The sequence below is a fragment of the Adiantum capillus-veneris genome, chromosome 14 (genome assembly GCF_014529385.1).
Source record: "Adiantum capillus-veneris isolate H3 chromosome 14, ASM1452938v2, whole genome shotgun sequence".
NCBI classification, from domain to species: domain Eukaryota; kingdom Viridiplantae; phylum Streptophyta; class Polypodiopsida; order Polypodiales; family Pteridaceae; genus Adiantum; species Adiantum capillus-veneris.
The window spans coordinates 151,215,083-151,495,139 of NC_140944.1; the positions used below are offsets into that span (position 1 = coordinate 151,215,083).

At 44.6% G+C, this 280,057-nt stretch overlaps 2 protein-coding genes across 6 annotated transcripts; both read left to right on the forward strand.

Moving 5' to 3' along the window:
• The first annotated feature begins 35,627 nt into the window (after positions 1 to 35,627).
• Positions 35,628 to 243,518, forward strand: FANCM (DEAD/DEAH box RNA helicase family protein). Of its 5 annotated transcripts, none has more exons than XM_086529246.1 (22): positions 35,628 to 35,901; positions 63,433 to 63,766; positions 64,084 to 64,227; positions 99,094 to 99,176; positions 127,983 to 128,097; positions 128,179 to 128,270; positions 190,147 to 190,201; positions 190,299 to 190,420; positions 190,550 to 190,663; positions 190,802 to 190,995; positions 191,075 to 191,205; positions 191,388 to 191,448; positions 191,527 to 191,597; positions 211,806 to 211,855; positions 211,953 to 212,118; positions 212,214 to 212,341; positions 238,981 to 239,313; positions 239,382 to 239,514; positions 239,595 to 239,798; positions 240,620 to 241,850; positions 241,951 to 242,100; positions 242,278 to 243,518. In XM_086529246.1, exons 2-22 carry the CDS (start codon positions 63,463 to 63,465, stop codon positions 242,888 to 242,890), a joined length of 4,494 nt encoding a protein of 1,497 aa, XP_086385372.1. In that variant the 5' UTR covers positions 35,628 to 35,901; positions 63,433 to 63,462; the 3' UTR covers positions 242,891 to 243,518. The 5 variants fall into 5 exon arrangements, with proteins under 5 accessions (XP_086385372.1, XP_086385370.1, XP_086385371.1 ...); XM_086529244.1 differs by having other exon boundaries at positions 35,628 to 35,864; XM_086529245.1 differs by having other exon boundaries at positions 35,629 to 35,864; positions 239,601 to 239,798.
• LOC147443366 (uncharacterized) lies at positions 82,536 to 85,004 on the forward strand. Its single transcript, XM_086529251.1, has 4 exons — positions 82,536 to 83,851; positions 83,940 to 84,499; positions 84,626 to 84,676; positions 84,753 to 85,004. The coding sequence occupies exons 1-4, from the start codon at positions 83,775 to 83,777 to the stop codon at positions 84,851 to 84,853; spliced, it is 789 nt and encodes a 262-aa protein (XP_086385377.1). The 5' UTR covers positions 82,536 to 83,774; the 3' UTR covers positions 84,854 to 85,004.
• Positions 243,519 to 280,057: the final 36,539 nt, after the last annotated feature.

Here is a 280,057-nt window from a genome sequence, read left to right on the forward strand (position 1 = left end):
AAATGATTTTCCCATATTAAATTGACCATTTAAATGGGAAGATAAAAGGGGAACAAGAGTTAGGATATAGATATGTGCTTCTAGACCTATCTCAATAGGGGACCAAAAGGAGAAATGGTTGCATCTCAATAGGGGTCCAAAAGGAGACGGTCTACCAAAGAGCAATGTGCAATAATTGCTTTAAGATTTACCTTAGCAAGGGACCAAGAGGAGAAATGGTTACATCTCAATAGGGGTCCAAATAGAGGTAGTCTATCAAAAAGAAATGTGCATCTAATAGAGCTTAAAAGACCTTAGGGTCAGCTTCATTAAAGACCTCCAAAAGTTAGTGTTAAAAAGTCCTTTGACCTTAGGCAAGCTAGGGCTGACCTTGAGATGGGAATCCTACCCAAGCATGAGGTGCTTGTTGGCTTGCTAACTAAAGTGGTTAAATTGTTTGTGGGAACCTTGCCCAAGCTTGATATGCTTTCCATGCTTAATTGACTAAGGTTCTTGTGGGAAGTGCAAAGTGCCTTGCACTCCGACACTTCTCACCATCTTGACACTCTTGACACTTTGTACTCTTGACCATCTTGACACTTCCCAAGATGGAGATGGAGAAGCACTCTCTCCTTGTGGGAAGTGCAAAGTGCAAGAGCTCCATCTCCTTCTCCAAGCTTGTTGAGAAGTGGAGAGACTACACCAACACTCTTGGCTATGGAATGCAAATCCAACCAAGAGCCATACTTCAATGCTTAAGCTTGTCATCTTCTTCATCTGCATTACTATTATATTATGCTATGCTAAGCAAGAAGAGTGATGATAAGTGAAGAACTATTTCTTCCTCCTATGGATGATTCTTCTTCCTCTTCCCTACCCTCATTCCCCGCTAGCTCTCTCCACATTCGAAGGTGTTTGAGGCCTTGGGATTGAGGCTTGGGATAGTTAATACTTTTTGCAAAGTTTATGTTATGCTCATGATGCATGAATCTTTCCATATTCATATCATCACCAAGGTCACAAGGAACACAAAGATTGTATTGTACCAAGTCTCTCTTGTTGGCAGAATCTATAATACAAACGTCTTTAGGAGGGGGGACCGTCTCCAAGTAAATCCGATCCTCAACTATTGTCATGTTCTCTAATACTCTCTCTCTCTTGCAAAAGTAGGCTCTACTCACAACTTCATATCAAAGAAGTTGGCCACCAAGTTGGGCATTCAAGCTTTTGAGATGGGAGATATTGTAGCTGCAGATATAGCTTTCAAGGGGTAGAAAGCCTCCGTTACTCCCTTGATTGGGAAGTTGAGGCTTCATGTCCAAAGCTACGTCCACAAAGAAGAATTTTTTATCTCAATTTTTATAGTGTGGGCATGGTAAAGCGAGTTCTTTGTCAGCATGATATTGCTAGTGTTCTCACAAAAGATGATTGTATCATCTAGTTCTCAATGTTAAAGGTTACCAAGAGTATTCATAACCATGATTCCTCACATGTTTCCATAGCTACTCCACCATCTTTAACCTTTGTACTTGATAATACCTCAACGGGTTGCTTCTTGCTACTCCAAGTAATAATACCATTGTCAAGAGAGAATACATAGCCACTTGTAGATCATCTATCCATGATATCCCTAACCCAATGTGCATCTGTGATTGTAGATAAAAAAACTGTGCATTCTCTCATATAAAACATCCCAAAATTGATAGTGATATCTCATCGTCCTTCTCGCTGCGACCATATGACTTTTACATGGCTTTGCATAAACTGACTCACAACATCCACTATTAGAGGATTCCAACACTTGTGTCATTGTCTATTTACTCATGCGCATATTTTCCATATTCATTATGTATAGTGCTATGTATAGGCATCTCGGCTCATCACTATTTCCAAATTGTATCATTATGTTTAATTTTTTTGCTTTTGTGGTTAACCATTTGTAAAAACCCTTAGCTATACATGTGAAAATGCTATTGTGTGAAGCTCATTCTTTTGAGAGCTAGGGTTAAGTGTAGAGGAGACGAAGAAGGTGGCAATGGAGACGGAGTTTCCCTCACACATAGCTAACATTGGAGCTCTAATGTAAAGCTAAGTATCTCTATCCTTTTCTCTCTTATCTTTGTGTGTTAATGTTGCTTTGATTTGTGCTTAATTACTATCTAATTTCACTTGATCACTCTCTTCTCTCTAATTCCCCACTTGTTATGCATTGGAGCTCTAATGTAAAGCTAGGTATCTATATCCTTCTCTCTCTTAACTTTGTGTATTAATGTTGCTTTGAATTGTGCTTAATTAGTATCTAAGTTCACTTAATCACTCTCTTCTCTCTAAATCCTCACTTGTTATGCATTTGCTTTATGTGTGTCCTTGATTGGAGTGTGTGTTGAAGCTTGCATGATTAGTGTAGGATTGTGCAAGACTAAATATTGCATGATTAGTGTGTGATTGCTAACAACAATTAATATCATTGTCCACAAGATTGTCAGAGATGGAGTGATGGATTGAGGCGTGTGTGCATAGATATTCTCTTCTCTTGCAGTCCCTCTTCTCTTATCTTCATTTCTTTCTCTCATTAGACTACTTTCTTGCATATTTTGTGACTCCATGCCTCCATGCGCTAGCTGGGTATCGATCCATTTATGGATTGACATTTTGTGTAGATGGATTGCATTAGCACGGTTGTCAGGGTTCCAATGCCTAAGATAGAGAAGTCAATAGTTTAGAAGATTCTTCAATTTTCAATGAGTATAGAGTAATTAAGATTAGGGTTTTGATTAGTTGCAAAAAATGAGTGATAGATGATGAGAATGTGCCAAATTTGTGCTTAATTTCATGTTTTCTCTCTCTACATTTCACTAATTGCATTGATAATTTTTCACTAACTGACTAACTTCTCATGAGTTACACATGTTTGTATGCTTAATTAAAAGCATGAACATCGCTCTTTTAAAAGAAATTTACATTTTTTTAATGTAGAATTGAGTCCCAAGTTAAGTGGTGTTGTGTTCCTTATGACCTTGTCTTTGCTCTCTCTTTCTGTTAGCATTATCATCATCCAATAGTTCGTGCCTTTGAATGTGTAGTTAAGTGATTTTCTAGTAATTAAGCTCTCTAATTAGCTTCTAATCGCATGTGTTTTTAATGCTACACGTAACTAAATCGTTGATTAAATGTATCATTTTCAATTTTATGTGTTGATTTTTTTGAAATTGAAGGTAACATGAGATTTGGTGTTGGTGTGTTGTAGAGAAGGAATCAACACGTAGCTTTAGTGAAATGTGAGTGCACTAGTATCAATGTTTAGATGCTAATTTTTACAAGAGTTTTTTAGATTTATGTACACTTAATGGTGATCAATTTATGTGTAAGAATCGTGATGCCAATGTATAGGCAAATTGCATATTCCATTCATCAATTGATTTTGTGCCCAATTGCTTTATGTATGGGCAATTGAAAGTAGAATTGTGATCAAATTGATTATGGTTTATGGATTTGGTTATTGATATTTGCTTTATGTATGGGCAATTGAAAGTAGAATTGTGATCAAATTGATTATGGTTTATGGATTTGGTTATTGATATTGTGCCAAGATGTCATCATAGTTTTGATAAAATGTATGCATAAATTGATGCATTTTAAGCATAACTGTGCAAAAAAGTATGCATTCACTTTGTCTTTTTTTTTTTTGCAAATTTGTGTAAAATGAAATGGTTGAATTTTTTATTTGGTCATTAGCATAAAGATGTGTAGAGATTTTCTTTAAGCTTATGCTACTTATGCCGCCAAGTTTGAGTCGAAAACAGCTTAAAAACGGACAAAATTGATGTCAAATTTGATTGATTTGCTTGTTGTTGAAAATTCATGATTTTTTTATGTGATATTTTGAATTTTTGATGCTCCATTTTGAGTAGAATAAGTTTTATGTTTTTTGAAATTTTTAAGCTATTTTTATAAATTTTTAGCATTTTTTTGCTAAAATTGATAATTATTTGCAAACAATCATTAATATTGAGAAACATTTACTCATGCAAGTGCCTCAAAGTGTGCATTACAAAACCCACAAATTCTCATTAGTTTTGGCCTAAATTTTTATTATTTTTAAACATTTTCTAAACGTTTTTTAAAATTTTGAGCAAATTTTTTTATCTCTTGACTATTTTTTTAATAAATAAATAAAGAAAGTAATATTTGCACCCAGCAACCCCCACACCCACCAAAATCCCTTTTTGCTTTTTTACTTTTTTTTGTTATTCTCTTTCTATTTTTTTATTTCTTAAATTTTTTAGTCTTTATTTGTAACTTTTTCTTTTAGTTTATTCAAAAATATCAAATAAATAATACTAGGTTGGTAAAGTGAGCAACTTCCTTGAATTATTTGAAAAGTTGCAAAAAAGTATTTAAAGTGTTCCATATCCACAAAGTTGTCTTATGAGGTGAAAAAAATGGTTTTTTTGTGACTTAATTAAATTATTTAAAGATTTTCAGAAAATTATTTTAAGTGTTTTGTATCCACAAAGTTGCCTTATGAGAGGTGAAAAAATTTTGGTATTTAATGTGTGAGAGAGAGAGAGAGAGAGAGAGAGAGAGAGAGAGAGAGAGAGAGAGAGAGAGAGAGAGAGAGAGAGAGAGAGAGGGGGGGGGGGGGGGGGGGGGGGGGGAGAGAGAGAGAGAGAGAGAGAGAGAAAAGAACTCGCTCCGAAAACTCTTTTTGGAGCGAGCTTTTTTTAAAGATTTGGTCAATTGAGCAATGTCTCAAAAAAGCTCACTCCAAACCTCAACTCCAACTCTCCAAGATCCTTCCAAGTCCTTCAACAACTTCTTTTTTATAATAAAAATCTTCGTATGATGGCCTCCCGTAAGAATCAAATCATGAACATAAATGAAAACAACGATAATCTCTCCATCAACATGCTTTACAAACAATGAGTGATCCATAGTAGACTGCTTGAAACCACTCTTCATCAAGAACTTACTTATCTTATCATGTCATACAATGCTCTAGGAGCCTGCTTAAACCATAAAGTGCTTTCTCAATTTACACACATAGTGCAAAAAATTAGGATACTTGTAACCTTCAGAATGTGTCATATAAACTTCTTCCTACGAGTCATCATTTAAAAAATAATTCTTGACATCCATCTGACGCAAGTTCTAGCCATGCAAACTTGTCATGGCTATCACCATTCTCACTCTTTTCATCTATGAAAATTGACTAAATGTCTCATTGTAGTCAAGACCTTGTGTTTGTGCATAATCTTTAATAACAAATCTTGCCTTGTATCTCTCCACACTACCATTTAGCTTGCACTTCACTTGGTATACATGGTTTGAACCAATTTCTTTCTTTCCAGACTCAGGGATTTCATTGACGTGATCACAATCGTGTGATAACGTTAATAACACCAGTAATTACACAAGAAAAAGACGTGATCGCGTTAATTATTAACGTGATCCTAGTGATGACCTGCAAAAACCAATAGAGTCGGTTAGCCCGCCGGGTATAAGCATGTTCGCTCAGGGCCCACCGGGTTTTTTTATTTTCCCAGCGGGCCCGTCGGGAAAGAGACATTGTCAGGCAGGCCTGCCGAGAAAATGAAAAAAACCCGTCCGACATAAATATATATAGTAAAACCTGTGCTTACCGTGGTGCTTTGACTAGGCAAATCCCTGGGGAGTGTATCGAGTGTCGGTTACAGTCATCTCCTTGTGAATTGACCTAAGGTTACAGAGTCACAGGTCCTTTTTTTGGGTCAAGTGTGATTCTTAATTTGGTAATCACTTCTAGAAATATTTAAATCCTTCACCAAACATAAAGGTGCAAAACCAAAACAATTGAGAATTTGGAGATTCATGCTCATTGCGATGAAGCCATTGACCCATATGAGGGCTGAAGTTGGTTTTAGAAGATGAGTATATGTAAATGACGAGTCGATAGTCACGGGTCGGATGTATTGTACTAGTGTACTATGTATATAAAGATCCTTGAAGTCTTGCATTTTTCACCATCATAGATTTGCGTTGACATACATTTTCACTGCACAATATAAGAGCTATAATCCTTAATTGGGTGAAAATAGCCTTTATATATAAATTATATGCATAAAGGAGCTAGAATCCTTGATTGAGTACAAGTAGTCCTCAATTGTGTGATTATATTGAAGATTTCTTGGCATTGTTTCATGCATTGGTTTATATATGGAGTGCATTATGTATTATGAAAGATTGTTAGTGCATGACATGACCAATCATAGATATTACTGCTTTCGTGTGTGTTATGCAAATAATTGACATCGTTTCAATGTAGAAGTTGATTATTCTTTGTAGCATTTGAAAATAGATGTGTCTTAATGTTTGCAAATTGAAGAGGATGTATAAATAATCATCATAATAATAATTGCATTAAAAATTCATAGCATTGTTGTATTTATAATGTCAGGTAGAAAGTGCATTGCAATGTGTATGTTTGCTCACAACATATGTGATCGTTATGTGGATTGACTAGAGTGCATTGCAAATCTCATATTGTGCAGATTTGATTACTTTCTTAGTGATTGGTTTTCTTATATATATTGAAAAAAAAACTGAACATCTAGTTCTTACGCCGGGTTAACGACCTAAACACCACATTTATGCAAAATCAGATGCTTCTAACAAATGACACTCAATTAGTCGCGTTACCGATTGAATGCCGCCCGAATCTAAAGAGCAATGATGGCTTGCATACGAGCATCATATAGACGCGTTACCAATCGATGCCCATATGTTTTTCTAGAAAGGGGAAGGAAAGTTGACTCACCATAAGGATACTAGAATCGTTGCGTCACCAACGTAGTACCCAGATAGTGAGCCAATACTTACCACAAGGACACCATATTCCCCGCGTCAACGAGGTGATACCCTTTGGTAAGCATTGTTTTGTAGAACAGCTAACGCACACACTCACATTGTGTGGTAAGGTACCTTATGATTGCACGTTCTCTTATCCTAATTAATCAATCAAGCAAGCCCGTTTTCATTTCATCGAGTACATTCTCTCTAATCTATTTGCTCCTTATTGTTATGAAGCTCTGACTATGATGAATTCCTCGTTGGTCTATCCACCATAGGCATTACATGTGGTATCAAAGCTTATAATTAATTAGTATCTCCTAATTACATTAGTTAGATACCTATGCAATCCAAAAGATAACAATGTTACTACCATAAACGAGTATCGTAGAGGCCATTGATGAGAAAATGATTTTTAGCCTATCAAGTTTGTCCTTAAATATTAAATCACTTTCTAGTTGTCAACTACTGGGTGCCACGAAAGATGCCCTTAAGCCTTTATTGATTTATAACTTGAGAGCTCAAGCAAGGGCCCTTGGTGCAAGGATGAGTGGTGTGAGTCATGGGAAGGTAGGCTAGGTAAAGAGGGCAAAGCAAAGGGGTGGGAAGCGGGCATGTCGGGCAGCCACGGGGTAGACGGGGTAGCTTGGACAGACGAGTAACAGTTTGGGCAGGCGGGGCCAAGTCGAGCAGGTTCGGGCAGGCATAGGTAGCCAGGCAGGTCGGTGGGCAAGTTGGGGCAATGGGCAGTCAAGGGTGTTTTAGGCCATGTGCCTTATAATAAATAAGAAAGCAAGGGATCTCATGTGACTTTCTAGTGTATTGAAGGCATTCTTTGATTTCTTTCACACACACACACACACACACACAATCAATGAGCATAGAATGCATGCCTAGGAGCTTAATCATTGGAAAACTTAATCTATCCATTACTTTCTCATGCATAATCCAAACATGGCATAGGAGGACTCAATTAAAAGCTCTTGTGATGTGCTACGAAAGCATAATTTTGTGTGTAGATTGAGAAGCTTTAATGAATTGAAGCTCCAAGCTTGGCAAAGTTATCCCAAAAACAAGAGGATTGTTGGAGCAATCTTGAAGATGCAATCAAGCAAGTCAAGGTGTTTCCGTGTAAACGCACATTTATTGAATCCAAACAAATTAACACATAATCTAGTGCTTGATCCTAATTAGCTCTAATCACTTGGTTAGGGAAGGCCATGTAGACATACCAAAATCCAAGGAGAGAGATAATTAGGTGTGAGCTTAATTAATATGCTCCTATGGAATTATGAATCGATTTAGTGCTTAGAGAGACACCCTGCATGCAATGTTTGTCCACCAAAAACATTGACAAGTTCAATGGCATTGCCTTTCACACTCAACAGACAAAAGTAAAGGGCGTACTCATGAAGAAAAATTGATGGAGCATTGTCAAACCACCATTTGATTTGAGGGAAGCCTCAACACAAACTTTGAATGCTCAACAACAAGCCAAATATGAGCAAGCACTTGGAATCATCATCACAGCACTCAAAGACGAGTTCATTCACCCCATAGATGATGCTACATCTACACTTCATGTTTGGTAGACCCTAGAGCGTCTTTTGGTGCTTGAGGTAAGCATTCCAAAATGAGCCTCAAAATTAAACTTTTATGGTCTCACTGTGCAAAAACAAGATGATGTTGCTAACCTCATGAACAAACTTAAGAGTATCTCAACCCAGCTTGTCTATGTCAAGGAACAAGTCCCATATGAGGATAAAATAGCCATCCTTTTCAAATCCTTACCAAGCAGCTTTGATAACATTGTATTTTTGCTCAAGGAGAAAGATCACATTCATGAATTTGAAGATGTAATCAATTCACTTCTAGAGAAATAAAAACAAATTGGCACTTACATAAGGTCTCAAAATAATGCATTTGTTGTCAATGGTAAAGGTTGCTCACATTGTGGCAAAAGCAACCACAAATCACAAGATTGCTTCTCCACCATTAAGCATGTCCTCGTTGCAACAAGAAGGGACATGCACCCAACCGGTGTTTCTTCAAACATTATGCTAAGAACCAAAAGAAACCTAAAGATTCCAAAGGCAAAGTACATATTGTGGAAAAAGAACGAGAAGAAGAAGGGGATGACATTGTTATCTATTGAGGATGTATTTTAGTGGGTTTGAAAACTATCCCAAACCCAAAGTTTGGTGGTAAGACCTACCCTTTTGTATTAGATTCATCTTATGAGCCATATATAGCTACACTATGTAACCCGTATTAGCTTTATTAGAAATCCATGCACTTCATGTAAGCTTTAGCTTATGAGGCCGTTTGTTGGGATAAGCCTTTAGCTTACACTCAATATGTGACCAACCCCTAAATCAAAGCATACTAGGCATGCACCCTTATGTGCATGCATGCATCCTACCACATAGATTTCCCTAACACGTGCTTCTTTACTATGCCCACATGCTACACAATTATAGTCACATGCTATTTGGTGTAGCCCACATGCTACTTGACCTTTCCCACATGTGGTGCATATCACTTTCTAACATTTAATGCTACCTTCCATTTTGAGTCTATATAAGGTCATAATGCTTAACTTATAATTTGCTCTCTTATCCTAACCAATCAAGCAAGCATGTTTTCATTTCATCAAGTACATTCTCTCTAAGTTGTTTGCTCCTAATTGTTATGAAGTCGTTGGTCTATCCACCATAGGCATCAAAGTGTCATTCTTGATAAGCATATCCATCTCTTCATCCATAGATACTTCCCATTTTGACTTTCCAAGGGCTTTCCAATTGCCTCTTGAAAATGTGCGGATTCTTTATATTAGACATGAGAAACCATGCATGCATAGTGCATAGTCATATAGCCACTGTATGTCAATTTGTACACTAGATTGTGTACCCTTTTTTACGTTCTTACTTATGGTAAACCCTTCTCTTCAGCTCTTACATGTGGACGAACGTACTTCTCAACAATTTTACTAACAAACACTCTCGCATCAGGTAAACATGGTCTTCATCAAAATTTTCATCTCTAGGAACTCTCTTCAAACACATTCTTCTTTCCTTTTTCATCTTGTTTCATATCATGTAAAGAGCCACTCCATTGATTCACACCATGTACTCTCTTCTAGCATTTTTCATCTTGAAACATTTCTTGTAGATGGTCCTGACTATTCAATAACATGACAAACATCTTTGTTCTCTTCATAAACATCTTCTAGCATGATCTTCTTTTGCTTATACCATGGTTCATGCTTACTAAATATGATATCCCTACTCACATACACTTGCCTCATGGTAGGACATAACATTTGTAGCATTTCTTCTCAACCGAATAGCCCAAAAATATGCTCTTGACTACCTTTCACTCGGTTTTCTTCCTTAGGTTTCATTTAGCACATGAACATATCAAAGACATCCAAACACCTTTATGTAGGAAACGATTGGCTTGATTCCATAGATCTCCTCACACGGAGAAATTTCATAAATAGTAGTTGTAGGTGTTCTATTCATGATGTGCACTGGTGTATGCACTACCTCAGCCCAATGTGTCATTCTCATGGTTGTAGCTATCTCTTCAGTGACTAATCTTTCTTTCAACAACTTCATTCTATTGTAGTGTGTATCTATAAGTAATTTCCTTATTATTCCTTGTTCACCCAAGTAATCGACCAAACCAAGTGACATGTCCTCTCCTCGTCCTTCAGTATGTAGGCATCAAATATGACATCTATTTTCTTTCTCAATCATGGTTTTAAGATCCAAAAACACTTTAGATGCCTTAGACTTTGCTGTTGAGAAACATACCCGTGCCACTCTTGTAAAATCGTCTATGAAAGTGATAAAATATCGGCAACCATTTGGTGTGTCATGATCACAAGGTCCCCAAATGTCCGAATGAACAATTTTTAAAGGACTTTTACTTACTCTCCCCCTCTTTGTAAATAGCAGACGAGTCTAATTTCGAGATTGAAAAGCTTCACAAACATAATCAAAATCAATATTCCAAATCTATAAAGTGTAAACTATTTGCCCTGTGTACATATGCTTCAACCTTCTAAACTTCACATGACTAATTCTCTTATGCCATAACTTTACTCAGTCATCTTGACTTGCTGACTTATCCATACATATGCTTCAACCTTCTAAAGTTCACATGACTAATTCTCTTATGCCATAATGTCACGGCTAGGGACTTGCTACGCGCCGTGTGCGAGCCACAAAGGCTCCTAGCACACAGTCATACAACAGACAAGCTCACAAGGAAGAATGGTGTGTCACTCACCTTCCTGCGTAGTTGCGAATGAAGGATTCCCGTGCCGCGAAGAAGAGGGAGACGCCGCTACGCCAAGCTCAACCGCCTCGCCGCCGTCGTGTCGCCGCAACGCTCGATCACACACACACACTCTCACACTCTCTCTCACACGTACACACACACACACACACACACACACACACACACACACACACACACACACACACACACACACAAGGAGATGGTGAAGGAGAAGGTGGAGATGGAGCAAGAGCGGCTTCTATTGCACAATGAGAGAATGAGTAAAAGTTAGGTTTAATGGCTTTTATATGAGCTCACCCCATTCACACTTGGGCGCCCATACTTAGCCAACTAACTCCTTGAATATTCTAGTTAGAGTGCGCCTGTCATCGGCGATCACCCTTACCCTGTTCCTATTGGTCCGACAAGCCCAGTACCTGACTCTAAATAATACAACGTTTATAGATCATAGGGTGTCCGTGTGCCGTGAGGGTTAACATGCCCCCCTTCCTGATGTAGATTCCGTCCTCGGAAGCTATCCAATTGAAGCTCGTGAGTCGAGATGGGAGAGCAGTCGACATGGATGTGCGTAGTCTTCCTCAATCACTGCAAAATCAAACAACATTGCCACAGTAATTGCATTCTCATATACAATTAAAAATCATATGCAATAGACAGACAAATTGATTGGTAACAGAATTTTAGACAATTTGTCAGCAATAAACATTAAATTACAATATAATCAAATGCATAAACAGATGTAAAGGTAAAAAATTAAACAAGTCCGGGGTCGCTAATTTAACGGTCAAAAGTCACTAGAGCTCGACTATTAATACCATGGGTAACTTCTCAATTTTTTCTGGTCAATTAAGTTGTTTAATCGCGAGAGCCAAGTATTTGATGTTCGAGGGCTGACTAGAGGCTATACCTAGAAGACCTTGTAGTTAAGCTACGATAAAAGGAATTTCTCATGAAATCATCGCCTGACTGATTACCTTTCCTTTGACCCCCCAAAGTCTTTTCACATTGATTCAATTTTGATGTGTGTGCTTATTTTGTATGCCTTGGGTTTTTTGCTTTTCAAGGAAAAGCGCCCACACTGGGAACCTCTAGGGCTCTAGTACCATAGGCGATACATGTGAGTGAAGTACCAATTTAAGCAGGGATTTCTCTTCTAGCTTAAAATTTTACATTGTGGCACTTTGATTTTTTGTTTGTTCATTTTCAGCATTTTAATTTTGTAACTTTGGGGGGTCATATAACACTGTTACCCTCCCCAGGCTCATCACATTAGTAAACTCCCTTTATAATACTTAAGCTAAAGGTCAATAGGGTTAAGCCCACTAGAAAGCCCTAGTACATTTCACACAATGCTGCCTAAATCGGATTAAGAACCTAAGTAACCATTGCGTATTAGGAAGGCATTCCCCATGGTATTAAGAGAAGATTTCTAATACCTAGCTTGGTCAAACTAGCTTAGTCGGACTGCTTGATTTTTAAACCTAGACAAGTGATTATGACAAAACATTACATTGAATTAAATGTTTGATACTAATCAAATGCGCTGAATATTATGCTGCCAATCACAATCAAAGCAGACAAACATGGATGCAAAAAGATAAGGGCAATGTTAATGGACATAAAACACCTGTTTGTGTTGATGGTCGCGCTTGATTTGAAGTGTGAACGAGAGAAAGGTTCCATGAAGGTCCAAATCCTATCAACATCAACACACTCCTGTACACACTAGGAAACAAAAGGAATACCTCCAGGAGGCACATTAGTAGGAAAAGGTACCAACACTTATTGAACACAACAAAAAACATAAGGAACCCTAACCTAATTATTTGCACTCCCCCTAAAGAGTCAAGGGAATAGGATATTGTAGAGGTTGGGAGGAAACCCTAAGGCTAAACCCCTATCCTCATCGTCGAGATAAACAAAGTCATCATCCATGAGACCATATGTGCCATCCATGTAGTCATGTAAATTTTCTTCTTCATCATAGGTGCCCATGTTTACTAAGAAGGTCACTAGACGCCTATAGTCATCTTGGTCAAAAGGGTAGGCTTGTGCAATGGGAGAAACGCTCTCTACTAAGTATGGATCAGACATGGTCAAGAGACGTATAAGCCATTCTAACTCCTCAAAATTCCTCTCACATGCTAGCGTACCTATCAAATCCAATTCACATGCAAGCACTGGAAAGACCATGTGAAACATTTGTGAAAAGTAACGAGGGTACCTCTCACCCAAGGCAGGAGTGGATGACTCTAGCGTACTAGCCATATCTGTATACGCAAATAGATGATGGTTAGAGTGCAAATATTACAAGGGTCGTGTTCTTGTGCATAATTTGTTTTTATGATTTGTGTGATGGCTCTTGCTCTTTTACTTTTTTATCTTGTTTTTGTGAGTATAAGGTTTTATATATACATTCCCTAAGATCGGAGATTAAGAGGTCAAGGAGAAAGGTTGAGAGGGAAGCAAGTGAATGATGGATGTCCACAAACACTCCCCCCTTCCTTGGGTAGATCATACCGTTTGAAATGAGCTTGTCACCCTTTGAAACCAATTGTTCCAGTTGGTAATAGGTGAGGATTTTTGCCAGTAGTTTTCTATTACCCTAGGTGCCTCGTCAAGTTGCAAGGGTGGTAAGGTACTCTCCCAGGATCGAACTTGAAGTGGTTCATCAGGCGATTCTTGAACACTGGGAGGTGTGGATTCTTTTGTAGCTTCATTGAGGTCCATTACTATAGATGGAGGCTGTGTAGAAGCGTTTACCTCTATGGATGTATTACATGAGGAGCTAGAAGCTTCATGGAACTCCCCCCTTCCTAAGCTAGGTGGAATAAATTGGGTTTGCCTTGGAGCCCAAACTAGCTCTGGACTAGGTGTGTAGCATTCTGTGATCTTTCCCTTCCCACGGTCTGCCATTGGCTTTAGCGTTACACTGTTTGACTCATATGGTTTTGTTGTCGATAGGGAAGGACACATCTTACGTTTAGGTACCCAAATTTGCTCATTTCCATCATAGTATCCTTGGGCTTTTAATAGTCGTTTAGGAATCCAACGCCACGTTTTCTTACATTTCTTGGAGCGAGTGGGACGTTTCTTACGAGGCTTCCGTTTTTTAGCATCAGCCATGGTTACTAAAGAAGCTTTAGGGACCCACTTGTATGCTTTCTTTGTTATATTAGGATGGTTCTTGTGTGTCTCAAGCTTTCTTTCAACTACATCAGTTGAAGATCTAGAGAGTTGGGCTATGGGGACGTATGGTTCAACCTCCTGGACATGCATTGTCTTGGGTTTTATTTCCTTAGGCAATATCTCAGGGACTATGGCTTGAGTGGTAGGGATAAGAGTTGGTTTTTGCGTTGTGACACCCCCAGTCCCCCAATCAATAGTGCATTTGGTGGCTATCATCCACGTGCGTCCTAGGTTTATATTACCCCCCATAGTTCCAGTAGGCATGACCAAAAAGTCTTGAGCTACAATTCCATTATCATAACTGACAGAAGTGTGCCAGATTCCAAAAACCGTAGTTTTTTTCTTGTTGACACCCTTGACTTGGATAATACTCTCAGATAGAGGTGGCTTCCCTAACTGACACCACACCCCATAGGATAGCAGATTATATTTAGCACCCGTGTCCAATAAGGCGTTATATAACACTTTTCCATCGGCACTATTTAACTCAATACGGTATCGTAGAGGTGTGTCAGAGTCCAACCAATCCTCTTCGATTTCCACGTGGAATGCATTTGTGACTCCAAGGTCAGCCTCTCGTTTTTGTCTTATACGTTGTTGTCGCTCCTTAGCCTCAGCTTGAGCTTGTATCTTGTTTAACTCGATTTGTGCTTTGGCGGCCTTCTTTTGATGAATGGCCCGTAGTTCTTCTTGGCTTAAAGGATCATAATATCTTTTGAATTTACTCCCATTGAGGAATCCAATGGTTTCAACTCCATCAAGAGTTTCCACACGAAGGGTACCTTGTGGGGTAATTTCACATACTCTATATGGTCCTTTACCAGCATATTTCAACTTTTTCTTCTCTTTACGTACTCCATACATAAGGACTTTATCACCAACTTTGATGTCCTTGTCCTTCACATGGCGATCAAACCACTTCTTTCTCCTATCCTTTTCCACAAGAGCATTTTTCACAGCCAACTGTCTCTCTTTGTCTAGTTTTTCTAAGATATACAAACGCTCGGTTAAGGGGTTACCATTCCATCCTTCTTGCGAAGCTACCCTAAGACTAGGAATGACAAACTCCCAAGGCATAACCGCTTCTTAGCCGTATACCATTTTGAATGGCGTACAATTAATAGCCACTTTATAAGCAGTACGATAAGCCCATAGAGCAGATGTCAACTTCAAATCCCAATCAGTGCGATGAGCTTCTACCGTCTTGGTTAAAATAGAGATTAGAGTCTTGTTGGTGCTCTCGGCTTGTCCATTAGCTTGCGGGTAATAAGGTGTAGACTTATGGTGGGATATCATAAAGGTCGTGGTAAGCTCTCTTATTACCTCATTTATAAATGGGTACCATTATCACTAACAATTTCAAAAGGGCAACCAAATCTTGTGATAATGTTCTCAAAAAGAAACTTAGATGTTGTCCTCGCGTCAGCTTTTTGTGAAGCCTTAGCTTCAGCTCACTTTGTTACATAGTCCGTAGCAACTAGAATATATCGAGATTGAGTGTTGCGAGCTGCGGGACTAATTGGACCTACAAAGTCTAAGCCCCATTTTTCAAATGGTTGGGTTACTTTAATAGGATGTAAGGGCATTCTGTCTTTGCGCTGTGTGGTCTTGTAACGTTGGCACTCATCACACCCTTTTGTAAAAAGTGATGCATCCTTAAATAAAGTTGGCCACCAATAGCCTGATTGCAGCACCTTTCTAGCAGTCAGGTCTCCTGAAAAATGTCCTCCTGCTATGCCCATATGTGCTTCTTGCAAGATATACAAATATTCATCCTCGCGGGCACAACGCCTAAGAATATCGTCCTTGCCTAGTCTATACAGAGTTCCGGCAATCAAACAATAGGGTTCACATTCTTTTACTAGCCTTCGAGCGATATCCTTACGAAGTTCTTTGGGTGGAAAACCATTAACTAAAAAGTTAACAATGTTCTCACTCCATTCAGGCATAGTCTCAACTATGAATAGGGAAGTATCGGGTAATTCATCATCAACTCCTGTAGGAGCTTCACCATTGGGTATGCGAGACAAATGATCAGCCATGATGTGCCTTTTATCGGGTCTCACTACAATCGTGAAATCAAAGTCCAGAAGAATTAACAACCATCGTGTGATTCTTCCTGTGGAGCATAGCTTGTTTACCAGATACAGCAACGCTTGATGATCCACATAAAATACAAACTTGTTTGCCAGAAGGTAGTAGCGAAATTTCTTTACTGCATAAACCATTGCTAAACCTTCTTGCTCTGTAGTGGTGTAGTTCCTTTCAGCATCGTTCAATTGACGGCTTGCAAAGCTAATGGGATAGTCCAATTTATGTTCTCCTGGTTGAGTGAGAACACACCCAATAGCAAAGTTTGATGCATCAATATGCACATGGAAAATGACATCCCAGTTAGGTGTCCTTAAAATCGGAGCACTTGCTAGTGTTTTCGTCAATTGTTCATAGGCCTGGTCACACTCTTCAGTCCATTTAAATTCAATGAGAATTTTGTACAAAGGACGTGCTATCTCAGCGAAAAATAAAATAAACCGTCGATAATAACCCACGTGTCCCATGAACCTTTGAACTCCCTTGTAATTGGTTGGTGGTGGTAACTCTAGAATCACTTTAATTTTTCTCTCATCGGTTGAGATACCATTCTTAGATACTATATGCCCTAAAATAACTCCATGCTTGACCCAAAATTGGCATTTGAACGGGTTCAATGAGATACGATATAACCTACACTTTTCAAACACCTTCCGCAAACATGATAGATGTTCTTTCCAAGAAGAGTAAACACAAAGGTCGTCTAAGAAAGCTTCACAAAACTCTCTCAAATATTCTTTAAAAGCAGTGTTTATTAATCGTTGGAATGTAGCAGGGGCATTTGTTAAGCCAAAAGCCATCACACGAAATGCAAACACGCCAAATTTTGTGATGAAGGCAGTTTTAGCTTGGTCCTCTAGCGCTATCGTGATTTGGTTGTAGCCTGAGTACCCATCTAGAAAGCTATAAGCTTCCTTGCCTGCAACTCTTTCGAGTACATGTTTGGAATATGGTAGGGGGTAATGGTCTCTTCTAGTAGTTGCATTAACTTTTTTGAGGTCCACGCACACCCTGAGTTTCCCATTCTTTTTTGGCACGATAACTATTGGAGACACCCATTCAGAGTGTTCAATAGGATATATGAACCCACATTTGATAAGCTTTTCTAGTTCTTCTTGAATGATCTTTGCGTACTTAGGATTCATCGGGTAGGGTCTTTGTTGTACGGGCTTCGCAGTGCTAATCATAGGGATCGTATGTTGGACCAGAGAAGGTGGAACACCTTTCATATCATGGTATGTCCAGGCGAATATGTCCTTGAATTCCTTGAGAAGCTCTTTGAGGACCGCCTCTTCAACTTTTGTGAGGTCTTGGGCAATAAAAACAGGTTTTGATTCTTCACCGGGGTCGGCTAATTCTATTTCTTTAACTATTGCCGGACCATCATAGATTCCATTATTCCCATCGATAGGTATTCTTTGGGCTTTTGTGTACACAACCTTTGCTTCCCCTGTGGTGTAAGATTTGAAATTTTCTGGTGCAGGATGCAAGTCTGTGGATTCTGGTTGTGCTTTGGTCTGTGCTTCCATTTCTGCTTTCTTGTGTTGTCGAGCTAACTCTTGGTTTTGACGCCTCCTTGCAGTGCGGCTCAACTTTGGCTTGTCTATGATCTCTAATTGGGCTATGTCATGGGGTCGTGGTCTACACCACATAACATTTTGGAGATATTCACCCCAATCGTCTACCAATTTACGATGAGCATCACATGCTCCTATATAACTGAGCCATTCTGCTGAGGATATCTTCTTTTTTATCCTAGCACGCACATTGGCTCGATATCGACGCCTCTTAAAGTTTTTCTTTTTCTTATTTGAGACCTGCTTTTGATTTGCATTTAGATTTGGCTCACTAAAGGAGTCCTCGTTGGTGTCCTCTTCACTCTTGAAGGAGCTATCATCGGTTGATGTGCTCGGTCCTTCCGAATGTTTTGACTCTGAACTTGCTCCACTCTCTAATTCATGAGATTCAGAATCCGTTTCACTCTGGGAGTCAGTGTCTGAGTCGTGTTGGTCAAAGTCTTCTATTGAGCTATCGGTGTCCCTGTCAGATTGGACTACAATTGCCTTGCCCTTAGAAGATGCATGTATGGCACTTATCATGTTCAGAGGTGCAATTTGTGGTACCTCTTCCCCCTCTGGTGTGACCCAAGTGGTTCCTCTATTTCCCCAGGTATCTATGGTTGCAGCTAGGTGTACCCAGTCTACGTTGTCTGATTCCGTCATACCCGGTAACACATCCATGTAAGGAGAATCTTGGCCAATGTCTGTATCCTTCTTACAAGTGTAACAATATTGTAGTGGGGCCGAGTGAACTGTGGTGTCAGAGCGATGATCAATAATGGTTTTACTCCCTAAGGGGTGTACCTTACCAGTCACCAAATCCACTCTAAGGATAGAGTCTTGGAATTGCAAATAGACATGATTTTTAGACCAATCATGAACCATTTGTGCTTCCCTCATGAATGGTCGTCCTAAAATCATTTCATATGACATAAGGTGTTTAGAGAAATCCATTACAATGAACGTATGTCGTACCTTGTGTCCTAGAACTTTGATCTTAAGATCCTTGAGCATCCCCATAGGTTTGGCTATGGTACCATTTGCCATCTTTACCACAATGTTAGTAACACTGAGGCGGGGTTTTCCCATGGATTCCCAACAATCTTTTGTAACGATGCTAACTCCCGCACCACCATCAAGAATTCCCTTTATAGTTAATCCCTTGGTAGTGATGGGTAGGGTCGCATTAGACTCGTCGCCTTCAAAATACTGCCCTAATTCGTTAATGGGTACCTCGATCACAGACTCGTGTCCATCTAAGTCAAGTGATTGCACATGATTTTCCTCATCAATCATAATCGAGTCAGGCCTATTTGGTTGCACAAACTGCGGTAATCCCGTTTGTAGCTCTCCATTAAGGAATGCTCGAAGTGCAAAGAATAACTCAGGATCTCCATACAGCTTTGCTATGATTGTGGTTCGGACCTTAGAAGACATGAAGTCCACCAGTTTGGCAACATTCATTGGCATTTTGCAGGGTGTAGGTCCTTGACTAGGAACTGGTGAGGATGGAATCTCATATTCCTCAATGGGATCAGGTATTCCTTCGTTAAACATCCTTTCCAACAAGAAAGGTGTATGCTCACTTTCTGATGTCCCATCCTCACTCCCTTCTTGGATGATACTAGATATGGCTAACGGTCTATGGTTCATGTGGGGTGGATGAACTTGCGTGGGAAACACTGTGTCATGAATTTTGACATGCATGGGTTCTGGTTCTAGTTTTCTTTGAGTCTCCTCCACTAAACCTCTTAGATGTTTCACCTGCCCAATCTCATCTACTGGGTTTGGGTACGTCCCAATCTTCTTTTTACGATTCTTCCCTTTTTGCCCCTGCGGTTTATCTTGGGGGTCTTGGATTGGATTTGGAAACACTTGTGGTGTTTTCAGAGGCTCTTTATGGTTTTCTCTTATTTGGTTTTCATTTGGTTCCATGTTACGGTTTTCTTTGTCGGTCTTTCCCTTTGTGGTATTGGTTCTAGTCTCCATTGTCTCGATTGAATCTGAATCATCCTCGAGGTCATTCATATACATGGGGTCATCTCCTGTTCCTATGTTTGTTTTGGAACTTGGCTTTGAATTTCCCGTATTCTGCGACCTCTTTCTTCGTGTCTTCTTTTTCTTTGTTTGGATAACTGACGCGGTATCTCTCTCTTCGAGGATATGGCCTGGCCCTTGAAGCATGGACTGTGTAATCGCATAAGCGGGTGCGACGGGTGGTATTGGCGATGTCACACTAGCAATTTCGACCAAATTTAGGGGTGTGATTTTAGGCGCATTTGGGTTATAGGGGCATTGGGCAATCAAGTGATCTATGCCACAACGATTACATGTGAGTATTGGCATTGCAGACGTGCTCCCTTGATTCATTTGCATCTGTGCAGCATTCTTTTGCAGCCTAATAGGGCACTCCGCTGCCCGATGTGGTCCACCACACTCGTAGCATTGAAGAGGTGGCCTCCTAGCCTGGGTGTTGATATTTTGACCTCTGGATGCGAGAGCAGCAGCTTGATAAACCGGCTTGACTTTCCCCCAACAATCTTCCATGTAGTATATAGGACACTCTTCCAATGTATCAAGTCCGTAGGCAATACTAGTGTCTATTTCCTCCTCACAGCCATCTGCATAAGCATTAGATGGCTCGCAACCCACTTGGTTCATAGGGGCGACTCTTGGATGCGGGGGCTGCGGTCCTAGCACAGGAGGTGGTAGCGGTGTAGCTTGTACAACATTTTGAGATCTAGGGACCATGTGTTGTGGTAGTTGCTCAACAGGTGGAGCAGGCATCAATACAAGAGCTCGAGGTGCATCCGTCCAGGCTACAGGTGGTCTATTTGCCATCATACGTTTGATCATTGAACAATCCTTAGCTTGGTGACCATACCTACCACATGCGTTGCAAGTTCCATTAAATTTTACTCTAAACGTAGGGCACTCACTAGTGCTATGTGGACCTAAGCAAATGGAACACCATTGTTGCTCCCTTCTTGGATACATGTGACTATTTTGAGGGGGTCGATTATCCTTAAGAGACTCTTGGATTGCCTTGGTGAGGTCTGTCAAGAATGTCTCAAATACCTTTGGCTCATTGGCAATGGGCTTTGCAGTCATGGGTTCATACTCAATGGCTTGTGAGCTAGTGGATCTCGTGTCAGTAGACACCCTCATGCCTGCTATCATCAAGTTGTCCTCTAATTGGATTGCATTGGCAGTGACATCTTCCCAGGTTGTGATACCTCTAATCACTAGTCCATTATAGATTCCTTCATTCCTCAACCCTCGAATGAATCGATCAAGCAGTTGGTTATTGTTGAAGCGCTCATTTACAGGGCAGCGAGAGTTTAAGTGCTTTAGACGACTAATGAAGTCCCTTACTGACTCTCCTTCCTTACGTTCGGCCTTCTGTAGCTGAGATGCTACACCCCAAAGCACACCTTCTCGTATGTACTCCTTTAGAAACAACCTTCGAAGGGTAGGGTAGATTGTTTTCTCGTCCACCCTTAGGGTTCTATACCAATCTCCAGCCTTCCCACTTAATGTCAAGCTTAAGGCATTGCACTTATGTAGTTCGTTGCGTTCCCCTAAGGAATCACATACTTGTTCAAACACTTCAATGTGTTTTCTAGCATCTTCGTCCCCATTGAATTTTTACGTGAGTTTGGCAACTTGTATTGCCTTACTTCTAGGCTCTCTATCAGATGCATGACGCATATTTTCCGCGATAGATCGACCTATGGTTTGAGCAAACGCTGCCAAGTCACCTATGTGAGGAGGCAGGGCCGGTGGAGGTACTCTTGGAATCATATGTGGGAGAGGGACAGGTACCGGTCTTGGCATATGTGTGGATGATGCAGGATATGGAACATAACCGGGCATAGGTCCACTCGGATAAGGGCTAGGGAGCGGCACTCGAGGAGCATAAACAAGTGGTACAATTGGAGGTGTGGGGGCCATGTGTGCATAAGGGGCTAGAGGCACATACGGTCGAGGCCCCATATTAGGTACTACGACACTAGGTAGTGGCACTGCGCTAACCGTAGATGTCATCGGTACATTCTCTGTCATGCCTATCCCTGGAGTGAGCATTGTGTTTTCCTTAATAGAGGGTTGAGCCAAGTTAGGGAAGCTAAAGTTGTCGCTCGGAGGCTCAGATTGCATAGAGACCCCAGGTGAAATGACGTAAGATGGGTCCATGGGGCTCATTAGAGGAGTCTCCATTTGTGATAGAGTAGGCTGTTGAGCCTTGCTCGTATCCAGAAATCTCATGGGGCCAGTTGAGAGTATATTTACCCCTCGGTTTTGCCTTTTTGATTGAATAATGCCATGGATAACATTACAGATCATTTTCTGTTGATCTTCGATGCTCGTGGCACTAGAGGTGGATTGTACAATCTCTATCCATCCTACATGGTAGGCGTGGCCAGAGTGTAGATTCGTCAACACCTCCGTGTGGAGGTCGTATGTCCAATGATCATTAATGAACAATCCTTCTAGAGTCGACGTGTTAACGGTTTCTTGTGAGGTAGAAGCAATGTTGCTCCCCGTGGTTTTACTTGTCACCAACGATACTCTAGAGGGAACTTTTGAAGGAGGCAGCTCAACAGGGCCTTCTTGGTAAGAAGTTGGCAAGATATCCACATGGACACTCTTTGGGGGTGTGGGGTCCACGTGCGATGTGAAAGGAGAGTCCACTTCCCCACCCCCTTCGTGTGCTTCATTTGCATCAGGTTCCGAGCGAGTAGCTCTACCTAATGTTTCCATGAAACGGCTAAACATACTAGTACTAGGCTGTGGACCTTCGGGAGGTGCATGGCCTTCTCTCTCAGTGTTTTGGGTAGGGTATGCTTCCATGATTTCTGAGTCGGAGGAGGAATCACTAGCGGCTATTTTAGGGTCTTGGGTGGTGCTACCTTGCGTCCCCGCTGAGGGTCTAGAGCCTATCGTGGATGGGTAATGGGTGTCCGTATGAATAGAGGCACCCTCAATATGCTCGTGTTCTAGCACCCGTCCAGAGCGTAAGTGCATGTGCTTTTGATACCCTCAGGTGTCAAAAAGCTGCTCTAGGAGGCCTTGTGACTAGTTTTCTGCGTGTTTTTTGTTTGTTTTTTTGCTAGATTTTTTAGAGCGTGTCGTGGAATGGGCCGTGTGATAGCTCGAAACGAGCGTATCGCTAGGAGGGACGCGCTGTGCTTTACAACCCACCGTTTGGTTCTATTTTGCTCCAGAAAAGCCCGAAACAGTCTTTTCTTAGCTGGGGAACTAGGCTCCAAATACCAAGTCTAAGGGTGCAAGTGGGAAGAGAAGGGAGGAGAGTGGAGGACTTGCCCCACATGCTCTCATTCCCTCTTGAGGGAGTAGGGTATATATATAAGAGTGAGTCTAGTATATATCATAAGATTGAGGACTAAGGCCTGGGCTTGGGGAAATGATCCCGATCCCGATCAAAATTTTAGTGATCCCCCCAGTCACTCATGCTTAAATATTTTTGATTTTTTCCCGTTCGTTTTTATAACCTCCCCCTCACTCACGTTTTTTCGATTTTTTTTAATTTTATTTTATTTTATTTTTTTGGATATTATTTGGTACGCGTTGACCTCACCTAACTATTTACTGTCCCACCTACCTACTGACCTGCTAATCAGTGGTTCACCTAATTACTAACCTACTTAATTAACTAACTGTGTGCCTAACTGTGCACAAACCAGAAAACACAGAAAATGCAGAAAATTGAAACTTGACAGAACTGTGCAGTGCAAACCAGAAAATGCAAAACATGCTAAACGCAAGAAATGCTAATTGTGTAAGATGAAATCTGAGCTTAATAGAACTAGCAAAACAGAGCTTAACAGAACACAGAAAACTTGAATGCAGTCAACAACATTGTGTCTTTCTCTACTGTTTTTGCATAACAACAATAATCAAACTTAAGCCGCGCCTTTCCTACATAAAAAATAGCTTCAATACAATTTACAGGTCGCCATTGGAGCTTCACGCGCAGCAGCTCCCCGGCAGCGGCGCCAAAAATGTCACGGCTAGGGACTTGCTACGCGCCGTGTGCGAGCCACAAAGGCTCCTAGCACACAGTCATACAACAGACAAGCTCACAAGGAAGAATGGTGTGTCACTCACCTTCCTGCGTAGTTGCGAATGAAGGATTCCCGTGCCGCGAAGAAGAGGGAGACGCCGCTACGCAGCGCTCAACCGCCTCGCCGCCGTCGTGCCGCCGCAACGCTCGATCACACACACACTCTCACACTCTCTCTCACACGTACACACACACACACACACAAGGAGATGGTGAAGGAGAAGGTGGAGATGGAGCAAGAGCGGCTTCTATTGCACAATGAGAGAATGAGTAAAAGTTAGGTTTAGTGGCTTTTATATGAGCTCACCCCATTCACACTTGGGCGCCCATACTTAGCCAACTAACTCCTTGAATATTCCAGTTAGAGTGCGCCTGTCATCGGCGATCACCCTTACCCTGTTCCTATTGGTCCGACAAGCCCGGTACCTGACTCTAAATAATACAACGTTTATAGATCATAGGGTGTCCGTGTGCCATGAGGGTTAACACATAACTTTACTCAGTCATCTTGACTTGCTGACTTATCCACATACATGCCACAATATAAACATGGAATTCCTACTTCCAATAAGAATAAGCAACTTTTCTTCTTGCCATGTGCAAATAGCTTCATTGGTCTATGATTACGAAACTGCTCTATGAAACAATCTTAAAAGTTAAAGCAAACTTGTAGTCCTTGATCATACATTTGTTCACTAATGTCAAATTCTTTATTATAATAGGCACATAACAAACATCCCCAAGGTGTTATATGTTCTAGATTTCTACAAGAGTGGCATTGAACCAACATGAGTGATCCTATGCAGTGTATCATCACATATAGCAACAAACTCGTCCTCTTGTAACTTTTCTTTTCTATCAAATCATCCGGCATGATATGTCATGTGATTAGTGGCACCATTGTCCAAGTACCAATCATCTATATGATGTGGCTCTACCATATTGCCAACAACATCATAGGAAATAAGTGTGCACTTGAATTATTTTCATGCATAATACCATCATAAGGACCTTATCTTGCAATTTTTTCTCCATGTCTACCATAACCTCGGCCTTTTCCACCATTGTCCAAGTACCGATCATCTATATGATGTGATTCTACCATATTGCCAACAACATCATAGGAAATAAGTGTACACTTGACTTATTTTTCTACATATTACCATCATAAGGACCGTATCCCGCAAATTTTTCTCCATGTCTACCATAACATTGGCCTCTTCCACCATGACCACAATATTGGTTTAGACGTGTGTAACATTCTCTTTCAAACTAACCATAGATGCCACATCTATTACAATAACTATCTCTCTCTACAAGTGTACAACTTACCACCATGTCCATGGGTTGGGGTCTTCCCCTGTCTCTATGGTTATGATCATTGTAACTTTGATTTTGCGATTGCTAATCTTTTCTTCCACCATTATGTCCACCACAACCATATTTTGTTCTTCCACCCCTATTGTTTCCACAGCCTCCTCTGGACTAAACCACCTGATCTTTGGAATTTCTACATGATGGAGAGGGGCTTGCCTTGCCCAGGTTAACCTCTTCTTGTAAGCATAGACTAACTAACTCTTCCAAATCGTACATGTTTCCTTTAATTGATATCAATGTATCCAAAGACTTGTATTATGGCCCCAAAACATTTAATGTTACTCACACCAAGTCCTTGGCTCACAAGAATATCAGCTATTTGCTTTATCTCTATCATAAAATCTAATAGAGATATATTTTTGAACACACCAAACACAATGCAATCTTTGCTTCAAATGAACTTTTCGTGGCTCTGTATTTGAGCTTCATTATTGCCAGAATTTCCCATACTTCCTTAGGTGATTAAGCCTTCTTTAGACATGGTATGAAATAATCACTAACACATCCAATGCATCACCTTTTTAGAATTATTCATCAATTTCTTGTTGTATGTCTCTACTTGAGCTTGCCACACCTAATAGAGATCTATTTTTGAACACACCAAACAGAATGCAATCTTTGCTTCAAATGAACTTTTTGTGGCTCTATATTTGAGCTTCATTATTGCAAGAATTTCCCATGCTTCCTTAGGTGATTGAGCCTTCTTTAGACATGGTATGAAAAAATCGCTAACACATCCAATGCATCACCTTTTTAGAATTAATTCATCAATTTCTTGTTGTATGCCTCTACTTGAGCTTGCCATGTTGTATGTTCTTCAACACTCTCTATTTACCTCATTTCAAACCTCCATGCATACGAGATCACCTGTAACATAATCCCACAACACTTTGCCCATAATGAAATTCTCCATCGTGTAAGATTGTGCACAAAGACTTTGTGGGTCTTTGAAATTGATTTTTCATACCAAATGAAGAGTAAATAAGGGTAGAGAACTAGGAGAATAGGTTCAACACACATGCACACATGCAGTCACACAAATCTACACACTCTACATAGCTCCACACAACATAGCCACTAACTTGGAGCTTACATAGTCTCCATCTCCATTATCTCTTATGTTTTCTTGGTATTTTCCAAATGACACTTAGCTAAGTGTTTGACTATAATGTTTCCAGTCATAACCACATTACAATCTCTCTAGATCTTTTTTCCCACACCATCATTGTAGGCTACATCAGAAGAGGTTATTCAATTCCATTTTTTTTCATGGTTTCACATACAGAAGGGTACAATAAAAGGAAATTGGGAAAGCAATTTACAGATTGAATAGGAAACAGGTATATTTTATTTCTCAAAAATTCACAAATAAGGAGTTTTATAAATAGTCCTTGAACACATGCGATATACAAAATTTATACACAGTAACCCCCCCCCCCCCCCCCCCCCCCCCCCCCCCCCCCCCCCCCCCCCCCCCGAGGTTGTAGGAGACACATGTGGTGGGGCCAAGTGATCTCCATGCTTCTACATGTATGCATGTGTTGTTTTTGGTTAGATGAAAGAGGAGTCCTTCCTTTTTGTAGATACCAAGCTCTTCTCTTGATGTGCAGATGGCTTGTGGAGACCTTCACTTATGAGTGCAACTGCATGGGTGATGTGTTGGCTGACTGGGGCATGCTTGGATGGGTTTTCCATAATGCCCACCATCATTATTTAGGTATGAAAGATGACCTTTATGTTCTATAATCATGCTTGCAAGACATCTATGTAGCTTCTTGCTATTTTGGGACCTCTTATTTATACGACATGAGTTTTATGCTATGGATGAGTTGATCTATGGAGGTGTCAATCTATCATTTATGACTCTCTATATGCATGATATATTGATTCGTTTTTGTGATTCACTTGCTTTGATGTTATTGATTGAATAGAAAGAAAGGTTTGATGATGTAGTTTATAAGAGCATGTAATGAAATCTTTTTTGAAGTTGTCCTTGATTCAAACTCAACACATACAATTTAAATTTAGGATGTTGAATTATTCAACATCATTTAGGTTGCTAAATATTGTGATTAGATAGAAGTATAGATTTGAGACTATGGTTTGTGAAAGCTGGCTAATTTCTTCTAAATGCTTAATTTCCCTATAGAAGCTCAAAATACGGCCAAACTCATGTCCCCTTTTCTTGGTCCATCCATAAGTTCTTTCAAAACTCTCATTCAAAATCACATTCTATACCTTTGCTGGCAACATCACAATCTGTACCCAATGATTTGCTTTGCAAAAATCTTGGAAAATCCATGTCAAGTGGATGTTCCACCCCCTCTCAGTACTAAGATTCTTTGAAGGACATTGGTACAACTAACCAAGGTACTCAAGAGGTAGCGTCTTCTGCTTCAAGTGAAGGCAAAGAGGAGTTTGGTGGACCTTCCTTAGAGGATAGTGATATAGATCATGAGGATTACAAGGCATTTGAGGTCGAGGATGAAGATAGAAATGACCCACAAATGATGGTTGTTCCTAAGCACGTGCCTCCATAGTCCTTTGCTAAGGACAAAGAGTTCATGAATCTTATCATTGAAATTGCTATAAGCATGCATAAGCTTTGTGCCAAGTGTCTGTTGTAGTGGCAAGCACTGGGAGGAAGAGCTACCACATCTAAATAGCTACATGTCATTATGCCAATGCACTAGCTCTATGTGTGTGTGTGTGTGTATGTGCGCGCGCGCGCACTGGGAGGAAGAGCTACCACATGTAAATAGCTACATGTCATTATGCCAATGCACTAGCTATGTGTGTGTGTGTGTGTGTGTGCATGCGTGCGTGCTTAAGCTTGCAATTAGATCTCTAGTTTATGTGATTGCATCCTTTTGTTTACATATCCTTTGTTAATTATCTATTGTTACCTCTATTCTTGAAGTTTAGTGTTGATGATGATCCATCAATATCTATGTGCTTAATCCAGCTATTAACACCAAATTTCCAACACATGTGTGAGATAATGAGGTAGGTTTGTAATTGTCTACATCCATGTGGATGATTTGACTATTGGTGGAAGTCATGAGGCTAAAGTTGAGCATGTAAAGAGCCTCTTGAGGTAGGAGTTTGACGTGAAGGATTCAAGAGAGCTTCCTTACTTTTTGGGCATTGAAATTATATGCAAGAAAGTGGGCATATGGTTGTTGCAAAGGCAATATGCATTGGATATGCTGGTAAAGTATGGAATGGTTGATTGTAAGCTAATTGATATGCCCTTAGATAAAAATTTGAAGGTGTAATCTTATGTAGGAAGTGTGCTTGAGTATGCCATGGTGAACAACAAATATTATGGTTGGGGTTGAGAACCAACTTATGTAGTTTTCCAAGAAGCCACATTTGGATGCAATGAGGTGCACATTGTGCTACGTGCGCCTCATATAAAAGAGTGATACGTTGGATTACGAACTTTTTCATAAGGCTAGCATGGAGGTGTATATCTATGGATACACAAATGTAGGTTGGCCTCGTGATATTTTTTTGTCAATGATCTATTTGCATGTTCATGTTCTCACTTTGGCACACGAGCCACTTTCTCTAATGAAGATGATGAGACACTCTCACAAAGTAGGAAGTAGTACTTCAAATTTGCAAAGAGGTTGACATGCCAAAGGTAATATGGTTGAGCCAATCACAACAAGGTCGTACATACAACAATGGTCTCCACCTTTGAAAGCTGGGAGTAAGTTGACATTTCATAATTTCTTTCAGCATGATGTAGAGCCCTATACCCTCTACAAGGATGCTTGGTGCGATATGCCTTGAATGCAAGAAGGGAAACTGCTAAAAAAGTTGGGGAATCATGTGGAGGGCTTGCAAGAGAGGGATATCGAGCCCAAAGAACTAGATTTTCTCAACAAAGAGAAATTGTGTGACAAAGAAGGTGTTTGAGGGTGATGGTAAAAGTGGATGTAGAAAATTGTGTGACAAAGAAAGTGTTTGAGGGTGATGGTAAAAGTGGATGTAGAAAATTGTGTGACAAAGAAGGTGTTTGAGGGTGATGGTAAAAGTGGATGTAGAAAATCCCATTTTGCTTAGTAGAGGGGCTCAAGGGAATTAGATGGTCATATATAGGTATATATATGTATGTACATAATATATGTATAGATTAGTCACATAATTAGTGGTTGTTACCATAAAGAATGATGCTCTAGTGGTTACTAACCATGTCCAAAGAAATTCATGGTCATTACATTGTGTTGCGGGTAAGATGATGCATATACCAATGCCAACATGGTGAATTGATGTATATTTGTCCATATCAGCATAGTGGTCACACAAAAGCTGTTTATGTTTCCCCAAGGGGACGTGCGCCCTTCTAGGAACACAAACACAAGGAACATTTGCAAAAAGAAAAAGGTAGAGAATTGGTTCCTGATCCACAAAACCTGTTTGAAATGAGTATTTCCTTGTTCCAGCCTATTTCCTTGTGCCTACGATCTCTCTCTCAAGTCTTTGTGTTGCCTTTAATATTAATCTTTGAACTCTCTTTGCTATTGACTTTGATTCAAGCTACTTTTGCTTTTGTTATGGCCAATTTTTCTTAAAACCTATAGGGTTGTTGTGAGACAAGAAGTGACTTGAGCACGCACAAAAATTGTGGACAACCTGGGACACTTATTGGTGTTTGATGTATGTTGAAATATCAAGGTCAACACATGGTACATGTGCATGACTTCTTGCCTACCTTCATCATTGTCATGGGGAAGTGAACACAAGGATCATTGCCTCCCAGTGATACTCTAGCTGGACTTCACCAACTTGATCTACCTATTGAGGGTGATGGCTACTTATCTTGATAGTTCACTCATCGATGGTTTCAATTGACCGTTGTACATAGTTCTTATCACATTGTAATTCCCACATATGTTTTGTAGACCTTATCATCATTTTGAGTGGTGAATAATGCAAATCAGCTTGGTTCCTCCATCTCCAGTGTGTGCTCTCTTGATTGTGTGCTTGTGTACTTGCAAGAGCTCATGTGCTCTCATTCTCCATCTCTGTCCATGTTATCAATGCCTAGTTATGGATAAGAAGCAATGAGCAGAAAGGAGGAGCAGTGGTGAAGAAGCTGTTGAGGGTGAGGGTTTCTCCATTCTCCTCCCTCATATGCATGTGCCCATATTCTGGTCAGAGGTTGTGACCTACATATGCTATTTTTGGTTCACTATAGGTTTTGAGCAGATCTTTGATTTTTTGCAAACATGTCTACTAACAATGATCATTCAATGAGAAGCTAGACTCAACTTTCATGCTTGGAAGTTTAGAATGACCAATTTCATAATAGATAAAGGTTATTGGGAGTACATTGAAAGGTGGAAATGAAGACATACCAATGTTCCTTGAGGAGAATTCCACTTCTCAAGAGGTGAAAGCGCTCAAAGATTGGAACCACGGAGCATGGAAGGTCATGCATTGGTTATGTGCAAGTGAGAATACCATGATTGGCCATAGCAAGATGCCAATTCCCCCAAGGAGGCACAAAAGAGTTTGGTCCCACTAAATATGACCAACAATAAGGCAAGGAATCTGCAATTGAAGACACAACTCAACAATTTGAAGAAAATGGACATGTCAATGAATGATCATGCTCTAAAGATTAAAGATATGCAAATCCCTTGCATCTATTGATGTTACGGTTGATGATGATGAGAATGCAAAATCACGCTTGCGTGCTTAATGGCCAGGGTACGAGCAATTCAAGACCTCTATTCATAATCTAGAAAAAACTTTCAAGTTTTATAGATCTTGTGTCATTGTTGACTATGAAAAACAATAACATTGGTGAAGATTCATCTTCACAAGGTGTAGGTAATTCAAGAATAGGCCTTGTACAAAGAAAAATAAAGGTTGAGATAGAGGACGGGAGCAAGTCAAGGAGGTGGTTGTGCTCATGTAAATTAAAATCAAGGCAATCACACTATGGTTGACAATCAAAGGTATCATACATGTGGTAGAGGGAACTTCTAATGTAGGAGAATTCAAAGATGCAAACTTTGGACAATCTTAGATATGTTGAGATCAGGGATGATACGATGCATCCTATTATGCATACAAAGAATGTGCCATTGTCTTTGACAAATAGCAGAGTAAAGTATTTGGTTGATGTACTACATGTTGCTCCACACACATAATGACTTTTAAAAATGAAGGAAAATTACTCACTCTTTAGTGATAATTTACTTGAAATATTTTTTAAAATCTCTCACTCAAAGCTCATGTGCATCATGAAATCATAAGAAAGGGTACCTAATTTATGTTAATGAAGTTGAAGAGTCTTCTTTCCAAAAATAGCTTCATTACATCACTTATATCAACTATAGTATCCATTTTTTTTCCTTTGGGAATACCTTCCATATTATTAATCTCCTTATAAGGCACCTTATAAATGAAATCCCATTCAAGAAAAGAAAATTCAAAGACAAGTTAGTACACTACTTGACAAAGGCTTGATGTAGCCTTCTAGTTTCCCTGTTGGAGCCACATCTTGTTAGATAAAAAGGAAAATAAGACCTATAGGATGTACATATGCTGTTGTGCTTTAAACAAGATGCATATCAAGAACAATTAGTCTATTTCTCGTAAAGATGATTTTCTTTATCAACTCAAGGGACTTGTTATTTAAGCAGGATTGACTTAAAATATGGTTATCATTAAATCTAAATTCATACATCTAACATTTGTAAGATTGCATTATGCACTCAAAGCGACCACTATGAACTTCTTGTTACTTCTTTTGGTGTGACAAAGACACTTACTACTTCCATTTGTATGATGAATACAATCTTCATTATTTCTCAAGGTTGTGTAGTTGTCTTCTTTGATGATATTTTGATTTTTAGGAAATCATGTGAAGAGCATAAATAGCATTTTTGTTTAATCTTTAGAAAATTGTGACAATCATTTGTATGAAAACCCTAAGAGAAGTTGTTTCTTTCAAAATGAAACTGAATACCTTGAGCACATAGTCTCGATACTAGCAACTCATGCATAAGGTCGGATCTTTGTTTAAATTACGTGAAGAGCATAAATAGCATTTTTGTTTAATCTTTATAAAATTTTGAGAATCATTTGTATGCAAACCCTAAGAGAAGTTGTTTCTTTCAAAATGAAACTGAATACCTTGAGCGCATAGTCTCGATACTAGCAACTCATGCATAAGGTCGGATCTTAAAGAGGTTGCCACTATTCTCTCACCCATACCACTCGTACAATTCTCTTGAAAAAGAAAACAAAATTTCATTGGGATGAAAATCAACAAAAGGCTTTTGAAAACCTTACACACATACTCACACATGTACCTATTCTTCAATTGCCAAACTTTTCTAGACCTTTGTTTCTAGTTCTTATTGATGCTAATGTTGTAATGCAAGATGCCATCCTATTGCTTACAAGAGTCATAGATTCAAAACCAAATAAACAAAACTATAGTACTTATGACAAGGATTCACTCACTCTTGTTCATGGTCTTGGTGCGTGAGAACATTACTCATGGATTTTGATTTTTGTATTCAAATTGAATGACTGAGTATATTCCATCTCTTGGCCTAGCCTCTCATCTTATTTAGACTCATCAAATGGCCTATGTTTGTTCAATCTTTTCAGCCTTTGATTAGTATCAACCTAGTTGTGAAAATATTTTTGCAGATACACTAGTAGGTTCCTTTAGTCAATAATGTTTCACTCACTACCATTCCTTCTTTTGATCTTTTGTCTGACCCTTATCATGATGATGATGGTGATTTTCCTTTTATCTAAAAAAAATGATACATACAAATTGGATGCCAACTAATGATTACTCATTTTCTCTTTTTCCACAGTAAGTTGATGTGATTGTACCTTTTTGATAGTTGTCATCCAAAAAATGCAAATGCCATCATGCGTGCAACACATGGGTGTTTTCACTACAATTTGACATGTAAAGAACAATTTTATTAGACTAACAAGATACATGATGTACGCCACTATGTCTACATGCATTGTATATTAGCTTGTAAAAATAGCACACGGCAAGCCCCAAGGATTTCTCATGCCTTTGCCTACTTCTTTTGGGCCTTGACAAGAATTGCCAATGGATTTTAGTACTTATTTTTCTCTCACTTCCTCATAGAGCTATTGTTGATAGATTGAGTAAAATGGATTTATCAAAATGGCATATTTTGTTGCATGTAAGAAAACATCATAACATGATATGATACGAACTATTGTTGATAGATTTAGCAAAATGGCATATTTCATTGCATTTAAGAAAACATTGACTTCACCACAAGCTACATTTTTTTTTTGGTCAAAAATGTATTTGCTCAAGATCCTTTCTTATAAAGATTCACATTTTTGCAATTGCTTTCTGGTATTTTGTTTTTTGACGTATGATGTAAATTGGATTTTAGCGCTACCTTTCATCCTAAAAGGAAGTGTCAAATTGAAGCCATTAATAGCATGATTTTATACCTCCTTAGGTAGTACACAAATGAGCACAAAAAAAACTAGGATAATCACCTACCTTTATTGTAGTTTGTTTATAACAACCCCTAGCGTTTGACAAAAAAACTTACCATACCACATAAACATAGGGGAGGGTTTTTTTCAAAAGCTACATAAGATTATAATTTATAAATAGGCCATTAATAATTTCCTCCCTTAAACTTAGAAGTATGGAATGAGGTGGTATATAAATATAATGGGAGGAAGGGGGTAGATAAATGAGAACATAAATTCTTGCTATGAGCCATATTACATCATATGTCTTGACATAGAGGAAGGGTAGATAAAAGAGAATACAAATTCTTGTTATGAGCCATATTACAACATATGTCTTGACATATAGATAAAGACTTTGATGAAAATGTAAGATGCTACATTGCTAAATTAATACATGTAGCCACATTATTTTCTCTTGAAGATAAAATGACCAAATGTCATCATAAGGATGTGGACTTTCAAGTTGTATGCAGTTACTTCAATATAGTTTACATGAGGGAGAGTAAATCTGGGTGGCAATGTAGAAGCTTGTTGTATGCATGGAGCATGTAATAAAGCAAACTCATGATATATATGCTAGTGGTAATGCTATCTCATTACCACCTTGAACTACACTATTGGAAGATTGAAAGAGCCATTAAGTATAGACTAGATTTCCATACAAATACTTGTAAATGCTTGACATCCTACAAACATGCATGAAGAAAATTTGATGCTAAAAATAAATCCTAAATTTCCAATCAAGAAGCTCCCATATTTTCTTGGTGGATTTTAGTTGCACTGATGACATACATTAGATCATGGATGCATTTATCAACACTAGTGGTCTCTTTACATGTGGCCATTTGCTATAGAATTCTCTTATATGAAAGAAGGGGTTTAACAAATTTTCATTGCTGATCATATAAGTGTAAAAAGGGGGGTCAGAGTTGCTTTATATGAGTCATAAGTAAGGGGTTTTCCAAGATTCTTTGCTCAAAGGTGGCATGCCCTTTTCTATAGTGAATGAATTCCCAAGAGAACAACAGTGATCTACAATAGAAATAACACCTTCTGAAATTTTTTATATCCAAAGTTATCCAAACCCATTGTCTTGGATGTAAAGTGTTTGAAGGTAGCTCCCCCCCCTCCCTTTTCCCATCACACAAACTCTTTATGTGAATGTGTGTGTTGTATCAACAACTATTTACTGCAATGATGTCATGAATTTTAAAAATTCTCTCTCTAAAATAATTTTGTGTATATATATTGAATGAAATGATCCATAAAGGCAAGTCTCTCTCTCTCTCTCTCTCTCTCTCTCTCTCTCTCTCCCCAATAAGCAAGCCCCTGTGTGCACCTCACCTTACTAGAGCTAGACTATGGACAAGAACATGGCAAATGCTAGCTTCATTACCGGATTGAATAACAACCGCTCTCTATTAGCAAAGCTTGAGAAAATAGGCACTGCAGGGATGTAGCTATCCACCACTCACTTAGCAAAGAGCTGCGACGGATGAGAATTTGCATGCAAAAAGCAACCAAGCCTCTAATGTTCACAAAATCCTGACGTCAGTGTACTTTTTACTGGCTAAAGTCACAAAATGCCAACAAGATTTTGGCACAGAAAGTTGGGAGAACTTTTACACATTTTAGTGTAAAAGCCTATATTTTGGCACAAAAAGTGGGAACTTTTTCTCAACTGCATTTGGTCATTGTCTCATGCAACAAACATGGCGACGCTAAAATGAACCAGTCGTAGGCCTAGCGATTGCCCGGGAAAATTTTTAAACCAAGCATTCTCACCCTGACTCTCGCGATGAGGAGCTCGATATAGCAAACAGCATCGGAGCTTACACACAGACAGCTTCTGCCTTCAACTTGCGGAGCGTTCGCACCTCTCTTCTCCAGCTCTTGAACGCGTCATGGAGGCAGATGAAGATGAGAACGATGTAAGTTCTGTGCTAGAATTGCCTTTGTGATTTCCAGGTATGTACGAAGTTTCACTATATTTGCATTGCCTGCGTCCTCACACACACACACACACACACACACACTTTTTTTTTCGTTTCGGTAAATCTTGATTGAATTTACAAGTGGGAAACCTCAAACTGAGGAAAACCCACAATAAATAACAACTACAAGAGACGAAGCACCCTGAGGCTCCCAAAACTAGAAACAATCAAAGTAAATCTTATAAGCTTCAAGAGAGATGTTTTCCACATCACGAGCAAAGTGTAGTGCTTGTTCAAGCGAAGATTTGAAGTAAGGGAAAGGGTCAATTTCCATGGCATGCATGACCCGTCTGAGAGTTAAATTGGTGCCTTATGGTCCACATAACCCAAAATCTAACCCAATTGAAAAAGACCTCAAATGGAGACTTCTGTGGTGGGAGAAATTCAAAAATCTAAAACCGCCTGTGAAAGATTCTGGAGGGGAAGTGAAGGTGCAACGTAGAGGACACTTGCGTGATGAAAGTCTTGGAGCAGCGACAATCCCAAAGCAAATGTGGCACAATCTTGTCAGCCCCATGACATCGGCGGACACAACGAGAGGAGGCGATGTGCCGCACATGCAACAAAGTACCAACCGATAGAGCACCCACCATGCTTCGCCATAAGAAAATGCGCTTTTTCAGAGGTAGATGATTCTTCCAAATGCGAGACATCGGTCTTTTCCACCACAACTGAGACTTGGAGAGCGACAACAGCCGATTTCCGTGAGGCTCAATCCATGCATCGGAGTGTAGTAAAGCATAAACTGGCCCATCCGATATGCAATCCAAACTAGTATGGATGAGTTTCCAATTCCGAAAGCCAACACCAGCAAGCAACTGCTTAATTTGCTGCCACAAAATGTTGATAATATGGTCCCAACTCATATCAAAGAGCGGCTGTAGGAAAGGAGAGAACCTGCTTTGAGCCATCCACCACTTGATTGATACTTGGCATACCCCTTTTTGTGAAAGAAAGTATGCGCGTCGAGGAGAGCACTGAATCAAAGTGAAAGAGCACACTTTACTTTAGTGAATGCTCTCCAACCAGAGGGAGTTACCTTGAGGAGACTGGCCACCATGCCAAGACAAATGCGAGGTAACAGCCTTTCAATCAACAACAAGGGATGAAGTGAAGGGACATCCCGCGCCATCAAGCTGCTCAAAGATGACATCTCAATACGAGGGGTGCTAGTGGCCAAAAGAAGGCTTGACAATATCACCACGTAAATGTGAAACCTGGAGCATTCAGGGTTGCTGTTGTTTCATCAAAATAGACAAGAGCATGGCTTTCCTGGCCAAAACATTTTGTCGTAGATCCAAAGTATTAATCTCTCCCAATCGCTTCGGTGTGCATAACTTATCTATGGATAAAAACCACAACCCCTTCTTGTGGAAGGATGTGTGCCAGAAATGCTCCAACATGCAAGACATAAGGGACCCAAGGCACCGCTGAGGCCAAGATAAAAGTGGTAGATAGAACTGCACATAAGCCACCATAATGCATTAGACAATTTTGAGACGCACATGTAAGGGCTAGGTTGATAACTTCCAATAGCTTGGCTTGACTTGCAATCTTTGGAGTACCCAGTCTAATTTCTGTGCAGGACTACAATGACGTCATCAAAATCGTTCTTAAGCAAGAAATGAAGCACGACAAAGGTAAGCGGAAGGAGAACAAGTCAAGTACCCCTCAAAACAAACAGAATCAATAGAATGGTAAGAACAATGGTAAGAACCACTTTATCAATCTTCCTCTATATCTAAAGCACATAACTCTTCACCTAATAGTGATAATAAAGGAAAGGCTAAAACTAAAGAAACCCCTAAGTTGACACTTGATGAAAAATTTGCTAATGGAAAAGTAGGAGGATGGTTAAGTCTTGCAGAACGAACTGCTTATGGAAAAGAAGGAAGATGTTTTAAGTGTCACACTAAAGGTCACATGAAAAGAGATTGTCCTGACTCCTAAGGAATCACCTAAGAAAGAACCCATATCTTTTGTTAGTGTCATGCATGAGCAAGGTGGTACCTCCCAAGTTTCTATGGATCATCTTGACGAGTCTCTCATTAAGAGTTATGGTCATGTAAATGGTCAACGCATTGTGCTCTTGTTTGATTCGGGCAGTGTGCATGATGTGATTAGTGAATCTCTTTTGAAGAGGACACGCTTAGAAGCTATTCTAGCAACTCCCACTGCGGTTTTTGGATTCGCTCCCGGCATGGACTCTTCAATCATGCATGACTGTCCTACCGGAATGGGAAATCGGAACGGGGAACGGGAAACGGCAACATGCATGAAATGCCATTCCCTGTTTCGGATACTCACGTTTGAAACACAGAAAGGGAAATCGGAACGGGGAACGGCAACATGCATGAAATGCCATTCCCTGTTTTGGATACTCACGTTTGAAACACGGAAAGGGAATCCGAAACGGGAAATCGGGATGGGAATGGGGAACGGAGACCTGGAAATGGCCATTCCTTGTAACTATGCATTTGGGACGAGCAAGGCATCCATTCTTTGCCTCTAATCTCTGTGCAGGCTAAGCGCGAGCTACGTTCAGGAGCTCAAGCGGCGTTCATTTATGCCACTCCAGTGGCTAAAGACCTCAAGACTACAGAAAATTATTCAGGTTTGTTTAAGAAGTATGAGCATCTATTCTTGCATGATAATCTCCCACCTTGTCTTCCTCTTGAGCGTCTGGAGGATCATCGCATCGAACTCATGGAAGGAGCGTAGCCCGTCTAGCAAGGCTCCCTACCGCTCGAACAAATTTAAAGAGGAGTTAGTGGCATCTAATTGAACTGGTGGCTCCGACCTAGTGTAAGTCCTTCTGATACTCCTATTTTGTTTGTCCACAAGAAAGGTGGGTCGTCTCGTTTGTGTGTAGATTACAAGGCACTCAACAAGATGACAATCAAGAACAAGTTTCCTATGCCTCGCATTGAGTATATTCTCGATAGGCTCAATGGGGCTAACGTTTTCAGCAAAGTTGATCTCAAGAGTGGATACCATCAGGTAAGGTTATTCAAGGGCGACATCTACAAAACTGCCTTTCGGATCGAGCGAGGACAGTGGGAGTGTTATGCCTTTTGGATTGATAGATATCGTGCGTACTTTCAACTTTCTCATGGTAGGTTGTTTTAGTGACATGATCGGCATCCGTGTTTATTTTTCTAGATGACATTCTCTTTTTCTTTTGCCTCATGGGAACAACACAAACGGGATGTAGAGAAGGTTTTAGCTCGTTTAGACGAGTGCCAATTGTATATTGCAACCCAGAAGTCGAAACTTTTTTTGATTGAGGTTACTTATTTGGTTTATATCATCTCTGTAGATGGTGTTAAGTTAGACCCCCCAAAGGTAGAACAGGTTTGTAATTAGGAGTTGCCCCAAACCTCATATTATGTGCGTTCAGGCATTTAGTTCTCATATAGAAAATTTTGCACGCATTGTTGCACCAATGACTGATGTTTTAAAAGGGGTTAAAACTCACTGTCAGCGCGTTGTCTTGCCTGAAGTAGCTGTTGAGGCTTTCGAAGCTCTCAAGGTGGCGGTGACCGAAGCTCCGTGTCTCATGTTACCATATACATATGGTAGTGATGTGTGTGAACACACTAGGATTGCCGGGGCATTTTCTCCCTCTTTAGGAGGTTTTTTCCCCCGAGCATTGTATATACGCCCATCATTCTAGGGCTATCTATCTTTCCATTGCACACTAAGTAACACACTCTCTATTGGGTGCCTTGAGCTTCCTTCGTCTTCTCCAAGCTGTGTGTGTCTCTCTGCAACCCTAATTCCAACAATTGGTATCAGAGGAGGTTACGTCCTCTCGGGCTTAGTCGCCAGTTGCTCCAGCACACGCTTGCTCACTTTATCCGATTACAGTGAGGTTTGGTCGAGCGTTCTCAGATTTTTGATTCGGGCTCATTTCGGCCTCCGTTTCCACTACAGGCAGGTCTGCACAGGCAATTTGGTCATTTTGTGCAGAATTTCTGTCAGTGCCATTTTCTGCATAACAGGTGCCTTATAGTCTTCTACGGTTTGTGCTATATAGCACGTGTTGTTCCCGCTCCGTTTCTCCTATTTTCGGCAGTTTTCACATTAGGTGCAGCATTTACCATGGCTGACAATAACAACATAGATGTGTTCAAGATGTTTGCTGCTGAGGACAGGTTGGACGGGGACAATTACCCTATGTGGGCTTATATGATGCAACATGTTCTTGTGTCAAAGGGCGTCTAGAATATTGTGCAGGGCATTGATGTACGTCCTGGTTCTGAGGATGTAGGCGATGTTGAGGATGTTGCAGGTCTTGCTGCAAGGATTGCAGTTGTTTTGCCTACAGTAGAACAAGCTGGTTGGGATGTAAAGGATGCGCAGGCTCATGCATTGATTGCGTTGTCTGTGAAGCGCACCATTGTTCCTCACATCCGTTCAGCAAAATTTGCAAAACAGGCTTGGGATATATTGGCTAGTCTTTATGCAAGTCGCAATGAGGCTAAAATTGCTTTGCTGCGTAAAGAGCTGGAGACGAAGATTATGCATGAGGAAGATGATATAGACACTTTCCTTGCTAGTGTCAAGGATATCAATGAGCAACTTATTTCTGCAGGTGAAGTCATTTCAGAGAGTTCCCTTGTGCAGACCGTTCTTGATGCTTTACCAGATTCCTACCAGACTTTTGCTAGTACTTGGAGACTGTTGACCCAAGGAAATCCTGAAGTTGTCAAGTTTGATGCATTATGCACATTGTTGTTGCAAGAGTCACTTTCCAGAAAAAACAGGACTAGGCAGCGTGCAATTGAATAGGCTTTTATTGCTTCTCAAAGAAAGGGTGGTAACAGCAATGCAGCCACTTCTTATGGTTCTGTTGCGAGTGGCAAAACTTTTGTTCCTAATGCTTCTGTTGGCAGCAATTCGTCTGGAAATTCTGGTGATAAGGGCAAAAAGAAGATGCGTTGTCATTATTGTAAAGCTAATGATCAGTTGATCAAGTCGTGTCCTAAGTTGAAGGCCAAAGAGGCTAAGAAGAAAGAGGGTGGTTCCACTGCAAATGCTGGTTCCACTACAAATGCAGCCATTGTTGAGTCTTCTGTGAAAGGAGACTGTGATGCTGATGTCGATGCAGAATGGGCTTTTAGCGCAGAGTGCACTTACAATCCTGCTGTCCATGATGCATGCTTGTCAGTTGCTGCAGATTCACATGTGGTATTTTGATAGTGGTACAAAGCATATTACCTCACATCGTGAATTGTTCACCTCTCTCGAGTCTGTCCCTCATGGGAATTCTGTCACTTGTGCCAACAATGCCTCTTATCCAGTTCAGGGAGTTGGAAAGATTGTGCTTACTGTTGCAAATGGCAGTTCCTTCACAATTGTTGATGCACTTTATGTACTGGGATCAAGAAGAATCTCTTGTCTGTATCCGCACTTGCTAGACTTGGACTTGTAGTCAAATTTGTGGATGACAGATGTACAGTTCATGATCTCAGTTTTGGTGATGAAATTGTTGCATTTGGCCTTTTGTGCCGTGGGTTGTATAAGCTCACTTTGTATGACAAGTGTGGACAAAATTTTGCAAATGTTGTTGCAGATTCAAGGGCTATTTCAGATGCAAAACTTTGGCATGCACGTTTTGGTCATCTGAATTTTGCTAGTTTGCTGCGTTTGTAGAAATCTGATATGGTTGTTTCTTTGCCGCCTCTTGAAGCACCTATCAAACATGTTTGTGAAGGCTGTATTTTGGGTAAGATGCAGCGTTCTAAGTTTCCAAAGGATGGTTCAGTTCGGGCCACATGTAGGTTGCAGCTTGTGCTGCACAATGTGACATAAAAACGCGTTTCATGCATATGAAACCCCGAAACCCCGAAACCTATGAAACGTTTTGCCGAAACACATGAAACGGACATGCATTTTTTATGAAACGTTTAAAATTGGGGCTTTTTTTCCAGAAACTTTGTTCAATAGAAGTACTTTGCTAAATGAATCAATGATGTCAGTTATGATTCATGAAACTAGTGGCTGTGTTTTAACTTTCATCAATACTGAACATCTCTTTGATCGTGCTCGCTTGAAGTCGCTTCTAAGGAGTGAACACTGAGCAGTGAGCACGTCTCTCTCTCTCTCTCTCTCTCTCTCTCTCTCTCTCGTGGACATTAAAGTCTAGAGTCATGTGTGCTACATTGTATACATATTTATCATATTTTATTAATATATAATTTAATGTCGTTTATGAAACCTGTTTCATGTTTTTGACGCTATGAAACGAAATGTTTCAAAACCTTGAAACCTCGAAACGAGTGAAACCACGAAACGTTTCATGTCACACTGCTTGTGCATAGTGATGTTTGTGGGCCCATGCAAACTCCGTCCTTGGGCAATTACCTTTACTTCGTGACTTTCATTGATGATTACTCCAGGCATGCATGGGTATTTCCGCTTAAAGCGAAGTTTGAAGTTTTTATGTGCTTCAAACAATTTCTAGCTATGGCTGAAAATGTCTCGAAATGTACTATGGGCACCCTCCGTTCCGATCGAGGGGGGGAGTATGTGTCTCATTAATTTAATGCATTTTTGGCTAGTCGTGGGATACAACACCAATGTACAGTGCCTTATACACCTCAACAAAATGGTGTTGCTGAGAGGAAAAACAGGTCACTGACGGAAATGGCAAGTACCAAGCCCATGACTCACAAGTACAATGGGGGTGTCGAGGCTCCAATGTGTAGGGAGGGTGTGCAGGGAGGGTGCAGATGTGCGGTGCCGGACTCAAGAGTGAGGACTCAAGACGCTAGACCATAGAAAGTGGATGATGTTGTCTGACGACTAGAACCAACTACAAATATATACAATCATTAAGAGCTAGAAAAATATCCAGTCTAGCTAAGTTTATCTCCAAACTGTAGTGGTGGTGATCTGGCCATAATGTTGACTAGATCACCACCCTTATCGCTGCCACGTGTTACTGACGAGACAAGAGTCCGTCCAGTGTGAATTCCAGCCCCCAACTGTAATTAACTGCCTATCCTGTGCGAATGACAATGTAGCCCAGCTATAGGTTGCCTGCCACAAGACCACTCACCGTCTTGGTGAGAGAAACATTGAAGCTGCAAGAAGACACTGAACTGCAAAAAGAAACCACTAGTGCACTGAAATAGCTGAAAAGAATGAACTGCATATGTACAATGAAGAGGTTGAGCTGAACATCCCGATCCTGTCAGTCACCCTATAGAAAGAGTTGTCGCCACTGTCGCACCCAAAGTGTCAGCCTTTGGAGGTGGAGCCATCAAGTCGATGGTGGGAGCCTATTGCTAGACTATAGGTTGTTGCACTTTGCTCTCTACAAATTGGCTCTCTGTGAAAGGAATAGCTACCTGCTACTCAGCAGATGGACGTGAAGTATACTAAGGCCACCGATTGACATAGCCATGGCGATGCCCACTGCAGGATGACATCCGTGTGAAAAGATTGATGAAGTCACCCTATAGAAAGAGTCGTCGCCACTGTCGCACCCAAAGTGTCAGCCTCTGGAGGCGGAGCCGTCAAGTCGATGGTGGGAGCCTGCTGCTAGACTATAGGTTGCTGCACTTTGCTCTCTACAAACTGGCTCTTTGTGAAAGGAATAGCTACCTGCTACTCAGCAGATGGACCTGAAGTATACTAAGGCCACCGATTGACATAGCCATGGCGATGTGCACCGATTGACAATTTGACATAGCCATGGCGATGTCCATTGTAGGATGACATCGGTGTGAAAAGATTGATGAAGTACTCCTAAGACCCTAGATTTGCGAAGCACCTAAAGAATTATCCGATTGATGAGATTCACTCGAGATGGCGTGAGTTCATTGAGTCTCCTCTCAGGACGGAGTGAAAAGGTGAAAGGACAGACGAGTGCAAAAAAGCGGAAGCTTTACTCGCAGAAAGAGCTGGAATAGAACTGTTGACTAGAAGATGAACTAGATACTGGAAAGGACACTGGAAGGGATGTTGATTTATTGACAATCTGGTTGTTTGTGACAGATAACCGAAAATAGGAGCGAGGAACTTGCTTCTGTATGGATTGGGAAGCATGGAGCTGGAAATCCACTCTTTTGCAACGAGGTGAGCCATCTTCTTGCCTGTTTTGCAGGTGAAATCAAGGATGAGATGGTGAGATCGAGAGCGAGAGCGAGAGCGAGACAGCTCAAGAATGAATCAGATATCCTTTCGATTCGAGATAAGAATGATGAATTTGAATGAATGAATGATGACGCATGTTGAATGATTCTAGTGCGTCAAGATTCCCATATGAATGAGATGACTAGATGCTGTGGTGAGCACATCAAGAGTTCCTGCGGGATGAGATTGCTACACATGGATCTAGGTGCATCAAGACTTCTAGACGGATGAGATGACTGGATGATTGAAACACTGTGTTTAGTACGAATTAAGTGTGTCAATGAAGAACTTTGACATAGGAATTTCCAAAGATGATTCTTATTTATGTATGAGATTAATGTTGTTTGGAAGAACTTGCTAGTTGTGTGCAGATGACAGGTGAAATCTATGATGATGAATGCAATGGGGAGCAATGACCGCTCCAGAATGAATTCGATAAGTATCATGAATTTTGAACGAAACTAATATGGAAGAACCTTCTATTTATGAACAGACAATAGGATTGAGAATGAGATGATGATGATGATTTTGGAGCAGTGATAGCTCCCGAATGAACCTGAAAACGAATCATGAATCATGCCTGATTCAATGGAATAAATGATTGGACTACTCTGTTCACTATGAACTTAGTGATGGATTGGGATCCCCGGAAATGATTCTCGTGCACGACAGTGCTTGAGGCGAAGGATTCTCGCACACGACAGAGCTTGAGGCGAATGACTACTTGCACACGACAGTGCTTGAGTCGAATTTTTTTTTCTCTATAGACATGAGGTCCAGAATGGATCTAGATGTGGTTACTAAATATGTTGCTGGTAGTCATTGTTTGAGATTTGGAATGAATGTTTCTGTGATTGATTGTCATGTGATGTCTTGTGATATCATGTGCAGTGATGTGACGTCGTCTTGTACAAGTGCTAGATGTGTCGTGTCTAGTGCATGAGTACTAACAGTCAATGTCTATTGAACTGGTTTATGGCTTATGTCCGATTGTACAGGCGTAATCGAGGGTGATTACAATTCTTTCAAGAGGGGGGTATGTCACAAAATGATGACGTGGCATCGGACATAGACACACACGATGGACTGATGATGTGGCAGACTATATGGAATGTCCGAAAATTGCGTTGAGTGGTTGATGACGTGGCAATTGTACGGACGTCCACAATTCGCGCTGACATGTTGACGTGGCAACTGTAGGGAATTCCATAATTTGCGCTGGCTGCTTTTTGCCAGTTTTTGAGGACTGGTTGCTTTTGGAACTTTTGCTTTCAAGTTTAAAAGCTTTTGGGACAGTTTGCTTTTGAGTTTAACTGCTTTTCGAGCTCTGCTTTTGGGCATCCCTTGTAAGAATAAAAGAGCTCAGACGCAGAGTCTGAGAGCGGAGGACCTTGCAGGAGTTGTACTTTGCTCAAAGATTAATATAAAAGAAATATCGAAAGGGACGCCAGTCTTTGGGGCCAATCTCTCTGGGCACGGAACTACGCCGGGCCCTGTCGACTCGAATTGAAGTGTGATTTTAAAGTTGTGACGTATTTTAAGTGAATCTCTCTCGTGTTGCGACAAATTCTAGACTTGGGGTGCCCAAGTTTGTTACAAGAGCAGCACTGCGAGCCTTGCACTATTTTAGGCTTGCGAAGAAGATGATCGTGCCATGCTTTGCGACGAAGTTGGTATGCCTAGAGAGTGTGGGAAGCTAATTTGCGGCTTTCTTCCAACATGGATAAATGAGAGGTTGGCGGAGGCAATCCCAGCCGTGACACAAAAGCTGCCCACCCTAGAGGATTCGAGGTTGAATTCAAAAGGAGCAATTGCTTCTAAGCCGAAAACCAGTTGAAAGAGAGTGTGGTGTGTGGTTGGTTTGAAGGAAGTGCAATATGCCCAAACAGTGCCGAGGATTGCTTGAGCCCAAGAAGTTGGATGCAGATGGCAGGCCTTCTGGGGGGGGCAATTAGAACTTTGTTAGTGCTCTCTGTCTGTCCATTGGTTGTTGGATAGGAGGAGCAAGACTTGCGATGAAAGATTTTGTAGTTGTTCAATAGTGTCGCGATCAGTTCGTTGACAAAGTGGCTGCCTCGATCACTGGTGATCTCAAGGGGACACCCAAATGTGCAAAATATATACTCATACAAGAACTTTGCCACAATATTACTTGTGCAGTCCGTAGTGGCTAGTACCTCTGCCCACTTGGTGGCATAATCTGTAGAAACAAGGAGATACTTAACAATTGCGTGCTTGAGCTGGGGGAGAAATTGGACCAACAAAGTCCAAACCCCATCTTTCAAATGGCAACCATGCTGTAGATACTTGCAAGGGACGGTTGCTTATTGGATTTAGGTGCACAACAATGACAGACATCATAAACCTTCACATGAGCAATTGCATCCCTAAACACGTAGGGCCACCATAAGCCACTCTGTAGAATTTTTTGTGCTGTGATGTGACTAGGGTAATGGCAACTTGTGGGACCACTATGGGCATCTTCTAAAATATGCTCTACTTCACGAGGGGAGACACCTGTGCAACACACCATCAAGGCCAAACTTATAGAGCTGACCTCTAATAAGAGTAAATGGTTGAGACTTCATCAATAGTCTTCTTTTCTGCATTGAGAGGCATTCTTTGGATAGAGGCCAGTGTACGGCAAATACAACACATCGCTATACCATTCCGGTGTTGTGTCCACTGTAAAGAGATTGCTATCTGGAAAGTCGTCGTCAACATCTGTAGCTTCTTCAACTGTTTGTATGCGAGAGAGGTGGCAGGCCATGACCTGACGCTTGCTTGGACGAAGGACCACTTCGAAATCAAACTTCTGGAACAGAAGGCCACCGCCAAACCCGGCCTGCAACTTGTGGCATATTTAGCAGATAACATAGAGCATGATGATCAGTAATAATGGTAAAGTGAACTTTTAATAAATAATGCCGGAATTTTTACAGGGCATAAACAATAGCCAAACCTTCCCTCTTTGTTGTGCTGTAGTTGTGCTTAGGTTTAGTGAGCAATCGACTTGCATAATGAATGGGTCGACTCCTTGCTAGGCTGAGTCAGAACAACACCCACAGCAGTCTGACTAGCATCAATGCGTAGATAAAAGGTCAGATACCAATTTGGGACAACTAAAATAAGGGCTTCAGTATGACGCTTTTTCAGGTAAGCAAAAGCTTGGGCTTTAGCCGTGACCACTGAAAGGGTACAACTGTTAGAGTTACACCACCGTTGCTTTGCCATTTTGTACGGCTAGTGATTGTCCGGGGTTGGCCACCCTTCGCACATCATGAGATTGCAAGGGCGGACACTTTTAGCATGTGTCTGGTCGGTCATCTTCTGAGCCTGGCTGGGTGCACACATTTTTAGCCATTTTTGGGCTTTTATGTTTTTTGCACCAGTTACACATTTTGCCCTACATCAACCTAACATTCTATAAATAGAATGGTTAGGGTCTTGTAGTCATACATTGTGTATTGAGAGCATTATTTGCAGAGCACTTGTGTTTTCTCTCTCTCTCTCTCTCTCTCTCTCTCTCTCTCTCTCTCTAGTGTTTTTGGCGCGCGTGGCTCACACCCTCTGCGCTGCTCACTCTCACATGGTATCAGTCGCCAAAACTTGGAGCATCTGCATCGATCTCCCTACCAAGGCCTAGCGCTAGCAAACTGCAACTTTCCCTCGCGAGAACTTGCAGTTTTTTTTTTTTCCGAGAAAAAGATCCTTCTATTAGTTAATGAAAACTGCCCATAGGGCTACAACCACCTCTGCAAGAGAGGGCTACAACAAGCATGATGGGGAGACTCTCCCAATGAAAAAACAGCATATATACAATGAGGCTAAATCAAGAGATGGGAGGAGGGAAGAGCCACACAGGTGGACAATAGTGCCATGTGGGCACCCCCTGGACTATGGTGTAGAAAGGCCCAGGGCGCCAGAGTCGAAGGAAAGCCTCGCGGCGCTCCCGCATGCAGTCGGAGCTGCCTGTACTCCCTCAAGCTGTCCTCTGAGAGTATGTATCAGCTCTAGCCAAAAGTCACGAACAGTCTCTGCTGGTGGCACAGGGCGAGCCTCAAAGATGCGGAAACAGCGGGCCCGCCAGATGAACCAAAGTGTCAGGCCATTGATGAGCTCCCAACACTCCTCTCTCTCATTGCACCACTCCTGTGGAGTAAGCTCTGTATAGCAAGCTGGAGTGTAGGACCTCCCCCCTGCATCACTATCATCTTGCTGGTGGAAGATAGCTCAAACTGAAGTGCCGGGCCCGTGAGGGTGGACCAAGCCGCTGCCCCCCAAGTGTACTGTCGAGCCGTGGAGAGAGCAGGCATCAGCCGAAGAACTCGTAGCCACACCTGCTGGGCCGAGGGACAGTCCCAAAGACAGTGATGCTGACTCTCCACCAAATGGTCACAAGCTGCACATGTGGCCGAGAGACCACTATGCACTAGCCAACTCCCTACTGCTGTGGCTCTATGTGCGACCAGCCACTGAAACAAGGTGACTCGCCTCGGCTGTCTGGAGTCCCACAACCTCTCCCAAAAGTCTGCCAAGAACTCGACAGTGAGACCCTCCTCCTGCGAATGACTTGCTGCAGCGGGGAGGGCCTCTCTCTGTGCTGCTAGTATATGCCGTCCAAGCCGAATAGTGTACTGAAAGAAGGGGACTTTTGGGTGGTCTGCAGAAGAGAAGGGGTCCCTCCATAGCCACTCACGATGATCCCACTGTACTCGTGCCAGTGGACAACACTCCCAAGCCCAAAGCCTCCAGTGTCCAGTCTCAAGAGCTGCTGGGTCAGGGTCTATGATGCAAGTCCTCCCACAGATGCCCACAACTCGGATCCTCTGAAAACAGCACTCTGCTACCTGCGGGGCCTCTACTGCAACTCGCTGTAATCGTCCCCTACCTTGAAGCTCGAAGAACAAGGCTGGGACAGTCTTTGAGCAGGCCCTGACTGAAATGAGAACCTCCAGTCGTGTGAAGGCTCCCATCCACCGGGGTGCTACTGGCTCGAGAGGCGTGAGCCACTCAGGTGGAACTGACTCTGAGATGTCCTGACACATGCTCTGCACCCCTCTCATGCCCTGCAGTTGGAAACCCTGTACCTCCTCTGACAAACCTGTGAACTCTAGCCAGTCACCTAGAGAGCGCGCTGGACTTGCTGCCATGGGACCCCAGGAAACATGAGGTCGACTACCAACCAAGTGGCCTCTTTGAGTGCTAACCATGGGGTTCCAGACAAGGGGCTGCCGTAGGCGCTCCTCTGTGCACATCGGCTGTCGCTGCTCCAGGCCACGCCGTAGGAGCTCCCAAGAACGAAGCAAACTCATAGCGAAACGGTCCTCCAGTCTCCTGCTCAAACCAACTCGGCGCATCTCTGTAAAGATCCATCTGGTCGAAGGTTGCCAAGGGCCTCCTGACTGAGGCACCCTGGCACGAAGCCTCTGCAACAAGAACTCCTTCCAGTGCTCCTCACCTGGAAGAAGTCCTCTGACTATGAACTTCCCTCTGCTCTGCTGTGCTGGATCAATGATCCGAAGCCCTCCTTGAGAACAAGGAAGCGTGATGACCGACCAAGCCACCTTGGCTCGGGCCATCTGAGTGTCACGTCCTAACCAAAGGAAGTTCCTGATCAGCCTCTCTACCTGGCTGATACAAGAACTCGAGAAGATACAGTAGGAGGTGATGTACCACATAGTCGCCAACAGCACCTGGTTGGCAACTACTCTACCAGCCAACGACAGACGTGCTGAGCTCCAATGTAACAGCTTTCTCCTGATGGACAGGAGAAGAGGAGCAATCTGTTGCTCGGGAGACAAGTCCAAACCAACCTGATAACCCAAGTATGACAACCCAAGTATCGAACTGCAGTCCTTGGGGGAATCCACCTGAAACCCTCTCCTGGCATCCAATCTGGCATAGGAGCACTACCAACCGAGAAAGCCACTGTCTTTCTCCAGTTGATCAGTGCGCCCGATGCACAACAGAAGGTCTCCAGAGCCTGCTCACATCTGTGCAGATTGGCCTCCTGGCCATCTAAGTACAAGGTTGAGTCATCGGGAAACTCAGCGTCCAGTAGCTCCTCTCCCCGAATAGGGAGTGCTAAGCCCCGAAGAACAACCTGTTGTGACACCAAAAATCTGCTCATCGCCTCCGCATAGAACAGAAAGAGAAAGGGGGCAAGAGGACAGCCCTGTCTGACCGAGCGTGTGAGCATGAAGCGCTCACCTCTCCCCCCTGCCAAAAGCACCTGACTGTGAGCCTGCCTGTACAAAGCTGACACCCCTCTGATCCAAGCATCTGAGAAGCCCATCCTGCGAAGAGTGCCCTCTAGAAAGTCCCAGTCAACTCGGTCGTAGGCCTTCTCAAAATCGAGAAGAAGAATCACAAGGTCCTCACCACGGAGCCGTGCCAGGGCAGAAGCCTCCCAAAAAGTAAAGATGTTGTCAAGGATACTGCGTTCCTTGACAAAACCTGTTTGAGTCCCATGTATAAGGCTCTCTAAAAGTGGTTGAATCCTCAAACTCAGAGCCTTGGCAAGAATTTTGTAGGCTGAGTTGAGGATGGTGATGGGGCGCCACTGTCGAATCTCATCCAAGGAGCCACCCTCCTTGGGAATGAGGTAGATCAGGCCCTCACTCATGCTGTCAGGCATCACTCCTGTGTGCAAAATGTACTGAAAAGCACTACAAAGATCTGGGCCAAGTAGGTCCCAGTACTCCAAGAAAAAGCTGGCAGTCAACCCATCCTCACCTGGACAGCTACCACGAGGGAGGGCCCTTAGAGCTGTGTGCAGCTCCTCAAGCTGAAGTGGCATCTCTAGCCTCTAGTGCATCTCCTCTGTCACAAGACATGGCATCTGTGCCCATACTTGCTCCCTGCATGCATCCTGTCGCTCTGAATGAGGCTCAGCCGACAGTAACTCACGGTAAAAGTCAGTAGCGACTGCATGCATATCCTCGGGCTCACAAGCAACTGACCCATCGGGCCTCCTCAACTGACTGACCTTGGCATGTGAATGCCGAGGCCCCACAGTCTCAAAAAAAGCACCAGTCACTCTGTCACCCACCTCAGTCCACTGAGATGCCTGTCGGTGGAAGGCAAACTCATGACGCCTCTCCTCTGTGCTAGCAAGCTCCTGTCGAGCCTGTTGTAACTACTACTCCAACCATGGACTGTCTGGATGTTGCTCCTGCATCCTCTGCAGTGAAGCAATGCCCCGTCTGAGACGCTGCTCCGCCTCTCTTGCTGCAGCCCGGCGAGCTAGAGACTCCTGAAGAAAAAAGTGGCTAAGCTGAGCTAGGCCTGAGGCCACTCTGTCTGCAGGTGAATCTTGTCTGTCCATACCCTCTGTCCAGAGAGCCTCTACCCTCTCTCTGAGTGCTGAGTCCAACAAGACGCTCTCTGGGATGCGGAGCATCGTGCTCCCACTCCTCTGCCTGTCTGCCACTGTGAGGATCACTGGTGCATGGTCCGAGAAGGAAGTCCCTGCCAGGATGCCCATTGAAGTCCCCAAGTCACTGAAGTGGTCACTAGTGTAGAAGCGATCTATCCGCGATAGATTCACTCCCACTCTGCGGTCCGATCTAGAGAAGGCAAGACTGTCTGGGGGCGTTACAAAACTTGAGTGCTGCCATGTATCCGAGACCCTCAAAGTCATACAAAACCTCTCCCAAGCTGCCAACTCGACTCCATGCACAGTAGCATGGCTGCCACCAATCCTGTTAGAAGGGTCCTCCAACATGTTGAAGTCCCCTCCTATACACCAATGATCGGCCTGCGGCAAAGACTAAACAATCTGTGACCAAAACTCTGCACGAGCACTCGCCACATTGGGCGCATAGATGTTCAGGAAGCCCACAAGGCCACCCTGAACCTGCATAGTAATCCACTGAGCCTTGCCTGGCACAATAATCCCTCTGCCTACAATGGCTTGCTGCAATGAGTCCGCAATAGTCATACATACCCCTCCTTGGATGCCTCCAGGTCCAAAAGCAGCTGACCAAAAGGTATCATACCGTCCACGCAAAATCTGACCACAACGCCGAATGCGGCTCTCACACAGATGGTGCTCCTGAAGCATAAGGAGATCAATCTCTCCTCCCACAAGGCAACGCTGAAGCTCCTGACGCAATCGGCCCCGCTGTCGCTGAAACTGGGGCCCACCTAGTCCCTGCACGTTCCATGAGACGATCCTCACGGGGAGCGAGAGAGAACAGATGCTGTTGCAGCAGCAAGACGAGCTATCTTCGAGGCAGGCTTGGATGGGGAGTAATCCGCATCCGAGCGTCCTCTAGATAGGCGTGACTGCAGTGAGTGCCTAGTCCAAGCCCAAGCAGAGCGAGCCGTACGTAACGCAACCTCCTCTGTCCAGGAGTCCTCATGAATGTGTACATAGCAAGGCAAACACTGCGTATCAGCAAAGAAGTAGACCACAATGTGCCTACATCCTGCTGAGTCTGGGGGTGTCACCGCAAACTTGGCCAATGGCCACAAAGTCTGCAGCATATCTGTAACTCCAAGTTCTCCCACGTGGTGAGAGAACTCTAAGACCTGTGTATGCAACCATCCCACCACTGAGTCAAGGGACCACTCTGTTTCAGTCCTACCACAGAGGGGGAAGGAGAAACCAACTGCTGAGTCCATGGCCTCTGTCCCCCTAGCGGCGAGGAACAAAACATGGACCCTGAAACAGGCTGCCTCATGGTCTGCTGCGGAGTCGCCGAGAAAACGAGTGAACCCGTAGTCGAAGAAGTCCCAGCGGCGTCTGATGTCAATGCTCGTCAGCCCACGAGGGATGGCTGCAAGGGAGGATGTCTGAATTTGCAGAGGGGGCTGCAAGAAGGGCTGACCCTCTCGCGCTAGGCGATTCGTGGCAAAGGCGTTGCCAAGAGATCTCCTAGCCGCTAGAGAGGGACCAGTCGCCTGAGCCGACTGAGGAACTGGAGCAGGAGGAGGAGAGGGAGTTGGGGAGAGTGGAGGAGAAGAGGGGCGGGATGGGGCGACAGAGGTAGAGGGGCGGGGTGGAGAGGCGACAAGAGTAGAAGGCGGGGAGGATGAGGCAAAGGGAGGGAACTCTGGGGGGGAGCGGCTGTCGAGGGAGAAGCGGAGGTGGAGGCTGGCGTAGGGATCTCCTCCTGCTCAAGAGGACCAAAATGGTTCCCCGTGGGAACCCACTGCTGCTGAGTAGGCACCTGAGGGCCACTCTGAGTGCTAGGCTGACGCTGTGGTCCCTGGCGTCGGTGGCCACGGGCCTGCTGCCACCCCTCTTACGCTGGAGCCCCAGGCTCGGAGGGTGGCTCTGCATCTGTATGCTGTGCCGCTGGCTGTGGCTGCGGGCCAGCCCTGGCAGGCTGGGGCTGAGGCTGTGGTGCAGGTCGCGGCCTCCTCCGTGGATAGGCCTTCGCTAGATGGCCCATCTCCGGCAATGAAGCACTGGTTCGGGAGGCCCGAGTACTCCACACCTGTCGAAACCAACCCCCACTCACCCGAGGTAGAAGGATAACCTTCGGGAGCGTGTGGGTATCTCTGACCAAAACTCGAACTGAGGGAACGCCAGCCGCCTTGGCAGCTACTGATGGTGCCGTGCGAGGTGTCTCGAGGACAGTCCCAATGGCGGAACCGACCCTGGAAAGAAGTGGTAGGTACTCCCTCCGTTAACCCGGAAAGCAGATTGAGATGGGGATGTCTGCCTCCTCTACTAGAACATTCGAAGCTGGGTCAAAACCATGTCGCCACTGTCGAAAGTGGGCACGTGAGGCTCGGATGGCCAGTGGACTCATAGCTATGACCTTGGACGCCATCTCGGAGGAGTCAAACTCGATCTGATAGTAACCCCGTCCGAGAATCTGGACATCCAAAATCTTTCCCACCTCTACGAGAAAGCGGGCCTGGAGAAGGTCTCGCATCTCTCCTCTGCTAGGTCGGGTGCCGAGAATCTTGCAAATGACCGAGGTCGCCTGCAATCGCTCTACCTCGGCGGCAAGGCTCGCTTGTTCTGTAGGCGAGAGAGCAATTCAAATGGTGGGCTCAGCGGGGTCGGGCGAGGGGGCTTCTGGCGAGTCCCTCTGTGGCGAAGCTGGAGCCTCCATCTGTGTCTACTGCTGTGGCGTAAGAAGAGGACGATGGGAGGGTGCTACAAAAGGGCGCGCCAACACTGCTCCAAGGAGTTGGAACAGATGCTGAAAGTGCTGAATTTGCAGGGAGCAACCGAGGCGGAGGGCCCAAATTGATGGGTGAACGGGCCGAGTCGGGGGGGGGGGGATAGAGCGGGTTGGGGCTGAGGGCTGAGGGCGTGCGGCAACAGCAAGGGTTGAGGCTGAGGGCGTGTGACAACAGCAGGGGCTGAGGGCGGGCGGACTAGCTGGAACAGGGCAGCGCGAGGGGGGGGCAGCAGGGACAGAGGGCTTGCGGGAGGGGACAGGCGAGCGGGGGGCAGCGGGCAGCACGCGAGGGAGGGGGGGGGGGGGGGGGGAGGCGATGGCGATGGTGCAGCGGGAGTGTACAGTAGCAGCGAGCAAGCGCGTTTGGATGATCAACTTAATGGGTCTCTTGCCATGAAGTCGTTTCTATTAGTATGACTGAGAACCTGCAGTTTTTAGCCTAGCGTTTTTTGAACTATCAGCATTTTTGGTTTTCAGCCTTGGGTTTCTGCATCTGCCGGCCCGGATCTGCATCTTTTCTCCTAGCGCTACCTCCTCTGCAACAAATTGCACCACATCAGCTCCAAATTAGCCTTGCGTTTATTTGGCATGATATGCGTTTTTGGTGATTTTTGCACACCCGAGGAAGCGGCTTTTACTTGCTTGGAGTGTCTTCTACTGCCAGGAACTTGCAGATCTACACCTATCGTCAGGTATCCCCCTAAATCGGCACCATTTTGGCATTGATTACTTGCTGTTTTTTCTTTGTTTTCAGCCCTTCGACGGCTGAGAAGTGCGAGAACCCCCTCCTCTGACACTCTGCGACGCTCACGTACTGATCGGTGGCATACAGGCACGCTGAAATCTCTATTACAACAGCGTTTTCAACACCCTTTGCAGCATTTTTTGGGCGCATCCAACAATTATGCCCTCACCCAGTTTGCTGAGGAGAAGAAGTTGAATTTACATAACTATTTTGTGTTGAGGACACGAGTCCGCACAATCATTGCCTACCATTGACTCTGGAAATGGTTAAGTGATTTCACCCATTCGGCTACGAAGCCCTCCCTTCCCACCGCCACTTAGGACGAGATCAACGAGTGGGTGATTTGGGACATACGAGTCTTCACCTTTCTTATGATGAACCTCTCGGACCGCATCACGAAGGAAGTTTCCAAAGAGGAGCATGCACATCCATTGTGGAGACGGATTCTTAACCAATTTGAGAAGACCTCGTTTGCCAGATAGATCACACTTGAACGGGAGTTGTACAACGTCCAGCTCAAGGATTTCAACTGACTCGATGGTTTCACCCGTGGCATGCGGGAACTCTGGGACGACCTTGTCTCTGCCGGAGGCGACATCACCTCGGCACGCATGGTTGACCTCTTACTATTCAAGATTCCCGCATGCCTTGGTCCCTACTTTCAGAGTTTGCTCGCATCTGGACGTACCTCTCTCTCACCTGGGACGAGATTCTCCCTTCCCTCAGACAGATCGAGGGGCACTCCGCATTCAGAGCGGAGGTGCTGTTGATGTAGAAAGAGCTTTTATAGCTCAAGGAGACAACAAGAAAGGCAAAGGTAAGAAGAAGAAGAAGAACAAGGACATTGAATGTTACCACTACCACAAGAAAGGGCACAAAGAATCAGAATGCAGAAAGAAGTGAGAAGAGGCCAACAAGGAGAAACAGATAGCCTTGACTGCTGTCGTAGCCCCTCACGAGACAGCGGGGACTGTTCTTGTTGCGACGACGGACCACGCTCTTGCTACATCGCAGTCAGGTACTTGAGTTGTTGACAGTGAAGCTACCACTCACATGACTTCGCAACAGTCTTGGTTTAGCTCTCTCAGGGAGACTCATGGGCAAACCGTCACTATGGGTGACAACCTTGAGATTCTAGTGTCTGGCACAGGCCAGATTACCCTCTTCCGTTCTACCTCAGAGCCGAAGTTCAGTTCAGTCGAGGCGCTTTACGTTCCCGACATGGCCTTCAACCTCCTCTTTTGTCACGTGACACATCCAACCCTATGTGTCCGTGGACAAGCTACAGCATGACCAGGGTTCAATTCAGTCAAGTCAGTCTAGAATAGGAAGTGATTTGGTACTTTTGTGAGTTTGCTCGCAGACCGTACATGTCCAGACACTTAGAGCAGGTGCATATCCTCTGGTTGCACACAACACGGTCATTAGCGTTACCATCAGAATCCATCAGGAGCATTTTCCAGTGCATTAAACCTATTTTCCCTATTTTTGACATTTTTCACTTATTTATTAAGTGACTTTTGTTGGGAACTGGGGCAATTTTGCTAAGGTAATATATAAGCAAACCTAGCACTATGCTTATCTAGTAGAAGAGCAAGGAGAACACAGGCACAAGTTGCAGCAAGTTGCTCCCTCTCTCTCTCAAGCAAGATCTCTAAAGAAACCTGGCGTTTTCCCCTCAATGTCAACCTGGCGTTTTCCCCTCAAGGTCAACCTGGCGTTTTCAGCACTCCATACCAGCGTTTTCAGTACTGCATACCAGCGTTTTCAACACTCAGCATCAGCGATTACAGCCTGCTGCAGGTCAGCGTTTCAGCCTTTCAAAGCAGTGTTTTCTTCAGCAGCAAACCAGTGATTAAAAGGGCAGCAGATCCAGCATTTGAACAGCAGAAATTCAGCGACTAAAGACAGCAGATCCAACGTTTTCAAGACGGCAAGATCAGCGTTTTTCTATCATCAGCATGGACAGCAGAAGATAGCGATTCAAGTTGTCGTCACCGTCGTCTCCACTCATTGCATCATAGCTTCTCAAGTTTGCATCAGAGTCTTGTACCAGATTGTGCAATCAATAGCATAGACCTCTCTCGCCATCGAGAGAGGGGCCCTTGGAGGAGGGTTTGACAACTTCCTGGTGTCGTATTCTCTTCTCTCTCTACCTCTCAGTCTTAGCACCTTCATTCACAGTGTTATCCACTTTGTTTGTGATCACTTGCACTCTCTCATTAAAAGGCGGAAGGCTCTCCCTTCCCTAAGTAAAAGGAACCTTGAGCACAGTTCGGAGCACTCATCTTGAGCAAAGTTCAACATTCACTTTCGCTGCACCTTACATCTTTGTGTCGAGTTTGGACTCTTAAGGAGCTGACATACACTTTGGGAGTGGTAGAGTGACCATTTCTTATTCTACGACATGTACTGTTCTTGCACGTGGTGAGCGCGATGGATCTCTATACCGCCTCATTGCTCTTCTGTCTTGGACCACAGAGTCTTCTTCTCTATGGCATGCACGATTTGGACATTTATGCTATCAGCAGTTGCAGCAGGCTGCTAGGACCTCTATGGTGGAGGATTTACCAACGATACGCTCCTCATGAGTCATCAGGCGTATGCCAAGCTTGCTAGATAGGCAACATAGGGTTGCCTTTCCGAAGTAGGCATCCAACAGAGCTTCGGCACCACTCGTGCTGGTTCACATTGACCTATGTGGCCCAGGGCTCACAGTTTTTGCTTGTGCTTGTTGATGATTTCAACAGGTACACTTGAACTTCGTTCTTGAAGCTCAAGTTGGAGGCTTTCAGTTTCATTCGAAATTGGAAGATGATGGTTGAAAAGGAGGACTTGCATATCAAATGTATTCGCTCAGACAGAGGGGGTGAGTTCACCTTGAAGGACTTTGTACAGTGGTGCAAGTCATAGGGCATCCATCGCCAGTTCACTACTCCTTACACTCCTTCCCAGAACGGAGTTGTTGAGCGGAAGAACTGGACTATCATGGAGATGGCTCATGCGATGCTTGCACATGCTTCTTTACCTCGGAGTTACTGGGCAGAGACATGTAACACGGCGGTTTACATCCAGAACCATTCTCCTACCCATGCTTTGCAGGACATGACTCCCTATCAGGCTTACTATGGGCGCAAGCCCTCGGTCTCACACTTTCGATTTTTTGGGTGTTCGGCCTTTGTCCATGTGTCAAAGGAGAAGCGACATAAGTTAGACTTCAAGGCAAAGAAGCTCATCTTCTTGGGGTATTCACGAGAGTTTGATGGATACTGGCTTTATGATCCCGACGCCAAGACCACCACAGCTAGCCGTGATGTGACTTTCATGGAGCTTTTCAGCACACCTGCAGAGGGGGCATCATCCAAGCCTATACCTTCCCTACCTCCTTGTCCACCTCCTACACCTGACCCTACCCCTATCCTTGTCCCTATACCCTCTACACTGCAGCTAGTTACTTCACCCGATCATGCCATGTCAGATTCCGATTCTGATGTGGATGATGGTTCTCCTTCGGTGGAGGTGGTCCCACCTTGCAAGGAGAAGTTAGTACTTGGTTGGCTCTACTCTACGGTATCTTCCTCTGGAGTCACGAAGTTACCGGACTCGCCAAAACCTAGACAGCCTCAACATTTTGCATGCCTCAAGCAGAGGCAAGTTTTTGACGGCGCAGAGTTTGTGAACTTTGTACTCATGTCCCATATTTAGGCTTGACCAGTTGAGCCTTCCTCAATGGAGGAAGCACTTCAGCATGATTGCTGGAAGCGTGCCATGCAGACAGAGCTGGATGCTATCGAGCGGAATAAAAGCTGGACTATGGTTCCCACGCCCAACAAGCGAAAGGTGGTTTCTACGAATTGGATTTTCAAGACAAAGTACAAGGCCAATGGTTCCCTCGACAAACACAAGGCGAGACTTGTTGCTCGGGGTTTCACACAACGGCCAGGCGTGGACTTTGACGAGACCTTTGCTCCCACCGCTCGCATAACTACCATACGCACATTGTTTGCTCTCGCAACCAACTTTGGTTGGCCTATCTTCCAGATGGATGTCAAAAGTGATTTTTTGAACGGAGATTTGCATAAAGAAGTTTATGTGGAGCAACCTCTTGGGTTCCGTGTACCAAGCAAGGAGGATTGAGTCTATTAGTTGTGGAAAGCATTGTATGGACTGAAGCAGACTGGACGACAGTGGTACCTCACACTTGACGAGTTTCTCGTGAAGCTGGGGTTACGACGCACTCATTAGATTCCAAATGTTATGTTGTCTCTGATGGCTCTATGGTTGCAATAGTAATTGTCTATGTGGACGATCTCATTTTCACAGGCTCATGGACCAGCAAGATCAAGTCGATCATGAAAGCTATGGACACGTTTCGAGATGACTGATCTTGGGCTTCTTCACTATTTTCTTGGATTCGAGATCTTTTAGACACCAGATGGCATCTTCTTTCTTGAGCGAAAGTATGCGAAGGCTATCCTAGAGAGATTCCAGATGACAGGTTGCAGACCGATTGGCACTCCTCTTGAGCCCGGGGAGAACATATCGCTTCACGATCCTTCCCCACGGATTGCTTTGGAGCAGTACAGGAATGTTGTTGGTTGCCTCTTATGGCTGACTTATTCTTGACCATACATGTGTTACATAGTTTTTGTCCTTCGTTCATTCAACACCCGACCTCTTCAACGACATTGGCAATGTGCCCAGCGTACTTTGCGGTACATCAACGACACCTTGGACCATGGTGTGTTTGATGGTCGCTCCAAGGGTTGCACCTTACTTGGTTAGTCAGATTGGGCAGGAAATCCAGATACTCGGCGCTCTACTACAGGAGTAGTTTTCACACTCGGCTCAGGACCCATTTCATGGAGCAGTAAGCGGCAACCCATCGTTGTGCTATCTTCTACAAAGGTGGGTTAACTTGTGCTATCTTCTACAGAGGTGGGTTACAAAGCAGCTTGCTATACTGCTTGTGAGGCCATATGGCTACGGAGATTACTGGGAGAGTTGTGTTTTTCCCAGATTGCTACGGCTCGTCTTTTGTGCGACAATCAGAGTTGCATTGCTATTGCCAAGAACCCTATCTTTCATGCTTGGAAAAAGCACATTGAGGTGCAGTACCACTATGTTGGGGAGCCGGTTTTGTCTGAAGATCTTCATTTGGAGTATGTCCCTACAACGGACAATGTAGCAGACATCTTCACGAAGGCTGTACCTTAGTGGATTTGGCTTCTCACCTTCGACTCATCTTTGTTGTCTCAGCATCCGGTGCTGAGAGGGGGTGTTAGAGTTACACCACCGTTGCTTCGCCATTTTGTACGGCTAGTGATTGTCCTGGGTTAGCCACCCATCGCACATCATGTAGATTGCATGGGCGGACACTTTTAGCACGTGTCTGGCCGGTCATTTTCTGAGCCTGGTTGGGTGCACACTTTTTTAGCCATTTGGGCTTTTATGTTTTTTGCACCAGTTACACATTGTGCCCTATCCAACCTAACATTCCATAAATAGAATGGTTAGGGTCTGGTAGTCATACCTTGTGTATTGAGAGCATCATTTGCAGAGCACTTGTGTTCTCTCTCTCTCTCTCTCTCTCTCTCTCCAGTGTTCTCGGTGCGTGTGGCTCATACCCTCTCCGCTACTCACTCTCACAACAACAGCATTGGTTAGGCGGGTCAGGGGTTGGGCAACATTGGCATACATGTGAATGAACCGGTGATGATAGCCTGTATAGCCTACAAAGCTTTGAACACCCTTGGGCGTAAGAGAGGGAGGCAATCTCAGAATGGCCACTATCTTGTCAGGGTCAAGAGCCAAACCTTTAGCAGACACCACATGACCTATAGGCGTACCTTGAGTTACCAAAAAGTGGCATTTGTTAGGCTTGAGCTTCAGGCGTGCCTCCCGGCACTTGAGGAAGACTGCAGAGAGCTGAGCTAGATGCTCCTCCAAATTTTCCACTGATGTGGAACATTGAGCGCCATCTTTCAAATGGTAGCCAAGGCAAAGAGACTTGTATGGGCGATTGGGCGAGACGCATTGGCTTGGGAGGCTGGAGCACATCTTTGATGGGTGTTACGATGCTTATCATGAGCTATTGCATCTCAAAACACATATGGTTGCCACCACCCACTTTGCAAGACTTTTCAGTTGTGATATTGCCAGGATAGTATCCTCCAATGGAACCACTGCAAGCATTAGCCAGAGTGTTGGTGACCTTGGGTGGGAGACTCACATCGCTTCAAAACAGCATCAAATCTAGCGTAGTAGAGTTGATTCCTATTATTGTCAATGGTTTGCTCTTAAAAAGCGTGTCTCTTATTAAAGGGGTCAAATGGGAAGGAAATGCACCAATGGAGAGCAACAATAGGTCATAATGATACCCAGATGGGCCATCATCCACCTTGAAAACACCTGAGGTGTATAGAGTGATGCCCAAAACACTGGTCCAATAGTACAACTATGATGATACAATAGGAGGCATGCGATCTGTATGTAGGAATCCTCCTCAATTGCTCGACTCACTCCTTCACAATTAATGTCCCAATAAGCAAGGACGCCCTCTAAAATTACCACATCAAGAAATTGATATGCTGTAAGGTGCAACGGAATGAATGTTTGAACTTTGCTCAAGATGAGTGCTCCGAACTGTGCTCAAGGTTCCTTTCACTTACAGAAGGGAGAGCCTTCTGTTCCTTTAGTGAGAGAGTGCAATGGACACAAGCAAAGTGAATGGACAGCGTGAATGGAAGTGCATGAGACTGAGAGATAGATAGAGAAGAGAATACGACACCAGAGACGTTAAACCCTCCTCCAAAGGCCCCACTCTCTATGGCGAGAGCGGTCTACTTATGATTGCACAAATCTCTACAATGCTTGGACTTGCCGACGATGTCGACGACGAGACGGGCTGAAATCTGAAAATGCTAAGGGCTGAAATCTGCAAATCTTTATCTGCTGAATTCTGACTCTATGTTGGTGATGATGTCGATGACGACGGTACGACGAGGATGCGCTGAAAATGCAGATGCTGAAATCTGCGTTTTCCGGGCTGAAACTGTAAACCTTGCAGAAACTGACCGTGCGGCGAGGAACTGCTGCGGGAAGGTGAGATCTGCGAGGTTCGGGACTAAATCTGCGGTGTCTAAGGGCTGAAAACTGAAAACGCTGGTGGTTCTTGATGTTTCGTCACGATGATCTGCAAAAACGCTGAGGTTGTGCTGCAAACCGAAAACGCTAGGGCTGAAATTTGTCCTGCTGTCATCGGTGGTTCTACAAATGCAAAACGCTAGGCTGATCTGCTGTGTCGTGATGACGCCGGGGCTGATCTGCTGTGCACAAAACGCCAAGGCTGATCTGATGCAAAAACGCTAGGTCTTCTGTGGAGAAAACGCCAGAGTTGTCGTAGGGGTTGGTCTTGTTGAGAAGTTGCCTGTTGAGCAAGGTGCTCCTGTTGCCTCTTCTGCCAATTAGTGCTAGTCTAGGTTTGCTTATATACAAACTTACTCAATTTGCCCTACCTACTTTCCAACAAAAGTCACATAAAAATAATAAGTGGAAAATGTCAAAAATAGGGAAAATAGGCTAAATGCATTGGAAAATTCCCATGAAGGATTCTGATGGGAATGCTTATGATCATGCTGTGTGCAACTAGAGATATGCATGTAATCTAAGTGACTGGACATGTACGGTCTGCGAACAGACTCACAAAAGTGCCAGATCACTTCCTATTCTAGACTGACTTGACTGAACTGAACCCTGATCATGTTGTAGCTTGTCCATGGACACATAGGGTTGGATGTGTCACGTGACATATGCCATCTCGATTCTCAGCATAACTCTGCTAAGTGGCACTTTTACACCACATCATCAAAGAGTAATGCATGATTGAACTGCAAAATCAGAGATTCTGACCTCATAAATGGCTAGGAACAGGGGTCCTATCTGGAGCCACAACCTACCGGGCAGGCACCACATGGCTCAAGAGGCTGATACGGGTGCATCTGCCTCACATATGGCAGGGGGTCAGCCACAAAACAGTCCTCACTCCCTAATCTGCTCTTGGGAGAGTCCAAGCCACCCCTCTAGGATATAATTGTAAGGTTTGGTCTAGTAGGTTGTTTTGGCATTTTAGAGGTGTTCTAGATAATTTTCTCTCTCTTTCTTTTATCAAAGGCTGAAGAGCAGACCTTATCCACAAGTCTTCTCTTTGGTAAGGTAAGGAATGGTAAGACTAGATTGATCATTGGATAAAGGACCATGCGTCCAATGTAATACTCACTCTTGGACGATGTTCAGTGATGCACTGGTGAGTTTTACAATTGTCACATTTTTAGTTTTTTTTGTTCCCCTTTGCTGCAAGACAATGCTCCTCTACTTATAATCAAACTCATAGCTATTGATACATTCAGTTGGACGTTTTTGTCATATAGAGGAGGTGCAGACGAATATCTTTGTTTTATGTTATCAGGGTTTTGACTGGGAGGCAGCAGCAGCCGCTATGGAAAATATCTCACTTTTAGAGGATCGACCAAGGTGTGAAAGCAATGCTAGTGCCCTCAAGGAAATTTCTTGCCAAAATGCTCAAAATGTTAGACGTGGTCTTCCAATGCCACCTACAATTCACCCCAAGATGCAGCAAAAGACTCTTTTGAGCTTTATTCAAAGATCAAATCAGCAGCCAAATTTTCCAGAAAGAATCAATGAGCTCCCAGTAAACAGCGCAGAGCAGACTTCAGATGATATACCAAACGCAGATGGACCGCATATTGATGTGGAGGCAGCCAGAACATGGGTCTATCCAGGTTGAAGAAGGCAGTCAAAGTTTGGAACAGTCTACCATTGTGCATGTGTGTGGCACCAAAAGATTCTTTTTGCACCTCAATCTTTTACATTCCCCACTTATTCATCCAGGCATGATAACACACAAATAGTTTTGCACGTTCATTTCAACACAATCCTCACGTGGCATTTCAGTTTTACATAAAGTCTTTCTGCTTGTGTTCATTGATTACTGAAAAATTTGGATTATTGTTTCAGCTAGGGTTTTGTTTCCCCATTTCTACTGCTTTGGAAATTTTAACGCTTGATTTTGTTTCAACAATTCAAAATGTATTTGCAGTCAATGTGCCAATGAGAGATTATCAATACTCTATCGTTCAAACTGCTCTGTTTTCGAACACTTTAGTCTCTTTGCCAACGGGACTAGGAAAAACTTTGATTGCAGCTGTGGTTATGTACAATTTTTTCCGCTGGTTTCCTGCAGGTACAATTTGGCTGTTTCATGAATGTTTTGATCTTATGAGATTTCCAAGTTGCCTTATTGGATTTTAGAAAGTTTAACAATAGGGAATAAGCAATTTTTGTTTTACTGTGCATACAAAATTTAGGGAAGTAGCTGATTGTCACCTGTAGATTCGTACTCTCTTCATGATGTTTTGATGCCAAGGAGAGCTACAAGGAATTGATAGGTTGTAACAGAAGAATAAAGTTTAGTGTTTTACATGTTCTGGACCACCAGAGCAACACTCTTCAAATGATAGAATGTACAAAGGTAGAAGTGATGATATTTACCGGGTGGTAAATCAGTTGCAGGTCTTGTGTAGATGAATAAAGATGGTTGGACATTGTCAGAGCTTGGACATTAAGATTATTATTGGGGTAAGAGCTGAGCTAGTTAGCAGACGGAAACATTGGCATTGTTGTATATGAAGCCTGTTCTTATAATGTTACCACATTGTGCATGCAAAAATGCATGAGAGAGAGGATGTCCCAAGAGCATTAACTCAATAACTCAGGAGAATGCTTGTACAATTGGATGAATGAGAAAGAGAGGGAAGGGGTCACCTTTATACTAGTAAAGGTGACCTAGAGGCATGCAAAATGGGGGCCCCTAAACTGGGTCCGGTGTTGGGGCTAGAGAGAGCGACCAACTAATAAATGTTCCACCTCATCTAAAAATGGGGCAACTACACCAAAAAAAGGTCAAGTGACTAATAAAAGGTCTAGGAAATAATAATAGGCAAGAAATGTATAATGCATGGCCACTGTGGCCAAACAACCATGATATGCGACCTAGGATGCTTCTATCTGGTGATGAAACATCTCCTCTTTGGTGCCAGATGGTCCAACTCTTCATTGCCACATAAGACAATCTAGTCTAGGTTGGCTGGTGAGAGTATTTACAAGATTGTCAATGGTGGGGCTTTCAACAATAATGTGCTTAGTTCGGCCCCAAACAACAAGATCATGTCTAAAGCAATAGCACTTTGGGAATATAAATAAATAGTGGTAGCAAACGAAGGTGCAATGGGAAGATGATCGAAAATTTCCCGAAACTATAAAGCATCAGTGGTAGTGTCAAGATAATTCCAATACTTAGCTTTAGTGGAAGAAGGCGTTTTGTCTTGACATTTCCATAATATGAGATTGTTGAGATGATGTCCCAAAACCACCTATCCTCTCACTTTTGGCCTACAGCCTCAAAACTCTTGCGGAGTAGGAGGTGCAAGCACCACGAGAGAAGTCTCATTAGGAAAAAGAGAGAGAAGAGGAATAGCCATTTGCAATGTACCTTTCTAAAATAGTCCATGAAAGTGCTATGGAGCGCGGATATAGTGTGTGGATTCTCAATGATAGGCCACACTCTTGCATTGCTCAAGAGAAATTGCATAAAAATAGACCAATTCCGATCATTATGAGGGGTCAATTTTTGAGTATCCAACAGAGCTAGGAGTTGTAGAGATTGAGAGAATGGATTGAATGAAGTCGGTATAGAAAAGGTGGTAGTAGTATAAGCATTATCGAGAGAAGGGTGAGAGAAAAATGGAAACTGATGTCGGTGTAGAAAAAGTGGTAGTATAAGCATTATCGAGAGAAGGGTAAGAGAAAATAGAATCTGATGCACCTTTTGCCTTGACTGTAGTTGGTGGTAAAGTTGTCATTGGAACTGTATGAAGAGGCACTGTTGTATCTTCCATGGGTTTAGTACTACTGAAAGCACCAAACAATATAGGATCTATGCCCAAAGGAGTAGAGGAGTCTCCTCTTACATAAGAGGGAGCACCTTGTGTGGTGCCAAATATAGTATCCTTATGAGAGCCGTATGTACCCGATAATGGTGAATCTGATGGAAGTCGTATACATTTCAATACAAATGGTAGGAGGGGGCTAAGTGCTCTTGTGCGGTCTTCAGATAACCTCTCTTTTTCTCAGTCAGACCGTAGAGTAGGAGGGGCGAATTTATCCATGATAGATCGCTTTCAAGCTAGTGATCACATCTGTAGCATGGGTGGTTCAATATGCATTTTGGCAAGGACTGCCTTTTCAGACCATGCGCCTGCGATTCTTACCTTGTCAGAATCCAGACAGCAAGAGAGTGGCAATCTCATGCTTTGCATTCCAGAGAGGATCCTTTTGGATATAGAGCTCAGAGAGAAGGTTGCTGCGATGATTTGCTGATCACAACTTTAATGGAAAGCTTGCCTTCTCCCTTGTCTCATGTAGCGCGATGATTTGCTCTCGTGCATCTCTTGCACATATGTTAATGCCCCGCTAGTTGGGCTTCTTAGATGACCATGTACAGTTCTGGGGGTTTTATGCGCATTTGCCAAGGCAAGAGCCTTTTGTTCAGGAACTAAAATAGCTAATTGTTGATCCCCCATAGGTATGCACAGTTCCATCACCACAGATTGCGAAAACAGAGAGTTTTCTCGTTTGAAAACTCGTCCAATTCACAATGGAATTGCTTGATTGCGTGCGGGAGCTTGTGAGACATGCGTAGATGTGTTTGCTCTGCTCAAAATGATGCAAGCCTTGCCTGCTTGCTTAAGCTCGAGCTCCATAGGTGCCCTTCTTTCTTCAACGACTATGCGTTGAGCTTCGCGTGCTTGTTCACGCTCAAGCTCCATAGCTGCCCTTCGTTCTTCACGATCTCTATCCATGGCGACACGTTGAGCCTCCTGTTGTAGCATCATTTCCATCATCGACTTGACGAAAGTCTCCACAGGGCTTGGTACAATCTGTGGCGTAGATGGGGATGGGGGAGGATCGGGGAACAATCCTCCTGGTGTAGAAACATCGTCTCCTCCAACTCCACTTTCATCACCTTTACGCAAAGTATCCATTCCTCTTCGAGTGATGTCACGTGCGCACTTCACTTGCGCCACGTGGACACGCTTTTGCCATAGTCTAGCGTCAATCTTAGCGTAGGACTGAGCGTGGCACTTTGTGAGCCTCTAGTAGGATGTGCATGTCCAGGCTGGTCACACTTGCATACCCTTTCTTGCACAAGAACAATCATTTCATCATGCAGGCATTTTCACGCGTGAACCACCTCTTATAGGTCATTTTATTAAAAATGACTTTTGGAATTTCTTTTGTAAGTTTGTTGGGAAGCTTGTTGCCCTACCCAGCATATAATTCCTATAAATGAAACCCATTGGGCACTCAGTAGAAGCAAAAGAAGCAGGGACACAAGGAGGCAGGCACCCAGCAGTCAGGCAGCACATTAGTAGGAGCCCTAGTGTTTTCTCAAGAAGAAGAAGATCAGCGTTTTCAGCCACTACCACTAGCGATTTCAGTTTTCAGATTTAGCCTCGCGAGAACCCGCTCCCACTCGATTGCAGATCCTCGCCAGATTCCCTGTTGAGTACCAGATCAGCCTAGCGTTTTCAGAATTCAGCAGATCAGCCTAGTGTTTTCAGATTTCAGCCAGATCAGCCAGCGTTTTTGCATTTTAGCCCTAGCCCGGCGAAGCAGTAGCAGATCCAAGCCGCACTACGGCCATTGTAGCAGATCCCCAGCAGAGCATCTAGCATTTTCAGTTTTCAGCCTTGACGCCGTCGTCATCGACACTATCATCGTTGTCGACATCATCATCGTCATTGAAGTCCCTATCTTGACGACGACACCTTCGTCATCGTCATTGTAGTCCTGAACTTGACGACGACACCATCGTCGTCATCGTCACAGTCACCATTGTCGTCGCCGTTGACATTATCGTCGTCGACATAGACCAACAGTACCCGTCGTCGACTTCACCGTCTTCGAAATAGAACCATCCTCGACTTCATCGTCTTCGACACAGTACCGTCGTCGACTTCATCGTCATTGACAAAGACCCTTAGTACCTCGTCGTCGACCTCTCTGTCTTCGAAATTGACCTCGTCGTCGACCTCTCCGTCTTCGACATAGAACCCGCAGTACCCGTCGTCGACATCATCGTCTTCGACATAGAACCTCAGTACCCCTTCATTGCCTCAGTACCCAGCATCAGTAGTGTCAGTATCCATTAGCATCAACATCTCAACATTTAGTCATTGTATCAGCATTGTGCAAGAATAAAGAAAGTACTTGCTCTGGCAATAGACCAAGGGGGCCCTTGAGGGTTGGGACCGGACATCCCTGTGTCATGTCTTTACTCTCCCTTGTCTCTCTCTATTCAGTTCAGTTCAGTTCTTTCAAGTGAAGTAAAGTGTCCCTTGTATTTGTGTGCGGAGTACTAGATCCGAGCAAATCTTTATTCTCTTCCTCTGCACTTGACAAGTGATGACCATGCACTGAGTTCTTGGGTTCTTGGGGTTCTTGTTAGGTGCAGCAGAATGAATGTTTGCGCTTTGCTCAAGATGAGTGCTCCGGACTGTGCTCAAGGTTCCTTTTTTTCTTATGGAAGGGAGAGCCTTCCGTTCTTAATGAGAGAATGCTATGATCACAAACAACGTGAATGGACACTGTGCATGCAAGTGTATGAGACTCAGAGATGGAGAGAGAAGAGAAATACGACACCAGAGACGTAAAACCCTCCTCCGAAGGCCCCACTCTCGTCGGCGAGAGTGGTCTACTTATGATTGCACAAACTGGTACAACTAAATGCATGTGATTGATGCAAGTTTAGGCTGTCGGCGATGACGACGGGGATGACAAGACCGACCTAAGGGCTGAAATCTGCAATCTTTTATCTGCTGTCCAAAAACGCTATGGGTTGAAATCTGCAAATGTTATATCTACTGATTCTGACTCTATGGACGATGTCGATGACGACGGTACCACGACGACGTGCTGAAAACGCAGATGCTGAAATATGCGTTTTCCGGGCTGAATCTGCAAACTTCGCGGGATCTAACCGTGTGGCGAGGATCTGTTGCGGGAAGGTGAGATCTGCGAGGTTTGGGGGTTCTACTGCGGGTACTAACTGCTAAAACTTGGTTGATTTTGTCGCGAAGATCTGCAAATACGCCGAGGTGATTGGCAGATGCAAAAATGCTAGTGCTCAAAAATCTTCTGTTGTCGCCGGATGGCCTGCAATTTCAAAAACTCTAGGCTGATCTGCTGCAAAAACGCCAAGGCCTATCTGCTGCAGAAAACGCTAGCTTGGTCTTGATGGTTGGAAACGCTATGGGATCTTGCCGGTCTTGTTGAGAAGGTGCCTGTTGAGCTTGACTCCTGTTGCCTCTTCTGCCATTTAGTGCTAGTCTAGGTTTGCTTATATACAAACTTACTCAATTTGCCCGACCTACTTTCCAACAAAAGTCACTTGAAAATAATAAGTGAAAAATGTCAAAAATAGAGAAAATAGGCTAAATGCACTGGAAAATTCCCCTGAAGGATTCTGATGGATTCTTATGGGAATGCTTACGATCATGCTGTGTGCAACCAGAGGATATGCATCTATACTAAGTGACTGGGCATGCACGGTCTACGAATAGACTCACAAAAGTGCGAGACCACTTCTAATCTAGATTGACTTGATTGAACTGAACCCTTGTCGTGCTGTAGCTTGTCCACAGACACATAGGGTTGGATGTGTCATGTGACATCCCCTCCTTTTGAAAGTGAGGTACTGGTACCGAACTGTATGTCGTCGAGGGAGATCGCCAATAGCATCCGGAATCTTGGAAGGGACTCTTCGCCGGCCCACTCTGATGTGTGGGTCGTGCGGTACTTGAACTTCATAAAGGTCTGTAACGCTTGCTTCTTTGGGCCGCGCCGAAAGCGACAAAGTCTTTTGTGGCTCCTTGAACCTTCGATGCTTCAACTTCGTCGAGAATCATGCTGCTTTCTTCTTCAAGAATCTCCATTGCTGAAAATTCCTGAAACCATTTCCAACACAAAACCATGAACAGACCCATTCTATGTAAAGTGAATGGAAAAAATCTTGTCTTCCTCAAAGGCTTTGCATGCAATGTAGATGAACAAAGAGACAGAGTGCCAAACCGTTCATCACACACACGCAAACAATGAGATCGAATCTTTCTCTTCTGATCTAGAGCAATCAACTGTGGCAATTCACAACGGAAATGCCCATGCTTGGTGCTCATACTTTCATGTGCTCTTTCTACAAATGTGTCATGCCAAGGAAGAGACATGGAATGTGACTTCCTTACATACATACTTTTCAGCTTTTTATGAACAATCCGCATACATTTGTGCTCATTCATGACTGAAACGTGCTCAACGTACAATATGTCATGCCTAGGAAAAGGGATCACATAAAGACGTTGATTAAAATACAGGAAATGATCACAAATGAAACACTCGAACAATGCGTGCGTATCAATCATGCGAACACATAATACTTCCTGTGAGGGTTCTTTGGACCTAGGCTTGAGAGCCCAGATCGGTTCTACCTGAATGATCGAATCGTCCTGTGGGGGTTCTTTGGACCTTGACTCGAAAGCCAAGATTGGTTCTTCATGATTGATCGAATCCACAACGAGGTTATCTTCGCTAGAAAAAGCATCCACTAACACATCATCCTTGTGAACAATCACATCATCTTCATGCTTGTGAGAAATCACATCTTGATCATGCAAATCATCATGCTTGTGAGAAATCACATCTTGATCATGCAAATCATCATGCTTGTCATTGGCATCCAAATCATCATGCTTAGCAATATCATTAAAATCATCATGCTTATCTTTGTCATCCAAATCATCATGCTTGTCATTCAAATCATCATGCTCATCATTATCATTCAATTCATCATGCTTCTCATAATCATGCAAATCCTGTGTGTCATGCTTTGGAGAAGAAGAGACTGAGAGAGTCTCCTTTTCCCGAATCTCTTGCATCTGTGCCTGCACTTGAGAAAAGAGTCGCAACATCTCTTGCATTCTTGCTTTGGTCTCGCGATCAAATCTTGCTTGACTTTCTTTTTCTTTCAAGTCGTACTTACGCTGTATGGCTGTCACTTCTTCTTCGTAGTCACGATCTATGGTCGCCATTTCTTCTTCGTAGGCCTTTCTTTCTGCTTCTCTTTCTTGGTCCAACTCCTCCATAGGAGTTAGCGCAATCCTTGACATAGATGGGGAAGGGATAGGGTCGGAAAAACCTCTTGGTGGGGAAAATTCTTCTTCGTCTCTCTCATGCTCATCACCTCCAACCGAAGTATCCATTCCGCTTCGAGTGATGACCATCCACTGAAGTCGTCGGTTCTTGTGGGTGTCTTGTGGTCTTGGGTGCTCAAGTTCACAAGGAACTTGGGTTCTTGAGGGTCTTGGGCTCTTAAGTTCACGAGGAACGTTGGTTCTTGGGGTTCTTGAGGGTCTTGAGGTTCTTGAGGTTTCCTTTCGCTTGCAAACCGTGTTTGAGAAGGATCTTCTCTTCATACTCCTTTCTGCGGGTGCACCCCTTGGTGGCCTTGCGCTCACACCAAGGTTACTTTTTCCCACCTCACGTCGATTGGCCGGCCGATAAGTGCACGGTCTGCTCTCAATGAGTGAAAAGAGGCACAACAGGAGGCTGGACAAGCCCTTCTTTCTTGGGATTCCTGTCAGTCTTCAAAAACACGATTAGGAATCGACACGCCCAAGCGAACTTGGGTTCGTGCGACTGCAAAATAATTCTTGTGATTCTTGTGGTTCTTTCCTCGAGTGATACAGAACATTGCCAAAGCTCTGATACCAATGTTAGGTGCAGCGGAGTGAATGTTTGCGCTTTGCTCAAGATGAGTGCTCCTGATTGTGCTCAAGGTTCCTTTGGTTCTTATGGAAGGGAGAGCCTTCCGTTCTTAATGAGAGAATGCTATGATCACAAAGAAAGTGAATGGACACTGTGTGTGCAAGTGTATGAGACTGAGAGATAGAGAGAGAAGAGAAATACGACACGAGAGACGTTGTAAAAGCCTCCTCGGAAGGCCCCACTCTTGTCGGCGAGAGTGGTCTACTTATGATTGCACAAACTGGTACAACTGAATGCATGTGACTGATGCAAGTCTAGGTTATGTTGGCGATGACGACGGGGATGACGAGACCGACCTAAGGGCTGAAATCTGCAATCTTTTATTTGTTGTCCAAAAACGCTATTGGCTGAAATCTGCAAATGTTCTATCTGTTGAATTCTGACTCTATGTCGGTGACGATGTCGATGACGACGGTACAACGACGACGCGCTGAAAACGCAGATGCTGAAATCTGCGTTTTTCGGGTTGAATCTGCAAACTTCGCGGGATCTAACCGTGCGCCGAGGATCTATTGCGGGAAGGTGAGATCTGCGAGGTTTGGGGGTTCTACTGTGGGTACTAACTGCTGAAACTTGGTTGATTCTGTCGCGAAAATCTGCAAATACGCCGAGGTGACTGGCGGATGCAAAAACGCTAGGGCTGAAAAATTATCTGTTGTTGCCGGATGGCCTGCAATTTCAAAAACTCTAGGCTGATCAGTTGTCTGCAAAAACGCCAGCTGATTTGGGAATTTTGTAATCGCTAGATGATCTGCTGTAAAAACGCCAAGGCCTATCTGCTGCAGAAAACGCTAGCTTGGTCTTGATGGCTGGAAACGCTACGGGATCTTGCCGGTCTTGCTGAGAAGGTGCCTATTGAGCTTGGCTCCTGTTGCCTCTTCTGCCATTTAGTGCTAGTTTAGGTTTGCTTATATACAAACTTACTCAATTTGCCCTAACTACTTTCCAACAAAAGTCACTTGAAAATAATAAGTGAAAAATGTCAAAAATAGGGAAAATAGGCTAAATGCATTGGAAAATTCCCCTGAAGGATTCTGATGGGAATGCTTATGATCATGCTGTGTGTAACCAGAGGATATGCATTTATACTAGGTGACTGGGCATGCACGGTCTACGAATAGACTCACAAAAGTGCGAGATCACTTCTAATCTAGACTAACTTGATTGAATTGAACCCTTGTCGTGCTGTAGCTTGTCCACGGACACATAGGGTTGGATGTGTCAAGTGACACTTCTTGAGGTTCTTGGGTGCTTGAGGTTCTTGTGCTCTTGGCTTCTTGGGTACTTGGGGTCTTGGCTTGCAATCTACGTTTAAGAAGGCTTTACTCTTACCAAAGCTCAACTTCGTCCTACGGGTGCACCCCTTGGCGGCCTTGCGCTCACACCAAGGTTGCTTTTTCCCACCTCACGTCGATTGGCCTATCGCTAAGTGCAAGGTTCGCTCTCAACGAGTGGAAAAGAGGAACGAGGGGAGGTTGAACAAGCCCTTCTTTCTTAAGTTACTTGCCACTCTTCAAAAACACAGATTATGGATCAACACGCTCAAATGGTCTTGGGTTAAGTGCGATCACAAGAAGCGAATTATCTTTAATTTGGTTCTTTGTGTTTCTTTCCTTGAGTGATCATACCGAACATTGCCAAAGAACTGTGATACCAATGTAATGTGCAGCGGAAGTGAATGATGGTGTAAGCTCAGGATGAGTGATCAGTGAGTGCTCAAGGTTCCTTTTACTTAGAGGAAGGCAGAGCCTTCCCTAAAAAAGTGAGAGAATGTGCAATGACCAAAACAAGAGAGGGAGTGGAAAGCTATGAATGAATAGTGCTGAGAGTGCTAGAGAGAGAGAGAAAAGAGACGGCACAAGATGGGGTCCCAAACCCCTCTCCAAGGCCCCCCCCCTTTTTGCTAGAGAGGTATTTGCTTTAGATTGCACAAGTCTGGTACAATGGTTCTTAATGCTGTGGTACTTGACGACGACGATGATGATGTCAATGACGACGACGATGATGACGGTGTCAGCGATGTGGTCGAGGCTAACGGTTGAATCTACTGAAAAATGAAAACGCTAGGGATGCTGGTGGGATCTGATTCATGCGGCGAAGCTAAGGGGCTGATCTGTAGCCAGGGTGACGATGAAGGATGAAAACTGAAAAACGTTGGTAGAGCTGCGGGCTGAAAACTGAAAACGCTGATCTTGGAATACCTATTTGCCAATATCCTCGTTTCAGAAGGCCAGTTTGAAGGACCAGATTGAGCGGTTTTGTTGTGGATTGCCAAAAGAGATTCGATGGTATTGTCTGCAAGAGAAGCCTGACTCCATTCAAAGACTTATAAGTTATGGGCATGCCAAGCAAGAGAACTTGGGTTACGCGCGACCATAACAAGCAAAAAAAATTATGTGGTTCTTTCCTTGAGTGATATAGAACACTGCCAAAGCTTTGATACCAATGTAAGGTGCAGTGGAATGAATGTTGAACTTTGCTCAAGATGAGTGCTCCGAACTGTGCTCAAGGGTTCCTTTTACTTACGGAAGGGAGAGCCTTCCGTTCTTTAATGAGAGAGTGCAATGGACACAAACAAAGTGAATGGACACTGTGCGTGAAGGTACATGAGACTTGAGAGATAGAGAGAGAAGAGAATACGACCTCTGCTGCAAGAAACGTGATCTCTCTTCCCAGAAACGGCGTTTCAGCGTTTCTCAGCCCAGCGAACGTTTCCCACCTTTGGAAATGCCTTTGAAACGGATTCAAATTTAGGCGACCTTTTTTAAATGCCACGTGGCTTAATTTTGGGGAAAATTGACTTGCGTGGCTTATGTTTAACTGAGAACGACGCCGTGGCCTGAAATTGACCTGCGTGGCCTGGGCCGTACCACAAACGGGCTGAAATTGCACTTGGCTTGGGTGATTCCACGCAAGGTAGAGCGTTTCCAGAATTGGGGAAGAGAGAGAGAGAAATGAAATGTTATATTAACGTCTTCAAAAGGCCAAAGTGACCTACGAGACCAGAAAGTTACAATGCGGTGTATCTGATACAAAGTCAGATCAACAAAATAAATTAAACTAGGATAACAAAATATAAATACTGCGGGACCCTAAACTAAGCAGTACAATGTGAAGACAATATGGGAGGGGAGTAGAGATCCATCTTCATCTGCACTCTGGACGACGAAAGAGTATGGCTTGAATCCTTTGCTGTAGCCTCCTTCGAAACTGTGTAGCTCCTCTTCTCCATCGGGGTCGTCTAGATCACCCTAGCTCCAATGCTCGGTCTATGAGAATGCCAGTAGTGCGCGTAGACCTCTCCACCATTGGCTGCTCCTCTGTCTGTTCTTCTGGGTGTACAATATCTAGTGTAAAGAAATCTGTGATCTGTCTCTGGGGATGTTTCTCTTCATCTCTCCTCAGTAAAGTTTCTCTATGCCTGTGTAACTCAAGTAGATATAGCCCAAGACATCTTTGATCCTCATAACTCATGACCCTAGATAGAGGCCCAAAACCTTCTTTGAATAGACAATGAAAACGGCCTCGTATCTCATAGTACACTGTGCAATGACATATGTAATGTACTTCTATCTCTGGTTCTAGATGGCATAAGCGGCATATCCTGCTATTTGCTGGTGTCCCTGTGAATCTGCTAGTCTCAATCTCGAGCTGATGTGAGGACGTGCGTATCTGGCCAATGGCACAACACAAACCATGCGAAAGATGCGTGTCCATATAGCTAGGTGGAATCACAAACCCATCCCCCGTAGGTGGAGAAGATGCTCTCTATAGAAAGCCATCTTCGTGCCCAACTTCTGTAACGGCTCTATCCATGTCCTCCTCGTATCGAGTTGGATCAGATCTTGACGAATGAGTCTATTAATCTCTACTCGTGTCAGAGACCTCAAGGGTGCCTGTAGAGAGTATTGAAAAGGAGGTAACCTGTCCATGGTGAAACCATGTGCGTGAAACCATGATGCCATCGGTGCATACCAGCATGATGTATCCCCATTAAGAGCTGAGAGAGAGAGAGAGAGAGAGAGAGAGAGAGAGAGAGAGAGAGAGAGAGAGAGAGAGAGAGAGAGAGAGAGAGAGAGAGAGAGAGAGAGAGAGAGAGAGAAAGCGAGAGAGAGAAAACGTCCAAGATTCCTATCGGGTTTCCCTTTTTCTCGTTCTTCAGTCTAGCCCATTCTTCATGGCGGCTTTGCCGGTCTCGAGTGCTACGCACGGCGCTCCATCACCACTTGCCTGTCGCGTGGACTGTACTGGCGACCTGTTGACACGCATTGACTCCAAAATACAACACTTGGCACAGCATGCCTTGGTTGGTCGGATGATTGGACAGTCTCCACCTCGCTCTTCCATACGTGATTGGTGTCAGACTGCATTGGGCACTACTCAGGGACGGGTCTCGGAGCTTACGCTTCTTGGCAGAGGCATATTCATGGTACGTCTTTCAGATCCCGCCACTGCCTCAGCTCTCCTGGCTCGGTCTCCGATACTCTCTGATCGCAGGATGATATACTTGATGAGGTGGTATCCCGAGTTTACTACTGAGGAGTTTGACAGTCGACACCTTATTCCCAGATTCCCTCTGACGCTCTCCTTCCCGGATATGCCTCTCCATTTTATTGATGAGCATCTCCTTCACATGATTGCTGCTCATTTTGGCACAGTAGTTCCAGGATCCTGCATCTTTTCCTTTGGTCCACCTCGCATCCAGGTCCTGGTGTTTGGGGATACTTCATTGCCAGATACAGTTACTGTGGCTGTGCGCGATCGAGACTACTCTTGCCGAATGGTAGCCAGGGCAGTGCTTACGTTGTCACGAGATGGGACACTTGGCACGAGATTGCCCCACTCTGCCCCGCCATCGGCGACAACAACAGCCAGCTCCTGGCACTCATGCTCAGTCACGTGGTCAGCGTCAACAACCGATTCCTCCTACTACTACTCGAGCACCTTGACAGCCTGCAGGTGCTCCTCGAGCTTCAACCCCCCATGTCCCTCCCTCTGCTTCAGTTCCTACTGAGAATGCATGGCAGACAGTGGGTCGTAACCATTCATTCCGTCCTTGTCAGCAACCTTCACCGCATGCAACCCCCACTGTTACCTCTCTTGCTTCCTCTCAAGTTTCCACCACCCCATTACCCCCTGCTTCTCCTCGCCATTCTTCCTCTTTAGCACAGGATCACTTACCTCTACTACCAGCTCCTCTTTCTCTTGCCGTTCACCCGCCCGCTCCTTCTCCTCTTCCCGAGATCCCTATTCCCATGCAGATGGATCTTTCCCCGCTATTACCTCTCCCTTTTACTCCTCCCCCTCTCGCCTTTGGTCCCCCCCCTCCACCTTCTGGTCCTCCCCCTCCTTCAACCGCTCATACTTACGTCCCACGCAGTTTTCTCAGCTGCTGTCCTCTTTCCTGGGGCACTCATCGGGCTGAAATGTGTGGTGACTCAGAAGGACCACTGCTGGTACAACTCTACCTTATGCATCACAAGCCAGGTTGTGTTCCCTCTTTAATAGGCAGTCGCTCTCAGCCCACCCATTCCTTTTTCCTTCCAATCCACGCAGCTCAGGAATGGTTTGAGGATTAGGTTCTACATTTTGTGCATGCCCAATCTATGGCTCAGCTTCATTCATGGTTGTCTACTTCCGCTCCGGATGTACTGTCTCCACACTTCCCCTCCTGTATTGGTGCTATGGAATGGAGTGATGTTTATGCTTGCTATTCATTGCCTATGGTCATTCATGTATCCTGAGATGTGGTGCTTCCTATGTCTATGCGCATTTGGGGTGTCAAAGCTGTAGCATCAGTAATGCAATGTAAACAAGCTGAGGTCCGTAGTTGGTGCAATGAGACGCCATATTTTAGAGAAGGCTTGCGGGTTGCTTTCCTACCGCCCGAAGCACACCCCTTGGATGGTCCAGCTGCCTCCAAGAAGATGCGCAGTTAGTCAAATGCTTTACCAATTTTTTCATGCAGACTATGGATTTACATGTAGTTTCTTGGAATGCTAATGGTTTACAGACTTCTCAAGTAAGAGGTTCCCGCAAGCTTTTACTTCGCAGAGATTTGCACGCTCATGTAGTAGGCACTGTGGATATATTACTAGTACAGGAGCATAAGATTGCCACTCCCTTTGGTAATCTCATGCCCTCCGGCGCCCACACTTTTTGGGAGCCTGCTCTAGGCATTCATGGACAGAGTTGCGGTGTATGCATTTCAGTGGGGCCACGTTACTTGGCCTCAGTTCAGCAGCATGGCACCCTTGTTGCTGGCAGAGCAATCTATGTGTCTCTTCGGATTCAGGACTCTATCATTGGTTTTATGTCAGTCTACGCACCCACTACTCCTCGGAAGAGGGCTACTTTTTGGGCCTCTTTGGCTACTGTTCTACCTGCTGTAGACTCTTGGTTTGTAGGAGGCGACTTCAACAATGTCGAAAGCGACTCTGATTGGCGATCCATCACTCCTCCTGTTCTATCATCCATCTCTCTCGATGAGCAGTCAGATTGGGATCGATTTCTTCTAGCTATTCAAGGTGTTAGTGCATGGCACATACCCTCTTTTGGTCATCACCTTGCTACACTTCATTACTCGTGGGGGTTTCAGAGACAGCAGGGGAGATTATTAGAGCGACTTGATCGTTTTTACATTGGCCCTTGGGCAGCAGCTCTAGGTGGATTTACTACTATTTGGAGAGGGACCAGCCTCTCAGATCACTTACCCATCTCATTGTTTATCTCCTTCACTAGATTCTCTGCACAGAGACGGGGCTGTCGCATCCCTGACAATGTTCTCACCACTGAAGTTTTGCAGCAACAGATTCGTGACTTATGGTCCACGGGTGCTTCTTATTGTGGTCCCCCTGGAGAGTTCCTTGCTCATTGCATTACTCAGTCTAGTATTTACTGCCGCGATCAGACTGCTATTATTCATCGACAATTGAGAGTACGTGAGTCTGATCTTCACATTCCTCTTGGTTCCAAACAACGCTTGCTTGAGGAGTGGCCTCATGATGCTTATCTCGCTGCTAGACAGACAGAGCTCACAGAGGAAATTCGTCGCGTACAGGAGGCTAGGTCTGAGTTCACTCATCATGCTTCAGTATCTCATTGGATAGCTAAAGCTGATCGAATGAATAAAGCCTTCTTCGCTGCGTATAGAGAGCGTCCTCCTGGCACCACCCTTCGGACTTTGTGCGATGCTCAGGGGACACTTCATATGCATCCTGATGTTATTCTCGATATGTCTGCAGATTATTTTGAGGCATTGTTCACTGCTAATGTATGCATTGTTCACTGCTAATGTATGCACTATTGAGGTTTTACTTGCCCGTGAGCAGATCTGGCATCACACTCGACGCCGTTGTACAGAAACTATGGCCGAGATCTTGTTGGCACCCTTCACACTTGCAGAGCTTCATGTTGCTATCGAGAGTCTAGATCCATCCTCCTGCCCAGGAGAGGATGGCCTCACTAGAGCTTTCTTTTTGACTTATTGGGATGCATTGCATATACCACTGCTTCGCGGTTGTCAGGACATCTTTGCATCAGGATATATGCATCCGGATCTTTGCTCAGGTCTCATATCTCTTATTCCGAAAGGGGGTGGCACAACTCAGCTCCGCCAGTGGAGACCTATTACCCTACTCCCTTCGGTCTATAAGATATTAGCGTTACTGATCAGTCATCGCTTGCGATCGTTCTTACCAGATATTATTCATACTTCTCAGACAGGCTTTGTCATGGATCGATGCATACTGGATAATATCTTCACTTTTTATGAGGCAGTAGAGTGGGCCAGATCATCTTCTGAACCTCTCGCTTTTTTCATTCTTGACTTTGAGAAAGCATACGACCGTGTTGAGTGGGACTTTCTCGAAGGATCATTAGCCAGGATGGGTTTCCCCTCGCAATGGATCGCAGGCATTTCCACTCTTTTCAGGACTGCCAGTAGTGCTATTACTATTGGTGGTCGTGTCAGTTGCAGTTTTGAGCTCTCTCGATCTGTCCGACAGGGATGTCCTTTAGCAGCATATCTGTATCTGTTTGTTGGAGAGACTATGTCAGATTTTCTTCGTGCTTAGAGTCGTGCATTTCGTGGCTTGACCATGCCAGTACCTTCAGCTCCGGACCTTATCGATCAGGAGTTCACTGATGACACTCTGCTGATGTTGCACTATTTGCTACTAGCTCTTGATGCCATGCGGGAGGCCTTGACGGTTTTTTGCATTGCCAGTGGTGCACGTATTAACTGGCATAAATCCTATGGGTTACTAGTTGGCAATGATGACATACCTACTTGGGGGGTAGCTGATGGTTTCACATGGCTGCAGCCGGGTCAGACATGCAGATATCTGGGCTTTCAGGTTGGATTTGATGTTTCCTCACAGTAGCAGTTTGCACCCGTTCTACAGTCTATTCGTAGGAAGCTATGTCATTGGTCTTCACGTCATCTGTCGTTGGCTGGCCGTGCATTGGTCGTCAACCAGGTCATTCTGGCTACAGTATGGTATACGGCCTCTTGTTGGATGCTACATTCAGGAGTGATAGCTCAGCTCCGCAGACTAGTGCGGAACTTTTTATGGAGTGGCACAGATGGGACTACTGATACTCGTGCTCGGGTTCGCTAGTCCACGATTATTCGAACTCGATCAGAGGGCGGCCTTGGCATTATTGATCCAGAATTACAGAGTCGCGCCCTTCTTACCAAGCTTATTGTTCGGGGTCTTTTTCCCGGCCAAGAACCTTGGAAGATGCTTCTTCAGGCCGCTATTCGCACAGCAACTCCACGCCTTGGCACTAGAGATGGTCATACTTGGCGTACAGGGTATCGTTTCCTCTTTACGGATGCCCCCTTGTCCACCAGCACTCTCTCACCCTTCATCCGATCACTCCTTCAGATTTGGGTTTCCATGAGACAAACTCTCATACGCTCACCTCCCTCATGTCGTGAGGAGATTGAGCGCTAGCCTCTCATTTGGAATGATGCAGTTCTTGATTCTTCGGTTAACCCTCCCCGTCAGCTTGGAGAGAGGACTCACATTGATTGGGTTGCTTAGGACACTGGCCTGCTGCCTCTATGCGGTTGTTTCATGAGACGCGTATGCTGGATGCAGATTTTGTAGCAGAACATTATGACATTGGTCGCAGGGTGACAGACAGACTTCTTGAGATTGACTCCCCCATTCCTTCACAGTGTGACGCAGTCATGCGAGGCACGGTTCAGATGCCTCCACATAGTGGCTGGGAAGGTCTCTTTGCTCAGAGCACTCTGTTATTAGTTCGTTTAGACGCCATGCTGTTCACAGTTGATTCAGACTCCTCTCAGGGGATTCATGCTCCCACCTCTCCGCACCTTGTCTACACCGGCGCTCGATGGGAGGCCATACGAGTAGTTGGCTCTCGCGGAAAGCGTCATTGTGTTGACCCCCGTTTCGCATCCGCTGATGCTGCCCTTTGGAGGCTTTGGGTGTGGGAGGGTCGTGCCTTATCTCAGCTTTATTGGGACCCAGGAGAGTGGCATTGGCCTCACTCTAACTCCACCAGTGCACATGTATCATTTTTTGAGTACACTGTCAGAATTGGAAGATTAGCATTGATGAGAGAGCACCCAGAGCAGCCCACTCGTATGCGTTTCTGGTTACATTCAGGTCTCTCCCATGCCTATCTACAATAGTTTTGGTCAGCCATCTGGGATTTACATGCGGCTCGTCGTATTTCTTTTTTCATGTGGATGATTGCACATGCAGGACTTCCAGTTGGGACTTGGCTAGCTACTCTGGGTCATGATCCGTTATGCACTCGATGTCCTTCGCGACTACATGAGTCACCGGCCCACTGTCTTTGGTCATGCTCCTCTTCTTATACAGTGTGGCTACCGGTCTGCTTTTTACTTAGCAGAGCAGGTGTTCAGGATGGATTTCTCACTTGGGGCTCTGTCTCATGGTTGATGCCGATGCCCGGACCGCATCTTTTCTATGAGGGCTCAGACACAGATCCATCTCTTATGCTTACCTCGACTGGTTATCGGCGAGGAACTTTGGCTATGTTACCACAGATCGCATGGCAGGGGGATCCTCAGACACGCGATGAAGTTTTTTCAGTCATCACTAGCATTACACTATGGAATATTTGGAGAGCTCGTTGTCTTCACATTCTCAGTGCGGCTCCACAGCTCCTTCAGGATATCCTTACTGCCATTTGGCTGGACATCATTCACACCCTGATTTGGCAGTGGGATTCTTCCTCAGGTACATCTAGAGCAGCCGAGGCTCGACGATTTGTCTCTCTTCGGCGTTGGGCCCGAGCTCCACTCTTTTTCACACTTACAGGTGGTCAGATTATATGGCATTATGCCCCCCCCCTCAGTGGTTTCTACTCCACTCATCACACAGACCACCATGAGATTGTACTAGCCGAGTTGTCACTATAGTGGCTCTCACCCTTACATTCAGCTTGTATACCCCACGTGACATGCTATTTTGGCATCCGTTGGGGATCATATTGTACTCAGTAATATATAGCTCTGATTTTTCCAAGAGAGAGAGAGAGAGAGAGAGAGAGAGAGAGAGAGAGAGAGAGAGAGAGAGAGAGAGAGAGAGAGAGAGAGAGAGAGAGAGAGAGAGAAATGAAATGAAATGAAATGTTATATTAACGTCTTCAAAAGGCCAAAATGACCTATGAGACCAATCAGTTACAAAATAGTGAATCTAATACCATGTCTGGGTACAAAAGAACTAGAAAAGAACTAGAAGTGAAACAAAATACTACTACTACTACTACAATCTAAAACTACGTGGGTGTAGCAGCTGATACAATAGGTACCCGGTAAACTGGATGTAACAGTGTGTGAAACAAAGATGGAAGAAATGGTGAGGATCCATCCTCATCTGCACTCTGGATGTCGAGAGAGTATGGCTCGAATCTTTCTGTTGTAGTCTCCGTCGATGCTGTGTAGCTCCTCTCCTCAGTCGCGGTCGTCTGTATCTCTGTAGCTCCAATGCTCGGTCGATGAGAGTGCCAGTAGTGGTCGAATGAGAGAGAGAGAGAGAGAGAGAGAGAGAGAGAGAGAGAGAGAGAGAGAAAGAAAGAAAGATTTTTAACGTCTATGTCAGGCCGAAATCGGCCTATGAGACAAATCAAAGAAAGAAAGAAAGATTTTTAACGTCTATGTCAGGCCGAAATCGGCCTATGAGACAAATCGGCCTATGAGAGAGAGAGAGAGAGAGAGAGAGAGAGAGAGAGAGATGTATAAATCACCTGCCCAGAGAGAAAGAGATATGTGCCTCTTCTCATGCCCACAAAGGAGGACACATCATGCCCTTGCTCCAATTGTGCACCCCAACCTGTTTGCTTCTGTTTAAATTGTGTGCCTAGAAGTGTTATTTTTGAGCCCTGCAAGTGCCCTCTGAAACCCAAATATTTCCTCTCGCTTGGAGATGCAATATGTCATAGAGTTGCACACTGTCGATGTGCTAAACTGACTCGTACCCCCCCTTGGCTTTGCATCGAGCAACTCGCATTGGAGAAAGCCTACAAACCAGCTATTCGTAGATATCCTCTCCCTTCTTGACACAAGTGCAGCCATGTTTTCCTCACCTTCTTCATCAGCAGTCCCCCTCTTCACGCCATTCAAGCCTAAGTCATCTCAACCTCCTGAACCGTTGTGGAAGTATGTGGCTGCGAATGCATCATTTGTGAAGGGAGGCAGCAAGAAATGGTCATGCTCCTTTTGCAAGCTACATTTTGCTGGCTCTTATCCACGTGTACAGGCTCATCTTCTTGGCATCAGAAACCAGGGGATCCAATTGTGTTGTAAGATCTCAGCCGAAGAGCGAGCAAGCTTGACTAAAGAAGACCATGATAGGCCGCCTTGAAGCAAAAGATGACCAACGACTCATTCAACAAGAAATGGGCTACACAACCTTCTGTGGAAGGTATGTTCAAGAATGCATCTCGAGAGGAAGTAGATGAGGCAATTGGTCGATGCTTTTATAAATGTGGTTTGCCATTTGTTCTTGCAAGATCTCCTTACTTTCAAAACATGGTGAGTGCAATTGCTTCATTTGGTAAGGGATACAAGGCTCCTAACTATGAAAAGATTCGCACAACGCTCCTAGACAAGGAAAAGGCGAGAATCTGTCATCAACTGTCAGGTATAGAGTCCAGCTGGGAACATTTTGGATGCTCCATAGTCTCAGATGGGTGGACAGACACAGCAAAGAGGCCCTTGATAAACTTTATGGTCTCGAGTGCAGGAGGTGTGTTCTTCAAGAGGTCTATTGATACTTCAGGCAGCTCGAAGACAGGAGACTTTATAGCTGCTGCACTTCTGGCCATAATTAGAGAGGTGGGTGAGCAAAATGTTGTGCAGGCCATTACCGACAGTGCTGCCAATTGCAAGCTTGCTGGGCACCTAGTGGAGGAAGTGTTTCCACACATATGTTGGATGCCATGTGCCACTCACTGCTTGAATCTTTTGCTGAAGGACTTGGCTCTTATAGGGTGGATGGACAAAGCTATCAATGAAGGGAAGGAGGTCCAGCAATTCATCTCCAACCACGATGCAACCAGGGCAATGTTTAGTAAGTTTGTTGAAGCTTGTAAGGCCTGCTGACACTCGATTCGCTTCAAACTTCATGATGTTGCATCGGTTGGTGAGGGTAAAGAGCCCCTTGAAGCAGCTAGTCACTAGTGAGGAGTGGGATTAGTGGAGAAACAAAATGAGCAAGTTGATACCATTGATAAACGGGTGCTATCAGGTGACTTTTGGGTTAATGTAGAGAAAAATGTCAAGGTTTTGTGGCCGGTCATGGCAATGCTTCGTGTGGTTGACAGGGATGAACCCATCATGGGTGCGGTGTATGAGGCCATTGTCAGATGCTAGAGCAAATCAAGGAGATTTTGAAAGAAGACACAGATGGGGCCACCATGTATGAGGAGATTCGCGAGCTTGCACAAGAGCGCTGGGACATGCTTCATTCTCCTCTTCATGCCACAGCCTTTCTTCTGAACCCATTATTATTTTCAAAGAAGCCATACAAAGATAAGGAGGTCATGAAAGGGTGGAGAAAGACATTGGATAGGGTGGGCAGGAATGAGGTAGAGAAGACAATGTTAAAAGCACAGTTGTCAGACTACATCGGGCTTCAAGGAGAATTTGAAGACACCTCAGCTTTTGGTGACATGCAAAAGCTTTCTCCTATTGCATGGTGGGAGAACTATGGCACAGGAGCTCTAAATTTGCAAAGGCTTGCAATTCGTGTCTTGTCTCAAGTTTCAAGCGCTTCAGCATGCGAAAGGAATTGGTCCACTTATGGCTTCATACATTCTTTGAAGCGTAACCGCCTAAGGCACAGCAAGGCAGATGATTTGGTCTATGTACACAGCAATCTAAGGTTCATTTCACGCAAACAACCTTCTTATTCTTCAGGTCCAAGCAAGGCATGGGATGTATTGGATGGGGATTCATTGGATTGTTCTTTTGAGGATGATGATATGTTCCCATTGTAACTGTTATGTCATCAGTTAATTGATTAATCACTAGTGTCCACTTTGTCCTAATAGCCTCTAAAGTTTGGGTGTTGTAAGTTGTTGCTTTCTATTTGTTCAAAGACTCAGCCATGCTGGTCTTCAAAGTGTAAAATTTGTCATATTCAGTAAGTCTCAATAATTTACATTTCATCGAGAAATTTACATTTTTTGATAGTAGAGACTCATTCTACCCCCGACGTTTCCTTGGGTTTGGTGTTGCCGTTTCCTCAGGTTTCTTTCTAGTGACGTTTCCAAGTAGGAAACGTTTCTGCAACAGAGAATACGACACCAGGGACGTTGTAAAACCCTCCTCCAAGGCCCCACTCTCGATGGCGAGAGTGGTCTACTATTGATTGCACAATCTGATACAATGATGCTGATGCAAGTCTAATGGGACTATGTCGATGCCGTCGGAGTGGACGACGAGGACAATGCTAAGGCTGAAAACTGAGTGCTTTGAATCTGCAACTGCTTGCTGAATTTCTATGGCTGAAACCGCTGTTTCGTATGGCTTGAAATGCTGGATAGCCTGAGCAAAAACGCTGCCTTGCTCTGGTTCCAAAACGCTAGTCTGCTGGCTGATTTACCTGCTGAAATCGCCCAAGGCACCAGGCTGATTAGTTAAAACGCTATGAAGCAAGGCTGAAATGATTGTCTAAAACGCATGTTCATGGCTGAATTCTGCTGCTTTCAACACGCTGAACAGGTTGCTGCAAATCGCCAAGAAAAACGCTGTCTATGGCTGAGGTAATGCTGCAGAAAACGCTGCCTTCTGGTGCTTTCAAACACTGGATAGGCTGCCTGTTTGCTTGCTGAAATCGCTATCTGCAGGGCTGACTGCTAGTGGAGAATCGTCTATGCAAGGTGGCTGAAAACGCTGAGGCTATTGGATCAACAAAACGCTGGAGTCCTTTGGGAAAAATGACAGGTTGCTGGTTCTTGTTCTTGCTGAGAGTCGGCCTGCTGAGCAATGCTCTTGTTGCCTCATTTGCCAGAAAGTGCTAGCTTTGGTTTGCTTATATATTATCTTAGCAAAATTGCCCTACCTAGTTCCCAACAAAAGTCAATAAATAAGTGAAAAATGTCAAAAATAGGAGATAATGGGCAGCCCTGTTTCACCCCAATAGTAGAGTGAACTAAATCAGATACCCCTTCCGGAGTGCGTACATGTCCCATCACTGATCTGTACAAAGCCATAATCCCCCAGATGAGAGAGAGAGAGAGAGAGAGAGAGAGAGAGAGAGAGAGAGTGAAATGAAATGAAATGTTATATTAACGTCTTCAAAAGGCCATAATGACCTATGAGACCCGAAAGTTACAAAGTGGTGGATCTGATACAAAGTCAGAGTAACAAAATAACCTAACAACAGTACAAAACAAAGATATATACTATGGGGTCCTAAGCTGATCGATGTGAAACGGTTGCGGTTTTGGACATAGTTTCGACTTTTCCTTAACCAAAGAACTTGAACACAGTGGACTAAGTCTACTTGAACCAAGCAAAAGCTCTTAAGCCCAGAAATCATGTCTACCCTAAAGTCAAACGCAGCTTACACAAGCTTGGAGATCCCGACGATAAGAGGAATATCCTCCCACAATGGATCTTCCAAACTTGCAATTGATAAAGATCCATCTTGTTGAGAGAGTTTGGATGATTGGTCATGAGAGTGAAGGACTGTATAGATACATTGATGACAATGAGGTCAATCTTTATAGGTGCTCAGATCCATACCTAGAAGAGATAACATATTACAAGCTCTTATATGTCTACACATATGGAGTCGACTGTCAATGGAGATCTATAGTTGTCGACAAGTATGGACGAGAATACAGAGTTGTAGAAAGCACAAATCCACAGACTGTACTAGAAAGAGGTGGATATTTGGTCAATGAAGGACCACAAATACCTCCACCAAACACGAGAATTCCTATAGGAATTCCAAGAAGAGAGCCACCATGATTCCCTTCAAGAGCGATAACGAGAGAAGGATTGGGAGAGTCTCTGGTTAGACTTGTAGACAATCGACGAGTTAGACCATCCCAAGTCCAGAAATGGGTAAACAGAAAATACTCCGGAGATAAAGATCCGAGAGATCACGTAACGGCTCTTAGAAGAGTGATTAGAGCAGAGGAAGTTTCAGATTTTGCGACACAGTTTGCGGGATTTGGATTGACTCTAGAAGATGATGCAGCTATATGGTTTGACTCGGTGGAAAAATGGGATTTTGAGACCCTAGATGAGCTGTTTGAGGAGTTTATTGAAGAATTCTCGCCAAAAGGCATTGCTCACAATACGGTCTTGCAAATCCATAGATTCAAACAGAAAGAGAATGAATCAGTACGCAAAGCATCATTACGGCTCAAGAGATATGTTAAGCTCTGTCCAAGAGCGGAATTACCTACGCAAGCACGACTAATGCTGATCTTTATCCAGGGAATGAGACATGTGGGCCTTCAGAAGGATCTGCATATGATAAGGAGGATGACACTAAACGAGTTGATCAAAGAAGCTCTTTATCTAGTGGATAACTGTGAGGCATACAAAGAAAAGCACTTAAAGAGTCAAGGAGATGACACATCCTCTCAACACAGTGTTTCACAGATAAGTGAGTCCATTGCCAAGCTAATGGCACCTATTGATTAAGAAAAGCTTATCGACGACTTGGTCAAGAGGTTGATTCCTCTTGTAAGGTCTGATTCGGGAGAGCCGAAGTGGTGTGAAATTGAGAGAAAATGGACGAACCATACGGGGGAAGAGTGCTATTATAGCATGGAAAATGCTAGGGAGAGGTATGTACAACCTGTTCCAGAAGCACCTACTCCACCTAGATACATTATGGGGAATGCGCCAGGACCAGTAGGAGTTTTAAGGCCACAGCTTGTCTTAGGACAACAACCTCCGCTGCCAGGTGCTAGAATGCAGGTAGACATGAGATACATGCCAATGATGGAAGCATCAAATAAACCAACGCCAGTACCAACTACAATGTGGTATAGAAACCAAAGTGAGTACTATCCTTCGGAGCAACAAAATGTGAGAGAAACACATGGAGTGGTGAGACCGGTATAACCTCCACCTCCTGGGTTTCGGTCGAAAGAAAGAAGGTATGAAATGGACGAAAGGACATTGCGATTCATTGCAAATAGCGGCTTATCTAGGTCAAAGCTTGCTTATAGCCAAGAGGAAATGCTAAAAGAATCTCCTCAACCAGAGACAGATTGTCACAAAAGTCGTGACAACCACTTGGTCAAACAATGTCCTCATACGGAGATCATTGAAGTAAATGCCTATTGTCTTGAGTGTGGCATCACTCACTTGATCCCCGATTGCCCAAAAAACCCAAACCAAATCAGGAAAATCACGACAAATGTATTAGGGATTGTTCAGCTCCCTAGTAGCTCAGAAAATGAAAATGTTGTACCAGTTCATGTAGTTACGAGAGCACAAGCTCAAAAGAAAGCTGATGAGAATCCAGAGACAAAGAACACGGAAAGTGACACGAGTCCAAAGAAAGATGATGGACCAAAGACAGACGCACCTAGTCAGAAACCAAGAGCAAATGAAATAGTTGGAAAGCTAGAAAGACTAGGATGAAAGCACGCAGGGAACGAGAGCAAAAATCCCTAGCTGAGAAGCTTACCGAAGCTGAGGAGAAGATAAAACAACATGAGGAAAAGGAGGCACCTTCTCTTACACAGATGGTTAAACTTCTAGAAGAACCATCCACGGATGAGAAACCGAGAAGTGCTAGTTCAAGAGGATCTGTGTTGGCAGAGAAGGTTAACGAGACATTAGATGCCCTCTTGAAAGCCTATGATGTGAGACTCAAAAACAACCAAACCCAAGAACACAGGTGGACGACATATCCCTATGCAGAACTAGAAAAGCAAAGGTTTGAAATGTGTCAGAAAATGATTCAAACAGCCCAAGCTTTACTAGAACCACCAGTTGCAAAACCTGAGGATGTGATCCGTGTCCTGCCTACACAAGTAATCCCACCAAACCAGGAACTAAAAGAGCCAGATCCTAGTCAAGAGCACAGACCAAACCTCAAAGACCCAGCATTAGAACCAAGGATAGTACTGAATACCACGGATAACTCTTCCGAGGGATTTCACCAAGCTATACCTGTCACCAACGTGTGACTACTATCTATCCTTTTTGTTGATTTCTTTCTTATTATCTATTTACTTTCACTTTTTGGAAACACCCCTCGGGAAATCTAACTGCCCTGCATTGCATAGCTAGTGTGGAACTGTCCAGAGGGAGTCCAGGCCTGAGGGCAAGAGAGCACTAAGGTTGGACAAGGACTATGGTTAGCCAAGTGGGGTCATTGACTAGCCAAAGTGGAATCCTTTGCTACAGAGGCTACATTTCAATTCTGGGTGTGGCCACAGTGTACAAAGAGGGTCGGATGACCTAGAAAGATACAATGGCAGCATCTCCTAAAATATAGGGAACTGCTATTTTGGGACCTGAAAATGTCTTCGCGTCATTACGTGCAGTTTGACATGGGGATCATTTTGTTACTCTGTGGCCAAGTCAACAGAGGCTGCAGGTGAGATATTTTTAGACCCGAGGGTCTAAAGCGGGAAAATGCACAAATGAGTGACACTTGGCACTATGAGGCCAGTTTACTATTTATAGAGAAGGCAAAAACGTGATTTATAGCTGGGAGGCTCATTTTGCAAGTTTCTGTCACAGGTTAAGAGCTATGGAGTGCTTGCTTTCCCTCTTATGCACAGTGCGGTGCCAGGAGTGATGCCCTGCACGCTACGCACTGCCCTCTCTCTCCCCTTTGGCAGTATGTTATGCCCCACTAGTGGGCTCTTCATTTGACCAATGTACAGTTGTGTGGGTTCATGCGCGATTGTCGAGGCAAGAGCCTCTTGCACAGGTACTGGATTAGCTAGCGGCTAATCTCCCCGCAGATACAAGTGAATTCGGAGAGGTTTCACGCCAGAAATCTCGTCCGATTCAAAGGGCAAGTAGCCCTACAGGTGCGGGAGCTCGAGGACTTGCTACGGATGCGACCGGCACGCGAAACGGAGCCCGAAACAGTGAATTACAGCCTGCTGTGTATTTTTGCAGGTTTAGGGTTTTGGCCCTAAACGGACCCTAATACCCCCAGGAGGTTCGGGGACGCAAGGGGACCGCTGTACAGATGATCGGGCGCATTTTCAGGGCTGAAAACAGAGAATTCAGCGTGCTGCAGATTCTCGCCAGGTTTTGCAAAGTGCCCGTATGCGTCGGGAAAGTCGGCCAATGGGTGGGAATACTGACTGTGAAGGGTTCTAGTACAGTTATGTTGCCGAAATCGGGCTGGAACAGTGGAAATTCAGTCGAGTTTGTGCGGGGCAGCTTGTAGGGAACCACAGCGTTTATTCCCTCTTTTGAACAATAAAGAAATACCGAAAGGGGCGCCTAAGTTAGGGGCCAATCTGGTGTCGGTCTACTCATACAGGTGCAATCTTGCAGCCTGTATCCCTCTCCCCTTTGTTGTGTCTTGAAAGTACAGGTAAAATAGACGACTAATAATGGGTGAAAGCTAAATCAAGGTTTGAAGTAAAGTCTACCGCCCTTTTTGGATTGAATAGGCCGGTTTCAATACCTGAGGATTGTAAAGAGATAGATGGTCTTGACGAATTGTGGAAACAAGTCAGAGAGGCCAATGAAGCCGATGACCTAAGAAGATTAGTAGACAAGACTAGTGAAGAACGAGGAGTGTTTCTACCACCAATAGAGGAATTTGAGACTGGATCTCAAATGAATCTAGACGTGCGATCGTATTGGGGCGACAAAGGATCTGTACAATCTATGGATAGTCAACCCCATTCGCTAAGAACACTATCGTCCTACATGGGAGAGTACGGGACCAAGTCAGATATGGTTGCAGTCCCATCACAGAGACTGTCTCCCAACAAGGCCATCGATTCAAAGGGGCTAGTAGATATTCTATCTACCCCAGTCACCTGTATAATAATGTTAGCCGAGTTGTTCAGAATAAGACCAAACATGTGGGCTAATGTGGGTAAATGTCTAGAGAAATTTGGTGTAAAAACCCCAATGACTCAAATCGAGGAAGGCATCAAAGAGCTTGAAATGCCTCAACTAAATACTAGGCTAGTGCCATTAAACAAGGTAGGCGAGTATTACGAGGGAGAAGATGGAAACACCACCCTTCCTGTGGAATTCAATGGTGTTAAAACCATGGCAACCCCTGACAGTGGAGCTGGTGTGGCCATTGCAACCAAAGAGGTTTGGAAAAAATGGGGAAAACCTACCTTGATATCCACATGAATGACCCTGTAGCTTGCAGACGGACACAAGGAAAAGCCCCTAGGACTGCTAGAAAAAGTACTTGTTACTTCTTGTGGCATTGAATATGAATACACTTTTGCTGTTGTTGACTTTGGCAAGAAGAACAACTATGACATCATTCTGGGAAGACCATTCATGCGACAATTGAAAATGGTCCAAGATTGGGGTTATGACCACATATACCCGAGACATATGGAAACCATAACAAAGATAAACTTGAGGGACCATAGCTATAAGGATGTGACGAGAACACCGGTTGAGGAGTTTGATTCCGCCACAGTAGCCAGCTTGGTTAGGTAAGCCTAAAGAACTGTGGATGTGCGGAGCTTCACAATGTGGTAGCTTGAAACGTGAGGAATGTATCCTAGAGCGGGTTATAGAGGATATGGACTATATCCCAGAACCATTTCCTGTAGAAGAGTTAGAGCCTTTTGGATGGGAACACATCTTGGCTACTCTGGACGTGTGCACCGTGGAGGATGCTCCCACAACAAAGTTTTGTGATGAAATTGGCTATGATGTCGTTCCTTATTTTGCAGCGAGTGTAATCCAGGAAAACGAAGAGAACGAGACATCAACAAGCTCTCGATATAAGGAGCAAACAAAGAAATGTGGAGAATCAAAAGATGAAGAAGACGACGAGTTCTATGACTCTGTAGAACACTTCGAGCTTCAAGAAGATCAACGACCCGGGAATCAATGTCATCGCTACACGAATAACGTGCATCAAAAGTGGATTCCAAAGTCCTCGGTGAAGACACAGCCACCACAAGCATCCTCATACATGGCTCCTAATAAGGATGCAAAGACTCAGCTAGAAGGAATACGACCAGAGCAACGAGCTAACAATGCTCTAATCAATGGGCTAGAAAAGTCCTCCAAGAAACTACCACCCACGAGCAAACAGACAATAATTTTCCACTACCAGTCAAAAAATCAAGGGAAAGTACAAGAAGTCAACCTTGCTGAGGATAGTAACGATAGTGATGAATCTTACGACATCCCCTATCATCAACTCAGGCCATCACTATCACCAACCCCTTCAGCAACAACCACGACAGGTCAAAAGAATAGGACAACAAGTCAAAGCCAAAAAGCTCGACAAATTTGGATACCAAAAAGCCAGATCGGCCAAAAACAGATATGGATCAAGAAGACAAAGATCTCTAATGACAAATCACAAGATCCAACACCAAAACAAAAACAAGGAAAGCGTGCACGAACGGGTAAGAATATCACAAAGTCGCAAGCTTTTACAACTTAGGTTTGGGCTCCAAAGAAGTTGAATCAAGCACAAAAAGTCAGGAATTCATTTGGATTCCAAAACAACCACAGTATCAACTTTCAAAGCCTGAATCCCGTCCCCAACCAAGCGTACAAGGGCTGAAGCAAAGACCACTGTTGACTCACACAACAAAAAGGTGAATCCCAAAGAAGTCTCTTCAAACACAAACGAAGCACGGGCAAGTATGGGTTCCCAAACGAGCGTCAGCAACAAATCAGTCAATAATCGCAAAGAAATGGGTCCCAAAGAAGAACAACAAAACTGATGTCAGTGCATCGCCGCTTGAATTCTTACAATTCTTCCTACGATTACAGTACAATTAGAAGAGAGCAAGTCGCTTCAATCAAGCAACGATACAGGAGCTTCAAAGACCATTACATTGCTTAGAATAGAAAGCCTCGTCAACAAATGCCAATAAGCAAATTGCTTATACCCACATCTTGCACAACATAAATCTTTTCTATGCATTGATTGTGTATGCATAATAGGGCTACATTACAAGGCCTGCATAGACACAACTTTTAATTGCCCAAGCACAACACATACCCTTTGCGATACCCTGTCGTAAAAGATGACTCCAAATAGGAAGGGGGGAGGCATTCTGAATGCGGACCTAACATTATGACTATTAGAGGGCAATGTTTTGTGAGGTGCATTGAATTTTTGCGTTTTATTGTGATAATTTTTTGACGAAATTTAGAGTATATGTCCTCATAGTAGTGTTACAGAGGAGTATGGGGACAAAATCCATATATGAGTCCCTAGGGACATGTGTATAGTGTACATAGCATTTAGATTTCTATTTGAATGATTTTTCTTTTGTTGAGTTGTTTTAAGATTTTCTTTGTTTATTATTAAGAAAAAAAAAAAAATCCATAATCCACATGAAGAAAAGACTAATGAGAGGCCTGAGCACTACAAAGAGAAGAAGGTACAGGAAAACGATGAAATCACGAAGTATATCTCAGCAGCCACTACAACAGCCGAAGAACTTGTCACAAAGCAGTGTCAACATGCAACCGACAAGTCATACAAGTCAGAGTCGAGTAGCTAAGCCACAAAATGAGTGAGGTGTTAGTCCCAAAGCTTCAAGTAATATTCTCTGTGGTCTAAGCGTCTTAGCTATTCTAGGTACTGCTCAAGTTGGAAGAGTTGAGCATATTTATGTTGTGTCGCTCATGCTGGTATAGGTGAGCAAAAGAGTCGAAGTCTAAGTACTTAAGTATGGTGAAGTGAAGGAGAAGGTCCAAAAGACACTCATGTACTGAGCACAGTGAGATACGAGTGGAGAAACTTCTACATCGAAAACCCTTCTTGGAAAGGTGGCCACATACACACATACGGAAGGTAACTCACCTAATCATGCCAGATTCGTACGAAACTTAAGGAACACCATCCCCTCACTAGGATACACCTGTCCCTACGCTTCTACACTCAAAACCCTCACTCTAAACCCGTCTGCAGAAAACGCGTAGGATGACAGAGCAGAATTTTGAAAGTGCCCGAAACTGAAATTTATGAGTACCTATGCGTAGCTTATGTCGCCACGATTCTATAGACTACTAGCACGCAGAAAACAGACATCGTTTGATACACTTACGACCACAAATAGCTCGTAGATGCGTCGGCGTGTGCGCTTCGTCTCGCATGGAATACTTGGCGTTGTCGCGTAGCTCTCCTCGAGCCTACAACAATGGTGCAGTCGGATCTCCAATGTGTTGAGCGAGCCGAGCGTAGCAAGAAGATAAAGCTCACGCTCACTCTCTTTCTCTCTCACACACAGTAGACCCCAGCGCTAAAATTTTGATTATGATAAAAAGTCCCCCTTTACAAAATGACCTAGGTACCTTATATACTAAGGCTACCTTAGGTTTAACCAAAAATGGGGTTGAAAGGGTCAAATGGCTTTGTATTTACAATCTGGAAGTGCCATTGCACCCCGGCTTCTGAAATTAGAATAACTACTCATTACAAATGACGTTTATAGCCATAATCCGCAGCATTTCATAACTCGCAAAAGATAAGACTTTGGTACGAAACTTGAGTTATGTTGTGTTGTTGACCCAGCGGTCAACACTCCCCCCTTCTGCGTTCATGTCATCCCCGACATGACCTGATTGTCGATGGCGATGTGGTCTTTGCTGTCGTTTTGGCTTCATCTGTTGCACTGCTTGTAACTTTGTCGAACCACAACAAGAACTATGATCCATTGGAGCGGACATCTATCATCATAACCATTCATCTTTTGAGATCCTCTGATTATTTTTATGTCTGCACTTCTTCATTGGGGACTTCTTTGTTCCTGTGCAATCATGTTGTTAGTGTTGTCTGCAGCTTTGTCATTGTAGGCCATTCTTCGACTCGCCATTGAGGAGAAGTATGCTATGATTTGAAATTGGTGCTCCAATTCATTTGTCAATTGATTTGAGTAGCATTTCCTTATTGTTGATGTAGAAGGAATATGTACAAGAGGATGGTGATAGGTGTCTTTAGATTAGGGTCTAAAACCTGGATGACCAAAGGGAAAAAACCCGGTGGGAAAAAAAATTGCCTTTGGTATACGCTCTTATTGGAGTTGAGCAGTTGAACGTGAAGTACATGTTCATGAAAGGTGAGTGCTTGGGTGAAACACGGAAAGAGTGCCTGATGCAAGTGTCAATTATGGGACACTCTATATGCATATGAGAAATTTGTCACCAAAAGCATGCAATGTGAAAGAAGGGGATGATGGGTGTTTCGAGGAATAAATGTAGCACATGTGACATCAAAAGATGTCTCAATAGGTGGTGTAGTTGAGGGCAGTGAGGTTCTTGATTGTGGTTTAGTTGGCCTTCCTGAGTGTTGTATGTGTAGGATGGTCTCAGCCTGACAAGCTAAAGAGATTTCCTCCGTGTGCCTATCGTGTCATCTGTGTCCTCGATTGACATTATGTTGATCTAGGTAGTGTTTGCATGCACTTCATGGGTGTGTGAGTCGCTAGAGAGAGAGAGAGAGAGAGAGAGAGAGAGAGAGAGAGAGAGAGAGAGAGAGAGAGAGAGAGAGAGAGAGAGAGAGAAATGAAATGAAATGATATATTTACGTCTACAAAAGGCCAAAATGACCTATGGGACCATCACGGTTACAAAATGATGTGTCTGATACCCTGTTTGTAGAACTGAAAAGATGAAAAAACTATGAAAGAAAAACTAGACTGAAAGCTGTAGTGACAAGCTTGGGGGGGGGGGGGGGGGGGGGGGGGCATTGACTAGAGACTCTCTAGCCAGTACAACAATCCAATGATACAAAACTCATGCACATGAAGAAACTGAGGGTGAGGGAGCATCTGCACATCAGGGTCCCAAGATGTCCAGCATCGGCCGCTGGCGAATCTCATCAATGTCCTCCATAGTAAGCACTCTGGCTGGGCGTCTCCCATATCGTGCTAGAATGATCTTGATCCTCTGATGAATCCTCCGTCGATGCAGTGATGATCCTCGCAATCGCAGGCGTCTAGATCTCCCAAGCTCCATGGCCCTGTCAATCAGTATACCTCTAGTGCAGGTAGGTCCTGGAGGCTGCTCTGGATCCTGCTCCTCTGACTGGCGCGTCTCCACACGAAAGAAATCAGTGATCTCCCTCTCGGACTGTCTCCCCCTATCTGATCTCCTCAAGAGGCTCTCTCTGTGTCTGCGCAGCTCTAGCAAGAATAGCCCAAGGCATCTCTGATCCTGGTACCTCATAACTCGAGATAGTGGCCCAAAACCATCCCTAAAGAGGCAATGAAAACGACCTCGTATCTCATAGTAAACTGGGCAATGGCATATATAGTGCAGCTCTGTCTCTGGCTCCAAATGGCATAACTGACATATCTTGGCCTCTGTTGGTACTCTGCTAAACCTACCCACCTCGATCTTCAGCTGATGAGAAGATGTGCGTATCTGACCAATGGCACATCGTAAACCATATGACAGGTGTGTGTCCATGTAGCTAGGTCTAGTCACAAAACCGTCCTCTGTGAGCTGGAGAAGATGCTCCTTGTAGAAAGACATCTTCGTGCCTAGCTCATGGGTCGGCTCTATCCAAGTCCTCTTGGTATCCAGCTGAGTCACATCCTGTTTGATGAGTCTGCTAACCTCTGTCCGAGTAAGGGACAAAGAGGGTGCATCCAACGAATACTGGAAGGGTGGTAGCCTGTCTATGCTAAAACCATGAATCTGGAACCAAGAGGTCATCTGTGCATACCAACATGCTGTATCTCCCTGTGAAGCCAGCTGCCGAGAAGACTCCAGTGCTAAACGTGCATACCTGTCTCTGGGGAGCTCCCAGATGCTATGTAAAAAGGAGACTGATCTAGTGAGTGCCTCGACCACCAGCGGGGGGGCAGCCAGCTCTGCGCGGATAATCTCATGTGGTACTGAGGCTTTGGCTCTAATCATCCGCGAAATCATGGAAACCAGAGGTCTCTCCATACATCTCCAACCATCGGTACTACCAGGGCGACTGCTATGAGCCACAGAAGGGCCCCATATTTGACTCCATATAGCATGGCTGAGGTCACTAAGGTATCGAAGAGCCAAAGCTTTGTACGAGGTTCTTGAAATTGGGTCTGTGAACACATCCTCTCTAATCTCCCCAAAGCTGTATGTGCTCTTGTCAGTCTCATCTCTGCTGCTCTCCTCAAAGAAAACCCCGGGCCGGTAAAGACCACCCCAAGGTATGTGTATGCATTTGTATACTCCACTGGCTGATGGCCATAAGTAAATGTAGGAGCTGACCGTCTGACCCACTGTGGTGTGGTGTTAAACACCATAATCTTAGTCTTGCTAAGGTTTACAGACATACCACTATCGTGAGCAAAATTATGTAAAGCATCCAGATGACGCTGCATCCCCTCTGGAGAATCAGAAATCAGGACAATATCATCCGCATATAACAGCAAGGAAATCCATGTGCCCGCCAATTGTGCTCCACTTCCACCGTCCCTCTCTATGTAGTCTGAAACCTCATCAATGTACATCCCAAAGAGAGTAGGGGAGAGTGGGCATCCTTGTTTCACCCCAATGGTGGAGTGAACTAGACCAGACATACCCTCTGGAGTGCGTACCTGTCCCACTACTGTCTTGTACAGGGCCATAATCCCCCAGATCAGCTCTGTGGGCACACTCAGCTCATGTAATCTGTGCATCAACCTGGCTCTAGTGACCATGTCAAAGGCTTTGCGGAAATCCACAAAGCTACAATAGATCATCCTGCCGTGCGCTCTACCCTCCTCAATGATAGCTCTGAGCGTCAGTATATGATCAGGAGTAGAGAGTCCCTTCCTGAAGCTTGCCTGTCCTAAAGCCCGTATGCCCTGTCTTTCTGCCCATCTACTGAGGTGAGCTTGATAATAGATGCATACAACCTAGCCAAAGTGTGTCCAATCATGATGGTACTCAAACTCTTGCGCAAGAGTCTTTGCACGCCCTTGTTTCAGCCTCTTGCCCTTGCACACCCGTGCTCCATTTTCGCTTGATTTCACAATTGTCCGTTGTGTTCCTCCTTGGCTCTGCCACCTTGCGTCATTGGGCACTATCTGCCTATTAGCCCATTTCTTGCCTCTTAGCCCTTCTTCGTTGCCTTGTGTCCTATGTGTTGCTTATAGCTAGCCCTTCCCCTACGCTTGTGATTGGTCGGCGTTCCTAGAGTTGGTCTTGGAATGGACCGTTGCATTCCTTGTGTTCGGCAGGCGGTTTGGCCGTTTGAGTCATTTTCTAGCCATTCCCAGTCCAAAGATGGCTGTCCCCAGTTCAGTGGTCTGTGGACGGTTCCCTTTGACTACATGCTTTGCATACAAATAGATTTAGTGTGATGCTTTTGCAATGTGTCTATTTTTAATAGGATGTACTCTAGAAGGCTTTGTTCATTGTTTTCGTTTCTTGTAATAAGGTTTTATGGATTTATTGTTAGAGAAAGTTATTCAAATTTGAGAAATTTTTGTTTTTTCTGAACATGCTCACTTGTTAATTTAGTTGGCACTTAATTAGGGAACTAACCATGTGTGAGTGGTTTTTCTTTAGGAAAGATAGTGTTTACTGCACCTTCAAGACCCTTGGTGCTTCAACAGATAGAAGCATGCCATGGAAGTGTGGGGATTCCTCAGGTATCTAGTTTTGTTTCATTTCCTCTTTACCTCAAATATTGTCATTTGGTTTCAAGTGCAAAGTTTTTGTTAAGCTTTGAAGTTATTTCTTTTTCTTTTGCGTTATGTGATTTGCTTCAAAGTTATTAAAAACTCCATATGTTATCCATGAAATGTATAAGGAGTTGTGGTTCTGCAACCCATGTAGTTAAGGAGCCATATAACTATCTTTGTTTCCATTATGTGAGTCCAGAAGTTCTCACACCCATTTATTACCATGAGATGTGGAGTTGAGAGGGTCCACTAATGCCATACGGATAGTAGACACTTAGAGACAAGAGAGGTGGGGGATGGAAACAAGGAGAGAGTGATGGAGATGGAGGGCAAGGAGGGTCCATTGGTACTACACAATTTCATGGACATCACTTATATGTTGACATGGAGGAGCTTCGTTTAGTAGGGGTCTTACACACACTGTCATTGACATTTGCTGAGAGCTTCAACATACTCTTTTCAATTAATTGGGATGCCAGTCTTCCAATATATGGAGACTACGCCCGTTTTGAGTACCATTCAGGCTGAACTGATCAGAATTGAATTGGGTAGTAAGAGAAAATACACACTCAGACGTGATTTAGAGAGGATCTGGATAAGATTGCCTTTCCCTCATGGCACAAGGATGGCACATAATCCACTTTCTTTAACTCCCATGTATGGCTTCGTCATTTGACCTAGCTACATGGATTCCCAGCTATCATATTGATTACGCACAACTATTGGCCAAATGAGATGACAGAGTGGACTTGGCAGGTACTCCAGTCCATAATATTCTGTATATTAATGGTATCATGTATATCTTGGGGTCACTTTTTCTATCGCCTCCACACGATTCACTATGGGGTTAGAAGCTAGGGCGAGGTTGATACGGAGTATACTGCATTGGCTATGCTAGAGAGACAGTGCCACCAAGCACACTTCCAAGAGCCTCGGACAATGGGGTGACTTTTGACACTCTAGCCATGCCCGCACAAATGTAGGAAGCCGTGGTATGGGCACCAGGTCGAGCCACACATTGGTGGACACAGATAGAGCGACCATAGGTACTCAATGCTCATGATGGCACCTATTATACGCATGTACCTCATGATATTGTTCAAGTTGAGTTTATTGCGCCACCCATGATAGTGGAGGTTATTTCAGACCATATGCCTTCAGGCTTCTAGACAGATCAGAATCACTTGACCGCCCGTCACATGACCGCTTATCGTATAGAGGATTCGAGGTTCTTGGAGAGTTGGCTGAGGTAGGAGATAGAGGATCTAGGTATGTGTAGGAGGAAATCTATGTCGTGTACTCTACCGTGGGTGCTCCTCAATGCAATATGCAAGAAATCTCACTTCAAACATAAAAACAGACACTGTAGAGCAATATAAAACAAAGCAAGACTATACTCAAAATGACACAACAACAGGCTCCAAACCCAATGGAAACTCAACTAAACTCGTGGAACCAATACAATCTCTAGCTGGCAGCACACTCAGCTCCACGCCCAGAAGTCATAGGTACAATGGGTGTGTCAAGGGAGAGTGTAGGTGTATAAGTGCTAGGCTGAAACACAAGACTCTAGACTCAATGATTCAAACGACGCATCGATATCCCAAAACAACTAAGCGTATATACAATTATAAAGGGCAGCCAATGGCTAGCATAAATATCTCTCACATTCCAACTACGTCTATTTCTGAACTGTGGTGGCGGTGAATCGGTGTCCTCTAGACTCCCACTCCCACTGTCTGCCACGTGTCATTGCCCAGTCGACGGTCCACCCAGTGTGAAACCGAGGCTAATTGTAACCGTTGTCCAAAGCAGTCGAGGGTCCACCCAGTGTGAAACCGAGGCTAATTGTAACCGCTGTCCAAAGCCAACTGTAATTGTTGTCCACGTCTTGTGACACCGCAGCCTGCTACAGGTTGTCCGCCACAAGACCACTCATTGTCTTGTAGCGTGGTGGTATAGCTAACTAGTGACTCTGCAATAAAATTGGTGATATGTACATTGGAGAATGGTGAAGGAACCGTCGAACTACTGATACTCCGATGATGGTGGGCACGGATAGAAAGGCGGGTATGGGGATGGTGGCCATGTATATGTGGGGAGGATAGGGGCCATACCTTGGATGAGGGTTTATATGGTATGGCACACCGGCCCCATAAGCAGCATGTGGAGGGGAGGCAATGTGAGGGGCAGTGGGGTCGGGTGGTTGATAGCTTGGAAAACCACTGAAAGGTGGAGCATAATGGGACGAGGGTTACTGTGAGAAAGAGTCGATAGATGAGCCCCCAAAACTGAGATGAAGCTGAAGCCTGATGTAGAGACCCTGTTGTCACCGGCTTCTCTGCACCATGGGAAACAGATGGAGTATCTATCACTATCATTGCATTAGCAACACTAGTAGTGACAGTAGTAGGCAACAAAACCTCAATTGAATGTGCATGTGCACATGAAGAACATACATTAGCTACTCTCGGAGGGAGCTCCTGGACAGATGCCAGATTGTTGACCCCTCCAAGCTGCATATGTAAAGTGTTGACTACAAGACTCGCTGGATATTCTAGACCCACTGGACTAGTACACCAAGCTAGACTCGACTAGACCAGACGAGACGAGAATAGACTAAGCTAGGCTGGATGAGGGCGATTGTAGACTAGACCAGACAAGACCAAGTTGGTGGAAGGCGAAAGTGGACTAAACCAAGCTAAACCCAACCATTCTAGACCAACAGACTAGACGAGGGCGGGAGACCAGACCAGCTGGAACAAACTGGATGAAGGTGAGGGTGAACTAGACCAGGCGAGACCAAACCAGTCAGGACCAGCAGACTAGACCAGGGCAAAAAACTACACCAGCTAGCTCCTCGACCAAGTACGCTTAGCAACAGAGTGAGACTTCAGTTGAGGTCCCACAAGGTGTGCCAAAAATGAGAGTACCTGTAGCAAGAAGTCTATTTTGTGCTCTCTACTGTAATATACAAGAAATCTCACACCAAACCTAGAAACAGACACTATAGAGTAATATGGAACAAAGCAAGACTATACTCCAAATGACACAAAGGCAGACTCCAAACCCAATGGAAACTCGACTAAACTCATGAAACCAATACAGACTCTAGTTGGCAGCACACTCAGCTCCAAGCCCAGGATTCACGTGTACAATGGGGCTGTCGAGGCTTCAACTGTGCAAGGAGAGTGCAGGTGTGCACGACTAGACTAAAACACAAGACTAGACACAGTGACTCATACGAAGCATTGATATCCCAAACCAACTAAGCATATATACAATCATAAAGGGCAGCCAACGATTAGCACTAATATCTCTGACAATCCAGCTACGTCTATCTCTGAACTGTGGTGGCGGTGAACTAGCCATGGTGTCCTGTAGACCACCACTCCCACTGTTTGCCACTTGTCACTGCCCAGGTGAGAGTCCACTTTGTTTGAAGTTTGAACCCAAGGTTAACTGAACTGTTGTCCAAAGCTAACTGTAAACTGTTGTCTATGTCTTGTGACACTGTAGCTTGCTACAGTTTGCCCAAGTCACATAGTGGTTATCACGATAGGGACTAGAGATGGACCTCCCTCCAGTATGACAAAGATGCACCACACATCGAGCTCTCACATGACCAGAGGGACAAAGTCTTGAGACTGGACCTCTGGTAGCTATATTTACTAGAGACGTGAATATCATCCAGTACTTCGTGACCATTTCGGAGGATGGATAATAGGGAGACCCAAATACATGGAGGGATTCTTTCCACATGGTTCTAGGGTGGCGATTGGCCAGCTTAGGGTTCGTTGCGCTAGAGACTAGGAGAGCAGCTTGGATCCCTAGAGAGGAGAGGACATGCAAACTATGGAGACTATGCAGAGAGGAGGAATGTTGAGTGGTTGGGGGAGGTGGAGGATGAGGAGCACTATATATGCGGTTGCAAGGCCTATAGTGCAATCGGAAAGATTCCTCACCTTGTTCAGAAAGCCTCCAATAGCTCTTAGAGTCATCAGATCAGCGGGTGCTAGGAATCTTTATACAGGAGATTCAACAACACAGAGAGATCTCGTTACAAGCCCAAACAGTACCAGGCTGGGGTTCTTAGACACAAATCACCGCATTCTCTCAGAGATCCACTCTACCTCAACACCCACATAACAGGGAGTTACCTTCAGAGGGCAGAGACACTTAGAGCCAGTGGGGGATTGAGAACTCTTGGATTTCAGACACCTCATCTCTTCCATTGAAAGATGATGTAAGGTGCAGCGGAAGTGAATGTTGATAGTGCTCCGGATGAGTGCTCCGAACTGTGCTCAAGGGTTCCTTTTACTTACGGAAGGGAGAGCCTTCCGTTCTTCTTAGAGAGAGAGTGCAAGTGCAATGATCATAAACAAAGTGAATGCTATTGTGATTGGAATTGTTGAGAATGAGAGAGAAATGAAATGAAATGAGAGAGAAAGAAAGAAAGAAAGATTTTTAACGTCTATGTCAGGCCGAAATCGGCCTATGAGACAAATCAAATGTACATGGTGTGTATGTCATCCGTCTATCGGAAAGACAAATGAAACAAAACTGATACAAAACTGAACTGAATGTAGGTAGTGGGGTATCTGAGGAGGGATGGAGCTCTATCTCTAGGGGTATATGCATGTCTATATGCTCAAGGTAGTACAATCATGAGAATGCATCAAGCTATCTAGCTCCATCCTGTACTAATGGGGGGATGTAAGATGTGGTACATGGGCGGGTCTGGTGCCAAGGCTACCCGGATGAAAGCTGTCGGGTCGGTCCTCATCTGGGCCACTCGCTCCTCAGTGGCACGGCGCTCCCGGGCTCGGATCTCCTCGATCTGTCGGTGGTGGGAGCTCGCGCCCCTGTAGCCTGACTCGTGGTCGTCATCTAGCTCGGCTCACCTCCGCCTGTGGGAGTGTCACTCCCCTCTGAGTGTCTGGTGAGGGAGGGGCGGCAATCCTCTGAAAGAAGTCTGTGAGCTGCGACTGTCTCCCCTCTGTCTGTGTAGCTGTGTGTGGCTGTAGTAGTGTGTCCCGATGGCACTGTATCTCTAGTAAGAACCGTCCGAGCTGTCTCCGATCTCGAGAGTCCATGATCTCTCGGAGAGTGGGCTGTCCTCTGAATAAGGCCTCATACCTGCCTCTGATCTCAGTGTATGCTCTGTATCTACATACAAAGTGCTCCTCACTCTCCACCTCCTCTGTGCAGGCTCTGCAGACTCGCTCCTCCCTGGGAACACCAGTATGTCTCCCGATCTCAATCTCTAACCTGTGTGAAGCCACTCTCAGCTGACCAATCGCCACCCGTGAGCTATGTGGCATATATGTGTCCATGTAGCGTGGTCTCTGTATGAACCCCCCAGACAATATGGTGAGAAACTGGTCTCTGGATGGAGAGAGAGAGAGAGAGAGAGAGAGAGAGAGAGAGAGAGAGAGAGAGAGAGAGAGAGAGAGAGAGAGAGAGAGAGAGAGAGAGAGAAAATGAAATGAAATGATATATTAACGTCTACAAAAGGCCAAAATGACCTATGAGACCAACTGATTACAATGATGAGTCTAGTACCAAGTCTGGGTACAAACAAAGAAAACTACAAACAAAGAACTGATAGGAGTGCTACCGACTCCTATGGGTGGCTGGTAGGTTGAGCAATGGTATCATGCCATAAGGGTACAAAGTGGGGATAAGTGTCACCATGATACAATATAGCAGTAGCATGAAGCCTATCCTCATCGACACTCTGGGTGTCGTGCTAGAATCCTGTGGATCCTCTGCCGCAATCTCCGCCGGTGCTGTGTGGCTCCCCTCCTCATTCGCGGTCGTCTCGATCTCCCTAACTCTATAGCTCGATCAATGAGAGTACCGTTGGTGTGTGTATGGGTGGGAACCGAGTTCTGTGGTGGTGGTGTCCCCTCTGCCTCTGTGGTACTCAGACTGAAGAAATCTGAGATGCGTCTCTGGGATTGTCTCTGTCTTTGCCCCTTCAATAGAGCGTCTCTATGTCTCTGAATCTCAAGTAGGAATAATCCGAGGCATCTTTGATCCTGATATCTCATGAGTCAAAACCATCTCTGAATAGACAATGAAAGCGTCCCCGTATCTCATAGTAGATTGTGCAGTGACATACGTAGTGAAACTCTGTCTCTGGCTCTGCATGGCATAACTGACATATCCTACTGTCTGCTGGTATGCCTCTGAATCTACCTGTCTCAATCCCAAGCTGGTGTGAAGATGTGCGAATCTGGCCTATAGCACATCGTAACCCATGAGATAGATGTGTGTCCATGTAACTGGGCCGTGTGACAAATCCGTCTGTCGTGAGTTGAAGAAGATGCTCTCTATAGAAAACCCTCTTCGTACCCAACTCCCGTGATGGCTCTATCCATGTCCTCTTGCTATCAAGCTGGATAAGATCCTGCCGAATGAGTCTAGTAGTCTCCATCCGTGTAAGAGCCAAGGATGGTGCATCAAGAGAATACTGGAAAGGGGGCAGCCTGTCCATGCTGAAACCATGCCTCTGAAACCATGAGCTCATCTGTGCATACCAACATGATGTATCTCCCTGTAATGCCAGCTGTCTGGATGACTCAAGAGCAAGCCTGGCATACCTGTCCCTGGTGGTGTCCCATAAGCTGTGTACAAATGATACTGATCTGGTGAGTGCCTCAACCTCCATAGGTGGGGCAGCCAGCTCCGCTCGTATGATGTCATGTGGGACTGAGGCCTTGGCTCTAATCAGCCTAGAAATCATAGATATCAGGGGTCTCTCCATATTACTCCATCCAGCATTGTCAATAGACGATCCCCAAACCTGAACCCCGTAGTGCATAACTAAAGTGACCAAAGTATCAAAATGCCAGAGCTTTGTTCGAGGTTCCTGGAACTGAACCTGCGAACAAATCCTCTCTAAACCACCTAGGGCTGCATAGGCACGAGTGAATCTAGTGTTTGCTGCCACTTTCAGTGTGAACCTCGATCCACTAAAGACCACCCCAAGATATGTGTATGCATCAGTGTACTCCATACTGTCCTGCCCATATGTGAAAGTAGGTGCTGATCTCCTAACCCACTGTGGCGTGGTATTAAATACCATGACCTTGGTTTTACCAAGGTTGACAAACAATCCACTATCCTCTGCAAAACTATGCAATGCGTCCAAATGTCTCTGCATACCCTCTGGCGAGTCTGATATCAACACGATATCGTCAGCATACAATAAAAGAGGGATCCATGTCCCTACAAGCTGAGCACCTCTATCTCCCCCTCTGTCAATATAATCAGAGACCCCATCAACATACATACCAAATAAAGTAGAGGACAGTGGGCATCCCTGTTTCACTCCGATAGTGGAGTGAACTATGTCAGATATCCCCTCTGCTGTGCGTACATGACCCATCACTGAACTGTACAATGCCATTATCCCCCACATCAGCTCTGTGGGTACCCCCAATTCCATAAGTCGGTGCATCAATCTGGCCCTCGGTACTGTGTCAAAAGCTTTGCGGAAATCCACAAAGCTGTAGTATATCCGTCTACCATGTGCTCGACCCTCCTCAATGATAGCTCTGAGTGTAAAGACATGATCTAGTGTGGAGAAACCCCTTCTGAAACCAGCCTGCCCAGGTGCCCGTATGCCCATAATCTCTGCCCAACTGCTCAGCCTATGCTCGAGGATGGATGCATATGACCGTGCCAATGTGTGTCCTACCATGATAGTACGGTAATTCCCCGGCACTGTGGGGTCTCCTGTCTTGAAGATAGGTACAATAGTAGATAATCTCCAAGACTCAGGGAAGCCCTCACACATGACACGGTTGAATAGCTGTGCAAGCATCTCTGCCAACAAATCCCCAGCATGTATGATGTGCTCTGCTACCAAACCCTCATGATCCTGTGCCCGTCTGGTCTTCATCCTGTCAATGGCCTCCTTTACCATCTCAGTGGTAAAGAAGGTGCTCGTAGCCGGACATGGCTGTGGTGGGTCTGGTAGTGGTGGTTGTCCAGGTACAGTGTATAAAGATGCTGCATACTGCCCCCATATCTCTGTAGAAGTAATCACTGGTGGGGTAGACCTCTCATGGAATAGACGCCAAGCCTCTCTTGAATCTCTACTAAGGAAGAGCTGATATAAATCTTGCTCCATCTGGACCAAGAAAGCTCGCTTCTTCCGTCGCACTAGTCGTCGTGTAGGAATGCGAGACTGTCTATAGGTGATCACTCCCAATGTAAGCTCCCGCTGTATCTGAGCTCTCCTCTGTCGACACTCCTCGTCATACCAGCTGTTCTGAGGCATGTGCCCAAAACGACGTCCCTGCCCAGGCTGAGTGTGTGGGTATGCCTCTGTCGTTGCCCCATGTAATGTCACTGTCAGCATAGATGTGATCTCCTCCACTGTGTATACTGGCTCTGATGTGCATAAAAGCCTATGTATCTCCTCTACATAGACTGAGTCAGTCTCTGGTGTAAAAGTATAGCGTGGATGTCTATCACCCCGTGAGGCCTGAGATGTATTGTACTCAAAGGAGACTGATAATGTTAAAAGTGCATGATCTACTGCTATCCTAACAGGCCTGGGCCCCACTGTGAAATCCTGAATGTGAGAGATAAAGCTCGGATGTGTCAGAACATAGTCTACAGTGCTGGATCCATGTCTGTGTGGAAAACAAGTAAAACCTATAGACAATGGGAAAGTCGTTAAGCCATTCAGTATGGCTAAACTGTGAGTAGTCGTCATCTCTCTCAGGTATCTCCCATACTCTGTATGCTCTCTGTCGTGTGAGCATCTCTCAAGTCCCATCTCCTCTGGCTCTAGCTCTCTAAGCATCTCCTCTGATGTGTCATAGAAGACTGTCTGTGAGCTACCTGTACGGGCATTGAAATCCCTCAAGAGTATGATGTCTCCATCTCTGGAGAACTCCCAGATATCATCATCAAGTACAGAGTAAGGAGACTGTCCTCTGGGTGAAGCATATATTGAAGTGCTGGGAGGAAAATAGCATATGGCGATGTACAAGAAACGTCCAGTCTCTGCCCTTAGCCTCACCCACAAGTATCTGGCCTGATCATCTCTCCGAATTATGTGCAGTAGTGGTTGGAGCTCCTCTCTGAAAAGAACTGCTACACCTCCTGATCCTCTAGTCCCATGCGTAGTTCTGGTGCATGTCCTGCAAGCTGTCTCCCATCTGTATCCTGATATATGCGGCATCAACTGTCCTGGAGCTTGATGAGTCTGAGTAGAAAACAATGTCTCTGTCTCTGAAGCTGTCCTCAAAGGCACCCACATCAAGTCTATACGAACAATTACAGTTCCAAACCGCCATCCTGAGAGTGGTCCCAGAGGTCTCACACCGTCATGTAGAGTGGTGCTCTGTAATCACTACTCGTCCATTTCTGTAGAAAGCTAACTTTCCCTTCTCCCTTGTTGCTATAATCTCTGGCATGACCTCTCTCATATGTGCAAGCTGTGAGAGCGTAAGATCATCTCCTAAAAAGATACCTGTTTTCTTGAGGGTTGGCCTCTTCTTTAAAAAGTCTTTCTTTTCTTCCATGGAGGGAAAGTGCAAAATGAGAGTCCGTTCTTTTGAACTCTCCCCATTACCTTCACTCTTCTTGCCCACTCTCCAAGCTTGTGTGTGTGAGGGTTTCTCCAGCCCCATCATGGACATGAGGCTCTTCACCTCTTGGTCGACCTTATCTGAATCTTTTAAGCCGGTCACTCTCACGTTTAGAGCGCGTACCCTTCTTCGTTGTTCCTCTTCTAGTGTTTTGTTGATGATGTCGGGTGTAGTCGGAATTTCCTTGCCCTTTCCCTCCTTGACAACTTCAATCCATTTTTTAGCCTCATCCATTTTCTTTTGCGTTTTGGAGAGAACCTCCACCCACGAGGTCTTCATTTCTCCTTCCTCCTTTATTTCTTTGACTTGTGCTCGTATACTATTCAGCTCGTCAATCATTGATGGCTGAATTTCTCCATCTTCAAGGCGTCTTCCCTCTTTGGTTTCATCGAGTTCCTTTCGAAGGGCTGAGATGCTACTTTTTAAAGCTTGAATTTCATCCCGGAACTCCTTGCGTTCTAGTTCCCTCGCCTGTTCCTCCCTCTTTTTCCATTCAAGAATTAAATTCTTCTCTTTCTTCCCCTCATCCATGTGGGCTTTGCATTCTTTCAACTCCTTTTCAATGGCTGTCATCCTCTTGCTTGTGACCATGTAGTGCGCCGCCATCTGTCTTGCCTTATTTGTTTCACTTTCTAAGAGAGAGGAGAGAGCAACCTATATGCACCGCATTATGCATACATGTGTTTCCACATTCAGCCTACATGGCATATATTTGCTTTCTGTACGTGTCAACTTGCAATATCTGTGAGTTTTGCCGTTTCCAAATTCCTTGCAAATAAATCCCTGCAGGTCTGAAAATACAGGATTTTGAGAATGCGAAAATTCAGAAAATCCGGAAAAGCCGAGACTGAAAATTCTTGTGGGAATTCCTCCTGGATTTTGAATTTTGCCGGGTGTATGTACCTGCGGGCTGAAAAAAAAAAAAGAAGGAGGGGGGGGGAAATGTATTTATCTGCGGGCGCGCTGGCACAGTAGCAGGTGGGCGGGGGGTGGGGGAATTTGTGTGCTTTGTCACAGCAGCAGGTGGGCGGGGGGGAATTTTTGCGCGCTGTCACAGCAGCAGGTGGGCGGGGGGGTGGGGGGGGATTTTTGCGCGCTGTCACAGCAGCAGGAGAGAGAAATGAAATGAAATGAAATGTTATATTAACGTCTTCAAAAGGCCAAAATGACCTATGAGACCAATCAGTTACAAAATAGTGAATCTAATACCATGTCTGGGTACAAAAGAACTAGAAGTGGAACAAAATACTACTACTACTACTACAATCTAAAACTACGTGGGTGTAGCAGCTGATACAATAGGTACCCGGTAAACTGGATGTAACAGTGTGTGAAACAAAGATGGAAGAAATGGTGAGGATCCATCCTCATCTGCACTCTGAATGTCGAGAGAGTATGGCTCGAATCTTCTGTTGTAGTCTCCGTCGATGCTGTGTAGCTCCTCTCCTCAGTCGCGGTCGTCTGTATCTCTGTAGCTCCAATGCTCGGTCGATGAGAGTGCCAGTAGTGGTCGAATGAGTGTGGGACGAGCTCTGCAGTGGTGGCTGCTCCTCTGGCTGTCCCATATCTAGTGAAAAGAAATCTGTAATGTGTCTCTGGGACTGCCTCTCTCTAGCTCTCCCCAGTAAAGTGTCTCTATACCTGTGTAACTCAAGTAGATATAGTCCAAGACATCTCTGATCCTCATAACTCATGACCCTAGATAGAGGACCAAAACCCTCTCTGAATAAGCAGTGGAAACGCCCCCGTATCTCATAGAACACTGTGCAATGACATATGTAGTGCAACTCTGTCTCTGGCTCTCTCTGGCATAATCGGCATATCCTGTTGTCTGCTGGTATCCCTCTGAATCTACCAGTCTCAATCTCGAGCTGATCTGAGGATGTGCGTATCTGACCAATGGCACAACGCAAACCATGAGACATATGTGTGTCCATGTAGCTGGGTCGAATCACAAACCCATCTCCTGTGAGGTGGAGAAGATGCTCTCTATAGAAAGCCATCTTCGTGCTCAACTCCTGAGGCGGCTCTATCCATGTCCTCCTGGTGTCGAGCTGGATCAGGTCCTGACGAATGAGTCTAGTGATCTCCACCCGTGTAAGAGACAGCGAGGGTGCCTGAAGAGAATACTGGAAAGGGGGCAACCTGTCCATGGTGAAGCCATGCGTCTGAAACCATGAAGTCATCTGTGCATACCAGCATGAAGTGTCCCCCTGTAGAGCTAACTGTCTGGAAGACTCAAGGGCCAGTCTAGCATATCTGTCTCTAGTAGTATCCCATAGGCTGTGCACAAAGGACACTGATCTGGTAAGCGCCTCAATCTCCATGGGGGGGGCAGCTAGCTCTGCTCGAATGATCGCGTGAGGTACGGAGGCCTTGGCTCTAATCAATCGGGAGATCATAGATACCAAGGGCCTCTCCATACGTCTCCAACCATCCTGGCCTACAGGAGGTCCCCATACCTGTACCCCATACATCATAGCTGAGGCTACTAAAGTATCAAAGAGCCATAACTTTGTCCGAGGTTCCTGGAACTGAACCTGCGAACACATCCTCTCCAAGCCTCCCAAGGCCGCATAAGCTCTGGTCAGTCTAGTCTCTGCTGCTCTCCCCAAAGAAAACCTCGGCCCAGTGAAGACTATCCCAAGGTAAGTGTATGCATCTGTATACTCCACAATCTCTTGACCATACGTGAAGGTCGGTGCCGATCTCCTGATCCACTGTGGTGTGGTGTTAAACACCATGACCTTGGTTTTACCAAGGTTTACAGACAATCCACTATCCTCTGCAAAACTGTGTAATGCATCCAACTGTCGCTGCATACCCTCTGGTGAGTCAGAGATCAAGACAATATCATCAGCATATAACAACAATGGGATCCACGTCCCTGCCAGCTGGGCACCTCTATCACCCTCTCTGTCAATGTAATCAGACACCTCATCAACATACATACCAAATAGAGTAGGAGACAATGGGCAACCCTGTTTCACCCCGATAGTGGAGTGAACTAAGTCAGATATCCCCTCTGGGGTGCGTACATGTCCCATCACTGATCTGTATAAAGCCATAATCCCCCAAATCAACACTGTGGGCACCCCCATCTCCTGCAGTCTGCGCATCAGTCGAGCTCTCGGTACCATGTCAAATGCTTTGCGGAAATCCACAAAGCTACAATAAATCCGTCTCCCATGTGACCTGCCCTCCTCAATGATAGCTCTGAGTGTCAGAATATGGTCAAGAGTGGAGAAACCCCTCCTGAAACATGCCTGTCCCTTTGCCCGTACACCCTCACCCTCTGCCCAGTTACTCAACTGTTGCTCAATAATGGATGCATACAATCGTGCCAGTGTGTGTCCAACCATAATAGTGCGGTAATTTCCAGGCTCTGTAGGATCACCTGCCTTGAATATAGGCACAATAGTAGACAACCTCCAAGTCTCAGGTAATCCCTCACACATGGCACGATTGAACAACACTGCAAGAACCTCCATCAGCATATCCCTAGCATGTATAAAGTGCTCCGCTACTAGACCGTCATGATCGTAAGCCCTCCTGGTCCTCATCCTGTCAATGGCTCTCTTTACCATCTCAGTGGTAAAGAAGGTGCTCGTAGGTGGACATGGCTCTGTAGGATCTGGAAGGGGATCTTGCCCGGGAACCGTATATAACGATGTTGCATACTGGCCCCACACATCAGGAGAAGTAATCACTGGGGGAGGGGAGTGCTCATGGAAGAGTCGCCATGCCTCGCCTGAGTCTCTACTCAAGAACAACTGATACAAGTCTCGCTCCATTTGGGCCAGGTAAGCTCGTTTCTTCTTTCGCACAAGGCGCCGGAAAGCAATCCGCGAGAGAGAGAGAGAGAGAGAGAGAGAGAGAGAGAGAGAGAGAGAGAGAGAGAGAGAGAGAGAGAGAGAGAGAGAGAGAGAGAGAGAGAGAGAGAGAGAGAGAGAGAGATCTATTAACGTCCTTTAGGAGGCCGAACTCGACCTATAGGACAAAACAGATACATCCATCTTCTATGGGGTCTAGTTCATCAGGTAAGGGAAAAAAAAAAACCAAAATTCACAGTAGCTCAGAGCTCCATGGTCATGAGCTTATTGTTATACAGTGCTTCCAGGCTTTTATGACTCATAAAAGCTTAGTTTTACATAAGGGGTGATAATCCATGAATTTACATCAAAATATATATATATAAGGAGAGATAATCTCTACTCTGGGGGTGTGGGATTCTTGAATTCTCTAATGAGTGCTTTTCCAGCTTTATATACTGCCCATTTGCCTTCTTTCCTTGCTTCACGTACTTTTGCTAATTCACTGGCTCGATCCTTAAGCTGCAAAGGGGTGAGTTCATGTGAAATCCACACCTTAGTGCCTTGTAGTGATTTTGTTTGCTTCATCACAGCTATCTTCTCCTCCATAGTATCATAATGTACTGCTGCTTGCTTCCCTTTGACCTCCACGTAGATTGGATCTCCAAGGTCCACAAAAGGCACTGCTTTTCCTAACTTGTGCTTCCATATGGTTGTTTCTGTCATGTATTCGTCCTCTTCTATGACAACTTGGGTCCAATCATCCGACATACCACCAATCCTGATAACTTTTTTATTTGCCTGCACTTGGTCTCTTTCTTGCATTTCTGAGATAACTTTTGATACTAAAGTGTGGGTTACCTGTGTAGGCACTGAATTCATGTTTGCCTCATTGTTCTCTTCCTTGTGTGTATGTTCTTGCTGTTCTTTGAGTTGTAGCTGTGCTTCTAACCGCAAGATTTTCTCATCTTTCGTAGCTATGTCTGCTTTCATTAGGGTAAGCTCGGTTTGTACCTTTTTGAGTTCTTTAAGTAGGTAGGTTTCCCATTGCGATGGTTTTGATAGGGGTGGTGGGATTGGTGGTCCTCCCATCTTCACAGCAGGCAGAGAAAGTCATCTTCTCCATATCTGTGGGTGGATGATTCTGTACTGTGGGTCTGATTTTTTTTTGGGCCTTGGCCCCTTAGCCCTCACAGGGTGCCCACATACCCCAAGGGGGCTCAAAAAACAGAGGGCTGCTGTGTGTTTTTTGCTGGCGCGCAGAAGAGAGAGAGCTATTGGCGGGGCGGAGGGGCTGATGTGGGACGGAGAAGCTGCTACGCGAGGGGCAGAGAGAGAGAGAGAGAGAGAGAGAGAGAGAGAGAGAGAGAGAGAGAGAGAGAGAGAGAGAGAGAGAGAGAGAGAGAGAGAGAGAGAGAGAGAGAGAGAGAAAGAAGAAAGAAAGAAAGAAAGATTTTTAACGTCTATGTCAGGCCGAAATCGGCCTATGAGACAAATCAAATGTACATTGTGTGTATGTCATCCGTCTATCGGAAAGACAAATGAAACAACATTGATACAAAACTGAACTGAATGTAGGTAGTGGAGTATCTGAGGAGGGATGGAGCTCTATCTCTAGGGGTATATGCATGTCTGTATGCTGAAGGTAGTAAAATCATGAGAATGCATCAAGCTATCTAGCTCCATCCTGTACTAATGGGGGGATGTAAGATGTGGTACATGGGTGGGTCTGGTGCCAAGGCTACCCGGATGAGAGAGAGAGAGAGAGAGAGAGAGAGAGAGAGAGAGAGAGAGAGAGAGAGAGAGAGAAAAGAAATGAAATGAAATGTTATATTAACGTCTTCAAAAGGCCATAGTGACCTATGAGACCAGAAAGTTACAAGGTGGTGGATCTGATACAAAGTCAGAGTAACGAAATAACCTAACAACAGTACAAAACAAAGATATATACTATGGGATCCTAGATTGGTCGATGTGAGCTAAGCAAAAAACTAAGCAAAAATGTGCGGCTTATCACAAAAAATCTAGCATCGATCGTTGGCAAATCTCATCAATTTCCTCCATCGTTAGTAGTCTGACCGGGCGTCGTGCATGCCTGGCTAGCGTGCTCTGAATCTTTTGACGTAGCCTCCGTCGGTGCTGTGTAGTCCTTTGCAGCCGTGGGCGCCTGGATTTCCCCAGTTCAATCGCTCGATCAGTGTGCCTCTGGTGTGAGACGAGGGGGAGCTCTGCTATGGGAGTGGCTCTTGCGGCTGTCCCGTGTCTGCTCTGAAGAAGACTGTGATCCTTCTTTGAGACTGGCTAGCCTCGCCATTCATCAGGCTCTCTCTGTGTCTGCGCAGCTCGAGCAAGAACAAACCCAGGCATCTCTGATCTTCGTATCCCATTACTCTTGAGAGTGGTCCAAAACCCTCTCTGAACAAGCAATGGAAGTGGCCTCGTATCTCGTAGTAGACGGGGCAGCGGCATGTATAATGCAGCTCTGTCTCAGGTTCCATGTCACACAAGGGGCATGTCCTGGCCTCTGCTGGTACTCCACTGTATCTCCCAGTTTCAATCCGCAGCTGGTGAGACGATGTGCGTGATTGGCCAATAGCACATCGTATCCCATGAGACAAGTGGGTATCCATGTATCTTGGTCTTGTCACAAAACCATCTTCCGTAAGCTGGAGAAGGTGGTCTCTGTAGAAAGCCATCTTCGTGCCCAATTCTTGTGCTGGTTGTATCCATGTCCTCCTGGTGTCTAGCTGGGTCAGGTCTTGGCGGATGAGCTTGGTGATCTCCGACCGTGTGAGAATGAGAGATGGTACATCCAATGAGTACTTGAATGGTGGCAGCCTCTCTATGCTGAACCCATGCGCCTGAAACCATGATGTCATCTCCCCATACCAGCATGTGTATCTCCTTGTATGGCTAATTGTTGAGAGGACTCAAGTGCTATGCGAGCATATCTGTCTCTGGGAAGTTCCCATGTGCGGTTTATGAAGGAGACTGATCTGGTGAGCGCCTCCACCACTAGTGGGGGGGCCACTAGCTCTGCTCGGATAATGGCCCGTGGTACTGATGCCTTGGCTCTAATGAGCCGCGAGATCATAGAGACGAGAGGTTTCTCCATGTTCCCCTATCTGTCCGTGCGACCCAGCCTCTCGTGGTGATCCAAAGAAGGTCCCCATATCTCAGCCCCATAGAGCAATGCTGAAGCCACCAAGGTGTCAAAGAGCCAAAGCTTCGTCCGGGGCTCCTGAAACTGAACCTGCGAACACATCCTCTCTAATCTACCCAATGCTACGTGGGCTCTAGTCAGTCTGGTCTCTGCTGCTCTTCTGAGTGAGAATGTAGGTCCGTTGAACACCACTCCAAGGTAAGTGTAAGCGTCTGTGTACTCCACAGTCTCCTGGCCGTATGTGAATGTAGGTGCTGACCTCCTGATCCACTGTGGGGTGGTATTAAACACCATAACCTTGGTTTTACCAAGGTTGACAGACAAACCACTTTCGTGGGCAAACGTATGCAGAGTATCCAGTTGACGTTGCATTCCCTCTGGGGATTCGGAGATGAACACAATATCATCAGCATATAACAGAAGTGGAATCCATGTCACTGCCAGCTGTGCACCTTTATCCCCATCGCTGTCAATGTAGTCAGAAACCTCATCCACATACATACCGAAAAGAGTAGGAGAGAGCGGGCAGCCCTGCTTCACCCCAATAGTGGAGTGAACCGGTGTAGAAAGTCCCTCCGGGGTGCGTACATGCCCTACTACTGATCTGTACAATGCCATGATCCCCCAAATGAGCTCTGTGGGTACTCCCATTTCCTGTAATCTGCGCATCAATCTAGCTTTGGGTACTGTGTCAAAAGCTTTGCGGAAGTCCACAAAGCTACAATAGATCCGTCGCCCATGAGATCTGCCTTCCTCGATGATGGCCCTGAGTGTCAAGATATGGTGAAGAGTAGAGAAGCCTCTCGTGAACCTTGCCTGCCCAGTTGCACGCATTCCTTCCCTCTCTGCCCATCTACTCAGCTGTTGATCAAGAATGGATGCATACAACCGTGCTAGTGTGTGCTCAATCATAATAGTGCGATAATTCCCAGGCTCCATGGGGTCTCCTGCCTTGAAGATAGGTACGATCGTAGATAGGCTCCAAGTGTCCGGTAGGCCCTCACACATGGCACGGTTAAACATAACAGCTAGAAGCTCTGCTAGTAGGTCTTTGGCATGCATGAAATGCTCAGCGACGACTAAGCCATCATGATCATATGCTCTCCCAGTCCTCGTCCTGTCAATGGCTTTCTTCACCATCTCAGCGGTGAAAAAAGCACATGTGTGTGGGCATGGGTCGGGGGGGTTGGGCAGGGGCGGTCGTCCAGGTAGTGTGTACAAGGATGATGCGTACTGACCCCAGGTCTCTGTGGAGGAAATAGCAGGGGGGAGACTGCTCATGAAAGAGCCGTCACGCCTCACGCGAGTCCTGACTCAAGAATAGTTGATATAGATCCTGCTCGAGTCGAGCCAAAAAAGCTCTCTTCTTCCGTCGTACCAGGCGTCGGAAGTCAATATGTGACTGTTTGTGAGTGACATCCCCAAAAAGCACCTCCCTCTGAAGTTTGGCTCTAGTCTGGCGACTCTCCTCATCGTACGAGTTGTTCTGAGGCATTCTTCCTGATCGTCGGCTTTGCTCAGGCTGGGTGTGTGGGTATGCTTCTGCTGCTGCCTCATGTAATGTCTGTGTCAGTATGGTAGTTAGCTCCTCCAGAGGTCGCCCCGAGTCCTCAGTGCATAGGCGTCTGTAGATCCTGTCCATGTATACAGAATCCGTCTCCCGTGTGAATGTGTAGCGAGTAGGGGCAGCTACCCGTGGCCTGTGTGCTACACTGAACTGGAAAGAGATGGTCATCGACACCACAACATGATCTACTGCTTTCCCGATCGGTCTGGGCCCAACTGTGAGATCCTGGATACTAGAGATGAGATTCGGCTGTGCCATGACATAGTCCACTGTGCTGGCTCCATGCTTGTGTGGGAAGCATGTAAAACCTCCCGCAGCAGGAAATCTCTGTAGGCCGTTCAAGATGGCCAATCCATGTGCAGTGCCCATGTCTATCAGGTGTCGCCCATACTCAGTATATTCCACATCGTGTGATAGTCTGGACAGGCCCGTCTCCATGACATCTAACTCTCTTAGCATCTCCTCTGAAGTATCATAAAACACTGCCTGGTGATGGGGAGTCCTAGCATTGAAGTCCCCTAGTATGATAATGTCACCATCCCTAGAGAACTCCCATATGTCATCATCTAAAATAGAGAAAGGGGACTGTCCTCTGGGTGATGCATAAACTGATGTGCTCGGGGGAAAGTAGCAAATAGCTAGGTAGAGATATCTGCTTGTCTTTGCTTTCAATCTCACCCACATGTACCTAGCCTGCTCATCCTTGCGGGCTATATGTATCAGTGGCTGCAGATCCTCTCTAAATAACACTGCCACTCCCTCCGAGCCCCCGCCCTCTGTGCTCTGAGCGTGTCTCCTATCTGTAAGCTGTCTCCCACCTGTATCCACTGATGTGAGGCATGGATTGCCTAGGGGCCTGGTGTGTCTCAGAGTAAAAGATATGTCTCTTCCAGTAAAGCTATCCTCAAAAGCACCTACATCAAGACGCATAGATCCATTACGGTTCCAGGCAGCCACTTTGAGTGTGGTCCCATAAGTCTCGCACCGTCATGTGGAGCGTCGCTCTAGTATTACCACTTTTCCATCTCGGTAAAAGGCAATCTTGCCTTTTCCCCTTGCCGCTCTAATCTCCGGCATTACTTCCTGCATATGGGCGATCTGCGAGAGGGTGAGATCATCCCCGAGAAAGATGCCAGTCTCTTTACGAGTTGGTCTTTTCTTCAAGAAGGACTTCTTCGCTTCCATGGAGGGAAAACGGAGGATGAGTGCTCTTTCTTTTGAGGTTTCTCCACTGCTTTCATTTTTATTTATGTTGCCCACTCTCCATGCCCTTGTGTGCGTTGGCTCATGAACCCCCATCAAGGCTGTGAGTTCTTTTACTTCTTCGTCCACATTGCCTTTGTCTTTAAGACCGCAAATTCTCACATGTAAAGCGCGCATCCGTCTCCTTTTCTCCTCCTCTAGTGTCTGATTAATGATAGTGGGTGTGGACGTGGGCGTTATCTCCTTGCCTTTTCCTTTCTTGGCCACCTTGATCCATTTCTCGGCTTCATCCACCTTCTGCTGAGTTTTGGTAAGAACATCCACCCAAGAAGTCGTCATTTCTTTGTGTTGCTCTTCTCCCTCTTTGATGGTCCGTACTTGCTCCTTGATTGTGTTGATTTCTTCGATTACTGCGGGTTGCAATTCGCTCTCTTCCAGTGTGTTTCTCGATCGTGCTTCGGCGAGATCTTTCTTGAGCGACGCAATCTCTGCCTCTTGAGTCGTCACTCGGTCTTCCAGCGTACTTATCTTGCTCTCTTGGATCAGCACGCGTCCTTCGAGCATGTTTATTGTGCCCCAGAGCTTGCGGTTCATCTTGGTAGTGATCTTCGTCATTTCCTCTTTGCACTTTTGAATGGCATCCTCTAGGGGGTCGGCTTTATCGTTTAGCTTTCTCATGCTTGATCGCCATCCGCCAAGGGGTCCCTAAACGTACGTGTGCACCCACACTAGCAGCGGGTGCGGTAGCTGGGTGGGTGGGTGGGGGGGGGGGGGGGGGCGTGGGGCGGTACGGCAAGGGAGGGGGAGCGATAGAGTGCAGACGAGAGAGAGAGAGAAATGAAATGAAATGAAATGTTATATTAACGTCTTCAAAAGGCCAACGTGACCTATGAGACCAGAAAGTTACAATGCGGTGTATCTGATACAAAGTCAGATTAACAAAATAAATTAAACTAGGATAACAAAATATAAATACTGCGGGATCCTAAATTAAGCAGTACAATGTGAAGACAATATGGGAGGAGAGTAGAGATCCATCTTCATCTTCACTCTCGACGACGAAAGAGTATGGCTTGAATCCTTTGCTGTAGCCTCCTTCGAAACCGTGTAGCTCCTCTTCTCCATCGGGGTCGTCTAGATCTCCCTAGCTCCAATGCTCAGTCTATGAGAATGCCAATAGTGCGGGTAGACCTCTCCACCGTTGGCTGCTCCTCTCCACCGTTGACTGCTCCTCTGTCTGTTCTTCTGGGTGTACAATATCTAGTGTGAAGAAATCTGTGATCTGTCTCTCGGGATGTCTCTCTTCAGCTCTCCTCAGTAAAGTTTCTCTATGCCTGTGTAACTCAAGTAGATATAGCCCAAGACATCTTTGATCCTCATAACTCATGACCCTAGATAGATGCCCAAAACCTTCTCTGAATAGACAATGAAAACGGCCTCGTATCTCATAGTACACTGTGCAATGACATATGGGGGGGGGGGGGGGGAGTATCAAAAAGAAATAAAATGATATACTAGCATCTTCAAAAGGCCAAATTGACCTGTGAGATCAAGCTGATACACCTAGAAGAAGGGGGGGGACACCTTAAAAAATAAAATAAAATAAAATAAAAGAAATTGGGACTTCCTACGCGTAGAAGAAGGGGGGGGACATCCTACGTGTAAAAGGGGGGGGGGGGGGGGGGACAACCTACGCATAGAGAAAGGAGGGAGGGACATCCTACGCGTAGAAGAGGTCGGGGGGACACCTTACGCGGGGAGCACAGGGGGGTAGAGGAGTGGGAGGGGTAGGGAGTGGGCCAGCAAGGTGAGGGGGGGGGGTGGCGGACACAGCAGCGCAGAGAGGGGGGGACGGCGTGGCGGGGCTGCAGGCGGAGCGAGGGAGGGCAGGGGCAGGGCAGCAAGCAGCGCGAGGGGAGGCGGCAGCGAGCAGAGGTACGGAGCGGGAGCGCGCAGGGCAGCGAGCAGGGAGGGAGGGCCGGGCTGCAGGCGGAGCAAGGGAGGGCAGGGGCAGGGCAGCGAGCAGCGCGAGGGGAGGCGGCAGCGAGCAGGGTAGGGAGAGAGAGAGAGAAGAAGAAGAGATTTTAAGAGAGAGAGAGAGAGAGAGAGAGAGAGAGAGAGAGAGAGAGAGAGAGAGAGAGAGAGAGAGAGAGAGAGAGAGAGAGAGAGAGAGAGAGAGAGAGAAATGAAATGAAATGATATATTAACGTCTTCAAAAGGCCAAAATGACCTATGAGACCATCAGATACAAAGTGGTGAATCTAATACAATGTCTGAAGTACAAGTACAAAAAGTACTGAAAGTAAAAATGAAAACTGAAATGAAGTGTGAAATGTGAGATTTGAAAATGTAGAACAGGCCCTCAATGACAATCTGGGTGTCGTGCTAGAATGCCTCTGATCCTCTGTTGGAGTCTCCGTCGATGTAGTGTGCTCCTGTGTCTTGGTCGTGGTCGTCTCGATCTCCCGAGCTCAATCACCCTGTCAATGAGGGTGCCTCTGGTATGAATGTGGGTACAACCCTATGCTGGTGGTTGGTCTCTTGGCTCCCTCGATCCAAAGAAATCTGCGATCTGTCTCTGCGACTGTCGTACTCCATGTCTCCCCAATAGACTATCTCTATGTCGGTGTAGCTCAAGTAGATATAAACCAAGGCATCTCTGGTCCTGATACCTCATGACTCTATCTAGGGGTCCAAAACCCTCCCTGAATAAGCAATGGAAGCGCCCTCGTATCTCATAATACACAGTGCAGTGGCATATGTAGTGTAGCTCTGTCTGTGGCTCTCTACCGCATAGTTGACATATCCTAGCCTCTGGTGGTATCCCTCTGAATCTACCCGTCTCAATCTCCAGTTGGTGTGAGAATGTGTGAATCTGACCAATAGCACATCGCAGACCATGAGATAAATGAGTGTCCATGTAGTTCGGACGAGTCACAAACCCATCCCTGAAAGTTGGAGAAGGTGCTCTTTGTAGAAAGCCATCTTCGTGCCCAACTCCTGTATCGGCTCTACCCATGTCCTCCTGGTGTCCAACTGTATAAGATCCTGACGAATGAGTCTAGTGATCTCTGTCCGTGTGACTGGCAGGGAGGGTGCATCCAGGGAATACTGAAAGGGAGGCAATCTATCCATGCTGAGACCATGCCTCTGAGACCATGAGGTCATCTGTGCATACCAACATGATGCATCTCCCTGCATCGCTAACTGTCTAGAGGATTTAAGAGCCAGTCTAGTATATCTGCCTCTATGTGTATCCCATAGACTGTGCATAAAGGACACTGATCTGGTAAGAGCCTCAATCTCTATAGGAGGGGCGGCTACCTCCGCTCGAATAGTCGCATGTGGTACCGAGGCCTTGGCTCTAATCATCCGGGATATCAAAAATAACAAGGCTCTCTCCATGTTCCGCCAACTGTCATGATTCACAGATGGTCCCCAAACTTGGACCCCATAAATCATAGCTGAAGCAACCAAAGTATCAAAGAGCCATAGTTTTGTTCGTGGTTCTTGAAACTGAACCTGCGAACACATCCTCTCTAGCCCTCCTAATGCCGCATAGGCTCTGGATAGTCTAGTCTCTGCTGCTCTCCTCAGGGTAAACCTCGGTCCCGTGAATACCACCCCCAGATATGTATATTCATCTGTGTACTCCACAGTGTCTTGGCCATATACGAGTGTAGGTGCCGATCTCTTGACCCACTGTGGTGTGGTGTTAAACACCATAACCTTGGTTTTACCAAGGTTCACGGACAGTCCACTATCCTCTGCAAAGTTGTGCAATGCATCCAAATGTCTTTGCATGCCCTTTGGCGACTCTGACATTAACACAATATCATCAGCATATAGTAATAAAGGGATCCATGTCCCTGCCAGCTGAGCGCCTCTGTCACCCTCTCTGTCAATTTAGTCAGAGACCTCATCTACATACATACCAAAAAGTGTAGGGGACAAAGGACACCCCTGTTTCACTCCGATAGTGGAATGAACAATGTCAGAAATCCCCTCAGGAGTGCGTACCTGGCCAATCACTAAGCCGTATAAAGCCATGATCCCCCATATGATCTCTGTGGGTACTCCCAACTTCAGTAGCCTGTGCATCAATCTGGCCCTCGGCACTGTGTCAAATGCCTTGCGGAAGTCCACAAAGCAACAATACATCCGTCCCCCATGTGCCCGACCCTCCTCAATAATGGCTCTGAGTGTAAGAATATGGTCCAAAGTGGAGAAACCCCTCCTGAATCCAGCCTGTCGTGCTGCTCGTATGCCCTCATTATCTGCCCATTTACTCAATTGCTGTTCAAGAATGGATGCATACAACCGTGCCAATGTGTGCCCTATCATAATAGTACGGTAGTTCCCTGGTACCGTGGGGTCCCCTGCCTTGAAAAGAGGTACAATAGTAGATAATCTCCAGGACTCGGGTAGTCCCTCACACATGACACGGTTAAACAACCGCGCAAGAACCTCTGACAGTAAATCTCTAGCATGTATCAAGTGCTTTGCCACCAAACCATCATGATCATATGCTCTAGTCCTCATCCTGTCAATGGCGTTCTTCACCATCTCAGTGGTAAAGAAGGTACTAGTGGCTGGACATGGCTCTAGAGGGTCTGGTAATGGTGGTTGCCCAGGTACTGTATATAATGATGCTGCATATTGACCCCAAATCTCGGGAGAGGTAATCACTGGAGGAGGTGAGTGCTCATGGAAGAGACGCCAGGCCTCACCTGAATCTTGGCTCAAAAAGAGATGATACAAATCACGTTCCATATGGGCTAAAAAGGCCCGCTTCTTCCGTCGCACTAAACGCCGAAGGGCAATCCGAGACTGTCTATATGTAATGACTCCAAGTATAAGCTCTCTCTGAATCTGAACTCTCATCTCTCTGCACTCCTCATCATACCAACTATTCTCCGATATATCCATCTCTCTAAGCATCTCCTCCGAGGTATCATAAAATACCGTTTGGGAGTTGGCCGTCCTGGCATTAAAGTCTCCCAAGAGAATGATATCTCCATCCCTAGAGAACTCCCATATGTCAGCATCAAGTATAGAGAAAGGGGATTGCCCTCTAGGTGAGGTATAGACTGATGTGCTAGGGGGAAAGTAACATATAGCAATGTATAAGAATCTGCCTGTCTCAGCTCTTAGTCTCACCCACATGTATCTCGCCTGGTCATCTCTCCGGACAATCTGTAATAGCGGCTGCAACTCTTCCTTGAATAAGACTGCTACCCCTCCTGAACCTCGACTTCCATGCTGGGATCTAGCGTCTGGCCGACAAGCTCTCCCATAAATAGCCAGTCACACTTGGCATCAACTGTCCAGATTTTTGATGTGTCTCCCAGTAAAAGACAATGTCTCTATTTCTGAAGCTATCTTCAAAGGCACCCACATCCAGCCTATATGATCCATTACAATTCCATGCCGCCATCCGGAGTGTGGTCCCATATGTCTCGCACTGTCATGCTGTGCGTTTTTCCAAAACCACTACTTTCCCTCCTCTGTAAAAGGCAATTTTTCCCTTCTCCCTTGCTGCCTTGATCTCTGGCATCAACTCTTGCATATGTGCTATTTGTGCTAAAGTAAGGTCATCCCCCATAAATATTCCAGTTTTCTTAAGTGCTGGTCTCTTCTTCAGAAATTCCTTCCTTGTTTCCAAAGTCGGGAAACGCAAAATAAGTGCTTTCTCTTTGACGTTTCCCTTCTCATCCACTCCCTTCTTTCCTACTCTCCAAGCACCTGTGTGCATAGGTTCCGGGATGCCCATGTGCTGCAAGAGTTCCTTCACTTCGTCTTCTATATTTTCGGTGTCTTTGATACCAGTAATACGCACTTGGAGGGCTCTAGTCCTCCTCTTCTGTTCCTCCTCAATGGTCATATTGATGATGGTAGAAGTCTGTGCGGCTTCTGGGATCCGGGCCTTTCCTTTCTTTGCACCTTCAATCCATTTTTTTGCTTCGTCAACTTTATCTTGTGTTTTAGAAAGGCGCTCCGCCCATGAGGAAGCCTCTTTCGAGTTTAGTTCTTCCCCTTCGCGTAGAGTTTTCACCTGCTCCTTAATATCTTCGAGCTCCTTTAACATCGAGGGCTGATTTCCCCCTTCCGTTTTGGGCATAATTTTGCACGCTGCAAGTTCCCCTTTAAGCTCTTCAATCACTGCATCTTTTTCCTTCATGCACTTTTCCACATTGGTTTTCCAAGATTCAAAGCTTGCAATTGCCTCATCCAACTTTTTCTGCATAATACATTCCATTACATTCACTTCTGCCCGCATTAGAGCCTGCATCTCCCCTTTCACAGATAGATACATCTCATCATGCTTACCAAGCATCGCTTTATCGAATTCTTTCCTCATATCTGCATACATAGAATTCTTATAACTCTCTGCGTTTGCGTACATCTCTTTCCTGATGTCGTCTCTCATAAAGCTGAGCTCAGATTTAATCATCACTTGAACCCTCTCCATCATTAAATCATCTTGGATTCTGACGGTTTTCCTTGCCCGCAATGAGCTTGGCGAGAGTATGCTATCTCTGTTCCTCCGCTTGAAAGTCGCTTTCATTTTTTGTGGTGTGGTGAAGCCACTTGCATCACCATCCTCGACTGGTTGGTCCATCCTAGAGAGAAGAACAAAGCGAGCACTGAGTCAAGGCCCTCACTAGCTGAGGTCTGGCCTCCGCCCTGGTTGGCCTTGCCCTCGTCACCAAGTCCTCGCCCTCATCCTGGCTGACTTGACTGCTCTTGTCCTCGCCCTGGCATTGGTCTCGTCTGGTCGCCCTTGGCTCTTCTAGCCCTCTCCCATGGTAGGCAGCTAGCTCTCGCCCTTGGCACAGCTCGCCCTCGTCCTTCAAAGGTTAGGGCCCTCGTCCTCGTGCTTGGCAAGCTGCTCGCCCTCTTGACACAGGACCAGCAGCTCGACCAGGTCCACCTGCTCGCCCCGCCTTCGACCAGTAGCTCGCCCTCGTTCCTTGTCCAGCAGAGAGAGAGCTCGTCCCTCGTCGTTCGTCCAGCAAGTTGGCAGCGCGACGAGCTTGTCCTTCGTCCAGCAAGTTGGCAGCGCGAGAGGGTCCTTCGCCTCAGTCTCCTCCCCTCAGGCCTGCTCGTCCTCGTCAGCCTGCTCGCCACATAATGCTCGCCCTCCTCAGGCTGCTCGCTCTGGTCCAGCTGCTCGCCCTAGGCTGCTCGCCCTTGCCTAGGCTGCTCGCCCTCGTCCAGCTGCTCGCCCTCAGGCCAGCTGCTAGAGAGAGAGAGAGAGAGAGAGAGAGAGAGAGAGAGAGAGAGAGAGAGACGATACCAGATGGTTCTCAAACCCCCCTCCAAGGGCGCCCCTCTCTATGGCGAGAGAGGTCTATGCTATAGATTGCACAAATCTAGTACAATGGTCTCGATGCGATGAACTTGCCAACGATGTCGACGACGATGATGGCGACGACGAGGACGGGTTGAAAACTGAAAACGCTAGGGCTCATATGCTGAAATCTGAAAGGGCTGATCTACTGCGGGAAACTGGGACTATGTCGGCAACGACAACGGTGGTGATGACGGCGACGACGACTAGCAAAATGCTAGGTGCTGAAATCTAAAATCTGCGGACTGAATTGGAAAACGCTGGCTGAACTGAAGGGATGATGAGGATATGCAAGTGTTGATGGCTGAAAACCAAAACGCTGGCCTGCTTTGCTGATCCGGAATGCTGAAAACTGAAAATGCTATGTCTAATCTGCAAGTGCAAAAGCGCCAGTCTGATCTGCAAAGTGCAAAAACGCTGGGTACTTAAGGCTGAAAACGCTGAGTGTTTCCTGCCGGTGCTGCTGAGTAGAGACACTACAAGTTTGGGAACTTCTTGTGCTGCCTCGTCTGCTTTTATTGAGTGCTCAATGGGTTTCTTTTATAGTTCTTTTAGCAAATTGCCCTTCTTACTTTTCCAACAAAAGTCACTTATTAATAAATAAGTGAAAAATGTGTGTTTGGGGAAAAAAGGTTCTATGCTTTGGAAAATGCTCATGATGGGTACTGAATGTCATGCTAATAATCCTGTTGTGTGCAATCATAGGGTATGCAACTATTTCAAGTGTCTGGACATGCACGGCTTGGGTGCAAGCTCACAAGGGTGCCAAAACACTTTCTAGGCTAACCTGAACCCTGGAACTGGGATAACTTGTCCACATGCACATAGGGTTAGATGTGCACGTGACAGATGATATAGATCAAACACGAGTTCCATCGGGAGAGTGCAGAGTGCTTGGATCAGCTCAAATCAGTCCCATGCATATACTTCAGGGAGCTGTTGACACCCCCATCTTTGATGTATACCAAACTACTGCCCAAGTATAGTATAGGATGTAGCTAGCCAGAGTGCATATCATACTTGATACTCTTTGCATCTAGTTTTGCATTCTGAGCCCCTCGTAGAAGAACTCCATCCTTCCTCCATCCATCATGGTCACCACTCATTGTACACCCCAACCCCAGACCACCAATTTATCATATAACTCTAGCTATAGTCTATAATTTCAGTTCAACTTGTCCCTTTTTGGGATGACAAAGGATATATCACATCTCTACATTGATTTTCTCATAGGCTGAGTTCGGCCTTTCAAAGATGGGAATATGAAACATTAATAAAATCTCTCTCTCATTGCGGCTTGCTTTTGGTGTTGTGGCTTGTTGCTTTGTATGGAAGGCAAATTGGCCTATGAGAGAGATTCTAATTTATGCAGTGTCCAGGTTGCTGCATGTTATGGAAGAAGAAAAAATCATATTGAACATTTGGCAGAACTGGGGACAAGCGTGTGTTCATTGTGATAATGACGACGTGCAAGCATGTTCTAGAGATGTCTTTGGGAGATAGCCTCATTATCATGGCACACAAGGCAAGCATAAAAAACGAGACATGGATGAGTGGCACGAGTTAGCTGTGGAGTGTTTGCGGATCAACAATTATTCACATTTAGGTGATCCGTAAGTTCAACAGAGGCACGAGTTACCCAACATAAAGATGGCGGAAGTGGAGTAGTTCAGAAATGAGTTGCATTTACGACATATGATTTTAGGAGGATGAATATGTGCAGCCTTTTTTGGGCGTGTCAAAGGGTTGTTTTACTTTTTAATGGTTTGTTTCTATAGAAAAAGGGCGTGTGATCAAATTCTAAATGCGTCAATAGGGTGACATTGTCAGATGAAGCCCCTATGGAGATGCTTACCTCCAATGAAGATAACATGTGAACTCGGACCTTGACGTGCTTTCATCTGTTAGGAATGTCTTTTGTGGCTTAAATAGACTTGATGGTTCTACCCAAGCAAAGGCCCTAATTATATGTGTTAACTGGTGGGGCTATAACATGAAATGTCGTTTGTCTTCAGAAATGCACAACAATTTTGACTACCGTCTTAGCTATTTGTATGCAGGAATACACGATTGACATGACAGGGCAAATGAATCCGGGCCACAGATCTACTTTTTGGCAAACAAAAAGAGTTTTCTTTGTAACACCTCAAGTGTTCGAGAAAGACATTGAGTCAGGCCAGCTCTCTATTTCAGATTTCCGTGCAGGGTTGTATGCTTTACTCTTCTGAGTTTTTTATCATTCTTCATTTCAAACAGGTTCATGTCCAATGCAAGATCTTATTTGTCTGGTTGTGGATGAGGCTCATCGTGCCATGGGTAACTACGCCTATTGTGTTGTTGTCAGAAAGGTAGAACCCTTAATCTACTTGCCCCATACAGAACAAACGTTTAATAGTAGCATTATTTTTATTATTGTGTATAAAAATAGCGTATCATTTCACACGAATTTATTTGAAAGGACTCTGCAAAAGCTGTTAAAACAAACTAGATTTAGTACTCTGGAATATAGAAACTGCGTCACCATATTATGTAGTGGATATATGTGTAAGGATAGTACCAGAGTTTGTAAAGACAGTACCAGAGTCTATCATTTGTGTAAAGACAGTACCGGAGTCTGTCATGTGTGTATGGGAGTGAAAGTATCATCTATGTACTCAAGCTTTGTAAGCTGAATCATATGATGCCTTGTTTCTTTCTTTCTGTTTTGTTTTTAAATAAACATGTCATGAACACAGAATACACAAAATTGCCAGCCCACAATAGATTCTAGGATTCACAAACTAGAAATAGGAATGAGTTTGCATTGTATACGCACGAGAGCATGAAAAGGAATACTTTGAAGTCTTGCAAGTTGTGATTAAACAATTATACTCGAAGAAGACCATCGATCCTAAGTCACAAACTGTATTGGAAAAGCAGCTTGACCTGCATTCAAAATACTCAGCAAGAATATGACACATCCAAATAAAAGGTCAGGTGCTGAACTCAAACTGTATTGGAAAAGCAGCTTGACCTGCATTCAAAATACTCAGCAAGAATATGACACATCCAAATAAAAGGTCAGGTGCTGAACTCAAACTGTATTGGAAAAGCAGCATGACCTGCATTCAAAATACTCAGCAGGAATATGACACATCCAAATAAAAGGTCAGGTGCTGAACTCAAACTCTGGAGAAATTGAAGTCCACCCGATGACATAGATGATCAGCCATTATTTTCATCCTCAGCATTGTCCTTATCGACATCATTCTCCTCTCTTCTTGATCCTGATGGGCATGATCATACTCATTCTTTTATTTACCTGGATCCTCTTGAAGAGGGTGCTTGACATTGGAGACACTAGAACTTGCACCAGTACCAGTGTTCGTAACTATAAAAGGAGCTCAGATTTTATCCTCTGCTTCCGTGTTTTGTTGCAAAGGAAGCAGCATAATTCAATCTCATTCCTTTGCATTTACCTTGAAACGGGTTTTGACAGCCTTGAAATGTGACTCTTGAAACACCTGAAACGCTGGAGTTGGTGTTGTTTTGCCCAAACAAGAAGAAGAAAAAACTGTCCTTCATTCATTGATTAATATCCTTCCGAATAGGAATTTCAGCTAGGATCAATGTTTCCCATCCCAACTATATTGGAGTTAGCTGAGGCACTTCTCCTTTTGCTGAATCAAACTAAATTGACTAGCAACACTTCTCCTTTTGCTGAATCAAACTAATTGACTAGCAATACTTATTGCTAAATAGTCTACCTGAGATACGGGTTGAATTCCTTCCATTTCCTCAGTTTTGGGTAGCAAACGACGTTAAGCGGGGAGGACGTACAAATCCAACTAAACCAGGGGCGGCAATAGCTTGTTAAGGAAAAACTCAGGGGAAAGGTTGTCATTCACTCATTCTATGATAAGTTGCTACAATTGAGGGAGATTCAATTCAAGTGACAAAAGATCCAATATCTCTTTAACCTCAAATATTCACGTTTTGTCATGCTGAATCTCTCACCACCGTCAAGTGGATATGATGTTGACCGTGTGTGGCTCATGATAGACCAGGTAGGCCTAGGATGGTCCTCCTATCACTCGTCCACCTCGTACCAGACTGCTCGTCCAGAAGTAGCAAGGGTCTATATCCTCCGTAGGTCCACTAGTCCAACAGTCTAGGCAAGTCCGACTAGCTACGACGCAGACTTGATTATGTAAGACTCAGAGGTTCATAAGAAGGAAATGAATTGCAAAATCCTGCTCTTGCTCAAGGGGAATTGCAAGGATAGACCATCACCAATTGATGGCATCCATAGCGGTATCTATATCTGTTCACTGCAGTTTTGACTTTGACGAGGATAGACTGTCTCCAAGCTATGGCTGTATCTATACCTTTGCACTTGTATCTGTATTGGTAGCTGCTCACTATAGTTTGACTTTGAAGATGGGTGATACACCAATCACCACTTTGTTCCCTCAAGCACTATCACATTAATAACTGTCAAATCAATACGTGCCAATACAAACATTGTCACATTAATAACTAGCACATCAACACATGACAATGGAATAAGCTTGCTGCTGCGATACAACCTATTCCACCTAGGCCTGCACAACTGTAGTTGCACATGGTGCACCTAACCAGGCCGCCCCAAACAACGCAATACTTCTCTTGTATCTATATGCATCACAAAAGGTAGCATCCACAATAGCATACATAAAAGGCATAATCCACAAGAGCATACATTGTGGCACAATATCTTGCAACTTTCTAACTTGGAGCATTTAACACAACCTGTAGCTGACTTTCACGTGCTGTAGCTCGCACATGAGGCGATGTTAGCCGAAACCTGTGAAAAACCAAATGACCAACGTGGTTGAGAGTAGGATTGGACCTCTTTGAGATAGGCGAGCGCGATGAGCCTAGCGAGACGAGTTGGTCACCCAGCCAAGGGTAGAAGGTTTGATTTACTGCACGGCTGGTTGGTATGTTACAAGGCGATTAAATTGGGGGTGACAAGGTTTTTGCATGTATTGCACTACACCTATGCCCTAGAATCTTGTTGAGCTTTCAGTTTTTCCATCTCCTGCCTGAGCTGCTTCACCACCCCTTGTTGAAGGTGACTTGTCTTGCTTCATTGCATCTAATGAAGACATTTCCTCTTGTAAGGCATGTTGTAGCTTGAGTGCCTCTAGCTCCCTACGCAAGGAACCAAGGATCAGAGGCACCTTCCAGGAAAATCGTGCAAGGCAGAGCTTCAAAGGGGTCCTTGAATAGTCATCTAGCCCCTTCTATCTGTGGTTGCCTGGTAGAGTAGCTTGCTAGTCCCAAATCGACTAGTCTAGTAGGCCAACTAGTCTCGTAGGTCCAATAGGTTAAGTGGTCAAGTAGGTCTAGTGGTCTAGCAGGTCAAGTGGTGAGCTCGTGCTTAAATGGCTGATGAGACTTGATGGGCCCAGGCCACGCTGGTGGTCCCCTATCACTCGTCCACCACCTGCCAAATTCCTTACCCAGGTTAACATCTTGGGTAGGTCCATCTAGTTCGACGTTCTAGGCACTATGATAAACCCGGACTCGTAGATGATTGAAGAGGTGGAAGCATGGCAGTATGTATGTATTCTTGCATTCCTCAAAAGTGCTATGGGGTGGTGATTCGTAGACAAAACTTGATAACTTTTGGAAAAGGAATGATACGGGATGGCCATTGGACATCCCCCTAGTAGAGCTATTATGGGATCTTGGTGAGTGGCAATGGCCTTCTATGTAGATTGATGGGGAGCCCATCTCTTTATTTGAGTACACTTTATCCATTGGGAGGCCGATCCTCTTGAGGGCCTAGCACCTTGCACACCGTCTACCTCAGTCAGAGATTTGGTATGAGCAAGGGTTCTTCTTGTATGGCGTATGGCATGTTTCAAACGATGTGTTCTGTTCCATCCCGTATGGTAGGCTCGTATGGTTCCGTACGACAAGTTTTTTGGGTTCTATCTAGTCAGCCCTACCGTTGACTCTTGACTACGTATATTTTTTTAGTAGCTTTTTGACCTTGCCTTGGATGCCTTTTGGGGCATCCCTTGAGAGCAGAGGATGCTCTCACATGGGAGAGAGCCCTGTCCATGCCTCAAGCTTCAAGCCCTTGCACCTTAGCCTTTACCTCCTTTGACTCCACACACACTTGAGACTCCATGCTCTCTCACTCTCTCTCTCTCTCTCTCTCTCTCTCTCTCTCATGGGTCTCTCACTGTTTTTAGGGTTTCGTCACTTCTTTGTTGTTTTTATGGTTTCGAAATTGCTTTTTGGCTATTTTTAGGGTTTTGTCACTGTTTTTTTTGGGGCTTTGAAACTGTTGTTTTGCTGTTTTTTAAGGGTTTTGTCACTATTTTTTTCTGCTTTTTAGGGTTTCGTCACCGTTTCTTGCTGTTTTTTAGGGTTTCAAGTCTGTGTTTTGCTGTTTTTTAAGGTTTCACAAGCGTTTCTTGCTGTTTTTTAGGATTTCTTGTATTTTTTTGCTGGTTTAGAGTCTCTCTCTTCGATACTTTGGTCGCTTCAGTTATGCACTACGGGGTTCAGGTTTCGGGACCGTCTGTTGACAGTGCTGGATGGAGTAATATGGAGAGGCCCCTTGTATCTATGATTTCTAGGCTGATTAGAGCCAAGGCCTCAGTTCCACATGACATCATACGAGCGGAGTTGGCTGCCCCACCTATGGAGGTTGAGGCACTTACTAGATCAGTATCATTTGTACACAGCTTATGGGACACCACTAGGGACAGATATGCTAGGCTTGCTCTTGAGTCATCCAGAAAGCTGGCATTACAGGGAGATACATCATGTTGGTATGCACAGATGAGCTCATGGTTTCAAAGGCATGGTTTTAGCATGGACAGGTTGCCCCCTTTCCAGTATTCTCTTGATGCACCATCTTTGGCTCTTACACGTATGGAGATTACTAGACTCATTCAGCAGGATCTTATCCAGCTTGATACCAGGAGGACATGGATAGAGCCATCACGGGAGTTGGGTACGAAGAGGGCTTTCTATAGAGATCATCTTCTCCATCTCGCGACAGACAGTTTTGTCTCACGGCCTAGCTACATGGACACACATCTATCTCATGGGTTACAATGTGCCATAGGCCAGATTCGCACATCTTCACACCAGTTTGGGATTGAGATAGGTAGATTCAAAGGCATATCAGCAGACAGTAGGATATGTCAGTTATGCCATGCAGAGCCAGAGACAGAGTTTCACTACATATGTCACTACACAGTCTACTATGAGATACAAGGATGCTTTCATTGTTTATTCAGAGATGGTTTTGACTCGTTAGATAGAGTCATGAGATATCAGGATCAGGGATGTCTCGGATTATTTCTACTTGAGATACAAAGACATAGACTCTCTATTGAGAGGGCATAGACAGAGACAGTCCCAGAGACGCATCTCAGATTTCTTCAATATGAGTACCACAGAGGCAGAGGGGACACCACCATCACAGAGCTCGGTTCCCACCTATACACACACCAGCGGTACTCTCATTGGCCAAGCTATAGAGTTGGGGAGATCGAGACGACCGCGATCGAGGAGGGGAGCCACACAACACCGGAGGAGATTGCGGCAGAGTATCCACATGATTCTAGCACGACACCCAGAGTGTCGATCAGGATAGGCTTCATACTACTGCTATATTGTATCATGGTGACACTTATCCCCACTTTGTACCTTTGTGGCATGATACCATTCCTCAGCTTACCAGCCACCCATAGGAGTCGGCAACACTCCTATCTCAGTTTTTAGTTTGTAGTTTTCTTTGTTTGTACCCAAACTCGGTACTAGACTCATCATTGTAATCAGTTTGGTCTCATAGGTCATTTTGGCCGTTTGTAGACGTTAATATATCATTTCAATTCTCTCTCTCTCTCTCTCTCTCTCTCTCTCTCTCTCTCTCTCTCTCTCTCCCGAGCCCGGGAGCGCCGTGCCACTGAGGAGCGAGTGGCCCAGATGAGGGCCGACCCGACAGCTTTCATCCGGTAGCCTTGGCACCAGACCCGCCCATGTACCACATCTTACATCCCCCCATTAGTACAGGATGGAGCTAGATAGCTTGATGCATTCTCATGATTGTACTACCTTGAGCATATAGACATGCATATACCCCTAGAGATAGAGCTCCATCCCTCCTCAGATACCCCACTACCTACATTCAGTTCAGTTTTGTATCAGTTTTGTTTCATTTGTCTTTCCGATAGACGGATGACATACACACCATGTACATTTGATTTGTCTCATAGGCCGATTTCGGCCTGACATAGACGTTAAAAATCTTTCTTTCTTTCTTTCTTTCTCTCTCTCTCTCTCTCTCTCTCTCTCTCTCTCTCTCTCTCTCTGTTCTTCTCTTCTTCTTCTTCTTCTTCTTCACGGAGGACGGTTTTGTGACTAGGCCTGCATACATGGATACACACTTATCTCATGGGATACAATCCGCTATTGGGCAGATACGCACATCCTCACATCAGCTCCAGATCGAGACTGGCCGATTTCAAGGGGTACCAGCAGGGGCCAGGATATGTCACCTATGTAACATAGAGCCAGAGACAGAGTTGCACTACACGTCATTGCCGGGCTTGCTATGAGAAACGTGGCTGCTTCCACTGCCTGTTCAGAGAAGGTTTCGGACCATTTTTTAGAGTCATGAGATGCGAGGATCAGAGATGCCTCAGATTGTTCCTGCTAGAGCTGTGCAGACTTAGGGAGAGCTTGCTGAGGACATAAGGGGAGAGTTAGTCTCAGAGACAAATCACAGATTTCTTTACACCAGCTAGGGGAGAGTCAGAGGAGCAGTCATCACAGCAGAACTCATAGCCCATCCACACTAGAGGTACGTTGCTTGACCGAGCCGTGGAGCTAGGAAAATCTAGACGCCCGCGACCATGGGGAGTCTCCCACCATCGATGAAGGCTGCAGCAGAAGATACAGATCACTCTAGCTCGACATGCAAGACGCCCAACCAGAGTACTGACCATGGAGGAGGTTGATGAGATTTGACAGCGACCGACGAGAGATTTCATTTGAAGCCACCAACCCCTCCCCCCTCCCCTATATCTCGTCTCAACTCCGAATCAGTTTCCGACTCATTTCCTTAGTGTTTTAGTTTTAATGTTAGTTAGTTAGTTAGTTCTTTGTAATTTTCGTACTCAGACACGATATCAGATTCACCAATTGTAACTTTTTGGTCTCATAGGTCATTTTTTCCTTTCGAAGACGTTAATATAACATTTCGTTTCATTTCATTTCTCTCTCACTCACTCATGGGAAGCATCGGAGAAGTGCAAATGGCTTCCCCCACGTGTAAGAAGACGCATCCTTCATCGGCTGTCCATAAAGCTTCTCTCATGCGGACAGGGAAGAGGATGTCGGCAATAGAGATGGAAATGAGAGAATGGAGAAATGAAGTGGAAGAGTGGAGGAAGGAGAGGAGCACTATTCTTCAAAGATGGACCGAAGAAAGAGATGGCATGTGTAGGAGGATCGCTTCACTCGAGGAGAAAGTGGTCATCCAAGATTCCATCATCCGAAATCCAAGCAAAAAGTGGGCGGCTCGAAGAAGGTGAAATTCATCCATCCATGATGGAAGAGTTGAGTACCATGAGAGAAGAAATACGGGTTATCAAGGAAGGTGAGGAGAAGAAGTCATGGGTCGCGGTCATCTCCGCGACACAAAAGAAAGTAGAGGAGGCCGAAAAATGAATTGAGGTCATCTCACGTGAAACCTCTCCGAATTTACCTGTACCTGCGGGGGATTAGCAACTAGCTAATCCAGTACCTGTGCAAGAGGCTCTTGCCTCGGCAATCGCACATGAATCCACACAACTGTACATAAGTCAAATGAAGAGCCTCTTGTGGGGCATCACATAACTGCACGGAGGGAAGAGAGAGAGACAAAGCAGTGAATGCTGTGCAAGGCTTCAATTCTTGCACTTGACTGTACATAGAGGGTAGGCAAGCACACAGTAGCTTTGGTACCTGCAACAATCCACCATACGGTTGAAAATGCAGCCCACGTTTTGTTTTAATGCTTCTCTCTCTCTCTCTCTCTCTCTTAAGTTGAAAAATGACAAAAAATGTGCGAAGTGGCACTCATGCATTAATTCCCCGCTTTGGGTCTGCTGGTCTAAAAATATCTCAACCAGTTGCTTAGTTGACTTAGCGGTAGAGTAATGAAATGTTCCTCTTGTCATTTCGAAGCTAATGACGCGAACATATTTCATGGCCAAAAATAGCAGTTCTGTAAATTTTAGGAGATGCTTCGATTGGACTCTCATTGGTCATCTCACCATCTTTCACCACTGGGACCACATCCAAAAATGCAATGTAGCCCAGTTCTCGGGTGATTTTCTCTGGGTGACCCCACCTTATCACTGTGCCTCTATGGAGTTAATTTCCTAGTACGCTGATGAGCGCGCGGCGGTGTGTGCAAGTGAAAGAGCACGCGAGGAAGTGTAGTGTGTGTGCAGAGAGGGGAGGTGGAGGCCAGCAGGAGAGGAAGCGCTAGCACAAGAGAGAGGGCTCACGTTTTTGGGGAAAACTCAATAAGTGAGTTTTGGGTTTTCCCACTTTTATTATAAGTGACCTTTAAAAAATGTGTCCAGGTTTAATATGAACTTGGACAAAGTATAAAAATGTACAAAAAGGGGTTATTTAAGCCTTTAACCCAACAACCTCCCACTTAAAGGCATAAATGGCGCCTTTAAGCTACGTGACTCCCACCATCTCTATGCATAGATGGTGTTGTGCTTTGGGTAAACACTTAGTGAGAGCATCGGCTAGATTTTGTGATGTATGGACCTTAACCAATGTAAAGCACTTCTTGTATGAAGTGATACCGCACATCAATATGCTTTGTGCGTGCATGAAACATTGCGTTCTTTGCCAGACATATAGCACTCTGGCTATCACAACCAAGCATAGGTGCCTTGGCAGGCAAGCCAAACTCACTGCATAGGCGTGCTAACCAACTAGCTTCTTTGGAAGCCTCAGTGGTGGCTGAAATATATTCAGCCTCTGTAGTAGACAATGCAACAATCTTTTGCAATCTAGAACACCATGAAACAACACCTCTCGCAAGAGTAAATACATAGCCACTTGTGGATTTCCGTGTAGCCACATCACCAGCCATGTCAGAGTCACAAAATCCCTTCAACTCCATTGGTCCTTTACCATAGCAGTGGCATTTGTTTTTAGTCCCCTTCAAGTACCTCATAATGGACTTCACTGCATCCCAATGCAACCTGCTTGGATTAGCCATAAACCGGCTCACAACTCCCACTGCATGGGCTATGTCAGGCCTAGTAGCAACCATAGCATACATAAGTGAACCACAACCTGAAGCATAAGGCACACTTTGCATGTCATTGGCTTCTTCCTTTGACTTGGGACAATCATCCTTGGAGATTTTAACATATGGCTGTAATGGCACACCAAGAGGCTTTGCTTCACCCATATTAAATTTGTCCAGCATCTTTTCAATGTACTTTTCTTGCGACAAATACAATAGGCACTTGTCTCTTTGCCGTGTAACACGCACTCCAAGTATATGTTCAGCTGTCCCAAGGTCTTTATTTGAAAACGCAGATTTCAGTTGCCCTTCAAGAGCATCTACAGTGCTTGTTTTCTTTGCAGCTATCAACATATCGTCTACATAGAGCACAAGAATGATCGGGCTGCCATCCTCATCACGTTTGGTATACAAACAATGGTCTGCATGGCTTCTTTTGTAACCATGTTTAAGCATGAAGCGATCAAACTTCTTGTACCATTGTCTATATGATTGTTTCAGCCCATACAAGCTTCTATTGAGCATACGTACCAAATGTTCCTTGCCAGGGATGACAAAACCCTCGGGTTGCTTCATGTAAAGCTCTTCTTCCACATCACCCTGCAAGAAAGCGATATGTAACCCATTTCGCCTTCTTCACCATATCCCATGAAGAGGCCTTTAATGGACTTCGCATCTAGTTTACTCCTCAACTCAGGTCTAACATGCACAGAAGCTTCGCAACCAAAAATGCGTAAGTGATCGTATGAAGCAGGCTTGCCAGACCAAACCTCTTCAGATGTCACCTTTCAAAGACATGTGACGGGATCGATTGCATATATGCACTGCAATTGTCAAAGCTTCTCCCCAAAATCCATGAGAGAGATTAGCTGTGGACAGCATGCATCTCACCCTCTCACAAAGTGTCCTATTGAATCTTTCAGCCACACCATTAGAAGAGGGGCTGTATGGCACAGTAAGCTCCCTCTTAATGTCCAAATTTTCACAAAACTTGTTAAATTCAGCACTTGTGTACTCCCCCCCATTGTCTGTAGGCAAGCATTTTAGCTTTCTACCAGTTTGGGTGGTCACAAATGCATGAAATCTCTTAAACGCAGCAAAGGCTTCATCCTTAGACTTAAGCAAATAAACCCAAATTTTCCTAGAATGATCATCAACAAAGGAGACAAAATAACATGCACCACCCATAGACTTAGTAGGCATGCTACATACATCGGAATGTACAAGATCAAGCACACAAGATTTACGAGAGACACCAAAGTAATAAGAACGCTTTACTTGCTTGCCATATTGACATTCATTACAAAAGTCAAGCTTTGTGCCTTTAGCATCAAGCTTGTTCAAAGTACAAAGTATAGAAAGACCCTTTTGGCTCATATGGCCAAGCCTCTTGTGCCACAACTCCATGTGAGTTAATTTCAGCCAATGCAATAAACTTGCCCAACACGGCCTTACCATGCATGTAGTAAAGTGTCCCTTTCTTTGTGCCCTTTACAATCAGCCTTGAGTCTTTAGTTATTTTCCATGACCCTCTCTCAAACAAGATGCTGTAACCATGCATATCCATCTTACCAACAGAAAGCAGACTCTTCTTGATTCCCGACACATATCGAACATCATGCAAGACAAGCTCATTTGTGCCATCTATGGAGAGATGCACAGTGCCAATACCCTCAATGGAACATGCATGATTGTTTCCAAGGTATACATGGCCACGCTTGCCCGCATCAAAAGTAGAGAAACACTCCTTGATAGGAGTCACATGAAATGAAGCACCGGAATCAACAATCCAAGTCTGGGACAATGCATCATTGACAATCAACAAAGCATCAATAAGATCACTCTTGGTGATCTGCATGTCCTGTGAATGAACATTTAGAGAGGCATCAAAGTCATAAGCATCATCATCTGACAAAGTGGCACACAAGATGCCCTCTACATTGACAGTTCCTCAATCACGACACTAGAAGCCACTTTGCCTTCTCTTTGTCCTTTGAGCTATCCTGTGCATCTGCCTTGACTTCCTTCTTTTCTTTCTTTTTGTCTCCACTATTCTTTTTCCTTTCTAACTCAGCTTTATAGTACCTGCAATCGGGTTTCTTGTGACCTTTCCTACCACATTGATAGCAAGTCACATCACCCTTGCCTTTGCTTGCATTTCCCCTTTCCTTACTCTTACTCTTACTCCTTTGGGCATAGACGTTCTTCTTCTCTGTCCTACCTCTAACCATGTTGGCATAGCTGCCTCCCTCTCCACTTGCTTTCTTCCTGATTTCTTCATTCAAGATAGAACTCCTAACACCATCAAAGGTCAATTGGGGTTATTGGACAACAAAACCACCAATGTTTCCCATGACTCAGGTAAGGTAATAAGCAAGAAGATAGCTTTCAGCTTATCATCAAAAGGAGGCAAGCCAGAATCTTGTAATTGCGACAAAGTACCTGCGAATAATGACAAGTGCTCTGCCGCGCTCTTGGACTCATCTAGTTGCATGCCAACAAGTTTTCGCATCAAGTGCACCTGGTTGACAGGCGTTGTATTTTCATACATTCCCTTCAACTTCTCCCACACATCAAAAGCAATCATGAGACCTTTCACATCAATGACGGTCTCATCGGTCATGGCCATTTTAATGTATGTAATGGCCTTCTTGTTCATGCTAACCCATGCTTCATTCGTCATATTTTGTGGCTTCACCTGTTCAAGTGCCCCTTCGCAATCCTTAAGAAATAGGATTCCTTGAATCCTGTCTTTCCAAAGATCAAAACCTGTACCATCGAACCTCCTAATCTCGAAGAGGTTCTTCACATCCGAAGAAGATCAGGCCATAGTTGCACGAAATAAGAGGGATAATACGCTAAATTTTTGGGCAAAATGCGCAAAAATCGGAGTATAGCCTCACAGAGATGTGCACTACAGCTCCAAATGGTCACAGGAGCAATTTGGGGCAAAATAGATCGATTTGGGCACAAAATTCAATTTCTGAAATTTATGCGCAGAAAATTTCAGCGAGCGAATTTGTGCTCGAAAACAACAAATTTAGTTGTTTTTAGCCTCAGAAGACATACATAAGGCTAAATACACAGCCTTTAGAAGCATGTAAGCGCAAAAGCCCCAATTTGTAGCATCAAAATTACATGAAATTGAGCCACGAATGGTCATACATCGACAAAATTTGTCACATGTGCGTAGATTGTATCAATTTGCACTTTCCCCAATGTAATCGCACCATAAAAACACTTGCAAAAACTTGCCAAATATGAAAATTTGCTTAAACCACTTGTTTTAGGGCTTGTTTTTCGGCAATTTCAGTGTTTTCAGGTAGCGGGGACTTAGCAAAAGTATTCCCACACCTTAATACATCATTTGCAAAACCTGTATTTTGCTGTCATAACCTGTAATTTCCTGTTGTTGACCTAATTTCAGCCTGTTTTGGGTCAATTTGGGTTGCTGGGAGCTCTCTAGTGTCCGGGGATGAGTTCTTTGGCGACGAAATTGCAAAATCTTGCGTGAAAGTTGACCTTCTTGGCTGAAATTCAGCGTTTGCAGGTTTGGGGCAAATCCTAATCAAGGCTCTGATACCAATTGATGAGCGCACGGCGGTGTGTGCAAGTGAAAGAGCACGCGAGGAAGAGTAGTGTGTGTGCAGAGAGGGGAGGCGAAGGCCAGAAGGAGAGGAAGCGCTAGCAGAAGACAGAGGGCTCACGTTTTTGGGGAAAACTCAATAAGTGAGTTTTGGGTTTTCCCACTTTTATTATAAGTGACCTTTAAAAAATGTGTCCAGGTTCAATATGAACTTGGACAAAGTATAAAAATGTACAAAAAGGGGTTATTTAGGCCTTTAACCCAACATACCCAGTAACTTGCTAAGTGCGACGGGGGGGGCCTGCATGATCTTGACTTGAGCCTAGACATCCTCTTACTGTACGCGTTCCAGTGCCGACCAACTTCCTGTCTGCGGGTGAAACTACTATTCACATTGGCCATACAATGTCTGACCATTTTCAACTTCAAAAAGAGGGTTTCAAAAATTAAACAAAAATCATTGGAAAGAAACCAACGACTAAAGTTAGCAGTTGCCACGTCCTCGTGACATAGTTAACAGTTGGGACATCCTCGTGACATACCCCCCTCTTGAAATCGCAAAGGTCCTCATAAATACATGCCATTGATGATTTTGTATTGTTAGCACTCTTTATCATCGCATGTATCCGCAAGAAAGGTCGTAACACATAGATACAAATGACTTAATGAGACCTTCATACTTTTGTCATTTCCATCTATTACACTGAATTCATATGTACATTTGATGTGCTAGCTCTATCATTACCCCTCCTTTGCACACGTTGAGTTGGGGCATAAGTAGGTTGTAACCCAAAGGCTTCAAGGTAAAGCTGCAATACATTTGGTGACTTTTCACGAAGGGAATGGGTAACACATAGCCTATTGCCGTGGAGAAGATAACCATCCTGCAAGGTGAATGGTTCCTCTTTCTTCCCCAAAGCAAGGGCTGACATTATGTCTCTAAAGTCAGGGTCAGTAGCATACTCATCTATCATAGAGGATAGATCATTGTGAGTAGCTATAGACACCGCATTAACTTTTGGTCGTCGTGAAAGTGCATCGGCAACTTGATTGTGCTTACCAGCTATGTGAGCAATATGGAAATTAAATTGCGAAAGAAAATTTGCCCACCTCATTTGTTTGTCGGAAAGTTTGGTTTGCGTCATGAAATACTTGAGACTTTGGTGGTCGGTTCGTAGGATAAATGGAGTCCCCAATAGGTAGTGCTTCCATGTATCTAGGGCATGTAGAACAGCTAAAAGCTCTTTCTCATAAATCCCCAAGACTCGTTCATCACTATTGAGCCTTCGGCTCTCATATGCTATGGCATGCCCTTCTTGAAGCAAAACCGCTCCAAGGCAATCACTACACGCATCACATTGGACCTCAAATGGTTTTGAGAGATCCGGAAGCACGAGGACTGATTGGGAAGTAAGCTTCTCTTTGAGTTTTTCAAAAGCATTTTGCTCCTTAGCATTCCATACAAACTTAACGTTCTTCTTTGTTAAGTCGTGTAGTGGTCCTGCTACTTGAGAGAATGTTGCTATGAAGCGTCTATAGTATGCACACATACCAATAAAGCTTCTTAGCTCATGTAGATTCCTTGGGTTAGGCCATGATTTTATTACTTCTAACTTTGATGGATCCATATGAATACCATCGTGAGAGATAATATGACCTAGATATTGAATCTCTTGAAGTAAGAATTCACTTTTCTTTTGGTTGAGAAAAAGTTTGTTTTCCCTCAATGCTTGAAAAATCACTTGGAGATGTTGCTTATGTTCGTCCAAAGATTTGGAGTAGATGATGATATCATCAAAGAACACTCTAGTGAATTTACGGTATGGTCTAAAAATTTTCTCCATGAGACGATTGAAAGTAGTTGGTGCATTCGTCAAGCCAAAAGGCATGTCTAGATATTCATAAAGACCAAATGTTGTGTGAAACGCGGTGTTTAGGATATCTTCATCCACTATCCTTATTTGATGATAGCCACTCTTAAGATCAATCCTACTGAAGTAGGTAGAGCCTTGTAGCTTATCAAACAGATCTTCTTCCCGAGGCACGGGAAATCTGTTTTTGATAGTGATATGGTTTAGTGCTCGATAGTCCACACACATACGGTATGTACCATCTTTCTTTTGCACTAAAAGGACTGGAGAATAAAAGGGAGAGGAACTAGGCCTCACCATCCCTTTGTCTACCAATTTCTGTACTTGCCTCATAATCTCCTCTTGTTGAGCTTGTGAGACTCGATAAGGAGGTTTGCTAGGCGGTGAGCTTCCTGGAAGGAGCTCAATACGATGGTCATCATCCCCTCGTTTTGGAGGTAGGTCCATAGGGATATCATAGATGAACACATCTTGGAATCCTTTTAGAAAAGTAGACAAGTCTAACTCTTCTTGATTCCTATCATTTTCATTTGATGAAACATTATTAGCTTTTAGAGACTCTTTGACATAAATCATGTACGCAGAAACAGAACTCTTCATTGATTCATCAAAAGAAAGAGGATTTACAAGTGGAATAGTGCGACCACGCTCACTAGCGTCTATATACATGTTCTTTTTCCTGTAGGTGAAGTAAATTCTCCTTTCAGGGAACTTCATGTTGGCAGCCATGCGATCAAACCATGCTGCCCCTAGGATAACATCCTGATGTTGGAGAGAAGAGATGAAGAAGTCTTCTTTGTCGACATAGCTTTGGACATGAAGCCTCAACTTCCCAATCAAGGGAGTAACGGAGGATTGTTGTCCCTTGAAAGCTGCATCAGCTGTTACTATATCTCCCATCTCAAAAGCTTGAATGCCCAACTTGGTGGCCAACTCTATTGATATGAAGTTGAGAGTAGAGCCAGGGTCAAACAAGATGAAGGCATCATGCTCTCTTACCTTTCCCCAAGCATAGGAGAGTGATGATCCTTTGCAATGAGCATCCTCTTTTGGAGCTTCGATGGTGGAAGCCCTAGGAGTCTCATTGCGAGTATTCTTCTTGGGGCAAGAACGATAGCCATGTCCTTGCTCCCCACACTTGAAACATTTATGGTCCTTGCGAAAAGCTTCAAGCTCTTCAGGAGAGAGTTTGTTTTTACCTTTGTAAACTCCCTTCTCCTTGGACCGATTGTTGTTGTTGTTATTGTTGTTGTTGGAAGTGCCTTGGGAATTATTTTGTGCATTGGATTTTCCCTTTGCATCATTTTTATCTTTGTTTTCCATGGGCTTGACGTTACGTCTAGCCCCTTGATGGAAATTGATGCGTGAAGCAACCATGGTGTGATGGATTACTTCGGTAATAGTACCAGGCCGTTGAGAGTTGATGTATTCGGCCATCTCTTCAGGTAATCCCGCACAGAATTGTTGTCTTTGCTCGGCAAAGTCTATCTTTTGAAAAACAGTAGCTTTGAGATGTAAATCCCAAAACTTGTCTACATACTTGTTGATAGACTCATGAGAGAGAAGCTTCAAGCCGCGCCATTCGGTAAGAACTTTATCTTTAGTATCACTTAGAAGAAATTGCTTCATGATGGAAACTCGTAGAGTTTTCCATGTCTTTGGGGCTTCTCCATTGCCACGGAGGCTAGCCCACCATTGACGAGCTGATTTTTGGAAGTGCATAGCTACATGGCGTAGCTTGGAGGACTCTGTGAAGCCCTCGTCCCCAAAGGCCGCATCAAATTGCTGGATGAAGGCCAACACTTTGTCGGTAGCACCAAAGGTGCCATCGTAGGTGAGAAAAGAGATACTCTTTCCTCCCTCCTTGAACTTCTTTAGCTTTTGTGACCTTCGCCATGCAGGAAATGATTTGCGATGTCCTCCCCTCTTGTATTCTCTAGGAGAATAGCCATAACTTTCATCGGAAGAGGAGGAAGGTGAAGAAGAAGGAGAAGAGGGTGACCTCTTCCTAGCCCTTTTCTTCCTTTGTTTCCTCTCTTGCCTTTCAGAGTGATGAGGAGAAGGACTATAGGTTGCTCTTTTCCTCTTGGGAGGAGTAGGCGATCGTCTAGACCGCCGTCTTCGTGGAGCCACATCTTCAGAAGAACTTAGACTGTCATTGCTTTCTTTCTCTTTGGATTCCTCCTCTCGAATGGGAGAGAGTCTTCTTTTGGGGGTCTCTTCAAGAGGCCTCCTAAGCTCTCTCTCCTCTGGGAGAGGAAGGGAAATTCCATAAGCACGAAGTTGTTGAGTAACTTCGGCTTGCAAAACAGGGTTGCCCATAGCTTGTTGCAACCTAGTGACGAGATAATTCACAAACATGGGAGCATCATCATTAGCACCTTCATGTGAAAAATCAAAGCTATCAATGTTCATTCTACTCTCTTGATTATTGTCAGCCATGTTAATAAAATTTATGTTTATACTTAGTGTATGCTTTGGCAATACAAAACCTTAGTTGCCACTCCTCTTAGCCTTTGAAAATCGGCTCTTAAGTATCTACACCCACGGCTCAAAGTGGTTAATTATAGAAAGTAGAGGAGTAGGTCTAATAGAGCAGAGTTGCCAAGGGCTAGCTCCTTTCGGACTTCTTATGGCTCAATAATGGTAAAGCCGTAGGCAAGTCTAAAAAGACTCCATTATTAAGTCCAAAGCTCCCGAGGTGTGCACCATCCCCCACATAGTGGGCTTAACAAAACCGATATTAGATCCCAGTTCCACTTACTCTATTATAATTAACAACATCAACCATTTATAGGCTACTTAAGGACCTCTCTTCTTAAGCAAGAAAAGAGAAACCAAATGCTCTGATACCAATGTAATGGAATTTGCCTATTCAATTTGAGAATAGCGGAATTTAATGAGAGTACTTTCAAGAAATGATTTTGTGAGCATAGCGGGTAGACATAATTGAAGATAGCAACATAATCATAGCAATTAGTTAACTTGGCATAGACAATACTTTTGCAAGAGAGAGAGTTTAGAGAACATGACAACAGTTGAGGACCGGATTTATGTGGAGCCGGTCCCCCCTCCAATAGGCATTTGTATTATGATTTCTTCCATAAAGAGAGACTTGTTACAATACAGTCTTTGTGTTCCTTGTGACCTAGGTGATGCCATGAAGATGGACGGCTTCATGCATCACAAACATAACATAAACTTGAAGAAAGCTTTAACTATCCCAAGCATCAGTCCCAAGACCTCAAACACCTTCGAAGGTGGAGAGAGCTAGCAGGGAATGAGGGTAGGGAAGAGGAAGAAGAAACATTTCGTAGGAGAAAGAATTAGTTCCTCACTTATCATACTCTTGTTGCTAGCATACATAATAGCATAGTAATGAAGAAGAAGAAGATGGCAAGCTTAAGCATTGAAGCATGGCTCTTGGTTGGATTTGCACTCCATAGCCAAGAGTGTTGGTGTAGGCTCTCAACCTCTACTTGCTTGGAGAAGGAGAGGGAGCTCTTGCACTTTGCATAGTACACAATGAGAGTGCTTGTGAGTGTGTGTGGGTGAGTATACCCCCTAAGCACCCCCCTAGCTTGCTTGGGTCGACCCCCCCTTGTAGCTCATGCTTGAAGCTCATTGGACCCCTCCAGGCCTAGCCAATCACAAGCAGGATCCATTACAAGCAACATGGGTAGCCTTGGGACAAGTGTCCCCCTTTCCCCTTTGAGAGAGAGGACTTGATAAATGAAACAAACAATTAGATAATTCAAGTAATTTATCATTGGACCCCTTTGAAGCCTAGCCAATAGGCTTCAACCAACACATGAAGGTAACATGGGTAGGGACCTGACATGTGTCCTTGCTGCCTCTTCAAGCTGGGGCTTCCCTTGTGAGTGTGAGTGTGTGTTCTCTCTCTAATCCCTAGGAAAAGGGCTCGCCCTCCCTCTTGTAATTTTGACTTTAGGAGCTGAAGCACCTTAGTCATCAAGCATGACAAAGCACTTGGACTAGGGGGTATTCCCACAAGCATCTCAGGCAAGCATGTCAAGGCACCTCAAGCACCTTAATCAAGCGGCAAGTCAAGCACCTCAAGCATGGAGTAAGTCAAGCACCTCAAGCACCTTAATCAAGCACCTCAAGCAGGGCAAACACCTCAAGCACGACAAGCACCTCAAGCAGGTCAAGCACCTCGAGCTTGGGCCGGGTTTCCACCTCAAGCTCAGCCCTAGCTTACCTAAGGTCAAAGGACTTTTACACACATTATTGGAGGTCTTCAATGAAGCTAACCCTAAGGTCTTATGCTCCATTGGTTAGCCTTGCTCTTGATAGACCATCTCCCATTTGGGCCCCTTTACTATTGGCCCCGTGTTGAGATAGATCTATAAGCACATATCTATATCTTAACACTTGTTCCCGTTTATTCTCCCACATTAAGTGATCAATTTAATAAGAGAAAATCATTTGGGTTGGTTAGATATTAGATTTTATGACATAACCTCTCTCTTGAAATCATAGTCGTCCTCGACTATGAGGTAGAAGAGATAAAGGCTTAGTCATTAGTCAATCATACTTAGCGGGTAGAGGATCGCTTTTTTACCCTACGACATCTTTCCAAGATGGATGACTAATCCATTTGGTGCTTGGGAGACATAGCTGCCGCAAGCATGTCTGCTCTTTAGTCCATTTCATTCTCCCAAAGTAGAGTGACAAGTTCTACTTGGTGTTTGAGAGACGTCGTCATCACAAACATGATTCTAAGCATGTATACTAGTTAAATTTGTGCACAATTAAAAAGAGGATTAGTCTTATAAGACAAAAACATGAGTCATTTAAAAGAGAGTTGTACATTTGCTTATTCTAATGTAGCATTGTAAGCATTGACAAGGTTCATATCATCCTTAAGTTGTACTCCTTGCATTGACAAGGTTCATACCATCCTTAAGTTGTACTCCTTGCATCCATTTAGCATCTTCAAAAGGAACTTAATAAGATACTGTCGGATTATCTTACAATGTCGTAGTACCTTGTCTTCATGCCGAAGGACAGCTTCGGGTTGTAGCACCTCTTCTTGTTCTTCAACTTCGGGAGAGTATTCAATAATTGGTTCAGTTGGTGGCTCTCCTTTGTAGGGCTTAAGTAGGCTTACATGAAAGGCATTGTGTATAAGCCAATGGTTGGGCAACTTGAGTTGATGGCCTGTAGGATTTTTGCTCGTCGTTTGCCTTAATCGAGCCTTAGGAAACTTGAGTAAGACCCAATCATTTTCTTTGAACATTAAGGCTCTTCTGTGCTTATCAGCAGCAGCTTTTTGCCTTTGTTGAGAGATGGCTATAGCCTCCCTAATCTTTTGAAAAGATTCTTGTAGGTCACGGCTATACTCATCGGTGGCGAAGATCTTCCTATGTACTTTGAGTAGCAAGGGACTTTTAGGTCTTCCCTCTATGATCTCGAAAGGTGCTTTCCCCGTAGAAGTATGTACAGTATTATTGTAGGCATACTCTACTAGAGGTAAATACTTTTCCCATTGTGAGCGTTGATCTACTTCGGTAACATAAGTCTTGAGTAGATCGAGTAGCGAAAGATTGGCTATCTCACTTTGGCCATCCGTTTGTGGGTGATAGGCCGAAGAGAAATTCAATCTTGTTCTCAGATTTTCAAAGAGACCTTTTCAGAAATTACTGGTCATTCTAGGATCTCTATCTGACACGATGGATGTGGGTAATCCATGGTGCTTGAAAATCTGAGATATGAAGAGAGTTGCCATTTGATGTGCCTTAATAGTCTTTTTGACGGGAATAAAATGTGCTTGCTTGCTAAACCTGTCGACTACTGTCCATATTCCTGTATTCCCATGGATAGACTTGGGTAATCCAAAGATGAAATCCATGGATATACTCTCCCATGGTGAATTTGGAATAGGCAATGGCTGGAGTAATCCAGGTTGCTTCCCTCTATCATACTTGGTCTTTTGGCATACTACACATTTTGAAACATAGTCTTGTATGTCCACTTTCATGGTAGGCCAATAGAAATACATCTCTACTCCTCGGAGAGTAGGTTGGATACCTCTATGCCCTGCATATGGAGGAGCATGGGATTCATACATAATCTTCTCACGAAGGGAATGGGTAACACATAGCCTATTGCCGTGGAGAAGATAACCATCCTGCAAGGTGAATGGTTCCTCTTTCTTCCCCAAAGCAAGGGTTGACATTATGTCTCTAAAGTCAGGGTCAGTAGCATACTCATCTATCATAGAGGATAGATCATTGTGAGTAGCTATAGACACCGCATTAACTTTTGGTCGTCGTGAAAGTGCATCAGCAACTTGATTGTGCTTACCAGCTATGTGAGCAATATGGAAATTAAATTGCGAAAGAAAATTTGCCCACCTCATTTGTTTGTCGGAAAGTTTGGTTTGCGTCATGAAATACTTGAGACTTTGGTGGTCGGTTCGTAGGATAAATGGAGTCCCCAAGAGGTAGTGCTTCCATGTATCTAGGGCATGTAGAACAGCTAAAAGCTCTTTCTCATAAATCCCCAAGACTCGTTCATCACTATTGAGCCTTCGGCTCTCATATGCTATGGCATGCCCTTCTTGAAGCAAAATCGCTCCAAGGCAATCATCACACGCATCACATTGGACCTCAAATGGTTTTGAGAGATCCGGAAGCACGAGGACTGGTTGGGAAGTAAGCTTCTCTTTGAGTTTGTCAAAAGCATTTTGCTCCTTAGCATTCCATACAAACTTAACGTTCTTCTATGTTAAGTCGTGTAGTGGTCCTGATACTTGAGAGAATTTTGCTATGAAGCGTCTATAGTATGCACACATACCAATAAAGCTTCTTAGCTCATGTAGATTCCTTGGGTTAGGCCATGATTTTATTACCTCTAACTTTCTTAGTCTAGACGAGCCTTCTTAGTCCCAAGATTAGTTAAGGTAAAATGTTAGCAGATAGACAAGCTCTTCCATTGTGCGACTTTGGCGGCTTCAAATTGATGTTGTTGGTGAAGGAGAACAAGTCCAAATGCCTTGAAATTTGGTGTGGTGTATGCTCACAAGGCATGTAAGGTCACTCTATAAGCCCAGGCTCAAAATCTGTTCATTTGCAGCTTTTGCTCAGTCTATCGCGATAGACTAATCTTTTTTTGACCAAGGTCCTATTTTGCAGTTGTGCCTCCACCAATTGGTTTCCGATACCTAGTACATGATCTGATCCCATTTTCACCTCAAATGAATGCGAAATGACCCCTTTTTGGATCAACTCCCCATTTTCTTGATTCCTTCCAAAGAGATGTTGGTCTATCTCCTTCATTTTGTGTTGTTTTGGGCTCAAACTTACTGGGTGGTCCTCTTGCATCATGTTGAAGACAATTGATAGTTCAAATTTTTGATAAGATGGTCCAATATCCCTCTGCTTAGACTATTGCGATAGACTGGTACTTAGTGCCAATTTGTCATTTTTTGGCTCTGTGACCATCTGTCTGCCTTCTCCCAGTTGATGCAAGGTTTCTTGACCCCTCACATGAGAATTTTACCTGTCTGCCCTTGAGATGTCCTGTTCTGACTCTGAGTTGTCTGCATGTCTTTCTCAGATTGCCATATGAGTCCATCTTGTCACCTAATTTGGTGTACGGCCTTCATGTGCTTCCCCAAGTCTAGCTTGTAAAAATTTTGAAAAGTCTTTCCCCCAATAATTGGTGTAGCAAGTCTATCGCGATAGGCTAAGTTGTTTGGCCAGAAAAGATCCTTCTTGCACTTTGACTTGATATTGGTGGTTAATAATCCTTGTTAGCACCCCTCATAAAGCTAAAGTCAAAATTTCACTTGTCTAAGTGTAAATTCAAGTCTATCGCGATAGACTTGCTCTTGGTCATTTTTACCATTTTTTTCTTGATGTTAGTTGACCATCATGGTTTTAATAGGCCCTCCTAGACACACACATCAAGTTTTAATCAATTTAGCAGAGTGTACTCCCTAATTGCAGCACTTAGCTGGTCCTGGTGTCGAAGTAGACCACTTAGGTGATGGTCGCGGTTCCTTTTGGTCATTGTATGATTCGAGCTGTCTTTTATTTCCTTTTGACCTTCCATCCAAGTAGTCAGTTGTTGTTTTGGTGTTTACAACACCAAGAACGATCATTTGGACATCCTTCTGGTCTGTTGCCGGCATTTGCCCTAGTGGAAGAGCTTTTTTCCCGAGTGGACACATTTTATCTCGTAGTTGACCTCTTTTGGATGTACCTTGTTGAATTTGGTGTCATTTTGTCACTTGGTCGGCCCGTTAGAGTATCGTGACGCTTTGTGCAGTTTTCGTCCGATAGGGACTTTAGGCTCCGATTTGACGAACTTTTTCATAGTCTAACCCTTCAGTCGGTTTGTCGAGGTTATTGACTTGCTGTCTATGAATTTTGGCTCATTTCCGATCACCTTGGTTCATTTGCCCTTTGCTGGTCCTGTGAAATTAGGGTTTTCTGAGCGGCTTCCTTCGCGCTTCCCGAGGTCATAGGCTCGATCCCTAAGCTATAGGAATTGTGCCTTTCAATTTTGGTTCCATTTGGTGGCCTCTAGGTCTCCCTAACAACCATTCTACCGTATGTGTGCACAGGTTGTGATTGTGATGCCGGCGAGGTTTTGCGACTAATTGAAGCAAACAACACTTAGAGTCAGTGTTGACGAGCATACCTCTCATATTTGATGTCGATCTGGTGACCGTGCGCGATGGATGAGCTCCTGGAAGTCTCAACTGCTGTAGGGAGCTCTCTCTCTCTCTCACTATGGAAAATGACTCAAATGAGAGATTTCTAGCCTAGCTTCTCTATATGTAATCGAGACTCCGACACGAAATTTTCTCATCTTTTACCTGTGGCCATAACTTTTTGCGAGATGCGGTTTAGGCTTGCAAATTTCTTGATTTGGACTTCGGTTGCTCCAGTTTTACCATTTTTGTAGATTTCTCCTGTTGGAGGTCCCTTCATGACAGTGGTCGTTTTGCCCGGTCACCTTTGCAGTCCCTATTTTTTTTGTGTCTTCTTTACCTTGCTCGGATCAGGCGTCTCTTCTTCTGTGTTTCCATCTGGATTACGGACTTTTTTCTATAATTTTTGCTAGAAAATGGCTAAAATAAAGCAAATAAATCCCAAAATAACCCGAAAATAGCAATTCTAACTTAGAAAAATACCAATGAAAAGCAAAACACTTTGTAGCTCACTTTTCTCTCGTCTATGTACAATCTCGCTCATTATCGTCAACCTTGGCCTATTTTTTGCTGTTTTTAAACAGCTTTTGGCCAGATTTGACTCTCTTTATAGTCTATACACATCCCTAGGGGCTCATGAATGATGATTTGGTCCCCAATTCAGTTTAATTACGAGGGCATATTCTTTTTTCCGAAAATCACACAATAAAACGCAAAAATGGTTGAAAAATTGCTCACAAACATTGCCCTCTAATATATGACATGAGTCCCCATTTGGAATGCCTCCTCCCTTCCTAGTTGGAGTCCTCCCGGACGACAGGGTATCGTCAAGGGTATGTGCTGTGCATGGGTTTGAACTCGTGCTAATGCAGGCCTCGTAATATGGCCCTATATGCATGTGCAGTCAATGCATGTAGAAAGAATTTATGCGGTGCAGGAGGAAGGTATAAGCGATTCGCTTATTGGCATTTGTCGTTGAGGCTTCCTGTGGTAGCTTGAGTTGGTTGGCAGATTTTCTTTGCAAGGAGTAGTTGTAGATCTACTGCTCTTTGTTTGATTGTTTTCGACTGGTTTTGATTTGGCGTGTGTGGTTCCTTTGAAGTCGATATTGTCATAGCTGGTGGAACATTCTCTTTTTCTGCTTTGATGACTTGGGTCTTATAGATCCTTATAGTTTTTGTTGTTGATTCTGTTTGTTTCCTCGTGCTGTTTGCATGATGTGGCTTGACCTTGACAGTTGTAGACAACTGCTCGTTTGTCATCTTTGGCCGCCCTTCTTGTGTTGTTGGCTCGTTTTGAATTGGCAATTTTGGCTGCCATACCAATATAGTCCGTTGCGTATTTGACAGATTGACTATGTTTCTTTGAAGTTTTGCTGGCTTTCGGTGTTTTGTCTGTTCTTCTGACTCCTTTTTTATAGGAATTAGGCTATCGTGCCTTACCCAAACTTTGTATTTCCTCTTTTGATGTAATTGGGCCTCGGTCAGCTCTGTACGCCGTACCCAAACTTGCCTGGTTCCCTGCATGGTTGCTGATTTTTGATAAGACGTTGCTGGACTTGTAAACTTTGTTTGTTGCTGGGCAGATCTTTGCGGTTGTATTGACTTTTGTTTCCTCCTTGACATGAATTGGTTATATGATAAGAAGGATTCTGAACATTTTTCCTTTCTGAACAGTGCCTCATTAGTATCCAATTCAATGAATACCCTGTTAGCTTACATCCATGACACTGCTAGGATACACGGCGTTGCTGATCTACTTGGTGGCAGTACATGGAATTTTGTAGTGTACGGGTGTGCCTGCTACTTTCAACCGGTGTGTCTCTGGGATCGTCTTCATTGGTCCAAGTTTCTGAAAGAGCTCAAAGCTGATGACACTCATTTTTGCTCCAGTGTCAAGCAATGTATAGATTTCAACTGGTTTTGTGCCTGCATAAGCTTTTATGTAAGGACTACACCATGTATCTTCCAAGTCGTTGATGATGCTATCGTCCTGAGCCCTAAGGTCTGTCATGGTCTTTTCTGATTCGTCGCTTTGTATATCCGCTTCAATTGTTTGGGATGTTGAAAGAGGATATTCGTCGGTCATCATTGGGGTGACCATGTTTATTGTCCTGAGAAACTGTCTTCGTTTAGCAATCCGTTCCTTTGCTTCTTGTTGTGCCTGGTCCTGAATTCTTTGTTGTTCCTGTCTATAGGTTTTTTCATAATGCAGTTGAAACAACATTTCCGGTGTTAAAGGTAGATGATATTTTTTTAAACGACACCTACTAATCCAGTTCGGCATTTCTTTTCCATCTAGTGTCGACAGTTTTACTTCTCCGATGGACGATATTTCTTGGATCAAATAAGGCCCCATTCCCCTTTTCTTTAGCTTTTTGGCATGCTGTTTAAGGGCGTATACCAAGACATAGTCTCCCGTTTTAAAGTCCTTGTTCTTGACATGTTTGTCAAAAAACTCTTTCTGTTGTCTTTTTTTTGCATATATGGCCGCTACAGCATTGAGTCGTAACTCATCTAATTTTTCAAGGTCCTCTAACCGTTCGGAAAGTTCATGCCCCGTCCAGTCCAATTGTTTGTCTACCCTTAGTGTGGGGATTAAAAAGTCAATAGGCAATATTGCATTTAACCCATATACCATATTAAATGGTGTAGCATTGAGTGTTGTTTTATATGCAACTCGATAAGCCCACAATGCCGAATAGAGCATTTGATCCCAATCTGTTCTTGTTTCACTAACCAGTCTCGTAAGAACCGTGCACAATATTTTGTTGGTCGCTTCCGCTTGGCCATTGGCTTGTGGATGATAGGATGCAGATTTGCGATAAATTACCATAAACTCATTTAAGAGATGTTGGATAACTTCATTTACAAAGTGTGTCCCTCTATCACTCACCAACTCGATTGGAAGGCCATAACGTGTAAACACATATTCATATAAGAATTGTGCCGTGGTTCTAGCGTCTGCTTTCGTTGTGGCTTTTGCTTCCACCCATTTGGTCATGTAGTTCGTGGCTACTATGATATATTGTGCTTGTGAACGATACGCTGGTGGAGTGATAGGACCAACAAAGTCCAATCCCCATTTAGCGAATGCTCAAGCACTCATCATTGGTCTTAAGGGCATTTCGTCTCTTTTAACTGGTACCTTAGTGCGTTGACATTCATCACACCTTTTCACGAATTCTGCTGTATCTTGAATCATGGTCGGCCACCATATACCTGCAACCATAATGATTTTTATGGTTCTCTCTATTGAAAAATAACCTCCTGCTATGCCTGCATGAGCTTGTTCCAATAGTGGAAAGTAGTCATTTTCATGAGGAACTAATCTCAGCTGGTCATCAGTTCCTCTTTTATACAATTGGTCACTAATGAGGGTATACCTATTCGCTTCGATTTGTAGAGCCTTTTGTCTGGCTTTAGACCAATCTTCTTGCAGCTCCTTATTAGTCAAATATTCCACAATAGCATGACTCCATGCGGGTGCTACTGTCACTTGGTATAATATGGCATAATCCACAATGGTATTGGATGTGCAAAAGTCACATTTCTTGATGTAATTTGCTACATCGCCTGCCATTCTTGGCCAATACACTCCAAGTCTTCTTAATTGTTCATACATCATTTGATTTCCTCTATGGAATCCCCCTGTTTGTGTATGGACCTCCTCTAGATACGCTTCGTACTCCTCTGGGCCTATACACAACCTTAGAATCCCATCGTTTCCATGATGGTACATTCTTCCCGTAAGCATTGTGTAATTTCGTGCTTGTCTAATGTCTTCCACCGTGTGTTTGTCGTCAAGATTCATTCTATATGTCAGCAACGGAATAATTTGTTCTGACCATTTCGGTACCATTTCTATATTAAACAGGTATGCGTCTAGGAGATCATCATCTACCCCAGTAGCATTTTCACCATGTAGTAGTCGAGAAAGGTGGTCTGTTCTTTGATGCGTTTTTCCTTTCTTAACTACTACCATAAAATCAAACTCCAGTAACACATTGAACCATCTCACAATTCGTCCCGTGTTACAAGGTTTGTTTACTAAGTATAAGAGTGCCTGATGATCCACAAAGAATGTGAATTTGTTCGCGAGTAAGTAATGCCGAAATTTCTTTAATGCATATATCATACCCAATCCTTCTCTTTCAGTGGTAGTATAATTCTTTTCTGCACTGTTGAGTTGTCTACTAGCATAACTGATTGGAAAGTCCGTCTTACCCTCATCTAGTTGTGCTAATATACAACCTATTGCAAATGCCGAAGCATCTACATGTACATGAAAGATCTTTGACCAATCTGGTGCTTTTAGAATTGGTGCAGATACCAGTGCATCTTTTAGTTTCTGGAATGACTCCTCACATTCATTGGTCCAAATAAAGAGCGTGATTAGACTATACAAGGGTTTTGCTATTACAGCGTACATGTAGATAAAACGTCGGTAGTATCCATAATGTCCCATAATGATTGTACCTCTTGTACAGTGTTTGGTCTTGGCAATTCTATGATCACCTTTACCTTGTCTTCATCAGTGGTAATTCCATTAGCCGACACTATGTGGCCTAAGATTTTACCTTGTTGTACCATGAATACACATTTTTCTGGGTTGAGGCAAATCCTATATGTTCTGCATTTTTCGAATACCTTTCTCAGATGATCTATATGGTCTTCTCTCAATAGAGAATAGACACACAAGTCGTCCATGTAAATATCCAAGAATTTTCGCAAGTATTCTTTAAAAGCGTGTGTCATTAATCTCTGAAATGTGGCTGGAGCATTGGTCAAGCCAAATGGCATTACCCTAAACGCATATATGCCCCATTCTGTTGCAAATGCTGTTTTGTATTGATCTTTTAGTTTGACCCCCAATTGGTTATAACCAGAGAATCCGTCCATAAGGCTATAGGCTTGCTTGCCTGCCACTCGTTCCAGGACATGTTCAGTGATAGGAAGAGGGTAGTTGTCCCTTATCGTGGCTGCGTTTACCTTCTTGAGATTTACACACACTCGTAATTTCCCATTTTTCTTGGGTACCACCACTATCGGGGACACCTTGTCCGGGTGCTTTATCTCATAAATAAATTCAGCCGCCATAAGTTTGTCTATCTCCTTTTTTATCCTTTTGGCGAATGTCTCATTATACGTGTATGGACGTTGTTTGCTTGGCTTTGCATCAGACTTCAGAGGGATTGAATGTTCACAAATGTTAGGATCCACTCCCTTCAAATCTTTGTACGACCATGCAAATACATCTCGAAATTCCTTAAGTGTTTTGATCAGTAAGTCCTCTTCTTCTCGACTTAGATCTGTGGCAATGTAAGCAGGTCGAGGATTTTCTCCTGGTTCTGCTAAGTCTATTTTCTTGGCGTTCTCTGGTCCATCGTAGGATTCGTTTGATTTAGGCTCCCTCATTGGTTGCTGAACCACCAATCTTCTTTCTTGAATGGTGTACTTACAATAGTGAGGAGGTACATCTATCTTTTTACTCCCATCACTCTCGTTCGTTCCATCGCTATTTTCCATTTCAGTTGTCCATGCATTTTTCGTTTTTTGTTTCAACTCATTGTATTTCGTTTTCCTTTCAATTTTCGTTTTTATTGGGCTACCACAGACATTCAGTTTTTTTGTTGTAACTCTTTTTTTTGGTTTGTTGCTTTTCTTAGGTTTCAACAGTCTGGATTTAAATCCTGAGTCAACAACCTTAAGAAATCTTCCTGACACTTTATCCTTAGCACAATGAACAACATGAATGTTCATAAGGAAATGTGTCTTACCTTTAAACTCCGGCATGGGTCTCAGCCTGGTTGGTGGACTGATATGGTGCCGTTTACTCTTGTATCTTTTTTGGCGTCTCTCATTTTGGTTTGGGAAATTGTAGAAGACGTCATTGTCTTTATCTCGATTGTCATCTTCCTCCGTATTTTCCGACTTCTCGTCATCCGCGTTATCCTTGTTTTCACTCCGATCAGAAGAATCATAAAATTCTTCTCCCTCCTGCTTGATTTCTTTAGTGGGGATGTCCACATAGCCCACTATCTTAATCTCAAGTTTCGTTTCTGTTTTATTGGTCTTCATATTCTCAGTATCTCCATCGTTCTCATCCTCCTCCACAATTTTGCTCAACATGTAGTATGGTATGATATCGTAGCCATTCTTATCACAAAATTTGGTGGGAGTGACTTCATTGACGCATACATCCAATGTAGCCAAAATTTGAGACCATTTTAGGGGTTCGAGCTTCTCTTCAGGAAAAGGTTCTCGTATATAGGCATCGTCTTCCAAGACCCTCTCCAGTGTCCTTTGATTGTTGTCAAATTCACTACATTGAGATTCCCTGCACGTCCATATCTCCTTTTTCTTACAAAGTCACGCTGGGACTTCTGATCCACTAATGGTGGCTGAGTCAAATTCTTCCATAGGGGTTCTCGTGACATCATGGTAGCTATGTTTTTTCATGTTTACGCGTGTAGTAGTTTCAGCATGTCTTAGGTACCCCCAGTCCTGCACCATTTTGAGTTGCCTCATGAACGGCCTACCAAGGATAATTTCATAGTTGTTGTTCTTGCCGAAATCTACTATGGCAAAGGTATGTTCGTACTCTATGCCACAGGAAGATACCACAATTGCCTCAAGCAATCCTATAGGCCTTTCTATGTGTCCATCCGCCAGTTGCAATTTCATTCTAGTTGTTCGTATTGCTGGTTTTCCCCATTTTTCCTATAGCATTTTGGTCGCAATGGCAATGCTAGCTCCACTATCAAGTATTTCCTTAGTCTCTATGCCGTTATACTCAACTGGTAGGGTTGTGTTGCCATCTTCACCTTCACAATACTCTCCTACCTTGTTGGGTGGCACTGGTCTAGTGTTGACTTTCTTCGGTTCTGTGTCATTAAGCTCGGTTTCGAAGAACTTAAGAGGCGTCCTTATGCCAAATTTTTCAAGACATTTGCCCACTTCCGTCCACATGCTTGGCCTAATTTTTAACAATTCTGCCAATGTGATTGTACACTTGAACGGAGTGGTCAACAAGTCTGTCAGGATTTTAGTGTCCAATTGATTTGACCCGCCTATTTTGTGAGAAGGTACTCTTCGAATTTCTGATCTTGCCTCATAGTTCCCCATATATGATGGCAAAGTTCTGAGTGATTCTGGTCTGCTATCTTCGGATGCAACTGAACCATTATCCCCTTGAAATGATTTAACGTCTAAATCCCATGGAGGCTTATTCAAGTTCAGCTCCGAGAAAGGCGTTGACTCGATTGTTTTTGTCTCATATTTTTCTTGAGCTTTTCGCACCATTTCCCATAGCTCTTCAGGCCAATTTTCTTCCACAATAGGAGAATATGGTGAAAAATCTTTCAGTGATTCATCAGTGCTATTAGGTACGTCTTTTGCATCCTCTACATCCGGCAAGGATTTAATGTTTTCTATCTTGTCGGGTATCCTTTGTTCGGTTTTGTGAGGTGTTTCATTGTTTGGTGATTTGATTACTCTATCTCCTGCTTCCATAGGTGGAAGCTCCAGTAAAGCTTGTGCAGTTTCAATCAGCTGTTTGCACATCTCTAGTCTCTGTTTTTCTATCTCTGGATATGGATATGTCATCCATCTTTGCTCTAGAGTCTGTCTGTTCTTCAATCTTGCTTCATATGCTTGCAAGATTGCATCTAAGGGTTCATTGATCTTATCTACCAATACCGACCCTCCTGAGCTTGCACTTCTTGGTCCTTCCGTTGATTTTAGAGAGTCGGACTCTCTTTGCTGTTTAAGTTGCTCTCGAGCTATTGTTAGCTCAGCTTCTACATCTTTTTGTTTTCGCTCACGTCTAGCTTCTTTCCAAGGATTATCACGACTGACGCTAGACTTGTCAGTCTTAATTTCTTCTTGATTTTCATCGTTACTCTTGGGATGATTGTCATTTTTCCTTGCTTGGGCTCTCGTCAAGACCTTAACAGGAATCGGAGTTTCCTTTTCTGACCCTCCACTGGAAGGTAGCGCTCCCAGCATATTCAAGGTAGTTTTTGTGCCTTTGCTCGGGTTTTTAGGGCAATCAGGGATCAAGTGAGTAATTCCACATTCCGTGCAATATGCGTTGACCCTAATGATTTCGTCATGAGGGCAGTCCCTCAGCCAATGCTCTCCACCACACTTGTAGCATGGTCCTTTAGGCTGTTGAGGTGCTCCTGGAGCTTCTCTTTGTTGGTGTGCAATTCTTTGCCCGCTCATGCCTCCGTTGGCTATGAACAACAATGTTCTTTCATCCAGGCTATATCGTCCTTCCCCCGTTGCCTGTGCAGCAGTTGGTGGTCTTGTATTTCCTATCATGCTCCATGGTTCTGGTGTAGAGGGTTCGTCCGGTGAATAATAGACAGAGTTTGCCGCATATCCATTGAGCTCGTTGTAGTATGCATGCATAGGTACTAAAGCCTTCTCATCCGACTCAGTTAATGTGGGTGCGTATCTTATGTCGACTAGTCGTAATCCTGGTAGGGGTGGTTGTTGTCCCAACACTGGTTGTGGTCTTTCTGCACCTCCAGGTCCTGGTAGATTGCCAGTCTGATATCTAGGCATCGGTGGGATTTGAGGGGATGTCGCCCGAGCTTGCGGAGCATATGGTCGTTCTCTCACATATCCCTTGTTATAATAACACTCCTCCGTCCCATGGTTTGTCCATTTTTGTTCAATCGCACACCATTTTGGTTGTTTAGCTTGTGGTTTGGAATACAAGTTAATCTTTTTAAGCACCTCCTCTACAAGCTGCTCTTGGCTTACTGCTACTTCTCTTTTCAGTGTTGTCTTAGCAGACTTGCTTCCGCTTTGTTGCGAGGAAGAATCATCGTCAAGATCCTGGAACTCACCCTCTTTGTAAACCGCACAATTGTCCACAAGGTATAGAGCTTCCTTGGTTAAATCATTCAACGTAGTGCTCCTTTTCATATGTAAGTCCTTTTGAAGATCTGCATTCCTTAGTCCTTGGATAAATATAAGCGTAAGTCTGGACTGAGTTGGCAGTTCTTCCACAGGGCAGAACTTAACATATCTTTTTAATCGGAGGGCCGTCTTTCGCACAGACTCTCCATCTTTCTGTTTGAATTTATGGATTTGCGAGACTGTATTATGAGCTATCCCCCTTTGTGAGAATTCCTCGATAAACTCGTCAAACACTTCCTCCATAGACTCAAAGTCTCTTCGCTCCACCGAGTCAAACCATATAGCAGCATCATCCTCTAAGGTTAAACCGAATCCTGCAAATTGGGTAGGAAAGTCTAACACCTCTTCAGCTCTAATTACACGCACAAAGGTTGCTACATGATCTCTCGGATCCCTGCTTCCCGTATATTTCTTGTTTACCCATTTTTGCACTTGAGAAGGTCTAATTCTACGATGGTCTACAAATCTCATCATGGGATCTCCCCGTCCTAGCCGATATACCTCCTCTGGTCTTCTGTAGTGGCCAGGTTCCTCTCCCAATGGTGCTCCTAATCCATAATTTCTAACAGTTCTCGTGAGAGATGGCTCATCTCTCCGAACTCGTGCTCGGGGTGTTCTTCCAAGCTCAGTTGACCCCTGAGTCTTTGGCTTACTCTCTCCTTGATACTGTGCATAGAGTGGTGGTTCTTGTAGATCCCTTAATCCTCGTGTGGTTTGATAACCCTCTCGGGTTCGGTCTTGTTCTAATGTAGCACTCTGTCGAAGCTATGCCTGCAATGATGGCTGAGTAGCTGGTTGGTCCTGGTAGTTGGACGTCGGTGGTCGGGTAGAATGTGAGGTAGCGTCATACTCTTCTGAAAAGGGATTAGTCGACTTGCTAGGGGTGTAGGTGGCTCTTGGTACTTTGTCGGGGCCATAGGTCGATGCTCCCGGAACTGTTGCCCTTTCAACCTCTTTTGGGAGAATACGTTTGTATTCTCGCCCGTATCTGTCAACAAAAACAATATCCTTCCCCATAGCAGTTTCATAAGAAAATAAGTAAAGAACCTTGTCTTTGCTTAATTTATTTGGGTAGGGTTCCTTGCATCGAAAGTAAGAGACTATTCCCTTCCTTTCATGCTTGTAAATCCCTACATTCTCATTATAGGTTGGGACCCTGGTTGTTTTCTTATCATACATAAAAAGCGCTCCAGGTCGATCGATGTTAGGAGGCGGTTCTTGGGTTTCTGAAACCATTTTCTCTTTTGCCACGTTATCCCCATATCTGTTGTACTCCTCAGGGTTACTCACTATCAGATAGTGGTTCCCCTTTTCGTCTCGGAATCTGTCAACATCATCATAGACTCGAATTATCTCTAGTCTCTGAGCCGATCTTTCTTCAATACAAATACACTTGCGTCCTCGATAGTCAGAATAAACTAAGGCTCCCCTCGAGTTAGTTCCTTCCAAGAAGATTATAGTGAATTGGGTTTCGTTTAAAGGATGTAGGGAGGTGCTCCCCCCTGGCATTGGTCCTTCACCGTTGAAACCTCCTGGCTGTTCACTCCCCGTCATGAAGGACTTTTCCGACGAAGTGTCAGTATCACTACCCTCTTCAATGATTGGTGCTAATGGGTCTAGCCTCGTCTGAGTTACACTCTCTTCGGTGGACGTGGTGCTAATTTGACTTTTGACACTTTTAGCTCCCGACTTAAGAAAGGCTCCTAACCTTAAATACATAAGAATGAAAGTTTGGTTGCAAACTTAAAGCTTACCTGGACTCCTTCTTCCTGTATGGCTTTGTGCTGATCTCCTTCTGGGATCTACACAAGGATGGTTAGTCTGTTCACAAGGGTTTTCCCTGAATTACCAAAAATTTTTCAAGTATATACAGCAACCCCTTAGTCAGTCTTCTGGTGGCCCAATTTCAAATATGAAATGATGGTTGGGATCTATATGGAGAGTATGTCCTAACAGTATAGTCACAAATTGCAAAAAGTGTTTAATTCACTACTTTCTTAGGCTATCGCGATAGACTGACAATTTGCTCAGCATAAGTCAATTCAAAATTGTGACTTTACCCTTGAGTTCCAGATACCCTCTATAGCCTATCCCTCAAGTTTTATGAAGTTTGGACACTTGGGTTGGGTTTTGGTCCCATTTTAGTATATCAATCAGAGCTTGATTCTATATCTGATCCTCAGATTGACCTTCAGTGTTCTAAATGCCTTGAATTTTGGTGTGTCTGCTATTTAGGCCCTGATAAAACTCTCCGTAGGGAAAATTTGAAAGAAAAGTTCCCCAGCAACAATTTCCTTGGTCTATCACGATAGAGTAGGCACTTTCTCCAATTTTAGCATTTTTCTCAAGTTTTCACCACAGTTGGGTCAGCCTCCTGTTGTGTAGTGCATTGACCAATTTTGGCACTGTTTGGACATTTGGTCAAAGACTTCTTGCCCTTGTCTTTGAATTCAGACTCTAAACACCAGTTTTGAAGTTTTGTGGTCAAAATGGTGTTCAAATTCACTCAATTTTTGTGAGTACCCTTGTATTGATGTGTTAAACGTGTGGTGTAAAGGTTTTTTGCTTGTTGCTAGTCAATCACCACCTTCATCAGTCTATCGCGATAGACCAAACAGAGAGCAATGGAGACTTAAATTTTTGTCTGTTTTTGCATAGTCTTGTTCCCTGTGCCCATATAAGTCTATCCCCCAAGTTTTATGAAGTTTGGACTTATTTTGACCTCAAACTCAAGCACTTCACAAATTTCACTTTTCTCTGACAATTCACAACTCCATTGCACTTGAAGTGATGCAAATTTGATGACACTTCATCTTAAACTTGTGAACATCAGTCATACCCCATGACACAGTCAGTTTACCCTTGGCTAATGGTTATATCTCTTCTTGGCCTCTTTAGGTGCACTTAGTGTTTCCTTATGACAATCACCTGTTTCTTTTTTTTTTTGTTGGTTTTGGTAGCAATTTTTATATTTTCTCGAGTGTTGGATCATAAATTTCAATGTCGACTCTTTTCACCCCTCTCAAGGGTTTATGGGGTGGGTTTTGCTTTCAAGGCAAGCAACTCCCTTATTGTTTCTTCTTTTTGTTTGTTTTTTGCGATTTTACAGCGTTTTTCTACTCTATTTCTTCACAAGTATAACAAGCACTCAAAACCAAAAACCATAACTCCACATTATCCTACTTAACTAAATCTAACTAGTCGCAGACCCTCGGCAAGACACAGGCTTCCTAGCTATCCACTAGACCTCAGGATACTCTATCCTAGATCTTGTTCTAAAAGTTTAAGCTGTCTCTAGTCAAAACTAAAGTAAGCTAACCATCACACGAGTGACGTAGATCTCCCTACTTAAGGTCTTGTGTCCCCAGCAGCGGCGCCAATGTTTTAGGGCAAAACTACTCCCCTGTTCATACTCACGAGCGCGACAGAGACAACATACTTATCATCCGATGACACGACTAACCGGTGCACGTAGACAATCTCGTTAGCTTGTCAGGCTGAGACCAATCTACACATACGCACTTTTATGATGCATCAATCACTAACCTTGGTAGAATGCAACCCACTCTATCCCTAAACGCTCACAACACAGTTTACACGTCCAATGAACTCGGAATCGCATCAAACTTACTAGGCACCATCCTCTCACTAGGATATACTTTCCTATAAGTCTAATCTCACCAGATTTGAACCCTAGTTTTCTCGAATACAGTCGCGATAGACTAACAGGTCATAATCCAAAAGTGGGCGAAACTTAAGTTTATGAGTATCTATGTGTAGCTAATCTCTTTCTCATTCCATAAAGCACTTGATTATTGAAAACAGACACCGTTTGTGCTACTTACAAGCAAAACAAGCTCGAGGAAGGATCGATCGCGATCAACTCGAAACGGTGAATGCGTAGCGTGGGCGCATAGCTCTTGGAGAGACTACCGCGATGGTGTGGTCACGTCGTGAATCCGGTGAGGGAGAAGCGCGTAGCGAAGAGGATAAGACACACTCACTCACTCTCTCTCTCTCTCTCTCTCTCTCTCTCTCTCTCAGACTCGTACGACACCGGATTAATATTCAAATGTTATTAAAAAATGGTTCTAAGGTGACTTTTATACTTTAGTCACCTTAGCTCAAAAATGTACATGGGGTTCTCTTACTCATTATTACGAAGTGGGAACAAATGTGAGTCCTGACTAATCTTTACATAACCCAGACGAATGGATCAAAATGATAAGACATCTTTGACATAAAATGGGAATTTGATATGCTTTACAAGATGGGCTCATTACAACAGTTGGACCAATGGGGCTCCAACACCTGGCCATGATGTCCACTAGACCATCGTATCCCTGCCACGTGTCACTGCCTAGCAAGTCCGTTCAGTGTGAACTAGACCAGACCAAAGACCAACTGTGCTAACTGTGTGTCTTGTGAAAGTGACACTGTAGACTGCTAGGTTGCCCGCCACAAGACTGCTCCCTGTCCGGGAGAGTGGAAAACTGAAAGATCTGCAACAGGTCTACTACTAGTGAAGACTCCAAGAGGTGATATGTATTGGTGGTCGGATGATGGAGAGGGAAGGGAAGGCTGGTAGAAAGGTGGGTAAAGGGATGGAGGTTAGGTGTATGGTGGTGGATAGTGGCCATGAGGAGGGTACATTGGATATGGAGTAGCAATCCCATGAGCAGCAGAGTGAGAAGGTGCCCAGGAAAATACTGAGTAGGCTGAGAATGTGGGACAGTTGGTGGGAATCCAGAGAAGCTGTTGTAGAAGGAGGAGGGAAAGAGGTGGACTTGGAGAGGGAAGCCATAGAGGGTCCATGAAACTGTGAGGATGCCGATCCTACTGGCTTAGACTTCATAGTAGGATGTGTTTATTCAGCTGCTTGAGAATCCCCTGAATGAGCTTTGGAAACATCTGTTTGTAGTGCTATAGCAGGAATTTGCGTAGAACTTGGAGCTGTAGCCGTAGCTGTATGTGAAATAGCTATAGACTAATATTTGGCACATGATGGACACTGAATTTACCACAGGAGAAAGTTCCTGAACTGTGGCCATATTATTTGCCTCTTTTAACTGTATTTGTTGAGTGCGGACTATATGTTTGAGGTCTTGTATCTGTTGAGTGAGAATCCTTATGCGATCTTGAGCCTTAGCAATTAACACTATCCCTATCCATCGATCGTTGAAGGTGGCTGCACACTTTCATTTACATACTGTCATAGACAGCGCGATGCAGACCGTTAGTACCTTGCGATGAGATGGCTGCATCTATAATCGTTGAAATTGCTCTTCTGTCCGTATCTAGAAGTCTGCCGGCCTGAGGCGCAAAGATGGCAAACATGTCAGGTTGCCCAGAGCTAGGTGTCCTTGTAGTACTCCTATGTGTCCCTGCACTAGGAGTAGTAGTAGGTGGTACTGCCGACACAACTGGAGAGTGTGTTTGGGTGTCTGTAACACTACTAACAAGAGGTGGTGTAAAAGTAGAGGTGGCCACAGAACTAGTCATGCTCACTCTTGGGTTTGGGGTATTGACGTCAGAGATTTTGACCTGTGATTCAGAGAAAAGGGTAGTGTTGCTAGTGAGTCTTACAGAGAACACTGCTTCACCATCCCTGCACATCTGAGCCTCGACACCCCATTTGTACCTGTGAGTCCTGGGCTGGCGCTGAGTGTGCTGCCACGCCAGAGACTGTACATGGTTCTTTGAGCTAGTCGAGTCCACATGTTTTGGTCCACTGTTGTGTCTCTGTTGTTATCCATTGTTCCTGTGTTTCATTCTGTTTGAGAGAGTTTCCATTTGTTTGAGTGAGATTGTCACGCACATTGCATTGAGGGGCACCCACACTGTAGAGAGCACGACACATTATCTGCGCTACACGTGCTCTCATTTTGGCGATCACGGTGGGACCTCAATTGAATTCTCACTCTGTTGAGTAGCTGGTTTCTTCGCTTCGCCTGTACAGCCTGTTGGTCTGGTCCAGTTTCACCCTTCAAAGCTTAATCTAGCTGGTCTAGTCTCTCGCCTTGTTGGTCTGGTCCTCTCTCGCCTTGGTTCACCCAGTCCTCGTCCTGGTCTAGTCCTTCTCGTCCCTGGTCTAGTCCTTCGTCATCTTGGTCCAGGCGAGGTGGTCTAATCACTCGCCCTGGTCTAGTAGAGTCTAGACCAATGTTCAGCCAAGTGAAGGTTGTCTTGCCCAAGTGAAGGTCTTCTTGCCCAAAGCTTGGTGGGGTTGGCGGTTACTGCATGACACATACAAGGAGGTCTTTGGAGCGTCAAAGTGCACTACTGAGTCCTCTGAAGTACTACCACAGACGGCGTCAACCCCTGGTGCCTAGTAGAAGCATATTAACCCCATCACCCATACCTACTCATACGGCTACCTCCACTCCTTCGATCGGTTCTACATCCTCAAGGTCAGCTTCTCCGGTAAGGCTCTCCCCCATTTTGTTCCAGCAAGCTAGTGAGCAACAGACTCAGGAGCAAGAGGCCATGGAGGCGCTCACAAGTGTTCTGGTAAAGGTGAACATGAAGTTCCCTACCTTTAAAGGTCTCTCCGCAGAAGATGCAGACGACCATGCTCGGAGGTTTGTCTCTCTTTGCAGAGGTCCTGGCCTCAACAGAGAAAACGCATACCTGGTGCTCTTCCCGTCCACCTTGGATGGTCTTGCAGATAAATGGTACAGTCAGTTTGCTTAAAACGACTTTACTACTTGGACCATGTTAAGACAGCAGTTCTGTGAAGCTTTCCGACCAGGGGATTATCAAGAGAAGATTCTAGATGAGTTGGCCAACCTGTTGCTCCAGCCCAAGGAGACATTTGCAGAGCTCATGACCAGAACAAAGTCCCTGGTCGCCAAGCTGCCTCAGCAGCCAGGGGAATTCATGGTGAAGAAGTGGGTAGAGAAGGCTCTGCCTAAGAGTTCTCACCACAAGCTCAGAGAAAGTCTCCGTCCTGAACCTAGTATGGAGGACTTTGTTGCTACTGCTACTAGAATAGAGGGAGGAAGAAGGCAGTTCACTGACTCTCCTCAGTTAGATACTGCCCTTGTACTCGTGGACAGTCTATCAGACCCCTTGACTTCTCTAAGAAGGGAACCGGAAGCCCTAAAGTTACAACGGGCCCTTCACGAAGAGAGATCCTTCTCTCTCAGATAGGAGAAGCCTCCACATCAAGAGGCTTATGATCAACTTAAAAGAGAGTTAGAAGAGCTCAGGTCTCAGCAGGAGACTAAGGCTATGGTATGGTGTAGTTCATGCTGCTCTCCAGGACACCCTCCACAGGACTGTCCCCTTCGCTCTTATTGCCACTTCTGCGAAAAATCGGGTCATGAAGATAAGGATTGATACTATATAAAGGGATTGCACAAAATACAGCAAAGTCTTGGTCCTACTCTCCAACAAGGGTTAGCACCAGCATCCAACATGGTTTCCCACTACGGCCAGCTCAACTACATGCCACCTTTGCTCAATACCCCTGCTGTCCAAGGTATGTCAAGTACTTTCCCGACTCAAAGTTTTTATAATGCTAATGCCACCTCAACCCCTCAGAGCTTATACACTTATAATGCTAATGCCACCTCAACCCCTCAGAGCTTATACACTTCAGCCTCCAACTCTATACAGCAACCACCTTGTCCCCCGTTTCGTCCTTCCAATCGGCCCATACTCTGCTACAGATGCGGAGAATATGGGCATTATCAGAGCAAGTGTCCTTTACCTGAGGGGTCCGCTCCTTGTCGTCATTGCCCTGATTCGAAGGATCACTACAGTAAGGATTGTCCCACGCAAAGGGCATCCAGGTCTTCAAGCTGGACTCAGAACCAGCAAGAATTCACCTTCCCGAAGATAAACTTGATTACTGTGAACACCGTGCCTCAACCATCACCTGCTACTCATGTGGTTAAGCCATTGCAAGTGGAGGAGCTTGCTGGTGTCCTTACTCGGGCACAAAGAGAAGCTCTTGGTCTCAGTCTGTCCACACGTCCACCTCGCCAGTCCGCACTTCCTCAAGCTGGTCTATTTGACCCAAAGGACGAGTCCTTCAAAATTGCTGACAGCAAACCAACTTCCCTGTTATTTGACATTGATGGAGCCTTCTCGAAAGCAGTGGCTGACTTGGAACAGATTAAGGTCCCAAAGGGAGCCCAGGATGAAGGCGCCAAGCCCACAGCAGAAGCCATCTTGAAAAGTACTTTTCAGCAGGTGTCACTATACGACATGCTAAGGCTCGACGCAACACTCACAAGTGACACCCTGTCAGTCATTCAGTCTCTGTACCCGAGGGCTGGGCCTAGTGGCGGGCACCTCCCTGTACAGCCCTCAGAGTCTTAATTGATTTCCTATCCAACTGCTCCCCTCACTGATTATAAAAGTCCTCGTCTCACTGTATCTATTCTTGGGCACCAGCTATCCGGCGTCATCGTTGATGGTGGATCTGGAATCAATTTGATGCCCGAATTCACTATGATGGCTTGAGGTGTACAGCCTACCCGACCTGCTCCTTTCACTGTTACATTGCCCGATCAGAGAACAGTCTACCTAGTGGGCATAGTCGACAAGGTGCCTCTGAAGGTACAAGATTTCACTTTTAACTTGGATTTTGTGGTAGTTAATCTTCCCCAGGTAGAGGGAGGTTATCCCTTGCTGATTGGTAGGCCATGGTTGCGACATACGAAAGCACTTCACGACTGGGGAAACGACACCATGCGGATACATACTCCTCGATCTCCAATGCAACAAATTCGTCTCGAAGGAGGTATGGATCTGTTCGTTCAGCATAGCTCTTTGTCAGTAGAGTCCAACCCTGACTTGGAGCAGCCGGTCCCTCCTGATGGGTCCGATGAAGTCTTACTGCAGTGGTTAGAAGCTACGTCTTCTATGCCATGCTATGTAGTCTCTCTTCAACCTTTGCCAAGAGATTCACCCTCTCCTCCGGATCCTACACCTGAAGCTACACCTGAAGCCAATAATCCCAGTCAGCCAAGTGCGCGAGAACCAAGTGGACCGGTCTCTGGTGACCATCCTTCAGAGGGTCCCTTGGTGGAAACCGTCGGCCTGGGGTGAGCCTATAACCCACCATAGAAGGGGGAAAATGTCGCCCTTGCAAGAGTTGGCCAACACCCCAGCTCCTTCCTTAGCCTCTACTCCATTTGGCTCTCCATCCATGCCGGAGCACTCTGAGGTCTATGAGGATTTACCATTTGCAGAGCTTCCATCAGGATGGTTGCAGGAAGAGTATGCTGATTTCAACATTGATGAGACGCCAGCTCATAATGTCCAGAAGCTAACAGAGGGGGCACGGTCTTCTCTCCCTGAGGCAGCCTCGCCCACTGCACCGCTTGACCCAGTCAAAGAGGTCAACCTAGGCGGCCCTGACAACCATCAGCCCATCTTGTTAGCCACTTGGTTATGGGATCACCCCGCTCTACTCGACCTGGTAATCTCTTTCGTGCGCTCTTTCAAGGATGTGTTTGCCTGGTCTTACCACGATTTGGAAGGAATCCCAGCAGAGCTAGGAGTCCACACAATTCCTTTGGTGGAGGGGGCTAAGCCAGTCAGAGGACGGGCAAATCCCAAGTATGTGGAAGCAGTCAAAATCGAGTTGGAAAAAATGCAAGAAGTAGGTATTATTGTACCAGTAAAGCACTCAGAATGGTTGTCCCCTATGGTTATTGCCCCAAAGAAGCAGTCCAACAAAATTCGAGTTTGCGTCGACTACCGGGCTCTGAATAAGGTCACAATCCCGGATGGATTTCACTGAGAGAGTCCTTGAAGATGTCGCTGGCCATGTATTGTATAGTTTTATGGACGGGTTCAGCGGCTACAATGAGTTAGGAATACATCCTAACGACCAAATCAAAACAGCTTTTGTGACTCCCTGGGGTATTTTTATCTACACTAGAATGTCTTTTGGGCTTTAAAATGCACCGTCTTCTTTCAATCGCATAGTATATCTCATCTTTTGTCCTCCGCTTACTGATCACCTTCGCATATTCATGGACGACTTTTCCACCTTCTCGGGTGCTCAATGTTCGACCCCAGTAGAAAATCTAAAGGAGCATCTTGCACAGCTCTCTGCAGTCTTCCTCAGGTGCAGAGAGGTACGTTTGAAGCTCAATCCGAGTAAGTGTCATTTTTTGGTCACCAAGGGCACACAGTTGGGCCATGTGGTGTCTGCTCAAGGTTTAGCACTTGACCCAGAGAAGATAGTGGCCATCTTGAAGTTACCTCCTCCCATAAATCCCAAAGGTGTTCAGAGCTTTGTGGGCCACACCGGCTATCATCGCAGGTTTATACGTATGTATGCACAGGTGGCTCAACCATTGACCCGGCTCACAAGTGCTGTTGTTCCCTTCTAGTGGTCAACACCTCAGGCTGAAGCATTTGCATACCTCAAAAAACGCCTCACTGAAGCGCCTATTCTAGTTGCCCCGGATTGGGCCCTACCCTTTCATGTGCATACAGATGCCAGTCTGCTGGCGGTAGGTGTTGTGCTGACTTAGCCTAGCAAAGAGTTCAACTTGGATCGCCCTGTACATTATGCAAGTCCCCTGCTCACCAAAGCAGGGTGCAATTGTAGCACCACAGAGTGGGAAGGTTTGGCTATAGTGTAAGCTCTACAAAAATTACGTCACTATTTGCTAGGGGTCCACTTCACAATTATTATTGATCACCATGCCTTGCGCTATCTGCTTAATAAGCCACAGGTCGCAGGTCGAGTATGGTTATGGCTCCTCCTATTCCAAGAGTTTGATTTTGAAGTGGTACTCCGTCCTGGTAAGCATCATGTAATGGCTGACCACCTCTCTCGCATTCACACAGGTGAAGAAGCTACCAGGATTGCGGATGACTTTCCAGATAGCAGTCTCTGTAAAATCGATACAACACCGGAATGGTACGGGGAGGTCTTACATTTTCTATCTATTGGGCTGTACCCAGAGAAGGCATCTCCACTGCAGAAGAGGAGATTCTGTTGAAGTCCAGGCCTTTCACTCTGATTGGGGGCCAGCTCTACAAATCGGGACCAGATGGTGTTCTGAAGCGTTGTGTCTCGCCTCATGAGGTAGAGCATATTCTCGAGGATGCCCACAATGGTCCCACTGGTGGCCATTACCCTGGTCACATCACCGCCCAGAAGATTCTACAGAGTGGTCTATGGTGGCCCTACGTTTTTAAGGATGCAATAGCATATTCTAAGGTTTGTGATGTGTGCCAGCGCTGTGGGCCGAAGCCAACTAAGCAATCCAACCATCCTCTGCAGGTCTCGATGGTGTGGCTACCTTTTGAGAGATGGGGCTTGGACTCTGTGGGTCCAATATATCTCCCGGCTCAACCAGGTAATCGCAAATATCTGCTAGTAGCTACAGACTATGCAACAAAGTGGGAAGAGGTAGTGGCGACAGTAGATTGCACTCGCAATACAATAGCCAAATTTTTATATGAAAATATTTTATGCAGATTTGGATGTCCCTTAGAGATCACGAGTGATAGGGACAGTCATTTTGTCAATGACATGATCTTAACTTTGTTGGCCAATTACAAGATTTTTTATCGCAAGTGGTGCTCTTATTACCCTAGAGCCAATGGGCAGGCCGAGAGCACCAACAAGGTTCTAATCGCCCTCCTGCGGAAAGCATGTCATCTCCATCCAGCATCGTGGGCTCAGGCTGTGCACGGCACTGTTTGGGCATATCGCACATCTATCAAAGCAACAACGAATCACAGGCCTTTTCAACTTGCTTTCGGCTTGGAAGCCATAGCTCCATTTGAGTTCAACTCCGGATCCCCTAGGGTGGGCATGCCGTCTACGCGCAAGTTGGGGCATGGAATGTGCTTCTATATCCCGTCTCAACTTATTGGATGAAAGCCGCCGTTTAGCTTCACATGCTCTGCAAGTGGAGCAACTTCGTCGCAAAGCGTGGCATGATCGCCACCTCAGAAAACGGAAAATAACACAAGGCACACTGGTGCTACTCTATCAGGCAAAATATTTGAAAAAAGCAAAGAAGCTGGTTCCAGCTTGGCAAGGGCCCTTCGTGGTGGAAGAGATTTTACCACAGGGGGCAGTCCAGTTAGTCACTCTGGAAGGGGTTCCCTTGCCAGTGGTAAACGGATCAAGGATTAAGTGCTATCACTCGCCCTAATTATATACACATCTACTGATGATAGCTATCCGAACACCATATGATTATTCCCTCCTCAATTTGGTATTTCTCCCTGGCTTACCATTTTCCCCTCTTCTCAAATCTTCCTCATAAAAGCTCTTATCTGTCAAAACTCCCCTTGTTTCAATGTATGCATCAATTAATGTTGTTCTATTTCTCTTGTTCTGTCTCTGTCTCTGCTCCCCCTCTGTAATTTCCGAGATTCAAGTCTCATCGAATAGATCTTTGGTTTATTGGATATTGTTCGATGATTAGACCAACTCAACTGCATCTCTCTTTTCTGTCTCTAATTTTTACAAGCACTCTCTCACCATCAAACCTCTCTTTGCCTTCTGGGACTATCTCTTATAAAAGACTCCTCAAATTGATTCTGTAATGATGTTTTCCTCCTGTTAATTAGAGTCCGTTCTGGTTAATAAACCCCATAGCCGAAAAATAGCCGAAAAGATAAGGCCTAAATCGTTATTCTCTATCTCTAACAGCATTTATATCTGGCTCTCTATCTAGGCCTTGTTCTTTCTTTTCCCCCGCACTGTTCTTGCTTACTGAGCCCCTTGTCATCTCTTAACCTGCCCCACTTTCTCTCCTCCTACAGAGTTCCCATCCTGAACATGCTTGAATGCGTCTTTTTGCCATGTCTCAAGTTCTATATCACCTAAAAATGCCTCGTAGACATCCACATGGACCTCTTCTTTCGATAAATTGGCACTTCGCATCTGCTGCCCACCACTTTCCTTACATTTTCAATAAGCCTCATCTCATACCTGCTTTTTGTCTGCTTTTTGTTGACCTGACAGCCCCTTGCCCCTCCAGCTCTCGCCCTAGCCCTCGCCTTCGACCTTCCCCTGTCGACCCCTCTCCAGCATTCGCCCTCGCCCCACCCCCTATCGACCCCTCGCTCAGCCCTGCAACATTCGCCACATCCCTTATAATTCGCCCCAGCCTACCCTTGTAGAATTCGCCCCTACCCTATTTGGTTTGGATTCGCCTCTGCCCTTTTGGATTCGCCCCTACCCATTTTCCTCTCAGCCCAATCAAATTCGCCCCAGCCCAATCAAATTCGCCAGCCTAATCAAATCCGCCCAGGCCCAGGGCCAGGCCCAATCAAATTCGCCACAATCAAATTCGCATAAGCCTTATTCAATTCGCCCAAATAACTTACTGCCCACAGCCTAACTTCATTCGCCTATTACCCCTTGAATCGCCCCTATACCCAATCCTTAGTCGAATCTCTCGCCAGCCCCACCCTAATTCGCCCCAGCTTCCCCTCTGCCTAGCCCAATACGCCTTGGTCTGCATCTGTCTAATCGTGGTGCTTTTCCATCACTTGGTCTACTCAACTGCTCACTGTCTATCATCCACCCGACCTCACCATGGCAAGAGGTAACAAGCAACAGGAGAAACAGCCAGAAGGAAGTAGCAAGAGAAAGGTAGAGTTGAAGAAGAGGAAAGCTCTGGTTGCAGAATCAGAGAGCGAAGCAGAGAAGGTATCTGCAAGCAGCAGCCATGGCATAGATGACTTTACCTCCAGTGACCCAAGTGATGAGAGCTACAAAGCAGACTCAGCAGCATCTGATGATTCATATGTAAATTCCGAGTCAAGTGCTTCCAGTGATCAGGACGAACATTCAAAAGTGGCTCAGAAGAAAGAAAAGCAGCCAATCATCACTCATGAAATCAAGAGGCTTGCTTCTTCAAAATATCGCACAGCATTCTCATTAAATTTTCATATGCAGCAACTTCGACCATCTCTCAGTGAGGTGCTTTCGACTGCTCAGCTACGGACTCTGGGCCTCACAGCATTGGCTGATGCAGATTTACCTGATACGGTTCCAGCAGAGCTGATACATCAACTGTTGAAAGACTTTCCAAAGGTCCGGGGCCACAAGCTAACAGCTACAAGGCTTGGCCATGCCATGGGTATGACCAACTTTCCAGCTGTGAAGTCTACTACTCGCACTTTCTCCTTGCTGTCCAAGGATGCGACAATTCAAGCATGTCAAGAGCTATTGAGTTCGGATTATGAGCGCAACAGACGGCTTCTCGCAATCTTCAGGTATTACTTTCTGGCTCGAGATGCGAAAGAAGACAAGGAAAAAACTGATCTTCTCACTACATTCTCACACTGCGACGGGCTATACTGTTTAATCCACACTATCCCTTGTGGATTCCAGCAGATTCTCTTCAGCTCTTTGCAGACTAGGGCTAAAAGATTTCGGGCCCAAGTGCAGTTTGTGCAGTTAAGTTTTAAATGTTTGCGGCACCTCTCTTGGCATGGGTCATAAACATACCTATCAACCCAAATGAAGTGGATGAGGAGCAGGGAACTTCGAAAGGGAAAAGGAAAACCGTGAGCATGCAGGTTGACCCCACAATCACCAAGAAAAAGAAGATCAAGGCGAAAGTGGTGAAGGATACAGTGAAGTCTCTACTCTCCTTGCGAGTTTCTGAGAGCCAGCAGACTAGGGTACATTTTCAGCGTCACACGTCCACTTCTATCCCTAATTCTGTTGTGCCGGTGCCAGTGCCTACTGCCGCTCCTTAGGACAGGATGGTCACTTCACCCATACAGGATCCTCTTCCTTCTTCTCCCATCTTCACTCATACACCGATCAACATATCTCTCTCTCTCCACCTACAACAACAATCTTAGAGGCACCTACTACACCAGTTGTACCTACTTCTAGCTCGCCGGCTGTGCCACATGTGTGCCCTCCAGCATCACATGCATCTGAGGGATCTTCAGGTATGGCCGACTCCACTTCTCTGTTTCAGCTTTCAGAAAAGTTACTTCAGGACTCCAGAGCTGCTATTGCAACCATCGAGCTAGGCGCAGAGCAGCTAGCTGCAACGCACGAGCGTCACTCCGCCACATACGCAGCTATGGAGGGATCTCTGCGAGTTGCAGAGAGTGCCATCGCAGATCGAGATGCAACGATTTTTGCACTACAGCAAGCATTGAAGATAAAGTCAAGGATTATTGATGACCTAAAAGCACAGGTGCAGGGATTGCAAGAAATGCTTATGTATGGTAACAGGCCTTCCGAGGCTCCTGTGGGATATGGATGGACTAGGCCAGGGATATAGGTCCAGAATCCAGCAGGCTTTGCAGCATCAGCAGGTCCCTGTCAGCCCTCTCAGCAGTTCATGGGACACTACCCAGCTGGTCCCTCTCAGCCCTCTCAGCAGTTCATGGGACACTACCCACAGCCCCAGTTCCAGTACTTTACTCAGCAAGGGTCTCAAGACCAGATGCCACCCATGCAAAGCCAGAGTGTTCCTTTCTGTGACGGTGTTGCTAGTGCACACCGCCATGGTTGTGTTACTAGGCGTCCGGAGTTCACTTCAGGGCAGGTGCTTCCATCCGCTGTGCAACAGATGGCTGCTCAAACCACAGGAAGCCAGGTTATGCAGAGCACAGTCCAGCAACCGCATCGTTACACAATCGATTTGATGGCTCCTCCCGATCCGGATACTTCTGGGGCAGCAGTGGCGACGACACTTTCCCTTGGATGACAGGACTGTGCTCTTGCCCCACCTTTCATTGTACATAGAGTTACTTTTGGAGTTTCATTCAGTGTTTGGCTCACCGAGACGGTGACCAGTCTTTTGGCAGGCAACCTGTAGCAGGCTACAGTGTCACTGCTACAAGACACAGTTACAGTTAGTACAATTGGTCTGGTCTGTTCACACTGGACAGAAACTCTGGGCAGTGACACGTGGCAGGGATACGGATGGTGGCCTAGTGGACATGTGGCCAGGTCACACTTAGCTGGCTGACATTTATGAGCCGTTGGTGGCTCTTTATGATTGTATATATGAGTAGTAGCCGTTGAGTCATGAGGATTATCTTGTACGTAGTCGTCTTGGTAGCGAGTCTTACACAGAGCACTGCTTCACCATCCCTGCACATCTGAGCCTCGACACCCCATTTGTACCTGTGAGTCCTGGGCTAGAGCTGAGTGTGCTGCCACGCCAGAGTCTGTACATGGTTCTTTGAGCTAGTCGAGTCCACATGTTCTGGTCCACTGTTGTGTCTCTGTTGTTATCCATTGTTCCTGTGTTTCATTCTGTTTGAGAGAGTTTCCATTTGTTTGAGTGAGATTGTCACGCACATTGCATTGAGGGGCACCCACACTGTAGAGAGCACGACACATTATCCGCGCTACACACATGCACAGTGTCCATTCACTTTGTTTATGATCATTGCACTCTCTCATTAAGAACGGAACGCTCTCCCTTCCATAAGAACAAAAAAAGGAACCTTGAGCACATTATGGAGCACACTACATCATGAGTTCTGCAAAAGTCTCCTTTGGCTAGAGCACCATGTTGGCCAACTGATCCAAAACCTTTTCCTGGTAGTCGCCTGGCCTGAATGCTACACAAGTTGCCCAAGTTGCAAAATAGTTCTCTGTAAACTGATTGTACCACTTGTCTGCTAAGCCATCCAAGGTAGATTGGAAGAGTACCAGATCACGACCTCTATAGAGAGATACAAACCTCCTTGCATGGTCGTCTGCATCTTTTGAGGAGGGTCCCTTGAAGGTAGGAAACTTGATGTTTACCTTGGCCAAAACATTGGTCAACGCCTCCATGGCCTTTTGCTCAGGGGCCGGTTGCTCAATAGCTTGCTGTAACAAAATAGGGGAGAGCTTTACTAGGGAAGGTGACCTGGAGGATGTAGAACGATGCAACAAGTGGAGGTATGGGTGACGAGGTTGGTGGACTTCTACTAGGTACCAAGGGTTTACGTCTTTTGTTGTAGTACTTCAGAGGACTCAATAGTGCGCTTTGACGCTCAAATGACCGCCTTGTATGTGTCATGCAGTGACCACAAACCCAACCAAACCTTGGGCAAGAAGACCTTTAACTGGCTGAATGAACACATGTCTAGACCAGGCCAATTGGCTAGATCACTTGGTCCAAGACCAGGGCAAGTGACTAGACCACCTAGCTGGACCAGGGACGAGGAAGGCTAGACCAGGGAGGAGGGCTTGGTTGGACGAAGGCTAGACCAGGGACGAGGACTCAGTTGGACGAAGGCGAGAGAGGACAAGACCAAAGGGCGAGTAGAGTAAGCTGTCCAGGGTGGAAAGCCAGCTAGCTCCTCGATTTGCACCTCAACAAAGAGTGAGACTTCAGTTGAGGTCCCATCGTGATCGCCAAAAATGAGAGCACCTATAGCGTGGATAGTGTGTCGTGCTCTCTACAATGGGTGCTCCTCAGTGCAATGTGCGTGACATCTCACTCAAAGAGACTGAAAACAAAGGAACAATAGATAACAACTGATCACGCAGACCAGAACATAGGACTCAACAGCAGACCAGAACATAGGACTCGACTATCTTAAAGAACCGTCAGAGACTCCAGCGTGGCAGCACACTCAGCTCCAGCCCAGGACTCACAAGTACAATGGGTGTGTCGAGGCTGAGATGTGCAGGGATGTGCAGACGTGCAATGTGTCTAGACTCGCTACTCTAGACGATGACGTAAAGATGATAAGTGATGACCCAACCGCTACTACTCATATATACAACCATAAAGAGCCACCAACGACTCATAAATGTCAGCATCTAAGTCTATTTTCACTGAGTGGCGGTGGTGACCTGTCCACGATGTCCACTAGACCACCGTATCCCTGCCACGTGTCACTGCCCAACGAGTCCATTCAGTGTGAACCAGACCAGACCAAAGTCCAACTGTGCTAATTGTGTGTCCTGTGAAAGTGACACTGTAGCTTGCTACACCACTTGCCCTTGTTATCTGACACAACATTTTAGCAGATCTAAGATTGTAGAATTAGCCTCTTCTGACTGTCCATCAGTTTGTGGATGAAACGAAGACGGGAACTTGAGCGTAGTGCCCATGTTCTCAAACAATCCTAAAAAGGCAGAAAAAGCATTATGTTGAAATGTATACCCCGAAAGATGAGGATGTAAGAGGGTCCACAGGTCCAACATTCGTGTACATGCCACAAGATTCATCCAAGCTTGCAATTCTATGCTTAACATGTGTGGTGTTATCAGATGAAGCCGGCGCATTGTTGAAATCACCACAAAGCAACACATTGGAAAGCCATGGATAAGAAGATATCTCACGCCACAAATAGCTCATTGTCTTGAGGTAGTGTGCGCATAAACACCACCAAATTCATAAATCTGACCATTGATTGTACATTGGACCACCATCGAACGACCCGCCGGATCATTATACGCTAGAATTGGCTGCAACTCATGCCTAACCTTATTGAGAACACCCAAAAAGCCCAACGAACCAGCATATGCTATCGAGTATCCCGCAAAATACGAGCATTGCCTAGCATAATCATGTTGATTATGCTCTTGCAAAACCACAATGTCAACCTTACATGTATGTAGATAGTTCCGGGTTAGTCTCCACTTATCAAGGTTACATAACTCACGCACATTATATGAATGCATTTTACACAACTATGCATTTAAGGGATATGTACAGAGGCAAAATAAGGATGGGACTAAGTTGACGTGCCCATAAGCACATCGACATTAACAGCCCGCGACTCAACCACAGTATTTTGCATGCCTGTCTCAGGGGCAACTAAACTATCATGTCAACCTTACATGTATGTAGATAGTTCCAGGTTAGTCTCCACTTATCAAGGTTACATAACTCACGCACATTATATGAATGCATTTTACACAACTATGCATTTAAGGGATATGTACAGAGGCAAAATAAGGATGGGACTAAGTTGACGTGCCCATAAGCACATCGACATTAACAGCCCGTGACTCAACCACAGTATTTTGCATGCCTGTCTCAGGGGCAACTAAACTATCAGATTCTTAAAAAGTCCCATGAACCACTGCATCCCTGTAAGAGTGCACCACCTTATTCCATGCATTAGCAAGAGTGCGATTATCGTTACGAGGAAGGGGTTTTTGTCCAGCAGATTTAACCTCTGGAGGTACATAATTACGAGAAGAAAGCTACGAGCGCATCTTAACAGTCTTCTTGGGGGTCACCCAAGGAGATCCTTCCGCCGAGTCCACATTTTTTCCTTTGTTTTTGGTTTCCGAAATAGAAAGAGACTTTCCTTTACCCAGAGGATTCGTGGAAGCAGCAGATTTAACCTTGCCTTTTTCTGACGGTACGACATTAGGCAGTGCAGAAGCTGCAACCGCGGCAAATTTGGGATTAGCGACTTCTCTCATTAGAGACCGCGAGCTGAGGGACAGTCGAAAGAGGGGGTTGCAAAACAGGCTCGGAACATTCATATTGCATATGTCCAAATTTCCCACAACGGAAGCATGAATTTGCAAATTTTTCCCATCTAAGCTTGAAAGGGCGTTTCCCAATGAGTGGGTCTCCCGGATTGACAGTAATACCCTCAGGGGTGGGAACATCCGTGTCCCAAAGCACACAGAAGCGATTTGTATTAGCATCAAGTTTGGGAGGATAAATCAGTTTTCCCAAACGAGAGGCGAGCATAGGAAGGAAGTGGCACCAAGTGCGTGGAAAATCAAGGATTTCCACCCATACAGGGCACTTATGACGGATTAGGCTTTGATAGTCCTTGGTAAGCCCACGGTAAAACATGTGTCATGTGAGTACCAAAAAACAGGGGAGACAACTAAAGCAACATGCTACGGGCATTAGTATCTGCTAGCAAAACTTCATAGAATCCTCTGGCATGAAAGTAAATGCCTCGAACGGCCTGGCGTTTAAGCAAGAAGTCCACCCACTGACCCACATTTTGCGCAGTGGGCATTTTGCCTGGAAAAAACAGAATAACCGCATTCAAAGCATATTGCGCCACGGGGTCCATCACTGAATGAAAAGGAATGAGTACGTTCAGTAGCAAGCTCGTGCGCCTTCCAAGCATTCCGTGCACCCTTAAAATCCTCTAGCAGACAGTCTCGGAGTTCACCAATTTTTGAAGACTCAGGTGCCATCTGTTTTCTTCCTTTATATGCGGTAATAAAGGGCGTCCAAAATCTGACATACACACATACACACACTCCCTCTCTTTTTTGGATTTTATGATTTTTGATTGCTTTAAACTCTGTGCAGAAACGCACAGATTATGTACATTCAACCACAGAGGGCATACGTCGAGCTAGCGTGAAAATCCTCTGCTGAAAGAAATCCCTGCTGATTGACTGCGTAGGGGAACTGGCCACGTTGAGAACTTCTGTGCAGGGCTAAATAGTCTTTGCAAGTTGATTACATACACACACACACACACACACTCCGCAAGGTGAGTAGGCAGCAGATAAAGGCAGGCCGTAGAGTATGGCTGGAATCTGCGCGCAGAGCAGGGCAGCACAAGGGTTGCAAGGTGCAAGCGTGTAGGGCTTGCAGGGCGCAGGGATGGGCAGCGCAAAGAGATACAACGCTCAGGGCAAGCTTTCGCGCGCAAGTTCTGTTCTCTCTCTCGTTCGAGCTAAATCAACCCCCCCCCCCTCCCACACTCCCACACACACACACACACACACACACACACACACATTTTTTTTGTAAATCAATTTGATTTATCTATTTGTGGGAAATCTCAAAGAGAGGAAAACCCACCAAAAAGATGTACAAGGAAAGGAACACAAACGTGTTCGGTTGTACAAAATAGCTAAAAGCATTCATAAGAAAGCTGATGTATCTCTGCCGTGATATCACCAATTTCCAAGGCGAACCGAAAGACTCCCGAAGGGAAATCTTGAAGAAAGGTAGGGGATCTGTATGAATGCGATGGAACATATAGCCATTACGCTGTCGCCGCAGGCTCCAGTACGCCTAAAACCTGACCCACATGAAGAAGCCTGCAAAGCACTGCAATGCCGGTGAGAAGATACCAAAAACCCAAAACCTCTTATGGAATACCGTCGTGGGAAAACGTAGCCGCATACACGCAGATACCCGACGAAGGAAGTCTCGAGTGACACAGCAATCCCATAAGAGTGACAAACATCCTCCTCGGCAGATAAGCAACGGACACATGATGAAGGGCGGATACGGCGCATCCCAAGAAAGGTACCCATTGGGAGCACCCCAAGTAAACACCACCAAAGAAACAAACGCTCCTTCAACGGCAAATGGCTTTCCCATATTGCAGATATAATCCTTCGCCACCAAATATCTGATTTATGCATGTGCCAAATAGCGTTGCAATGATGAGCAATCCATGGATGAGGCAGAAGAAGAGCATATGCGCGGCCGACAGAAATATCTTGAAATGGCATTTCCCCAAGCTTCCAGTCAGACTTGCGATCACCATCAGCCAAAGGTGAAACGGGCAAGAAACCTATCAACATTTGTCGCAATTCTCTCCAAAACTGGCGATAGTGCATGCCCAATCCAAAGCGGCAAGCGGCAAATGGAAAGTCGAAAGTGAAACTAGCTGCATCCACCACATCCTCAACCACTCGAATGCCACGACAGGAGAGGAAATACGCCTGGCGAGGCGAGCGGTCAACCAAAGTAAGAGAAAAAGCCCGGCTCCAATGAAGGCTCTCCGCACGAAGTGTTTCCTTCCCTCCGAGCATTCCATGATAGATGAATCGTAACGTGTTTCCATGCAGAAAGCAAGGTGGAAGAAAGTGGGCATCCAGGAATATGACCATCTATCTTACCAAATACTGCCTCCCACATGGATGATTGCTAGTGACCAAATGATGATGTAACCACATGCTGACTCAAGTGCGCAAACATAAGAGTCCAAGGCTGAGATTGTTGCGTAAGTGTAGGCAAAAGCATAGCCTTCCTAGCAAGGACATGCCTACGCAGGTCCAAAATATTCAAACCACCAAAGCGCTTTGGTGTACAAAGTTTTGCCATTGACATCAGACACAAACCTTTTTTGTGAGCAGGCGTTCGCCACAAATGAGACAAAATGGCCGACATGAGAGAGTCAAGACAATGGCGGGGCCAATGCAACAATGGCAAAAAGAAATGAACATATGCCATGAGGATACTCTGGACAATTCGTAGGCGAACATGTAGTGGCCAAGTAGAAAGCTTCCAGTAATGCAATTTAACATTCAAGCGATTCATAACCCAATCCACTTTCTGCATGTGAGTAACATTCCATCCAATTGGATAACCCAAATGCCTAGTGATTACATTCGGAATAACAATCTCTCTTGGCCACAATAGAGCATGCCAATCACAAGAACGGAGAGGCATAAGCTTTGATTCACGGAAATTGACTTTAAGACCAGCCGCAATCGCAAACAATTCCAAAGCGTTCATAATTACTTGAACATCGTTTTGCTGATTGCGGGGCATAAACAACGAGTTGTCTGCATAAGCCTGCCCAATAAAGGTATGACCCGATGGTAGCTGCAAACCATGAAGACGCTGCGCAGAGGTCAAGTAATCAAGATACATCAACAAAGGATGAGAGGCAATTGCATACAGCAAAGAACTAATAGGGCAACCTTGCCTAACCGAACAACCAAGCGGCCACGATTCTGTCAATTCCCCGTCCAGGATTCCCGAAGACGTACTACAATCGTACAAGAAATAAACCACATTGGCCAACTTAGGACCAAATCCTAGACATCTCATTGTGGCAGCAATGAAGTCCCAGTGCACAGTGTCAAGGGCCTTTTCAATATCAACTTGCATGACCAGCACACCCACACACACAACACACCACACACTTTTTGTAAATCTGATTTGATTAATTTAGAAGTGGGAAACCTCTAAGCAAGGAAAACCCACCAAAAAGATCAGATACAAGGGGAAGAACACAACTGTGTTCTGCGATGTAAAATCTCTAAAAGCAAACATAGAAGAGTTATATGTCCCAGTGTCAAAGGCAAAATGTATCGATTACCTCAACGAAATCTTGAAGGATGGAAAAGGTTCCTTCTTACGACGGTGAAACATACGGAGATTGCGATGGTGCCACAGAGACCATAGCGACCAAAATCTGACCCATGTGAAGAAGATGGCAAAACGATGGAGGGAAGTCGGAAGAATGCCAAAAAGCCCGAAACGTTTGTGGAAAACTACCGAGGGAAGTCAAAGATTGATGCAAGCAGAAACGCATCGAAGGAATGTCCTGGTGCAACGACGATCTCAAAGCAGATGTCTAACATTCTCATCTGCCGCGAAGCAACTGACACAACAAGAGGAGCTAATGTGACGCGCTGCAAGGAGAGTTCCAACAGGAAGAACTCACAACAAACAACGCAAAGAAACAGACGCTCCTTAAGAGGCAAGCGAGACTTCAAAATTACAGTGAGAGCTTGTCTCCACCATCGTTCAAATTTGTGCAAAGCCCAGAGCGCATTACAGTGATCAGCCAGCCAAGACTCTTGCACAAGAGAAGCATAAATATGACGGGCAGAAATCGTGTCCATAGAAGTGTCCCATAGAGTCCAATCCTGCATACGACAACCACCTGCCAGCGACGGTGGAATAGAGAGGAAATCAGCCATCATAAGCTGAAATCTCGAAATCTGACGATAATGCATGTCCAACCGAAAGGGCGCTGCTGCTTGAGAAAAAGTAAGCAAATTCCCAGATGAATCCACATCATCCATTGTGCATATGCCACGACCAAAGAGGAAGTAGGCTTGACTAGGCGATTGATCAACCGGGGTAAGAGAGAACACCTTACCCCAATGAATGCTTTCCAAACGCAAGGAATTCCCAGCTGCTTGCTGCCTACCATGCCAATAGAGATGATTCGTAACATCTTTCCAAGCGGAGAGCAAGGCAGAGGTGAATAAGCAACCAGCAACATAACCATCCATCTTGCCAAACACAATCTCCCAAAGGGAAGTCTGCCAACGACCAAAAGCGGGAGTGGTAGTGTGCCGACAGAGATCAACAACCATAACTGTCCATGGCTGAGATTGCCGCACAAGAGTAGGTAATAACATAGCCTTCCTTGCCAATGCATGGCGTCGAAGGTCCAAAATATTGAGCCCCCCAAGACGCTTCGGAGTGTAAAGTTTCTCCATTGCTAACAAACGGAGGCTTTCTTATGAGAACTAGAGCACCACAAGTGAGATGCAATATTAGACATAAGCAATGAGAGACGGGAGCAAGGCCAATGCAACAATGGCAAGTAAAATTGAACATATGCCATCATGATACTTTGCACAATACCAAGTCGAACATGTAGCGGCCATGTAGATAGTTTCCAATAGTGAAATTTGACATTCAATCGTTGCATAACCCAATCAATTTGCTGTGTATTGGTTACTTGCCAGCCGATAGGTATCCTAAGTGCTTGACCACCACATGGAGATCAAGAATCTCACCAGGCCACAGAAGACGATGCTAGTCAACATCGAGAGGCAAGAGTTTGGATTTGTGAAAGTTAACCTTAAGGTCTACTGGCAGGCCAAACGTATCCAATGCCTGCATAAATTTCACGCACATCATCGTGGTTATTGCGGGGCATGAACAATGAATCATCACCATAGGCTTGCCTTGTGAAGTCTTTGTCAGTCGATAATTGCAGCCCATGAAGACGGCCGAGCGAAATCAAGTGATCTAAATACAATAACAAGGGGTGGGTGGCAATGGCATACAACAGGGCTCTAAGCGGGCAACCCCGTCTAATATAGCATCCAAGAGGCCAAGGTTCTGTCAACTCCCCATCAAGGAGGCCTGAAGATGTATTGTGAGCATACAAGAAGTATACCACATTGACCATCTTAGGACCAAATCCAAGGGTGCGCATGGTGACAGCAATGAAATCCCATTGTACTGTATCAAAAGCCTTTTCGCTGTCTGCCTGCATCACAAGAACATCCTGCTGGATATACTTTGCATATTCCATTCCAATCAATACATTAGCCAGATTATCCAAAACCTAACGATGAGGATTAAAGCCATACTGCACGGAGTGGATACCAACCATAAGAGGTTCCTTGATACGGTTCACATGGATTTTAGCCAATATTTTATATATAACTGGCATAAGAGTTATGCGCTTCCAATGCAAGAACTGCTCACAAAGCGCTTGTTTGGGCAATAACTTCAACAAACCCTGTTTCCAAGACATCGGCAAATACAGCTACGCCCATGCAATGTTCATCATGTAAAGCAAAGGTTCTTTCAAAGGCTCCCAAAAGGAGATAAAAAATTCCACAATGAGCCCGTCCGAACCAGGCGAACGCTAAATGCCAAGAGCGAGCAATGCCGAGTGCAATTCATTTTCTGTAAAATCCGCCTCCATGGCCAAAGTATCATGTGGCAGGACAATTGAATGCACTGTAGATTGTCCAGGCTTTGAGCTTGTCCAGGCTCAAGCTTGGAACATAACCCGCTTAATAGTTTGAGAAGCCCTTGAATGATGCAAGTTCTTCAAAAACTGTTTCGAGGCACATCCCTTGTCCACAAAAGCTCGATGGCGAGCACGAGTCTACCATTTAACCAATTTTCGTTTCTCATTATGCTGCAAACTCACCCGGGCCTGACAAAGGGCTGTCAATTCACTTTTTGTCCTCAACACACACACACACACACACGCACACACACACATTGTCACACCCACACACATACTCTCTGAAGCAGACCAGCAACAGCAGACGGAACTCGTACAGGGTAGGTGCTGACGAGCTGGGTGATGCAGGTCCCGCAACCACGCAGGCCGCAGTCCACGCTGAGACACAGTTCGCGCTGGAGGTTAGTAGCGTAGAGCTCGCAGCCAGAGAGCGCGTGCAGGGACAACCTTCACGCAGAAGCTTTAGATACACCATACACCACCCACACACACACACACAGTCCACGCTGAGACACAATTCGCGCTGGAGGTTAGTAGCGTAGAGCTCGCAGCCAGAGAGGGCGTGCAGGGACAACCTTCACTCAGAAGCTTTAGATACACCATACACCACACACACACACACACACACCACATACTTTTTTTTGTAAATCTATTTGTTGCCACTTTATCAGCCACGCAAAACGCGGAAATCTGAACAGCCTGCCACGTCATCATGTCAGCGCAATTTTGGAAGATCTTCGTACAGCTGCCACGTCATTAGATTTTGCGTGGGTCGTGCTTTATTTTAATTCCTTTATGTCACTGGGGCCCCATCGGACTGGGTCCCCATAAGTTGGTAGGACTTCTTCTTCTGTTACTTGTTCTTCTTAGGGTTTAGGCCCCTCGGCCGACATCTGCAAGTTGACTCCCTTCTTGAGGGCTTTGACACGTCCGCAATTTGTGACACTGCTTGCCTTTGCCCGCTCCGCCCTACCCGCACCCTCAATTGCCCCTTCAAACTTTTAAGCGTTGTTGCTCAAACATACGTCGCCGTCGCCCTATCCCAATCATTGAAGGTGCTCCCAATACGTTATATTTGCATCACCCATCAGTATGATAGTGATCCAATCCTCTACCATGCTCAAAAATCAGCTGTAGCTATCCAACAAACAAAAAAACATCAATCGGTACTAGTATATCGTCAGCAAAAGACAAGTGTAACAGATACCTTTATGAAATGCAAAAGTGGTGTATGGGATCTGGGGATTGAGATGTATGCAAATTTTGAGGCTATTTGGCTGTTGCGAGCCTATGTATGCATTGTGAGGAAAAGAATTTGTGTACAACACGTATATAGTGGCAGTGACAGTGCCTGTGTGCTGTATCAGACACAAATCGTACAAGAGATTTTACTATTGGGAAACCTCAAAGCGAGGAAAACCCACCGAAAGGGTAATGTACAAGGGGAAGAACACAGAACTCCTCAGCTGTAGAGAGTAGCTAGAAATATTCATAGGAAAGCCGATGTATCTCTGAGGTGATATCACCACTTCCAAAGCAAATCGTAACGATTGCCTAAGGGAAAGTTTGAAGAGTGGAAACGGGTCTGCACTAGTACGACGAAACATGTAAGCATTACGTTGACTCCACAAGGTCCAATAAGCCAAGTATCTGACCCACATAAAGAAGACCGCAAAACGCTGTAGGACCGAAGAGAAAATGCCAAATACCTAGAACCTTTTGTGAGAAACAACCCCAGGAAAGCAGAGCCGCATACAGGCCAATACACGACGAAGGAAGTCTCTAATAATGCAGCAATCCCATAACAGGTGGCAGATATCCTGTTCTGCAATGGAGCAACGGACGCAAGAGGAGGGCCGAATATGACGCGCCCTAAGAAAAGTGCCAACAGGAAGCACTCCAAGCAAACAACGACAAAGAAACAGTCGCTCCTTCAAAGGCAAATGGCTTTTCCACAAGGTAGAGAGAAGCTTCCTTCACCAGAGATCAGATTTATGCATGTGCCATAGGGCATTGCAATGATAGCAAGCCATGATTGTGGTAGAAGAAGAGCATAAATTTGAGGCGCATAAATATCTCGAAAAGGCGTTTCCGAAGATCCCAATCAGACATGCGATCACCAAAAGGTAAAGGTGAAACTGGCAAAAAGTCAAGCAACATACTTTGAAGTTCTCTCCAAAACTGACGGTTATGCATGCCCAATCCAAAACGGCAAGTGGCGAATGGAAACTCAAAGGTATATCTAGCCTCATCGATTACATCCTCAACCACATGAATACCACGCCTAGAGAGAAAGTAAGCTTGGAGAGGGGAGTGGTCGACCAAAGTAAGAGAAAATGCTCGGCTGCAATGGAGACTCTCCAAACGAATCGAATCACCTTGCTGCCGAGGATTCCATGGTCCCCCCCACCCCCCCACCCCCAACCACACACACACTTTTTTTTGTTATGTCATTTTGAATTACCCATGGGAAACCTCAAGACGAGGAAAACCCACGAAAAATACTACAAATGGGAAATTAGAAAGAGTCAAAATAAAGCTCATAATGACTGAGAGTAATCTCATCCAAGTCATAAGCCACTCGAAGAGACTACAACAGAGCCGTCTTGAAGAAGAAAACATAATCGACTCGCATCTGCTGAAACATGAGGGAATTACGTACTCTCGACACCGTCCAAAGCGCCTAGAATCTGACCCGGCCAAAAAAGTATGCATACGGCCGAAGCAATGGCGGAAGTACTCCAAAGATCCAGAAAGATCTACCAAAATGCATGCCAGGAAAACGCGTGCGAAGAGCAGCAGAGATGCAATCCACAAACTGCAGCGTATGAGAACAAGACCACAGTAAATGCGGAATGGTCTCAACTGTTGCACCACATCTAACACATCGTGAAGAGGCCAATCTCCTAGAACGTAGAAATTTGCCAATCGGGAGAACCCCAAGTATGCATCTCCACATAAACAGTCTCTCCTTTAGAGGCAATTTCGCATGCCACACCCTCATGACCTTACTCCGCCACCAAATATCACTCTTGTTCATATTTAGCTTATTACAGTGTTCATACATCCAAGAAAATGATTGCAAATGACCATACACTTTCTTTGCAGAAATCAAAGAGGCTGAAGAACCATCATAGTGCCAATCACAAATTCGGTTTTTTGCAACCAGCAGTGGAACAGGAGATATGGAATCAACTAGATTTTTAATGTTGTCCCACATACGCCTATAATGCATCCCAAGCCCAAAGATACGAGCAACCTGTTTGAACGAAAGCATCCGTCCATCAGCATCCAACACATCAATTACGTTGCAAATACCTTTTTGTGAGAGAAAATAAGCCTGTCTTGGAGAGCATTGAACAAGAGTTTGATAAAAAACACGACTCCAATGTAAACTTTCTAACCGAAGCAAGTTGCCACATACGTCATCTCTACCATGCCACAACAAGTCCTGTGTGACTACTTTCCAATCCGCTACAAGACTGGAGGCAAAAGGATCCAGGTATCGTGGCTTGAAACTTACCAAAAACCACATCCCAATACACACACACACACACACACACACACACGCACACACACGCACACACACACACACACACACCCATCGTCTAGCATTGTCAAGAAGTACTCATTGTAATACATCATCTTTGGGCGAAGAGGTTGTCTAGGTGTTATCCATGTTTCTTTGATGTAGAGCTACCATAGATTCTGCATGAGTATTGTGTAAGAGCTGTGTAAGGTGTTATCCATGTTTCTTTGATGGATTATAATGGAAGGGTATATCTATCCATGTCTGCTTATGTGCTCCAAACTACTCTCTCAACTGCGACTCCTGCTCGCCTCACCCTGAAAAAAGGGGTGGTGTGCCTTGAAGGCTCTGAATCTGAGTCTATCTGATGATTGTAGCAATTCCTAGCATGAAGCTGGCTTGTCTATTGGGAGACGTGTTTCGTGTGCTAAGGTGCACACTTTGCGACATGACTCCAACTCTTAGTCGGGTACGTTAGAGATTGATCTGGTTGATCATGTAGACATTTTACGGGAAGGATGAGACTATGCAATTGCCCATCCAGCTGGAGACTAGACCTAGAAAGAATCTTAGTGGCCTCGGTCTTTTCTTTCCTCTGATGAGGTGATTAATTTATGGTCAGCCTAGACTCAAGTATACACTATGCTTATTGCCATTCATATCATGTACCTTTGACACTCCTACTCTCAGTAATTGTTGTCCTTGTAGTATTTTAATGCCTTTATTTTTTTTTTGTAATGGTGCATTTCCTTATTAAAGAGCATTTTCCTTTAGCTTCCCTCACAAGCAATATACAAACTTATGTTACACGAGTATTGGAATCAGTTGTTTGTTTAGCAGTACAATTATGCCAAATTGTCTGAGGGAAAATGTTATATCAACTGTTCTAGGCCTTTTGGATATTTGTGTTTTGACACAGTAGTTAGTGGACGCATCTGTACGGCTTCGCATACTCGCATTGACTGCAACACCTGGTTGTAAGTAGCTGCCCTTCTCTTGTTTTCATTTGTTTCAATTGGACCTTGATAAGCATTTAACAATTTGGACATAATGCTATGTGCCTATTTTTCTCAGCAAAGCAGGTCACAATCCAGTCTGTAGTGGACAACCTTAGAATTTCATGCCTCGAGTATCGAAATGAGAATGATCCAGACGTGAAGCAGTTTGTACATAATAGGAAGCTTGAACTACTCCAGGTTAGAAGCTTGAAGCTATGTTGTGCAATTGATTGCCTCAGAGAGAATGTTAGTGCATGCAGCACACACTCAATGAATATTTTTGTGGTAGTATCAATGATCCAATCGAAATTAAGTTGTTTCCTCCAGGTGCCAATGGACTCGGAGTCTGTAAAAATCAGAGACCTTTTTCTTGAAGTTTTACAACCTTTGGTAAACAGACTTTGTGGCTTTGGAGTTTTTTATAGCAAAGATGCTGCACGGGTAAGAGGCTATCTGACTGGAATTATGGCTGCCATTTCCTGTTTGTGATACATGTTTTAAACCTTTGCCTTTTTAATTGGATCAGCTTGTACCAGACAAGTTTTCTGTTTCTGATACATGTTTTAAACCCTTGCCCAGCTTGCACCATACGAGTTTCTAACGGCTCGCGACAAATTCAGGCAGGCACCTCCGCCAGGGCTAGATCCACGACAGTATGGGGAGGTCGAGGCTTGCTTTGGAGCTACTATCACCCTCTATCATATGTTCAAATTATTATTTAGCCATGGAATCCGACCGGCATTTGAGATGCTTAAAGAGAAGCTGCAGTCAGGGTGCGGGTTGGCCTTTATTTTTTTGTGTGAAATTTACTCCAAAGACTTTTCTGTGTGACTCAATGCTTTACTGTGCCAGACCATTTGGAAGATTGATGGGAAGAAATGAGAAGGTACAGGAAATTAAGCTAATGATGCAAAAGCATGTGCGTAATGGGGCATCTAGCCCCAAACTAACAAAGTTACTTGAGTTGATGGCAGATCATTTTGGTAAGGCTTCAATATGTTGGCGCTAATATACTTGCTGTCATGGCTCTTTGTGGGGTGGTCATCATGAATCATTTGCATATAAGCTTGATTTACCGCGCTTTTACTTGCAATACATTATGCATTTCCTCACATGACATTGCTGAACCTATATTGTTTGACTATTTGGATTTTGATGGATGCAGAGGCAAATGACCCCAGTAAAACGAGGGTGATTATTTTTACAAATTTTCGAGAGAGTGTTAAGTAAGTATACATTTGATAACGTAAGAACTGGAATTTAAAATTATTACCCAACCACCAACAAGTACTTGGGTTTCTTAGGGATATATTGGAGGCACTCAAAATCCTTGGAGACATTGTAAAAGCAATGGAGTTTATTGGCCAGAGTTCAGGTAATAAGGGAAGGGAAGGGTTGCCACAAGATCATGGTTTTAAATGATCTGGCTTTTTAAAGTCTTAGCAATGAGCATCTGTTATGAATGTTTCTCGGCATTAGACTATTGCCTCAAATGAAGAGAGAAAACAGTCATATCTCTGACTGGATTCAGTCTATCCCAGCCATTCTTCTATCGGCCCCTTACCATTCGCTTCGCATGTGAACCATTGGTGATGAAAATTTGATCCAATGCTGGTCTTTAGAACAAGCTTTTCCTTGATTAATTATGGCCATAAGAAGCATTACCCTAGCTTAAGCACATCCCTAAGCTTAAACAAGATGCTTTCTTAAGCACGTGCACCCATAGTCATAGTAACCAGGAAACTCTGTTTTGGAGCCATCGGAAACTCTGTTTCCGAAGCTCTCTGTTTCTCATTTCCGTTTTGCCATTCCTTTAGGGAGTTTCAAACATTTTATACACAATATAATTATAAAAAGCCGTTGTAAACTGTTCCAGTGAAATGAACAAGCCATTTCCGTCTTTGATGGCCTTGCCAGTCTCATTCCTGTTTCCCATTCCAGGTGACTATTGCCCGTAGTCCATAAAAATGGAATGAGAATGAGGGGACAGGGTCACTTCTATATAGATATAAGTGACCTAGAGTCTTGCAAAAATGGGGCTGGCTAGTTCAGGGCTGAGTGTGCTAATAAAATTGCCACATCATCAAAAGTATGTCACATCAGCATGAAGGCTGATAAAAAATCAAAACGGACTAAAAATGCATATGCAAGGCCATTGTGGACATACAACCATGAGATGCAAGTCACAAGGAACGACCATTTTTGGGTCTCGTACCCATTACCCATTCCCATTTTCTATTCCGGTCCTCATTCCATGTCACTATATAGTCACAAGGAATGGCAATTCATTCCATCCCTCGTCTCTGCTCCCTATGTGACTATGTGACTATGGATGCAACCTAGAATGCCAACATCTGGTTTTTAAGTTTATCCTACCAAGTTGTAAGTATACGAGACTATTAGACTTTTAAGTTATGCATATCCTCTTTACTAAGTTTGTCGGAATTCAACCAAAATTGTGTAGAGTGTAAGGAAGGATATATTACAGAACCATTCATGGCATTGGCATGGTAATTAACAGTTAAACACACATTAGAAGATGGAGTAGAGTGTAGACACAAGTTATGCGTATCCTCTTTACCAAGTTTGTTTGAATTCAACCAAAATTGTGTAGAGTTTAGGGAAAATAGATTAGAGAACCATTCATGGCATTGGCATGGTAATTAACACTTCAACACACAATAGAAGATGGAGTAGAGTGTAGACGCAAACTTGTTTGCTAGATTGAATCAAAGTGAGTACAAAGGCTCATTATATAGAGCTAGTGTAGGCATGCCATCTAGCATCATACGTGACATCATATGGAAGCTCCAAATCAGCCCAATCAACTTGAGAACTCGTGGGTGACCTCTCAGGCTACTTTAGGGACCTCTTAACAAAATCTAGGTGAGTTCACACCCTCTAGTAATGGCCTCCATGGGTAACTACCATAGTCACATGAAAACACGTTTTGTCCCTTCCAAACGAAACGAAACCCGAAATGCTCGAAACGTATCGAAACAAACTAGAAACAAGGGGACGAAACGTGTTTTTCAGGTTGAAAAGACAAAGGGGCCTAATTTTTAAAATTCAATATTAGCCATATAGTGTTTAATGTGTAACATATTTTACCACTTATATGGCATTTGTGAAACGAAACGCCTCGAATCAAAGAAACACGCGAAACGTTTCTTGTTACACTGGTAGCTACACCCCTTAGGTGTCTTTTCCACATGCTACCACATGGTTCCATGCCACCTATGCATCCTAGTAAACAAGAGGTGCTACACACAAGCATAGGCTAAATCCCATAACCCTAACAACCCTCCCCTTGGGGTTTAGACTATGAAAATTGACATTTTTGACACACTCTATCCTAGGAGCAAAAGAACATCTTCAATCCAGGAGACCATGTCCAATCGAGGAGACAAACCATCTCTAATCCAAGAGACATTGCATACCTCCCCTTGAATGAAAGTATAAAGACTGAGGCCAAGCTAATCCAAGTTATCTCTGTCGTCAGAGTTGTAGTCACAAGAGACTGGAAGATTGTTGCGTCTTCTTTTTTATCTTCATCTTTGTCTTCTTCTGCGAGACAGACTAAGCTTCTGGGCTTCAAATTGTTGTTGGTGCTGCCTGTGTCTTTCTTGAAGCACTTGGAAGGAGGATGACCTTTCTTCCCGCAAATGCTACAAGTCTTCAATGTTATGCAATCTTTGGCTATGTGCCCTTCTTTGCGACACTTGAAACAAATTTTATTGCTAGAACTGATTGCAAATGCTCCTCCCTTTGAAGTAGAATTCCTCCTCTACTTTTCCTTTGACAATAAAGAGTTGATCACTAAAAAGTCGAGGCGCAGAGTTGCTCGTTGAAGCCCTCGGTGCCCCAACCTACTGCTCTCCCTCGCATGTGCCCCCCCCCCCCCCAAAAGCCCTTCTCCTCTCTACAGCTTGTCCGTCTCCCCGTAGCCCGCTCCCTCCCTACAGTTTGTCTTTGATCCCTTCCCCTGCCACATTCCCACCCTAGCCTCCACCTCCTCTTGTCTTTCTCTTGTGCAGGGGAGTGATGTGTGTGTGCGCGCGTGGTGTGGTGTCAAGTCTGGATTTTTATCTGTGCTGCTTGTGCTTCTACTTCGCACGAGTTCTCTTGGCGCTTCTACTTCTGTAATTTGTCTTACTTGCTTTTTAGGGCAGATTTTAGACCAGATGATTTTGGGGACTATTTGCTTTTGAGTTTGAAGCTTTTGGGGCTTTGTTTTTGGCATCCCTTCTAAACTTTATAAGAGCCCCTGGGGCCTCATTTTGAGGGGATTTGAACGCAAAGTCTGAGAGCAGAGGTCCCTCGGGTTTTGTACTTCGCAATGAATAGTGAAAAATAAATTCCGTAAGGGGCGCTAGTCTTTGGGGCCAATACCTCTTGGGCACGGCAAAGAGATTGTACTTGACTGAAAAAAAAAGAAACTGAAAGGTCGAATATGTTTGACCTGGAAATGGAACGACAAGATTTTGTGCAAGCTGAGGTTGATTGTTTTTCTAAGGGCGTACCAGGCGAGTTGCCTCCTTCACGTCCTGAAGATCACATGATTGATTCGTGGTAGTACACCACCGAACCGGCCACCTTACAGAATTAGCTGAGGCCAAAATGAAGAAATCATGAACTAGAACAAATTTCCACATTACAAGGATTGATGATATACTTGAAATACTTCATGGTTCTGCTTGCCAAATTGATACAAAGAGTAGCTATCATCAGATCTGAATTGCTCTTGGAGAGTCTACAAGATAGCTTTCAAGACGACTTGGGATTTTGAGAGAGTTTTATAGGCACTGCGGAAGCATAAATTGGTTATTAACACGAAAAAGAGTGAATGTTTCTTCCTTGAGATACGCTTCCTAGGACATCCTCTTAGTAGTAGGGGTAAAGATGGACCCGGCCAAAATTGAGACTATTCATTATTGGCCTGATTGGAAGAAGGTTCATGAGGTTCGAAGCTTATCTGGGCTTGTTCTCATATCATTGGTGGCTCTTTCGGAAATAGTTTGCAGAGATAGTTTCTCCTTTGCATATGCTGACTCAGAAAGGAGTTCCTTTTATTTGGGACCGACATAGATTACAACCTTTGAGACTCTCAAAGAAAAGTTGACTACTGGACTCGTATTGGCCTTACCAGGCTTGCATAAGTCATTCGAAATTTATTGTGATGCTTATGGTCGTAGTTTGGGAGCAATCTTGATGCAAGAAGGCCATGTATTTGCTTATGAGAGTAGGAAGTTTTTATGTCCTGAAATGGTTGCACAGATTTATGAAAAAGAGCTACTGGCAATGATCCATGCTCTTACTCAATGATGACACTATTTACTCGGAGCTGATTATACAGTCTTTACGGATCATGAAAGTTTACGCTACTTGTCACAGAAGCAGCTTTCGGAAAAGCAAATGCGATGGGCTACCCTTCTGTCACAATTTCACTTCCAGATTGTCCATGTTCAAGGACAGAAGAATTTAGTGGTAGATGCATTGTCTCGGAAGCCCTTGGTTCAGGCTATATCCACGATTCATCACAGATGCTTCGAGGATATGGTTGATCAGTATGCCATGGATCGTGACTTGGTTGATATTTTTACTAGGATACAGGTTGGGGAGACAGTTTCAAGCTATTCCATACGAGATGGCTATTTGATGCGGAAAACGATGTTGTGTGTTACACAGCCCTTCAAGGAAAAGGTTTTGACAGAGTGTCATTGTACATCTTTTACAGGCCACCCCGGCATAGATACCACCTTGAAGGGTGTGAAGCGTTACCTCTATTGGCGACGGCTTAAAAAGAATGTGGATGACTTTTTTCGCATTTGTTCAGTATGCTAAAAGGTTAGGTTTTGACAAGCATAAGACACATGGACTCTTACAGCCTTTACCCATTCCCACTCGCCCTTGGGAAAGCATTGCTATGGATTTCATCTTTGATCTCCCCAAGACTCAAAGTGGGCATGATGGCATTTAGACAGTCATCGACAGATTCAGTAAACAGGCCCACTTCATTCCGGTAAAGAAGACAGTTAAGCCCGACCATTTGGCAAAACTGTGTCTCATAGATTTTCTAATATATGGCATGCCCGAGTTCATTGCTTTGGAGAGAGATCCCCGGTTTACTAGTTTATTTTGGAGGGCAATCTGGGAGAACATTGGAACGCGGTTGCAGTTCTCGTCCTTGTTCCACCGGAAGACAAATAGGCAATTTGAGATAGCCAATTTAATGGAATTGGATTTATTGAAGTCTTATATTTCAAATCAAAAGACTTAATGGGAAAGGTATTTGCCCTTGGTGGAGTTTGCCTACAACAACACACAGGGATGGTGCCATTTGAAGTATTCGAGGGTGCTAAGAAGGTTCCTCAATTTATAAGCACCTAAGACAAGATTCTTTTGAAGTAGATTTTTGAAAAAAAAAGTCTAGTAGGCATGGAAGGCCATCTAGCCATTTAGAGGAGGAGAGCTCATCTCTTTTGACAATGACCTTATCAACAAGAAAACCAAGGAGTTCACGGAAGGGAGTCCTGTCGTCAGGTTTGAGACGTTTTCAGGCTACCATGACACCCATCGAGCCCTTGAGTTTGTACAACAGTTTGACGTTGCCTTCTTTGGAGGACGGTTCTTGGAACATTCCAGGGTGCGAAAGGCAGCATCTTTCTTGAAAGGATCTGTACTGACATGGTGGTCTACTTTGGTCTACTTTGTACGTTTTGAGAAGGCACGCCTAAAGAAACGAAAAGGAAAGGAGTGGATTTTTCCAAAGCGAAGATACTATGGCCCTTTCCACATGAAAGAGAAGATCAATGATGTATTCTTTTGACTGAAGTTGCCAAATACTTGGAAGTTTTTATACGAGTCTCTTGAAAAATTTCAAGGGTAAGGTGCTAGTCAACATGGAGCCTGAGGTGCAACATGAAATGGCAAAGAGCGAGGAGATTCTTGTTTTGGAACAGGTACTGGCTCACCAGGAAAGAAAAGAGAAAGGTAAAGTGAACGATGGTTCTTAATTAAGAACCATCCGGCATTGAATGCGAAGTGGATGGACGAGGAGGACCTAGTGGATACCCTCAAATTTGGAACTTTACCTTGACGCTTTTGGTCTAGCTTTGGCTATTCCAGAGATCAGTAGGTTGAATCTCGTGCAGGTGAAACTGCACAAGAGAGGAGTTACTCCGCTCCTTTATCACAGATTACCCAAAAAGAATAAAGTCATTGATTTTCCTTTGGATTTTAGGGATACTGATGGGTTGACAATATTCTGCTGGATGACTTTATGAAAGAAGTACTTCACATGGGAATTCCCGGAACTGATTCTGATTGGTGAACACTCTAACATGTGACTGTGTTTGAGTGTAGGACTCAAAGACGAAATGACTGCAACATTTCGGTCTTGAGAATCTCTATTGACAGGATTGCAATAAGAATTAGTTAATCCGACATCAGTGAGGTCCGGGATGGATCTAGATGCCATTGCTAAATACGTTGCTGGCAGTCATGGTCTGAGATTTGGAATGATTTTTTTTGTTATGTGATTTGAATGTGATTTGATGTGATTGTTGTCTTTGTACAAGTGTTGGATTTGTCTCGTCTAGTGCGTCGGTACTTAGAGTCAGTGTATACTGAATTAATTTTTGGTTTATGTTTGATTTTGCAGGCATAATCGAGGGCGATTACAATTCTTTCAAGAGGGGTGTATGTCACAAGCTGATGACGTGGCATGACCTGGCGGACAAAAGTGATGATGTGGCAGACTGTATGGCAGGGTGCCCGGCAATAGTATGGATTTCCGACATGTTGACATGGTAGCCTGTACGGATTTCCGTAATTTGTGCTGCTTGCTTTTGGGCGTAGATTTTATACTAGATGCGTTTGGGGACTATTTGCTTTTGAGTTTGAAGCTATTGGGGCTCTGCTTTTGGCATCCCTTGTAAACTTTATAAGAGCCCTTGGGGCCTCACTCTGAGGGGATCTGGACGCAAAGTCTGTGAGTAGAGGTCCCTCGGGATTTGTACTTTGCAATGATTAATGAAAAATAAATACCAAAAGGGGTGCCAAACTTTGCGGCCAATATCTCTGGGCACGGAACTACGCTGGGCCATGTTGACTCTCTCTCTCTCTCTCTCTCTCTCTCTCTCTTTCTTAATTGAAATTCAATAATTTTGAAGTATCTATTTGTGTGTTGCTATTGATTTTCGGGTTTGGAGTGTCCAAGCCGGTTACATATATCTGCTACCTATGTATTTATTTGTTTTATAAGGCTTCATAGCTTTTTAACGGTCTCTAGCTTAATTTGCTTTTGAGTTTGAAGCTATTGGGACTCTGCTTTTGGCATCCCTTGTAAACTTTATAAGAGCCCTTGGGGCCTCACTCTGAGGGGATTTGGACGCAAAGTCTGCGAGCAAAGGTCCCTCGGGATTTGTACTATGCAATGATTAATGAAAAATAAATACCAAAAGAGGTGCCAAACTTTGCGGCCAATATCTCTGGGCGCTGAACTACGTTGGGCCAAGTCGACTCTCACTCTCTCTCTCTCTCTCTCTCTCTTTCTTAATTGAAATTCATTAATTTTGAAGTATCTGTTTGTGTGTTGCTATTGATTTTCGGGTTTGGAGTGTCCAAGCCGGTTACATATATCTGCTACCTACGTATTTATTTGTTTTATAAGGCTTCATAGCTTTTTAACGGTCGCTAGCTTAATATAAATAAAACTCATCGCCATATTTTATCTCCATAGCTTCCTCTGTGTTCTCTACGCTTTTTGCACAGTGGGTCACCTTGCTCAATGTGTGTGTGGTCATTGTAGACAATCTCAAGCACCGTGTCAACGTGTGCGGGATTTGGGCAGGCGCTCTTGTCTATAGAAGGGTTTTGCAGTTTCACGACGGATAGTCTGTGCATCTATAAGCTAAGCAAAGCGATGGATTCTTCATCGGTGGATGCTATGTCCCTCATTAAGGAATGCTTACAAGAGGATTTTGAGGATGCTTGTAGGATCTGAGAGGGTCCGAAACCTGAGAAAGGGGTCCTCATTTCCGTTCAACAACTGATGGATCTCGTCGCCCAATAAATGCGGTTATATTTTTCTTTCATGGCAAAATGGCTATGTCTCAGGATGTAGGACAATGGGTGGATTTCTTGGTTAAGCGTCAAGCGGTTTGAGGAGTCTACTTCGGGGCCCGAGGTTTCTATGAGGTTTTGTTAACACAGAGTGAGGCTAGGGATGCCTTGCTTGAAATGTCACCGTCATGGGATCTTACCAAGGATTATCAAAGTCTCATTCGACATAAATGTCGAGTTTGGGTGGAGTTGGTGGATTTTCTCCGCACATGGCGTCACTTTCTTCCGCCTACTGGCTGCGCATTTGGGTAAAGTGGTTTGCCCTCTCAGGTTAGATGCAAATACTAACATATTCTACATGTTGTGGGATATAGACATCCCTACGCCAGCAGGTATACCGATTAACTCAGGCAGGCACCCTGCACGACGCTCCTCGTCTACTTCCGCTCTTTGTTCTATTGAGCCGATGCTTTGCTCTGGTCTTTCAGATCACACTCTTCATGTCCCAGCTGTGGCTTCTCCATTGTGTGCTCCTCTCTCTACTCCTCCCATCTTCACTCCTACCACAATGACCATCTCCCATATCCCGTGTGCAGTTATCTCTTCCTCTATACCTATTTCAGCTACGCCCTCTCCACCTGTCTCAGCTACTCCTACTATGCATCCTACCAGTTCAGCAACTGTGCCACTTGCAAGCCCTATCCTACCAGACACCATCGTAGGATCTTCAGTAGTGGTGGACTCTACTCCCTCTTTGGCTATTTGAGGAGATACTGCAGGAGTCTAGACATGCTATTGCTATCATTGAGTTCGGAGCAAAGCGGTTGGCTGCTACTCACCAACGCCACATATGCAATTATGGAAGGGTCTTTGTGTGTCGTAGAGAGTGCGATCGTGGATAGAGATGCTACTATTTTTGCTTTGTGACACACATTGAAAGAGAAGTCTCAAATCATTGCGACCTTTGAGTTCAGGTGCAAGTATTTTGTGAGATGCTACTACACGGAGATATGGGGATTCAGGTTCCAGTGGATATGGGGTATGGATGGACGGGGCCGGGGACACAGATACAGACTCCTGTTGGGTATGCACAACCAGGTCCTTCTACACGGTTCATGGGACCCTCTACACAGACTCGTGTACGATATGCTCAGCCTTAGTAGTTCCCAGACTATGTAGTATGCTCAGGGGTTTCAGCAGCCCACCCCCATGCCACAGATGCACCAGACATAGAGACTTCCTTGCGATGGTTTTGCTGGTGCACACCGCCATGGCTGTGTCAGTAGGTGGCCGTGGTACACTTAAGGACATGTGCTTCCATCCACGGAGCAGCAGGTGGCGCTCCCTTCACAAAGAGCTAGTTTTTTGAGAGCAGAGTCCAACAGCCTTTAGTCCAACATCGGACTCCCATCATCGATTTGATGGCTCCCCCTCCGGAGGCTGACACTTCCGATGCAGCAATGGTGACCACTCTTTCTCTTGGGTAACAAGATCAAGAAGCTCTGCTCAACATCTCTTCTACATATGCATTGCCTTCTTTTCAGCTATTTCAGTACCCTAGTGGTTTCTTTTTGCTGTTTCAGTGTTTCTCTCATCGCGACGGTGAGTGGTCTTGTGGAGGGCAACGTGTAGTAGGGCTACAGTGTCACTGGTACGGGACAAACAATTAGTTACAGTTGGGATGGAGTTCACACTGGACGGACTATGGCCTCTGGCACTGACACGTGGCGAGGATACGGGCAACACGGGGCCAGATTATCACCACCACAGTTTGGAGATAGACTTAGCTGGATTGGATATTTTGTGAGCCGTTGGTGGCTCTTTATGGTTGTATATATCGGTAGTTGTTTCTAGTCTTGAGGATCATCTACTTTGTATGTTCGAGCATATTGAGTCTTGAGTCTTGAGTTCATGCACAACACGTCTGCACCGTCCCTACACATTGGAGCCGCGACACCCCCATTGTACCCTTGAGTTTGGGCTTGGAGATGAGTGTGCTGCCAAGCGAGAGTCTGTATGGTTCTTTGAGTTTGTCGAGTTCCACTGAGTTCTGGGTCTATTGTGCTTTGAGTCGTCATTCCATTTTAATGTGGTGTCTTTCTGTTGGAGTGAGGATTCTTGCATAGTGCACTGAAGAGCACCCAATGTAGAGAGAGTACGACACACTTTTCCCGCTACGACATTTGTGGCAAATCTCTATATTTGGAACAACACCTGCACCTTGTGCAAACATTGCAGCATTCACCTCGGGCACATTTTCATCCAAAGTAAACATTCTATCCACTTTCATTCCTTGCGCAACCAGCCTTCTATTCTTCTTATGCTCTTAGACAAAGAGATCGTCGGAGTTAAATGTGACTTGCAAACGTTGCTCAACAGATTCCAAATTCTTTGTGATGTTAGGTACAGGCAGTACATCAGCCAGGTACTTAACTTCACCATCTGTCATAGACAATGGTACATTTCTTGTATGCGTAATGGGATGTGCAGTATCTTCCCCAGTCTCTACATAACCAGGACTTTGTAAAGTTTGCATTTCCTTAAACCATTCACCATGACCGGTCATGTGATTCGATGCACCAGAATCCACATACCAAACATTATCTTAGGATTTTTCCACATTTGCAGACATAGTATTCAGCATGTGCTACACCACAAATAGCCTCTCAGGCTCATCTCCATTCCTACAAGTGGTTGCATAATTGTTTTGCTGTCTCTTGTCTGGATAGTCACGTTCAAAGTGACCATGTCTTCCACAACCCCAAGATACTACATTTCCGTGTTGAAATGTATTATTGCGTTGAGCATTTCCACGACCTCTTGGAGTCCCCCTGCCTTGAAAGTTTCGTTGACCACCTTTGTTCCGACCTTGATTGTTGTGCCATTGTTGTTGTTGGTGATTGCCTCTTCCTCAGCCTCGTCCACGACCTGTACCACGTCCTCTACCTCTTCCTTTGTTGTTATAAAGGACCTTTTTAGAATTGTTTCCACCCTACGTAGAGGAGTCTTCCTCGAGTTCCTTCTCTTTCACAATCAATAAGGACACAAAATCTGTGAATGAGGGGATGTTCTCTGGAAGATGGATGGCAGTTTTGAAGTATTTGTGTTGTGGACCCAAACCTCGCAGATATACTTCTACTATGTCATTGTCATCGACCGTTACACCAATCGATGCAATGGATAGGTTTTTCTTCTGCAGAGTCTTCAACTCAGTCTTCAACTACAGCTTCCTTGCCTTTGTGTTGGACATATTCAATGATAGTAAAGTGTCCCAAGCCTCCTTAGGAGTATGAGCATCTTGTATATGCCTAATCGTAGTGTCTTGGACACTCACAGAAAGCCGGTACATGACCTTCCAAGCTCCTTGTTTTCAATCTTTAAACGTCTTTCTTTACGTAGCACTCGTACCTTCCTCCGGTAACGGTGTTGTTGTCCCAATAACCTTTGCCCATAAGGAAATTGGTCATTCTGAACTTCCAAGCATGGAAGTTGTTCTTGTGTAGCTTCTCACTGACAATCTGGTTAAACCCATGATTGTTGGACGACATGTTTCCAACACTTCACAAAGTCTTTGAGCAGCTTGCTAAAAATAGTTAGTTACCGTCTGTAACCACAATCTACATACATATATCTGTTTCACAGTGCCAAACAGTATCTTTGCACACTGCTTCCAAACTGAGACTTTTTGCACAACCAATATGCAGATTTGTAGAATCCCAAACTTTAGCGTTTTTGCATGTGAATGTACACTAACTCCAAAACGGGGGTCGAAATGCGCTCGGAATGGAATTCTGGCTACACAATCTCAATCCAAAGAACAACCTCCAAAAGAAATCACCTCAAGCAGAGATCGTTGACAATGGCTCTCGAGAATATCGAAGCCGCTTCCTAGGCTGCTCTTGCTTGCTGCTCCAAGCTCCTCAGAGACAACCTGACTTTGATACCATGTCAAGAGATTGAGAAGGAGAGAGCTTGAGCTCTTGCAAGCACATACCACACAAAGATAGAGGCAAAAGACTATACTTCTTCTTCTTCATTAACTCAAGATAAGAGTTCTACAAACATAAGGGAAAGTACAACCTAAAAAGGGAACTAGTACAACGGTCTAGTGTAAACCGCTAGTGAGTGAGGTGAGTAGATAAGTGTGTCATCACTCCGGTAGGTAGACTAGCTCGGTGTAGTACAATTGTAGTATTATTGACGAAGGTATGCATATCCACCAAGGCGGGCGAGTGATGATGACTGTCGGTGGTAGTCATCTAGGAGTCGTATGTATTGAGCTTAACAGCTCAACACCCTTGCTATTGCATCTTGAGGCCCTCATTTCCGCTGGTCGTTTTGGGTATCATCTTTGGGTAGCTTGATGGCCATATTCCTGGATCTCACTTCGTTTCGTCCCTGGTTGTGCTTATTGCAAGGCTGTCACCTTGCATTTGTCTTGGCATGGTTGCCAATTTCCTTAAAAGTAATTCCCTCCGATTGGAGAGCATTTATTGGAGTAAAGCATTCTCTCTCACTTTCGTTCAGCTCTCTGCTTGACAAGCATACTTTCTTTCGCAAAAAGGGGTATCCCAAGTTGATCAAGTGGTGGATTACATAGGGCAGGTCCTATCCTTTCCTACTGCCGCTCTTCGTTATGAGCTGGGATCTCATTATTGACATTTGAGGCAACATATTTAGCATTTTCTTGATGGTGTTTCCCCAATGTCTCCATTCCTTGCGGACTCTTGGCTTTCGGATTGGAATCTCGCCCATACTAGGTTGGACTGTGTATCAGTAGGATCAGTTTATGCTTTGCTGAGTCTTATGTATGGATTGTGTCTCACGAAAATCAGTTGTGGTCACTCTCCAAGTCTCAGCTGTGCTGGCAAATAACGCTATCTTGCATTTGGAAGAATCATCTACCTCTTAGAGCGCATTTTCTTATGGCGATGTATGGTGGGTGCTTTACTGGTTTGTGCTTTGTTGCATATGCGGCGCATTACCTCCTCTCATTGTGTCTGATGGCATGGGGTTGATGAGATTGTGACGCATTTGCTTTGGGATTGTGGCTGCTCCAAGTCTTTCATCAAGCAAGTGTCCTTTGATCTATGCCTTCGTTTCCCCTTTGGAATCTTTCACAGACGGTTATGGAGTCCTCCAGGTGCCATAGTCTGTGTTTGAGGTCTTCTTCAATTGGGTCAGATTTAGGGTTATGTGGACCATATGGCACCAACGTAACTCTCAAATGTTCCATGCGATGTAAATTGACTCTTTCCCTTCAAATTTGCTCTTAGACAAGCACTTCACTTTGGTCATGATGTGGGAGAAATCTCTCTTGAAGATTATAGGAAATTTTTGTCCCCAGGAAAAAGATCTTTCTATTAGCTAATAAAGGTGTCCAACGGGCTATAAACTGCTGTGACAAGAGGGGGCTACATCAGCATGAGGGGAAACTCTTTCAATGGGAAAATGAGATGTACAATGACGGCTAAATCAAGAGATGGGAGGAGGAAACAACCACTCAGGTGGCGGATAGTGCCATCTAGGAGCCGCATGGACCATGGTGTAGTAGAAAGGCCCTGCACGTCATAGTCGTAGGAATGCCTCATGACGATCCTACATAAGGTTGGAGCTGCCTTGAAGCCTCTGGACTCCTCGAAGTGTATGGATCAACTCCAGCTAGATATCTCGTACAATCGCCACCGATGGAATGGGGCGAGCCTTGAAGATGCGAAAGCAACGGGCTCTCCAAATGAACCAAACAGTGAGAGTGGAGAGGAGCTCTTGCTCCCAACAAAGCTCTTTATCACTGCTCCACTCCTTAGGCTTAAGCTCTATGACAGGCTGGAGTGTAGGCCGGCCCTCCTGTATCACAATCATCTTGCTAGCTGAAGACAGTTCAAAACGAAGTGTTGAGCCCGTTAGGGTGGACTAGGCAGAAACACCTTAAGTGTATTGCCTAGCTGACACGACAAGGCTGGTAGCATCCATAAAATCCGAAGCCAAATCTGTTGTGCCATGGGGTAGTCCCACAGACAATGTGAAGCCAAACCTGCTACGCCATGGTGGAGTACTATAGACAATGCCTCTATGACTCAAGTGGGTGGGCACAAGCGGTACAGCCCGCCGGATGGCCACTGTAGACCAACCAACTCCCAATTGCGGTAAGTTCGATGGGCAACTAGCCACTGAAACATGGTGACTCTCCTCGGTTGTCTGTTGTCCAACAAGCGCTCCCAAAAGTCTTTCAGGAGCTCAGCTGTGAGGCCCTCCACTCCCTAGGGTCCCACTGCAGCCGCAAGAGACGAGGGCAACTCTTCTAAGCCCAAAGCCTCCAATGTCCAATCTCAAGATCGGATGGGTCAGAATCAAGCACACAAGTCCTCCCTCTGATGCCCACAACTCAAATCTGCTGGAAACAACACTCTTCTACCTCTGGTGCCTCAATAGTAACCCTATGGAGGCGACCCTCTCGTTGAACATCAAAGAGCATGCAATGGCTTGAAAGTTGAGCCTAAGGAAGCCCTAACTACGATGAGGACCTAAAGGTGAGTGAAGGCCCCCATCCAGCTGGCTGCCACTGGCTCGATAGGTGTGTGCCACTCTGTTGGTAGAGCCTCGACGATGTCTTGACATGCTCTGTAACCCCCCTCATGATCCACAGCTAGGTGCTCTGAATCTCCTTAGGGTGTGAAACTGCAACTAGTCTCCCAGGGTGCCAGCTGGACCCTCTGCCATGGGACCCCATGAGACATGAGGTCTACTGCCAACCATGTGATCTGACTATGTACTGACCAAAGGGTTCCAAATAAGAGGCTGCCTCAAGCCCTCCTCAATGCATTTGGCCTGGTGCGCCTCAAGTCTCCCTCTCAGCTGCTCCCAAGACCGAAGCAAGCTCAATGCGAAACGGTCCTCCCATCTTTTTGTCAGGCCCACTGTGCACATCTCTGTTAAAATCCAACGAGTGGATGGGCTCCAAGGGCCATCTGTCTGTGGGACTGGGCCTCTAATTCGGTGCAACAAAAGCTCCTTTCAGCGCTCCTCACCTGGAAGCAGAGCTCTGACAACAAGCTTCCCAAGGAGGGCTCTTCTGTGCTATGCTGGATCAATGATACCCAACCCTTCCTGAGAGCAAGGTAGGGTGATGACCCACCAGCAGACTTTGGCCTTTGGCCTGAGCCGATTGTGTATCTCTCCGTGTCCATAGAAAGTTCTTGATCAGTCTCTCTAGTTGGCTGATGCAAGAACTCGAAAAAATCCAGCAGGAATTGATGTACCACACTGTGGCTAAGAGCACCTGGTTGGCCACAACAGCCTTGCCCGCAAGAGATAACTCATAGTTACTTGGAACGCGGAATGAGAACGGAGACGGGCCTCCTTGCGGAACGGGGGAACGGGAACGGATCCGGAACGGGAGGCTTAAAAAACACCCAAATAATACAGAGGGCAAGCCCAAGGGAGAGAGCTTGGGTCCTTGGGAGCTTGAGGGTAGAGCTTCAGAGCAAGGGAGAGGGAGATCCTTGAGGCTTGTTGGATTTGTGAAGGAAAGGGGTGAGGGGGGAGCAATTTATAAGGGGCCATGGCTGCCAGAAAACAAACACCTTCGAAATCTGCCTGTTTTTGACCGTTGAAGACTGCCAGATTTCGACTGTTGCTGCCGTTCCGGTCCGTTAAAGCTGTTCCACCCCGTTCCGGTCCGTTCCCGCTCTGCCGTTGCGGTACCATCCGGCTTGTCGGAACGCCCAGACGTTCCAGGACGTTCCCTGCACAAGAGACCAGTCGGGACGCCGTTCTGGCGATCCGGCGTTCCAGTCCCTAGGAGGGGCATTCCCTGGTAACTATGAGATAACTGTGCCGAGCTCCAATGCAACAACTTCCTCTTGATGGTTAGGAGGAGGGGAGGAGTTGCTGCTCTGGTGACAAGTCAAAGCCAACTTGGCAGCCCCAACTGGCGTCCCGGGAGGGATCCAACTGAAACCCTCTCTAGGTGACCATTTAGGCGTGGGAGCATCACCAACCCACAAAGCCATTGTCCTTCGCCAATTGATCAATGCTTCCAAGGCATAGGAGAACACCTTAAGTGACTACTTGTGCGAATTGGCCTCACAGCCCTCCAAAAACATGCTTGAATTATCAGCAAACTCAACGTCCAAAAGCTCCTCTCCCCGAATGGGTAACTATAAGCCATGCAAACCAACCTTCTGTGAAGCCAAAAATCTGCTCATTGCCTCTGCATATAACAGAACTAGGAAAAGGGCAAGATGTCAACCCCACTGTACTGAGCGCGTAAGCATGAATCGCCCAGCTCCCCTCGACCTCGTGCTAGCAATAGCTGACTGTGAGCACATCTGTAGAGAGAAGACACTCCTTTGATCCATACATCTGAAAACCCATCCTATGCATAGTGCCCTCAAGGAAGTCCTAGTCAACCGTGTTGTAGGCCTTCTCAAAGTCGAGAAGGAGCACCACAAGATCCTTTCCTCACAGGCACGCGAGGGAAGTCGCCTCCCAGAAAGTGAAGATGTTGTCAAGGATACTGCGCTCCTTGACAAAGCCTGTCTGAGTGTCATATATGATGCTCTCAAGTAGTGGCTGAATTCTCGAACTTTTCAGAGCCTTGGCAAGGATTTTGTAGGCTGAGTTGAGAATGGTGATGGGTGGCCACTGCCGAATCTCATATGGGGATCCCCCTTCCTTGGGGATGAGGTAGATCAAACCCTCGCTCATGCTATCAGGCATCTCCTTAGTGCGCAAAATGTGCTCGTATGCACTACATAGGTCGTATCCTAGCACCTCTCGGCCCTCCAAGAAAAAGTTGGGAGTCAGACCATCCTCTCTTGGGCAACTACCACGAGAGAGTGCTTCGAGAGCCGCCTCTTGAAGCTCCTCTTGGGGCGCTCAGGCATTTGGCTCATCTCCTTAGTGACGAGGCAAGGCATCTGTGCCCACACCTGCTCTTTGCATGCATCTGGCTAAGACCAGCTCATGGCAACCGCTGTTGCCCATATGTCCTCAGACTCTGTGGCAACGGACCCATCCGGTCTCCTCAACTGGCGAACACTGGTATGTGCATGGCGGGGACCCACCATCTCAAAAAACTCTCCAATAACTCTCGCCCACGTGGGTCCATTGAGATGCTTGACGGTGGTAGGCAAATTTATGGCACCGTTTCTCAATGGTAATACATCCAGTCAGGCCTGGGAGCATCACCAACCCAAAAAGAAATTGTCTTGTGCTAGTTGTTCAATGCTCCCGATGCACAACAAAAAATCTCCAAAGCCTGCTCACACTTGTGCAAGTTGGCCTCACAACTTTGCAAAAACATGCCCGAGTCATAAGAAAACTCAGCTTCCAGAATGTCCTCCCCGAATCGGTTATTGTAGGCCATGAAAACCTACCTCTTGCAAGGCGAGAAACCTGCTTATCGCCTATGCGTAGAAAAGAAACAAGAATGAGGCAAGAGGGCAGCCCTTCCGTATTGAACGTGTAAGCATGAAGTATTCCCCTTGCCCTCCTGCTGGCAACATCTGACTGTGAGCACACGTGTAAAGAGAAGACACCCCTCTGATCCATGCATCTAAAAAACGGCCCTCCAAGAAGTCCTAGTGAACTCCATCATAGGCCTTCTCAAAGTCGAGAAGGAGCACCACAAGGTCCTCTCCTCGCAAGCGGGTGAGGGCAATCGCCCTTCAAGCGTGAAGATGTTGTCAAGGATACTATGCTCTTTGACAAAACATGTCCGAGTCTCATGTATGATGCTCTCAAGTAGTGGTTGAATTCTCAAACTCAGAGCCTTTGCAAGAACTTTGTAGGCTGAGTTGAGAATGGTGATGGGTCGCCACTGCTGAATCTCCTCAGGCGGTAGATCAAATCCTCGCTCATGCTGTGAGGCATCTCCCTAGTGTGCAAAATGTGTTGGTATGCACTACATAGGTCCTGTCCAAGCACCTCCGAGTACTCTTAAGAAAAAGCTGGGAGTCAAACCATCTTCTCTTGGGCAACTACCACTAGGGAGTGCTTTGAGAGCCTCCTAAAGCTCTTCTTGCAAGAGAGGTCTCTCAAGCATCTGTCGCGTCTCCTTAGAGGAGTCAAGACATTTGTGCCCACACCTGCTCTTTGCATGCATCCTTGCGCTCTGAGTGTGGCTCAGCTAAGAGAAGCTCTTGGTAAAAGTCGGTAGCTTCTGCCCGTATGTCCTCAGGCTCTATGGAAACTGTTCCATCGTGTCTCCTCAACTGGCAAACACTGGTTGTGCATGGCGGGGACCCACCATCTCAAAAAACTCTTCAGTAACTTTGTCGCCCACCTGAGTCCACTGAGATGCCTGACGGTGGTAAGCAAACTCATGGCGCCGTTCCTCAATGGTGATCAGCTCGTGTCGTGCCTGCTGCATCTGGTGCTCCATCCAGGGGCTACCTAGGTGTCACTCCTGCATCCTCTGTAAGGAGGCAATGCCCCGACGTAGCCGGTTCTTCTCCTCCGGAGTCGCAGCCAATCGCGCTGTCGACTCTTGGAGAAAGAAGCGACTAAGCTCCCTGAGGCCATTGTTCGCTCTAGCAGTAATGTCCCTCTGCATGTCGAGACTCTCGGTCCAAAGTGCAGCAACCTGATTGCAAAATCCTCTCAGCAAAATCCTTTCAGCAGATCCGAGTTGTGGGCATCCGTGGGAGGACTTGTGTGATAGACCCAGACCAATCAGCTCTTGAGGTAGGATGCTGACGGTTATGGGCTTGGGAAAGTTGCTTCTTGGTGTGCGAGTGCAGTGGGATCTGGGGGAGTGGTTTTGGCTTAACAATCGTTAGTGAAATGTACATAATTGTCGCGTAGTGCAGTGATTATGAGTCCTAATGCTTGCTCATCCTTGGCCTGGTTTTGTGCGCTCGTAGTCTGTGCTTGTACTTGCTCGATGAAGGGTCACTAATTGTGGCTTGACTCTTCCACATAATTCCTTTTTCATCAAATAACCTTTCAACTTAGTCTGCTAGGTCTGAAAACCCTCACCGTTAAATCTTTTAAGCCCCTTCTCTGCCATTGGGCCTTGAAGCGGTCTTAGCACTTGGATTTTTAATGCCAAGGCTAGTGTCTAAACTCCTCACAATTACACAAGATCAATAGACATGCTTTTCACAAGATGTTCTTGTGCTTGGTTGCAATTTTTTATTATTATTGATTTTAAAGGGGAGAAAGGGATAGAAAATTTGTCTTTAATTACTTCTATGTGAAGGGTGAAATGCAAATGAGAGCTTATAACTATTGCTAATCAACCACTAGCTTTCCTGCTAGCCAAGAGAGTAGTGGCTGAAGGGGAGGAACCCAAAAATATGGTACTTTAGTAAGAGAAATACTTATCTTGATGTGGTAGCCAAGTGGACACCGAGGCCAACCTATCACTTCCCACCACAATCCAGATATGTGTAGCTGTCTCTCAAAGATACTTCTTAGTAGTTATGGATGAGATGTGTCTGCTGTATATATATTCGTTCTTGTGTGGTTCAGCGGTAGGAATCTTTGGTCTAGAGCCGGGTCATTGTCACAACACTTCCCTTGCACTGTTTGAGGCTCCATATTGTACCTTGTGAGCACTTGGTCTGGAGCTGTGTGTGCTGCTAGCCAGTCTGTAGCTGCTACATTGAGAGTAGCTGCACTCATGCTGAGTTTGGGGTCTATCTTGCTGTATACACTCTTATTCATCTTCTTGTTGTATATCATTGAATTATGCCATCATGTCTTTTGGTTGTATTGATGTGTGCCATGGAGTAAGATTTTTGTGTATACTACACTGAGGAGCGCCTATATTGGAGAGCATGACATAGTTTTCCTGCTACGTACCTCATGCATTAAGTAGAGTGCATGAGCTTCCTTGAACAAAGAAAACGTTGGCCACATGTGTCTGTTTACCCATGACCTTCGATGTCAAAGTCTGCATAAGTATATCAAAAGGTGTGAATGTGAATAGTAAATTTATACAAAGAGAAAGTCCAGGTGTTAAGCATGTGGAATCACCATAGAGTAGGCTTTGTTTAGCATGTTTTCAGAAAGTGTCTCTCTCACAGATATCTAAAACGTTTCATAAATAAGTTGTATTTTGTGTTTTAATAAAGTAGGAATCATAGTTAGTTGGGCGATGACATGAAATCTCATAATATCTCTCATATTTTTTTCTTTATATCACCATTTGGATTTTAATTTATGGATCATTGTGGCTCAAAAACGTCCCACTCAAGCAAAAAGGATTCAAGCTAAGACAAGAGAACCTAACACTATAAAGTCTCGCCTAACTTGTTGATTGCCTGCATTCCTCCTCAATGAACATGAAAGGCTTCTTGTATGTGCATGTTTACACACCTCACGCTGTAAATGCAAATAAACATGTTGAGCTCCATTTTAGTCTAAACAGATGGACACTTTCCAATCCTTATGTGCTGAGTACATGTGTGAAGTGCTCTTAGCCTAGGGGTTATGAGCAGGTTTATGTACGTGAATGAATTTGAGTGTTTTTTGAGCCTAGAGTATTTTCAGTGCTGCAAACTTTCAGGTAAAAGTTCAAAAGGTCAGAGCCAAAAGGTTCAGCAGCAGGTGTTGCAGGTAATACAGTCATATCTGCTGCCTATTTCTTTATACAATTCGGGCACGGACTCTAGGGAATCTGAATCATAAACCTTCCTATGCAATTTGATCATAGAAATTCCGCATGGGTGGATTCAACACAATAGTTGCAACTTCAATTGCTGAAGAGGGCTTAGACATTATGGAGGTTGACCTTGTGATCTGCTTTGATGCAAATGTATCCCCTCTTCGGATGATACAACGTATGGGAAGAACAGGGAGGAACCGTGATGGCCGAGTGAATATCCTTAATCACTGGAACAATTATATCATTCATAAATGCATGTTATGGTTGTACTCACAGGTAATAAGAGTTCTCCTTAACCTGTATTCCTACTTATTCTAGCGAGTGAAGGAGCAGAGTTTCAAGGATACCTCAAAAAGCAAGCCAAAAACAAAGTTCTTGGCAAGCACATGCATAATGGTGGTTTACACAGCTTCAATTTTCATACAAGTCCACGCATGGTAAGAGATTCAATGGCCATGTGCAGCTTAGTTTTCCCTGATCGTAAAATAGAAATGGTGTTTATGATGTATATCTTTACAAAATGTTTTGCAAATCATAATAACTCAAATGTGCTAGAGGTATAGGTGACATTCATCATTTTCTCTCAAATATTTGTGGCTTTAAAATAAGCATAGCAGTATAATCTGTACTTGCACTATAGGTGACAATAGCCACGACAATTCTACACATAATCTCAAAGTTTCTCCAAGCTGCATGGACACCGGTAGAACAGAGGGATTTTTAAGGAGAAAATTGGTTAGGAAAAGAAGCTTAAGAACGTAAAAGGAAGTCTATCAAGTAGCTACTATACTACATGACTATGGGATAGACAGCTCTCAAGGCTCTTTCCATAGTCTCAACATGTATAATTGCAAACAAAAGAAAGATCCCCTCATATCTAGCATGCCATGTGGGCTCCTAGCCTCTTGCTCAAGCTCTACCTAAGAACCTTGTTCTTGGGATTACACCGCTGAGGAGGCTCGTTGCTGCTCCTGCGCGCTCCCCTCCCCCCCCGCCTGCTCCTGCTCCTGCTCCCCCTCGCCATAGCCCCCCTTCGCCTTTGCCCTCGTGCTGCCCCCTTGCGCGCTGCCCCCTACCTGCGCACTGTCTGTCCTCGAGCGCTGCTGAGCTTGCACCCAGCCTGCGCGCAGCCCAACCAGAGTGCAGCCCCGCCCGCTGCCCCCCTCTTGCTCACTGCCCGCTGCCCTCGCCTTTCCAGCCCCCTATCCTCACGCCCCCCCCCCCCCCCCCCCCCCCCCCCCCCCCCCCCCCCCCCCCCCCCCCCCCCCCCCCCCCCCCCCCCCCCCCCCCCCTCCGAAGGCCTCGCTTGAATTGCTTGGCAGTGGATTCTCAGTTGGATTCTTCTTACCGAGCTCTCAAGCGTTAGCCTTCTCGTCCGCCCTTCTCCTTCAGAGCAACAGACACTAATGAAGGCTCATGCTCCACCTTAGAGGGACTCCTCCGAAGCCCCCTCGCCCGACTCCGCTGAGCCCACCATTCGACTTGCTCTTTCACCGACAGAGCAAGCGAGCCTAGCCGCAGAGGTAGAGCGTTTGCAGGCGACCTCGGTCATTTGCAAGATTCTCGGCACCCGACCCAGCAGAGGAGAGCTGCGTGACCTTCTCCAGGTCTGCCTTCTCGCAGAGGTGGGCAAGATCTTGGATATCCAGATTCTCGGACGGGGGTACTATCGAATTCGAGACCTCCGAGATGTCTGCCAAGGTCATAGCTATGAGTCCACTGGCCATCCGAGCATCACGCGCCCACTTTCGACAGTGGCATCATGGTTTTGACCCGTCTTTGGATGTGCTAGTAGAGGAGGCAGACATCCCCATCTCAGTCTGCTTTGCGGGTTTACGGAGTAAGTACCTACCACTTCTCTCCAGGATTGGCTCCGTCATCGAGACTGTCCTGGAGACACCTCATACGGCAGCATCAGTAGCTGCCAAGGCGGCTGGCATCCCCTCAGTTCGAGTTTTGGTCAAAGATACCCACACGCTCCGAAAGGTCATCCTTCTACCTCGGGTGAGTGGGGGTTGGTTTAGCCAGAGTGTGGAGTACTCGGGTCTCCCGAACCAGTGCTTCATTTGCAGACAGATGGGCCACCTAGCGAAGGCCTGTCCACGGAGGAGGCCACGACCTGCACCTTAGCCTCAGCCCCAGCCTGCCAAGGCTGGGCCGCAGCCACAGCCTGCGGCACAGAGCACAAATTCAGAGTCACCCTCCGAGCTTGGGGCTCCAGCGGAGGAGGGGTGGCACCAGGCCCGTGGCCGTCGACGCCAGGGGCCACAACGACAGCCTAGCACTCAGAGTGGCCCTCAAGTGCCTACTCAGCAGCAGTGGGTTCCCACGGAGAACCGCTTTGGTCCTCTTGAGCAGGAGGAGCCCCCTACGCCAGCCTCCACCTCCGCTTCACCCTCGCCAGCCGCCCCCCCTTCAGAGTTCCCCTCCTCCTCCTCATCCCCCCCCCCCCCCCCCCCCTCGTCATGTGCTCGACTCCCCCCCGCCTCGCCTCTCTACCTCTTTCGCCCCACCCCGCTTTTCCTCCCCTCCGCCCTCCCCCAGCTCCCTCTCCCCCCCTTCTGCTCCAATTCCACAGTCGACTCAGGAGGTTGGTCCCTCGCCGACGGCTAGGAGATCTCTGGGCAGTGCCTTTGCCACGAGTCGCCTGGCGAGAGAAGGTCAACCCTTCTTGCGGCCCCCTCTGCAGATTCAGACATCTTCCCTTGCAGCTATCCCTCGTGGTCTGACGAGCATTGACCTCCGACGCCGTTGGTATTTCTTCGACTACGGGTTCACTCGCTTTCTCGGCGATTCCGCAGTCGACCATGAGGCAGCCTGCTTCAGGGTCCATGCTTTGTTCCTCGCCGCTAGGGGGACAGAGGCCTTGGACTCGGCAGTTGGTTTCTGCTTCCCCCTCTGTGGTAGGACTGAGACAGAGTGGTCCCTCGACTCAGTGATGGGATGGCTGCATACACAGGTTCTCAAGTTCTCTCACCACATGGGAGAACTTGGAGTTACAGATTTGCTGCACACTTTGTGGCCACTGGCCAAGTTTGCGGTGACACCCCAAGACTCAGCAGGATGTAGGCACATTGTGGTGTACTTTTTTGCTGATACGCAGTGTTTGCCTTGCTATGTATACATTCATGAGGACTCCTGGACAGAGGAGGTTGCTTTACGCACGGCTCGCTCTGCTTAGGCTTGGGCTAGGCACTCACTACAGTCTCGCCTATCTAGAGGACGCTCGGATGCGGATTACTCCCCATCCAAGCAAGCCTCGAAGATAGCCCGTCTTGCTACTGTGGCACCATCTGTTCTCTCTCGCTCCCCATGAGGATCGTCTTGTGGAACGTGCAGGGACTAGGTGGGCCCGAGTTTCCGCGACAGCGGGGCCGATTGCGTCAGGAGCTTCAGCATTGCCTTGTGGGAGGAGAGATTGATCTCCTTATGCTACAGGAGCACCATCAGTTTGAGAGCCGCATTCGGCGATGTGGTCAGATTTTGCGTGGACGATATGATACCTTTTGGTCAGCTGCTTTTGGACGTTGAGGCATCCAGGGTGGGGTATGTATGACTATTGCGGACTCATTGCAGCAGGGCATTGTGGGCAGAGGGATTATTGTGCCCGGTAGGGCTCAATGGATTACTATGTAGGTTCAGGGTGGCCTTGTGGGCTTCCTGAACATCTATGCGCCCAATGTGGCGAGTGCTTGTGCAGAGTTTTGGTCACAGATTGTTGATTCTTTTCCACAGGTTGACCTTTGGTGTTTCGGAGGGGACTTCAACATGTTGGAGGACCCGTCCGACAGGATTGGAGGCAGCCATGCTACTGTGCATGGAGTCGGTTAGCAGCCTGGGAGAGGTTGTGTATGATTTTGAGGGTCTCGGATACATGGCAGCACTCTGGCTTTGTGAGGCCTCCAGAGAGTCTTGCCTTCTCTAGGTCGGACCGCACAGTGGGAGGAGTGAATCTATCGCGGATAGATCACTTCTACACTAGTGACCACTTCAGTGACTTGGGGGGGTCAGTGGGCATCCTGGCAGGGACATCCTTCTCAAACCATGCACCAGTGATCCTCACAGTGGCAGACAGGCAGAGGAGTGGGAGCACGACGCTTCGCATCCCGGAGCGGGTGTTGTTGGACTCACCACTCAGAGAGAGGGTAGAGGCTCTTTGGACAGAGAGCATGGACAGCCATGCTCTACCTGTAGACAGAGTGGCCTTAGACCTGGGTCAGCTTAGCCACTTTTTTCTCGAGGAGTCTCCGGCTCGACGGACTGCAGCGAGAGAGGAGCAGCGTCGCAGACGAGGCATTGCCTAACTACAGAGGATGTAGGAGGAGCATCCAGACATTCCATGGTTGGAGGAGCAGTTACAGCAGGCTCGACAGGAGCTTGCTTGCACAGAGGAGAGGCGTCATGAGTTTGCCTTTCATCGACAGGCATCTCAGTGGACTCAGGTGGGAGACAGAGTGACAGATGTTTTTTTTGAGACAGTGGGACCTCGGCACTCGCCTGCCAAGGTCAATCAATTGAGGAGACCCGATGGGTCAGTTGTTTGTGAGCCCGAGGATATGCGTGCAGTTGCTATTGACTTTTACCGTGAGTTAATGTCGGCTGAGCCTCAGTCAGAGAGGAAGGATGCATGCAGGGAGCAGGTTTGGGCACAGATGCCTTGTCTTGTGACTGAGGAGCTGCACACGGCTCTTAGGGCCCTCCCTCGTGGTAGCTGTCCATGTGAGGATGGGCTGACTCCCAGCTTCTTCTTGGAGTACTGGGACCTGTGTGGCCCAGATCTTTGTAGTGCCTTTCAGTACATTCTGCACACACGAGTGATGCCGGATAGCATGAGTGAGGGCCTGATTTACCTCATTCCAAAGGAGGGTGGCTCCTTGGATGAGATTCGACAGTGGCGCCCCATCACCATTTTCAACTCAACCTACAAAATTCTTGCCGAGGCTCTTAGTTTGAGGATTCAGCCACTCTTGGAGAGCCTTATACATGGGACTCAGACAGGTTTTCTCAAGGAACGCAGTATCCTTGACAACATCTTGACTTTCTGGGAGGCTTCTGCCCTGGCACGGCTCCGTGGGGAGGACCTTGTGATTCTTCTTCTCGATTTTGAGAAGGCATACGACAGAGTTTACTTGGACTTTCTAGAGGGCACTCTACGCAGGATGGGCTTCTTAGATGCTTGGATCAAAGGGGTGTCAGCTTTGTACAGACAGGCTTACAGTCAGGTGCTTTTGGCAGGAGGTAGAGGTGAGCGCTTCATGCTCACACGCTCGGTCAGACAGGGCCGTCCTCTTTTCCCCTTTCTCTTTCTGTTCTATGCGGAGGCGATGAGCAGATTTTTGGTGTCACAGCAGGTTGGCCTGAGGGGCTTAGCACTCCCCATACGGGGAGATGAGCTTCTGGACGCTAAGTTTGCCGACGACTCGGCCAATCTACACAGATGTGAGCAGGATTTGGAGACGTTCTGTTGTGCATCGGGCGCACTGATCAACTGGAGAAAGACAGCGGTTTTCTCGGGTGGCAGTGCTCCCTTGCCTGATTGGATGCCAGGAGAGGGTTTCAGGTGGATTCCTCCAGGGACTGCAGTTTGGTACTTGGGTTGTCACGTTGGTGTGGACATGTCCCTCGAGCAGCAGATTGCTCCTCTTCTCCTGTCCATCAGGGGAAAGCTGTTACATTGGAGCTCAACACGACTTTCGCTAGCTGGTAGAGTAGTAGTTGCCAACCAGGTGTTGTTGGCGACTATGTGGTACATCACTTCTTGCTGGATCTTCTCGAGTTCTTGTATCAGCCAGGTAGAGAGGCTGATCAGGAACTTTCTTTGGTCAGGACGTGACACTCAGATTGCCCGAGCCAAGGTGTCTTGGTCGGTCATCACACTTCCTTGTTCTTAGGGAGGGCTTGGGATCATTGATCCAGCACAACAGAGCAAAGCCCTTCTTGGGAAGTTCGTCGTCAGAGGACTTCTTCCAGGCGAGGAGCCCTGGAAGGAGTTCTTGCTGCAGAGGCTTCGTGCCAGGGTGCCTCAGTCAGGAGGCCCTTGGCAACCTTCGACCATATGGATCTTTACAGAGTTGCGCCGAGTTGGTCTGAGCAGGAGACTGAAGGACCGATTCGTTGTGAGTTTGCTTCGATCTTGGGAGCTCTTACGGCGTGGCCTAGAGCAGAGACAGCCGACTTGCACGGAATGGCGCCTACGACAGCCCCTCGTCTGGAACCCCATGGTTAGCACTCAGAGAGGCCACGTGGTTGGGAGTCGGCCTCATGTTTCTTGGGGTCCCATGGCAGCAGGTCCAACGCGCTCTCTAGGTGACTGGCTAGAGTTCACAGGTTTGTTAGAGGAGGTGCAGGGTGTCCAGCTCTACAGGGCATGCGAGGGGTGCAGACCATGTGTCAGGACATCTCATAGTCAGTTCCAGCTGAGTGGCTCACGCCTCTCGAGCTAGTAGCACCCCGGTGGATGGGAGCCTTCACACGACTGGAGGTTCTCATTTCAGTCAGGGCTTGCTCTGTCCCAGCCCTGTTCTTCGAGCTTCAGGGTGGGAGACGATTACAGTGAGTTGCAGTAGAGGCCCCGCAGGTAGCAGAGTGCTGTTTCCAGAGGATTCGAGTTGTGGGCATCTGTGGGAGGACCTGCGTCAAGGACCCTGACCCAGCAGCTCTTGAGACTGGACACTGGAGGCTATGGGCTTGGGAGTGTTGTCCACTAGCACGAGTACAGTGGGATCCTTGTGAGTGGCTATGGAGGGACCCCTTCTCTTCTGCAGACCGCCAAGGAGTCCCCTTCTTTCAGTACACTGTTCGGCTTGGACGTCATATACTTGCAGCACAGAGAGAGGCCCGCCCCGCTGCATCACGTCATTGGCAGGAGGAGGGCCTCACAGTCGAGTTCTTGGCAGCCTTTTGGCAGAGGCTGTGGGACTCCAGACAGCCGAGGCGCGTCACTTTGTTCTAGTGGCTGGTTGCACACAGAGCCACAGCCGTAGGGAGCTGGCTTGTGCATAGTGGTCTTTCGGTCGCATGTGCAGCCTGTGACCAGTTGGTGGAGAGTCAGCGTCACTGTCTTTGGGACTGTCCCTCGGCCCAGCAGGTGTGGCTACGAGTTCTTCGGCTGATGCTTGCCCTCTCCATGGCTCGATAGTACACTTGGGGGGCAGCGGCTTGGTCTACCCTCACGGGCCCGGCACTTCAGTTTGAGCTATCTTCCACCAGCAGGATGATAGTGATGCAGGGGGGCGACCTACACTCCAGCTTGCTACAGAGCTTACTCCACAGGAGTGGTGCAATGAGAGAGGAGTGTTCGGAGCTCGTCAGTGGCCTAGCTCTCTGGTTCATCTGGCGGGCCCACTGTTTCCGCATTTTTGAGGCTCGCCCTGTGCCACTAGCAGAGACTGTTCGTGACTTTTGGCTAGAGCTGATCCATACCCTCAGAGGACAGCTTGAGGGACTATAGGGCAGCTTCGACCGCATGAGGGAGCGCCGCGAGGCTTTCCTTTGACTCTGGCGCCTTGGACCTTTCTACACCATAGTCCAGGGGGTGCTCAGATGACACTACTGTCCACCTGTGTGGCTCTTCCCTCCTCCCATCTCTTGATTTAGCCTCATTGTATATATGCTGCTTTTTCATTGGGAGAGTCTCCCCATCATGCTTGTTGTAGCCCTCTCTTGCAGAGGTGGATGTAGCCCTATGGCAGTTTTCATTAACTAATAGAAGGATCTTTTTCTCGGAAAAAAAAAAGAACCCTGTTCTCAAATTACTCCCACCCTTGGAGAAGAGTTTTCATCCTTGGTAACAGAAGTGGAAAATCGTCTTTCAATCACATTGATGTTCTCTTCTCGACGTGTAGATCCTGCGAACAGTCTCATAAAATTGTCGGTACTAATCCTGTTAGGATTCTAGCATAGTCACAAGGGACGCGTCTCGCGGAGATGGGACGGGGCTCAAATGGATTTTTAGTGTACAAAAGAGACCAGGACGGCAAGTGGGGATGGGAAGCCCAAAATGGGCTTCCCCTTTGACTATGGTATCTAGGAAGAAAGGGAAAACTGGCTATGGAAGTCGATGAAGCATGTCCACCTAGCACACAGAGCCACATGTACGTGACATCCCCTCCTGCTTAAGTTGAGGTACGGGTACTGATCTGCATGGCCTCCCTTGTACGAGGCTAGCAAATCTAGGTAGTCGGTGAAAAATTCCTCATTTTGTTTGAGTGAGTTTCCATTTGTTTGAGTGAGATTGCCACGCAGATTGCACTGAGGGGCACCCACACTGTAGAGAGCATGACACATTATCCGCGCTACAGGTCTTCTCATTTTGGCGATCACGGTGGGACCTCAATTGAAGTCTCACTCTGTTGAGTAGCTGGTTTTCTTCGCTTCGCTTGTGCAGCTTGTTGGTCTGGTCCAGTTTCACCCTTGCCAGCTTAATCTAGCTGGTCTAGTCTCTCGCCTTGCTGGTCTGGTCCTCTCTCGCCTTGGTCCCGTTTCACCCTTGACAGCTTAATCTAGCTGGTCTAGTCTCTCGCCTTGCTGGTCTGGTCCTCTCTCACCTTGGTCCACCCAGTCCTCGTCCTGGTCTAGTCCTCCTCGTCCTGGTCTAGTCCTCCTCGTCCCTGGTCTAGTCCTTCCTCGTCCTGGTCCACGCCAAGTGGTCTAGTCACTCGCCCTGGTTTAGTAGAGTCTAGATCAATGTTCAGCCAAGTGAAGGTCGTCTTGCCCAAGTGAAGGTCTTCTTGCCCAAAGCTTGGTGGGGTTGGCGGTTACTGCATGACACATACAAGGAGGTCATTGGAGCGTCAGTGCACTACTGAGTCCTCTGAAGTACTACCACAGACGGCGTCAACCCTTGGTGACCAGTAGAAGCATATTAACCCCATCACCCATACCTACTCATACGGCTACCTCCATTCCTTCAACCGGTTCTACAACCTCCAGGTCACCTTCTCCGGTAAGGCTCTCCCCCATTTTGTTACAGCAAGCTAGTGACCAACAGACTCAGGAGCAAGAGGCCATGGAGGAGCTCACAAGTGTTCTTGCAAAGGCGAACATCAAATTCCCTACCTCTAAGGGTCTCTCCACAGAGGATGCAGACGACCATGCTCGGAGGTTTGTCTCTCTTTGCAGAGGTCATGGCCTCAACAGAGAAGACGCATACTTGGTGCTCTTCCCGTCCACCTTGGATGGTCTTGCAGATAAATGGTACAGTCAGTTTGTTGAAAACCACTTTACTACTTGGACCATGTTAAGACAGTAGTTCTGTGAAGCTTTCCGACCAGGGGATTATCAAGAGAAGATTCTAGATGAGTTGGCCAACCTGTTCCTCCAGCCCAAGGAGACATTTGCAGAGCTCATGACCAGAACAAAGTCCCTGGTCGCCAAGCTGCCTCACCAACCAGGGGAATTCATGGTGAAGAAGTGGGTAGAGAAGGCTCTGCCTAAGACTTCTCAACAAAAGCTCAAAGAAAGCCTCCGTTCTTAAGCCAATCTGGAAGACTTTTTTGCTACTGCTACTAGAATAGAGGGAGCAAGAATGCAGTTCACTGACTCTCCTCAGTTAGATACTGCCCCTGTACTCGTGGACAGTCCATCAGACCCCTTGACTTATTTACGAAGGGAACTGGAAGCCCTAAAGTTACAACGGGCCCTTCAAGAAGAGAGATCCTTCTCTCTCAGATAGGAGAAGCCTCCACATCAAGAGGCTTATGATCAACTTAAAAGAGAGTTAGAAGAGCTCAGGTCTCAGTAGGAGACTAAGGATATGGTGTGGTGTAGTTCATGCGGCTCTCCAGGACACCCTCCACAGGACTGTCCCCTTCGCTCTTATTGCCACTTCTATGAAAAATCGGGTCATGAAGATAAGGATTGCTACTATATAAAGGGATTGCACAAAATACAGCAAAGTCTTGGTCCTACTCTCCAACAGGGGTTAGCACCAGCATCCAACATGGTTTCCCACTACGGCCATCCCAACTACATGCCACCTTTGCTCAATACCCCTGCTGTCCAAGGTATGTCAAGTACTTTCCCGACTTAAAGTTTTTATAATGCTAATGTCCCTGTTTCGTCCTTCCAATCGGCCCATACTCTGCTACAGATGCGGAGAATATGGGCATTATCAGAGCAAGTGTCCTTTACCTGAGGGGTCCCCTTCTTGTCGTCATTGCCCTGATTCGAAGGATCACTACAGTAAGGATTGTCCCACGCAAAGGGCATCCACGTCTTCAGGCTCGACTCAGAACCAGCAAGAATTCACCTTCCCGAAGATAAACTTGATTACTGTGAACACCGTGCCTCAACCATCACCTGCTACTCATGTGGTTAAGCCACTACAAGTGGAGGAGCCTGCTGGGGTCCTTACTCGGGCACAAAGAGCAGCTGTTGGTCTCAGTCTGCCCACAGGTCCACCTCGCCAATCCCCACTTCCTTAATCTGGTCTACCTATACCAAAGGACGAGTCCTTCAAAATTGCTCAGAGCAAACCAACTTCCCTGTTATCTAACATTGATGGAGCCTTCTTGGAAGCAGTGGCTGAATTGGAACAGATTAAGGTCCCAAAGGGAGCCCAGTTCGAAGGCGCCAAGCCCACAACAGAAGCCATTTTGAAGAATACTTTTCAACAGGTGTCACTTTACGACATGCTAAGGCTCGACGCAACACTCAGAAGTGACACCCTGTCAGTCATTTAGTCTCTGTACCTTGGGGTTGGGCCTAGTGGCGGGCACCTCCCTGTACAACCCTCAGAGTCTTATTTGATTTCCTATCCAACTGCTCCCCTCACCGATTATAAAAGTCCTCGTCTCACTGTATCTATTCTTGGGCACGAGCTATCCGGCGTCATCGTTGATGGTGGATCTGGAATCAATTTGATGCTCGAATTCACCATGATGGCCTTAGGTCTACAGCCTACCCGACCTGCTTCTTTCACTGTTACATTGGCCGATCAAAGAACAGTCTAGCGAGTGGGCATAGTCGACAAGGTGCCTCTGAAGGTACAAGATTTCACTTTTAACTTGGATTTTGTGGTAGTTAATCTTCCCCAGGTAGAGGGAGGTTATCCCTTGCTGATTGGTAGGCCATGGTTGCGACATACGAAAGCACTTCACGATTGGGGAAACGACGCCATGTGGATGCATACTCCTGGCTCTCCAATGCAACAAATTCGTCTTGAAGGAGGTATGGATCCGGTCGTTCAGTATAGCTCTTTGTCAGTAGTTTCCAACCCTGACTTGGAGCAGCCGGTGCCTCCTCATGGGTGCGATGAAGACTTACTACAGTGATTAGAAGCCCATCTTGTACGCAGCCTCGCCCACTGCACCGCCTGACCTAGTCAGAGAGGTCAACCTAGGCGGCCCTGACAACCATCAGCCCATCTTGTTAGCCGCTTGGTTATGGGATCACCCCGCTCTACTCGACCAGGTAATCTCTTTCATGCGCTCTTTCAAGGATGTGTTTGCCTGGTCTTACCACGATTTGGAAGGAATCCCAGCAGAGCTAGGAGTCCACACAATTCCTCTGGTTGAGGGGGCTAAGCCGGTCAGAGCACAGGCTTACAAACTGAATCCCAAGTATGCAGAAGCAGTCAAAATCGAGTTGGAAAAAATGCAAGAAGCAGGTATTATTGTACCAGTAGAGCACTAAGAATTGTTGTCCCCTATGGTTATTGCCCCAAAGAAGCAGTCCAACAAAATTCGAGTTTGCGTCGACTACCGGGCTCTGAATAAGGTCACAATCCCGGATGGATTTCCGACCCCTTTCACTGAGAGAGTCCTCGAAGATGTCGCTGGCCATGTACTGTATAGTTTTATGGACGGGTTCAGCGGCTACAAATCAGTTAGGAATACATCTTGACGACCAAGTCAAAACAGCTTTTGTGACTCCCTACGGTATTTTCATCTACACTAGAATGTCTTTTGGGCTTAAAAATCCACCGCCTTCTTTTAATCGCATAGTATATCTCATCTTTTGTCCTCTGCTTACTGATCACCTTCGCATATTCATGGACGACTTTTCCACCTTCTCGGGTGCTCAATGTTCGACCCCAGTAGAAAATCTAAAGGAGCATCTTGCTCAGCTCTCTGCAGTCTTCCTCAGGTGCAGAGAGGCACGTTTGAAGCTCAATCCGAACAAGTGTCATTTTGTGGTGACCGAGGGCACACTATTGGGCCATGCGGTGTGTGCTCAAGGTTTAGCACTTGACCCAGAGAAGATAGTGGCCATCTTGAAGTTACCTCCTCCCATAAATCCCAAAGGTGTTCAGAGCTTTGTGGGCCACACCGGCTATCATCGCAGGTTTATACATATGTATGCACAAGTGGCTCAACCATTGACCCAGCTCACCAGTGCTTCTATTCCCTTCCATTGGTCAACACCCGAGGCTGAAGCATTTGCATACCTCAAAAAACGCCTCACTGAAGCGCCCTACCTTTTCATGTGCATATAGATGCCAGTCTGCTACCTGTGGGTGCTGTGCTGGCTAACTCAGCCTAGCAAAGAGTTCAACTTGGATTGCCCTGTACATTATGCAAGTCGCCTGCTCACCAAAGCAGAGCGCAACTATAGCACCACAGAGAGGGAAGGTTTGGCTAGTGTATGCTCTACAAAAATTTCGTCACTATTTGCTAGGGGTCCACTTCACAATTATTACTGATCACCATGCCTTGCGCTATCTGCTTAATAAGCCACAGGCCGCAGGTTGAGTATGGCGATGGCTCCTCCTATTCCAAGAGTTTGATTTTGAAGTGGTACTCCATCCTGGTAAGCATCATGTAATGGCTGACCACCTCTTAGCAAAGAGTTCAACTTGGATCGCCCTGTACATTATGCAAGTCCCCTGCTCACCAAAGCAGGGTGCAACTGTAGCACCACAGAGTGGGAAGGTTTGGCTATAGTGTATGCTCTACAAAAATTTCGTCACTATTTGCTAGGGGTCCACTTCAGAATTATTATTGATCACCATGCCTTGCGCTATCTGCTTAATAAGCCACAGGTCGCAGGTCGAGTATGGTTATGGCTCCTCCTATTCCAAGAGTTTGATTTTGAAGTGGTACTCCGTCCTGGTAAGCATCATGTAATGGCTGACCACCTCTCTCGCATTCACACAGGTGAAGAAGCTATCGGGATTGCGGATGACTTTCCAGATAGCAATCTTTTTAAAATAGATACAACACCGGAATGGTACGGCGAGGTCTTACATTTTCTATCTACTGGGCTGTACCCAGAGAAGGCATCTCCACTGCAGAAGAGGAGATTGCTGTTGAAGTCCAGGCTTTTCACCTCATGAGGTGGAGCATATTCTGGAGGATGCCCACAATGGTCCCACTGGTGGCCATTACCCTGGTCACATCACCGCCCAAAAGATTCTACAGAGTGGTCTATGGTGGCCCTACGTTTTTAAGGATGCAATAGCATATTCTAAGGTTTGTGATGTGTGCCAACGCTCTGGGCCGAAGCCAAGTAAGCAATCCAACCGTCCTCTGCAGGTCTCGATGGCGTGGCTATCTTTTGAGAGATGGGGCTTGGACTTCGTGGGTCCAATATATCCCCCGGCTCAACCAGGTAATCGCAAATATCTGCTAGTGGCTACAGACTATGCAACAAAGTGGGCAGAGGTACTGGCGACAGTAGATTGCATTGGCAATATAGTAGCCAAATTTTTATATGAAAATATTTTATGCAGATTTGGATGTCCCTTAGAGATCACCAGTGATAGGGGCAGTCATTTTGTCAATGACATGATCTCAACTGTGCTGGCCAATTACAAGATTTTTCATTGCAAGTCGTGCTCTTATTACCCGAGAGCCAATGGGCAGGCCGAGAGCACCAACAAGGTTCTGATCGCCCTCCTGCGGAAAGCATGTCATCTCCATCCAGCATCGTGGGCTCAGGCTGTGCACAACACTCTTTGGGCATACTGCACATCTTTCAAAGCAACAACGAATCATACGCCTTTTCAACTCGCTTTCGGTTTGGAAGCCATAGCTCCATTTGAGTTCAACTCCGGATCCCCTAGGGTGGGCAGTCTGCGTGCAAGTTGGGGCATGGAATCTGCTTCTATATCCCGTCTCACCTCATTGGATGAAAACCGCCGTTTAGCTTCACATGCTGTGCAAGCGGAGCAACTTCGTCGCAAAGCGTGTAATGATCGCCACCTCAGAAATAACGCAAGGCACACTCGTGCTACTCTATCAGGCAAAATATTTGAAAAAAGCAAAGAAGCTGGTTCTAGCTTGGCAAGGGCCCTTCGTGGTGGAAGAGATTTTACCATAGGGGGCAATCCAGTTAGTCACTCTAGAAGTCGTTCCCTTGCCACTGGTAAACGGATCAAGGATTAAGTGCTATCACTCGCCCTATTTATATACGCATCTACTGATGATAGCTATCCCAACACCATATGATTATTCCCTCAGTTCGGTATTTCTCCCTGGCTTACCATTTTTCCCTCTTCTCAAATCTTCCTCATGATAGCTGGTATCTTTCAAAACTCCCCTTGTTTCAATGCATGCATCAGTTACTCTTGTTCTGTCTTTGTCTCTGCCCCCCCTCTGTAATTTCCGAGGTTCAAGTCTCATCGAATAGATCTTTTGATTATTGGATATTGTTCGGCGATTAAACGAGCTCAACTGCATCTCTCTTTTCCGTCTCTAATTTTTACATGCACTCTCTTACCATCAAATCTCTCTCTTTGCTTTCTGGGACTATCTCTTGTAAACGACTCCTCAAATTGATTCAATACTGATGTTTTCCTCCTTTCAATTGGTTATCTGTTCCCTCTCGTTCACACACGTGCAAGGTGAGATTCTCTAGGGTGGGAATTTCAACACATCTTTCGATAGCACCCACCAGGTCAATAGCCCGTTCTGGTTAATGAAACCCCATAGCCGAAAAGATAAGGCCTAAATGTTATTCTCTATCTCTGACAGCATTTATATATGGCTCTCTATCTAGGCCTTGTTCTTTCTTTTCCCCCGCACTGTTCTTGCTTAATGAGCCCCTTGTCATCTCCTCCTACTGACCGCAAGGGGCAGAAACAAGCACAGAGTTCCCATCCTGAACATGCTTGAATGCGTCTTTTTGCCATGTCTCATGTTTTATATCACCTAACAATGCCTTGTAGACATCCACATGGAGGTCTTCTTTAGATGAAATGGCACTTCTTACAGCAAAAAGGCATCTTCATACCGTTTGCTGCCCACCAATTTCCTTACATTTTCAATAAGCCTCATCTCATAACTGCTTTTTGTCGAATGTGGCTGCCCCCTGGATATTGATTGTGTGGATTGGTTACCTCAATCCTCTTTTGAAGCCACAGAAACCTCACCATTCACCACTAATTTCCCTCGCCCTCGCCCCCCTCTCCAAAGCTCGCCCTAGTCCCCTGTCAACCCTTCGCCCTCGACATTCCCCTGTCGACCCCTCTCCAGCCCTCGCCTTCCCCTATCGACCCCTCGCCTCCCTCTCGAGCCCGAGCCCGAGCCCCACCCCCCCTATCGCCCCCTTCCCTCGCCCCTCCCTATCGAGCCCTTGCCCTCCCCTCTCCAGCCCTCGCCCTCGCCCTCGCCCTCGTCCCCACCTATCGAACCCTCGCCCTCCCTTATCGAATTTGCCATCCTTTCTCTTGACACTAGCTTCCTCTCCAGCCTTCAAATTAGCCCCCTGTCGAACCCGCACCTCTGCCATACCTGGCGAGTCCTCGCCCACTTTCTCCCGCAGATCTGGATTCTGGCTGGGCCTCCACTATCGAAGCTACATCAGCCGGTCTGCCCCAATTGAGGAAGGTGTTAATCAATTATTGAGAAAGGCGTTAATCCACCGTTTTCTCTCTCAGCAGAACAGAACAGCAACATAACCGATAGAAAGAGGCTTTAACAGAACTGCAATTTTTGGGATTGAATTGCAATTGTGTGAGAGACACAAGGATGTATGTACTGATGTATGTGATTCACTAGGGATATTGTCCAAGTATGATCTTTGGAATCCAACAAATCCACTCTGCTGCATTCAGTTTGATATAAGCTATTGGGTTGTATAAAAGAGACTACTACAGTGTATACAGTCGGCAACAAATTGCTATGGCAGGCGGAAAAAAAATTGTTGCCTAGGAAAAAGGCTCAACCACACAGAGAGGAAATTGATGCAATTGACGAAGAATCAGAACATACCAGCCATGGGGTCACTGACATGTCTTCTAGTGCTCCATCCGACAAAAGTTACAAGGCCTTGACGTCAGAGGCAGAGTCCAGCTCGAACGTGGATAGTGATAGCACTTCCAACGGCAGCTCAAGTGATCAGGAGAAAGATCCAAAAGGAAAACGAAAAATCATGAGTCATGTAATCAGTCATGAGGTTGCAGTTTTCACTAAATTTTCACATGCAGCTGCCCAAACCATCGCTGAGAGATATTCTCTCACAGGCCCAATTGGATACCTTGGATATCAAATCACTAGCTGAAGCTATCCTCCCAGATAACATACCTGTCGGCATGGTTCATCAGATGTTGAAGAATTTCCCAAAAGTTAGAGGTCACACTTTGACAGCTACACGTATAGGAAATGCAATGGGGATGACAAACTTTCCCTCCTTGCAGCCTAGTACCCGGTCTTACTCAAAGCTCTCCAAGGCTGATACCATAAAGGCATGCAAGGCATTGTTCGAACCCGATCATCCTGAGCTGCAGCATCACAAAGCTCTCTTAGCAGCTTTCAGATATTACTTTTTGGTGCGAGATGCGCAAGGAGCAAAAGGAAAAGTAGACGTGCCGACCACATTCCCACTATGTGATGGTCTTTACTGCTTGATCAAGAACATTCCTTGTGGATTTCATCAGATTCTGGGCGAAAAGGTTTAGAGCACAAGTATAGTCATCTCAATCCAGCTTCCAATGTTTTGCAGCGCCACTATTGACCTGGGTGATCAACATCCGTATCTACCCTTTGGAAGTGGATAAGGATACAACAGTACCACTGCAAGTGAAAAGGAAATCTCTCGGCACAGATGCTCAGAAGAAGAAACAGAAGAAAAGAGTCAAAGTGATCAAAGATACGGCAGAGACACTACGACCTCTGCCATTTTCAGAGAGTCAGACTAGGGTGACAGTTCCTCCAAGACGTTCTTCTTCTCACCCCGTTCCCGTCTTTACAGTGCCAGAGGCCGTTGTGAGCTCCGATGTTTTTAGTACGCCCACTCCTGCTACTGAAACGGTATCTCTTCCACAGGTATCTCTTCCCATTGCTACCATTTATACTACTGCCAATATTACAACACCATTCTCGGCAGCACCTATGGTACCCTCGTCATTCTCTCCCATCTCCAGCTCACCCATTGAACCCGCTACCATCGTCACCCCGATCACACCTATCACCCCGACCACTGCAGTGCCTCCGGGTAACCCTACTACTACTACGCCTCCAGGTGCTACTACTGCTTCCTCTAGTGGAGATGACTCTTCTTCGTTGTTCGAAGAAAATCTACAGGAGTCAAGAAATGCCATAGCCATGATTGAACTTGGTGCAGAGAAACTAGCAGCCACCCACTAGAAGCACTCGGCCACATATGCAGCCATGGAAGGCTGCTTGCGAGTTGCAGAGAGTGCCATAGCGGATAGAGATGCTACAATTTTTGCCTTGCGTCAGGCTCTGCACTTAAAGACACAGATTATTGATGACCTCAGAGCTCAAATGCAAGGATTTCGGGACATGCTAGTCCAAGGGGACATGCATTTTCAGCAGCACCCTCAGCCTACCATGCGGTACGGGTGGGTTCATCCAGCTAGATCAGTACAGCCGACTATGGGCTATGCTGAGTACAATCATCGACAGTTTGGGGGAGGTACAGCTTCACAGCAGCAGTTTGACTACTACGCTCAGGGAATTCAGCAACCTGGCACTCTTGGCTCCGTACCGCATATGTCATCCTCCCAGACGGTTCTCTGTGATGGCTATGCAGGCGCACATAGACATGGGTGTTTGAGTCGGAGGCCTCAGTACACTTCAAGTCAGGTACTCCCATTCGCCGAGCAGCAGGTGGCTGCTTCTTTCACTGAGAGTCGGTTTGTGGATAGCCCTCATAGAGTACAGAGTTTTTCCATCGATCTGATGGCTCCACCTCCAGAGGCTGATACTTTGGGTGCAACAGTGGCCACCACTCTATCTCTTGGATGACAGGTTCAGAAAAGCACCATTGTAAATATGCAGTAGCTAGTGGTTTTCTTTCACAGTTGTTCAGTCTTCCTCTCTCCGAGACGGTGAGCGGTCTTGTGGCGGGCAACCTGTAGTAGCAGGCTACAGTGTCACTGCTACAGGACACAGTTACAGTTAGTACAGCTGGTTTGGTCTGTTCACACTGGACGGACACTCTGGGCAGTGACACGTGGCAGGGATACGGATGGTGGCCTAGTGGACATGTGGCAAGGTCACACTTAGCTGGCTGACATTTATGAGCCGTTGGTGGCTCTTTATGATTGTATGTATGAGTAGTAGCCGTTGGGCCATTATCATTATCTTTCATGGATGGTCTGGTCATCGTCTTGGTAGCGAGTCTTACACAGAGCACCTCGGCACTCACCCTGCACATCTGAGCCTCGACACTCCCATTTGTACTTGTGAGTCCTGGGCTGGAGCTGAGTGTGCTGCCACGCCAGAGTCTGTACATGGTTCTTTGAGATAGTCGAGTCCACATGTTCTGGTCCACTGTTGTGTCTCTGTTGTTCTGTTGCTATCCATTGTTTCTGTGTTTCATTCTGTTTGAGTGAATTTCCATTTGTTTGATTGAGATTGCCACGCACATTGCACTGAGGGGCACCCACACTGTAGAGAGCACGACACATTATCCGCGCTAGAGCTGGCAGAGGTTATTGCAGTCTTGTTCAATCGTGTCATGTGTGAGGGTCTACCTGAGACTTGGAGACTATCTACTATTGTGCCTCTCTTCAAGGCAAGTGATCCTACAGAGCCTAGAAACTATCGTAGTATTATGATGGGACACACATTGGCACGGTTGTATGCTTCTATCCTTGAGCAGCAATCGTCATGGATGCTTGAGAGTCAGTCACTTATGACATCACTTGCATCATCACTGATGTCATCGTCTATGTCATCACCTGCATCGTCACTAGAAGACTCTAGAAGAATCTAGTAGATTCTAGCAGGTTCTAAAAGTATCTAGGAGATTCTAGAAATCTCTAGAAGCTTGGAGAAGATTCCGGGAGACTCTAGAAGTTTCTGGAAAGCTCTAGAAAGTTGAACTAGGATCTATGTTGCAAGGCCTTGTCAAGCATGTTGCATTGCGCCAATGCAGAGTGCGACAACGGTCAGTCATCAAGGCATTGCAAAATACAAGCTCAGTTACAAAAATAGACCTTCGTGGTGCTTACAACCTAGTTAGGATCAAAGAAGGTGATGAATGGAAGAGAGCCTTTCGCAACAAGGTATGGCCACTTTGAATATACCGGCATGCCATTTGGTCTCACAAATGCCCCAACAATTTTTCAACATTTAATGAACGACATCTGTTGGGAGTATTTGGATTATTTTGTGGTAATGTACTTGGATGATATCTTGATATTTTCCAAGGATCAAGAAGAGCATGCACAATGTACGGTTAGTGCTTGAAAAGCTTCGTGCATCAGGGTTATATGCAAAGTTGGAGAAGTGTTCCTTTCATGAATCTAAGGTGGAATTTCTTGGTTATGCTATCTCTGAAAAGGGAATCTCCATGGATCCAAAAAAGGTTCAAACCATCCTTGATTGGGAGACACCCACCTCGGTAAGAGATGTCCAATGTTTCCTCGGATTTGCAAATTCCTATCGTATCTTTATCAAGGATACTCCAAGGTGGTTACAACACTCACAAGGTTGACATGCCATAATAAGTTTGTTTGGGACTCAAAGGCCGCGGAGCTTTTCAGACTCTCAAGCAAGCTTTCACGACCACACCCATTCTAATTTATGCAGATCCTATAAAGCCTTTCATCCTAGAAACAGACTCTTCAGATTTTGCCCTTGGTGCTATTCTATCCCAAGTAGGTGAGGATGGTCGAGTACATCCAATGGCTTTTCATTGCCGCAAGTTCTCAGCTGCAGAAATCAATTATGAAATCCATGACAAAGAGCTCTTAGCAATCATCGACCCCTTAGAAACCTAGTGTCACCTACTTGAAGGAGCTCCTCATAAGATCATTGTTTATACAGATCACAAGAATTTGGAATATTTCATGGCATCCTGCGTCTTGAATCATCGCCAAGTCAGGTGGAGTGGTGTTCTATCAAGGTTTGATTTCCTTATCTCTTATAGGCCAGCATCTATGGAAGCCCCATTCGAGGAACACCACCGCTCCTCGTGGAACTCGTCGCTAGAGGAGAGGGTAATGTCATGGATGCTTGAGAGTCAGTCGCTTATGACATCACCTACATCATCACTGATGTCATCACTTGTGCCATCATCTACATCATCGCCGATGTCATCGCTTGCATCGTTACTAGAAGACTCTAGAAGAATCTAGAAGGATCTAGAAGGTTCTAAAAGTATCAAGGAGATTCTAGAAGTTTCTAGAAGCTTGGAGAAGATTTCGAAAGAATCTAGAAGTTTCTGGAGCTCTAGAAACTTGAAGAAGGATCTAGAAGAACTAGAAGGATCAAGAATGTTCTAGAAGATTCTAACCTCCTCAAGAAGAACCTAGAAAGTTCTAACCTCGTCAAGCACTAGTATAAATAGTGGTCTTGGGCCACAAGCCCTTGAGTCTTGCCAACACCAATTGTGAGGCTCCTATGAGGAAAGCCCTCTACTAGTTCTTGTCTTATTTTCAAGTCTTGTCCTTGAAATCAAGCCTTGTCTTGTACTCAAGTCATGTAATCCAAGTCTTGTATCTACCTCTCTTAATAAAGTATTAAGTCTTGTAATCAAGATTAAGCTTATCACCAAGTCCCAAGTTCTTGTACATTATTGTGAGCGCCTTCTGTTGCTTTCTTCTAGCTCTATACTTCGCTCATAATAACAATTGCACGGATGGGCAGAGAGTGAGCGTATACGGACAGTGGGACAGGTCGGTTTCAGGAGAGGCTTCTCCGCTTTCCACCACATTCTGACACTCAGAGCCATCATCCAGGAGGGGTGGGCACCTGGGAGACGGATATACTGTAGCTTTGTGGATTTCCGAAAAGCATTTGACATGGTGCCTAGAGCTAGGTTGATGCGCAGACTACAGGAGATGGGAGTGCCCAGTGAGGTGATTTGGGGGATCATGGTTCTATACAAATCAGTGGTGGGACATGTACCCACTCCAGAGGGGATATCTGATTTAGTGCACTCCAATATTGGAGTGAAACAAGGCTGTCCATTGTCCGCTACTCTATTTGGTTTGTATGTAGATGAGGTTTCTGATTATAATTGACAGAGGGTGACAGAGGTGCCCAGTTGGCAGGGACATGGATTTCATTGTTGCTATATGCTGATGATATTGTGTTGACATCTGGATGCATTACATAGCTTTGCAGAGGATAGTGGATTGTCTGTAAACCTTTATAAAACCAAGGTTATGGTGTTTAACACCACACTGCAGCAGATCAGGAGATCAGCACCTACATTCACCTATGGTCAGGAGAATGTGTACACAGATGCATACACTTATCTTAGGGTAGCCTTCACTAGGCCAAGGTTTTGTTTGAAGAGAGCAGCAGAGACTAGACTAATCCGAGCATATGCGGCCTTGGGAGGATTAGAGAGGTTGTGTTCACAAGTTCAATTTCAGGAATCCTGAACAAAACTTTGGCTCTTTGATACCTTAGTAGCTTCAGTTATGTTCTATGGGGTTCAAGTTTGGGAACCGTCTGTAGGCAGGATGGGTGGAGAGACCCTTGGTATCTATGATATCTCGGTCGATTAGAGCCAAGGTCTCCGTACCACATGAGATCATTAGAGCGGACTTAGCAACCTCCCCCATGGAGACAGAGGTGATTACCAGATCAGTCTCTCTTATGCACAACTTATGGGATACTATCGGAGATAGATATGTCTGATTGGCCTTTGAGTCCTCCAAACTTTTAGTTTTACAGGGGGGCACATCATGCTGTTATGCACATATGTCGTCATGGTTCCATATACATGGCTTCAACATGGACAACTTGGCCTCCTTCTAGTACTCCCTTGATGCACCATCGTTGTCTCTTACATGGGTGGAGATTACTAGACTGATTCGCCAGGACCTAACCCAATTGCACACTAGGAGGACATGGATAGAACCGATACATGAGCTGGGTACGAAGATGGCTTTCTATAAAGAGCATCTTCTCCAACTCACAGGGGATGGGTTTGCGATTCTACATCACTTTTTTGGCTATCTAAGGACATACTACAGGAGTCAAGGCAGGCCATTGCTACCATTGAGCTTGGGGCAGAGCGGTTGGCAGCTACTCACCAACACCACTCCGCTACATATGCAGCTGTGGAGGGCTCTCTGCGTGTTGTAGAGAGCGCGATTACGGATAGAGACGCTACTATTTTTGCTTTGCGATACGCATTGCAAGAAAAGTCTAAAATCATTGAGATCTCCGAGCTCAGATGCAGGGACTTCTGGTAGTGCTACTCCACAGTGATATGGGATTTGCGGCTCCAGTGAGTAGGGGATATGGTTGGACAGGGTAGGGGATACAGGTACAAACTCTTGTTGGGTATGTACAACCAAGTAGCTCTGCCCATTTCATGGGACCCTCTACACACACTTCTGTCGGATACGGCCACTCTCAGCACTTTACCTACTATCCTCAGGGGCTTAGCCATCGACTTTCTTACCGAATATGTAGTCGACACAGAGCATTCCTTGCGACGGCCTTGCTAGTGCACACCGACATGGTTGTGTTAGTCGACACCTTGAGTACACTTCAAGCCAGGTACTTCCATCAGCTACACACCAAGTGGCAACTCTCGTCACCGGGAGCGAGTTCGTTCAAAGCAGTAGAGCTTATCAGCAACAGCCTCCCACTATCGATTCGATGGCTCCTCCCCCAAAGGCGGATACTTCAGGTGCAGTAGTGGCTTCTCTCGGTTGACAGGACCCCATTGCTCTGCTCAGTTTTCTTTTGTACGTATAGTGACTTCTCGGTTCTCTTTGCAACATAGTGTTATTTTCACCGAGACGGTGAGTGGTTTTGTGGCGGGCAACCTGTAGCAAGGCTACAGTGTCACAGGCACTGGACAAACAATTAGTTGCAGTTGGGCTGAGCCCACACTTGACTGACTTTTGCGTGGGCAGTGACACGTGGCAGGCATACGAGTGGTGGTTTAGAGGACGCGGGGCCAAACCACCACGACCATAGTTTTGAGATAGTCTTAGTTGGATTAGATATTTGTGAGCCGTTGATGGCTCTTTATGGTTGTATATATCCGTAGCTATGTGGGTTTATTGACATCATCTACTTTGTGTGGTCAATAGTCTAGAGTCTATCATGTGGAGCTATACGCATCATGTCCGCACCATCCTCGCACATCTGAGCCTCGACACCCCATTGTACCTATGAGTTCTTGGCTGGAGGTGAGTGTGCTGCCATGCCAGAGTCTGTACGGGTTTCTTTGAGTTAGTCGAGTCGATATGTTCAGGTTCTATTGTTGATTTCTTTGTGTTGTTTCTTGGCTGGAGCTGAGTGTGCTGCCATGCTAGAGTCTGTACGGGTTTCTTTGAGTTAGTTGAGTCGATATGTTAAGGTTCTATTGTTGATTTCTTTGTGTTATTTCTCTGTTGTTTCCTGCTTCCTGTGTTGTTATTCTGTTGGAGTGAGATGTGATGCACATTGCACTGAGGAGCACCCACTGTAGAGAGCACGACACATTATCTCCGCTGAAGTGCACAATGTACTACAAGATACGGGGTGGCTTCCACTGTCTGTTAAGAGAGGGCTTCAAACACCTCTTTAGAGTCATGAGCTATCAGGACCAGAGATGCCTTGCATTGTATCTACTTGAGTTACACAGACACAAAGACAACTTACTGAGGAGATATGAAGAGAGACTATTCCAGAGATAGATTACCGATTTTTTCACACCAGACACTAGATTGATAGAGAAGCAGCCACCGCTGCAAAGCTCAACTCATTCTCACTCACGGTACTCTCGTTGACTGAGCATTGGAGCTAGGGAGATCGAGACGCCCGCGACTAAGGAGAGGAGTTTAACAGCATTGACGGAGATTGCAACTGAGGATTCGAGCCATACTATCTCGACATCCAGAGTACGATAGACTCATGACCCATTATATCACTCTCTTATACTAGGCACCCATTGTATCAGTGATCACACATATCCCACACAGTATTAGCTAGTAGCACTGCTAGTTTCATTCTTAGCATCTCTTTTTTGTATCCAGACATGATATCAGATTCACCAGTTTGTATCGGTTTGGTCTCATAGGTCATTTTGGCCTTTTGAAGACGTTAATATATCATTTCGTAAGTGGAACCTTCTTAGGTTTGTCTTTCCATTTGACCAAAAACTTCGTAATAAACATCATAAAAACAGAGTCTCCACAAACAGGCATGCTTATTGAGGAGATGTAAACATGTTATAGTAAATCATAGGGAAAATTACAAAAATACCCCTCTAATTTGTGGAAATTCCCAATATACCCCTCAAATTTCAAAAATTCCCAAAATACCCTCGTATCTATTTTCGTTGGATTCTTCAAGATTTTTTAATCTATATTCTTGTTTGACAATTGAGATCGGTTTTTGAGTGCTTACATGTAATTTGTCGCCAATTACCTCACACAAAAAAGCGAAATATGTCTAAAATTAATGAAGCAATTCATCTCCAAAGCCTACATAACCGACTCAAATTTTAGTTTTAGCATCCTGTATGGTAGACATTCACTCTTCTTATGAAAAGCTACAACTTTTTTTGTTTTTGGAGAAATTTACTCTCACAACCGGGGGTAATTTGGGAATTTTGGAAAATTTGAAGGGCATTTTGGGAATTTATGACAAATTCAGGGGGTACTTTGGGAATTTTTGAAATTTGAGGGGTATTTTGGGAATTTCCACAAATTAGAGGGGTATTTTGGTAATTTTCCCTAAATCATAATACTCGTAGCATAAACATTTTTTAAGTGGAATGTCTTGATTCACCTGTTAAAAAGAACAATTGATAAAGATTACCAAAATGTGCATTGCTACCATACAACCACTCATAAAGTTGTCATATGCCATTTTTACAAGCAGAATCATAATCATATCTAAATAGAAAATCTTGGTCACATAATTGTCTGAAACGAGAGTGTTACAATGATCTTCAGAGAACAAGATTGACCAACACTATAGGATCCATGGTGACACATGAAAATATGGCTCTAGTGTCATAGTTCATGAGAATTCATACTCTCCACATGTGGAACTTCTCATATATTGATGTCAATATTTCAACCATCCGTGTCATTCTCCTTTGCAAAAAAGAGTTTGAGTTTATGTGGCTAAATTGAACTCCATCAGCTCCTAAACCATACTATCCATCCTTGTAACTAATAACAAGTGCCATAGAAAAGATCTCTACCTATTGCATGTTTCCAAAATCTTGAGATTTTGGAAAACATGCAATGTGGAATAAACATAGAAGTGTTAAATGTTCCTTTGTGAGATGAGTGTACTTGCACTCTGTCTCACTTTATAATATGACATATTCATGTAATAGAGTGGGAGAAAGGAGTGCATATAATAGAATGAGTATCAACACTCTAGCTTAATTTTTATCTCTAGACCTCCCATCCTGTCTATACATTGTGAGACCTTCACATGGGTTAAAGTGGGATGCCTTGATTTAGCCCTAAAGTATTCCTTGCGTCTCTTCATGAGTCTCATATGTGGCACGATGTCAAATGCTTTGCACAAATCCACAAAACAACAATATCTTTTTGGTCCTCATTCATGTCCCTTTCTTGGTCACAGACAAGGCAGTCTGCCATCACGTGTCTCCTCTCCTGCGGCAACTTTGTCTCTTTGGGTGTGTTTTTGTCTTCTGAGTTACCCGTCCACATATGGTCATTCAGTCCCCTTTCTTCTGCATCGTGAGACCAGAGAGGGCACCTCTTAGCAGGTTTCAGGTAATCTCTTAGCAGATTGGGAATACACTCAAGTGCTTAATTTCTTGTACCCTTACGGCGTAGAATCTAGCCTTTGGACATTCTTCTACACTGATTCTAAGAATGGTTCAACGATGACAATGGGGAACATGGTTATTGCTTTCCAGATATATGCTGTTTTTTTCCTATTGTCAGCCTTAATAGAGGGGAGTGCGTTGTAGCAGAAGAGAATGGAAGGGAGGTAGTGATATGAGGATGGGTAACTGTGGTGGGTAGTTGGTGTGATGTGCTGCTCGAAGGGATGTGAGGCGTGATAGAAGGGAGGGTGGAAAGGAAAGTGGGAGGTGGAAATTGGAACTGAGAGCTGTTAAGATTGTCGAGTGTGGTCCTTCAGAAGTGACAATGGTATGGCCCTTAGTAGAGAACGGTAAGGCACTAAGGGATTTGTCTGTATCTTTGAGTGCTTTGATGTGTTTGCTTTTCCCCTTATCCTTCTCTGCACGAATGCCGACATCCCTGTTTGACAGGGCTAGTAGCATCATCCTTGGCTTGTATCACATTAACAATCCAATTTAGCATAGGTGCTGCAAAGAAATTGGACTTTGTCAGGTTTAGCTTTGCTCTGTGGCTTGAACCTCTTGACTCTCTTGAAGTGCTTTACATGGCAGTAGGTTGGGGGGTAAGTAGGTGTGATGATGTGTCAAGAGATAGATCTGCTGATTGCGATAGAACAATGCACGCATGGGATGGCTTTTATAGTTCCTGGCAATCAGCCGACGCCTTGTTTAACTTGGAAGGTTAGAATTAACGCACCCATTTCAATGCAAGAGACTGTACCTGCGAAATCTGTTTTGCAAGCCCAAGTTTGCAGGGTCTCTCTTTTTGCTCCTTTCTGTTGTATCTTGTGCCTCCTCTCCCATCTCCTCTAAGTTGTTGGAAAGTTCTTGGTATTAACGTAATGAGGTTGAGTAGTAACGGTATCTTGTGGTCTGATAACATCACATTTTGCTTTACCTTGGTCTATTGTAGGTACCACACTCTATTAAACCAGAAGCTCAACTCGTGGAGCTGGCAATTGAAAAGTTTATTCCACGTGTCAAGAGCAAACAAAAAGTAGTGCAAACGGTAGATCCTTCTGCTGTAGACCTGAACCCTGAAGAATCTCTGATACTGCGAAGGTACTTCAACCCCCATCAGGCTGCTAGTGATAGATGGAAGCCTTCCTTGATCGCTTTTCCGCACTGTCAGCTACTCCCGACTCAGGTGCATAATGTCAGACACTCAGAGAAAACCACCTCCATGCTCATTGATACATTGCAGTCGCTACACGAGTTCAAAACCAGGAGAAGAGATGATAACGAGGTATTGATGCTTTTTCTTCCACTGACTTGAAAGCTGGTTCTCCAAAGTCACATTTTCTTTATGCATAGGTATGTGAATTTGATGGGAAGGATAGTGAAAATTTGCACAAGAGCATTTCAGAACAAGATGATTTGAAAGGTGATGATTCCACTAAGGAGGATGGTGACATAGGGAATGATGATCTCTTCCTTGCTGAACAAGGTACGCACTTTGCTGCACAAAATGCTTTGTTTCTTTGTTGAGACGAAAAATTCTAGAGTACATTAATATGTTGCTGCTAGCGCCAGATGATACAAATCATATGAATCCCCCTACTACTGAGCTAGAGGAAGCTTCGTATTCTTCTGTACCAAACAATGGAGATGATGATGTATTACATGGATTTCATGGTCAACAACATGACGTAAACGCCAATGGAGTGTCTCCACACCCAAAACCCTTTTTTGGGGAAGCTCAGGACATCGGATCAATGACCCTCAATCCAGGTAAGTTTCAATTTTCATGACTAGAATTTTTGAACCTCTTTTGTCTAGGAGCTTCTATTGCACCAAATGACTAGATTGAAAAGAAAGAGAGAGGGTGAAACGTTTTTGAAAACTAACAAACTAAATGAATGAAAAATGATGGCTCAGTCCATGTGCCGGAGAATTTAATAAATTTTAGGTACTGAAAACGTACCACCTCTTTTCTCATCTGTCTTATGAGTTGTTTGGAAGACAATTGGTACATGATGGTGCCAGTGGCTTGTGGAGCCCATTGTTAAAATTGTAGCATTGATATTCTGGACAACAGTTTTCGGTTTCTGAGATATGGGAAAAAAACACTTGCAAACCCCTTCAAGAGTCTTTATGATGTGACTGACCAAGAGAGAGGAGACAAAAATCTAGAACCAATAGAGGCATGATCGTACCATGGCTCCTGAAGATCATGCATGGCACACTACTTAAATTACGTGGCTGACCAAGAGAAAAGAGTTGAAGTCCAAGTTTGCCAAAAATGAGACCAATATCGACAAGAATGAGAAAATGCAGCCCATTACAAATGAAAGGCTTCTATGAGCAGAGATGACGGTAAACTAATGTTGAAGCAATGTACTGATCATATCAAGAAGCTGAAGGAAGAATCATCGATGCGTAAACAATGCTTATCTAGTTGTAATCTGGGTCGTCTGTAATAGTGTCAGAAGAGTGCACCCACTGTATGCATTAAATATTGTTAAGTTTTGGAGTCTGTTTTTGATGTGTTTGTGAAACCAAAATTGCTTCTTTGAATAGAAATAATGTTGGGGTTGTTTGTTTACATACAGCACAAGTTATAATTGATGTTGATGGCATAGAAGGGAGGTGCACAGATCATTGCCCCACAGAGAAAGTAACTATAATGGGAGAGGAAGATTGCTTGAGAGTTTCAATAGGTCACTGTAAATCACATTTTCCAAACTCTGTGGGAAAACATGTACAGCCGTTACCACCAGATTGTCATACAAATTGTGGACTGTCTACTGGGGATGATTTTCATGCTCATGTGGAGAAGTTCAGACAATTTGGTTCTGCCTCTGAGGGTAGCTATCGCTATAGCCAAGGAATTGTATCGGTTGATGCTTTGGGCTTTGTTCAAGTGGCTTCACCACCAATGCTGCCTCTCAGAACTTCGCTCTTGAAACAGTTGGATACTGGAATAAACACAATGTTGCACAGCTTTTTGAGTATCCAGAGGGAACTGCCAATGACCAATGTTCAACGGAGATTAAACAGCGCTACAGAAAAGCAGAATGTGGATCCTGGTTTTGAGGACACACCAGCAAGCAAAACACCATTTGCAACCAAGCCAAGAGATTGCTACTATGTAGCATCCACACCTGAAGAAGAAATGTCCAGCAGTAGTCTCCATGAGAAGGATGATAAAGATGGTTGTGAGGATGGTGTCGATGATGACAGCCCACGACTTTGCACATTGGCAGAGCAAGGTGTTGTTCCATTGTCACCAGGTTTAGAGAGCAATTTTTCTCTGCCTGTAGAGGAATCAACCGACAGAATCAAGCATTCGGGAAATGCTCTGAATGATATGAGCAGCACACCACAAATAAAGGAGAACCCACAGCCATTGTGTGGGTTAACCCTACTCTCAACTGCAGACAAATTTAAAAAGATTGGAGACAGTGAATTCAAACCAGATAACCAGATCATTGATGATACACAGTTAACTCGAGCACTATCTGCTATTAAAGTGTGTGATGGGAGGAGAGAAGCCAAAAAGCTTTCAGAGAACTTAGAAACGCCTGTACTTCAGCAGAGTGATGGCAGTAATTGGAACCATTCTTTAGAGGCATCTTCCTCTGCTCAAAAGCCTAGAAGGTTTCGACGGCTTTGTAAAGCCAAAGAGACAAGCAAGCGGTTATCTCGAGAGCTCCAACCTCTAGAGCTCCTAAACAGATGTCCAGGGAAAGAGAAACTGTGTGCATCGGATCATATGAAAAAACGTGCAGGAAAACAAAAGCTGTGCTTTGCAGCTGCATTGCTTGTGGATGAAGAAGCAGAGTATGTACTTTGATAACTAGTCAGTCCTGGTTTGGAAGTGGGGCTTGCTGTCACTTCATTGTATGTGATCAAGAGTGCTCATTTCTCTTTCTGTTTGTAGGGTATCCTCTGGTGAGGACGTGTCTACGGATGAGGATGATGAAGATGATGAGCAGGGGTCACTGCAGGATTTCATCGATGACCAAGTTGAACCTACTGTGGGCGCTTCAGAGGGGACTGATGAGCCCATAGATATGATGGCAGTTTACAGGTTCTTGTTTTGCTACCAATCCTGCTCATTTTTGTTGTTTGGCGGCTAACTGTAAGTCATGAGACATCTAGATTGAGTAATTGATCAAGGTTCGTCTATGTTTGCTTTTAAATGATTAAACTGCACATACGAGTTCCAGGTGTTAGCAAGGACATGACATACAACCGTTTTATGCAGAAAATCCTTGCTGACACAGTCACCACTTGATGAATGCCCCTTACCATGGATGCAACATAGATTGCAAAGAACTCCCATCTCTGGTGACGGCAACTTCACATTGCCGAACTGCTCTGAAAGTGTTCTATCTGTCTCTTCTGACAGTCACGGTGAAGTGGACCCTGGCTCAGCTACAATCAATATGAGGGAGTTGCGGGCAACCCCGACTGTCAGCAACCACCCATCCATATGCACCTTAGAAACAAGGGAGCCTACAAGATTCACCAGCAGCCAAAAAGAGGGTGTGCCAGGGCAGCTTCATAGCAGCATGCATTCGACAACCAAAGTACATGAGAGAAAGCGGAAACTAAGCTTTCAGCAGGAGCAATCCATGACGCGCAATCTGTCCGGACATTTCGATGATGACTTGTTTGCAGGGCTCGACTTGGATGCCTTAGAAGTTGAGGCTGTCCAGAAGTCCCGCTCCCATTTCCTTGGCAATTCTGCTCCTCAACCCGAGGCAGCAACACGATTAGTGCCAAAGCAATCATGCAATAATGATGCTGACCTGGACAGAAAGCAAGATGAAGATTTCGAGTTTTTCCCATCATTCAATCTTGGCATTGATTGCTGACAAGAGCCATTTGCCTGCCAATTATTTTGTGCTCTGGCTCGTAAGCTCGAAAAGTGCAATGCAACTCACAACTTGGTGCTGATGCTATGCGTGAGACAAGCATGATATTGAATCCAAATGTGGATAGTCAAGTTGGCTACATTGATGGCATTGGGACGGATGTCTTTCTGCCATGCAGGTATGATTTGCTGTGCTGAGTTACCTAGTGATATCCAATGACGGCCAGCGACTAGCTGGACTGAGGTTACATGCTGAAGATGATCACTAACCTTGCAATTTTGTGTGCTGTTAATATTCCGATTACCCCCCACAATAAGTACCATGCAACATTGTATATCAAAATTGAGTAATTTTAAGAGGTTTGGACTGTGGAGGGCTGATTTCCCACTGCTATTGAAGATTCATATGGTGCCAAGACTCCAGAATGTCAACAAATTTCAAAAATGTGTAGGAATTGCAGCAGAATGGCTTGTTGCAAAAGTACTCTCTTTCTCCGATTCAGACCTTTCTAGTATGCCACATTATTGCACCTGCAATCTCGCTGAATTGTGCAGCGATGTGAAAGTTCTCTTATCTCCGGCTCCAAGCTTACATCAAAGTTGCCATAAGTAGGAAGAGAGTTACTTGACATATGTCTTTCCTTGGTCAAGCTACTCTGTCAACTATAAGGTTTGGTCAAGTCAGCATGCACTTCATGGTGAAAGCTCAACAAATGGAAAATGGAAACGTATGCATGGATCAGTGTTGTGAGATAAAGCTTTCAACAAGAAAATCAAAAGCAAAGAAAGAGAATTCTCTAAACCCACAAGTAATCCATTTGCTGTATGCATAATGTAGTTAAAAGACAAGGGTATGGTAGGAATGATCAAATCATGAAAAAACTTAGGTAGAGTTCGTAAAGTCCAGCTGGTATGAGACTTTGTGTTTGGCCACATGGGACATCACACAAACCAAGATGTAGAAAAGAAAGTACCTTATCATTGGGTCGTTGGTTCTTTAAGCCACAAGGTGTCAATTCTATTGGCTATGAGACCCATCCTTGAGAAACACTGCATTTATATTTGGTAAAAGCTTTAAAGGTAGATTGCAAGTTAACATTTGTGCTGGTCACCATTCATGGAGATCAAGAAGAAAAGGATATTTTTTAAGATAACTAAGGTAGAGTTGCAAAGTCACAATGGTATAAGACTTGTGTTTTGCCATTTTCGGTTTTTGGGCCATCGAACCAAATAGGATGTAGAAAAGAAAATACCTTACCATTGGGTCATGGGTTCTTCAAGCCTCTCCCCAAAGGCCTTGATCTCCTCTTTAAGCCCCAAATACTTATGCCCAATTGGGGTAAAAGTCAATGTGTCCCACACTCTTAGGGGAAAATGCAACACTTGTGCATTGTTCCATTGAGATGTTCAACACGTGCACCTCACATAAAACAAGAAGGTACTATCGTACTCGAAACACTTTAGCAATGTTTACATAGGCAAGCTAACAACCTTCTTCATAATTGCCTATTGCAACCTTGGGGTCAAAAAGTGTTGGCCAAAAGTAATGTGGAATGCTCTCCTACGTACTAAATCGTTCAAAGAGCCTTCATATCATTTTGGCTTCAACTTGCATGCCATTGTAGGCGTAACAACATGAGTTTTGGTGACAATAAATTGATGGAGGCTTCAAGGCATTGAGAGTATGGACCACAAGGTTCAAATTTGATTGGCTATGAGACCCACCCTCAACTTAACTGGTATTGCATTTTTAAAGTTGTGAGAGAAAAATTCCTCAAGAACTTGCATAAACAAATCCAAAAGATGTGAAGCTAGAGGACAAAGAAGTGCAATACATGAGAAGTCCAAATGCAAAAGATGTTAGTATGAAAGTCCAAATCTAAAACTAAGAGTAGCTAGAGGACAGAGGAGTGCAATACATGAGAGCAAGTGATAGTTTCATAACTATAGAAAGATTTATACTAATTCTTAAAAGTATTCCTAATGGCTTTAAAAAAAAAAAATTACTACCTTCAACATAGTGCAAGGACAATTTAAAGAGAAGAAAACACTAAAGGGAAAATAAAAGAGAAGAAAAACATAAAAAATGCACCAATTTGAAGTCAACCACCTCTTTATATGGAAACAAGATGTCTGTTGACTTTTCACCTTAATAGGTCTTTTCATTTCTCGAGCTCACGCTTCACTTATGCACTTAAGATGTCTTTAAAGGATTTTTAGTTTTTCAAGATTGAGGGGACCTAATACTATGATTGATAAAGCAGGGAGTGGGACAAAAAGGGTGATCCCTCTCGGCTTTGGTCTTCAATGCTTGCATCATTATGACGTGAATCTCCAATGTTTCCTTGACGTCATCCTTGGGTGTCGTGACATGGCATTTCATGGAAAGGATTTTTACTCCCTTGAAGGGGAAACTTGCTTCGTGCCCTCGTGACTTGCCGACGGTTACGGCTCTAGCCCAAAAAAGTCAAAAGTCAAAAGGTAGAACAAGTTGGTCGCCATGTACATAGATCAAGAAGAGCTAGGGTATATACTTGCCAAAGATAACTAAGGTAGAGCATGAAAGTCCAAGTGATATGAGACTTGTGTTTGACCACATAGAGTTGTGAGGCCATCAAACAAAATAGAAGAAACTACCTTATCATTGGGTCATGTGTTCTTCAAGCCTCTGTTGAAAAGCCTTGATCTCCCTTTAAAGGCCCAAACACTTATGCTCTATTGGGGTAAAAAATCATTAGGCCCCACACTCTTTCGGGCAAATGCAACACCTATGTGTCTCTCCTCAACCATGACACTTAAGAGAACATGAATTTTAGTCACATTGACATGTCCTTATCGTTGTGGCGCATTATTCTATTTACTTGTTAAACACTTGTTCACTTCACATAGAATAAGCTACTACCATACCTGAAACATTTGAGTAGTGTTAACACAAACAAGTTAACAACTTCATTCATAATTGCCCATTGCAACCTCGCGGTTGTGTGGCCCAAAATAACGTGGCATACTCATATCATCTCCTTTGTAGTGAATTGTTCAAAGACTAGTATAGACATAACAACATGGGTTTTGATGATGATAAATTAATAGAGGCTTCAAGGCATTGAGAGGATGGTCCACAAGGTGTAAATTTTCCCGGCTATGAAATCCATCCTTAAGAATAGCCGGTATCGCATTTATAGATTCGTGAGAGACAAAATCCTCAAGAAATTGTATACATGAATGTAAAACAAGCTATGAATAAAATCCAAATCAAAAATCAAGAGAAATTGGAGGATAGAGAAGTGCAATACACGAGAGCACGTGGCACAGTTTCATAAATATATAAAGCTTTATACTTTGATTGGCAAAGTATAAAGCTTTATACTTTGATTGGCAAAGTTTCATAAATATATAAAGCTTTATACTTTGATTGGCAAAGTAGGGACTGGAAAGAAAAGAGTACCTCCCTCTCACCCTTGATCCTCAAGTGCGTCATTGTGTGGGGTGAATCTTCAATGTCACCTCTGGGTGGTGGCCTAACATGGGGCCATGGAATAAATGGCATGGCATAAAAAAAATGCATCCCCCCCCCCCTCGTGGCTGTAGGTTCTTTTCCCCTTGCCAGCTTGGCGGCCCTAGCTTTAAAAAGTAAAAATAGTAAAGGCAAATTGCATGTGCAACTAGGATTCCATGAAAAAAACAAGATGGCCACCATGTACTTAGACGAAGAAGGGGTAGAGGATATACCTCTAAAAATTAACTAAAGTAGAGCTCAAAGTGTAAATGGTATGAGACTTGAGTTAGGCCACATAACATGTCGGGCCATTGCACAAAACAATACATAGAAAATAAAGCATTTCATCGTTGGGGTGCAAGTTTTTCAAGTCTCTCTCCGAAAGGCATTGATCTCCTCTTTAAGGTCCAAAAACTTGTGCTCAATTGGAGTAATAACCAATAGGTCCCACACCCATTTGAGCAAATGCAACACCTAGGGGGCTCTTCATCAACCTAGGTGACACTTAAGAGAACATGGATTTGAGTCACAATGACATGCCCTTGCCGTCGTGGTGCATTAATGCACTTGGTTGTTAAACACGCATGTGTTGCACAGAGAAGAAGAAGCTACTACCATACCTAAAACATGTGAGTAGTGTTAACACAGACAAGCTAACAAGTTCGTTGAGAATTGCCTATTGCAACCTAGGGGCTAACAAGTGTCTTGTCGAGAATAATGCGGCATGATCATATCATCTCCTAAGTTCTAAATCATTCAAAGGTCCTTCTCATCATTTAGGCTTGCAACTCGCTTGACACTGTAGAGAACAACATGAATTTTGATGATGATAAAATAATAAAGGCTTCAGGGCATTGGGGGTACAGGCCACAAGATGAAAATGCTAAGGGCTATGAGACCCATTCCCATAAGAAAAGTTGGTAATGCATTCAAAAATTCATAAGAACTTGCACAAACAAATGCAAAAAATGTTACAAAACTCCAAATCTAAATGGAGACAATCTAAAGGACATAGAAGTGTAATGCATCATGGAATGTAATAGTTTCAGAACTATAGAATGATTTATACTATGATTGAAATGTTGTGTGTGTCAAGATTTCAATGGCTTTGGAGTATTTTGTCATTTATAAAACAATCTCATTTCGCCTGAACACCTTGATGCAGACCTTACAGTGGAATTAGCTACAGGTAGGAAGGTTAAATCTTTTACTTGAGTGAGTAACTTGTATTTTGTTTTAGATGGTCACAATACTTCTGCAAACTTCAGAGTCTTACCCATAGCAGTCTATGATGGAATCTTGGGAATGGATTGTCTTAAGGCCAATGATCTCACGTACATTGTAAATTCGCTTCATTAACTTTTGAAAATGACAAAAACTCCAGTGTTACAATTACTGGGAAATGGGGAAAACCTAAACTCAGGCTAGTGAACCTTACCAGACTTATGCAGGGTCTTAGGAAGAATGAAATGATTTACACAGTAAAATTTAACCCTAAGGAGAAGAAGTTAGATTTGTCTGAACCCGAATGGCTAACGGAATTTGATGATTTATTTCCGAGAGAACTTTCACAGTTACCGCCTAGGCGTGATGTTGATCGTGCAATAGAGCTTGTTCTAGGAGCTCAATCAGTTGCCCGTAGGCCATACAAAATGTTGGTACCTGAATCTGCGGAACTCAAGGAGCAACTGACTCAACTTCTTGAACAAGGCTTCACTCGACCTAGTGTTTCTCCATGGAGTACTCATGTTCTGTTTAATCAGAAGAAGGATGGTACTCTACATCTTTGTATTGATTATCGTGGATTAAATATGATGACGGTCAAGAATAAGTATGCAATACCAAGGATTGATGAGTCGCTTGACCGATTACATGGAGCTTCTATCTTCACAAAAATTGATCTTAAGTAAAGGTATTACCAAATCCGAATCAAGGAGGAGGACATACCAAAGATAGGATTCAACAATTGTTTTGGACATTATGAATTTGCAATTATGCCATTTGGACCTACAAATTCTCCATCAACTTTTAATCGTCTCATGACCGATGTGTTTCAAGAGCATCTTGATGATTTTTTTCTTGTCTTATTTGATGATATCCTGGTTTACTCAAGAAACAAAGAAGAACAGGAACAACATGTGTGACGAGTACTTGAACTTTTTCGTCAAGATTAACTTTATGCTAAGCGTAGTAAATGCACCTTCTTCACTGAGATAAGGTGGATAATTTGGGATTTATTGTATCGAAGGATAGTGTTTCTACTGATCCAAGTAAGATCAAAGTTGTTGTAGCTTGGCCTACGCCAAAATCGGTAAAAGAAGTACATGGATTTCTTGGTTTAATAGGATGGTATCGTACATTTATTGAAGGCTACGCAAAGATTGCATCTCCATTGACTAATACACTTAAGAAGGCTTAAGTGTTTACTGGGAATGAACATGCTCAAGCTAGTTTCAAGAAACTCAAAGAAGCTTTAGTGAATGCTTCAATATTACCGCTTTTGAACTTCTCAAAGGCATTAAGTGTGCTCATTGATGCAAGTGGACAAGTAATCGGTGGCATTCTATCTCAAGAATGAAAACCAATAGCTTATGAATCTTGTAAGTTATGTACACGAGTTGAATTATCCTACACATAGGTGATGTGCCAATTGCGCATGGGAAGAGGGATTTCAAAAACATTTGTAAGCACTATTGGTATTAAACAAGGATGTCCGTTGTCACCAACTCTCTTTGATCTATGCATCGATCAATTGAAACAAATGGTACTTGACTTTATACAAGAAGAAGGCATCGAAATGGTCCCTATTTGCAATGCGGTAATCATGCTTTTGTTGTATGCGAATGATGTAGTGCTTCTAGCACACACTTTAGAAGATGCACAAAAGCTTATGGTTGTCCTTGAGAACTTTTTCTTGCATAGTGGTCTGATGGTGAATGAATCCAAAACAAAGGTTATGCTTGTGAAAACCAACCATAAGGATAAGCCATGCATTGTGTACAACAATGAGACACTTGAAGTTGTTGAGAGCTTTAACTACTGTGGCCTTGAGATTTCAAAAAATCACAAGTGGCATGAATGTGCTTATGCATGCTTGAAAGCGGAAAAGAGAGCATACTATGCATTTGAGAGCATGTGTAATGTGGGAAACATCAAGTGTTGGGTTCTCAAGAAGTACCTTTTTGACACATTGGTGACACTGGTTCTTCTTTATGGAGGTGAACTGTGGGGTGGGAGCATCTCAAAGTCTACTCAGAAAGAGTTTGAGAATGTCCAAAAGAGTTTTCTTACAAACTTTCTTCAAGTTAAGACACAAACACCATATATGCTCCTACTTCTTGAGTCAGGATCTTTTCCAATTGAGGTTATGGGCATGGAAAATGTTGTGGAGTACATAATAAAGATGCGTCAAAACCCCTCACATCGGCTTCCTACAATTGCATGGGAAGCAAGAAAAAAAGTTCAAAAGACGCATAAAAGAAAGATCTTGAGCACGGGATGGATGCAAGACATAAAGAAGTGGTTTGGGAGCTGGGATGCATTACACTTTCTACATGATGCCTCAATTGACTCGCAAGTGAATGAAGCTTTTCTACAATGCCAATGTATTACAGATTGGGAGGAATCCGGTGGATCATGCTTCATACATTACACCACCCATAGTGCCCCCTAAAAAACCATGTTCTTCACTGAAAATGAAAATCGTACTCACACTTACATGCTTGAGCCTATCCCCTTGTCAACGATATGCACTATCGCAGCCATTCATCTTAGCTCCCACTCCCTTTGATGTGAGATAGGGCGTTGGGCCAATGGAGAAGAGTCAAATTGACTGTGCACATTATGCTCACTGCAAGTTTGAGAGTTTGAGTACCACACTACTAGAGTGCTCAGCTTTTGGTCACATCCGAACTTGCTTCCCTCACACTTTCAGCCATGACTTAGACCTATACACTTTCCTCTCGCAACCACAATGTGGGCTCTCCATTGCCACTCTCATCACGACAATTTTGGAGCATCGAGAGTCACTCATCAGACACACACACACACACACACTACATCACATGTAACTTTGGTCCCATAGGTCATATTTGACCTCCGAGGACGATAATAAAATCTCTCAATCTGTGTGTGTGTGTGTGTGTGTGTGTGTGTGTGCATTGGCGGACTTCCACAAGCATGGGAAGCGGTCAAGGAGGACTTGTGGGAGAGCATCAACTTCCTTATTGAGACCCTCAAGCCAGTCAAGCTCCACCCCGACAAGATATAAATGATTGATGGAAGAAAGTCGTTGCCAAGTGGACAAGCCATTCTCAAATTTGAGAAGAGAGAAGATCGGCTCAAGCTCTTACAACAAGCACACCTTCTCAACGGTACTAAGCTATGGATCGCGAAAGAACTCACCCCATCACAACTCAAAAACAAAGGCGAAGAACTCAAGAAAGGGCATGCAACACAAGGCAAAGGAAAATGGGCAGTCTACCATGGGGGAAAGTCTATTATACACGAGTTTTGCTCTCCTAAGCCTTCTCCCATTGCGAACTCCATACTTTAGTTACTATTTTTCTCCCTAAGTGACATGTGTCACATTTTTATTGTATCCCAGATTGCCCACGCTTCACTTCTCTCTTATCAAGAGGCATCATTTGTATGTTTTGACTTTTTGGTCCCATAGGTCATATATGACCTCCACGGACGATAATCAATCAATCAATCTCTCTCTCTCTCTCTCTCTCTCTCTCTCTCTCTCTCTCTCTCTCTCTCTCTCTCTCTCTCTCTCTCTCTCTCTCTCGTCGTGCACACGACAAGTGGGTGGCACGACGAGCTCTCTCTCTCTTGTCGTGCACATGACCACCCACTTGTCGTGTGCACGACAAGAGAGAGAGAGAGCTCGTCGTGCCACCCACTTGTCGTGTGCACGACGAGAGAGAGAGAGAGAGAGAGAGAGAGAGAGAGAGAGAGAGAGAGAGAGAGAGAGAGAGAGAGAGAGAGAGAGAGAGGTGAGGGGAGGGGGAGGGGAGAAGGATGGAGAGGGAGGGAGAGTGAGAGGGGTGTAAATTCCTATATAAAGGCATGGAGACAATTTTTTTTTGTATTCAAAATTTAATTTGTTGAAGAACTCAAATTGTTTGAGGTACCTTCTCTCTCCAGAGAGAGAGAGAGAGAGAGAGAGAGAGAGAGAGAGAGATTGAATTATCGTCCACGGGGTTTAGATATGCCCCATGGGACTAAAAACAAAGCATTACAACAAATGCCTTCAAATAAAGCATAGATACGATTAGTTAAGGGATGAGGGCCCATCAAAAGGGTGATCTTAAAGAAAATGGAGAAAAACCTAAGGGGGGTCTGCAGGTGAGAGGGTAGCCGATTTGGGAGTTTGAAAATCGTGGATGACAGCTTTACCACCTTGATAGATTGCCCACTTACCTTGTTTGCAAGCTTCGTGCATCTTCTTGACCTCACTTGCTTTGACCTCAAGCTGATTTGGGGTCAATTCTTTGGCAATCCAAAGTTTCTTTCCTTTGAGGAGACAAGACTAGCATAATAGCTTCCACCGCTCTTCTTTGCCCTTGAGAGTGAGAATACAATGCTTGGTTGGTACATTTCTATTTGTGTCGTTGATCTAAGAGACAGTTTATGGCTTGATATTTACTAGTTGAAGAATATCATTGAGCTTAGAGATTGCTTCTTTAAGAGTATCCTCATATGTTCACCATGGCGCATGGAGTCCCCCGATCCTAACCTTAAGGCTAAGAGATTCTTGTAGCTGGTTCTCTTGTTATGCTGTTTGAATTTTGACGTTGATTTTTTAATGTATTTCCTCATGGACTTCTTTTCGAGCTGCCTTGACAGTCTCTGTGAAAAATACTTTGACCTCGTGTGCTTTTGCAAGTAGAGATTTGTTGTCTACTTCCCTAATATCCTCGAGCTTAAGTAGGTGATGCTTAAGTTACGCATTCTCTTCGATGAGATCTTTGAGCCTTTAAGGTTGTTATCCTTGCATCTTGATGAGTGATATGATCCTTCTTTGGCACAGCTGCCACATCAAGAAAAGGACTTGCAGGTGCAAGAGATTGGTGTGGAAGACATCTTCTCGCAGGGGTTGTAAAGCACCTTTAATTTATGACGGGGTTGTGAGTCTTATAGGGAATGCCATAGGGTCTGCAGAAATACCCTGTGGGAGAAATACCTTGGGCCCAATTTAGTTTCAAAATTCATTTGAGCGACCATAGCCGCTTCAAAGATCTTTGAAGGATAGCAAGGAAAGTGATCAAGGAGGAGCTCCACGCGGGTCGAGGGAAAGTGCCGCATAGGTCAGGCACAAAGGCATCGCGCAGGTCTGATTCAAGAGGGGAGGTTGTGCTGATGCCTCCCCACAGGGGTAGCCTCTTGCCTGGGGGGGAGGCTTGGCAATGAAGCTAGAGTTTAGGCTCTCTCTCTCTCACACACACACACAAAGAGAGAGAGAGAGAGAGAGAGAGAGAGAGAGAGAGAGAGAGAGAGAGAGAGAGAGAGAGAGAGAGAGAGAGAGAGAGATTTTATTATCGTCATTGGAGGTCAAATATGACCTATGGGACCAAAATTACATGTGATTTAGTATGTGTATGGTTGATGAGTGACTCTCGATGCTCCAAAATTGTGGTGATGACAGTCGCAATGGAGAGCCCACACTGTGGCTGGGAGAGGAAAGTGTGTATGTCTAAGTCCTGGCTGAAAATGTGAGAGAAGCAAGTTTGTATGTGACCAAACGCTGAGCAATCTAGTAGTGTGTGGTACTCAGACTCTCAAACTTGTAGTGAGCATAACATGCACAATCAATTTGACTCTTCTCCATTGCCCCACCGCCATGTCTCACATCAAAGGGAGTGGGAGCTAAGTCGAATGGATGCAATAGTGCATACCTCCGACAAGGGGATAAGCTCAAGCATGTAAGTGTGAGTATGATTTCCTCTTTTAGCGAAGAACATGATTTTGTAGTTGGGGGAAATATGGGTGGTGTAATGTGTGAAGCATGATCCACCGGATTTCTCCCAAGCCATAATACATTGGCATTGTAGAAAAGATTCATTCACTTGGGAGTAAATTGAAGCATCATGTAGCAAGTGTAATGCATCCCATCTCCCAAATCACTTCTTTATGTCTTGCATCCATCCGGTCCTCAAGATCTTTCTTTTATGCATCTTTTGAACTTTGTTGCTTGCTTCCCATGCAATTGTAGGAAGTTGATGTGAGGGGTTTTGTTGCATCTTTATCATGTACTCCATAACCCTTTCCATGCCCATAATCTCAATTGGAAGAGATCATGACTCAAGAAGTAGGAGCATATATGGTGTTTGTGTCTTAACTTGGAGAAAGTTTGTAAAAAAATTCTTTTGGACATTCTCAAACTCTTTTCAAGTAGACTTTGAGATCTTTTCACCGCACACTTCAACTCCTTAACGAAGAACCGGTGTCACCAATGCATCAAAAAGATACTTCTTGAGAACCCAACACTTGATGTTTCCCACATTACAAGTTCTCAATTGTATAATATGCTCTCTTTCTCGCTTCCAAACAACACATAGCACATTCATGCCACTTGTGATTGAACGGAACCTCAAGGCCAAGGTACTTAAAGCTCTCAACAAATTCAAGTGTGTCATCGTTGTACACAATGCATGGCTTCTCATTATGGTTGGTTTTCACAAGCATAACCTTTGTTTTGAATTCATTCAAAATCAACCCACTATACAAGAAAAAGTTCTCAAGGACAACCATAAGCATTTGTGCATCTTCAAAAGTGTGTGCTAGAAGCACTACATCATCCGCATACAACAAAAGCATGATTACCACATTGCAAATAGTGACCTCTTCAATGTCTTCTTCTTGCATAAAGTCAAGTACCATTTGTTCCAATTGATCGAGGCATAGATAAAAAAAGAGTTGGTGACAACAGACATAAACTCAAGAACCATTTGTTCCAATTGATCGACACATAGACCAAAAAGAGTTGGTGACAACAAACATCCTTGTTTAACCCGAATAGTGCTTACAAAAGTTTCTAAAATTCCTCTTCCCATGGGCAATTGACACATCACCTTCTCATAGATTTGAGAAACCGCAAGCATAAACTCACTTGGCACTTCCATCCTTCCCCACAAGTTATTAGGTGGAATCATACCAAAAGCTTTCTTAAAGTCCTTAAAACAATAATACAATCGTTTGTCTTTCAACCGCCTTTCCTCCATGAGAACACAAAAGGTGACAAGATGACCAATGATGCTATGGCATCGACAACAACCCGCTTGTCCTTTTGCACGCTTGTCATTCTCTTCAATCCAATCACTCAATTTTATCTCCATTATGCACCCAAATAAATTTGACATAAAAGACCCAATTGTTATGGTCCGGTAGTTGTTTACATTCTTTACATCCCCTCCTTTATGCAAAGGCTTAACCCAATTACTACTTAAATCATGAGGCATACCATGTTGAAGTGCAAGCTTGAAAATATCACACATCCACTCATGGGTAAAATCTCCCGTCCATTTGATCATCTCCGACTTGATACCCTGAAGATCTCTCGCTTTGCAAGTGACCAACTTTTCAAGCCCACTGCATATATCCTCAATAGTAAAGAAAGAGGGCATACATGGAAGTGAACCATAAAATGATATTTTTTCAGCATTGGGTTGCTCATATAATCTCCTACAATGTGTGTACATATCCACAAGACTCAAGTTACCAAAATTCTCAACCCGCTTGCCCCTCAAGTTTCTCCAAAATCTTCCACATGCACATGCCTTTTCTTAAACTTTCAAAAGTTGTTCTTTACTTCCCATCTTCTTCTCTTCTTTTGAATCAATGCCTTGTATGTATGCAAATGACTTTGATAGTTGTCTTTGTCCATAGTTGCATCAAGCTGTATCAAGGACTTTTTAGCATCTCGACATTCTTTATCAAACCACCTTTTGCGTGATCTTTCTTTGTTGATACCATGGAGATGCTTTATGGCAAATAATTCTTCAGCACAAGAATAAATAACTTTCTTGAAAGCTTCCCATTTAGTCTCCAATGGTGCATCATATTGAAGCTTTGTCATCCATAACTTTTGCTCAACCATTTCAATGTACATTGGTGCCCATTTGAATTCCATACATATTGATAACTTCTCTTCCCTTTGGCTCAGATTATCATGCTTAACTGCTTCTCCACATGCAAGGTCAATACATATGGTTCGACGGTGTGATTCCGGGGTCCATTGGCCAAACATAAAACTCTTTATGCGATACATGATGGCTTTGGAGAGTAGCATATAGTCAATCACACTATCCCCATTATGTTTTCTACATGTAAATCCATTGGTTCCACTCCATAAAAATACACTATTGGCAATGAGCATACCTATGCTATTACACATGTGTAAAAGTGACTTTCCATAGTGATCTGGCTCTTTCTCATCCATTGACGTACGATCATACAAGTGAACTTCCTCCAACGCCCTTGGAATGTATGGCATATCAAATTGTCAAGTATCATATTGCAATATTTTTGTGCGAGCATTCATATCCCCGAATACAATAACATCACCTTTTCCTTTGAAATTAGCAATGTTCTCTTCTAAATAAAAAAATGGTTGATCTCTATCCATGCAAACATAAAAGGAATGTAGCAACCGACTACTAAAATGGATGCTCTTTTTGGTGTCATAATTTTCAGCCATACATAACGTTTGTACTTGTCATCTTTCATAATTGATACAAAATCTTCCAATCCTTTCTTAACCATACATGCTACCCCTCCTTGCCCTCTTCGTTGCTTGAGATTATTTTACCACATCAATGAATGTACATTGTAATCCTCCAAGCCGTTAATCCTTTATGTATCATGCTCCCAAGTTTCAACAAGAAGTACAACATCGGCTTTTCTTGTTAGATCATCAATGCCAACCCCGGAATTCCATGGGTATCCATTGAAATTCCAAAATCATACTTTCAATTGTAACTCGGCCTCATAGGTCGCGTATCCCTATTTGCTCGAGGGACTTGCCTCCTCCTTGGGCACATTTTCTTCATGAGAGATATCCTTGTTTTTCTTATTCTTTTCCTCATATGCCTTGCGACACATATTTTTCTTCTTTTAATAGTGTGATATTCATGTACAAAACATTTTGTATCCCTCAAGTAGATCCAACTATTATGAAGGATAATCTTTTGTTTGGTCTCATCCGGCATGGTGCATCACAATTGGCCATTCTCCCAAGCGAGGAGATCCTTGCTTATACCTTACGTGCCTCATCGAGTTGCAAGGGTGGTAAGGTACTCTCCCAGGATCGAACTTGAAGTGGTTCATCAGGTGACTGTTGAACACTGGTAGGTGTGGATTCCTTTGTAGCATCATGGAGGTCCACTATCACAGGTGGAGGTTGTGGAGAAGCTTTTACCTCTATGGATGCATTACATGAGGAGCTAGAAGCTTCATGGGACTCCCCCCTTCCTGAGCTAGGTGGAATAATTTGGTTTTGCATTGGAACCCAAACTAGCTCTAGAATAGGTGTGTAGCATTCTGTGATCTTTCCCTTTCCACGATCTGCCATTGGCTTTGCAGTTACACTGATTGACTCACATGGTTTTGTAGGTGATAGGGAAAGACACATTTTACGTTTAGGTACCCAAATTTGATCATTTCCATCATAGTAGCCTTGGGTTTCTAATAGTCGTTTTGGAATCCATCGTGATTAGGTCTTGATTCTCCTAGAGCACGCTCTTGGGTTTCCATGAGAATTTTTTCTTGAAATGGATGGAAGGGTTGAGGTATCTAGAAGTAAGGCCTTGGGGACCCATTGATATGTACTCTTAGGTCGTGCAGGTTGAGTACTTGCAATATTACTGCTTGTTGCAACTACAAGTGTTGAAGTGCTAGGTTCATGGGCAGTCGACAAGGATGAGTTAACCACTTTGGTTTGTGAATCTTGGCTATCCTGCAACTTCGCTAGATTCTGCAATGTAGGTGACTTTGTTTCAATGATAGGGGTAAGAGTCGGTGGTCGCGTCGTGACACTACCAGTACCCCAATCAATAGTGAATTTGGTTGCCAACATCCACGTGCATCCAAGGTTTATGTTGCCCTTTATAGTTCCAGCATGCATGACCAAAAAGTCTTGAGCTACAACCCCATTGTCATAACTGACAGAAGTGTGCCAAATACCAAAAACTGTGGTTTTTTTCTCGACACCCTTGACTTGGATAATACTCTCAAATAGAGATGGATTTCCTAACTAGCACCACACCCCATATGATAGCAGATTATACTTAGCACCCGTGTACAATATGGCGTTATATAGTACTTTTCCATAGGCGATGTTTAGCTCAATAGGTATTGTAGAGGTGTGTGAGAGTCCAACCAACCCTTGTTGGTTTCAACGTGGAATGCATGTGTAACTCCAAGGTTAGCCTCTCATTGGCTTCTTATGCGTTGTTGTCACTCCTTAGCCTCATCTTGAGCTTGTATCTTCTTCAATTCTGTTTGTGCCTTGGCTGCCTTTTTTTGATGGATGGCACGTAGTTCCTCTTGGCTTAAAGGATCATAGTATCTTTTAAATTTTCTCCCATTGAGGAGTCCAATGGTTTCAACTCCATCAAGAGTCTCCACACAAATGTTCCCTTGTGGGGTGATTTCACATACTCTATATGGTCCTTTTCACGCATATTTCAACTTTTTCTTTTCATTACGCACTCCATATATAAGGACTTTATCACCAACATTGATATCCTTGTTCTTTAAATCCCAATCTGTGTGATGAGCTTCCAACGTTTTGGTCAAGATAGAGATTAAGGTCTTGTTGGTGCTCTTAGTTTGGCCATTTTCTTGTGGATAATAAGGTGTGGACTTATGGTGAGATACCATGAAGTTGGTAGTGAGTTCTTTTATCACTCCATTTATAAAATGAGTGCCATTATCATTCACAATCTCAAAGGGACAACCAAGTCTTGTAATAATGTCCTCAAAGAGAAACTTGGCGGTTCACCTTGCATCAGCCTTACGTGTCGCCCTGGCTTCCGCCCACTTTGTCAAATAGTCAGTGACAACTATAGTATACCGAGATTGTTGCCGGACTGATTGGGCCTACAAAGTCCAACCCCCATTTTTCAAATGGTTGAGTCACTTTAACAAGATGTAAGGGCATTTTATCCTTTCGTTGTGTGATCTTGTAACATTGGCATTTATCACATCCTTTTGCAAAAAGTGATGCATCTTTGAATAAGGTAGGCCACAAATAGCCTAATTGCAACACCTTTCTAGCTGTTAGTTCACTTGAGAAATGTCCTCCGGCTATACCCATGTGGGCTTCTTGTAGTATGTATAAATACTCATCCTCACGGGCACAACATCTAAGAATATCATCGTTCCCTAGCATGTAGAGAGTTCCTGCAATGAGAGAATAAGGTTCACATTCTTTTAACAGTTTTTGAGCTATGTCCTTATGAAGCTCTTTGGGTGGAAAACCATTAACTAGAAAGTCCACAATCTTCTCACTCCATTCAGGTATGGTTTTGACTAGGAATAGAGAAGTATCGGGCAATTCATCATCGACTCCAATAGGGGCTTCACAATTGGGTATCCGCCATGACATGTCTTTTACCAGGTCTCACCACAACAATAAAATAAAACTCAAGGAGATTTAATAACCATCGTGTAATTCTTCCTGTGGAACAAGGTTTATTTACTAGATACAACAAGGCTTGATGATCCACATAGAAAACAAACTTGTTGGCAAGAAGGTAGTGGAGAAATTTTTTCACTGCTTAAATCATAGCTAAACCTTCTCGCTCTGTAATGGTGTAGTTTCTCTCGGCATCATTCAATTGACGACTTGCAAAGCTAATGGGGTAGTCTAATTTATGTTCTCGTGGTTGAGCTAGAACACACCCAATAGCAAAGTTTGATGCATTGATATGCACATGGAAAATTATATTCCAATTGGGCACTCGTAAAATGGGAGCGCTTATCAAGATCTTTTTCAATGACTCATAAGCATGGTCACACTCTGTGGTCCAGTGGAACTCAATAAGAAGCTTGCACAATGGACGAGATATCTCGGCAAAGTTTAAAAATAAACCGTCGGTATTAACAACATGGCACATGAACCTTTGAACTCCTTTATAGTTTGTAGGTGGTGGCAATTCAGCAATGGATTTAATTTTGCTCTCATCTGTGGAAATATCATTTTTGGACACTATAGGCCCTAAAATCACCCCATGTTTAGCCCAACTTGGCATTTGAAAGGGTTTAAGGAGATGCGATACAATCTGCACTTCTCAAACACTTTTCGTAAGCATGATAGATGTTCTTTCCAAGAGGAATAAACACAAAGTTCATCCAAGAAAGCTTCGCAAAAGTCCCTCAAATATTGTCTAAAATCAGTGTTTATTAATCTTTGAAAGGTAGCAGGGGCATTGGTTAAGCCAAAAGCCATAACACAAAATGCGAACACTCCAAATTTGGCTATAAAGGCTGTTTTAGCTTGGTCTTCTAGCGCAATTGTGATTTGATTGTTTCCAGAGTACCCATCTAAAAAGCTATAAGCTTCCTTTCCTGCAACTCTTTCAAGAACATGTTCTGAATATGGCAAGGGGTAATGGTCCCTCCTAGTGGTGGCATTGACCTTCTTGAGATCCATACACACTCTGAGTTTCCCATTCTTTTTCAGTACAATCACTATTGGAGACACCCATTCTGAGTGCTCAATAGGGTATATGAATCCGCATTTCACAATCTTTTCAATCTCTTCTTGAACGATCTTTTCATATTTAAGATTCATTGGGTAGGGTCGTTGCTGAACTGGTATAGCCATGCTATTTATGGGGATTGTGTGCTGCACCATGGAAGGTGGAACACCTTTCATATCATGATATATCCAAGCAAATATATCCCCAAATTCCTTGAGAAGTTCTTTAAGTACACGCTCCTTAGTCTCTGTCAGATCTTGGGCAATGAAGACAAGTTTGGACTCTTCTCCGGGGTCTGCTAACTCTATTTTCTTAACTATCATGGGACCGTCATAAACACCATTTCTTCCATCGATAGGTTTTCTTTGAGCCTTTGTATACAAAACTTTACGTTCCTCTGTGGTGTAGGATTTGAAATGTTCAGGTACAGGGTGTAAGTCTGTGGGGTTCTGTTGTTCTATGGACCGTGATTTCACTTCCGATTCCTTTTGTTGTTGAGCTAACTCTCCATTTTGACGTCTCCTTACAGTACGGCTCAACTTTGGATTCTCTATAGCCGCTACTTGTGCGATGTCAATGGGTTGTGGACTACACCACATAACACTTTGAAGGTATTCACCCCAATTATCTATCAACTTCTGATGAGCATTACGTGCCCCTATATGATTAAGCCATTATACGGTAGATTTCTTTTCCTTTATTCTAGCACACACATTTTCTTGATATTGTTGCCTCTTATAGCTCTTACTCTTCTTGTTTAATTTTTTGATTACGGCCGATCTTGAGTGAAGAGTCACTAGATGAATCACTACTTGTGTCTTCTGCTCCCTTGGATAGATTGCCATCTAGGGTACCACTGGCCCTGAATGGTTTGTCCTCACATTTGCACTAAGATTCTTTGTCCTTAAAGTCAATTTCAATTGATGATTCGGACCCCAAATCGTGTGGGCTATAGTCTTGTGAGACGCTACTAGTTCCAATGCCAGTCAGACCTTCATCTTGTAGGTCATCAGAAGCTATATGCATTGCTTCTAGCATATTTAAGGGTACGAGTGGTGGCATTTCATCCCCTTCAAGTGTTACTCAGGTCGTCCGCCTGTTTCCCAAGGTGTCTATGGTTGCTGCTACCTAGACCCAATCCACATTGTTCGACTCAGTCATCCCAGGTAGTACATCCATATAAGGAGAATCTTCCCCAACATCAGTGTCCTCTTTACACGTTTAACATTACTGCAATTGGGCCGAGTGAATTGTGGTGTCAGATCTATGATCAATTATAAACTTGTTTCCTAGAGGATGTTCTCAATTAGTTACAAGATCCACTCAAATGACAAAATCTTGGAACTGCAAGTAGACATGGTTTTTAAACCAATCATGCACCATTTTTGCTTCCCTCATGAAAGGACGTCCTAAGATCATCTCAGATGACATAGTGTGCTTGGAGGAATCCATAAAAATGAAGGTAATTCTTATTTTATGTCCAAAGACCTTGATCTTGAGATCTTCTAGCATCAATAGGTTTAATAATAGACCCATTGGCCTTCTTTACTACTATGGTTGTGGTTCTAGGGTGAGTTCTTCCCATAGTTTCCCAATAATTTTTAGTCACAATGCTAACCCCAGCACCACCATCAAGGATCCCCTTCACAGTTAATCCCTTGGTAGTGATTGGTATGGTTGCATTGGATTCATCTCCCTCAAAGTATTGTCCCAACTTGTTAACATGTATTTCTACAATAGGGTTCTCATCTAGGTTGGGTTATGGATCTAAGAGTTCGTTCTCTATTGGCATCTCCCTAAATCCATCCATCTGTGTAAATTGTGGTAGCCTGACCTTCAGTTCTCTATTGAGGAAATCTCAAAGAGCTAAGAATAGCTCAAGGTCTCCATATAGTTTGGACATGATGGTGGTTCTAACCTTTGAAGCCATGAAATCCATCAATTTGGCAATATTTAATGACACCTTTTGGGCTTCAGTCCCTTGATATGGGGAAGATGGATCTCCGTTTCTTTGATAGGGTTAGGTTGTCCCTCTGTAAACATTTTTTCCAACAAGAAGTGAGTACGTCGACTTTCCCATGACTTTAAGTCACTTTCTTCTTGGATGATACTAGGTATGGCTAGTGGTCTATGGACTTTCTGAGGTTGTTGTTGCGTAGGAAACACGGTGTCTATAATCTGGATCTACCTAGGTGCTGGATATTGATCCCTTTGGGTATCTTCTACCAAAATCCTTAATTGCTTGACCCGCTCAATCTCCTCTATAGGGTTTGGATAAGTTCCTATCTTCTTCTTGGATCCTGGCCATTGTGGCTCATGAAAATCTTCCTTGCTAGTTTCTTTCTTAGTGTTTTGTTTTGGTCTCCGCGGTTTCACTTGAATCAGAATCCTCTTCAGCATCGTTCATATATACGGGGTCGTCACCAGTCCCTATATTGGTCTTTGAATTGGGGTCTGAATTTGCTGCTTTTTGCGATCTCTTCATTCGTGTTTTGTTCTTCTTCTGAGATTGGGCAATTTTGTTTTTGGAGCATCGATCGTGTGAGTACGTTTATTGGTACCACATGCGTAATTTGTGATGTCTCCTTGGTAGCCTCAATCAAGTTTAATGGCATGATCTTCGGTGAATTTGGATTATTCGGACATTGAGCAATCAAATGATCTATGCCACATCAATTACACATGAGTATCGACATTGTAGACGTGCTCGCTTGATTGGTTTGCATTAGTGTGGCATTATTTTGTAGCCTAATAGGACACTTGGCCACACGATGTGGACCTCCACACTCAAAGCATTGAAGAGGTGGTCTCTTAGCAATGTAATTGATATTTTGGCCTCTTGTAGAAAGAGCAACTACTTGATAGATAGGTTTTACTTGTCCCCAATAGTCCTCCATGTAGTATTGTGGACTTTCTTCAAGCGCATCCATCCCATAGGGAATATTAGGATCTATATCTTCCTCACAGCCTTCCAAACAGACAATAGATGACTCACAACCCACTTGATTCACATGTGATTCTCGGATGTGGTGGTTTCAGTCCTAGCACAGGAGGTGGTAAGAGTGTTTTTTGAACAACATTTTGGGCCCTAGGGACCATGTGTTGTGACGTTTGTTCAAGAGGTAGAGCCGGCATCAATGTAGGCACTCGAGGTGTGTCTGTCCATGCTAAGGTTGGTCTATTGGCCATTGCGCACTTAAATACTATGCAATCCTTAGCTTGATGACCATACCTCCCACAGGCATTGCAATTCCCATTGAATTTTACTCTAAAAGTAGGGCATTCACTAGTACTATGTGGACCATAGCATACTGAGCACCATTGTTGTTAGCTTCTTGGATACATACAATTGTTTTGCGGAGCACAATTGTCTCTAAGACTCTCTTGAATGGCCTTGGTGAGACTAAAGTCATCTAAGATATCTTTGCCTCCTTAGCAATAGGCTTTAGGGTCATTGGCTGATGCCCCGATGCTTGCGAGCTAGTAGATTTAGACTCAACAGACATTCTTTCTCCCTGAATCATTAAATTATCCTCCAATTGGATCGCATTGGTGGTGACTACTTCCCAAGTGGTGATACCTCTAATGACTAGGCCATTGTAGATATCCTCATGTCGTAATCCCCTAATGAATCTATCAAGAAATTGATTATTATTGAAGCGCTCATTTGGATTACAAGGAGAATTCAAATGCTTTAAGCGACTAATAAAGTCTCTCACCGAATCTCCTTCCTCTCGTTGGGCTTTTTGGAGCTGAGAGGCTACACCCCAAAGCACTCCCTCTCATATGTATTCTTTTGAGAACAGTCTCCTAAGAGTACGGTAGATCGTTTTTTCTTCCACCCGTAGGGTTCTATACCAATCGCCTGACTTCTCACTTAAGGTTAGGCTTAAAGCATTACTCTTATGCATGCCATTGTGTTCTCCTAGAGAATCACTTATTTGTTCAAACACTTTGATATGATTTCTCACATCCCCGTCTCCACTAAATTTTTGTGTGAGCTTGGTTATTTGTACTGCCTTACTTCTAGGTTCTCTATCAGGCGTGTTACACATATTCTCAACAATAGATCGACTGATAGCTTGAGCACATGTTGCCAGTTACCTAAGTGAGTAGGCACTGTGGGTGAAGATGCTCTAGAGACCACATGTGGAGTAGGTATTGGCATTGGGCTGGCGCATAGGAAACCCTTGGGTTCCACGTTTGGTACGATGTTGTGCCATGTGGAGGCCCAAAGTTCATATGTGTGGCCCTAGGCATAGCAGGCATCAGATGTGACATGTTAATGCTAGCCGGTATGGTCCCATGGAAATAAGAGCTTGGATGTTGTGGTTGTGGAGCATAAGTTGTTGAAACAATGGGAGGGGTAGGAGGTACATGAGCATGAGGACCCATAGGTACATACGACTGATACACACTTGTAGGGACTGTTGTCGGCATTGAACTACCATGTAGCAGTGCTTTACTAACAAATGAGGTCCATGGCGTGTTTCTTGGCATGCCCGTCATTGGGGTAGGCATGGTAGCCATGGTGTCATTAAGGGAAAGATGGGCTAGACTTGGAAAAGTAAAACTATCACTTGTGGGCTCAAATTGCATTGAGACCCTTGGCGAACAACATATGGAGGATCCATCGGACTTATTGAGGGAGTCTCCATTTGCGATAAGGTTGGTTGTTTAGCCCTCCCTGTATCCAAGAATCTCATGAGACCCGTTGAAGGCATGTGGATCCTCTTGTTCTGTCTCTCTAGCTCAATAACCCTATGGATGACCTCACAAACTCTTTGTTGTTGATCCTTCACACTAGTAGCACCCGTTGTGGATTGTAGGACATCTAACCAACCCACGTGATAGGTGTGACCTGTGTATAGGTCGGTTAGAGTTTCCTTTGTAGTTCGTACTCCCAGTTCTCATTTAGGAACACTCCATCTAGGATTGAGGTGCTAGGGGTGTCCTTTGAACTAGATACAATGTGGCTCTCTATGGGTTGACCCTTAGTGGTTGCTAATTCAGGAGCGCGTAATTTCTCTCCTAGCAATGATATTGACATAGGGGCTTTTGCTTTTAACTCTCTTCGTTGCTCCGCCTTGTGTAAGCTCTTGATTTCCTTTTCCCTAGCCGCAATGATATACCGCTCGACTTCTTGTACTTCGGTAAGGCTTCTACCATCAGGTAATATAACCTCGGAGGGGAATAGCTATGAAGAGTTAGGGGGTGTAGTACTGAATGGAGTATTCATGTGCACACTCTCCAGGAGCATGGGGTCTACGTTGGTTATGAATGGCAAATTTACTTTCCCAACCCCCTCTTTTACATCATTAGCCACATGTTTGGAGCGAGTGGCTCTACTAAAGGTTTCCTTCAAGCAGCTAAGCATGCTCAACCCAAATCATGGGCCCATGGCATGCATGTCTTCGCTTGAGCTATCAGGATTAGGCATTAGGTAACCCTCCATGACATTGTAGTCAGAGGAAGAATCACTAGACGCGATATGTGGGTCCTGAGTGGTACTACCTTGGGTTCCCGCTGAGGTCCTAGAGCCTAAGGTAGAGGAATAATGAGTGCCTGCCTAAACGAATACACTCTTGATGTGCTCATCCTCTAGCACATGACGAGAGTGTAGGTGTATGTGACCTCGACACTCTAGAGGTGTTGATGCCTGTGAAGGCCCCTCACCTAGTTTTTTAAGATGTTTACAACCCAATTTTTTGTATTTTTGTCTCTTTTTTTAAAATGAGCCACAAAATATGGTAGGAAATAGCTCAAAACGAGCATCTTGGCTAAAGGGACATGCCGTGCTTTACAACCCCGATTCGGTTTCGTACAATCCTCAAAATCCTAAAACTAGTGTTTTCCTAGGTGGGGAGAGGACTAGGATTAGTAAGTCCAAAGGGTGAGTGTGAAGGGGATGGTGGAGGACTTGAGGAACTTGTCCCACATGCCCTCCCTTCACTTGAGATCTTAGTCTTTATATATAAGGTAGTGTAAGTAGTATATCATAGGACTGAGGCTTGGGCTTGGGCTTGGGAATGATCCCGATCCCGATCCCTTCCTTTTAGGATAATAATTTTTTTATTTTAATTCCCAAAAAAATTTTGGTCCCAAATATCTCGAGCGTTTTTATTTTTTATTTTATTTTATTTATTTATTTTTATTTAATAGCAGTACCGTGGACGGTTGCGTACAATTTCAGTGGCCTTTTTGGGCCACACACACTAAACCTCTACCTACTCTCCTAACTAACCTGACCTTATCTCTCTACAGCTAACGACTCTACTAACTAAGCTTAACTACTCTGCTAACTACTTTGCTGGCTACTAACTGATAGTGAAGCTACCTACTCTGCTAACTGCTTACTCATTCACTAGCTAACACACTAACTATTGATTGTGCAAATAAAAAAAAACTATGTAAAAGCAGACATTGGCAGAAAACAAGCTAACTGTTTTATCTACTTACTCATTCACTACTAACACACCAACTACTAACTGTGCAAAAGATTATGTGCAAACAGACATTGGCAGAAAACAAAGATTATGCAGGAAATAAAAACTTGCAGAAAATAACATCTTCTTCTTCCTCTTTCTTCCTAACACAAACACTCATAGAAGAAGCATATAGTGCCTCTTGAGCTTAGTGCAGGGAGATTCCCTGGCAACGGTGCCAAAAATGTGGGCTTCTGCCACACGTATTGAAGCAAGGGACTTCCCTAACACTGTGTGCGAGCCATAGATGGCTCCAAGCACGCAACTAGCCTAAACTAGTAAGCTCAAAGATGACAATGGTGTGTCATTACCGCTCTACGCTTGCTGTCGTGGAGGATTTCTCGCCGCGAATAAGAGGGAGCCGCCGCTGTGATGCACTCAACCGCCTCACCGTCGTTGTGCCGCCGCAATGCTCGATCACACGCTCTCTCTCTCTCTCCCTCTCAAGTACACACACACTCTCTCTCTCTCCCTCTCTCTCTCTCTCTCAAGTACACACACACACTAGTACACAAAGGAGACGGAGAAGGAGATGGAGTAAGAGCACTCTGCTTGCATTGCACAATGAGAGAATGAGGTATTTTAGGTTTAGATTGACTTTTATATGGGCTTGTCACATTTGGGCACCCACACTTAGCCAATTTTACCCAAACATTATAGGTTCCAGTTTTAGAGTGCACCTCTCATTGGTGATCACTCTTAACCATTCCTACCTGACCGACAAGCCCGACCAATAACATAATACTCTACTAGCGGGTCAGACAAGCCCAGCCCATGGCTACATAAAAGGTGGTCGCTTGTTGGTGGTAACGGAATGGCAAGAGAAGGAAGCGTCTCTAACTTCTCTTCGAGAATTTCACCAATAACAATGTTCTTGGAACGTCTCTCCTGTTCCTTCAACTCCTTCACATCCACATTCTCAACATTCTTTGCTTGAACCATAGCTTGCATGAGTGAGGAATTAGGAACCACATTGTTAACACATACATCAGCCCAAGACTTGTTTGTGTATACACTTTTCATGTCGCATACATCCTGGCTCATGGTGTCAAATTTCTCCTCTTTTGATACATGGTCATGCTCTACTTTGCTCATGTGGTCCTTCAAAGCATTCAAGTCCACAAGATAGCATTTACATTCCTTGACTTCCTCTTCAAGTTGCATCAAACATGTTGTTTGCATCTCAAGTGTCTTCTTGAGAGAGAGAGAGAGAGAGAGAGAGAGAGAGAGATGGAGATAGAAAGAGTAAGAGATACAAGGGAAGAGAAGTAGATAAGATAGAGAAAGTAAAGGGGACTTTGAGAGAGAGAGAGACAGAGAGAGAGAGAGAGAGAGAGAGAGAGAGAGAGAGAGAGCGAATAGAAAATAACACTTTTAGCACTATTTTGCAGATCAAAGAATTTGTGATGCAGTTTTTGTTGAGATTTAAGATGACATGTTTGGACCCTACATTGAGTTCATTTACAATGGAGAGGCAATTGGTGTATGCCAAATCGACAAAACATAGAACTTGATTGCTTCTTTGTTGTAGTGCTAGAAGTATACAATGGCAATGATACACCTCTCCCACATGTTCCTTTGAAGAACAAAAAAATGATCACCTTGAAGAAGGCAAAAAAAAGTATCACTACGTGGCCTAAAAGCAATTTGGTATTATTTTTCTCTATCTCAACTTGTTTTGGATTGACTTCTCCTTGTGTGTCAGTTATTAAATGACCAGTATTGTATTATTTGTTTATGCGTAAATTTCCAAGATAGCAAGGAAAGAACCACAAGAAATGTCTCCATCTACTAGTGTCTTGCTTTCCAAGAGCATGCCGATTAGCACTGTGCCGTCACCCCTTTTTGTGACATCAAAGACAACATAAAAAAATGGTACAAAAGGAAAAGTCTAAGTGCAAAAAGGAGCATCTTGTAGAGTTATGGTTGATGTTGAATACTCTAAAGAAGAGATTGATGACATGGAAATGGAGGCATACATGTGAGCAAGAGCAAATGCTAGGGGTGAATTTCCAATTAACAAGGATGTTACAATGCACCAAGATATTGTTAGGTTTAATGGCCATGTGGCCGACCGCCCATCACTAACTGCCACTAACCCTAAGTGTACAACTATACACTTGTGTGAGCCACTAACACTAAGTACAATGTGTATTGTGCCTTAGTGCTTAAGATAAGAGAAGAAAGAAACGGGGCACACAGTACGTTGGCTCTCCCCCTTCAACTTGTGTGTGTGGCTATGGTGGTGTGTGTGTGAGTGTGTGCATGCGTATATTTCTTTTGTTGTGCTCCCATCTCCTCCCCTTCATCTGGTATTAGAGTGGTTTCATTCCCGAAATCGTTTTTGTGCGCGCACTTTCAAGAGTGCAAACAGGATTCCAATTTCGCCATTGGCAAGTTCAGCTTCCCGAGAGCGTTTTCAGCAGGCGTCTCGGGGTTTTACCCCCTTTCGAAGCCATTCCAGCCATCAGAAACCCCATTCGAGCTACGGTTCAGGAGCTGAAATTTTCAGCCCTCTTGTGGTAGTTTGTGCTGCAATGCTTCCATAGACAGTTATAGGTACCATCGTTGCAGTCTCTTCCATCTACGAGAGCCCATGGCTCATTCGGGAGTGTGTAGCCTCTTTTGGAGTGGCCTCATACACACACATAGAGTGGGAGCTTGACAACATTGTCTTCTTCGACTACATGTACAGATACAGGTACATGTACATAGAGTTGCTTGGTTAGCTTTCTTTGTGCTTCTTGACCTTGCTTTCGGCTTCGGGCTTACGACATTGGCATCGAATCACAGGCTACAGATTTGAGTGCTTGCGATATTATGGTTCCAGTGGGAGCAGTTGTTTATGCGTACATGCATATGTTAACACTTTTGACAGTGTTTGAGCTCTTTTGAGAGCGGATTGACTCCCCGCAGGGATGTTTAGTTGCAGGCACATGCTTTTGATGCCTGTTTGAGCGTCTTGACAGACTTGTACATCTTTGTGGATACTGCCATTGTACGCTTTTGTGGAGCCATCTTTTGGCTAGTACGGCAGTCCTGGTCATTTCTGAGGCTTGGTCCGGAAGATAGCCATTTCTGAGAGTTGGCTATACGTTTTTGTTGCATAACCTACATTGTTGAGGGTTGATAGCATGAGGTTTTCATTGAGCTAGGGTATTCTCAAATGGGGAGATACCTTCGGTGATACAGGTAGCTGAAGCATCTCTTCGAGGCCTTTCCATAGGACATGTATAGAGTGGTATAGGTGCTTTTGACTCCGAGTTGGCGGTCTATGGTCAGTTTGACTATTTATGCGCCTCAGTTGGTCTCTATACAGTGTGCTTTTGAGAGGCATTGCTCTCTTCTATGCTTTGTGAGTGACATACTTGGTCATTTTGTCTCGTATTTTGGTTGACATAGTCCCAAATACAAAGGAGACTCTGCTGAAATTTTTCCAGAATCTTTTGGTAGTTTTGTCACCATGTCTACTAGCAAATACCGTGACTTATATGACATAAAGAAGTTTGATGGCACTAAATTTCAGCTTTGGAAGAATCAGATGCAAGATGTGCTTGTCCAAAAGAAATAGAAATTGCCTATTATTTATGCGACACGGACTGAAGAGATGAATTTGACTCAGTTTCAGTGGGAGGAGCTTGATGAGCTATGTAGATCTACTATTAGATTGCACCTTGCTGAGTCAATGTACTTTTCAATGCTAGAATGTGAATCTGCCTATGCTTTATGGCAAAAGTTATGCAACACTTATGAAAAGGATACGGCAAGTAATAAGGTTTTCATGATGCGAAATCTGTTTAACCTTCGCATGAAGGAGTCAGCCAGTGTTGCCAGTCATATTAATGACTTTGATTATCTATTTGCCTAGATTCGTGCACAACGGATCAATATTAATGATGAGATGAAAGCAATCTTCTTGCTTTGTTCGTTGCCACCCTCATGGGATATCTTTTGCACAACTGTCAGTAACTTTGCTCCTAATGGTATGCTAGTGTACATTGATGTCACTAGTTCTCTTTTGTCAGAGGAAATGCGCCACAAGGCTATGGATAGCTCGCATCATGGCTAATCTCATTATGTGCAAAAGGATGGAAAACAGCGTAAAGGTCGTTCTTGGAATCGTGAATCCAAGAAAGAGGGAAATAGAGATGCTTCAAAGGGTAGATCAAAGTCTCCTGGTCATCGCAATGTTCAATGCCATTATTGTGATAAGTTTGGTCACATAAAGAAGGATTGTTATGCTTGGACGCGTGACAAAGGTAAAGGCAAATACAATGATGATAAAGAGGAGAAACCAAAGAGTTCGGTTAAGATTGAAGAACTGAACATAGTGCAAGATGATTGTGATGCACAAGACATCAATATGTTGACTGAAAATAGTGATGTATTTTATGATGCACAAGAAACTCTATCTTTGCAGAGTTCTATGCCAGCAGAGCTACTTGTTAGTGGTGAAGTGTCCCATACATGGATTCTTGATTCGGGCGCTTCGTTGCATGTCACACCTCATAGGCATTGGTTCACTACATATGAGGAAACCATTGGCACTGTTATGCTAGGTGACAGCTACTCTTGTGACATTGTGGGTATAGGTGATATTGCTATGGTTATGGCAAATGGGGTGAGGTTTACCATACATAATGTGCGTCATGTTTGACCTTTGACACGAAATTTGATTTTGGTTGGACGGCTTGATGACTTGGGTTGCAAAGTCACTTTTCATCAGCAGTCTTGGCGTATCGCGGAAGGTCATCTTATTTTAGCCCATGGTTTTAAAGTTGGTACACTTTATCCTCTTTATGTATCTGACAAGAACAATGTTCTTTCTGTAACCGAGCTGCCAACTGTTGCTTTGTGGCATAGCTGGTTAGGTCATATGTCAAAGAAGGGAATGGAAACTCTTTCTCGTTTGGGCTACTTACCGTCTTTATCATTTTCCGATTTTCCATTTTGTGAACATTGTCAATATGGTAAGCAAACATGAGCACATCGTACACAGTCTTTTGACAAACAAAGAAAGCCCTTAGAGCTTGTGCATAGTGATTTATGTGGGCCTATGCCTTCTAAATCCCATGGCGGTGCGTCTTATTATGCTACATTCATTGACGATGCAACACGACATGTTTGGGTTTATGCCATGAAGTCTAAAGATGAGACTTTTTCTTATTTCAAAAAGTTCTTATCTAATGTGGAAACTCAGTCTGAACATAAGTTGAAAGCTTTATGCTCAGATAATGGTGGAGAATATGTCTCCAAAGAGTTTACAGACTTTTGTTCAAGTAGGGGAATTAAGCGTGAGTTTACAGCTCCTTAACCCTTGCACAAAATGGTGTTGCAGAACGAATGAATAGGACCATCCAAGAGCGGATTATGTCTATGCTATCACAGGCTAATTTACCGCAAGAATTTTGGGTTGAAGCATTATACACAGCCGTGTATTTGATCAATAGATCACCACATGCTTCATTACAGTTTTGTGTACCTTTGAAGTTATGGTCAGGACATAAGTTGTCTTATGAAAAACTCCGTACATTTGGTTGCGAAGCTTATGCACATGTACCCAAGGAGTTGCGTGCTAAGCTTGACCCTAAGTCCAGGAAATGCATCTTTATTGGCTATGGTGTAGATGGTCAATTTGTCTATCATTTATGGGATCCAGAAAGTGGATCAGTAATCCGTAGAAGTGATGTTGTCTTCAATGAGACCAAGATGCATAGGTAGCCAACGAAAGAGGTTGAATTCCAGAAAGTGATGTTTTCCAATGTATCACCTCCTGCACAGATAGCTCTAGAGCCAATTACTACACAGGCTAGTACAAGCTCTGATCAGCCGAGGAGATCTCAAAGAGTCTCACATCCGCCAGAATGGTTTGTTCCAGGCGTGGACTTTGTGTTGCCGATAGATAGTGGCGAGCCTTCTTGTTACAAAGAGTCCATTCAGGGATTTGTAGACAGTGACTATGCAGACTGTGTTGATAGTCGTAAATCAACAACAGGTTGGACTTACACATTTGCTGGTTCTGCTATTTATTGGAGATCTATTCTTCAAGATTGTACATCCATTTCTACCACAGAGGCAGAGTATGTTGCATTGAGTGAAGCATGCAAAGAAGCTATTTGGCTTGCTCGCCTAGTGAAAGATCTTGGATTGGAGCAGTGTACACTAATTCTTCATTGTGACAGTCAGAGTGCTATTGCCTTGGCTAACAATCCGGTGTTTCATTCTATAACAAAACACATTGATGTGTGTCATCACTTCAATCGTGAATGCCTGACAAACAAGAGCCTTGATTTAGTGAAGATTCCTACATCAGAAAACACACCGGATGCACTCACTAAGAGTCTCTCTAGCCATCCATTTCAGCACTGTTGTGAGTTGATGGGCATTGGGTGAAGAGTGGTTCTCTTCCATTCTTATTGTCTCCCACATTGGCCATCAAGTGGGAGAATGTTAGGTTTAATGGCCATGTGGCCGACCGCCCATCACTAACTGCCACTAACCCTAAGTATACAACTATACACTTGTGTGAGCCACTAACACTAAGTACAATGTGTATTGTGCCTTAGTGCATAAGATAAGAGAAGAAAGAAAGGGGGCACACAATACATTGGCTCTCCCCCTTCAATCTGTGTGTGTGGTTATGGTGGTGGTGTGTGAGTGTGTGCGTGCGTATTCTTCTTCCGTTGTGCTTCTTTGTTGTAGTGCTAGAAGTATACAATGGCAATGATACACCTCTCCCACATGTTCCTTTGAAGAACAAAGAAATGATCACCCTGAAGAAGGCAAAAAAAAAGTATTACTAAGTGGCCTAAAAGCAATTTGGTATTATTTTTCTCTATCTCAACTTGTTTTGGATTGACTTCTCCTTGTGTGTCAATTATTAAATGACCAGTATTGTATTATTTTTTTATGAGTAAGTTTCCAAGATAGCAAGGAAAGAACCACAAGAAATGTCTCCATCTACTAGTGTCTTGCTTTCCAAGAGCATGCCGATTAGCACTGTGTCGTCGCCCCTTGTTGTGACATCAAAGACAACATAAGAAAATGGTGCAAAAGGAAAAGTCTAAGTGCAAAAAGGAGCATCTTGTAGAGTTATGGCTGATGTTGAATACTCTAAATAAGAGATCGATGACATGGAAATGGAGGCATACATGTGAGCAAGAGCAAATGCTAGGGGTGAATTTCCAATTAACGAGGATGTTACAATGCACCAAGATATGTTGTCGAAACATCTTCAAAATATTAAGGTACATAAGAGCATTTGAGTGCAATGAAGCAGTAATTGTTGCAAAGTGTGGGTATTAACATTTCTTGTACCACACAGGTGGAGCACAATACTCCCTTACCTTGGGTTTCTCTTTGTCATTTGATTAAGCTAGAGAAAGCAAGAAAGGTTAGATAGGACACTAAGCAGCTAAAATCGTTGGCTGATATGTTCTTGTTGAATGGGTATTATGAGCCCAAGGGATGATTTATATGCTTTCTTGATGCACCGGGCCATCCTTTTGTCAATGTAGATGATGACATCTTCTAAACATGGGATCCCTCGTGACGAGCAGCTAATTATAAGTTTGAGTGGAAAATCAAAGACACTTGTTGGGGTTACTTGTCTGGAAAAATGTTCTATACCTAGGATGGGAATCATAGGCTAGCCACATGGATGGGAGTAAGTGATATTACTAATGGTTTAAACTTGCATGTGTGTTAATTGCACTTATAATGTGTCCTTTCCTATGGTTTCAAGTGCTGCTTACAAGAAAGACGTCAATTTTCACCCAAGAGTTCGAGTTGAACTGGTGACAATAGACTCTTTGAATGAGGCTAATATGTTGAGCATTGTTATGCATATAAACAAGTAAGATCTTTGTGTTCTTCTTGCATGAGTAGCTTTGATAGAATTTTGTCTTGACGTTTTCTTTTTCAAACCCATGTAGATTGAATGAGACAGGTTACGTGGCTACCTCTTATACGGACATGCTTTGGATGGTGTGGGAAATGGTCCTTGCTTCCAAAGAGGATATCATGGAAAAGCTACCATGTGTTGTCTATATCTTGATGCAGGTAGAGATTGACAGGAGAGTTGGGAAGAAATCATGATACAATGTTCCTATTGCTTTGATGTCACAGCTTCCTCATCCTATAAGTAGTATCAAAGTGTTCAATTAAAAAATAGAACAATTTGTTTCTGTCAAAGAATTCAATCATCATTGGCACCATGTGTGCAAGAAAAGTATACCCTTGCCCTAAAAAAGAATTTGACCGAGAAGGATACAATGCTGCCCTCAGAGTTTCAATCACAATACAAAAAGTTATTCTTTGAAACATACATGCCATCCAAAAAAATGACAGAACATGCATTGGCCATTGTTGACCTGGCCTTGGGAGATGATTGGTGGAGGTTGGTTGTGTCTAGTTACGCAATGATATATAAAAATATAACTGGAGTACAAATCAATATTGATGCATATGGACGTCCATGCAGGACACGACACACAATTGAGTGGACCAACCATCCAAAGTGGGTGACCAAAGAATGATTATTCGGTTTGGCTTGTGCGGACCTCCCCGTTGTTAAGAAAACCTACATTCTACGTGCGATGGATTCTAGTGATCCAACATATGTGAACAGTTTAGACATCCCTCGGACTGGTAGGTTGATTATCTTGCTACCTTCCTAATTTCTAATTAGTCAAAGAGAATATTTGAAAACTACAATGTGCAATCGGGATAGGAGAATTTGCTACTTTTTGAGATTGGTTGTGGATCGAGGAGATGTGGTTGTCTACTATTGTGAAAGAGGTGGAGAATTTCCATAGCTCTATCAAGAGTATACATTTGAAATCCATACGTAGTCGGACCTTGACTTGTACCTTGAGGATGCCAAAGAGCAACACATGGGTAAGACCTTTGCTTATGAGCTAGGTCTTATGAAGAAAGGACCGCAATTTGAGGTGTGCAAGGCATTGGCAAATGTAGGGAAAAGATGTCTATGTAGATATGTACATTACATATTTACATTAATAATGAACAAGTTATATTTTGTTGCTTACAATGCACCACGTTGTGGTAGATGGTTATAGAAGGGAAACTTCAAACTTAGAAGTGTCAAAGGTTTACAGACGATGCTTGAAGTTGAAAAAATGGACCATATTTTCAACCCAATGCAGACAACACGTAAGTTCAAGACCAAAATTTACGAGGATTTGCCATGGTTCTTGTAGTATGATGAGGGGTACTGCCCTACCAATGAGGAAAATGCACACAATGACACTGTAAAGGAACGATTTGTGAGCTGATTTGCTTTGACAAATGCTGGTTAATATTGTTCCTTCTCCTCTTTCTATCACTCCCTTGCGGTGTGATAACTAGAGTGCTATTATTCTTGCAAAAGACTATGTTTAACATAATAAGTCAAAGCACATTGGTAAGCATTATCATTATGTATGGTATGAAGTATGCAAGGCACCATAATGGTTGAACATTCTCCAAGTGACCAGGAAGAGAGATCGACTGGAGGTGCACGAAGACGACCTCTTGGTTCAAATACCTCCGTAATGAGATGTTTTCCACCAAACTGCACAACGTTTTGGATATGCAAGTCCTTTGACTTAGAGAGATGCAAGAACGTGGAAAGAGGAATGCAGAAGCAGTGGAACATGCACTGCGAGAGGCATGTTTGGTGGAGCCATCTACAAACATTCTAGAGTTGGATCCAATACACCATGGCTCAGAGTCCATATTTTAGGCTGCACATTATATTGTGCAAACACTGAACCTTTTTGTAAACTGTTATAAACAATGGATTTTGACATGCAAATCATCAGAGATGAATTTATCCTCTTGTGGTATTCTATTATAATTGTATGTTTTTATTTTGTTCTCGTGACTCTTTTGTGAATTACTAGAGAGAGAGAGAGAGAGAGAGAGAGAGAGAGAGAGAGAGAGAGAGAGAGATAGAAGAAGATGGGAAGTAAAGCAACAACTTTTCAAGTCCAAGAAAAGGCACATAAGCATGGGGAAGATTTTGGAGAAACTTGAGGGGCAAGCGGGTTGAGAACTTGAGTCTTGTAGATATGTACACACATTGTAGGCAATTCTATGAGCAAGCAAATGCTGAATTTGTTTTTATATGGTTCACTCCCATGTATGCCTTATTTTTTTACTATTGAGGATGTATGCGGTGGGCTTGACAAGTTGGCCACCCGCAAATCAGGAGATCTTCAAGGTATCAAGCCGGAGATGATCAAATGGACGGGAGATTTTATCCATGAGTGGATGTGTGATATGTTCAACCTTGCACTTCAACATGGTATGCCTTATGATTGGAGTACTAATTGGGTTAATCCTTTGCATAACGGAGGAGATGTAAAGAATGTAAACAACTACCGGACTATAACGATTGGGTTTTTTATGGCAAAGTTGTTTGGGTGCATAATGGAGATGAAATTGAGTGATTGGGCTAAAGATAATGACAAGCGTGAAAAGGGACAAGAGGGTTTTCGTCGATGCCATAGCACCATTGATCATCTGGTCACTCTTCGTGTTCTCATGGAGGAAATTCGGTTGAAAGGCAAGCGATTGTATTGTTGTTTTGTGGACTTTAAGAAAGCCTTTGATATGATTCCACGTAACAATTTGTGGAGAAGGATGGAAGAACTCCAAGTGCCAAGTGAGTTTATGCTTGCGGTTTCTCGAATCTATGAGAAGGTGATTTGTTTGGTCTATGCATCGATCAATTGGAACAAACGGTACTTGACTTTATGCAAGAAGAAAGCATTGAAGAGGTCACTATTTGCAATGCGGTAATCATGCTTTTGTTGTATGCGGATGATGTAGTGCTTCTAGCACACACTTTAGAAGATGCACAAAAGCTTATGGTTGTCCTTGAGAAATTTTAATTGCATAGTGAGCTGATTGTGAATGAATCTAAAAAAAAGTTTATACTTGTGAAAACCAACCATAAGGAGAAGCCATGCATTGTGTACAACAATGAGACACTTGGAGTTGTTGAGAGCTTTAAGTACCTTGGCCTTGAGGTTCCATCCAATCACAAGTGGCATGAATGTGCTATGCATCGTTTGGAAGTGGGAAAGAGAGAATATTATGCATTTGAGAACATGTGTAATGCGGGAAACATCAAGTGTTGGGTTCTCAAGAAGTATCTTTTTGATGCATTGGTGACACCGGTTCTTCTTTATGGAGTTGAAGTGTGGGACGGGAGCATCTCAAAGTCTACTTAGAAAGAGTTTGAGAATTTCCAAAAGCGTTTTCTCACAAAATTTCTCCAAGTGAAGACACAAGCACCATATATGCTCCTACTTCTTGAGCTAGGATGTCTTCCAATTGAGGTTATGGGCATGGAAAGGGTTGTGGAGTACATGATAAAGATGCGTCAAAACCCCTCACATTGACTTCCTACAATTGCATGGGAAGCAAGCAAAAAAGTTCAAAAGACGCATAAAAGCAAGATTTTGAGCACGGGATGGATGCGATACATAAAGAAGTGGTTTGGGAGATGGGATGCATTACACTTGGTACATGATGCTTCAATTGTCTCCCAAGTGAATGAAGCTTTTCTACAACGCCAATGTATTACGGCTTGGGAGAAATCCAATGGGTCACGCTTCATACATTACACCCCCATTACACCACCCATATTTCCCCCAACTACAAAACCATGTTCTTCGCTGGAAGAGGAAACCGTACTCACAGCAGTTACATGCTTGATCCTATCCCCTTGTTGACGATACGCACTATCGCAGCCATTCGGATTATCTCCCATTTCCTTTGATGCGAGATAGGGTGTTGGAGCAATGGAGAAGAGTCAAATCGACTGTGCACATTATGCTCACTGCAAGTTCAAGAGTCTAAGTACCACACACTACTAGAGTGCTCAGCTTTTGGTCACATCCGAACTTCATTCTCTCACATTTTCAGCCATAACTTAGACCTACACACTTTCCTCTCCCAGCCAAAGTGTGGGCTCTCCATTGCGACTCTCATCACCACAATTTTGGAACATCGAGAATCACTCATCAACCATACACATACTACATCACATGTAACTTTGGTCCCATAGGTCATATTTGACCTCCCAGGATGATAATAAAATCTATCTATCTCTCTCTCTCTCTCTCTCTCTCTCTCTCTCTCTCTCTCTCTCTCTCTCTCTCTCTCTCTCTCTCTCCATTGCGACTCTCATCACTACAATTTTGGAGCATCGAGAGTCACTCATCAGCCATACACATACTACATCACATGTAACTTTGGTCCCATAGGTCATATTTGACCTCCGAGGACGATAATAAAATCTATCTATCTATCTATATATATATATATATATATATATATATATATATATATATATATATATATATATATATATATAGAGAGAGAGAGAGAGAGAGAGAGAGAGAGAGAGAGAGATATAAAGAGACTATCTCCATATCTCTCTCTCTCTCTCTCTCTCTCTCTCTCTCTCTCAACCATTTTCTGATTTGGAAGAGGACATTGCTTATTTCAAAGGTGAAGGTGATGTTATTGTATTTGGGGATATGAATGCTTGCATGAATAGAGATCAACCATTTTCTGATTTGGAAGAGGACATTGCTTATTTCAAAGGTGAAGGTGATGTTATTGTATTTTTTGGGGATATGAATGCTTGCACAAAAACATTGCAACATGATACTCAACAATTTGATATGCCATACATTTCAAGGGAGTTGGAGGAAGTTCACTTGTATGATCGTACTTCAATGGATGAGAAAGAGCCGGATCACTATGGAAAGTTACTTTTACACATGTGTAATAGCACGGGTATGCTCATTGCCAATGGTGTATCTTTGTGGAGTGGAACCAATGGATTTACATGTAGGAGACATAATGGGCATAGTGTGATTGACTATATGCTACTCTCTGAAGCCATCATGTATCGCATAAAGAGTTTTATGTTTGGTCAAAGGACCCCGGAATCCGACCATCGCACCTTATGTATTGACCTTTCATGTGGAGAAGCAACTAAGCATGCAAAGAAAAGAGAAGTTATCACTATGTATGGATTTCAAACGGGCACCAATGTACATTGAAATGGTTGAGCAAAAATTATGGATGACAAAGCTTCAATGTGATGCACCATTGGAAACTAAATGGGAAGCTTTCAAGAAAGCTATTTGTTCTTGTGCGGAAGAATGCTTTGCCATAAAGCATCTCCATGGTATCAACAAAGAAGAATGCTTTGCCATAAAGCATCTCCATGGTATCAACAAAGATAGATCACGCAAAAGGTGGTTTGATAAAGAATGTCAAGATACTCAAAGGTCCTTGATAAAGCTTGATGCAACTGTGGACAAAGACAACTATCAAAGTCATTTGCATACATACAAGGCATTGATTCAAAAGAAGAGAAGAAGATGGGAAGTAAAGCAACAAGAATTTCAAGTCCAAGAAAAGGCACATGCATGTGGAAGATTTTGGAGAAA

Excerpts from the sequence above, each read along its gene's own strand:
- FANCM (XM_086529244.1), top strand. The coding sequence starts at position 35,838 with ATGGAGGCAGATGAAGATGAGAACGAT. Across the intron at positions 190,202-190,298 it reads ATTGACTGCAACACCTGGTT|CAAAGCAGGTCACAATCCAG; the intron begins GTAAGTAGCTGC and ends TATTTTTCTCAG. Across the intron at positions 190,421-190,549 it reads GGAAGCTTGAACTACTCCAG|GTGCCAATGGACTCGGAGTC; the intron begins GTTAGAAGCTTG and ends TGTTTCCTCCAG.
- LOC147443366 (XM_086529251.1), top strand. The coding sequence starts at position 83,775 with ATGATAGGCCGCCTTGAAGCAAAAGATGACCAACGACTCATTCAACAA. Across the intron at positions 83,852-83,939 it reads TACACAACCTTCTGTGGAAG|ATCTCCTTACTTTCAAAACA; the intron begins GTATGTTCAAGA and ends TGTTCTTGCAAG. Across the intron at positions 84,677-84,752 it reads TGATAAACGGGTGCTATCAG|GGATGAACCCATCATGGGTG; the intron begins GTGACTTTTGGG and ends TGTGGTTGACAG.